General features: G+C 42.5%; 4 protein-coding genes and 1 long non-coding RNA gene across 15 annotated transcripts in view; 2 read left to right on the plus strand and 3 right to left on the minus strand.

The window, feature by feature from the left end:
- LOC141769318 (uncharacterized) overlaps nucleotides 1–13,353 on the plus strand; it is a 322,621-nt gene extending 309,268 nt beyond the window's left edge. For 6 of the 7 annotated variants that reach the window (XM_074638262.1, XM_074638260.1, XM_074638256.1 and 3 more), the window contains 5 exons: nucleotides 3,279–3,391; nucleotides 3,824–3,872; nucleotides 8,651–8,763; nucleotides 11,237–11,596; nucleotides 12,824–13,353. In XM_074638262.1, coding sequence (XP_074494363.1) covers nucleotides 3,279–3,391; nucleotides 3,824–3,872; nucleotides 8,651–8,763; nucleotides 11,237–11,596; nucleotides 12,824–13,183 — 995 coding nt within the window. In that variant the 3' untranslated portion in view covers nucleotides 13,184–13,353. The remainder of the gene's footprint in view (nucleotides 1–3,278; nucleotides 3,392–3,823; nucleotides 3,873–8,650; nucleotides 8,764–11,236; nucleotides 11,597–12,823) is intronic. The other variant, XM_074638259.1, reaches the window with a different exon arrangement.
- Nucleotides 13,354–27,879: 14,526 nt separating this feature from the next.
- Nucleotides 27,880–32,811, minus strand: LOC141769319 (uncharacterized). The gene is made up of 2 exons (XR_012594281.1): nucleotides 29,992–32,811; nucleotides 27,880–29,730 (listed from the first exon to the last, which is right to left on the minus strand). It is a non-coding gene; the product is annotated as an uncharacterized LOC141769319 (long non-coding RNA).
- Nucleotides 32,812–37,438: 4,627 nt separating this feature from the next.
- On the plus strand, nucleotides 37,439–45,817 carry nr2f1a (nuclear receptor subfamily 2, group F, member 1a). Its single transcript, XM_074638263.1, has 3 exons — nucleotides 37,439–38,815; nucleotides 40,186–40,713; nucleotides 44,568–45,817. The coding sequence occupies exons 1-3, from the start codon at nucleotides 38,389–38,391 to the stop codon at nucleotides 44,840–44,842; spliced, it is 1,230 nt and encodes a 409-aa protein (XP_074494364.1). The 5' UTR covers nucleotides 37,439–38,388; the 3' UTR covers nucleotides 44,843–45,817.
- Nucleotides 45,818–68,620: 22,803 nt separating this feature from the next.
- Nucleotides 68,621–241,231, minus strand: arb2a (ARB2 cotranscriptional regulator A). Of its 3 annotated transcripts, XM_074638264.1 has the most exons (11): nucleotides 241,145–241,231; nucleotides 240,453–240,593; nucleotides 238,578–238,679; nucleotides 234,423–234,523; nucleotides 218,212–218,277; nucleotides 216,448–216,639; nucleotides 170,882–171,100; nucleotides 158,209–158,328; nucleotides 128,437–128,553; nucleotides 118,681–118,765; nucleotides 68,621–71,089 (listed from the first exon to the last, which is right to left on the minus strand). In XM_074638264.1, the coding sequence occupies exons 2-11, from the start codon at nucleotides 240,556–240,558 to the stop codon at nucleotides 70,929–70,931; spliced, it is 1,269 nt and encodes a 422-aa protein (XP_074494365.1). In that variant the 5' UTR covers nucleotides 240,559–240,593; nucleotides 241,145–241,231; the 3' UTR covers nucleotides 68,621–70,928. The 3 variants fall into 3 exon arrangements, with proteins under 3 accessions (XP_074494365.1, XP_074494367.1, XP_074494366.1); XM_074638266.1 differs by lacking the exon at nucleotides 241,145–241,231 and having other exon boundaries at nucleotides 240,453–240,527; XM_074638265.1 differs by lacking the exons at nucleotides 68,621–71,089; nucleotides 118,681–118,765; nucleotides 128,437–128,553; nucleotides 158,209–158,328 and adding an exon at nucleotides 170,096–170,398.
- Nucleotides 241,232–245,685: 4,454 nt separating this feature from the next.
- Nucleotides 245,686–275,051, minus strand: part of kiaa0825 (KIAA0825 ortholog) — a 127,974-nt gene continuing 98,608 nt past the window's right edge. For all 3 annotated transcript variants that reach the window (XM_074638270.1, XM_074638268.1, XM_074638269.1), the window contains one exon: nucleotides 245,686–246,570. In XM_074638270.1, coding sequence (XP_074494371.1) covers nucleotides 246,387–246,570 — 184 coding nt within the window. In that variant the 3' untranslated portion in view covers nucleotides 245,686–246,386. The remainder of the gene's footprint in view (nucleotides 246,571–275,051) is intronic.

The following is a 275,051-nucleotide window of genomic DNA, read 5'->3' on the forward strand; positions in this document are numbered from 1 at the left end:
TGTGTTACTGTTTTCCAAAAATGAATGCTGCATTTCCTTCCATTTACTACTCACTGCGAAACTAACTAAAATGTAAACATAGGCTTTGCCGTTCCGCATGCCGTAAATCATTGCGTCTGATTTTGATGGGAATCGGACCAGATGACATGCATTAAAAATAACTATATAGAAATATCCAATCTTCTCGATGATGATCTGGTTTGCTTATGTAGGTCATATAGAGGCATCAGTATTAAATTGAGACTGTTTCATAACAAGTTAAAAACGTCTTAAATAGCACAGCTTAACTCAAACCTCCAAATGTCTAATTGTCACTGCAGACATCCCTCATTGTGATCTTTTTTAAAAGATCCTTAAAAGTTGTATTCACTCTACATAATATAATAACAACTTATTCACTTGAAAACCTTATTTTCCCAGCAGTATCCCTCACTGTGGCTTTCAGCCATGCTAATTTTTCATCTACATCGTTTCATTGAGTTTTAATTAACACTACAAGGATTCAGTGTCCTCAAATGACATCACTCGGAGCACAAATTCAACCTCATTAGCTCTCAATATCTCTTATACCGAGCAGGTTTTAGTGTTATATGATAGATGATGTACATAATGAATTGATTTGTTGTTGAACCAGCTATCCCCTAAACTACCCTGCTAAGATCTCAGACTATCCCTGTAGCTACTTTGTTTTTAATAAGACTGAGAGATAAAGAGGCACACACCATCCCTTTACATCGGCTTTTCCGCGAGCTTGGCTGTCTTTCCTGTAATTCCTAAAAAGCCAAACTCAGAACCCTCTTTGCTGACTAAATTTAAAAAAAACAGGTAGTCTCAGATTGCCTCCAACCCCCCTTTTTTTATACCTTTCTCTCTCTTTATCCTCTAACTTGTATGATATTCAGCAATCTGATTCATCTCCCCTCTGCTCCATAGAGAGTCACTGAACTGCCACGGAACTCGTTCTAATACATTTACACCATTACAAAGTGTCAGGCAACTACTTCTCCTTCAATTGCTGCTTGCCTTCTGCCAGACAGCTGGAATTAAAGTGGTTACACTACAAATGTAACATCAGCCACTTAAAGAGAAAAGGCATTGTACTTGTTTCAAGACCAGGGCACATTTACAGCCTACTGCAGCTGCACTGCAATATCCCGTTAAAAGAATTGCCTATTGTTGAACTGAGGCGTCTGCTGGCTCTGTGTGCGCGGTTTCGCTGGAAATGCCACCGGTTCATTAAATGAACTGCAGTCAACATATTAAGTTTGGTCCCATTTGAATTCATGGGCGCATTGAAGATCATTCGAGTGACGCCCTACCTGCCGGTGTTACAGTTATGTCTTTAGGTGATCTATAAAATGTTATTATTTAAAACAAGCTCTTTATGGATTGCTTACGAGGCATGCTTAGCAAATGATTGATCTGACCTTTCACAGACCGTCGTTCTTTAGGAAAACATCAGCCTTAACCTTTTTTAGCTGGATTACCCTGCCAGCGTCTCTGTACGCGTGTATGTGTGTGCGTCTGTGTCAGTCTGTGTGTGTATGTACATGCATGTGTTTGTAGTGTAAGCATGCATGTTTGTGGTTAAACGCCATCCAGCAACGCCTGCCTCATATGCTTTTATAAGGTTTGCGTCGCTGAGATGAAAATAATACATTACTGATTGATTGATCAATCATGTCTGAAAGGTTATCAGCGTGTGTGTGTGTGTGTGTGTGTGTGTGTGTATGTGTGTGTGTGTGTGTGTGTGTGTGTGTGTGTGTGTGCGTGTGCGTGTGTGTGTGTGTGTGTGCATGCCATGGCCTGATGCAGAATAGAGATTGATGGAGGCTTGCCGTGAGGAGGATACTCAGTTATCTCCTTGTAATTAAAATCCACCTCATAAAGATTATTGACTCCCCCACCACACAAACCAGCATGCTCCCTCGCTTGGCAGGGTTTGCAAAGCGCTTCTTAAAAAATGAAAAATAGCATATTAAGCAGCACATATTTCCCATTTATGCGGAACATTTAGATGTGGTTAAGTTATCGTAATGTGCAATAAAACCTGGATGTGAAATTTGTAATCCACTTTGGAAAATTGCTTACTATATTGCTTTAACATCCCCTGAAAGAGCTTTTGAGATGTGTGTGCCAGGTTTATTGTACGCTATAATTTAAAAGTCCTCAATGCAGGCAGTAAATATAAATTTATTAGTGGCAGGTTTAAATAGGCAGACTGAGGTAGCATGAGTGAGTGGATGCTTGAGTGTTTGCTGTATGTGATTACATACAGTGTGTGTGTGTGTGTGTGTGTCTTTGATAAGTGCCAACTGAGAACGTGGTCCCTCTGCTCGGCACGCCACGACAGACAGGACAGGTGAGTGGGTGTGGATGTGTGGTGTGGGTGGGATTGCTGTCTCAAGACAGTCAACTCCCAGCTCTAAACTAAACCAAACTAACAGGATGTAAATCTTAATTCCATTTAACTGTTTCTAATTGGAGGTCATTGTTTGAATTTGGAGGAATCAGAGTTGTAAGGTCCCAGGTTTTCCCTCCCAGGGCGTCAAATACCAAGGCTTTGTCACAGCCGTAGGTGTGTGATGTCACCGCACAAGACACCCTTTAGCGCCTGTATGAGACACACTGGGCTTTACAATAACTTCAATGTAAACACATCCGCGGCAACATTAAAAGTTCAGGGAAAGTGCGCCGGGAGTGTGGTGACGCAGTTTAAAGAGCACAATAACACAAGTTTGTTTGAAAGTTTCACTTTCACATTACAATCAGCTGTTCGTTCGTGTCCCGTGTTCATAACGTTCAGTTTCATTTTCTCTTTTCAAGTGTAATAGTAACCCAACCATGTCATTTTCTTTCCTAAACCTAACTAAGTGGTTTTGCTGCCTAAACCTAAAGTGACATCGAGGGGCGGCGAAAAGCGGCAGTATGTGACGAGTTGGGGTGAGAATGTGTTGCAGCCAGGTTGAGGATCAAGCTAATATGTGATAGACTGGGGCCTGGTGTCCTCCTGGTCCCGGGGCCACTGAATGGGGAGCACCACTTCTGGTACTTAGCTGTGTTATTCCAGCGTGACAACAAAATGTGTATTGTGTCAACAGTCCCAGATAAATGTGATCAGGACCTACAATCAGAATCTGGCAATATCATTCTCATATGGCTCGTTTTACTTCCCATAGTTGAGATAAAAGTTTTGACATAAAATATGTTGCAAGGTGACTTTGTATGTATTTCTGATGTATCCGTCTGAACATTTTGCCCTTTTTGTTCATCTCCAGCAGGCGGAGAGCTGCTTCTCTGGGGTCAGATCCCCTGTGTGTCCCGGGTCATTGATCATCCAGGCCTCAAAAAGCTCTGGACCCCTCAGCCTGTTCCACTGGCAGGCAGAAAGGTGTGTGTGAGGAAGACTGGACAAATTATGTTTTCAGACTCCTCAAGTCTCAAGCAGATGAAAGCCCCAGGATTTTCTGAGTATATGAGTTTTAGCTGGATATGCATAAATTCTTAAAGGGTCCACACTGAATCACATAAGGCTGAAAGCTGAGTCTGCGGGTTTAACGTTTAAAGTAGCGCTCCTGAACACACCCTAATCAATGATGTCCCAGCAGAATTTCACAGCTGATGAAAACGTCACAGATCGGGTTGTAGCCAGAAGTGCAATATGCCAGAATTAAAATAAAAATCTCATGAAATTGCGACTCAAACTTCTTGCCACCAACAAAACAAACAAAAGCCTTATAATTACCGTTCCATTTGATTCAGCATAATCCAAAAATCCTGTTGCACTGCTAGGAAGTCTAAAAACTGTTTTCATTTCATTCAGGTGTGTGATGTGGCCTGTGGTACCTGGCACATGATGGCCCTCACCACAAGTGAGTAATCTGTCATCTATCCCTAAATGTTCATATCTCTTTGGTTAATTGGTTTTGGGGCAGTGAGATTGCGTCACCGAAGGTAAACCAGACAAATTCAGATTTTGCATGTTATTACTCGCCCCTTTTTCCCTCCACACTCGCTTCTCTTCCCCTTCTCTAAATGATGTCTTGCTCCTCCTCAAAGCCCCTCCTCACTCACTTTCTCACTCATCAAACCATAATTCACTTCAGAGGGAAGCATCATTAATGCACAGTAGGACACAGCAGCTTGATGTGTGCTAATTATATTGTGTGTTTTACACGCTGGATGACTTTTGCTTAGTCAGTGATGAGCTCAGTCTCTGGTAATTGTTTTTTGGATGTGATGAGTTTATAAAAGCCTGTCTGTGGGTGTGTGTGTGTGTGTGTGTGTGTGTGTAGCTGGGCGTGCAATGTATGTGTGAGTGAATTTGTGGATGGTGGGAGCATGCAGATCCTCATGCTATAATGTGTAGTCTTACATTAAAGCTGTTTGCATACATGTATACAACATACACTGTTTATAAGTAGCCAGAAAGACCAGATTATTCTACAGCTCCACACATCACACGCTTCTGTGAACTTAATAGTGATTACCAAACAGTCAAAATCTCAACATCATTCTGACACATTAAAACTGCATGCAACCTTAAACTCCATCAATCCCACACAAAACTTTGACGTGCACCGTCAACCATGGCGCTGCACTCCACAGCCCATGTGATCCTTTTAGCACTGTACATCACTCAGTGCATGTTGCTAGAAATGCTGCTCAGCCTTTGGCAAATCACGCTGATTGGAGGTGTCCTTTGGCTCACCTGGGGGCTTCCAATCCTATTAGGCCAACCGTCCTGAGCCTAGCGCAACCAGCAGCCGCTCGTGTTTGATCACTGGTGCTTAGAGCCCACACTTGTCCTCTTATGTTGGCATTAAGGCATGGAGGAGAGGAGCGGCAGGGTGGGGTTTGGTGGTGGTGGGGTGTTGGGTTAAAATGTGATCTCCTTAACTCTCTAGGGGGGCAGAGGGGAGTTTGGTGCCTCACCTCCCTCACTGACACTCCACTGCTCCTCCAACTGGAGCTGGTCTTTAAACTTCTGATGTCAGCTGAAAGGCGGAACACTGAAGTTGTTTCCAAGCAAAAGGGAAAGAAATGGAGGGAATGAAAGATTGAGAGAGGGGGGACTAAGAAGAGGAGAGTGCATGTTGTGTTTTCACCTTTAAAGAATCTTTTTGAGAGTTGTTTAGTTGTCTCACACCCCTCTCTTTTTCATATTTACTCTCCTTTTGTCAATCTTTCTTTTTCTCTCACTGTGTTGTCAGTCTGTGGAAGGTCTGTCATCTCTTTGGAAGTCAATACACCTGATCCCAGCAGGCCTGTCACCTCTTTCTACCTTCTTCCTATCTCATACTCTGCCTCCCCCCTATCACTCCCTCTCCCAACCTTCCTCCTGGCTGCTATTCTCCCTCACTGCACACACCCATCACTTTGTCTCTCTTGTGGCTTTCCTTCGTCCACCCCTCCTCCTCCTTTGCCCCCTTCCTCCTCCTTCTTTTTCCGCGGGGCCAAGAGCGCCCAGGAAGAGCCATGTGTTTCCAAAGTGGACTGGATGGGAAATCGAAGCAGGGCTTCTGTGTTTATCAAGCCACAGCTCCGTCACCTTGCTCCTACTCCCGTCTGGAGGCCCCGGCAAATTGGTGACAGCAGCAACAACCCTGCAGCACACATGCCCCCTTTTTTTCCCCCGTGTGCACATCCACACACACTCACTCCCATACACACAGCATAGCACCTTGGCCTGTTTAGTTTTATTGCTGGTGTCAGGTGAGGAGGTGGAGGTAGGAGTGCTGTCTAATGTTCACCTCACACACACACACATAGACACACTCACACACAGTCATTTCCACCCCTGCCGACACCTTGGCTAACAAGACCTGTGAACCGCAGTGACAGAACTCCGAGACTTGTCAGAGTCCCAGTCATTTAATGCCAAGACCCGGCCCCAGCTCTAACCCAACAGGGTTTCTGTATGCACACCAAGCCACAATAGGATATACTGAACATGAGTCTACTGAATACTGCTGCTCCTCCAGGTTCATATTGTTTAAGGAATACCTTTACTGCAGGCATCTAAGTAATTCTTCGTATAAAATAATGCGTTACTAGGGATGTGACAGTGAGGAAATTTTCCCAACACCGGTGTTACAGATAACACCGTACATTTTACAAGAAAAGACGATGGTCAATATATGTAGCTCTCTTACTTTGATCTTAAACGTCGGGTGGCTGTATGCCTGGCCTCTCCGGTCTAGCTTTCGCTGCGGGGCTGCAGGTTTCCACCTGCTGTGACCGCTCCGTCCTCCGCACGGCGACGGCGTCATTAACGTTATATGTTTGAATCTGAAATACTGACAAATAGGCACTTTTGCTATTTTCGCTTTGCATGATCTTGTCTGTCAACTCTCTCTCGTCCCGTGTGTGTGTGGAATATAACACCTGCTACTCTGAGCTGCGACTCTGTATGGAGCTGACACATTCACTGTCAGTTTGTAGTGTCTGTCGTCCGACTTTGTATTGATAACACGGCGCTGATACTCCAAAATGAACGAAATGGGTTTTATTTCTGTAAAAAAAAGCAAAACGTCGGTGGGGGCGATGGGTACATAATGTAATCGATGTGTGCCCGACCACCGTGTAACATCGGTAACACCGACTACTGCAACAAGCCTACATGCATAGAGTAATATTAGTGTCATCTGAGGTGGAAGTGGAGATGGAGTGTGTGTCTGATGTGGCATTGTTCAGTTTAACTTTACCCTCATTATGTAGATCTGCACCATCACACATGACTTCTTTCTTCTATGAATGTTTGAATGTATGCTATTATTCTCGTCTGTCTACTTGCCTGTGTAACAGTACAGTTATGTGTCTGTAAACCTGCTGTATGCAACTTTATCTGAAGCATCTCATAGTCGTGAGTCATTACAAGTAGTTTTGCTCGGACCATTGCTCCCTTTGTTGCACGTGTACAGGATGCTCGCTGCTCAATGCCTTTTTTGGCACCCCCTCTTTTCTCTTTGAAAAGTGTGATCACATAAGTGGAGGAGAAAGGAGAGTTGACTCGGGTTAGAGCCCTGCGCGGCCTTGCTACCTTGGAAATGAACTGCACAAACAACGCCTGGCCATTGTGCCTAAGCGCTTACAATGATGCCATTTAAGAGAGTATTGATCCACCCAGTGCGGGGTCAATCATTGGATCAATGGTGTGTGGGTTGGTCGGCTGGAAGGCTGGTTGACTGCGTGAATGAATGGATGGTTGGATAACGGATGAATGGACGATTGGATAATGGATGGATGGATATATGTAATGATTCATGGAAGCATATGAAAAAAGACTGGTGCATGGGGAGACGGCAGTGTCAGGTCCGCCCAAACATGAACTTGTGTGGGTCTGAAGATTTTAGTTGTCTTTTGTGTGGGATCGTGTCCAGTCTGTCTCACACACACCTCTCAAACATTGCACCGTCCTACTCAAAGAAAGTTCTCAACAACAACCTTTTTATTGGTCATAACTTTTTAGACGTTTGCTGTAGTTGTTACTGAGGATGAACACTTCAGTACATCCAATTTGTATCGGAGCTAGCTACCTACTTTTCCTTAGATATACAGTACACAAGCTTAAGTTGACATCCCTCAAGGAGTTACACTGTATATATAAATCTTTATTGTGGCATGGAAGAGTTGGTAAAGTAGAGACGTAAATTAAAAAAGAGTCATTGTCATTAGCATGTTCTTGGTGGATTCCTGTGATGTGTTTACACCAGGGTTGATTGACCTAGTTACCCAGCCCCTGGCAGCACAACACGGAGAAATGTAACACAATGCAACACAAGGGAGAGGTGTAGATGCCTTTATTATTCTTACATGTGACACACACATACAGAGCAGTGATCATCAGGGGCTCACAGAGGTCGTGCCTCGTGACGAAAGAGAAAGGCATAGGGCTTATTTAATATTCTGTAAGAGATGTCAATTGTGCCCTCTGCATATTTCTATGGAAAATTTGTAAATAGATCCTTTGTAAATAGCTTCTCTCTTGCCAATCACCCTGTCTGCTCTCTGCACAGCAGCATTAAAAATTGATCCTTAGCCGCACCAGGGTGAAATGCTAACATCGCTGCCAAATGACTGATTAAAAAGAAAAACCTTTAATCTTTGCTTAAAAGTGTCTACTGCCTTGGCATGCCTTTCCCCTGTGCTCCTCTATCTTCCAAGGCTGCGAAGGGAAGGAGGGGGTCGCCGTGGGGGAAACGGGGTCACGCTTCATGTAGAGTCAGCGCTGTACAGTGATATAGCTCTAGAGGTGAGGGATTTCGCTAAGAGCAGATCTAGGAGTCGACGTGCATTGCTCTCTTCTGAATTTAACCTTAAGCCAAAGGTTAAAAGCGCATTTGAGCATTCTACAAGAGGGGGCGAATGTGTGCCAACTCCTTCTAATGGCTTGAAAAAAGAAAAGCAGCTTTTTATCCAACTTAACCATGCAAGTAAAGAACAATCAGCAGATAGTTTGACTTGCCTTACTCGGTTGCACAGCAATAGAAATTGACACCCTCTCTGTCTAAACGGTGTTTAAATAGTGACACGGCAACCAAAAAGTCATGAACTAAAGAACCACGAGCAGAAAAATGTGATTAAAGAGGACAAAAAAAGGTCATCAAAGTGTTGATTGGAGGTGCTGAGAGGTGTGTTTGTCTTTCAGGGAGCAGAGAGAAGAACAGAGAATGTGCTCACTCAGAAACTGAAGCTCGCTTCAGAGACCTTGTCAGCGATCCCCTGCCGACGGAGCGCACAGAGAAAGAAAACACAGCACAAGTAAGATAAACATACCTCTTCTTTCTTGCTCTATAGCCCTTTTATTGACTTAGTTGACATACTGTATAGCTCAATCTGTAACTCGCTTGCTAACTCAACAGCTCCCTAACTCTTGCGCTGGTTCGCTCCTGATTGATATCTTCCTCTTCCGCACTCCCTGCCTGCCTTGTTGACATCCTCATTCCCACTGTTTGCTTCTCAAATCCTCTTTCATTCATTGTTTCAGTTTCCTTATACGTGCTGTAAATCGACATATCAGTAATGAATGATTCATTATTACAAGTTGCACTTGGGTAAACAGCACAGCCCTCAAAGCTTTAAGTGGCGAATATATTCACTCACCTCTCTGAATATCAGTGAGGACCACCAAACTGTCACCTAGAGCCACACACACACACACACACACACACACACACACACACACACACAGCCAAGCTCCCGCCCCTCCCCGTCTCTCTGTCATTCAGGTGTTTACTGTCATTCATACTCAGGGTTTTTGTATAATCCTCTCACCACACCTGAGTGCTCCCCACTCAGTGTCACTGGATTTACTCTCTCTCTTTCTCTCACTTCCCCTCTTCTCCAGTGCACAGCATTTTTTTTTCATTTCGCATCAGAGCCATTCTTTTACACACGTTGTCATTTCTTATGTAAATAACCATAGATAAAAAGACAGTAACAGACATTTTAAGATTTACACACACCACTCGGCGCGTATGTTTTCAGTCATCCCCCCTCATCAGCCAGTTTGTTTGTAGAAGTGTCTTTGCCTGTAGCCATAAATTAGGGGGTTGTGATTTAACTCATTGAGACAACAGAGAAAGACAACGAAACATGAATAAAACACATGATGTGGAGAAGGTGAGGGAGAGGGAGAGACAGCGAGGAGAGGAGGGTGAAGTGAAGGCAGAAATGGGCCAGTATGTATTTCTGCTCTACTTTCACTTGGGGAAGGCTTCATTAAGAAGTCTGTTTCCAGAGCATGGTGGAATCTTTTTGTGTGTGCGCAGGAGCGTGCGTCGTATATATGTTCGTAGGTTAATGCGTGAGATTGTGTCGATGCGCATGCACACTCATGCATACATGTGTGCATGCCCGTAAAATTATTTGTGTGTTCAGTGAGAGAGGTCTCTTAAATTATTTACTCCCAGAACTCTCTAATTGGTATCAAGTTTTTAAATGGGGTCAAATGTTGCGGTGCAGTCTCATGCAGCTTTTCTCTTGCCTTAAGTCTGTATCATTACATCTGCTGCTACAGTCAGTGCTGCTGCTTCATTGGACTTGAGCCTCTAAATGCTGTATTAGCTTATTGACTGGGGCTCTGCTCTCACACTGGAGAAACGCTCGGCACCAGGCTGAAGCAGAGGAGGGAATGTGGTTTTATTACCGTGTTAGTCCATCTACTCATGTCTGTTACATAGAAAACATTCTATGAGAGATCTGGCGAGTCGTAAACATCAAACAGAGGTGCGCACACACACACACACACACACACACACACGCCCACAGAGCCTAAGGCAGCGCACAGAGCTGGTATTAGATTTAAGCCCCCTAATAAAGCCAATTAGAATTACACTGTGCACTGATGAAGGCAACCTTACCGGGGTATTTCTTTCACCTCCACACATACACATGCATTCTAACTACTGTACTACTGCAGACTGGCGTGGATTTAATGTAACATTGTCAAAGTCTTTTCCTTATCTCAGACAATACTACATTAAGTCCAGTGTTGGGCAAGTTACTTGAAAAGTTCAATCAATCACTCATTAAATATTACTTATAAGTAATTACATTACTTTGCTCATTACTCTAGAGCAAAAATAAATAGTTACATTACTTGTTATATTACTTTTCTCAGCACTGCTCTGTCATTGGTCCCTTTAAACACCTTCAAAGCCCTCACACCCATTCTGTATTTGTATGTGGAAGTATAATAAAACAAGACGACATGGTTTAACAAGCAGTCATCCCACAGTTTGGAGGGATTTACTGACCATCAACAGCTGAGCCCCAGTGACTGCACACTGTCCTCACAGTCCTTCCATCTCTAAACAGAACTAAGCTGATTCCTGAATGTAGGCGTACCAGTGGCTGACGTTAGCACAACATATAAATTAGAAGACTTTTGGAGTTACCACGAGGCACATTTCTTGTTCCCAAAAGAGATTTTTATTGCTACCGAGAAGCGTATTTCTACTCGTTCGGTAGAGGCTTACCGCCTCCCCACACCTCCAGCCCCTCCGCCAAGCGAACACATCCTGGACCAGTCTCTCCACTCAATGCACAGTGAGGAAACTGATATCATCCTCCACTCCTCAAACAGCAAACTGGATGACCTTATATCCTTTGATATAGCTGAATACCTTTTTTGAAATGGCTGTTTTCCTATAAATAGACTTTGACTGTACATTTAAGCTACCTGTGTCACAATAGGAACAACTTAAATAGATATTGTGTATCATCCTGACAGGAATCTGAGAATGCAGAGGAAGAAGAAAGACATGAAGAAAGACCAAACAAAGATGACGGAGATGGAGTCTTACACGATTCAGCATTTACCTGGTCTTCAACAAGGATGGACAGGAGAGGAAGTGTCCACTCATCAATCAAATCTGATCAAGGGGATGAGAGGGAGAGTTGCAGGACAGTCGGGCCGCGGGAGCTGAGGAAAAGAACATGCAGAAGCAGAGGAAACAGAGATGTAATATTCACCACTTTGCATCTTTTACCCAGGTCAGAGGGAGAGCAATGCAGGCCCACTGCCAGCACCTTGCCCCGGCTACAGACAGGACAACAAATTCACAGCAGGGATTTAGCTGAGGCTCGGAAGGTGAGTGTTATGCGGTTATTACGAAGAACAAATCTAAATGGTCCACATATTACATTTATTCTTTTTCTGCACCTCCTTTGTCTCACTAAGTACAATCCAAAGATCATTTTTGCTTTTATTAGTTAGTTGGATGACCCGGATGGCCCTCAACCCGTATTTGTTATACTTACTATGAATGTACATTCTATGACATGCCTGAGAGAGCCGTGGTTTTGTACTTTGAGAGGCAGTATTGAATCACTTTGGCTGAGATTAAAGAAACAAGTATACATTAACTGGTTGGCAGGCTTTTGGTGTGACTTTAGTAATGTACTGCTGAAAGAACAGTAATTTACAACAGAAAGCCGTTAACAATGAAGTTCAAAAGCTTTTCTATTCCTTAGAGACTGATCGAATGAAGAAAAAGGTATTGTCTTCCAAAAGAGCACTGATATATTGTGTAATCATGGAGATGTGGTCGTTTATTACCTCCACCACGGCCAAAGGCGGTTATGTTTTCACCGGCGTTGGTTTGTTTGTTAGTTTATCTGTCTGTCTGTCTGTCTGTGTGTTAGCAGGATTACTCCAAAAGTTTGTGATGGATTTGAATTACATTTTTGGAGGGGTGGAGTGTAGCACAATGAATAATCCATTCGATTTTGGTGGCGATCTGGATCATGATCCGGATTCAGGAATCTTTTTAAGAATTCCGATCAGCCTGAGCATTAAGACCACAGGGTATAACACATGCGCAGTGTGACTGATGACACGTTGATGACGCATGACCCTGCCTTCTTCCTTCTTCGAGCAGAGAGATACGTGTGTGGATGTGTGTGCAGGAGCTGCTGGCTGTCCGCGGTGAGAAAGAAAACAGCGGTAGATGACGGGATGAGAGACAACATAGTGTAACGTTATACAGACATAACAAGGCTGCTGAATGAGAGGCATCCGCCGATACGTTACACGGAAACACACCGTGTTAATAATAAGCCCACCTCACAGTACTGCCAGCTGTGATCTGTTTTTAAAGTCAGGCACTTTGGCGGAGGTCTGCGCTCTCCGAGTGCCATTCTAGTTTTTATATATTGCTACATTATATATATATTTCCCTCCTGATTCTTTAAGTGTCGAAATTTGGTATTACAGTATAGCATCAGGTAATTTCTGAAGCAACGTGAAAGCAAATTCTCAGAACAAAGTAGTTTTCTCATCTATTCTTTTTTTTTTTTTTGTCTTTTGCCTCCTCAGGAGAGATCTACACATCTGACTGGATTGGTCCAAAAACCTGGAAGTGACAGCAGCATTTTACAGAGTCCCAGACTCAAACCCAGACCTCCTGGGAGATGTACAGGTTCTGCGGATCAGAGTGTAGCCTCTTGTCATCGTTCAGAAATTAGACTACACACTGGCCTCGAGTCTCCGATTTATAATTCTTCTCCCCATCTGAGCCCTGGACAGCAAGCTTGGATGTCGTCCCCTTCCTTCCACCTGGGACCACGAGTCGGAACCTCTCTTTCTCAAACTCCTTCCTCTTCTGAACTATTCAGGTACTGTCCTACCCACAGAAGAGTGGTTTCTTCCTTTGGCACTTCTCAGAAGAATCTATAACAATCCACAGATCCAGTTCTTTCCACCAGTAAAATGTATCTGAAGTTTTAATGTTTTAATGTACATGTACCCTTTTATATCAGGTTATGTGAACTATTTGAAATCAAAATAAATGTATGTTCATTGTTTAGCCACCCAGATAATAAACCTCTCATTCATTAATTCATCAAGCACTTTTACGTTTTCACTCTGTTATCTACTTAATAATGTTTTTTCGTAGACCACGTACAAAGCAAAATACTTTTGGCCCCAAAGTGACTGACAAACAGCCTGTTTTCCTCTGTCAGAGCGCTCCAAAACAGACTAGTTCAGCATTAATGGGCTCCACTTTACCCCACACTGGGATTTGGCAAATATACTCCTCTTACAAACCATCTCAGTCAACAACACTCATGAACCTTGACCTCATCTGAAAGCATTAGACTTTGATCGCTCTTACATTCAAAGCTGCATATGGAGCTGCAGAGTCCTTAAATCAGTACTTTTCAACACACTTGAGGGCAAACTATACTGTCTTATTATGACAATTTTCTGAAATACTATGTTATGGCTTTTTTTACGACATTTTTCAACATACTATACTGTGACGTTTTTTGACATACTACACTATGACTTTTTAACTTTTTTATGACATTCTATACTATGACTTTTTTTCGAAATACTATACTATGACTTTTTATGACTTTTTTCACCATGCTGTACAATGGCTTTTTTTTTTTTTTTTTTTTTTTCTCGACATACTTAACTATGAATCTTTTTGACATGCTATAGTATGAATTTTATTTTTTGACATACTATACTATTACTTTTTTTTACATACTATACGATTACTTTTTTTTATAATATTTTTGACATGCTATGCTATGGTTTTTAATGACTTTTCTACATATTATACTATGACTTTTTGATGACCTTTTTGACATGCTATACTATGACTTTATTTCTTCGACATACTATACTAGGACTTTTTTCTCTTCGACATACTATACTAGGACTTTTTTCTCTTCGACATACTATACTAGGACTTTTTTCTCTTCGACATACTATACTAGGACTTTTTTTAAAATACTATACTATGACCTTTTTTCTTCGACGTACCATACTATAACTTTTTTTTCGACATACTATACTATGACTTTATTATTTTATCGACATACTATACTATGACTTTTTTTTCAACATAGTATTATGACTTTTTAAAAAAACATTTTGACGTACTATACTTTAACATTTTTTTTCCGAGATACTATACTATGACTTTTTTTGACATGCTATAGTATGACTCTTTTTTTGACATACTATTCTATGATTATTTTTTACATACTACACAATGACTTTTATACTTTTTTTGACATATTATACTATGACCTTTTAATTACTTTTTTTACATGCTATACTGTGACTTTTCTTTCTTCGACATACTATACTATGACTTTTTTTTTTTTTAATATTATACTATGACATTTTTTAGACACACTATACTATGACTTTTTTTTTCCGACACACTATACTATGACTTTTTTTTCAACATACAATATGATTTTTTTTATTTATTCAACATACTGTATCACTTTTTTTCGAAATACTATACTATGAAATTTTTTTATTTTTTTGACATGCTATAGTATGACTTTTTTTGACATACTATTCTATGACTATTTTTTACATACTATACAATGACTTTTATAAATTTTTTGACATGCTATGCTATGGCTTTTAATGACTTTTTTCAACATATTATACTATTACCTCTTAATGACTTTATTTACATGCTATACTGTGACTTTTCTTTCTTCGACATACTATACTATGACTTTTTTGACACTATAGTATGACTTTTTTTTAATATTATACTATGACATTTTTTTAGACATACTATACTACGACTATATAATGAAATTTTTTCAGACACACTATAATATTACTTTTTGTTTTTTCAACAGACTATACTATGACTATATTTTTTCAACATACTATACTATGAAATTTTTTCGACACACTATATTATGACTTTTTTTCGACATACTATACTATGACTTTTTAATTTTTCAGCATTCTATACTATGACTTTAATTTTTTCGACATACAATGCTAGGATTTTTTTTTTTTTACGACATACTACATGACTTTTTTTCAAAATACTATACTATGACATTTTTTCGTATACTATACTATGACTTTTGTTATTTTTTGACACTATATTATGACTTAATTTTTTCGACATACTATACTATGACTTTTTACATAAAATATTTCTACATGCTATACTATGACTTTTTTCATAAAATATTTCGACATACTATACTATGAAGTTTTTTGACATACTATACTATGACTTTTTTTTCGGCATATGACTTTTTATTTTTTCCACATACTATACTAGGACTCTTTATCACATACTATGACTTTTTTTTCGACACACTATACTATGACTTTTTGATTTTTACGACATACTATAGTATGAATTTTTCGTCGTACTATACTATGACTTTGATTTTTTTTGACATAGTATACTAGGACTTTTTAATTTTTTAGGCATACTATACTATGACTTTTTTCGACATACAATACTATGATTGTTTCATTTTTTAGACGGACTGACATTTTTTCGACATGCTATACTATGACTTTTGTTATTTTTTTCGACAAACTATACTGTGTCCTTTTTTAGACAGTCTATATTTTAACTTTTTGTTATTTTTTCGGCATAATACACTGACTTTTTTCAACATACTGTACTATAACTTTTTTTTCGACATACTATACTATGACTTTTTTTTATTTTTTTACAACATACTACAGTATACTATGACTTATTTCGCTATACTATAGTATGATTTTTAATGGCTTTTTTCGACACTATACAATGACTCCCATCCAATGAATCAACACCTTAGCGTGGTGGAGGGTTTTGTGTGCTCCAGTGATCCTGAGAACTCTGTTGTCGGGGGCATTAGCTCCTTTTAGGGTCTCCCAAGGCAAAGCTGTCCCAGGGGAGGAGCCAAACCAAGAGCGATTCAACAGACCATAATGAAACGGACCCAATGGACTAGTGAAACCTCGCCCGGACAAGGGAAACTGGGGCGCTAATGCAAGCCGGGCGGCAGGCAAAGGCGGGGATTAGGGATGTCCATAATTAACCGTTTAACCGTTAACCGACATTAAGCATTTTAACCGATTAATGCTATCATCCGCGACACTACATGCAGCATCGTAGCTGCTAAGTTAACACTCCCGGACGGGTGAACTGAAGACTCCCGTCAACGAATATCTGTTGTGCTCCTGCAACTTGTACGAGGCACAAATCTTGTCGGTTAACGGTTAATAATCGGTTAACAAGGGTCGGTTATCGGTTAAGAACGTTTTTCAAAATGAGCATCCCTAACGCAGACTGGCTCTTGGTATGTGGAACATCACAACGTCTCTCTGGCAGGGAAGGAACCGGAGCTGGTGTGGGAGGTGGAGCAGTACCAACTAGATATAGTTGGGCTCACCTCCACGCATAGCTCTGGTTCTGGAACCACACTCCTGGAGAGGGTCTGGACTCTCGCCTTTTCTGGAGTTGCCCAGGGCGAGAGGCGCCGGGCGGGTGTGGGGATACTCATGAGCCCCCGGCTGAGCACCGCTGTGATGGAGTTCTCCACAGAAAACGAGAGGGTCGCCTCTATGTGGCTGCGAGTGACTGGGAGGAAGTCTCTGACTATTGTTTGTGCTCATGCACCAAAAAGCAGCTCAGAGTACGTAACCTTCTTGGAGTGTCTGGCTGGCATTCTGGAAAGGGCGCCGACTGGGGACTCTATAGTTCTGCTGGGGGACTTCAATGCTCACGTGGGCAACGATGGAGAAACCTGGAGAGGGGTGATTGGGAGGAACAGCCTGCCTGATCTGAACCTGAGTGGTGCTTTGATGTTGGACTTATGTACTAGTCATGGATTGGCCATAACAAACACCATGTTCGAGCGTAGGGTGGTTCATAAGTGCACTTGGTACCAGAACACCCTAGGCCAACGATCGATGATCGACTCTGTGGTTATATCATCAGATCTGCGGCTGTATGTCCTGGACATTCGGGTGAAGAGAGGAGCGGAGCTGTCAACTGATCACCACCATACTCCACAGATCGATAAAAATGAACTGATCAACAATCTGATCTACCCACACTCTAAGGAAATATTTATATCCTGTACATTTAGTGACTATGCCTTAAAAATTAAAAGTGGTGCAAGACTGTCTTACGTCTCTAAATTGCTGCAACGTTACGCGACTACGGCGGGGAAAAGCTCACTCCGGTATGCTGTAACGTTACATTTTGAAGGGAAGACGCCTGTTAGTCTACCGGGGCAGCTGCCCCTCCTCCCTGCAATCACAACAACAAGCGGCCGTGAAAGCTAACTTTAGCGGACATTCGTTTGAATTTGAATCAGACATATCAGCAATATTGTATTGACTTTTGGTGATACGTTTCCACTAACGTTAGCAACCAGCAACATGCTATTAAATAGAGAGCCGTCAGGCGTCTAATGTTAATGTTCACCTGCCTGACATACAAAGAGCTGATCTGTGACTAGTTGTACTAATAAAACCAAAATCCAAGTCTCCAGTTTTATATTAACATTATACCTGTTGAGGGATCGCTAAGGAAAAAGTGTCTGGCGGTGGCCATCAAGAAGGGCTCACGTAACTTACACTCCGACCGGAGTGTCAAACAAACAGACCCTGGTCCCCCAAGTTAAATCACACATATGTCTGATCTGACGTTACCCGTTTCATACTGTAACCCTAATAAAAAAGGTTATAAAATATATTAAAGGTAGTAGAGAATATACCTGGTGTGATATTTACTGTGGCTAGAAAATAAGAAGATACTAGGATCGACTACGGAGCCAAAACAATACACCTGAATCAACACTCAGACACAGTATCTCCTTCTGAGGGAGCAACTTCTCCCTTTAATGTAAAATTATGAAGGAATATAGAAAAATAAACATTTATACAAACAAATTATTATTACCCAGGTAATTGAAAAAAAATTTTAAAAAAAAAATTATTTACCAATAAGTCTCTAGATTCAATTAGACATCTAAATTCTTTCAGTCACTGAGGTGATCTCAGTCCTTGTCCAACACCTGTGGAAGCGGCCAGTGTTTGTCCTACCACACTGTAGAATGCATTGGATGTGTGTGTGTGTGCTGGAACGAAGTCCTTGAAGTCCAGGGTTTCAATCTTCTGCATGCAATTGAGTCTCTAATTCCACTCCTATGGGTTGTAGCTCACCATCAAAAGTCCAGTATCCAGGCTCACACTCCAGGTAAATCCAAACATCCTGACCTAAAGTGGGCAAGGTCAGAACTCACAGTCAAGCTTCTTATCTGGAATAGTGAATCACAAAAGCTGTAATACTTCTTGTTAAATTCTATCATTGTACTCTATATTACCTGAAGAATACCAAATAGACCTAATGAAACATTAGTAATTGTAAACTCCTGTTACCAACAAGAATGTAGTAGTTTCAAGTAGTGATGTTTATTATACACGTATGTTATACACTTATAATATACTTACTAGAAAATAGTCATTATATATTATTATATATTATATAGATACAAATGGATTACATGGTAATATATTTTTTTTCATTGTTTATAATCATTCCCAACAGCCTTTACTGGAGCAAAATACAGTATATCACAGATCACATGGTTAAGATCATATCTGCCTGTTTTACACTCTTTGGCCACCAGGTGGTTTCGTGTGCACATTAAATTAGCTCAGTTTATACACAAAATTACATTTCCACTTCAAAATAGCATGGCTAATACTTTTAGCATAAGTGAATGGCATTCGCCTGTTTGTTTGTTAGCACTAGCGGCTAGCGCTCATAAATATAACGCACCAATGCGGATATTTCTCTACAACCAGCGACGACAGGATCCTCTGGCTGCATTAACAAGTGGTAGTTAGTGTTTACGGAGCTATCCAAGCTGCTTTAGCGGACTTTTATCAACTTTTATAGCGTTTTATTCAAGGTTAATGATTTGCGCTAGTCACGGTGGCTTCTCTCTCTCCATGCAGCAGCCTCATCAACTCTCTACACCAGAAGTGATACCTTACAGGTTGGCTGAGTTAACCCTTCAACTTTGCATGTAAAAATGTCTAAACCAGGGGTCAGCAACCTGCGGCTCCAGAACCACATGCGGCTCTTTAGCTCCAACCCAGTGGCTCCCTGTGGATTTATAAAAATGGAAATGAATAACTGTTTTTTGTTTGTTTTTTTATCATTGTTGTAGGTCTATGGTAGGACAGTATGAAGGGGTATTAGGGCCACATTGAGGAAAATAATAAAGTCATAATATAACAAGAAAGAGGTCAAAAGTTCATGAGAAAAAAGTTGTAATATTACGCGAATAAAGTCCCAAGTTTATGAGAATTTTTTTTTAATATTATGAGAATAAAGTCACAAGTTTATGAGAAAAAATTTGCAATATTACGAGAATAAAGACACAAGTTTAAGAGAAAATATTTTTAATATTACGAGAACAAAGACACAAGTTACGAGAAAAAAGTTGTAATATTATGAGAATAAAGTCACAAGTTTATCAGAAAAAAAGTTGTAATATGAGAATAAAGTCAATATTATAAAGTAGTAATTTTACGAGTTATTTTCCTTTTTTCTTGTAAAGTTATGACTTTATTCTCGTAATATAAAAAAAAAATTCTCGTAAAGTTATGACTTTATTCTCGTAAAGTTTTGACTTTTTTCTCAAAGTTATGACTTTATTCTCGTAATATTACGACTTTTTTTCTCGTAAAATTATGACTTTATTCTGGAAATCTAAGATTCTTTTTCCATCGATGTGGCCCTTATACTCCGTCGCACATCTGCACTTTGGCCCTGTGAGCATTAGACTTATGTACTATATATTTCGATTATAAGCTGTGTGCTTCATCACAATGCTTAAATGTTTTGCGGCTCCAGACAGATTTATTTTTTTTATTTTGACTAAAATTGCTCTTTTGATAGTAAAGTTTGTCGACCTCTGGTCTGAACCAGATAGAATGGAATTCTTATAAAGGAAAAAAACATTTTATGATCTTCTCAGATTAAAATGTCTGTATTATTTCCCTCAATGTGCATCTATCACAACTCTTCCTTTTAAAAACACTGACAGGTTATTCTCTGCATTCTCTTCATATAACTGAACAGGTTTCTATGTGGCGCTTTTTCCTATTCAAGTTAAATTTTATGTGCATCCCAAGTTAACCTGGGTTACAATACCAGGTGATGATAATAAACAAATATCATACTACATGACAATGGTACCTGGTGGTCGGACTTGGTAGGGGTCTAGTATAGTCAACAAGTTGAGTGTTTAAAGGTAAAAAAAAAAAAGAGGATACTAATGTTGATTTTATGAACCCAAGCAAAGTTATTTAAAAGGCGATTGAATTGCTGCTCCAAGAGAGTGATGACTTAAAAAACAAAAGTACTCTTGAATTGAGTCTTGGATTTGCTTTTGTGATTACCAAACCCAACACTGACTACATACAGGCATGCAATACTGATGACATTGACACATCAGCCATCATCCCACCCCATCGTCTCCTACACTCCCTGTTTGTTTTGGTGTGTGAGTAAGTGTTGGTTGTGTGTATCACGTCTTTGCCCTGCGAGACTCCTGCCAATCGATTCAAGGTGAGACCTGTCGATTAAACACCCTGAGCCGTGCTCTCTACCTAACCCAGGGTGATTCAATCCCACCTCTTACACACACACCCGTACACAAACACACGCACGCATACACACCCACCTCACCTGTCATCCATCAATATCTCCATCCAGGCCTCTATTGATCCCCTCCATCCATCCTCTTCACCCCATGCAGTACAACATCAGGGCCAAGACGACGTCCGCGCAGGTTTAATTTCTGACAGATTTACAATAAAGCTCAAGTTATTATTTAACTCTTCCGGCCGCAGTGTGCTCTTTGATTTAGCACCCTGGAGAGAGGATGAGTTACAGCTGACACAGAGAATCTGCCGGGGCTGGAATGGTAGGCACCCGGTTCATAACTCAGCCGCCGAATGTGTAGTTAGTCAATCACTTGATCTGTAATCACAAATGCTGCCAGAAATTACATGAGTGATGAGCTGTAATAAAAGCACTTACTTTTCCTGCTCTGTCTCTTAAGTGTTATTGGCAGACCCCTCTCTCCCAGGAGGCCGTGGCTGTGAAACAAAATCCCGATATAAACTGCCTCATTGGTCCCTGCCTCACGCTCTCTTTCTGGTGTACTGTATGTGTGTGTATGTGACTGTGTGTGTGTGTTAATGCAGAGTGCTCCCTCTACAGTGTAATACAAAGCTCTTTTTTGACACTCTTTCTTCCACTCTTGGATTGCCGTGCTTCACTCCAGTAAAGACAGTCATCCGCGTCTCTATCATTTATAATCTCTAATGTCTGCAGAGGTGCAAGGAAACACAACTCACCAACAATGACAGTTTTTAAACAGACCTGGTAGTATTAATTGGTTCGTAAAATGCACCATATACATATAGGTTTAAATGTGTTGCTATGCTGTTAAAACTTTCCTTGCCTGACTCTCATCTCAGCAAAGATGTCCTGGTGAGTTATGGTACATCGCAGATATGACCTTATGTACAGGTAATCAAACATCTCACGGCCACGACGCAAACCTTTCTTCGACTGTCTGTGACACCCAGCTCCATAGCCTTTGGCAGGAGGTCATGCGTGACAGTTTTATTGATACGGACCTCTGTAATAATTACACAGCGTCTTGCATGCACTATTGATCAGGCCTATTGATAAAATCATATTTTACTGTAAAGGTCTGTTGATTTGATGCATTACAGCATAAATCTCTCCTCACAAGCAGCTGATTTGGAACTCCTACTGCCGAGTGATGGATGCTCCCGCAGATAAACACACACACACACATATACGCACACAACTATTTATATCTATTGTTTGAATGGGGTAGTAACAGACACAGGTTAAAGACAGACAGAGATGTAATGATATCTTTAGTCCATCCATATAAATATACGATCACATAGAGAAGACAAGTGGGATCTGCTATCCAGCCCAGCTCATATGATGTGATATATAAGCGAGGGTGTTTATGGAGTCACTGCTCCATCTTATCATGATTTGTATTGTCAGCAGGGGCTGAATCTGCATGGTGGTAATAGATTCTGATGTGGTTCAAATGCCCCGTGGTGAATGGGAAATAGAGATGAATGTGACAGATCATACAGAACTTGTCCTGTATATAAACGGCCTTTAGAACTGTTGTTCTCACAGAGAGGGAGGGAAGGATAGATGGTGGAACGGCCAGCATGTAGGGAAATGTCATCGCTGGTATTAAAATGGTAAAAATCTGATCCTCAAAGCTGACCTCTACAGTTGCCGCAATGAAATTGATATGATTTCCAGAGGAGAAACATTCTATACTTTGGCTACCGCAGTTTTTCTGGTGCTAAAGAGGTTTTTGTCATATTGAAGTTCCATGCAAGCTGAAATACAGACTAATGGAGCACCAAACAGAAAGTGTCAGGTAATATACACTGCACCTATGGTGTCACGCATTATCACCCTTTGATCTTACCATGGAAAAACATAGTATGTGTAATAAAGGAAAAGAGCAAATTTATTACTATTGGAGGAAAGGAAAATTGGTCTTCATGGTTCAGGGTTAAAAAGCAGCTTACTAGACCATGTTTCCGCTTTGGCCGGCAGTACAAAAGCATGTTTTCTTTTTGGACTTTTCTCTGGCTGGATTCTGAACCACTTGGGGGTAGTTTGCAAAGGCTGTGGTGCACCAGTGACAGGCTGGTTTTCACATTTAAGGAGCCAAAGGGACATGGGGAACATGTCCATGTTCAAGAGGCCTACAAAAATCTAAAAGCCGGGAAATAGAGTCAATCGCTGGCCCAGTCAAGACCCCCCCAGAGCGGCTGCTCCTGCAAAATGCTGAACAGCCCGTCTGGTTGCAGCACAGGAATGTTGTCCTGCAGAGGACAGAGGAGGGGAAATTGATTTTAATCAGCAGTGATGTATTTTATAAGCATAAAACCTGCTCCAACCTGAACTCTTTTAAATGCCCTGGAATCCTGATGAAAGTAACAGTGTAGAGGTTTCTATTTTTGTTGCGCAAACCAAATGCATGGAAAGGAAAATAAAATAGCACAGCAGTCTCTATGAGGCCTATACATCAAGTGGGGGAATATATAATATTTAAAAAAGCATTTTGTCACATTACAGAATTTTACAAAATCATACCATTTTCTCCTCAGTATTTCTGCAATCAACTTCTATAGCATATGATTGATACACTATGGAATCTATCCATAGCATACTGCTGACTTTGAACATACTCACTACTTTTGTACCACAGCTGTTTGAAATGCTAATATAGAGCTTGTGAAATAGCAACAATACCACCAGTGTGTTCCCCAGAGCTGGAAGGAGAAGGCAGAGCAAGACAAAGGCAGTTTTTAATCTGAGCAGGAAGCATACAGTGGCGATTCACTGTGACATGGTGATTGATATGAGTGAGTAGTATATTTACCGAGTCTGACGGGATAGGAGAAAGAGAGTGTTTTCTTCCCATCCGTACGCTTATCTCCCTCCATAAATCACTGCCAATGGGATGCATAAATGTGGATGAGCAAACGTCGTATTGTTCCGACTCAGGCAATTCCACTTTGACCTTTACATTTGGCATTGGTCACTGGTGCTAAATGCATGCCATGACCTTCCCTGACCTTGGGCTATTCATATTTAATAGCCATGAAGCCTGATGGTTCGTCAGATGGCATACAATATATGAACACACACACACCCCACCTAAACAGTTACTGTAGTCAAGCCTAACAGCATTTAATGCCATATTTTGTGTAATTTTCTCTATTAAAATATCACATAAATGAAAAGAAGATATGATTGTTTTTTTTTTCCTTCTCATCAGTCTGTGACTTTATAGCTCTGATTCCATTACCCCTTTCCAAGCGGCACGCTATGATGGGCTATGTCCATCCTAACCTTTGACTCCAGCCAGTGCTTTAAAGGTTCTGCTCTTTGCCCTCTCCCATTTGACCTGTCTGAAGTATACCTTTATAATTGCCTCTGTCGCTATCAAATGCACATATGAGAGGGTGCAGGGGCAGGGGGCCAAAGTCTGTCCGGTAACCTTTTGGCCTTTTGTTCATCCATTCTACTTGGAGCAAGCACAGCAGGCTTCCTCCCCCTACCCACAATCCCATACTGTATTAGTCTGCATGTCGGAGTTATTGATGGTGCTCGGGAAATATTTTATTGGTCAGTCATGACCTTTGACTGGGGCAATGCAAACACTAACCCCCCTAAAGCTTCCTATCGACATGGATATATATATGATCAGATGGCTAATAGAAGTATAGATCTAGAGTGGCTGAAGACCTCGTCATTTGGATTTTAACACCATGAGGTCAGCATAGCTTTTTCCACTATACTTGTGTAAGATCACTAGACAAAACACATATTGAGTTTGTTATAGATTAAAGAGTACAGTCCAGACCTGCTCTATATGAAAAGTACCATGAGATAACCTCTATTAATATTTGGCGCTATATAAATAAACTTGACTTGACTATAATGTAACTTATCTAGTGATGCACAGAAAAGACATTTTGGAATTATGGACAATGAAGACAAAAATATGTTTAAAGGAATAATATTATCACATCCAAATAAGGGTTTAAATTTACAAATCACAAAAAAAATGGTCAATGATTTTCCTTTCACCATCCTCCTATCTTCTCCCTTTATTTCACATACTGTACGTCTCTTCATCAAAGGAAGTGTAGCTTGCACTAAAGCACCCACAATTAAGATAAGCCCAACCACAGCTGGACAATTACCTGCCAACTAACCTTTTCTGGAGGCACTTAAGAATGTAAGGACCCCTGAGGATAGATGTGCCCTGAGTAGAACAAGCACTTCAACAGGCCAGAGAGGGAGAGAGAGAGAGGGAGCATGTAAGGTATGAGAATACAGGGGTAGATAGAGGGTGACAACGAGGGAGGAAAAAAATTATAGAAATAGAGAAAAAGACAGTATCATGGTGAGATTACCTAATCCTCTGTCTGAGAGCAGTATTTGAAGGACCTGGTGGTGTCGGACATGAGGGGGCTTTGTGGAGGTTTACCCAGGAGAGGCCGGCTCAACAGGGGGATCTAGTGGAACACCAGGTGACCAGTGCTCTGTCCTCAAGCGCAAACCTCAGCCCATGGCTTTGTAAACACTGTTAAATTGATTGCGGGGAGCTGATGAGATTTCCCTGCAGCCTGGGTCATTATCACATTGTGTACCAGCTCTAACTCACTCGTACTGAGCCCTCTATGGATTGTCACTCTGGTTTATGTCGTCATTTTTAATGTAAGTGACAGTGTTTTCTGTCAAAAGTTCATATATCTGTCAGGTTGCGCGTGTGATACGACCGGTGGCAGGAATTTCAAATGTGCCATGAATTTAACGGTATAAATTGAAAAACACTGACTTGTATTTAATTTCCTAATGCTCGGTGCAGCATTTTTTAGCACCAGTCTGGGTGTAACAGTCTACCCTGCTGCGCAACGGGGTGAGTTTCAGCACTGTATGATATCTGATCCCGAAAACCCTGCAGGGCAGCCACAGCAAATCAACAATGGATTAATGGATCTGGTTCTGCTCGTAAATCTCTGTGGGATTGGAAAGCGTTCGAGGACAGTCAGCCTGTAGTGGTGTGCTTAATGTTACAGGCAGTTTGGGTTTCCCATCGTTCAAAGCAGTGACAGGGTAGTAAAGATGTGGCAGCATCTTGTGTCAGCGCTAAATCAGTGAATGTCAGGAATGCTGGATTGTCAGTCCGCGGTGCTGAGAGCTGTACCAAACACTGATTCATTGTTACAGATTTGTTTATAAATAACTCTTTTCCATAGCTCTTATAACGTACAGTAGAATAACTTCATGCACCACAGCGAAGACAGAAAAAAAAGATGTGTTGTGCAGACATGCCCTAATTCAGCGATGTCAGTACAACCCTTCAACCTTAGAGTAGTGTGGTAAGGCCTTTCTATAGATCACAATGGTTAACAGTTAGCTGTTCCTGCAGGTGTATAGGGAATGGCAGTAACTGCTTCCATTACTGGAGAGAATGGCCCAACTCCCACAGCCCCCTCCAGACAGCGCTGTCATTACCCATCCATTGTGAGGCCTGAGAGGGAGCTGTAAGTACGGCAGACTTATGGCTTTGTTAGAGTGACTGGATGGTCTTCTCTGTCTCAGCACAGGATAAGGAGGGACGGTGGTATGGAAGGATAGCCAGATAGAGTGATAGAGATGGAGGATGAGGAGGATTCGAACACTCCCTGGTACACCACCACCACTCTCCGATGTGCTCGTATTTAGAGTGCAGGCTGGAGGGTGGGGAGGGTTATTTGGTGCTATTTTTACAAGAAACGGGTTGATTTGTCTTAGGCCATTACCGTCTATTACAGCTGCGAGTCTTGGGGAAAAGGTGGGAAGCGGCAGACGCTGGCATTCTGCCTAAAGAGAAATCAATGAAACAAATTAATCCTTCGCAGGCTGCGGTGACACAGTAATCCATCATTCAGGGGGCGCTTTTACACACTGAATCAGGGAGCGAGGCAGGGAGGTGGAGGGATTGGGGGGTCGGGGGGCTGCGTTGGTGGGTGCGTGTTGGTTGAGGAGGGGTGGGGGAGAGCGAGACTGAGGCTCTGGGGGACAGGGGCAGACATCCACGCTCCGGTAACACTGGGGCAACGGTGGGTGGTGGCAGGGAATCAAGTGGCTCTGAGCCCTTCCTTTACATCCTTGAGCTGCCTGTGGACATACAGAGCAGGAGGAGGAGGAGGAAAGGGACGTAAACACAATCAGCTGAACTGCACCATGGACATGGCCACGATTACACACATACGCCTACACATATTTTTCCCTGTTGCCTGTCGCTTGCTGCCTGCTTTAACCCCACCAAGCTGATGGCTGATGGTGATGAGAGCGATAGGAGAGCTTTATTATTTATTTACACTGGACATACAGGCAGCCAACTGGTCATTAATGCGTGGACATAACTTGGGTGTGAACAAATGGAGGGAGAAAGGGGAGCCATGAGGTGAAGGGAGAAAGACAGAGGAGCACTACAGTAATGTACATATACATTGAAACCACAAATTCCACTCTTTACTTACCTTTCTAGCTGCACAACTTCACTATGTGGCGTTGCATTGTCTCAGTTCAATTGCAGATCTGTGCGCATTGTCCTAGTGATGACATAATCTTTACATCATAGATCATTATATTAATAGCCCTTGGTCTGGGAGTCCCCACCCACAGACATTCACTGCCCTCTTGCCTCGGAAGGAAAAACACAACCCACCATTTTACTATTCAAAGCAGAGAGCGTCACACATGCACCCAGATTCACCACGGTGATGCGCCAGTGCACGGCCAATTAGAGCTCAGATCTATCCGTGTGATTGAGTCATGTGATCAGCTGCCCTGTGAGGAAACAGTCCTGTACAGGCCAAGATCCATGTGGAGCAGCTGTACCCTCCGATGAATCACATAAGAGCCGACATCAAATGGTATCACAATTCAGCCGGGAGGGAAGAGAAAAGAAAACACATACGCACACATATCGAGATTGATGTGTTTTTTATTAAGATCTTTGCTGTGTTGCATTGCCTTTTAGGAATATTACATCATTATGAAAGCAAGTTCAAGAGCATGATCCACTCAGTGTTACTGTATGAGCCGGCTTTGTTGGTCTCCAGGCTCCTTTGTGGCACTGTGGTTGCTCTGCTGACGTTCATCAATGGTGACTGTGTGTGTTTTTTACAGCAGTGACTTGTAGCTAGAGCTCTGATGGAGGGTGGTGATGCTTAGGAAGCCGGGGTCATTCCATGAAAAAAAAAAAGTTAATGCAAAAACACAACAGGCAGAACCATTATTTGCCGTGTCATTGTAATAGAGGGTGCCACTTACCTTAACCAGCTTCCCGAAGAGGAATACCAATAGCCCCCCCGTGTCCCCCTAAAGACACAGGTGGTAGCATTCTGTGGAACGGCATGTTAGAAAATCAGAGAAAATAGTGGGTGGAGGAAAAAGGGAGGGGGTGAGTGAATATGCTGGAAGGAGAGCGAAGGGAGGAGGGAGAGGCTGAGAGTGGGATGGGTGGTGCAGCAGAGAGGAAGGGTAAAGGGAGCAAGAGTGGTCAGAGAGGGAGGGAGGGAGGGAGGGAGGGTAGGGGAAGAAGTGAAAGGATGGAAAAAATGTGGGGATATTGCAGCAGAGCGGATGGTGTGAGGGAGGCAGAGTGAGAAATGTTGCCGGAAATGCTGGAGCCAGCAGTGTGTGTAAAAAACCACACTGCAACATTTCTCATCCTTGACATCACTGACAAGCTTTCCAAACACACACACACACAGTGTGCTTTCAAAGTGCAGGGTTGTTATATCCAAATCTTTAACACACTATGATCATACCCTTTGTGTTTTCTCTCCTTCTGTAAACAAGGCAGATGTTGGGGGATTTTAAATTTAACCCGTGCCGCAATTCTTAATTTGAAGGGTGTGTGTGCTTTAAGGTTCCCACAGCAAATTCAATAAAACATGTGTGTGTGTGTGTAATGAGAACTTTCTCTGCCTCTCTCTAAGTCGTGGAGGAGACACACTGAGAGGAGTGAAGGGGTGAGGAATGACGGATATGAGGAGAGGGGAGGAGGAGGACAGAAGATTGTTGTGGAATGTTTGCAGTTCTGGCCAGAACTCGACCATCTCATTTGTCAGGGCTTGACCCCGACTGCAGGGTCAAAGGTCAAAGGGAACATCTGAGGGGGAAACTGACTCGGCTATCACACACAGACACACACACAGACAAGAAAACACAAACATCTGTGAGAGTGTCTCTCCTTCAGCGTGCTCACACATAATTCAAGCTCATGTGCAGTACATCTGTATATATCATCGTTAATATCCATCCGAGTCTTATTTGTTTTATTAATACTGAGTGTTATGTTGACCTCTAGTTATGAAAAGATCAGCTGCCAGTTTCCCAAAAAGCATACTTTTTCCAAAACAAATCATTGAGAAAGAATTTCCAGGATGCTTGGATTCATTTCTGAGTAGAAAAGCTTGGGATAGTACTTGATAAACACACTCCAGTAACGTACTTAGTGAAAAAAAACAAAGCTGAACTGAGCTATATAATTCAGAAAGGACGCCTCTTAAAATGTATTCTGAGAGTGACTATTAATTCACAGTTTATGTTATATTTACGCACATATATGATTACATCCAATAAGTCTGTCAGTGCAGGGCTGTCATGTCAAGTGATACCAACGCTCATACTAAGCAGTGGCATCACCATCACCGTCCTATAATCAAACATCACTCGCCATAAATTACATCTCATCCCAGTGTCAGTCCTTGCACCACACCGACACGTCCCGCTGTGTCTCTGAACGCCTGGCAGCCACGCCGCTCTCTGCCTGCGAGGAGACACAACACAAACTCAGTTACAAAAGGGCAAGGTTAGCTCCACCGAATCACTCAGACTCTCTGCTTCAAGTTTCACATTAAAGTGAGGATAAAGCAGGCAGTGACAGTGTGGGTGGCCTGATATAATCACTGGACACCTGTGAGTCACATGACATTAAGACAGAAGCCACACCTTGTACACTGAATATGGTTGAATGAGTTGGTTGAATTAATATTTCTGAAAAATGAAAAAAAGATTTGCATACACTTACTACTATGCTGCATCTGTGGTTGTTCTGTGGTCGCTCTCTTCTGCACCCCCCTGTTAGGAGACAAATTGTTCATTTTTGTGCTTTAAAATGCCTCTTTTTCTGCTCTAAAAAAGACACAGGTAGGCAGCACAGCGGCTTATATTCATGGCTTCTGAGACGGATCTTAAATCTTACACCTTTGTCATTCTTTGGCCGGAGACATCAAACAGGTGCTATGAATAATTTATCTTAAGAGTTTCACATTGATAAGGTCACAATCTGCCAGGTCTGGACACTAAACACAGGCCACCTTCACTTCACTGTCTTTTTTACACACATGTGCCCACACATGCAAACACCAGACACCCACCTTTCAAATGAAAATACACAAAATGTCAAGAGGGTTTAGTCCAAGTGTGCAGGTGTGGGCGTGAGAGACAGGTGGGGGGTATCTTTTGGTTTAAATATTATTTTTGAATAGTGTTTTCAATTAGAAATGTGTCATATATTAAAACACACAATTGCTGTATAATTTAGCATTATAATAAATAATATTTCACAGTTGTTTAGGAGAGTTGAAATTAAAGTAAAACTTTGATTGCAGCTTCCTATATAGGAATACATATAGGAATATAGTTTCTATATACATTATATTAATTTATGGCACAAAATAAAAGGTTTTCAAATGTAAATAAATAAATATGTGTTTGACTCAAACTGCCTCTGAGAGTTTATGGGGGAATTATTTTCTGTTTTCTCTGTACTGATGTAAACGAGACTGCACACCAGTGTGCTCAGTCATTCTCAGCTCCAGCATGCTGATGGTTCAGCTACACTACATTTCTAATTAAGACCCTGCTGTGTGTTGGTTTTTTGGGGTGGGGGGGAAATTGAGAGGAGAAAAAAAATAATGCAGTGCTGATGTGTGATGCCACTCATTTACTGTAGTTACAAACCAAAAGTTAAACAAACAAACAAATTAAACCAAAAACTGACCCAGTGTCAGTAATCATTGCAAGGCAAAGCAGTGTAAACACCAATCTGTCACCAAAAGGGAACTCATTTGTTATATCCTCGCTCATCTTTGCTCAGTTTCATATTGTGTTTGATGGGAATTTATTCACCTTAAATATTTATAGGTTAACTCTTTTTAGATGGATCCACTACACCACAGAGACAGGACACTTTTTTTTAATATATATATCCCCCCCTTTTGAAAGCACACAGGGAATCACTCCTCTACTGTGGTGACCCCCTCCTCCTCCTCCTCTTCCTCTCTCCTCCTCCTCCTCTCTCTCCCCTAATAATCGCAATACTTCTTTAAAAAATTGTTTTGCACTCTTCTGTGTCGGAGGCTAATCTCGCTCTTTTGTCGCTGAGCTATATTTCTACTGTGTGTTGTCGGATAATGTGAGGATGGGATGAAAGGTAATCTGCGTGCAGAATTCCTAAAGCTCCCTTATCCTTGTTGAATTTCTCAAGAATTCCACCTTTGCCCTCCGGTTTCCCTGAAATAAATTACTTTAAGGGTGAGATGCCTTCACGCAACCCCCGTTTTTTTTTTTTTTTGTTACCTCCTTTAAAACGCAGTCAAACAGGTATTGTGTCGTCTTACTTTAATTCACTTTATTCCTTTAGGCTGCGTCGCTCCCTGGATATTACGCATGCACTTTGGGGAATATACGAATAAATGATTTTCCCAAACTTGCATTAAAAATAGAAACCATGATCATTTATGACTACAATGCTGCATGAAGTTGTAATATATAAACAGGTCGTGTTTAAACCTATAACCACCGGCCACTGATAATAAGGCATTTTCTCTCCTGTCAGTTCATTTTCTGTTCTGCTTAGTTTACTGTGTGTGTTTCGGTTTAGCTGCTGATTGATATATACGCTTCTCTTCACAAGGAGCACACACACGCTGCTGGAAATCTGTTTCCCTTCATCTAGCTTCTGGTACTTAAAGTTTGGTTTTTTGGTGTACTACAAAATTACAGTGTTTGCACTGTGGAACCACGAGGGTTTGGGTGCTAATGGATTTATAATCTCCGTCTCTGGGACCATCCAAAGTAATTAGCACATGGGCTCTAAAGAAATGATGGTTAGTGTGCAATAAAGCCATTGCCCATAGCTTAAACTGACAGTCCCTCTAACTTAACTCCAACCTCAAGCCTAATTGAGGAAAGTCATTGCAGTTATTGTCCTCAATTATAGTCTGGGATGCAAAAAAAAAACCTGGAAAGAGATTTTCATTCATCACGTCTAAAAAACTGAGGGATCTCAAATCGCTGGAGATGCAAGGCCATATTCAAAATAATGAGGAAATAGACAATAATATCTACATAGGAGGATTCACACTGTGGGGTAATGCAATTTTATCTTTTTAGGGCAAAAAAGATAACTTTAAAAAACATATCATTATGATGAAATACCATTGAAATTAGCAGGGTAATTGTAATACAAATGTCTGTTTGCATCTGTCGGTTTTAAACTGATGTGTAAACTTTTTTGTTTTGGGGGAAACACTTTTTCAAATTGCCAGTAAGAATTAATAGCCAAAGCTATTTTTGTTAACTCTTGTTGCCTGTTAAATGCGTCGGTTTTAAATGTCTCTAGCCTATAGGCTCGGCGATATTTCTCACTATTTCTCACGAATGGCCTTTCCATTAAGAGCGATTAGATTATGTCTATTGAAAGTTGCTGATCCGTAGAAAAAAAGCCAGCGGATAAAAGGCGATTTCAAGTGACCTTCTCGTCCCTTTCACACCAATCTGAGCCCCCAGAATAATTTGGGGATCAGATTTGGACAAAAAGACCCCCCCCCCCCCCCCCCCCCCCCCCCCCCTTCCACACACACACACACACACACACACCACCCCCCCTTTTCAACACACAACCACTCAAAGCAACAAGACCTCCAATTCAAACATAAGAATGACTTTGAATTTTTTTTTAATTAGGATTTGCAAAAATATGACAGTGTTAGTGTTTGTTTTGTGTTCAGCGCAGTGCGCACGTTGAAAATCTGCCTTTTTTCACCTCCTTTTCACCCCACAAGTGCCATTTTATAAGTATAGGCTTTTAAATGTGTTGAGAAAAGTTACACTATAACTTCACTGTAGCATCTGGGTTGTCACATGTAAAAAAAACATCAAAATAACTGTTGTTCCAAACAGGTCAAAGGCATGAATGTCATTTTATATTTGACCATTTTAGGTAATAAAATACAAAAAAAAAAAGAAATTCGTCCATGCATAAACCAGTATGCCACTGCAGGGTCGGTGCTTTTATGTAGAAAGAAAATAATCCAGAAGTCAATTTGCAAAATAAATTATACTCAAACATATAAGGAACTAAACTTATGTATTGTCTTAATTTATTGTCCATGTGACATCTATGCTGTGAGATACTGTGTACATCTACATTAATGTCATATGTAAAACACAGCTCATAGGCCGGATAATGTATAAAACAATATAAAATATTCTACAAATTACTATCTACACTGAATAACAGGTGTGCATTGTGTGTTTGCTCACTAAATCTTAAGTCACTTCACTATGAATGGAAATAGCTTTAGTGACAAGCATTACACATGAAGCACAGTCCAACAAGTGTAAAAAGTTATTATGGAGGTTTAGAGCTGCATGCATCTTATTCCCACACATGCTCGATATGACTATTAATCATTATTCAAGCAGCCAGGATCCTCAACATGGAGATGTGTAACGATGCTCGAGGTGTCCATCGCTTTATTCGTTTTGGTTGTTTTTAATCATCTTAATTTTGCAGGCAGACTTTGAATTCGTATAGGGATCAGCATCAGCTATAGATGTGGCCCTCTAAACCCATACATTGTCTTTGTGGCTGTATGATGTGGTTGTATCCCTCATGTGCTTATACACAATCAATAATAAACAGACCCTCGACCATTTCTAAATCCCTACATCCGTGTGCATCGTTTTAAACGCTCTGAAACGCGTCCTTATAGTCATGTGTGGTTTTATTGGGGGGCCTTGCACTTATGACCTCAGTGTTTTCCCAACTGATTGTGCTGTTTGTTGGTTTCAGCTGTACTGAAGCTGCATTTTGTGCGCTTTTTTACAACGTCCATACTGTATCTGTGCAAAAAAGAGCATCAGTTATTGATCATCACAGATTTGGAAAAAAAACGATTATGTGCTTTCTATCCTTATAATAAATGTTTAACCATTACGGTCCTTTGACAAAACTATCATACAAGGATAAATTTAAAATCTGTGGATTATTCAATTTGGATTAAAATAGAAAAAAAGTCAGATAGAATTTAAATATTCCAACATCACTAATTATCTGTTGCAAAGCATTAGATTACAGTAAGACGGGCTGCTAATGCGCAAATGCATCCATTACCTGAAAAGACATGTTTAATAATGATGTGATTATGTAATTCTTTTACATGTTTTTCAATAATTTAACAGATTATGCATATTTTGCTGCCAAAATAAGAAAATACTTTGATAAATGGGAAATGAAAAATAAATGTTATTTGGCTTCACGTGAAATGATTAATTAGCATGAACTTTATGCACCCATGAGAGGATTAAGTTCAATGTTATTATGTAAGGTTATTTCACAAAAGCTGACTGACTGTTTAGTTTGTCCTGGAATAAAGTGGCATACATTTGCTATACATCATTTATTTTATATCAGTTTCCATTACAATCCCCTTTACATCAATAATGCTGCTTTGATAAATCACATTGTATGTCATCTTAACATTTCCTCTCTGCAGTCTTTTCTCACACACACATCATTCTTACCGGTGCATGAGATTTTTTTTACGCATAACTATAATATTTTTATCTGGCAAGTATTGTGGCTAAAACTGCGTAAAAGATGGGCACCGACGTGTCTCCTTGATCAGCCTTTTAATCCGGTGACACTATCGCTGAGACAAAACAGCCTGCTATCGATCTTTTCATTATGTGTTCAAACAACAAATAGCCTTGCAGGTGAGGTGAACAGAAAAAAAAAACGCTCCCATGTCCAAGCGGTTTCACAAACCAGCCTGTTAAACTACTATCTGGTGTACAAATCAGTGAGGACAGCTAGGAAAACGTGGGGGACGAGTCTCATAATCGGTTGATAACGTGGAGAAAAGATGCGATTGTGCACTAGTTAAAAAAGTTCTGACACTATATGGTCTGAAGTTAACGCTCATGTGGCGTGACACAGAGATTTTAGCCTCTTGCATTCATGCGTAAAGGAGGAGAAGAAGTGAGAAATAAATGTTGTACTTGCCTTATCGGTGGCTGCTTTTATCCAGGTGGAAAGCTGCTGCTCCTACACTGGTAACCGCCGTCGCTGGTGCTTCTTCTTTTAATGTCCTGCTGTCCACTTTCTCCTTTTTCTCTCGCCGTTTTCCCAGCTTTTCTATTAGAGCCCCTCTATAACCTGCTCCCATTCGCTGCTCCTCTCACTCTCACTCTCCTCTCCTCTTCTCTTCTCTTCTCCTGCAGCGGAGCTCCAATCTGTGAAGTTAAATCTTAATGATACACTTACAGAAAAAAAATCTTTGTCCGATTTAATCTTATTGGTTTCACCTTTTACAAAGAGCTCGAGATATGTGTTCCAGTGGAGTGTCCGAGACATGGACGTGGAGAGAGAGCTCTCTCTTGTTGAATACTTAAAAAACAACCCATCCCTCCTATGCGTTTCCAAAAGGGGGCACTTGCATATTTACGCTCCGATATATCTGCTAATATCTTTTATGTGGTTAAACATCTGTATGCAACAAGTTTAGTTTATTTGTATTATATAAGAATTTGATGTATTATGAATGGTTATTATTTTCCAAACATGGTGTATTACCATGTTTTGGAGATGTTTTACGCACACCGTTTTTGACTTAATATTCCATCTAAATCACATGCAATCAAATTGCTTGGGCACTTTTGGGACTATTGTTATTTAGTTATAATATAATATACATTTATTTAGTGTTCTTTAAAAGTTTTTATTTCCTATACAACTTTAACATCAAAAGATTTATACTTTTGAGAAAGTCAAAAAAAGACGAGCTGAAACGGCGCGTAATATTAGGGCTGATTTTTTTGGTTAAATAAACTTTTAAGTTTTAAAAATTCATGTTTGATGACTTGTGCATGCATTAATATGAGGCTGTAATTGTACAACGTACGCTAGATGGCAGCGCGATCCAGACATTTTTGAGTTGGAGAGGCAGTAAGCCTGCAGAAAACCCTGATACAAAAAAAGCCGGAATCCCCCATGCAAATTCCCAGCAACTTCAACATGATTTTGAATTACTGTCATTATTAAGACATAATGTGACACCAGCTCAGTGATTGTGGAGACTATAGGACCTCGGTAATTATTGAATATTGCTTATTGCTCCGTCTAATTTTAGAGAATAACGGCGGCTGGCTCTGCATCCCCGTATATGTATAACACACCGTGTTTTATGCATCATAAAATCCTCCCTTTATAAGGTCGTTTTAACTAAATTGTAAGTTTTAATCAGCGAGACTGTGCAGATTACACACGAGGATGTACCGCAATGCGCATGCCAAAGACAAAAACAACGTGCGAACATGTAAATCCGCTTCAAAACAATAATGACATCCGTTCATTTTATAATAAAGATACGAGTCCGGAGACAAACCATTTTGAAACTTTGGGGAAATTTCTCAACCAGAGTCCCTCTGTTTCGCCTCTGCGCACAGTTTTTTGGGGTTTTATTTGTCGTGCGTAAAAGCTTTGTCCATGCACCCTTTTGCCTTTACCCCGCTTTTTCTGCTTATTCTATTCAGGGGTTTCTTCCTCTTTTTTGGTGACAATAGACGGCCCATACTAATCAGGTTTCAAAGTAAATAGCAGCAATGTAAATTGTGCCTGTCAGAGCCCCCCAGCACCCTCCATCCAGCAGCCCTAGATTGCAACACTGCAAAAAATATCCATCCCCTAGACATCAGCCAGCTCAGTGTTGAGTCTGGAAACCTTGGATTTACCAAAAACAGGAATCTTCCATCGCAGCGTGATGATTCCACTTGTTTCCAAAAGCTAAATCGACCCATCACTTATAAATGTTATCACATCGATTGTTAATTTCTAAAGGGAATATCTCCCTATAGCACATTCCCTCTTTATTTCACCATATTGACTCCTAAATATTCTACAAAGGACTGCAATTGGAAACAATTCTATAAACTGCACTTGTGATTTTTTTTATTCTACTGTGTGTTTCAGAAAAAAAATATCAAGATTTTGAACACGAGACCCAGTCAGACTTCTCGAGATGGACATTTTTTGCAGTGAATGAACGGAGGGGGACTCTAACCAATGGAGAGAAAGAGAGGGCTTGGCTATAACCTTAGCCTCCCATTTTCCTCTCTCTCCCTATCTCCCCCCTCTCCTCCTCTCCTCCTCTCCTCCTCCTCTATGCAGGGCTCTGGCCAGTCAGTCGCCTTTGATTATCAGTCTCCAGCAGCCCCTCTCTTGGCTCCTTGACATGAGCACCATATAAGGCGCAGCGATCTCCATAGAAACGTGTCAGTTTCAATAGTAGTGTCAAAGTTCACTATATACAGACATTCGCGCAGATCCCCCGTTTCGGAAACATTGCTCTGCTGGTCCTCCCGTTTAAAGCGCATTCATTTTTTGGGTCTCTCCTTCTTCTTGCATATTCTATTAGTTGTTGCTGTTGGTTCTTCTTTTTTTTATCTTTTTCCTCTCTCTTCGGTATCTCTCCATTCCCTCCCTGCTGGAGAGAGGTGGTGAAACTATACATGGGCACTTCTTCTTCTTCATTCGGCGGCGACGCGGTTTCCTTTCGCTGCTGCTCAATGGGCGAAGAGATGATGAGGCTTATTTAAAAGAATATAGATGTAAAAAAATCCGGCTCTTCAGTGTTTTTTTTTCCTCTCCCGACGAAGACGGGAGTGTTTGAGGAGGCAAAGGGGAAGAAAAAGAGAAAGGAATTTATTCTCCTGCAGCACACTTTGGATCGCGTGTCTTTCCAGGCAAAAAGGTTTTTTTTACTCGCTCCTGCGTCCATGTGAATCGCTCCTTCCTTTCCTTTCCTTTGTGGCTATTTTATATCAAAACTGCAATTTGGTAACGACTGGACTCTGGTTCTCCTTCAAGATTAGGGATTCCTGAATGGCTGTCTGCAATTTACCTTGGAACTGGCCTCCCGATACTTGCATATCCTGATCGGGTGTCTATTCAATTGAATGTATTGATCGCGTTTTACTCTCCTTCTTATTTCTACCCCATATGAGATTGCGTGCTCCGATTTGACTTTGCACTCTTTTTTTTTGGTGAGATCTCGTGTTTTTTTTCCTCTTGCTTCCATATACTCCTACAAAAACACCGGCGATCATTTCGCTTTATAGCACTTTCAGGGGCCGAGATATGGCAATGGTAGTTAGCGTCTGGAGAGATCCGCAGGAAGACGTGGCCGGAGGACCTCCGAGCGGCCCCAACCCAGCAGCGCAGCCGGCGAGGGAGCAGCAGCAGACGGCGTCGGCGGCTCCGCACACCCCGCAGACACCCACCCAGCCGGGACCCCCGTCCACACCGGGGACCGCTGGGGAGAAGGGGAGTCAAAATAGTGGACAGCAGCATATTGAATGTGTGGTTTGCGGAGACAAATCGAGCGGCAAACACTATGGCCAGTTCACCTGCGAGGGATGCAAAAGTTTCTTCAAGAGGAGTGTACGCAGGAACTTAACATACTCGTGTCGTGCCAATAGGAACTGTCCCATTGACCAGCACCACCGAAATCAGTGCCAATACTGCCGGCTGAAGAAATGTTTAAAAGTGGGAATGCGGCGGGAAGGTGAATATATTTTATAAGCCATGCATACTCATGATTATACGCATCCTAGTATAGTAGCAGACGAAACAGGGGCTGCCATGTTGCATTAAGGTCATATGGCTGGGCATATACTGCAGTATCCATCCATGTTTTTAGGGATGTTTGCATGAATGGTTAGTCTTGACTATGTAAGAGAAAGAGAGGTAAAAAGGCCAGTGCAGCAGCAGCAGCAGCAGCAAATGCTTGTGAATGCAGGTCGCCTTGAACAAAGCAGCTCGTATAGCTGACCCTTTTATTTTGTTTTTCTTGCAGAAATTATACTATTATACAAGCAAATGCATTCAGTCCAACAGGCCTTTTTTATGCATAGGATTTAGAGCAGAAGAGGGTTGTGTTTATGTATGTGTGTGTGTGTGTATGTCTGTCTGTCTGTCTGTGTATGTATGTGTGTGTGTGTGTGTGTGTGTGTGTGTGTGTGTACAAAGCTAATAGTCCCTTCTATAAGTCTGTGCAGAATTTTTAATTGTACAGAAGGGTTTGTAATGTGTGTGAATGTAAAATGAGCATAAAACAAACCCACGTCTCCCTCTAGCTCCTTATGCTGACTAGACAGCCTCAGACACACTGAATAACGCCGCTGAAGTTGTTCATGGCTCATTGTTTTTGCCTGCTGCATTACATGGCCGTGTAACTTTCCTCTCCGTGTCAAGTGTTTTATTCCAATTCATGCAAACACCCCTTATTTAAAATCGACTATTTGCAGTATAAACTATAAGCCCCATGCATAATGCAACCATGACTTACATTAATATTTTATTTTTTTAATAATATTAATCAATAGCTGAATTCCTTTTATTCCCAGCTGACCTTATGATGTGGGCAAAATGTGTAAATGTGATTGCATTAAACTGTAATTATCAATCATATTTGTAATATGTTTGGCCACAATGAGTAATTTATTAATATAAACAAAAGCCCACGTAAAAATGTAGTGGTAAAGTAATATGAGTAGGAGGCTGGCTGTGTGCAAAATGCAATTACGCACTGGAAATACTCCCAATAATAGTAAAATTTGCTAAATGTTCCTTTTGTATATAGCAGAAAATGTGTTTGTGTGCTGTATAAAAGTGTCATTTTGCATACAGCACCATGTAGTGTAAATACAAACAAGGTTACAGCACATCTGTTTAGATGTTTATCGATATAATAATTTGCTCATACACTATAGTCAATATGTTTTTTGGAAAAAGAAAGCGTGCTGGATTTTAGATTTCAGTGCCTTTTATTTTTACTGCAGGAGAACACACACTTAGTCTTGGTTTTACTACTCATGAACAATGTTTATCAGTCATGGATGCACATTTCCTCTTTTTTCTCTTTCTTTTTGTTAGCGGTTCAGCGAGGACGAATGCCTCCAACTCAGCCCAACCCAGGCCAGTACGCGCTGACGAACGGAGACCCTCTGAACGGCCACTGCTATCTGTCCGGATACATCTCGTTACTGCTGCGGGCAGAGCCTTATCCGACGTCCCGGTACGGCAGCCAGTGCATGCAGCCCAACAATATCATGGGCATCGAGAACATCTGCGAGCTGGCGGCTCGTTTGCTCTTCAGCGCCGTGGAGTGGGCGAGAAACATCCCTTTCTTTCCCGACCTGCAGATCACCGACCAGGTGTCCCTTCTCAGGCTGACGTGGAGCGAGTTGTTTGTGCTTAACGCGGCCCAGTGCTCCATGCCTCTGCATGTGGCTCCTCTGCTGGCCGCGGCGGGCCTCCACGCCTCTCCGATGTCCGCGGACCGCGTCGTGGCTTTCATGGATCACATCCGGATCTTCCAGGAGCAAGTGGAGAAGCTTAAGACCCTGCACGTAGACTCGGCAGAGTACAGCTGCCTCAAGGCCATCGTGCTTTTCACATCAGGTGGGTGTCCGACATGTCACACACACATCAGGAACATAATCAGATGAGGCCTGTAGGTGCAGTTAAGGGCGCACAATGTGGCATTAGGAATATGGCTGTCAAAGCATATAGGGCTGGTCACAAATCTGACTTTTTACGAGATGTTTGTGTTGCCGAAGGAATAGCTATTTTGTCAACAGCTTGCTACATATCCACTTACATGCATTCCCATGTCAGTTGTAGCCGCAGCATAAGACGTGTAAACAAATCCAGATTGAGAGAGAGCGCATCAAGTGTAACACTCACTTCAATGCGCCTTTAAATGCGGGTATAATTGACAATCTCACATATATGTAAATATTTTATAATTGTTGAGTTTGAACTTTTTTTGTTGAGCACGTCAGAAGCCGAGAGCGACTTTGTAGCTTTCGCGTCCATAAATTTTTGGAACAGGTGTCAAATAATCGTGCGTAAAAGATGGAATAGTCTATCACTGGATGATATATGACAGCTGATGCATTTATGAGTTGTTGGGTGCATGCTTTTATCCTTGTTTTGCGTGCACAAACACATGTCTTGTGTGGGGGGCAGGAAATAATCCTTAGCAGACTGAGATCAAAAAAAGCTGATGGAAGTTGACTCATATGTCAGTGCATCGCTCCTGTATAGGACTCAGAGCAGGCAGCAGCACTGCTTGTATAGATTGTTTGTAGATTAATCTTAGCTGACCTATTAATTTCCCAAGTTATGGAGGAGAGTTTCTCTTGTCGCACACAAGCTTTGAAAAGTCATCAGCTGCAAACGTATAACCTACATTGTTGATAGCCTAATTGATGGCTGACTGGGGCAAGGTCCTAAAAGGTCCCCCATTTACTCTCGGTGCGTAATTTAGATGCTATTTTGGAGTTGCTTGTGTACGCTTGTGGTGCCATTAGGTTTGTTACGTCAAGGGAGTCTGGCGGTGATTGGGAGGAAAAAGGAAAGTCTAACAGGCCCCCAAACTACTTCAGAACTTACCTCAAAAGTTTTGACCTCATTGTCTAATTTTTGGCCCATTGCAAAATTATGTAACATAGTTGTACATATCCTATAATTGGACATGTTCGTGATAAAATATTCAGTTTTACTCTAGCTTTCAGATTTGGAGTTATATGGAAATAATTCCCACTTTCAATATCCATAGAAAGCGTCATTACTCCATTTTATATTGAGTGGTTACACTTGTCCTCGAGCATATTTCAATAATTTTTTATTATTTACTTAAAGTCACAGGGATGTACAGCTGTATATATACATTATCTTTACTGTTATTATATTATAGCATATTTATTATATTTTATTATAGCATATTTTATTCATGATAATTTATCCAACAACATATTAAAATGTCAATAGTGTTTAAAGTAATAATAAACTCTATATAATCAGGATTTAAATTATCTGAAACTCTTGAGTGCTCACCAAACTTGTAAATATGAACTATAGGAATAGATTTTATTCTACTAAACCACCATCAACATAAAAAAAAATCCTTTTTGGCGAATATGACATTATCATGTAGGTTTTCCTTCAGTTAGAGAACTTTCTATTTTTCTACATTTTTAGTTTCACGAGCCATAACAACTACTTTTGCTTTTTGGGGGTTTGGCAACTATAGTTTAATTTGACACACCAATTTTTTGAACGTATACTGAGAGTTAAATATATGTTTTAACTCAAATAAATACGTGCTTTGCCTTTAGTTACCGTCCTTAAGTAATGTGACATCCTGTTAGATTCGCTTTACCGTGTGCACTGACACATTTGGCCATATTTTCCTATTGCACGGCGTTCCAGTAATTCACCCCAGATTACCCAGAGAGAGAAAACTTCATACACGCATTAACATCCTCCATGTTTTCTAGCAAGATCATTTAGTTGGGTTGATGGGCTACATACAACTAGTGTTGGCTATAATAACGAGTCGTTGTGGCACTTTGCCAAGACCAGCGTGGATTGTTTGCCTTTAATAACACCAGGACTTGTCAGTATTTGATGCATAAATAATGGTGGCCATGGCTACACTAGTTTCACCAGGTCAGGCTCATCAATGTCTCACATTAAGTCCTCATATCCAAGCTGCAGTATGTTGCCTTTTTGCTAAAGAAATTTCACGAATCTGGAAGCTATCTTGCTCGCAAGTCTCAGTGTATTGAGGTGGTTGGAGGGGTGCAGGGTTGCAAGCAGGCCTTAATGGAGAACTATGGGGGTGTCTTTGACCAGCTTTCTCTTGACGCATACATCCAAATACAGCCTATTCCCTATATTTCACAGCATTGCAACATGCAAGTATGATAGGCTATTTTTGCAGAAATGTCCAAATGTAATTCATTTCATTGATTGCTGTAGATTTTAAAAAGGGACACTCAGCGTTAATCCAGAGGGGATTTGCATACATACATGGGGCTTTGACCAGGCCGGACTAAGGTCACAGTAAATCACCCCGAGATCTCAGCGTTTTGCCCCCACGGGTTCATAAGGTTATTGTGTCTGGACCATAGTGAGTTATAGCACCGAGGAATCACGGATAGGCTTTAAAAGAAGCCCTGTGTCCGGTGTTTTAATGTATTAGTGCTTGAAAGCTGTCTTTCCTTGTGTAGTTTTCTACAAAAGCGCACAATCTTTTTGAGGACTCCATGTGGGACCATATATGCCAGCGGTTATGCTGCTTGCGTTTACAGCACTTTAAAGAACACGCATGCTTGAGTTGTGTGAAAAAAAAATCTCTTTATTATAACATCGTACGACACTAACAAGCCTTATATGCTTTTTGTCTGACACTGAAGCGTGGCTGCACTGGGCTGCACCAGTGTGCACCAAAACACACGTTGCGCATGCAGGCTCAGTTTTCTGACATTTTAAGTCGCTTCTATGCGTGACTATTGACTTCACCTCGTCTAATAACTGTGATTGCTTCCAGCGGCCCTGTCCTATAGGCTCCCATCGAAAAAACAGGCCAAGAGTGGTCTATGGAGAGACGCGCGGCGAAATGACTTAACAGCTTACTGCAGAGTAATTAGGTCACATTACATCCAGTGTAATTTCAGATTCATCAGTGCCGTTTATGTTTCCTTATACTTGATTCCCCAGAGTCCAGACATCAAGAGCATCGGCATTCAGGCCTATATACCCTCTATACCTTTCGCCTTTTGCCCCTGCATCAGTTCCTCCCTTATACACACTATAACAACGCTGTTTCCATGATATTTAAACTCTATATTCTTGCTGATTGTTGTTGTGAGAGTATAGGCAGAGAGAGACATCTTCCACTGAATTGTGCATCCTCTATACTCCTCCAGCAGCAAAGCAAAGCCTCCTTGTTTATTCTGTATGACAGTCCCACTCGCTCAGTGTGATGTAGCATGTTTGGAGCACTGTGTTTGTTCATTCCACTTTGTCAATAATACGTAAAAGGCTGATGTTGAATGATAACCAGAGTGCTTCTGCAAGGACGTAAATTGGGGCATGGCATGCAAGGTGTGTGCACTTGCCACAGCTAAGCCACACATGAGGCTAAAAGTGACCTTTTGTGTTCCTATTTTGTGCAGAAGCGAAATAGACAGTATGTGTAATTTGAGTTCTATATATTTAATAATGGAAAAAAGTATTCTGTGTATTTACCACTGTTTTCTTTGAAAACTTGGTGTACTGGTGTGCTTTAATAATATAATATTTGAATACTATATTTTTAGACAACAGTTATTGTTTCACATAACAGTACAATAATATATCACAATCAGGGACTTTTTTCCACACACAGTGTTTTACCTTTTTTTTTTTTTTTGGAGACGTGATTGAAGCTGACCACAGTGTTTTTTGGTGTGTGTTTCTCTCAGACGCTTGCGGCCTGTCGGATGCTGCTCACATCGAGAGCCTACAGGAGAAGTCCCAGTGCGCCCTGGAGGAGTACGTGAGGAGCCAGTACCCGAACCAGCCCAGCCGCTTTGGGAAGCTCCTGCTGCGGCTGCCCTCTCTGCGCACCGTCTCGTCGTCGGTAATCGAGCAGCTGTTCTTCGTCCGCTTGGTAGGTAAAACTCCTATTGAAACCCTCATCAGGGATATGCTATTATCCGGGAGCAGCTTCAACTGGCCTTACATGTCCATCCAATGATCCTAATATGAAAGTGGGAGAAAAAGAGAGGAAAAAAAGGACCAAAATTCAGCAACCCCCTCACCCATCCTCCTCCTCCTCCTCCTCCTCCTCCTCCAAGAAGACTATATATAGGACCTTTTCTGAGAAAAACTTGGAAGACATTACTTTTTTTCTGTCTTCTGGGACTGAGATGGAATACATTATGTACAGAAAAATATTGGAACTTGGACTTTACACCTGTGTAAATCCACCCCTCATCGTCAAGAACAATACTCTTCATTTTGTAAAATACTAGTCTTTATTTTCCTTTTTTTGTAAAAAAAATACAAATGAAATGAAAAACATCATATGCGCAGTAAGAAAAAAAGAATCAAGACTTAGCGGGAAAAATAATGTTTCCAAGCAATTATAAGAAATGTCCTGTGTCTATGTACCTCTCTGTTTTGTATTTTTTCTGGTTCTAAACCAGGGTTTCTGTGATTCTATACTAATAATTTTTTGATATAACCTTTTGCTTCTTATAATGAGTGCGATATATGTTGTCGAAGCTATGTTCTCCAAGAATTAAAAATTGAAGTGAGAATTTAAAAACAAGAAAAATAAAGAAATTTAGACAAATAAGAAACAGTCTAATCGCTATGACAATATCACCACTGATGGTTGAACTTTTTTTTCCCACAATTGATAACGATGGACCTGCAACAGCAGCATACTGACCTCCAGGACATTTTTACTTGAGAGGACGTCTGGGGTGCGCGTGGAGTCGATCATCAGTCAAAGAGGAGAGACATGAAAAATCAAAAGCACTTTTAATATATCATTTCAAAATACATTTTGTTTGTTTCTCGTCTTGAAAAAATTTTCATTGTTTCTTGAATTTTATTGGTTGTTGCCTTCAATTTGCTTACTCCATGATGCAGCTTTTTGCAGAAGGGTCGGTTGATGAAGTTGTGTGATGGTGACTGTACTATTAAAAAAAGAAATAGGCAACAATGTCTCATTCTCAAGCATTTTCCTGGACGCAAAATATCAAGATTCTCGGTCTTATTTTATATCATCTATAGGGGGAATCTGTTTTAATCTGTGCGCTCATGGTTCCTATATGAAAAGCGCAAGTGCAGCTCACTGCATTTGCCTCTATTACACCTGAAAACGAGGTGATACACGGGATTAAGTATTGTAATTACACAATACCTTACATTATAACAGCCCCACTGACATAACTGGCTAACACAAAGGAGGAGAGGCTATATACGTGAGGAACCACAGCAGCAGTGAGCTCTCATGCCAGCCTGCGAGCGCATTAATGTTTAATATTTTTCCCAGACAGCAAAGGAAAAGCCTGCGCACCACGCAGACAGACAGAGCCACCTCTATCCTACCTCATGTGGCTTAATCAAGGTGATTCTTCACAAACCAAACAATATTCCCCCTCTCTCTCTATCTCTATCTCTCCCTCTCTTCTTAAAAAACTCCATGCCTTGATAGTGCATGCCTCGATATTGATGTGGGCGTCATTTGGCAAAAGGGTTAGGCCCCCTCTGCAAAGCTGCTGTGATATGCGTGATCAATCTGGAAAATGTATTTTACAGCATGTAAGCCAGTCGATAGGAACACCGAGTGTGATGCATTGTGTGGGAATAGAGAGGAGGAAGGAGAGGGAGGGAGAGAAAGAGAGAGAGAGAGAGAGATGGTGGAGCCAGTACAGAGACAAATGAGAGGGGAAACGTGAGAGAAGGAAGGCAAGTGTATGTGTGTGTGAGGGAGACACAGAAAGAGATGTGGCCTTGGTTTGCCTGATACATTCACAATGTAATGAGTACATCGATAAGTCCTCAATGTGTTAGATGGGTTACATAGAGTTTCTGTCCTTGCATTGGGTCTGTCTCTGTGTGTGCGCGTTTTGTCTCCATATACTACCACAAATGACACATGGAAGCCCAGTTATGGACCTGGATCTGCACTCACACCTAGAGTGGTAAAATGTGATAAATTGGAAGGCGTTATGAAGAAGAAGAAGAAAATGGGGTTTTTGGTGTGACAATTATTACATTTGCCTGTTAGTCCCCCCCTCTTCTTCATCATCAGACGTGTTGCTTGTGTGCCATATTGCTCACATCATCTACATCTGCTGACTGGCAGCGATGAGGAGGACAGGAGGACAGGAGCTGAACTGCATGTATGTAGCACGTTGCAGCGTCTGAATTTGATATCAGCCATATTTGTTATCTGCCTTATAGGACTATAAGGGGGGAGGGGTATTCGTGCCAGTGGCTTTATTTGTTTGTTCTCGTTCAAAAGGAGACAATATTAAGGTATTCATTAATTAATTAGCTCTCGTCTCGTGCTGGAATGACGTTATATAGGTTGTGCTTTATAGGTTGTCCTCAAGTGCTCTCTCACATGGGATACAGTTTTCATTCTAGTGATTAATGTCTGTTGAGGCATATTGTACTTATTAGCTCCCCAATCGACCTGTCTGGGTCAGTTGTCAGTGCGCCTTGTTGTTGTTGCCTAAGCTACTGTACAAACATACATGTGACATTTCTTCAGGTTCCTTATTGTAGATGGGATTCTCCTGGAGCTTTAGGTCAGGTGAAAGTTGCAGAATAATGAGTTTATGAGGCTTTTCCTGTCTGCTTCTTACTGGAGGCAGAATAAGATGAACCAAAATTAACAATATACACACACAAAACGCAGCCTTAAAAACTGATATTTGCTGAGCGTGTTTGTCTTTAACTGGTGTGTGTGTGTGTGTTGTTTTTTTAAATAATAATCCAGAGGATCTTTTCTTGGACGGCGAGGAGAGAGAGCTGCATTGTGAGAATAAATGTTTGTTCTTCAAAAAAGAGAATGAATATGGCTTCATCGTGGCCATCACAGCAGTCCAGGTCGTTTTTTGTTTTATGTAGCTCTGGACTAAATTGTTTGTTGGGTTATTAAACGCAAGCTTTCAGCTGCTTGTCTCCACATAATGTATTCCAAATCCCTCTAGAGTAACTATCTTTTATCCTCTCGCTGAGAGCATTCGGTTATACAATTGTTACACTACGGGCTATATAAAGCAATAGTTTGAAAATAGATGAAATGGTGGCATGTGTTGCTCATTAACGTTTCTGTAAAAGGCAAATACGAGCAAAACATATGAGGACTCGAGGAAAAAAGTAATATTTTCTATTCAGGCATGTGGACCATGTTTGACTCTTTGACAGAGGCTCAAATTAGTATATTATGCAATACCTCAAATATTGAAATAATAAGCTATATTTATCATCATCTAATTCCTTATCCTCTGCTGTGATGACACCATTATTATTACTTATATTTAATTAAATAAAAGCAAAATAGAAAAGTGCACTAAGAGAGAGAGGAGGAGTAAATGCACTGTCAGATTGGACTGTAGCTGCGGTGGGTAAGGGAGATGGATATGTGGCACACTATGGGCCCCATTTGTGTCTCTGTAATTTCGGAAACTCCGGTTACCAAAGTGTTACTACGAAATGAGTTAAATAACCATTTACCTTTGTCTGGTTTCATTCATCAAACCACAAGTGGAGGGACTCCTTACACGGGGGGGCTATTTGTTTGCTTTACACAAGCAGCTGGGTGCGATTTCACGTTTGAGATATCTGTCTGAAAGCGAAACATTTATTATCCTAAGTTGTCAGCGAACCTATTTCTCCAAAAAAAAAAAAAACTTCAATGCAAGCGCAATGGTTTTTACGCAGCAGTGGAGACGTCCTATTGGCGTCACACGTCACTTCATTTCACTTATAGTAGAGCCTAGTTTTCTCCCGGTCACATTTGACAAATACTGGCTGTTTGAGACAATAACAATTTCCAAATAGCGGCTTTGAATGGGGGGGCCCTCTGAAGTATGACACGGCTTATTTCTCATATTGTCTTGTGTGCGTAAAAAAAAAAAAAGATGACAACGCGGCACAACAAGTGCTTCACGGTGCCTCACTCACAAGACGAGCTTTGCAAAATGGCTGGGAAACGGCACGGCGAGGACAAATGTCCAAAATTAAATGGATTCCCTGGAGATGTTTTGCGCTATATATCTCAGCAAACCTGTCTTGGTATATTGTATGACTGTACACACACACAGAGAGAGAGAGAGAGAGAGAGAGGCGTATATCTTATGATTGCAATGTGCTGCTCTGAGATCTGTCCGCGCACCTCATAGGCAACCTTTAAGCCATGGATCAAATCCAACTCTACGGGGTATAAAATATCCCTATAGTTGTGAATGTAACATAAGGGGGTGCGTGTGTGTCTATGTGCGCAAGTTTGTCCAAAGTGTGTGCAGGCAATTGTAGGATTTATATTTTTATATATATATATATGTGTGTGTGTGTTTGTGTGAGGTCTTTCTGCATGGATGTGTGCGGGCGCGTTCTTTTGCATGCCCGTGCGTAAAAGCGTGCGTACGCGTGTGTGCGCGCGCGCCACTGGCCGAGCGAAAGAGAGCGAGAGAGAGAGAGGTGGTGGTTGTGAGAAGAAAAAAAAAGCCCGGATCGCTGTGTAAGCGGATCCCTTTGTGTTGATTTAGGAAGACGTTTGCTGTATATAACGTTCAAGGCTGATAATATCATTGCCTGGCCAGATAAATAAAGCATTGGCCAAAACCATCGGGTCAGCTATCGATCCGCGTTTTTCTCTCCCTGAGAGAGAGAGAGAGGAGAGAGGAGAGAGAGCAAAGGGGGGGAGATGGAGGGAGGGATGGGGGGTGGACAGGAGGAGGGGGGATTGAGAAAGAGAGGGAGAGAAAAGGAGAGAGAAAGGCGAGAGAGAGAGAGACCTCACTCATTAGCATTCCACAGCCATGGACTAAACGCTGACAACTAACAGAGATATCCAGCTCTACACACCACTGCATGCATTTTCTCCCCCTCTTTGTCTTCTTCCCCACTGGCCCTTCATTTCCAAGCGGACAGATCTCTCGTCACAGCCAACATATTTTTATTTATGCCTTCTCCACCTCCACCCTTTTCTTGCACGAATGGACCCCGCGCGCGTGCACAAGAGAGAGAGAGAAACCCCCTTTCCAGTAAAAAGCAGAGAGAAAAAAGGGGGAGAGAGTGATGTTGTAAAAGCTGTGCAGAAGTGACAGCGCTAAGCACACTCTCTTTTACTTGGGGGAGAGATATATACAATTGTGTGTGACTTGACAAAATAGACGTGGGAGATGGTTTAAATTGCCTTAAAATAAACCTTAGTGGCTATTATTTAGATATTTCAGGATTAAAAAAAAAATGCTTCATTATGAGGAGGTAAATGATAATAATTTTACCTCCAGTTTAATAGTTTAGTCAATATTTTTCCACATAGTTTTGGACGTTTGGTTCCATTTAGAGTCCACAATTGGAGAGCATTTGAAATGTTTGTCCAATTCTGTTATTTATGACTTCAATATAACCTGTAGAATAAAATAAACACAGAGCAAAAAAAAAAACAACACTAAATTTCTGAACCTTAAAAAGTTAAAGTTGTCTTTTCCCCATTTATATTATACTATTTTTAGAAAGTACACATGTTTGAATGAATAAAACCAAACATAAAAAAAGATCTGAATGAGTAATACAAGGACTACAACTGACATTATTTGGACAAGCTCCTTTTTTCTCAGATGACTATATCTTAATATGCATTCAAGTCTTTTGGCCAACAATGACAGCTGTTCATCTGATAGTAACTTTCTTTTCCAAGTTTTTTTCTCCCCTCCCACCCCGGGGCCCCCGGTCTCTGTCTTGCTTTGTTGTTTTTAAAATATGCATGTCTCTCCGGAATGCCAGTCACGGGTCCAAACTTTGTGTGTCCCAACCTCCCACATGATGAAATGATCCTTTTAAAAGCGGGCTCAATATGTCTCAATCTGCACTCCTCTTCTCCTCTCTAAAGCTTCTGGGTTTCGGGAACACACAGCCCAAGAAAATGTATTAATTAAAGCTGCACCACCAGCACTACTACTACTACAGAGTTTTTTAGCACTGCGTGGAGAAGAAGAAGAAGAAGAAGAAGAAGTGGCTGGATCAAGTCAAGCTCTGTCAACGACGGATGGATGAAGATTCACGACAGGAAAAGAAAAAAAAGTAAGGCTCATTTTGACGCTCTCTCTCTCTTTCTCCCTCTGTCTCCTCCACTCTCTCTCTCTCTCTCTCTTTCCTCCATGTGTGTGTGTGTGTGTGTGTGTGTGTGTGTGTGTGTGTGTGTGTGTGTGTGATTTGCACAGTGTTCTTGTGTGTTCCTCGGACTGAAACGGATAAAGCCAGGGGGAGTGAGAGAGAGAGAGAGAGAGAGAGAGAAGTGTGAGAGAAAGGGGAGGAGGGATATAGGGCCTATCAGTAAAAAAAAAAGTGAAAGAGGATGGACATGTGTCTATGTTTGCGCGTGTGTGTGTGTGTCCGTATACATGCTATGTGTGCGTGCTTGTCACCATTAAGGAATTAATCAGCACGTGGCATCAAACTCCAAAAGTGCAAGTTTTCTCAGTTGTAGCACTATGTATGTATGTGCAGTATATGGGACTATATGTTTACACGAATTGGAGGTGTTTACTTATTTTGCGCGCATGTGTTTGCACATATAATATAATATATAAATTACTGTGCGGAATAAATCACACTATACTTAAAAAGGGAAAAAAAGAGAGTTGGATGGTCGGAAAGGAAATGCTTGGTTGTAAAAAGTGGGGAAAGTGTGAATCGGATGTAACAGAGCGTTTGCAGCTTCAAGAGGAACTCCTAATTCATTCTGTCAAGTTTGAGAGGATGTGTGTGTGTGTTTTTCTCAGCGGCAAAAGTGATGCCATTATGAAAGACAAGACACTTAATAATAATAATAATCCAGGCGCGTCCAATAATTAGCTGAAATTTAAGGGAAAAGTTGGGAGTTGAAGTGTGTTAACCTGTTGCTCGTGGTCCAAACATAACAGCAACCTCAATCCTGTGATAACATGCCATGCAGCATTTCATCCCCATAATAAACCCACTCCTCTCCAAAAAAATGTAAACACTGGGAAGTCACTGGGAGATCTGCACAAACAAACTGAATTTAATGACTGTGTTCATTTATTAAACTCAGATAGGTTTTAATAGACATCCCCAACAGTCTGATTATGTCAACATATGGGAGGCCACGCAGCAAGGCTTACATACCTGATAACGCCTGGGCTTTTCAGTAATATTTACGGCTTCTCTTTCTAATACACTCCAGATGGTGTGTGTGTGACTGTGCCACCGCAGTCAGCGAGCTCACTCAGTGTTTTTACTCAGCAGCATTTTGTTGCAATTACATCAATGCTGAGAAAGAATGTATTGGTGACCCATTTTTTTTTTGCTGCATTATATGCAAAAATAAAAGAATACAAAATAAAGGGAATAAAAAAGTTTGGCCACTAACAAGCTCTGTTTTATTAAATTTTCTTAAACTGCTCTGAAGTTTACTTTTAAGTTTAAAGTAAAAAAAAAAAAAAAAAAAAAGCACACTTCATGGTTTGATGGATTAATATGTTATGAAGACAAAACACACAGGGCCGCATTCATGCCTGACCAATCTTTGTTGTAGCCTGTGCGGTTTTTTTTTCAGCCAGTCACTCAGGCAGAATAATGCCTGTAAAGATATAATCCACTGAGCCCATATACCCTCTGTGGTCCCTCTGCTATATTATCCACTGACAATGAATTGGCAAGCTTTTTTTTAGCAGGTATCCAACCTCTCCACTAAACACATGTGAATGTCATTTAGCCAAGGATTTGGTTAATAGACTCATTCCGTTTATATTTTATTACTATGTTAGTTTTACTGTGTGACATGATAAAAGCCACGCGTGTCTGCTGCGTGTAGAATATATATATATATTTTTTTTATTTTTTTTGCAGTGCATTTGTGCAGATAGTCGTAAAATTGTTATCTGGAAATTGCAGGAAAAAAAAAATCGAATCGTAAACAAATGGGATTAGTTTACATCTGCATGGACTAAAAAGCGTGACAAATATTTATCTGTGCAGAACGATCAATAATGGACTGAGAGACATTGACATCTATCTATCTATCTATCTATCTATCTATCTATCTATCTATCTATCTAGTTGTATTATGGGTTGTTTTACAGTGTCAGTTTGCAGCCCATATTGTTGCTATCTGTGTTTACCTGGATTGCTCAGAGAAGCTGCTGTAGGTCTATTATGATTGACTGAAACGATGCATTGAAGGGTATTTTTCATCTTTGCCACAGGGAACCTTACAGTGGTAAGGTTTCCCATTGACTCCCTTTAGTCTCTCTCTCTCTCTGTCTCTCTCTCTCTAGGACATGCAGCATGTTGATAAATACATGTCTTTTTTCCATCTTACTCAGCACCATCCATCAAATGTTGGATGTCCATGTTACACTGCTGTGCTTAAGGGAGGTAGGGGAGGGGTTGATGGCGTGCAGAAACGCACTCTAAATCGTCAACAAGGGGATGCATAGCTCTCTCTATATACTAAATAATGACTTGATCATTGGCTCTGGTCATGTTAACGTGCTGAATTGTCTCAAGTCAGGCAATGCACCAGGGTTTATGCTGTTGTTGGAAGGTTTAGAAGTGGTCTTTTTTTTTTTTTGCTGTGCCTCTGTGGGTTAATAACCTCTTCACGCGCTATATAACCACTGCGTTTTGATCCCCAGTAATGCGTTTTTGCGTCTCTCTCTCTCTCTCTGGCTGGCTATAGGCCCACGGCTTGGTTGGACCACTCTACAGAAGACCAGTCAGTCGCCCTGTGGTTGCAAAACTCTTTGTGGCCCCACATACCGCCGCTGTGATTATAGAAGTGCCTCCTCTCCCCTTGTTAAAGGAGCAAAAAGCTCTAATCTAGCCTCGGTGTCGCCCCCAAAGCCAGCGTGCTATAGTGGGAAATGAGCGTGCGTGTGCGCGTGGGAGAAAGTGAGTGGGGGTCGGTCGGAGAGAGAGAGAGAGAGAGAGAGAGAGAGAGAGAGAGAGAGAGAGAGAAGAGAAAGGGAGGGGTTATAACGGAGTGGCCCTTTTCCTTCTTTTGAGTGACACGACCCCTCTCCTCTCTTCAAAGGCCATGCAGAAATAAACGCATCTCATTTGAATGGGCGATTTTTTTTTCTTGGTGGTATTTCACAGCCAATATTTCTGGAATAGGAATGCGTATTTTTTTTTCCTCCTACAATATTGAATTCTGGGATGGTTCTGGTGGTGGAGGTGTAGGTGTAGGTGGTGGTGGTGGGGTATTCAATATTCCCATCTCTCCACATGCAGCATTCTACAGCCAGTGTGGTATTTTGTCCATGACTACACCACCCAAACACCACCACCACCACCCTCCTCCACCCCCCTGTCCAAATTCATTTGCATCCACTGATGATATCAGTAAAGAATTGCTGGCACCGTATGAGGCTAGGGTGGGGGGAGAAAGGCTTATTTGGATAAAAAAAACTGGACCGCAGAGTGGACACGGCCCTAAAGGTCAGTCGCCCATTCATGTCAAGGTGGCAGGGGGTGTGTGTGTGTGTTGAGGGGGGGGGGGTCGGCATGGGATTGCCAAAGAGAGGCTTATTTGAAAGCGGGCGTATATTTGAGGCGATGGGGAATGAAAAGGAGTGGACCACAAAGCTCGTCATACTTCAAATAACGCCCCGTCACATCTTCACTCTTTCCTCTCCATGCATGCAGGCGGTGGGTATATATAAGGAAGGTGGGGTGTCAGTATACTGTGGCATGGCCTGCAGAACATGCATGCAGCAGAAAATAAAAAACACGTGGACGACAAGGTGGATCATAGAGGGTTTTGGTGCACAAAAGAAAAGGGGTTTTCCAGTGTTCTCCTTTTAGTGGTTGTGCAAATAAAATGCTGGATTAATTCAAATAAGGGGGCCATAGTGTGGTTGTCAGAAGTAACCATTAATGCTGAAGAGATTGGAAATATTTATGAAAAGACTCTATAGCCCCAAAAATAGGGCTTTGCTATGGAGCAAGCCTATCATTTTCTGATTACTAGGCTATATACTACAATTTTGTTGAAAAGAGAAGGATGTCAAGGATTCACTTCTAAGGAGAAAAAAAAAGTATGAATATAATGTATGCTGTACAAACTAAATGACACATTGAATGAACGCCAGGGGAGTTCTTAGAAAAGTAGAAAACACAGACAGTGTGTCACACTAATATTTGTTATATATTTATATTAGGATTATATTATTTTACATAAATCTAAGATTTTTTTTATGTAATAAATGAGAAGATTACGTCACCACGGATTAGTAGATCATGTAAACAATATCACATAATGGCAGAACACGTCATAAAACTGCAAATGTATTTTCCCATTAATTAATTAATAAATCAATTAATGCACACTCGTGCCGTGCATATATCCCAATTTACTTTGTGGGCACACGCACACACACACGCACACACATTTATCACTTCATCATTATGTATATATAAGAAAATTAGGTGAGGTCCATTGCAGTAGAAGGAGTCACAAATCCATTCTAATTATTTCTAAATCTGTATTAGTGGTCTGGTTATAAGTGTGCCCATGCAGTCTAAACTTTATTTTCAGTGTTGGGGAGGGCTGTGGGAGAGATTATTGGATGCCTTAACCGAGCGAAAATTGTCACAAATTGCTGGTTGTCGAAGGGGCGAATGACAAGATAACGAATATGAGAATTTTTGCCCCTGACACCTCGGTTCATATATCATTGCAAACGCCGACCAATCACTCACATGTTGTCTTTAGCATTATTACACTTCAATATCACGTTTAAGTGATGTGTCAAAAATTGTAAATTTAGATTTATTGTACATCCCCAAAGCTAAAATATATATATATATATATTTTATGTATTTATTATTTAATTAAATAATGAAGAATTATACAAGCTTTTTAAGTTTAGAGCACATATTGATTAATACAATATGTTTTTTTTTAACCTATAATGTGGACTATAAGATGAACAATAACCGCGGGTTGAATGAAGCCCAGTGAAGCTCGATCACTTCAGATATATAGCTCTGCATTGATTGCCGCACTAATAGTGCTTGTTGTGCCTCCTATACTCTGCGACCAGGCTTTTATCACTGCTATCATTATTACTCATCATTATTACTGCTTATACTGTATATGGCTATAACGACGATTGCTGTTATTGCACCATCATTACCAGCAATGGGAAGACGACTTATAGTTCTGTCTTTGTATTATGAAATAATGGCTGCGGGTGGAGGATGAGTAGGGGGGGATTACTGCGTGGATGAGGATGGACGTGTTGGAGGCATATTACTGACCATTTTACGCACGATTCTTTTTTTTTTTTTTTTTTTGATCAAACCAACCTCTTAACACCTCTCAGCAGCAAGTAGAGCACCATATATATAATATATAAAATATGAGTGCAATCAACTATACACTCGACAAGAAGATGTATTGTTTGCTTGTGGTATACACATCCCCAGTAAAAACGTTGTGATGGAGCTTGAAAGTGATAGTATCTATTGATTTTTGTCAAGTGGGGGGAGTCACCTGCCTCCTTCACCCACTGTGACATTAAAAAGTTCCCTCATTTTCAGCTTGACCACTGATCAGCTTGGTTTGCCATCTTGACCCTTATGGATGCTCGTTAAAATTGTGGTAAAAAAATAAAATGAGAAGCAGCAGACGTTAACAGTAACTAATTAATCGTTTTTTTTGGGCTGGATCGTATATTAATCTACTCTAATCTAAGCTTGTATATAGCAAGGCACTGCAGGGCTATGGCATGATGCAAGATGTATACAGTTTGTAGTGTTTGAGAGCGCTAAAACGCGGCGCTTTGTTGTGGCGTCCCTCTGCGCCTCTGTGTGCCTTGTGCGTAAAGACAGCCTCTCCGTCCTCAGACCCTCCGTGCTGTTATTGTTTCTACCTTTGTTTGCTAGATGGCGCTCTGCGTTGTGGGACCCTCTGACACAAGAACCGCCTCATACCCTCTCTCTCCCTCTCCCTCTCTCCTCAGCTCTGCTCTCCAGTCCAGCACACAGCAGCTCTTCCAGGGTCCATTTTTTTAAGAACCAGGAATTTCAGCAGCTGCAAACGACTCTAATGCAAAACCGCTGCCAATATATAGCGGGGGAGAGTTTTATAATTGCATTATCCTATGTCGACTGACATTTTTTGTTTGTTTTGTTAAGCTGCGGAATCACATCGATTAAAACCAAGCGACCAGCAATGCATTTAATTTTAATGTAAACTGATAATAACACAGACTCACGCACTGCACTATTTGAGCTTTAGATAATTAATTGTTTGTTTAAGGGATGTAACGTCGCAGAATATCCCCCAATTCAAATTTAAATTATGTAGAAAGGAATAAAAGGGACTTTAATTATCCATTTTCAAATAAAATAATGTCTTATTAATTTAAGTAAAGACGGGCATGCTTAATCTGACTACAAAATAAAATAAATAAATTTATAGCAACAAGAAAAAATGTTTTGAATGACACACAATGTATCTAAGAAAAGGCTCCCTTTAATGGCAACAGCGTTATTATACACGTTAAAAGCTATACAAATTAACGAAAATTAACCTACATATAATTTAGCGATTTTTATGATTTTTTTTTTAGCAATCATGTGTCCGAGTTTATAATCTGTTCTAGATTGGTTGCAACCAAGGAGTAAAAAAAAGGGGCTCCATTGTATTGTTTGCTGAGTGGCCCACTCTGCTCTGAGATATACTGCTGCAGTTACACTTTCACTAAATAGCGGCTTGTCGGTGTCTGACGTTGATGAATGTGTTGGAGACTTGGAGAGCCTTTTACAGCTGTCTTAAAAAGCGCCGTGGCCCCACACCAGCCACAAGCAGATCAGGTGCAGGGGCCTTTTAATACGGCAGTCAACGACAAAGAAACACGCATTTTACACACATTTTTGGAAAGAGACACTTAGAGAGTAAAAGTCTGCAAACGTTTTATTTTTAAATCACTTTTTTTTGGGTTGACTTTTGGGGGATTTAAATTGAAACAATATCCATCTGATATAAATGATTTAAAGATGTGGTCGTTTGAGGAGGACAATTAATCTTTGTATCACTATGAAATGTTTTTTTTAGTTTTTGTTGGTATAGTTGTGCTGCTTTATAATGATGCAGACCATGTATTTTAACCATCTTTAATTTGCAATAGATCACTTTGACAGAATGGATTTCCTCTTATGTGGCTCAAGATAAACACAGTGGGCATACATGTGGGCTGTGCATGTTGGTTTTGGCTTTTTTTTTGTTTCCTCACTGTGGCTCCCATCTATTTCTCATGAAGAAATCTGAAATATACGAATGAAAACTCACAATATTATAATGTAGAGCAAATTGATGAATATTATATGGGAATTAAAAGTTGATTCTTTTTCGAGTATGGCAGATAAATATTGTATTTAAAGTTGAGAAGGATACATTATTTTATATATATCATTACTAGCTGAAGTGCTCAGCTTGACACAGCTTCAAGAAAAGCACATGAACAACAAACTTCTGGACATAAAAAGTTTCTGGATTTGAATCTTACTGGGACTTTTCTAGTCTACAGAACAATCTCTTATCTAACCACATGCATAGTTTCATTGTTGATTGAGCTGTATTATCCATTTTGTCCTAGACACCCCCCTCCAACACTCCTGGCTGGTATGGCACAGCAGGTTCGCTTGTACTGTATCCGAGACTCCTCCACCTGCAGCCCCCCAGAAGACACAAAACCCAGTCAGGCTTCACCTTCTCTTCGTCTCCTCTTACTGCTATTTACACGAGCTACACATTATTAGGGGGAGAGAGAGAGAGAGGGAAGCAGCATTTCAATTATTATTATTTTTAAGAATAAGGCAAGGGCCCAGTCATACATTTTGAGTGTTTGAGTAAGGCTCTCTTGGTATTTGTTTTTCCTCGACTTAACAAGCCATCATCTCACATATATAGAATTGAAATTGCGCACAGAGATCCCGCAGGCAAAAGGGCGGGTTGCGAGTTCAATTAAGGTGGAATAATGCATGGGGACAAAGCCTGTGATGACCTCGATTGAAATTGATCAGAAAACGCATTCACCAACAAAAAAAACAAAACACACACACACAGTAGTCTCTTTGTTTCGACTTAATGTTGCCTCTTTGTATGTGGGCCTATATCTACCTCCCCTGAAATCGCAAGCTACTTTGATTTTTTTGGGGTGGGAAATCATTCCTGAATATAAAGAATTTAATACCACCATGTCTAGACTAATTCACTCATTTTTTTTTTTTTTGACATTTCTTTCTTTTCCTTTTCCTTAATCGAATTTGCCACATTTAAGCCGGTGTGTGGATTTGGAGGCATTTAAGCAGCCATTTGGGCTCGATCCATGGACTGACAGAGAATACGAAGGTTTGTCATAATTTCTTAAGTAGAAAACAAGATATTTCACCGCCACAGTGGGATTTTAACGAATTAAAATATCTCACTGCTCGCCTGTGATAAAAAAAAAAAAAAAAAAAAACCTGGTATAGGATTGAGGCGCTCGCTTGTTAAGTAACTTGCTGTCAGTATAGTTAGCAGTGCTCTGATATGGACGGTGGCTGCAGAGCCTCATCTCTTGGGGTTTTAATTAACAAGCTGTCTCAAAGCTGTAGAGCTCCATCAAACAGCCTCTCTCTCTCTCTTTCTCTCTCTTTCTCCACCAGTAAATCCTCCTCCCGTCACTGCCTTGGGCTCTCTCTCAAACTTTAGACATTCTGGTTCCTCCAAATCAACTTGTTACCACAGTATGTGCACCAGCTGATAGGGTGTAACTACTCCCGAGAACATTTGCAAAATATAAATTGCTTGTTTGCTCGTTTTGCTCAGCATCTATTTACACGCACTGCTTTCTTCAGCAGACGTCCACATACTGTACCATATTCTGTTGGGTTTGACTTCAAGCACTGACTGGTGCATGAAGAAGAGGAAACTGTTGCTTTTCCTCTGAAGATGCTGTGATAGTGAGATGACTTTTTTTTTATAGTCTGTTAATGGTGGATGAAATATTTCAATCTGCTTTCGCAAATGTTACATTATGCACTTTTAACCTGCAAAACATGTTCCTTAAGCAGACTTTATTAACTCTAATTTTAAATACAGTCATTAGAAGAAGAAAAAAAGGCAGTAGTGGAATGTTACTGAGGAACTTTTTACTCCATTTATTTGACACATTCAAGTTCAGGTTTTCTAGATTCAGGTTTTCTAGATAAATTTGATTATTTATTTATTTTTTACTATGCATTGTTGCAGATAAAATTACCCAAAGGTATAGGCTATATTAAATGGGCAGAATGAGCTCCACTATACAGCTATAATGATGCAGTAACATAATATATAATAGCAACCCTTGATACTTTCAGTAGATATTTCAATAACAATACTTGTGTACTTTTTACTTCCTGAGCTACTTAAAAAAATATTTATTTTAGAATAGGTGACTCAGTTTTTTATATCAACAGGCTAAATTCAAGTTACTAGTTCAGGTTTTATTATGCATTGTTGCAGATAAAATTACCCAAAGGTACAGGCTATATTAAATGGGCAGAATGAGCTCCACTACAGCTATAATGATGCAGTAATATAATATATAATAGCAACACTCACTCACTTGATACTTTCAGTATATTTTACACTTAATACTTAATACCACTTTACTAACAATACTTGTGTACTTTTACTTCTTCAGCTACTTGAAAATGTTTATTCTAGGATAGGTGACTCAGTTTTTTATATCACCAGGGCTAAATATGGCTAGTAGACTATATGTAGTATTAAACCAAAGGAAGTCATACAAGGACGGACAGGTCCTTTAAGGATATAGAAAAGAAAAGAATAAAGTCTTTGTGTAAGTGTGACTAAAGTATTGTTTACATAGGCGGTTGGCGCAACAGCCAATGTAAACCGCCAACCTCCTCTTGTATTACAGAGTGTAAGCAGTGGCTTCAGAGGAGATTTGTCTTTGGTGAAAGAAGCAGAAATCTCTCTCTCAGTCTCTCAGTCTCTCTCTCTCTTTCTCCTCTCTGAGCCTATAGTAGTAAAGTTGGTGCCTGGCTCCCACCGTGGCCCAGACGGGGGTAATTTGATAGCAAGGCAAGGTCAAGACAGTGCGCTGTCCATGGTGCTGCGGAGGAGCAGGCTGGATGTTATCATCAAATTAGACAGGACAAGTTTCAAATCGATGCCACCCCCGGATGTCTGGAGACCGCCAGCAGTCGGAGTTAAAGTCCTAACAAGTCCCCCCTGACAGGTCAACACCTCAACACAAACACACACCTCTTGATGCTGCAGCCTACAGGTCAGCAGCGCTGTGTTGGCGAGATAAGCACCAATCCCATTGAAGGCTCTCTAAGTGAAATATAGCTTTAGGTCCACTGCTATTCTGCAGGGCTCTGCATGAGGCTGCATGGGGCTGAAGCTCAGGATGGATGTTTTATAAATATCTTTTTTTTTCTCTACACTTGAAGTTCTTGTGCTTATTTATTATCTTCGTGTATCTGTTTTTGAGGAATATCATGATGTCCCTATACAGACAACATCTTGGTTTATAATTAAACTCCATGCACATATATTAGTTATAGAAGGTTGAAAGTTTATAGGTAACTTTTTGGATAATTTATTGAATTGTTATTGTAGATGCTATAAATATTTATATTAAATATAGTTGTGGACAAAAAGGTTGTTATGCGGTCATTAAGCATAAGCAATGTGCTTTTCATCTTCATCACAAGATCAAAGAATATGATGTTTTATGGATCTTTTTGATCCATAACATGCAACAAAAAAAATAAATACTTTTATGAGTAATTTTCACATCAAACACGATGTCATTATGAACTTCATTTATTTTTGCTACTCAAGTAGCCTGAAATGAGCTGCATTTTTAATTTGCTAAAGATTCTGCAGAATATAGGAAATATTTTAGCCTTAATTGGATGCGTTTTATTTTTTATTGTAATCAGCTGTTTATAAAGAAAAAATATTGCCCCTTTTATACCTGCTATTTAAAGCTTTTGCTTCTCTACAATGAAAACAGTTTTAAAATGTATGTCAATCCAACTCTTGTTTCTCTATTTTTCTTTTTAATAATAATATGTCTAGATTTTCAAATACACAAATGAGTTGGATACTAAATAATTACCTATTGTTCGAATAGTAAAAATGAAAAGTTGCACTTTATAAGATATATGCATTAGTAACAATCCATTTGTGGGAGATGAGAAGTGAATGAGTTGAGAGGGGATCTTCTCAGAGAGAGAGAGAGAGATGGAGAGAGAGAAGGGAAGAGGGCACTGATTAGAGCTGCTGCCAATCTGTCACCGCCTGACAGCTTTTGCTGCAGGGATAAACAGCAATAAAGCAGAGCTTGGCCGGTGTCTCGTTAACTTCACACACACACACACACACTATCACACGACGCACAGCTCGCCACCGGAGAGGAGCAGGTAAATTCACTCAACTCCTCAACAGCTCGCCTCCTATCATCGCCTCTGTCTCCCTCCCTTGCATGTCAAACTCTCTCTCCTCTTTTCATCCTCCCTGCTGACTCAGGTATATAGCAAAAACACAATGAGGACCTTAGCGACAAGAAAGGGGGAGATTGTGGAGAGAGAGAGAGAGAGAGAGAGAAAGAGAGAGAGAGAGAGAGAGAGAGAGAGAGAGAGAAAAATGTTATATTTGAATGGCTGATAAAGAAATGAAATAGATGGGAACAAAGTGTAAGCCGTTTGGGATGGAGGCATCAGAGAGCTGGCTGCAAGGTGACTGCAGGGGCTTTAATAACACAACTATATTAACTCGCTTAACCATGGAGATTCAAAATGAACCCAACTTCACTTAAGGGGCCTCTGCAAACCATGAAATGCACATCAAAACATACACCTGCCAATCCCACCACCACCACCTATATCCCTCCAAGCCCACACTCCTCCTCTCTCTCCTCCTCTCTCCATCTCCATCCATCCGAGCTGTCTGTCATGGTGTGGCCTGGCTAATTTGAGTTCATTGGATGGCAATAATTTCATTTAGACCTTCATCTCTTTTTGGGTCTGGATGTAATGAGGATGCAGGGTGCTGCCAGTGAAAGGCCTCATCCCACAGTAATAATAACTTGGATCTTATTCTTTACCCCACGCACCGCCGTGTTTATCCTCGGAGGGCTGCGTCCACATGATGAAACTCATCTATAATGTGTGATTTAATATCGCGTTGCACTCCTTTTTTTTTTTTTTTTTTATCAGAGATTTTTAAACCCAAAAGAGAGAAGATTGTGGTTTATTCTAGGAGTATAGACTGCAAAAATAGTTGCTTTAACACTTTTCAGTCTATTGAACTGAGTTATTTCTCTTCTTTTTAAACGATTTAAAAAATATTTAAATAAACGAAATTAAACTGGAAAGAATTGACTCATTTGACACTGTCAGATGTAATAACTTTTCACGTTTTTAATAAAACATATTTAAGAAAAAAAATATAATGTGTAAAAGCAGTGTAAGTCAAGGCGTTTTTTTCTTCTAACAGCCAACTAATCGATATCTCACCAACTCCAATACGATATTGATTTTGTACTTTAAGGATTTCTGGAAATACCTCATTATTTCGTTGCATTGAGTCCAAGAAAATATATTTCATATACAATCGACCGCCTTCGATTTATTATGGTCGCTTAAAATAAGACTGTGCACTTAATGTTTTTGGTTATGGTTGATGAGGCACTACTTTAGTTGTTGTTATACTAATAAACTGGTTTAAAAGGAGAATTGATCTCTTTTTTTTTCCTCTAAAGAATTGACTATGAGCCACTTTCCGATAGAAATTCCACTTTTTTTCCAGACAAACTCTCAGTAAACTTTGAGAAAACTATTAATACAATTCAATAAAAACTATTTTCGTTTAAGATTATTTTATGTATAGTCTTAACTATAACCACTTCCTTTTTCGATTGACATTTATATTGTATAATTGTTGTTTTTAAATTATATCGATTTAGATATTCTCCAAAAGCGTCCTTTAGGATATCGGCTTATCCAGGAGGTTATAAATTAATTAAATATATATTTTTTCGTTTTAATAAAATTAATTTAGTTGGTTACCTGTTAAGATGTAGAATAAAAATTCGTTTTATATTGTACATTTAGTTTTTAAAATATGGCATGTGTATTTTATAATATTAAATAATGTATTATAATATTTTAGTGCAGTGTATTAGGTCGGTATCGAATTTAAGTAATATCAACTTAAGTAAGCACTCATAGAAAAAAAAAAAAAAGTTGCTGTGCATTTTATTATTTATGATCAATTATTAGTCCTCTGTTACTACTAACACTATTTCTATTTTAATTGATGGGATAAAATAAAAAAAGATCTAAAAGACAATGCAGTCAATTCGTTGAAAAAGAAATATAAATATAATAAATAAACTTGGGGTAGTTTACAGGTGAGTCTGAGATCTGTTGGGAGTAAATTCAACTTTTTTTGTGTATATTATGAAGAAATACCGGGAGACATTGTATTATTATTATTGCATCATAGTAAAAGTTTAATTTTGTTGGCAAAGTGTGCACATCTTAGAAGACACGAAAACACACAGATATGTGTGTAATTAAAATTGGGAATTTGTCAATATGCTTTTATTACAGTGTGCCAAATAAAACACACATTATTGGGCTTAAGTTTTCCGATATCCAATCGCGTTTTACAGTCTGAGAAAGGCCCCGATCACAGGCCTATAAGAGCCCCTTCATCCTGGCTGCCATTCATCAACACAAAATGACCAGTTTTCCACCAGCAAGCCGTCGGTGGCCTGTTAAACTAGGCCAATGAGCTGTGTTATATACTTCCTTCTCTGCCTCCTTCATCACTGCTTCCCTAACACTGAAATCATCAGCCCCCAAATCTTAAAAGTCAGAGCCCATTCTTCAAATGTATTGCATTTCAGAGGGTGTTTTTTTTTTTTTTTTTTACTGCAGGAGTCTTTAGGCCAGCAGAGTATCAGAGGAGGTGTAATTGAGGGGGCGGTGAGGGGATAGAGTAGCGGTCCGCCTGAAAGCTGCCATTAAAGCCAAATGGACTGAACACCGTAAAAAACAGCTCTGCCAACAGCTGTCCCACAACCGGAGTCTTATATGCCAGCACCGACCGAGCAGTGCACCACACACACACACACACACACACACACATTATAGCCCATGATGTAGTGGCTACTTGGAGGTATTAGACAGCTAAAACCGAGAAAAGAAAATACCAACGAATAACCACACGAATATCCAGATATAAACTAATATTCGTATTATGTTCCCTGTAGGGACTAGTTGTGCGTCTTGGTGATTTGGAGGTCTCTAAAGGCATTTTTCACCTCTCCACAAGAACTTGCTCTTCTTATAATAACCTGGGGAATTGCATTTTTTTTTGCTGGGATAGCCGATTTGCTCTGCATATTTCCACACATTATGGTTCTTTTTCATAGGAGACAGGTGAGAGCAAAAGGGAAGAGGAATAACAGGTCACCCTATATGTTTTAAATGTGTGCGTAAAGAGAGAACGCTCCGGATATCATTACACAAGTTCGGCACTTTTACGCGCGGATTTGCTTCCAAACTTTTTAATGACAGGGACTCCATATTGGTGTTTTCCCACAGTTATGCATAATATAAATATAAATATATATATAAAATGTGTGATATATTGCATCATTAAACAGATATAAATTACAAGTATGTATTTTGCATGTTTCTATGAGGACTTTTTGCGCTCCCCACTTGGTGCAAACACCTGTGCCCAAGACGCACCTTTTATCACCCCTTAGAATAAAAGAAGCCCAGTTTCCTAAACGTGATGTCTCAGTCTGCGAGTCCTTTCCTTATTAGAATAGAGAAGGAGAGAGAGAGAGAGAGAGAGAGAGAGAGAGAGAGAGAGAGAGAGAGAGAGAGAGAGAGAGAGAGAGAGAGAGGCGATTGAAGAGGAGTTGTTTCCACTGGATTAAATGGTTTTCTCTGCAAGTCAATGAATATGTAATGATGTCTAACGAAAACCGGCCAGTGCAGTTCTGTGTCTCTGGTACACACACACACAGGCCACGATATTAAAGAGCTCTTCTGCTGGGGAAAAACACAGTATATAGAGAGATGGGACAGAGAAAGAAAGAGAGGGGCTAGAAGAAGGGATACAATCTTGAATGCACCTCCGAGCTTAAGCCCAGACATTCTCCTCTCAGTCAATAGATGAAAAAGTATTTGCTCACGTACTGAGAGAGAGAAAGAGGAGAGAGAGAGAGAGTCTTTCTTGAAGCAAGGGTGGGGGGTGAATTTACATTTTTTAAACTGCTTTGGAAATATTGTTTCTGATAAGCAGTCATGCCAATAAAGTAATTGAATTGAGTTGATAGAGAAGGAGAGAGAGAAAAGAAGAGAGTTCCTCCACAGTGATTGTTCAAGATATTTCTCTCCCTTTAGTATACCCATATAAAACATTGATTGTTGCAGTTAGTTGACCCGTAAAATTTGGGGGTTAGTTTTCCCCTTCTGAGCCGAGCATATAATTATGCAAATAGTGATCTGACAGTGATCCGCTGGAGGAGTGCTGAAGGAGAGAGAGAGGGGGCTGTCAGAGGGGTGACATTCCAACTTTGCCTGGTTTTCCTTTTTGGAGAGAGAGTTCATCATCTTCATGCGCATATCAGAGCAAGCAAGCGTGACAACAACTCTCTTAAAAAGTATAAAATTGAAATATCAAGCTCTGTGTCAACTTTTTTTTCATGTCAAGGGCCCTGCCTCAACCAACACTCCTCCTCCTCCCCCAAAATCTGCCATTACAGCACACAAGACCCCCCATTTGGCAGCATTTCATCCTAAAGCTCCGCAGCTGATGCTATTTTCTGTTGCAGATATGATTCCGCGTGGAGCCGTCTGTAACTGTCTGTATATGACAATGGCTGTGCAGAGTGAGACCTATAATCAAATCAGTCATACCTATTATACATTCACACGCTGAGCTAACTTCTAGCGAGTAAAAAAAGACAGGATGCGCTTCTGGTTTGGTTTGGTTTAGGGGATCCCTCCTTTGGGGGGACTTTTTTTTTTTTTTTTTTAGGAACCACTACTGGGAAGAGACATGAAGAGATCATCTCTGTCTTTAGAAGTGCGGAGACAGCTACATGTGACAAAGTGATGCATGACTGGTCAATCTGAATACACAAAGAATCTATTTAGACAAATGGTAAGATCACACATGCGCAAATTTAGAAAGTCTTGAAGCAGTTAAATTACCTAAACGTACTTTAAATGTTGCCATATAATCTGTAAAATAGACTTAATAGTAGATCGTGAACAAGTCTTAAGGCATGAAATAATAAATTAGTCGTGTGCTTTTGATGATCACTGACTGGAGGTCATAATTTATGGCACCACTACATCATGGCTTTGGACAGAAGGCAGGTTATTTCATTAAACTCCCAAAATGCTCTCTAATGGGCTACAAGAGATTTTTTCTGTCTCAATATCACAGGATTGTTAAATTCTCCTTAGGAAGTTCTAAACACATTTTTTGAAGACAGAAAGTTATATGTGTGTTTTGGTGTGTCTGTGTGATTGAATGAATGATTGAACACACATGCACAAATTTATAAAGTCATTACCTAAACTTACTTTACGCAACTCTAAATGTTGCCATATAATCTGTCAAATAGACTAATAGTAGATAGTGAACAAGTCTTTAAGGCATACAATAATTCCTAATTCATGTCGCTGTGTATTGGTCGTCTGCTTTTGATGATCACTGACTGGAGGTCATAATTTATGGCACCACTACATCATGGCTTTGGACAGAAGGCAGGTTATTCAATTAAACTCCCCAAATGCTCTCTTAATGGGCTACAAGAGATTTTTTTTCTGTCTCAATATCACAGGATTGTTAAATTCTCTTTAGGAAGTTCTAAACACATTTTTTGAAGACAGAAAGTTATGTGTGTGTTTTGGTGTGTGTGTGTGTGTGATTGAATGCCTCTCTTTAATCAGTGGCCTGACACGGTGTGAGGGGGGACTCGCCTGGTTCCACTTGTTGTTCAGGGGTTAATGGAAAAGATTTCTAAAGATTTATTGAGGGGGCGTTTAATGACCTGATCGGTTTCACCGTGTGAAAACAAATGATGCTGTAAAACCTCGCTGAGCTGGAGGAGGGTGGGGGGGGCTCACTTTGCCAAAATTAATGACCAAAAAGAGGGGAATTACTGTTTATAGTTTGTTTTTCCTTTTTGACACACTTATATACTCATTAAGGATACACTAAGTTTAAAGATATTGCTCTCTCTTTCTCTCAGAGAGGAGCCTGACCTATTGGACAAAAATATTTTTTTTAATCTTAAATTAAAAAAAGTGAAACTGGTGGTTTGAACTGTTTAGAAAACATGACAAAAAGACACTTAACACTGGCCGATTGTGTGGCAGTAGTTGGTCTTACCTCCAGGTTAGATTTCATAGAAGTCATGTGAGATGATGACTCAGGTCATTTTTCACATCCCGGTGTTCCACTTTCTCGTCCCCGCTGCTCGCTTTACATTCTCGGGCTCATCTCTTGTCTCTCCTCGGTGCCATCGCACCTGACTTTCTAGTGCTGCCGATTTATTTCTCACACACATTCCTAATGTGCGCTCTACTCTGCACCACTCGGCACCACTATACTTCTGCAAAGAAAAAACACGAGGGAACAAATAGCAAAACGAATAAACAATAAAAATAGGAATTATGCACAGTTTAAAAAGCAAGATGCAAAAGTTAATTTTATTTGACAGGTTTAATAGGTTAATTAAAAACAACTTTTTAAATCATTTTTTTTTAAAAAACAAAATGGATCAAAAAAAGGAATGAGACAACCATTTGAGAATATAAGAAAAATATGTGATGCGGTTTCATAAAACCCAAAGCCTTATGCGATAAAACAAAAAAAATAGGCGTGTTCCTTAAACCAATACAACATATAAACCATCTGCAAAAAATAAAGTCTTCAAGAGCAATTGTGGCAAAATTAGTCCCCTTTTATTTGCAGACTGTGCTTTGGATTTAGGCTGCTCTTACATCTTTAGTTCCATTCACATATGGCTTGCTGGATATTATTAAAAACAGTGAACAGAGTCTTGTTTATTCCTAAGGCAACAATATACAAATTACGGAGTGAAAAATGAACTGATTGTGGCTGAAGAGCAGAAAGATGAGCAATGGTATCTTGAAACGAAACTCATCCAATCAAATAATAAGCCAACTTTCTTTGCTGAAACCTGGAGAGATGTGAATCAAATTAAAAGGAAATTAGGCCTGCAACCATCAGCCACAGTTGTCTCATTACAGCGGGAAGATAATCCACAAAAGCCTTAAACCATGCACACAGTGGGCAGGATTTCACAGTGTTAAAGTTAAACAATGGGAACTATTTGAAGTAAAAAAAAAAAAAAAAAAAAAGGTATATATTTGAGAATGTGTCTAAGGTATCATAAGATTTAGTATCCAGTTTGAGTTTTTACTAATGTCATGACACATTAGAAATGTATTCCATTAAGCCTTGAGTGGTTTATAAAAGCACACCAGCCTGGTGGAAATTTTTTTATCATGTTTGTGTCACATAGTCAGATTATGTGCAGCTGAGCAGGGAGCTGACTTTGTCACTTCTAAGTACACAAGAAGAGTACTTTGGTGGGAGGAAAAAAAGGGTTGGGGGGGGGGAAATAGATATGTTACATTTCTTCAACATCTAAGGAAATATCATTCAGGCTTAGAATAATATTGAAATCTTGGATTTCCTGACACGTGTAAGGCGATATATTGAGGCTTTATGAGTGTTGTGAGCTGACTTCTGGCTCCTGTTAAAATGAGATATCCCTCAAACCCATTCTGATGCTTGACTTTAAGTAATTTTAAATATGCTTGCTGCCCTGAATTTTCCATATTCAGCACAGGTTGTGTTTTGTTTTATTTGTTTCATCACATTCAATCATCTGGGGACATCAATTTCAAGGGATATCAAATTGAAAAAAAAAAAAGATATATATTTATAATAAACACAGAGAGATGGACTCTCCACAGTTTTTGCAAATAAATCCTAGATATATTCTAAAGTAAACACTTGGAAGCTCAAGTATTGGCTTTAATATATATTTTAAAAAAAATTGTGTGAAAGTGTGTATGAGACATTGCATTCAAATTTAGCTCAAAGGTGAGAAATTAAAAAAAAAAAAAATCTCTTATTATAAGCACTGCGATTCCCAGAAATATATGGCACGGGTTTGAACCACACTTTACACACACAGCTGAATGAGAAAAGTCCGGTTCAAAAAGCTGACTGAATGTGCGGAGGAGTTAAGAGAGGGAAGAAGTCATGAAAACAACACCCTTTGTTAAAACAAATGGTCACCAGTTAAGAAAGTGTGTGTTCACTCTTGGTAAAAAACATTTATGGTGGGTAAGGGATTAAAAAAAAATAAGAAGATGGGCACTGATCAGGTTGAAATGATATCGAATCATCATAGCAGAGAGGAGCATGAGGGGGTAAGAAAGCATCCCAGGCTTTAGGACCAGGGGAGGAAGAGGAGGGAGAGACTGAGCAGTGCAGACTGGAGGGCAGGCGGGGCATTAGCTCAGTTCAGGCTGATGTCAGGACAATTAGAGGTGCACCACAGTGCATTGTGCACAGCGCCTGTCAGCCTTAATCTCTGCTGCCGTGGCCCGTACCCGCAGCCGGGCCACAGCCCACGGGAAGCGCTAACACTCAAGCCCATATTGCTTTGACAGTTGCGCTCATCTAGAAGTAATGCAAAACGTTATTGTGATGTATACACGGTGACCCTGTACTCTTGTCTCTTACAACAACAAGGCTGTGTGTGTGTGCACGGCCCAGGGAGGGCTGGAAGGGAGAAATGACACTCGGGGAGAAGAGTGAGGACAGAAAGATGAGGGAGGTTACAGAGGGAGAAAAAAAAATAGGTAGGATCTGGAACCTTAGCCTCCCTTTCTGCATCCCCCAACCCCCCCTTTGATCCCTCGCCAACCCCCCTTTTCCCCTCTCCTCTTGTTTCCGAGTCATTTTTATCGGTCCTCTACAAATCTTGGTGTTTGTTTTTGAGGGAGCTGCTGCGTGTGGTGACAGCGTTGGAGGTCTCCTCCGCCTCCTCATCCTCTTTGGCCTCCAGGACCTCACTGAAGAACCTGAAGATGGAGTCGAAACTCATCCAGGAGGTCAGCTCGTGGCGCTCTGTGCCTACATGTAAAAAGACACACACACAAAATGAACACCGTTAGATGAGATTTTTAGTCTCTTAAGGCTCAACACTCCCACAATGCATTGCTCCGTGTAAGTCTAAGGCCTCATGCATGAGAGCCATGGCAGCCTATGACCTATTAGTCCAATGGGACAGCCTTAATACGTTATCCAAGTGGATACCTGATAATCAACACCACCGCACGTCCCTCTTTCCATCTCAGGCCTTCCAACAAAACCAGAGTTATGCACAATGGGGCCACTAAGCGAAACCAGTGGAGCGGTAGTCATTCATTCTAAAGGGCTGATTGAGGATAGGCAAGACACAAGCTGGACAGAGGTAACTGGTGAGCATATCAAGTGGTCTGGCGGTGGTGGTGGGGGGAGGCAGCAGTGCTGGGTTTCCCTCTGACCTCCTCCAGGTTAGCCGGTTCCCAAGTTGGGGTCACGCTGGAGCTTGAAATCTGGTACATGCGCCTCGGGTTCCTGCTCACCTCGGGGGTTAGGGTATCTCTGTGGCCGGCTTTTTTAGCCGGATAGCTTGCAAACTCAATGGCTGTTTCTGTGTTTTTCCTCCAAGTCCTGCTACAGAACACCTCAGCTCTGCATCGGAGCGTCCGTGATGAGGCTGCAGCTGTTGCCCGACTCGTCTCCCTCTCCTGCTCGCAAACCATTCAGCGAGAGCGCTAACAGATAATGGCTTGTTTCTGCCGCCGCTGGCTAGCAGCTCAGCTGCTTAGCAACACAACTGTAACTGGACTTGAGAAAGCCATATTGAGGTGCCCTCTCGTTTCCCAGAGGGAGAATAGGTTTGCCGCGAGATGATATTAAGAGTTTCATCCCTTGATAGATGGATCTAAGAACAAATTTACATGTGTTTACAGACAGAGGGATGAGTGAATACAAGCCTTGAAGTAATGAGTTTTTGTTTTTGAATCCTTATTTGCACACTTAAGACTGTTTTTGTTGTTGTTGTCGTTGGGACCTGTTTCGAGATAAGAAAATTAAAATGTGTCTCTACAATTTTCTCGGGAGGATTAAAAAAAAAAAAAGGATAAGCGTAGTATCTGAAATCAGTTAGGGCTCTGTGGAAACAACTGGTCCCAGCAGAAAAGGGTTGAAAACCACGACCCCTGTGGATGAGTCAAATCAGTAGTACATTAAAAATACCACTTTACTTCTGCTCCTCTCTTCAGTGCCTTTCTCCTCCCTTCTCCTCTGTGTACATGCGATCGGCTATAAAAAGCTAGACTGGAAGGCCGCAGGGATACAATTAGGAAGCCCCTTAAAGGCTCTCTCACCATAGACAGGCCTCCGATGACCACTGCACTGACCCCATGTTTATTAGATTGACCCCTGCCTGGACGCATTAATGGAGATGGTTGTGTGTGCACGTGTGTGTATGATTGTTAGACCGGGGGTAAGTACGGGGTCTGAGTGTGGATTTGGGTTCAGTTGCTGCTGGTGGTGTGTTTAGTTTGTGTGTGTGTAATTTGTGTGTACAAGTATGTGCTCGTTCAGTCTGAGATAAGGGACTGTGCTGCGCGCTATATAGCAAGCAGACTGCAGCCAGTGCCTTGGGTCAAATTTACTGGCCTGGCAATCATGGGAGTCAATAACCCCGCACTCTCGGTGACTCCGCTACCTGTGTAGGGCTCAACATAACACCCATCCCTGGAAAACAAAGACACAGCCCTCTCACACCTCTAATCTATCATTTATATCCAATTTGAGGCACTGTGATCTTTTTTCCGCCTCCTCCTCCTCCTCCATTTTCCCCGTCTCATCGGTCTCTCCCTCACTAGTGTTTTTTACTTCTGTTTTGTCCTTTTTTTCCCCTTTCTCCCGCAGAAGCGATCAATGCCGCAGTGCTCTCTCATTCACCCTGAACTGGTGGTGAACTCCTCCAGAACGCCGCCAGCCTCTCCGCCCTATCCCATCGCAGTCCGGGGTCACCAGGGGGGCGTCTCTGTGCCAATATGCAGATGAGCCTGTGCCCCTCCAATGACTCTGGTGTTAAGCTCCGCCCCCTCTATATGGATGCCCCCCCACCCAACCCAACAACACTCACACACACATAGAGACATAAACCCGCTCTCACACTTGCTTAAATAGGCCTTTAACAGCTTACGTCCACTCTTCCTTTAATAGCCAAAGTGTGTCGAACCTAATGGATGTTGTCAAAGCGGAGATGTGACGACTGATTTAGAGAAGGAACCCCAATGACCAGACTTCACTAGCCACTAAAGACTGAGAGAGAGAGAGGCGGGGGGGAGAAAGAATTACCTCAGCTACGCCACAAATCAAAGTAATATCTTTTAAAGATGTGGGGATCGATGAGGTGTCATCTGGCTGTGTCTTGTGTGTAAAGTGAACCCATAAACAGCCAATGAGCGCTACTTTATCCTCAATTTTAGTCCCCTTGCTGAAAAAAAGTTTCTCAACTGATAAGCAGATTCTTTTTTTTTACGAGCAATTGATTTCATGTATTGTTAAAACAAGATATAACAGACAACGAGCGCTTCCATTTTAATCATTTTAATTACAACTTCTTGTATCTTGTATTTAACTGATCGAACTTTAAAGTACCCTGTGTATTTATGTGCGCTTTTTCTTGCATTAACTGTGAATCAATTAAAGTTGCTAATTTTAACAAGATTGTTGTAATTGTATTAATTTAATAAAGTTTATTGGAAATGCAATTATGTCCTCATTTATTGTAAACGCAATAATGATGTTAGTGTGCTCCATAACATTGGGTATTGTCATGGGAAGTACGGAAAGGAAAAAAAAAGAAATCGCTTTACTTTCACAATGTGTTTGTAATTAGCATTAGGCAATGGCAAGCTTAACGGAGATTATTTCTGCAAGTGGAATGATGACGGCTGTAACCTTGAGGTGAGGCGCACACACACACACACAGAGAAAAACACACACACGAGGAGCTCTGTGATGATGTTTCACTGTAGTGCAGGATAAAGCAGGTATGTGGTCTGCGGTGTAAGCTCCCCTTCCGTGCTCTCCGCTTAGGTCATGGCGGAGTTTCCTAACCCGTGCCCTGTGTTTGAACATCCTATGTGTGTTGTCTGAGCCTGGCGAGGCTGCCTCATTATGTGACAGGCAGAGGAGAGTATTTGATCCGGGATATTTAGCCTCCTCCACTCTGTCACAGCCACTGGAGCCCTCTCAAGGTAATTGACTGACTGTTTGATCTCCCTGTGACTCTACACTGGTACAAGACGGCAACACACACACACACACACACACGCACGCACGCAAACACATTCGTCACTTGCAAGCGTCTACTAATGGGCGGCACACACTCACACGTACGTTCACTCACACATGTAGCACACACCCGGTGTACCCTCCCCCAAAACACCCAACAATCCAACACGCTCCCCCCCAACACACACACACACACACACACACACACACACACACACACACACACACTGTTGTTATCATTTGTGTGCAGTGAGGTAAGGGAACAGAGGAGGAGAGTTTTGAGCTGTTAAAAAGGAAACAAGGAAACTCCTCCATAGCTATGGGCCATGCTTTCTTCCCTCCGCACCAAACGCCGCATGCTGTTACAAATGGTAATCGGCTCTGATTGTCACAAATTTCAAAACAAACGCTAGGTGACTGAAAAGCCAAAGTGACGCCCCGAGTGATACTCCGACAGAAAGCCAGAATCAAAGCGTGCCGACTATAATTAGGTTCCATCTGGGCTACATTATTTAAAGCCGCACCAGTTAATTGCTTGTGTACAAATGGCCTATTTTATTTGAATCAAACTTTTTTTTGTGATTCGTAATTACATTGATGTGAAGGGGGCCATATCTCTTTACTTCATTTATAATATAAATACATATTCAAATTATTAAGAGGACTTTGAGGCGAGGGAAATGTAAAGTGATGATACTTCTCTTCGGGTGAATTGAATTTCTTTAAACAATTATGAGTGCTTAATCAAATATGCTGACATTTGGGTTAAACATTTAATGAGCTTCAATTAAAAAAGGAGATGAACAATGATATAATCGTGAAGCGAAAATTACAAAAACAGAATACCTAACAGGACTGATGCGCGCGATATTATTGCATGCAGAAGCAAACATTTTCTCATTTCCTCTTGTCAAAGTTTTCATCAAAAAATCTAACACAAACCGTGGATTCTCTTATTGATTTCCTATCGATGGTAACCTGAGCTTTTGTTTTATCTCGATGTGAGGCCGAGCGGTGCGTGGTGGTGCGGGCCCTGGCCGGCTGTAACCTTAGCCGGGCTGCTGTTTGTGGAAACTATCTGTTGCATGGATCAGCGGTGGGGAATCGCTATCTGTATCCTGGTTGTCAGACGATCGGATTTCCGCCCCTGACGCTCTCTGATATTAGATGATCTTCCGCGGTGTGTGTGTGTGTGTGTGAGAGTACGTGCACAGTGTGTGTGTGCAGATACTGTGTGCATATGTGTGTGTGGTTGTCCGTGAGAGATGCACACGCGCGTACAGTCAGTTATGCGTGTTGTCATCTTGCTTGCCGACATGCGTAAAGGTCAAGGATGTCATTTTGTCCCGCGCGGCTGTCTGTCGAAGGGGGTTAGGACATGTTGCCACTGGAGACGAGGTCAAAGAGAGCCCAGGCAGGTGACAGCCGGTCAGCCACACTGCCAGAGCAACTCTGTCCTCTGTAGCAAAAACATGGAGATGTTGTCCTCAGTCGAAAAGCTAATTAAATCTAAATTTACCCGCCCTCCCTCCCCACCAACACCACCACCCCTCAATTTCCACCCAGGGTGAAGACATCCACGTCAAACCCACAGACAGTGTACAACATCGGTACAATCAGACTTTGTTTATGCTATGCTACGCTATGTGTTCTTCATTTTAATAAAATCAACATGGCACTAAGCCTTCACACGTCTACAGGGGCAGGAGAGACGCATCACAAAGGGAAAAAATTAAACAGAAAAATGACTAAAACAGAGCTCATTTCATCAAACCAGTAATACCACTGCTGCTTCTTCAATGCAATTCATTTTTAATGCTCGTCGGTAAGTGGGGTCTGCTCCCCCCCCCTCAGCACCCCCCTCGTAGTGCTTTTAATTACTTTGCTTATTATTGTGTGTTGTTGTTAGACAAAAACAAGGCAGAACTCATTACACATCCAGAGATGAGGAACCTGAATCACTAGCTACAGGGGCCGCTGAGGGGACTCGGTATTTACTTAGAATAAAATGCAAACAGAAGAGAGACATGGAGAAACAAAATCGCGTGAAAGCCCAGAGAGAGGAGAATATCACATTAACTTGTTGAAATCGTCGCCCGACGTAAGCTACTTTACATTCCATATAATAACTCCGGGAAGAGTAAAACTTGTGACAACAAGGACTCCACACAAAAGACACTGTGCTCCTTCTTTCTCCTTCAGTTCCCTCCCTTCATCTATCCTTCCCCACTTGCCGCCTCATACCCAGACTGCACTGAGTGCTTTTTTATTTTAACGTGAATGAGTGGCCTTGGCCGTCATAAAGGACCCTCGCTTTTATAGACTTGGAGCACAGTATTTACAAGATAACCCTGGTCCAAGGACAGCGTCGAGCTATTTGATACCAGTGTCAGCCTCTCCCTGCTCCCCTTCAGTAAAAATCGAAAGCCCAAACATGCCCTCGCCTCTGACGACACCTCTCAATGTCAGTTGTTTTACTCCGCTCTAGTAAAAATGGGATGAGCCACTCTGGAACAAGAGCAAGACGGCTCAGTTGCACCTTTTTCTCATTTACATCTTTCATTGGAATTATAATAACATTAACGTGCATTCAAATATTAAAACTGAATATTCAAGTTAGCACTGTATACATCATACAGCATGTGAATACAAATACAACTGGAACAATTTGAAATTATAGTCTGAGCACACTGTTTGCTCATAAACAAATCAGTTTGACTGCACCAAGAAACTCACAATTGTGAAAATGTCTTTTTAATAGGAAAGTAACTAAGTACATTTACTCAAGTGCTGTACTTAAGTACAATTTTGAGGTACTTGTACTTAACTTGAGTATTTCCATTTTATGCTACTGTATACTTCCACTCCACTACATCTCAGAGGGAAATATTGTACTTTCTACTCCACTACATTTATTTGACAACTTTAGTTACTAATTACTTTTAAGATGAAGATTTTTCACACTGGATAATATAACAAGCTTTTAAAATACAGCACATTGTTAAAGGCTAAACCAGTGGTTTCCAACCTTTTTGGCTTCTGACGTCTTACAAAGGGCAGTGTGTAGTCAAGGTTATATTTCTGATGTTTATGAGTTGTTAACAGCTCCACCAAATGTTATTTTGTTCCGTCTAATCTTCTCACATGTCAATACATGTTCATGTGATCCAATATCTCACCAAAAATCAATGATAAAAGAAAAAGTCAAAAAACCTAAAACAGATTTGTGTATCAGAACTTTGTTTTCTCCTTCTTTTTTCTCTGCCATTAATCCTCTCTCGACCCCTCAGATATATCTGGTGTCCCTGTATGTAAAACTGTATATAAAGTAGTTTGAACTAGCTCCGCCTTCATCAGCTAAAACAGTAACATGCTGCTTACACAGTCACGCTTCAGTATTAATCATCTAATGATGTTATATATAATAATATATCAGTCAGTCACTTAAGTAAAGGATCTGAATACTTCTTCCACAACTGGAAATAGAAGGAATTCAGCGGCACATAGCGTATTCTCCTATTCATTTCCATTTAAACCATTCTTCTCTTGCTCCTAGTGACATATCCATTATGGTGGGCAAATATTCACTCCGGCATGTTCAAGATTCTTGTTTTAAACATGCACATATAGATTCAGTGTACACATGTGACAGAGAGAGACATAGAAAGAGCGAGATTGAGTGACTGAGTGTGCGTACACATGTATGTGTATGGAGGGGCCTTGTTGGGAGTGCCACCCAGACATTAGCACTGTAAACAGTGTAGGCCTCCTTCCCTGTCCGGGCCCTTTGTTCCATCTGCGCCACCATTGGTCGGGACTTAAATGGCAAACACTCAGGGGCTGCTAGCTCGCCTGACACGGTTTTGTTTTTGGCCTATTGAGGGGCAATGGAGAGCTTCTGTTTCTATGCCCAGGCACAATGTGTCTCAAAAGCAGCATGGCTGAAAAGAGAGGCCCCCACAAAGACTGTCCATTAGTGGAGGCACTGCATGCATGCGTATACGTGCAAAGCGCATACACACACACACACTGACACACACACACACACACACACACACACACACACACACACACACACACACACACACACACACACACACACATCATCATGACGCCTGGGCAAGGGTCAGGACAGACAACCTTGCCAAAGACACCGGTGGAGACGGAGCATGCGCACATGTGGGTAACACACACACACACACACACGCACACACACACACACACACACACACACACACACACACACACACACACACACACACACACACACACACACACACACACACACACACAAGCATAGAGTCTATATAACCAAATCCAAGCCAAACTGCACACTCGCTACCCCACTTCACTATACTACACTCACTCCTCACTCACATAAACACACAACCTCTGCTCCACTTCAACACAATGAGGTCTGACACGCACGCACACACACACACACACACACACACACACACATGTAGACTACACACTCACGCACCTCCCTAGCACCTTCAGGACAATACCAGGCATAGAAAAACACACACTCGCACGCACACACCCACACTTCTACAATATCAGACATACACACATCACTCAGTCACAAAAGAGGTGGAGGAGGAGGAGGCGAGGGGTAAGAGAGGCCCCCTTGCACCTGTAAGAAAGACGGGCCACATTCAGAATCAATGGTCACAGAATAGACAGCTTTGAGTGTGAGAACCCCCATCCACACAAGACCACGGCGATCGCACACACCTTGCACGCAGCCCTCCTTCACTAACCAGGTTGTATAAGCTCTATAGAAGAATAGAGCACCGTCATTAACACCACTGGCACATGCTTTGTGCAATGCATGGTACAACTGCGAAGGCATTATAAACTGGCAGCATGGTGAGGGAATGTACAACACGTCAATCTATTTTAAATGATCCCCCTCTTTTAGCTTAATATTCCACCAAATAAATCTACCCTCTGCTGTTTATACAGCACCACACTTAATGTTTTCATTGCGTCCAATGAGAAACAACATGCCTTGTTGCATGTTCTTCACAACGCTAGGGCTCATGTCTGGCGACAAAGAGCGTGACGCAGATTTGATAACCTTGTAGCGACAGTAGTCATGACTAGCACTTCACCCAGGGATCTCTTTCACGCACGACAAGCTAAAAAAAGCTGCGCAGTGGACGCAAATGAGGATATTCTATGCAACGATTTGTCACCCGTGTCAATCTCAGACAAAGCTGAGAAAACACATCTGCATCAGCACAAAGCGGTTGCCTTGCGACCTTATAGGACATTAAAAGGAACAGCAATGCAAAGATAAAACTGGTGGAGCTGGCCTTTGGCCTCAGACTGTACTGAAGTGACGGCGTACACAAGAATAAGCACATGTGCATATATATACTTGTGGGATTCTTGGGTGAGATGACATGCATGCAAGCCCCTTGGTTTTAACTCAACAGATTTCCACTGGGGCCAACCAGCAACAATTTAAACGCTGCTTGATTGAACACTTCTCACTGCTTAGCATCTCCCTGGTGCAGAGGACGCACATACATACAAACAGGCTATAGTGTTGTTGTTGAACATGTGGTATTCTAGACTATAGGATTACCACACAGCTCTGGAGCCTTAACATCTTAATGCACCAACTAGGTGCTCTGTAAAGACCCTGACACACCAAGTGGTCGGTCGTCAGACAGTTTTGGGCCGTCGGTGAGCTGAGGTTTTTCGGCCGATTCAGCATGTTGAATCAGTGGTGGCGCCCGCCGGTGAGAGAAATCACTCTGATTGGCGTTTCAGCTTAAACGAATCAGTGAGAGAAACGGAAATGAGGAAAGCAAGCCAACGCAACAGGCCGGCCTTCGTCGCCGTTAGTTCTCTGATGTCGGGTTGGTGTGTCCCCAGCTTAAGAGCCTCATTTAACTTTTTTTGCGCCTCAAATAGAGGCACATACATACATATATACATACACCTGCTATGCATGTGTAGAGCTACTTGTCACATGACCTTGTGATCCCATGCATTGTAACGCATACAGAGACGGAGACATACTGTGTGTGAGTTGGAGGGATGAAAGGAGGAGGAGAGGAGAGGAGAGGAGAGGAGAGGAGAGGAGAGGAGAGGAGAGGAGAGGAGAGGAGAGAGGTCAGGTGGGGGAGGAGCAGGCCAGGGGTGGAGATAGCAGAGAGTGGGTGTTGAGGGCGGGGCAGGTCTGAAATAGATCACTTAAGGGAACAAAGTGTAATTAATGGGTCGCCACAGATAAGAGGGCTCTGGCCCTATCTGGGAATGTGCTAATGGAGTTGACACACACTCAGCAAGATCAGTGGACAACCCCTCTTTATGTGTGCGTGTGTGTGCACGTACAGGCCTGGGTGTGTGTGTTTTAAGGACACACAATGGATAAATAGTGGGAGGAGAAGACTGCTAAGGTGACAGGTTAACATGGTTTCCTTCATGACGAAGCTCTGCCATCCCTGCAATCAGAGAAAACCCAGAAGGAAACACACACACACACACACACACACACACACACACACACACACACACACACACACACACACACACACACACATAACATTTCTTCTGCTACACACACACATATCTATGTGAGTCAGCCTCCCTAACTCACGTAGACGTACCGCCTCACATCAAAACATGAGTGATGTTATTACACTTGGCGAGCCGGCACGCCTTCAGTCGTGGGGATGTGGTTGTTTACGGAGAGATGGAGGAGGAGGAAACCGCCTGGTCAAGAGAGGGTCAGACCTGAAGTGTTCTAAGAGAAGCAAACTGACACAAACCTCTCCTCAAACTTCCTGCCTGCGTGTGTCCCTGCGTCAGGGGAACCTGGCTGGAGCCAAGGGGCCTGTGCATGTGGACATGTGAGTGTGTGTGTGTGTGTGTGTGTTGGGTTAAATCTCTTGGGTTTGGAGCCTGGTCGGCGGAGGGTTTGCAGGGCCCCACGTGCGCTGGGGACAGTGAGATGGCTTGTGATGGACAAGGCAAGACAAGGAGGATTTCCCCTGTTTGTCTGAGAGGGCGCAGCAGGCGCGTCACCCACACACAGAGGGAGAAGTCTGTCTCCGGGATGGATTTCATGTGTGTGTGGCATGGGGTAGGTCAGGCATCTGGTTGGTTTTGTGTGTGTGTGTGTGCCTCTCTCAGGGTCACGGACCCGGGGCCATCTACTTCAGTCTGGTTAAGTCAGACGAGCCAAGGCCACACTGACACACCGCATGACTTAATAATATAGAGAGAGACCCCTGGCTCGGTGCCGCTCAGACGTGTGAATAATCAAAAAAAAAAAAATCGTACTTCTTTATGGAAATGAACTATTTAATATCATTACAGTCACCTTGACAAGTCAATAAATATCAAATGAAGTAAGCGTAACAGTCCTTAAACACAAGGGCGTGACCTCGACAACACCAAGCTGTGCGTCGTGTTGTTATGTGTGTCCTCAGCAGCCTGAAAAGTGTGTTTTGTTTGCGCGCGAGTGTGTGATATAGCATCAGGGGGTTAAACGGAGAGGGACGAGACTCCGATCTGTCAGGACAAGGGGAGAACGGCTTCAAAGACTCAACATCAACCCCTCTCTCTCACACACACACACACACATTCACGCACGTACACAAACACACTGACGGACAGTCCATTGCTCCCAGCATATCTCTACTTTGTCCTTGGACTGTCTGAATACCACTGGAGGCGAGCATGATTTGAGAGAGCAAGTGGGAACAAGAGAGAGGGAGACAGAGAGCGGAAGAAAAGAGGAAAATGATAGAGGGAAAGGAGAGGGAGAGAAAAGAGGCGCCCCTCAATGACATCTAAAGAGATAACTCACTCTCCAGAGCTTCTTTTCTCTTGCTATCACTTTCCCAGGCAGCGCTCCTTCCACATAAGGCCTCAAGTGGGAGTGTGTGTGTTAACTCTGCGTGTGCAATGAATGAGTGACAGTAGCGTATGTGGGAATACAGCGTACGTGAAGGTGAAAAAGGCAAAAGATTTTTGAATCTCAATGAGATGATCTAAAGAGCTATCAAGCACAATGGCGTGCATACTGAATACGGCACATTGTATACGTTGGAAACAAATGTTCGGCTTGACCAGACTTCACGATTGTTGCCAGAGATTATTACTAAACTGGTTTGCATGTTTGCTTGCATGTAACGTCAGTATTTAATTGTGTGGATAAAGCTGAAAGTTGATAATACGAAATAACTGTGTGCTGTATATATTCATGTTAGGATCATTTTCGCTGTGAAAGCTCCACTCAGACGACTGCTTAAGAAATGATGTATAGAGCGCAACACAAACAACAGCTGGCTTGTCTCTTGATTGAAAGTTAACTTCGGGAAAACAAAGCGTCGGGCCAGTGGCGGGTCACGACGATGTTGAAAACACCCAAACAAAACAGCAGGGAAACACAAAGTGGCCCGATGCTGCCACTGTTGTCGGGAAATGCTCCCCTTTGTAGGCACAGACAACTGTGGGGAAGAGTTAACCTTTTGATAAGCTGCTTCCAGTCCCAGCTGTATGCATTTTTCATCGAAATGTGTGAGTCAGAAAGAGAATAATTATCTCCTCTCGCTCCGTGGAGAGGCAAAGGGTTGCAGCCCCCAGTCTGGTCTTCATAAATGAACTAAGTCCTGAAATGAAGCAGCGCTGATGAGCAGAGAGAGAAACCGAGTTATGCTAATTCATAACACAAAAAATAAAGGAAGTCTACAACTATCCAGCACTGAGACGCATGCATATGCGGCTTTCCTCTTCATTTCAATGAGATCACTGAATTTGTGCAGTGAAGTTGTCGTCTCAGGAGACTCCAGCGGGGTCGTCCCTAATATGTGCAATCACATATTCCAGGTAGCTTCTGCTGTAAAGCGCTGTGCTAATTCAACAAGTTCTCATCCCAACTCATCACATACTGCCGCTTTGTCACACCCCTTGGTGTCACTTTAGGATTAGGCAACAAAATTACTTAGTTAGGTTTAGGAAAAAAACTACATGGTTGGGCTTAAAACTACTACGCTTGTAAAGTGAAAATGAAACTGAACGTTGTGAACACGGGACACAAACAAACAACTGAATGGAACCCGAAAGTGAAACGTAACACACGGGACATGAACAGCGGTCTCCTGGATGAAAGGCCTATGTTTGTTGGACCCATCCACCTCCCCTCCCGCCCGCATGATGTGTGTCTTTTCGCGCTTAAAACTACTTCACCACAGCACTTTCCTTGGGCGTTTAATATTACCGCAGATGGGTTTACATTGTAGTTAATGGGAAGCCTGGTGTGTCTCATACAGGCGCTAAAGGGTGCCTTGTGTGGCGGTATCACACGCCGACGGCCATGACAAAGCATCAGGATTTGACGCCCTCAGAATGAGAACGGGCCAGCTAATTCTACTATATTACAAGACTGTCAAGCACATTATTGCTGCCATGACAAATTTGAGTTGAAATATTCTGCCTCAAAGGACCATAAACCGCTTTGCATGTCTTTGTGTCTGAAACACCTTTGGACTTCCTGATTTTATTTCATCTGTGCACTTGTACCAGTAGCAATCACCCGGACCAACGGAGCTCGCATGTTTCATTGACGCAGTGTTATTGTTGGTCTAAACACGGCCCAACAGTCCTTGCTGCTGTCTCTGTAAGACTTTCCTAATCAGTACAAGCATAAACATGTATGCACAAATGCACTCACAGACACACAAGTTGAGCAGTGTCTGCCAAACAGGGCAAGGTCACTGATCCCGGTTTCAGAGTGGCCACGATCACCTCTGGAGGAGACACAATCTACACCCACCCTGGCACAGACACACACAGAAAAAAACAAAAGCAGAGCACCCACCCCAACAGAGCTTAAGACCTTTATCTGACAGCATCAGCTAACACCAGATACACACACAGTCCTGCCCTGACCTTGCAGCACTTCAAGACTAATCAAAATTGTAGCCGGGATCAGAGGTGTGGGTACAACGGGCAGAGAGCCATTCATTTTGTGCATGTGTGTGTTCTTCTATATGTGTGTGTGTGTGTGTGTGTGTGTGTGTGTGTGTGTGTGGTGGACGAGACAAATCAGAGATTGAGGGAGGGGAGGTCAGGGGAGGCGCTCACCCTCTCAATCCTCCACTATTGACTTGTGAGTACAGAGACGGTGGCGAGCGCTCAACGGCAAATAGAATAAACTGATCAATAACCTCGCACTTGTCAGGAGGGACGAAGGCACCTTTAAAAAAAACAACACAGCAGCTCAACTTGAACTATGCAGGAGGGGAACATTGATCAAATCATGTGGAGCCCTGCCAGCCCCGCTCTCACCCAGTTTTGTCCTCCATCCATGACGTGTGTGGAACGCTACTTCTCAATAACACTGTGGGAGAAGGCTTAGAGAGGAGGATGAGGTGGTGTCATGAGAAGCCATAACCAAGTAGCAAATGAAGAGAAATAACAGTAGCGGCAGGAAAAAAAATCCATTCACCTATATACCACGATTTTAAAATTGATTTTTTAATGCCAGAATCAATATATTTGTTTCATTTGAGTCTCTGCGGAGGTAGAAGGAAATTACAGCTTTTATTGTTGTAGTCTGAGTAACGTGACGTCATATTCGTTCCGTATCCGTCAACCAAAACAAACCTTAGCTGGCTGCCACGAGGAAGTATGAAACAGCGGCGGGTCCGCTTGGATACGACTTCAACCCTCACATATTAAATCCAAAGTGGTAAACAGTACACATACAGTAAAGTATGGAAACACTTTGGGTTTCACACATTGTCAGGAAACGCAGAGCTAGACATCACGGCTAAAGCTGCATGCTAACTGTCATGGACAGGAAACATTATTGTATTGCGGTAACGTGTGGTTTAGCCAGCCGCCACTCGCATCTCCGTGGTCAAATTGGCCGACGCTACAACTGTCGAGGACCCATATACTGACATTTATGTTAAATACAGTCAAACAGAGCTAACCATGGATGTATAAAGAGAATGGAGCTGACGGGAGAGCTAGCGATGGACTTGGCGAAGTTAGCGGAAGTATACCCGTGTGACTAAATCTGGTTTTCTAAAACTGACAAAGGGAACTGTATATACAAAATACATATACTGCATGGAAATAAGATTGATTGACCAGAAGTATAAAACATTACATGTCCCTTATATATAAAAAGAAAATACCACTAATTTGTGGGGGAAATGTCTTTCTTCTTTGATTTTTGGGTTGCTGGAAAAAATGTAATAAATAATGCCTGACAATGACTGATATATTTGACTTTAAGACATCTCTGACTACATAAATGCTGAAAATAAAACATTTTAATGCATTAATTTAGATATTTTTCAAATTAAAAGTCCCTAGATGTGTATGATTCAACTTTTTCCCATGGTCTAGTGTCTAATGTCAGCAGTAAGCAATAAGCAATAAATCGTAAAATCGAATCGCAATACATAACGAATCGGTACCCAAGTATCATGATAGTATCGTATCGTCCCAGCTCTAGATAACCGACACATTTGGGTGAAAGTGTCTTATCCTCAGCCTTCAAACAACAAACAATTAAAGAATGTGATTGAGTTTGTGTGTATGTGGCTGCTTTTTGAGGCGGATGATGGAGAAAAGGGAAATAGAGAGGTAAAAAAGTCGTCAGGATCGGGAAACTGAGTCAGGGGAAGGAAACTGCAAGCGAGAGCGGCAGAAACACAAGTGCGGGAAGGAAGAAAGGAGAGGAGAAAAACTACCCTCTGTCATAATTTAAACGAGCCGTAGTCTCCCAACGCTCTGTTTACAATGTATAATTTATGCCTCCCAGTTCAAACACAGCTTTATCTGCACTCAGCTGCTAAGTGATATGATTTCACTTTTTATAGCAGCAGCCCCCCCCCAGCCGTCCAATCCACCACCACCACCCCCAGTCCCTCTGTAATGCAGGCTGGTGTGATTCTGCACGCCTCATGCACTGACTTTCAACTGTACAGCCCCCCGAGGGCTAAAGTAGCATATTAAACCCCTCCCTAACCCCATCCTCTTCCCTCCCTCAAGCAAAACCGCAGACACACACTTAAGCACATGCGTTCTTGTGTGCGTACGCACACACCCCAAGTCATGCACACGCGAAAAGAGAGGGGCTGCCTCATATTTTACAGCAGTTAAAGTTTCTTTCTGTATTTATTGCTGTATTGGTGAGCGGTAATGTCCCATTTCACAGCAGCACACTGTGACCTATGATCAGAGCCTCTCTGATGACCCCTGAGTTGCACTAACACACCACTTAGGTTACTCCGCTTTAATGGCACTTTTCATCTGCCCTCCTCCACACTTACCCAGCGGTGCACACATACATTAAAGATATATATATATATATATATATATATATATAGCTATATATAGGTATCGCATTGAACATCATCTGGTTAATGTTTGGCATCCTAATACACAAAGTGGTTGTCGAAGGTTACGCCCTATAATAAAGGCTTAATAGGTTTCCACAGTGTTCGCCATGGTGATCAGTGTAAGGCCAAATATTCAAACAGTAAAGGCATAAACTGTGGTGTATTGTGGAAATGATCAAGTGTAAGGTGAGCATGGACATTCATTAATATTAATTTTTAGTAGCATAGTATTAGCGCTATTAGTAATTTTGGTGAGTTACCATAGACCATGTCAAGGTATTTTGATTTGAGAAAATTGTATCTGTTGTACTAATGTAGCTCTGTGATGATCACAATTTCAAACCAAACAAAAAAAAAAACCTTCTTTAGTCACATGTGAGGATTTTGTGCCTCATATACTATAATATATGTTACACTACTTTAACTGATGCACACTAAGAACTCTAAGGTCTATTCTCATTATGTTACAAATCAATTTATCTGACTTCTGCAGTGAGTATTACCCCTCTGCTTTCTCTTCCTCTCTGAACCCTTCTCCTCTACTTTCCCACCATTCCCACTATGCATCCCACCGCTCCCTTCCTCCAGCATCCCTCTTTTTACTTATTCCCTGCCATCTCTCCTCCCTCTCTTCTCTCTCTCAGCTATCTGCCTACATAGTGTTTGTGCTAGCAGAAAAAATTCCCACTTCGTCTCTGGGGGGAACTGCGTTTTTCTCTGCTCCGCTCGTCTCTCGTTCTTCTCTTGTGTGTTTTCCATGCTGGCAAAGCTTCCTCTTCCTGCATGCAGCAGGGAGTGTGCTCCGTCTGCGGCTGTCCCATAAGGGACCCTACAGTGTGATGTTACAATCTCCACATCCAGAGGGATCCTCTCTCTATCTTCCTCTCTCTCTGGCTGCTCTTTTCTCTCTCTTTCTCTACAAGATGTTCATGCCCTTATTTTTTTCCCCTGTCTCTGACTGCTTTATCCTCTTCTCCCTCTCTTACTTTCTTAATCTGTTTATCTGACTCTAACCCTCTGACACTTTCCACCTCAGATGCACTCACTCTCTCTCTCTCTCTCTCTCTCTCTCTCTCTCTCTCTCTCTCTCTCTCTCTCTCTCTCTCTCTCTCTCTCTCTCTCACTCTCTCTCTCTCTCTCTCTACCCCCACCGACACTCACACTCTTAAAATTACTCCTTTATCCTGTTTACTTTTTTATTTTCCTGTGTTCTTTTCTGGCATTGACTGATCTAGTCTAGTCTAGATGTGCAAATCCTGGACATTGTGCCAAAAAATACTAACAAGACAGAATTCAAATTCCCAATTAACTGAGGTCTGCAATTTGAATGTCGTGTTTCAAGCTTTATCGCCCACCGTGTAGCTTTTTTAAAATGATTATTTTAGGCATCTTTAAATATGACACTCTTTACTTCTATTCATTGTGTGAGGCCTGGAGCAAAGTAAAGTTCAGAGCTCCAAGACTCCACAACCCCTCTTCTGCTAGCATACTGAACAAAGCCTCAGTCTTCAGTCTCCAGGGAGGTGGCTGTTGTGTGTGTGCGTGTGCGCTGCGGTCCAAGCGACTGACCAGCCAACCTACCAGGGCCCGCCGCCATATGGCTAGGGGCCGTCCTGCTCCAGTGTCCCTTTAGGGGCACACTATGATGGGCCACCCCACACATCCTGAACTGGGCACCATGCCCTGTGACACACACGCTGTGGTAAAGAAGGATAACCCGACCACACACTCAAGCAACAAGACAGATGTGCATAAGTGCATCAACAAGAAGGCTGTCATTCACAGAATGTCTGTCACAAACTCTTGGGGCTTTCTTTTATTAATATCACATGAAGTAATAAAGTTAGTGTCAACTTGTTTGCAACTGAGCTAAACAGAATGGACAGTTTCAATTAAACTTACTTCCCTCTCCTTAACCAAATCAACCATTGTGCCAGAACAGAACCACACTAGTCTGCAGTCCATTGCAGTTCATAGGAAATATCAGAGATGCATATAGAGCATAAAAAGCTAACATTAGGCTATAAATGAACTACAGAAGAAACAAATCACCGCCACTCACAGATAAAGTGTCTTTTTTAGTTTATTCTGGGCAAACAAACAAATGCGTTTCAGCTATAAGCCATCACCAGTGTGATGAACGCTGATGATGGCTTATAGCTGAAACTTCTGTTCTTACTACTACCTGGCATCCGATACTGTTCAAGATTTGGAGACCTGCTCACTGCTATTTTGTATTTTATAAATTAACTACTCCACGGTTGCATGAGTGCAAGTATACACAACAATGCTGTAAAGGCGGACAAGGCAATGTGATGACGTTTAGTAATGTAATTTAGTCACTTACTACCAACCGCCTTTCTCAAGACATATAAAGGCTTCAAACTTCATGAGTGGGATATTTACTGATGTATTTTATGTCATAGAACAAAATGTTAAAATTTCTTAAGCTTGTGTTAACCACAGACTTTATTTCAGGCATCCAACTAAAAACCCATTCAAAAAAATCATTGACCTCCAGACGAGGGAACCGGAAGTGCTAAAATGCTAACTCATTCCTGGGTTTTAGGACTCATTCCTGTAGCACTCTATAAGCATGACTTCTTTAACTCCAGCTGAACATATTCCCTTTGGGATTCCCCTGTTAATGCTATGCACATGTTTATTGTAAGACATTGAATGTTTAATATAATTTTTCTTTCTTCTTGATAAAAATGACAAGACACAAAGACAAGACTAGAATTACTGCCTCATCGTTGTATGCCTCCGCCAACCAGTCAAGTTAGAGTTTACATCCATGTCTGTCCAAAATGTCACTTCATCGTTTTATCCTATCAGACATTTGTGTGAAATTGTCATAATTAGCATATGAATTCTTGAGTTATGGCCAAAAGCATGTTTTGTGAGGTCACACTGACCTTTGACCTCCAAATTCTAATCAGTTCATCCTTGTGTCCAAGTGGATGTTTGTGCCAAATTTGAAGAAGTTCCATTCAGGCGTTCCTGAGATAACGCGTTCACGATAATGACCCGTACGGACGGACGGACAGACAGACAACCCGAAAACATAATCCCTCCGGCCACATCTGTCACCGGCGCAGAGGTATAAAAAATAAGTAAAAGAAACATTTACAAGGAATACAGTTTAACAATAAAAATAAATCCACTACGCATGTCATCACTTAGAAATTTGGAATTGGCAACTAGAAAAGTGAAAGCTGCAGATGGGAACACAGCTTGGATAAGCCACTCACATAGTGATGCCAATCCATACATATACAGGGAAATACTGTATGTACTCGTGGACTTATAAAGACGTAAACACAGTTTTAAAGGTTGAGGGAGATTTTCAGTTTGTAGAAATGCAGAGCAATGCCTGGACTCGGCTGTGCGGTGCTGCGTGGGTGAGATTCCCTTGACCTGCCATCTATGGACAAGGTCTCCGGTTAATTAAGTTTCTTGTACATCCAACTGCATGGCTATTATGTTTGCAGTTCTCTTTGGAGATTAACATGGAGGCCTCTAAATCCACCTCACAATTTCATTTCATTCAACAGGATTTCTTTTCTCTTTTCTAAAGGTTCATATCAGCAATGTGATATGGGGGTGGGAGGACGGCTGTGTGTGTTTGCGTGCGTGCACGTGCACGTGTGTGTGCGTGTGTATCTCTGTTCTTTTCAGCGTGTATTTTGTGACTTGTCTGTGTGCTGGAGCGACAGATAAAGAGAGAGGAGGAGAGAGAGAGAGAGGTCTTTTCAGCGTGCATTCTGGCATGTCTATATGAAAGAGAGAGGTGTTAAACTGGAGCACAAAGAATGGGATTCGGGTTAAAGCTAATTCACCTCTCTAAAATATTGCTCTTGGCTGAGGATGACACGTTTGTCCGCGGCGTTCTCACGTGGCCAGAGATGAGCTGGGACACAAAATGTCAGAACCTGATGCCAGTGTGATCAAGAGCAATCACAAGGTGAAGAGCGAGCTGACTGCCTGTCGGCACAAAAGCAGACTTTGACACGTCTAGGTAACACAATCCCTCAGTGTAAATGATGAGTACAGAGGGCATACAGTATTATCATGTTGGCTACACACATGCAGACAAACATACATTCACACGCACGCACGCACACACACACACACACACACACACACACACACACACACACACACACACACACACACACACACACACACACACACACACACACACACACACACACACACACACACACACACACACACGTCTAATGAGCGATTGGTACAGGATGTTTGTTTGGGTGGAACTTGAACCTGTCTGTGCCCCAGGGCCACAGCCAAGCAGGTGTTGGTGCGCACACACACTCACATGATCGCATTCAGAAAGTAAGAACACCTGGACACCTGGGCTGGGAGCTGCACAGCACTGTCAGACTCACAGGAGCTGTCACACACTCCAGGATGAAAGTGACCCTAGAGCTGAGAGGGGCACACCTGTGCCACGGGAGGCCCCCCTGTCTGTCGAGGACCCTCTCATAAAAACACTCTGTCACGGTGACAAAGTTGTAGGCGTTTAATTGGCACTTAAACTCGCTCGCTGCTAATAAGGGGTACTAATAACATCTCTCAGAGCCACCTAAACAAAGGAACAAAAGAGGCTGAAGAGGCAAAGAGGGTTATAGTAATACAGAGAAAGTAAATTTAGCGTCACGCTCTGAATGAAGATTTCTGCAAATTTTCTATATTTGTGTGTGCAAACTAGGTGTCTGGCCACCTAACTAGTTCCAGGCTGGTGGCCACAGCTTTGGTAATACTGTCTTAAGTCTGTGTGTCTTCGCAGAGCGGTACAGTGAGCAGCTTTGCACTTTCCGCTGCTATGAGCAATCATCAAAGCCAGTCACACGTACACGCATGGGAGCCGAAGGTTCCCGGGTTTCTTGCTCGGACGCCTGGCTCGGGGCAGTGTGTGTGTGTGTGTTTCAAGGGATCAGGGCATTGTTTGATCATTGCCCAGTATTGTTCAGGCCCAGACATTAAAGGGCGCTTTTACCTGTGTGCCTAATGAATGAGAGAGCAGAGAGAGAGACGCAGACAGAAACAGAATGAGTGAGATATGCTAAGTCACAGAGACAGAGTGGGACAGACAGAGATATATTAAGGGAGTTTGAGCCACAACAAGAGAGACAAAAACAATGCAACAGCAGAATGGTGCGGCTACAAACCCAGGCTGGACAGTCCAGATAGATGGGGTGGGGGGAAAGGGACAAGGGAGGGCAGTGGGCTTGTGGGTCCTGTCCTGCCCTCGACCTGCGAATGCTGGCATACCCTGTCCTGCTGCTGGCTAAATAAAGAGCCCCGGGGTGGGCCGGGCTGGGCGGCAGGAGAAACAGACACAGAGTCGGCATTACCCAGCTAATCTCATTAGGGAGGCAACCCTGCCAAGCTGCCAGGGGTCAGCCAGAGTGCCACGTCACTCATCGCACCTTTGGCGCTCCCTGTGACCTGCAGGCAGGTTTGGGCTGTGACTTATGGCCAGCCAGGGTGACAAGCGACGAGGTTGGGTTGGTGGTAAAGGTGGTCGGCAGGCAGTAATGCTGAGAAGAGGGGGGGGGGGTGAACCATATCGGCAGAGTTTAAAGTCAGCGAAGCTTAGAGACTGGGGAGTGTCTGCATGCAGTGCTTTCCGATAGAGGTAGCGAAAGGGGAGGGGAACCAGAAAGTGGATAAAAAGAACAACGAGAATGAGACAAATGCAGTGAAACAGACATAAAGCAAATGAGAGCGAGACCAAGAGGGAGAGAGGGAGAAAGAGATAAAGATAGAGTAAGAGCAAGAGAGGGGGAAAAAGATGGAGAAAGAGGGAGAGGGGACGGATAAGCAGCTTCCTCCTCTGCAGCTTGGTTTAATGTATTTACAGCGGATTGCATCAGGGTGCTGTAGTTAAAAGGACCATCGCCATCCAACAGGGTCATCTGTAGTGTGATGCGCCTCTCATAAAGGGGATGTGTGTCACAGAGATCACACACACACACAGACACACAGAGGAGAAAGTCATATACCCACAGATGCACAAGCATACACAAGTGTGGGCTCACACGCACACACGGTCAAATCTCTTCAGAGCAAAATATGAGCAGCCAACAGAGTGTCATAAACCTTTGGCAGTTCTTTCCCACGGAGCAGACCTCTCCTACCTTCCTATCTCCTTCCCTCTCTCTGTGAACACAGTTGAGAGTTCATACGATGACACTTTTAGCTCTAGCTCCCTGTGCTGGGTCGACACACAGCGACACGGGCAAAGGTAGGGGTTTACAGCCACGGAGCACCTCAGTCCTGTCAGCGACTCGGCCGCACGCTGCTCCCAGACAGGGCCGGGCACGTTATCTAATATTACCTGCGCAGCATGCCTAACATCACCAGCAGCACTGCCCATTGTGGACACAGAGCCAAGGCCATCATCTATGTACCGGCATAAATTCCACCACAGAGGAAAGCTTTTAAGCATCTATCTTGGAAATTTAGAGCTCTCTATCATCTGAAGTCGGGGAGCCGGTCTGACTTTACTTCAAATAAGAAACAAAATTGTTCATTCATAGATGAAGCCCCATCATACACGTCTATCAAGAAAGTAAATACACTGTACATGCCCAGTATACCGAACATGCTTCCAGTCTTGTAAATGGTTATTTACTTAAAGGTCTTACTGGCAACATTTTTATGTAGACGAATATAAAAAAAAAAAAAAATACATCATACATACAGAGCCTGAAAATTAATTATGATTGTGAATTAATTATACAAATTTTGACGGGTCCAAAATGAACGTTTTGTTTATCTCTGTGGAAGATATCTGATGTTTGGTTCCCAAATCTAACAAGCCTTGAGATCTAGTGGCTGGATGTTATCAATGTTATCAATAGCACCTTTAAGCAATTTACATCCTCCTCAAAAGCAAAGCTCATAAGACTTCTCACATTAAGTCCCAAGTTCTGGCTTTGACTTAAACTATTAGATAAACAAATTGTTCAGCGCTTTTCGCTGCACATACTTGGACCAGCGCCTTTATCCTGACTCTCTCATGACCCCTCAATGTCAGCAAAGAATAAGCAGGATGAGGGCCATGGAGGCCAGAATAGCATAACCAGTGGCACACACCACTATGGACCGAGCTCAGGTGTTTAAAGCCTCAATCTCATTATTGTAACTCCTGATACTGGGGGAAATACACTGGCTGGAAGGGGTTGTGAGGGATCGAGAGAAAGGGAGAGAGGAAGTAAGCCGAGGGCGACATGGAAAGCAGAGGTCTTGTCGAAGTCTAAAGCTGCTGGTTTGTGTCTGTGATGACTAAAACAGAGACTTACAGTTTTTTGGCTAGGACCTCCATCATTAGCCACCAGCCAGTGCCAATTGACATACTTAGTGGTTTTTAAAACGAAGTGAGAAAAGGGAAATTAACCCAATCGCCTTTTCTGCTCGTGAGACACATTTTCAGAGCTGTCTTGGTTAGCCCGGTTTTGTAACATTCATGATGGCTGGCTGGCTGATGGGTGAGGTAACTACATGACAGTTGTTTGACTGACAGCGTGCAGCAGTGTGACTCCCTGGCTAGCTAGCTGACTGGCTGGTTGGTGTCCTGCCTGCTGTCTGGATAATAGCACAGAGTTTATGTTATTGTTGAGCTCTACTCGACACCCTGAGTGTGTTTAGACATGCCCTGTAAACTATGCATAAGAGCATCCACTGTATATCGAGGCGCTCATCCAAAACCTTCCCAAAATAGGCACACACGGAGTCCGAGTAAAGGGGGGGAGCCAGCGAAATAGCAAGGGAACGGGCGTTGAGGGAAAGGTTGAGAGTTCACAGCTGAGTTCATGCGGGCCGTGCACTGCTTTTGGGCCCCCGGCCAAGGCTGAGATCGGGATAAGCTCCTGATGGTTCCACTGTGAAATGGGATCAGAGGAGGGACAGAGGGAGGGATGGAAGGATGGAGGGAGGGCTTGGGGGGGGGGGGGGGTAACTGTATGAATAGGCTAGAGTTGGCGTTGAGATTTGAAATTGTTTAACAAGCTGGCGTTGGAATATGCTGCCGGGAGCGGAGCTGACTGAATTGCAGCTGTACAGGGAGTCAACACGCTCGGAGGAATTTCTCTCCATCCTTAAGTATAAAGATTGCTGGAATATTTGATTATATTCCTAAAGAAACACATGACCTATGCCAGAAGAAATTATCTTCAGAGCATCAAAGTGAGGAATAAAAATGAATCAATTTGGACCAACTGCGTGATGCGACTCTCTTTCCTGTTGTATAATTGATGAAAAAAAAGAGAAAGGTTTCACATGTAGAATGACCGGGTAGTTGAGGTAAATACAGAAAGAAAGTAAAAGTTTGGGTGTAGTAAGCCAAAGTGCCTGAGGGCCTATTCCACTGCAGCTGCCAGAGTTTCCAAACTAAAAGCTGATCAAGCTAACCTTACAGTTACCTCAGTGTAAATGCTCTACAGTTGACTCCGAGTGGGAGTGCCCTTATCCTCTCAGCAGGGCAGAGAAAGAAGCAGGGGAAGAGAGAGAGAGAGAGAGAGAGAGAGAGAGAGAGAGAGAGAGAGAGAGAGAGAGAGGGGTGTGGAGATAAAAAAAAGAGTCTTTAGGAAAGCGAGGCTCTCCTGACTAATTTCCGAGGGGGTGAACAGTACAGAGTTCGGATTTGTGCCAGAGCACGATTTGCAATAAAAGCGCATGCACCAACTTCAGCAAAATATTAACAAGAATTGGAGGCACATGCCATAGCTGGGTTAGCCATGGGGTTATTCATTAGCTACTTAGAAACTGACACTTTTAGAGATATGATATGGTTCAGCTAAGAAAAAAAAGAAATTAACTGACAATTCTCAAGTTATGACTGTTTGCAATGAATTCTGACGACATGCTGAAAAAATGATGAACATAAACCCCTAAGAGATTATATTTTTATAATCTCCAGATGCATTTTAGACGCATGTTCACATTACCTATCTTTTTATATGTTTCCATGAAGTGAGGAGTGCCTGTGACATAATGTGCGTGTACCATAATGTGTACGTTTCAACGCCTCCGTACGTGTCTACATTTCTGGGAACTCATTACCAGGAAAATCAATGCATGACATTGGTTTATAGCGGATGGCTCCTCATCAACCTAAGACCTCATTCCATCCTCTCTAATTTCAGGCAACCGCAACACATGAGCACAGACGCAAACACACAAATCAATACAGGAGGCACAATCATGCTTATGAGCGTGATCAAACGCAGCTGGAAAATGTGTAACAGCTTTGTGTGTCTGAGTGTGCACAGAGCAGCGTGTGCATTAGCTTGTATGTAAGTGTGATTGTGTGTTTGTCTAAAGCATGCATATATGCATTTCATGCTTGTGGGTGAATCTTTGTGTGAGCATGTGTGTTTGCAGGCAGGCGTGTCTGATGAAGATATCAGAGTTAGCAGAGCCAGGGTAGGATAGGAATGTTGAGGAGGACTGGGGGGCTCAACAGGCAGAAAAGAGGATGCTGTCTGCCTGAAATGTGCACACACAAACATCCTCACACACACCCTCCCTCCCTCTCTCTGTCATGGCCTCTGCTCCTACTGTATGTGTGGCACGCAGCATGCTTTAAAGCCAGAACTACAAGGCACAACACTGCCTGCCTGGGGAATTCTCTTACCTCTACATCACTCTCTCCTCCTTTGCACATCTCTCTCTGCCTCGCTTCTCCGCTCCCTCGCTCTCTCCCCTCCTAACTCTGACTCTACGGAAACCCTGAAAGAACTTTTGCTTGCACAGCCTTCCCCACAAAAGCGACTCCCTCCTCCCCCCCTCTCTCTCTCTCCCTCTCATAGCCAAAGAGCAGAAGAGAGACGGCAACCCCATGCTCAAAAGTGATCAATTTTTAATTTCTCACCACTTTTTCATGTTGTGTCAGAGAGAGATGTCAGCAAACAGGAGCCCTGGGGAGGCTGGAGGAAGGAGGAAGAGGAGGGGGTGGTAGCAGATGAGGGAAGTGCAGGTGAGGAGAATGAAGAGGAGCAGTGGATGGGAGGAAGGCAAACAATTGAGAGGGTTTAAAAAGTGAAAAAAGTGTGTGAAGAAATAGCTTTTCTACATGATCACTGCTCACTTACAGAATCATAAATCATCTATCAAGCTCATCTCCTGTTATATATTCTTTAAATGTCTTCATCAATTCCTTATTCATTCTGAGATTTCTGTAAGGCGGTGGCTGTCGTTTTTGTGCCACATGCTGGCTGAGCCAACTGGCTTGCCGTTGGGCTCTTCCTGGTGACATGGGCGGGGAAAACGAGCAGAAAATCGAACTGTTCCATATCAAGGAATATTTTTACTGCTGCTAATGTGACTTAAATACCTTGTTCCACAGCTGAGTGGGCTAGCACCTGCTGCAAGCGGGAAGCTAGCCTATTACAGCTCAGCACAGTGCTGTCGCCAATTTTCTGATTCAATTAGCATGCCTCAGAGCTTTCCAGTCTAATTGCAAACTACTTCACAGTTACCTCTCTGATTAATCGCTGCCCATCTGCGAGCCATTGCGCGCAGAACTTGGTGGAACAAATTTGTGTATTCTCAAATATGAGCTGCATGCTGCCCCTGGGCTGTTGAATAGGCTTCGATCTCAAAGGGTCGCTGAGTGGCCCTTACATCTGACTTATGCCGTGATCCCATAGAGCTGTGCAAGACTCAAAGACCACATCCCAATGTTCTGCAGATGTGGCTAGAAGGTTTTCACAATGTCAATAAACATAGTGATGCTTGCTCCTGCTGCTCACAACCTAGAGTAGATAGGTGGTTGATGGTTGTGTGAAGCGTCACAGTGTTGAAGTGGGGCAAAAGGCAGGGAACGGCAATCTGGCACGACCCAAACACAATAAAATCGTACTTGCACACTGACCCACCGGGACCAACCTTAACTCTGGACTAGCACGCCACTAACCACATACAGCAGATCAATAATGCATGTCATTAGCCTACTGTTGTTTTAACCTTAAAGATTCTGACATCAAACAAATACGATCACTATGGCCTGTAGTGAGGACAGTATTTAGTAAATGGTACAAAAACATCATGAAGAAAAGAAAAGGAAAAGTCATTTCCTTGCAGCTGTGCAAATTTAAAAATCGTTATACATGGAGAATGTATGTGATGTATAATATATATGTATTGGACGCTGAGAAGCAATTGGCCAGACAAATAAATTGTGTTACTAAAATCAAAAATAAACGTCAGACTTATTTAACCACAACTATTTCATCTGTGAATTACATTACATCCTATTCTAATCCACAGACACAAAAGCACAAAAAAAAACAGCAAAGATTTGTATAAGAACAGTACATGCAGCTGTTTCACAGCATCCACGCAATGTGGAAGTGTTTTCGAGGATGCTTAGAATGCTAATTGTCCAATTAAAGTTGCTGTAAATCTGTATTTGTATAATTTCTGGCACTGTCTTGTTGGTGGATGAGTTTAGAATATTGTAAAGGATAATAGGACAATGTTAAAGCTTTAACAAAGCAGAGGAACGGGAACCACCACTACTGTGATATTGCAGCTCTTGATTTGTTTATTGGGAAAAATCCTATCATAATCATAATAAAATCATGAGATGTCAGCAGTGTTTCTACCAGAAAATACAAACTTGGGGCTCAAATTGAAAATGTAATATTAAAAATGCTGTTGGCCATTGCTGTCTGTAAACCCACTCACCTCTCATGTGTCAAACTGTTGTCTTTGTATCATATCGTTTACCCTGTCCTGGACCAAATGTTGAAGCCGTACACCTGCAGCCCTGAGGCGTCCTCAGTGGATCAACATTGACTGACTGTCGTTGGCCCGAGACTCAATTTTCCCTAACCTCCCCAACTGAAGCACCCAGGACGGTGCAATCTAGACCTGGAGGTCATAACCCTCTTCGAGGCCCTCCAAGAGAACCCTCACCTCTCCCACCAAACCAGATCAATAGCTTTGTGTTGTCTGGGCCGTCGGCCAGTGTTTACTTGCATTGACCTCTGGAGCTCATGAAGAGCCGCGTAGGGCAGATGACAGCAGAAACAGAGTGAAGCACCATGGCAGAGAAGATGAGGGCAGACAGTGGACAAGCTGCGGGGAGAAGGGCAGAGACACTGCTATCAAAGGAGAAAAGAGAAGGGTGGAGAGAACATGAGGAGAGGGCAATAACGGGTGTTCAAGAGAAAGCAAGAACACCGATATCAAAGAGAAAGGAGTGGAGCAGAGGTGAGCGGAGAGCTTTGACAATGAGAGGGAGCAGGAAGATGGTTAAAGGAGTGTAGCTTGGGGTCAGAGGTAAAGCTGAGGTATCTCAGGTTATCACATCAGTCAGACCTCCAGCTATCATAGCCAGGGCACACCGCTCTCAATCCTACACAATCCTCTCCTCTGTTCTCCAACCAAGCCCTATTGACAAATCTAAAACCAAGGTCACAGCAGTGTTTACACAGCCTTTAGCCCAAATTACATCATCCAAACTCTGGCCCAGCTGAATGCATCACACTGTCACTGAGAGTAAATGACCTGGCAGGCTGCCGTCGCGCTGAGAGAAGAGAAACAGAGACAACGAGAGAGACAACGACCGGGGGTGGAGTAAGATAAAGAGGGAAAAACGTCTGATAAAAACGTGAAAAAGAAAAAAGTCACAAGAGCTGGGCATGTAGAAAAATCCAGTGCCCCCAAAACACACATACACAATGTTATTGTCCTTCTGTCTGTGGCAGTTTTTCCCGTTATGAGTCCACACGCTAAACAACAAAGGAGCATAATGCATATTGTTGCCGGCTCCCAATAATGATGCATAACCCGGTGGCTGCACAGGAATATAATACCAATATGTCAGGTCTCTGATTTGGCCACAATTTGCATGGTTATAATAGCTTATCGACTGGCTCAAGGTTGAGCAGGGCCAGGCGGCTTCACTGTAATGACTGGCCGTGTGCCTCCGACAGTTTATTTCAAGCTTCTGTGGCTCAGTCACCCGGCCCCCTATCTCGTCAATACCCAATCTTGATCCCACTATCTGCATCATGACAAAGTCTGCACAAACACGTCTGCCCCTCACCCACCCTACTGCCGACAACCTCACCTCCATCCCCTTCAACCCGGTGTTTTTTTTCCCTTCTTTAAATTATTCTTGTATCATACAAGCATTTCCCATGGAGATCAATACAGGTGCAATTCATTAGGGCTCCCAAAATCTGCTTGTCTGCAAGCGTTTGCCCGTATAACAGCTATCGACTCTTCCAGGAGTTGGCCCGGCGCCCACATTGTTCAATGTCTCTGCAAGACGGGCGAGCTCCAGAAGCAGAAACAAACTTTTTGAAATTAAAATGATCGATTTAGTTTGAAACTAGAAAAAAAATGGAAATGTTATGACCTTAAAAACAAGCATTTTTGTATTTAGAATTCTATTATTTCAAGTGATCCAATAACTATTTTAGCTCGAGTGACATTTTAAAATTAGAAAGGGAAATCTCCTACTGTATATTGAAAGTTCCCTTGGTTCGCCATTTACTTATCACTGCTTTAGTACGATATAAACTTGTCACAAGGCTTCCAGAACTACATGCAGTAGATCAATTAGTTGTCCAACAAACAATTACTTAAACCTATTATTTAGAACTATACATAAAATGATTATGTGAGACAGGACCTCTGCCAAACAAGTAGGGTCGGGTGAAAATCTTCTATCACAATATAAATCATTTCATATCTTGATAACAATATATATCACAATATAGTATGTTTTCTGGTAATTCAATATATAAATAGTCTATATGAAACAACCACATGGTAAAGCCTATTTTTTTGTATACTCCTGTATGTATCAAATACTTGACAAATGAAAACTACAGATAATGAAAATAAAAGTTTCAAGTGAAATTATAGGGGGGGAAAATGAATAACTATTCCCAGCTATACACTGACTATGTTTACATGCATGCACACAAATACAGAGTAATCAGATTAAAGTTTGACTTAACTGAGTTTGATCAGATCTTCTGAGAAATTTGAGTTCAAATGGCCTTGTTATCAATTTGGACAACGTAATCTCGACATATGATAACATCATGAGAAATTATCATATTGAATTATCGCCCAGCCCTACAAATGAGGTATTCAATTTACAAATGTATTAAATGTAAAGGACAATCTTGCTTTGTCTCTTAACTTTCTCGAAATTTTCAGGGTATTTTTTGTGTTTTAAAAGGACACAATATCAGGTAAATAAAACAAACAGATACACACTCCTACATGTAGCTTGGAGATGGAAGCGGTGGTGAATGAGACGCTTTTCTAAGTCATTAAATGAAACTCTACTTTGAAATCTGAAATTAAGAAATTACAGAATCTAAACATCTCAAATAATTTTTTTAGTGAGAAAAAGAGAAGAGGGGACATAAGCAAAGGTTAGGGTTAGACAAACAAGAAACGTGGATATGTGCTGCAGACAGATGGAAAGGAAAGAGATGGATAGCAGTAAATAAGTGAGGAAAAGGACAGAGGTCCGTCTTCATAGAGCACTCCATAAGTTTGTCCCTGGAAGTCCTTTCCTTTCCAACAGACTACAACACTTGACAGTGTTATTGCTCCAACACTAACATTCTCTGAGTCAGTGTCGAGGGCACCACCTTGAGAGAAAGTCCTCAAGTGTAGGGGAAGGAGGTCAAACAACAAGAGAAATCCTGCGATCCCTACTCCTCCACTTCAAGGCCTGCGATTGTAGTTGTTCATAAAATAAAACGGACCGCCTCTTCCCTTGTGAAACAAACACAACCTGCTCAAAGCTTTCTTGCACAAAATGTGTGCTGCAGTGTACAATCAAACTTGTTTTTCTGCAATAATCCAATTCTGTTGAAAATATACATGTAAATGTAATGAACCAAACATTTACACCAAGGTCAATAAAAGCTCATAAACATATACATATATGTTTAACGTATATAAAGTCCTGGATTTTCACCTAGATTTTCAAAATAAAAGTATGACAACAGACATAATGAGTTGTGTCGGTGTGCTGCTTTTCCACATACTTATCAGTATTCTCTGACACTCAACAGTATCTAACGAGGAAAATCCCAATTACCGCTCACACGAGAGCACAAAACAAATGTTTTCCTTTTGTTGAACGCAACTCTCGGATATTTGACAGAAACAAATTAATGAGAAAATCCCACCTGTAGTTTTTTTTGAACATCAGAAAAATAAATAAAAAGGTTTAAAGATTTTTGTTTTGATCAAGAGGTTGAATGATAGGTTGCACTTTATTTAAAAAAAACAACAACAAAACAAAGCCCCAAAAGCATCCCACTGGTTGTCTGATCACAAACCTATCCCATTGCTTTGACAGATCAATTTGGAAACATCTCTGTTTTGGCTTTTATGAAGCCATTTCCAAAATACAAAGGAGGAGGAGGAGGAGGGGGGGTTCAGAGGGAGAAGAAAGGGACAAATCAAAAGGGGTGGTGGAAACAGGCGAGCAGTGGTCCTCGGTCGAGAGGTCAGAGCGAAGGCAGTGCGGCCATGCCCACTGTGGGCACTCAGCTGGAACTAAACGTGGACGCCGAGACGCCAACTATTGGAGCGCTGCCAAGGACCTCTCCCCCTGCTGCGCTTTCCCTCTCTCTTTTTGCCCGAGACTCAACAATGAGTGGGAACTCAATGCCTCCCGCCTCATAACCCCGCTCCACCTGCCCCCCGACTCTCCCAAACTACACCCCCCCTTACCCCAATTCGTGCTCATTCAGTCATTCAGCTTAACATGTTCATTACAGCAGGGACGGCGCTACGGAGGAAGACCGCTGAAAGAGGGGGAAAGTGAAAACGACGGAGGGGTGAACCTTAGAACTCTGACAGCGATGTTACCCAAAATATCACACTCATTTATATTTCAACACCCCTCTGGGAGATTGGGTGGTTATGGCGTGTGTGTGTGTGTTTGTGCAGGACCACCCTCTCTGGGATGTGTGGGAGAGACAATGGGGCCAGTGAGCTGGTCCAAACAGCTGTGAGTGCGCTGGGTGTCATACCGCCTCCACGCGCGCATGCACACACATACACACACATACACACACTCGCCATCTGTGAACACCAACACATGACGGAGCAAATAGGATTACAGTATGGGGGAAGACAAGGAGGATGATCCAAACATCATAATATCATTTCCAAGAAGGGATGGGGTTGGGGCAGGGCACGGGGCGGGCTGGGGTTGGGCGAGAGGTTTACCAGGGGGATGGGGCAGGGGCTTAGCCGGTCAGAGGTCAGACCTACAGTGCAGCGATCTAATGGCTGTCTGGTTTGTGCACCACAGCTTAGCTCGTGTTTTCCAAAAACAAGATACAGAAACTAGGCCAGGATTCAAGAGATGAAAAGCGCCACAAATAGCAACACGGGATAAATGAAATGCACCAAAGTTCACATAGTTCAAACCTCTTTTTTTTTGTTGTTGCAGTAGAACCTTGTTTATCTTAACTCCTCAGAGACTAAAGTTATTCAGAGGAAAGTATTAAGAACACATAGAAATCCCTGATTACAATTCATGAAAAACATACAAGCATGTGAATTGTGCATTCTGATTTATAGCTCGTATGTATCAACATTGCTTATAAGAGGTATATTATATTTATGATAAACTTAAGTCTGTGTTTATGTCTCCAATTTCAGATGGTTTGGTGAGCTTTTAGCCCCCTGCTGTGTGAAGGTTACAGGCCAACGTCGGACATAAACCTTATGACACGGTCAACATAACAAGCACAGAGTGTCAGCTATGATTAGACTCTCGGGTTAAATCCTCGGTGTACCCTGTCATTCGAAAGAAACATTTTCATATCACTTTATTATCATGTGATTTGTCGACTAATATTCGATGTATTAAAAGAGATTACGGCTGCATTAGAGGATTAGAGGTCTCTTAAGGAACCGGGAATGAATGCACAGTGACCCTCACACCCATCCATACACACGCATATGTCCACGCAGAGAATACGCACCATATATGAAAGAGATTACAATGTGATTTCCGGAATAGTAGTGCAAAACAAGCCATTTCTCTCTCTCTCTCATCCATCCGTTCAGCCATACATGCATTCATTTCCCCCGTTGATTGTCTGTGTGACAGAAAAAGGTTGATCCTGGGGCCAGAGTGGGGCAGGAATGCCAAGCATGGGTTTAAGCTGTAAGGTAACATCTATGTCAAAAGCCTCATCGTGTGTAAGATTAAATCTCAGAGTTGGGTCAGGATGGGCAGGTCTTGAGCAGGAACTACTGATCCAATCTAATATGAACGCATCCAGCGTGGCCCACAGGAGCCAGTCTGACATGTGACTGGCTGCGACACCTTAAGGTCAAAGGTCAATACAGATTTCAGCAAATCTGAGCAGGCACGGCATGAGTTTATATTCGGGGAGGGGAGGAGGCACGGCTTGGCCTCCAACCCTTACCCGCTAAGACCCTTGAAGTTTTTTACCCTGACCTAGACTTGACTCCTTCATCTGGGATGTTAGCTATACTAATTACTGCCTGATAGCCGCCTGGTGCCAAACGCAATTCACTTCCCCCCCGATTCTCCTCGACTTCGCTCCAGCAGCTGGTGCCAACCTCGCTTAGCGCTCGTGAAGTGTTGCGGACACAAAGTGCGAGCCCCCACCGTTCTTCTGCTCTGGCAATCTACCTCTTTTGTTTAGGGTTTTGTTATCTGGCCACATGTTGTTCAGAGGGCAGGGTAGAGGGCAAAGGGGAGCTGCACTATGTAACATCAGAAGGTCGGCTGGCATGCACTCGGAAAGAAAAAAAAAAAGCATTTCATAAGCCAAACAAAAGGGGATTAAAATGGCGCCAAAGATGGATTTGGAATTTGCGCCTCTGAACACTGACCCCGCCCCCTTTTGCATCTCACACTGTCTCCTCTGTGGCTGGAGATTCTGTTAGGGACAAGGTAGGGTGGAGGTGTTTGGCCAGAGCCACACAGCGGTCAGGTGACTTAGGCTCAAGGATGTGGAAGGGGACTCTCCCTCGGAGTCAAGAGGCCCAATTTATTTCCTCTATGCCCTACGGCCCCCCCTGTCCAACCTTGTGGCGCCCTCCGCTACCTGATCTGCATGTCTAGCACTTGGCCTTAGACCCCCTTCTGTGCCCTCTGGGCCACTCTCACATCTCACTGCAACAGCTAGTCATATCTGGGAGGCCAGAGCGGGCCCAAATCAATGGGAGTTTGTCTGTGATTATCAGTAAGTGGGTGTGTACGTGTGGTGTGTGCATGTGTCTTTAGGGGTGTATCGCTAAGTGCGTGTACATGTGTAGGGCTATCTCTGAGCATGTCCGTGTGCATTTGACTCTGTGAGTTTGTGTGTGTGTATGTATGCAGACAAGTGGCCTGTCTATGTTGATTAGATAGGAGGTGAGCCCTGCGGTAGGCGGACATACTGGCTGACCAGCACACAGATGGGGGGGGGGAAGGCAAGAGTAGTGTTTTTCCGCTGGCTTTGTAGTTTAGCCCTGAGAGGCTCGCAGAGGTGATAACCAGTGTGTCTCTAGGTCACCCAGATAAGACGCACGTCCACACAGCATTCTTCTTCTTGGGAGGATATACACACAAGTGTAGGTGAGTATCTGTAAGTCCAGGAATGCATGGACACTTTTACCCGAGTATTAAGATTCACACTACAAAACCACATCTTGCAACATGACCTGCCACAAGATGACACAGTTAGCGGGCCTCAGGGGAATTAACGCATTTTCCAACGCATTCTCATGCGCCACTTTTCGGTCGCGGTAAACATGTGCTTAGCGTTGTGAATTAAACAAAGATACTTGCTTATGTTTAGGCAACAAAATCACTTAGTTAGGTTTAGGAAAAAAGATTATGTTTGGGCTTAAAATGACTACGTTTGTGAAGTGACAATGTGACTTAACGTTGAGAACCTGGGACACGAACGAACATCTGGTTGTAACGTGAAAGTGAAACTTAATGCATGGGACATGAACAGCGGTCTCCTGGATGAAAGCCCTGTGTTGTTGGGCCATCCACCTCAACTCCCACCTGCCCTGTGTGCGTCTTTTCACTCTTTAAACTTCGTCACCACAGCACTTTCTCTGAGCGTTTAATACTGCCATGGATGGGTTGACATTGTAGTTAATGGAAAGCCTGGTGCGTCTCATACTGGTGCTGAAGGATGTGACAAAGTGTCGGTAATTTACGCTCCGGGAATGTGAACGGTTTGAATATGTTCACCATATAATAAGATCCCAAAATGGGATTCCTTGGCTTGAAATATGTCATCTCATCTCAATTTGAGAGAGCACTTAAGACAAATCCGCATGGGGAAAATGGAGTAAAACAAGTGAGACAAACTAAATTTGAAATTAGACCATTTAAAAATCAAGGCGATTGTTTACAGAGCGATTGGCTTGGTGGTAAAACAAACCCACTTAGTTGCACACCGAGGAAAACATACTACGCTGCACTTTATGACACATTTATCGCCCTGTTGCTTCGACTCAGATGATTTTCAGAGCTGGAAAGTCAGCTGACAAACAGGTCAAAGGTCACCTGGCGCTGCCCGGAGCAGTGACAGGCCAGCGATGGTCAGAGGATGTTGGTGGATAAACAAGAGAAGCAGGAAAAGCGTATTGAGGATTAGGAGCCATAGCATCAGTGAGGGATCAGCGCAGGCTATCTCATTACTCCCAGGCACAATAAGCACAACAACTCTCCAAGCACTTTATAATTGCTACTTCCTAGGCTACAAACAAGCTGTGTTTATTACCCCCTTTCTACTCCTCGGTGCTTTCACTGGAAAAAAAAAAATCATCCTCTAATTGCCACATTTCTCTAATACTAGCGCACATCGGTTTCACGGGCGGTTTGTCTCCTGTCCTGGAGATGGCTGCTTAATAAAGTTTTTATCTGTCAACATGGAGCATGAGGGAGGATCCAAGGTCACTGCTACATACTCAAAGCCTGGCTGATCGTGGAATCTACCATCACTTTTGTTTACATAATTATATAAATAAGATGTAATTTTCTTTTCTCAGCAAAAAAAAAAAGACAAATAAACATTATAATTTGAGGCTGATTATGACTCAAGGACTTTCAAGGGTGATTTTTTTCTTTTTTTTCTAATCATGTCTTTGGCAATTATGTGCATTCCAAATACATTCTTGCAGAGCCCATGTTTGGTCTTTTTTTTATTTTACAACAATCATATTAAACGTGCATTTAATTATAACCTAATTGTGTGGAATAGAAGAGACGGGGTAAAACTACTGCCACAATATAGCAAAAAGGGTTCAGCTAAACGGGAGCGGTGGGTTTGTGACATTAAATTGACAGGCTTTTGCAGATGTTGGATCTCAGCATGGGTTCTTCAGTCTAGTAGTTGGGTATACAGTATGTGTGTTTGTGTGTATTAATTAACAGCTAAACCTTATGAACTGACCTTACGAACCCATAACAATAAAAGTCTCCATTCAAAAGAAATGTATAACAAACCCAACAGAGCCCAGTAAAAGATCAGTAGAATAACAAAAGAATCTAACTTGCACCTAATTACAGTTAATACAACCTTCTGGGAGCCATTAAATCAAATTAAAAGTGAGGAGCACCGGTGCAAAATGCAATAAGGAGATTTGAAAAAGAACGCGAAAAAAAGTGAACAGCAACTAAATTCTGTTTGTACCACAATATAATTCTGTAATAATGTCTGTATTTAGAGTCATTTACGAAGTGTTGACCACTGTAGGTAAATAAAGATAATATGGGCACCCAAAACTCCAATAGACCTGTTTGAAGGGCATACAACACCAAATTAAAAAATCAACAGGTGTTAACAGCTTTAACTGCATAACTGGAATGTTTGCAATAAATTAATTTATATTGATAAAAAATGACTGCAAAAAAAAAAAAATGTGTGCGTTTGTCTTCCTTCCTTGTCATTTATGGTTAATTATACAGTCACGTTCATGTTTTTAATCTTGAATAAAAATGCTGTCAAGCATTGAATTAGCTGTTACCTCTTTTTTTTTTGGTAGCGTGAACTATAAGGATTTATGGTGACACTCATGTGATTACTCAATAGATTAACCTCTCCCTGCTCTAATCTACTTTATTCCATCAACTAAGTTCACCTGGTGGCAGCATACTCAATTTACAATATCTAGACTAAAATAGGATTATGTATTTCAGAAGTATTGCGTGCATCAGTTAATGGAAGTTAAATGTTAAAAAAAACTCGAGCAGTGAGGAGCAAACATTGTGCTATTAAGGTGTGAGGTTATCCTATCCTTTAATGATAAGTATCATTAGAGGGCTGTTGCTTCATGGATAGCATCACTAACACTTGCTGGGTGTCAATTTATGCCGTCGTTAATGAGGGCATGGTAATACTCGGAGACTATGGGATGAAGGTGATTTCTTAGAGTTGTAATGCTAGCAGTGGTTAGGATTTGCCGTGCCCCACTGGGGCTTATTGGATTAATTCCACAACAGGGAATGCACCTAAGACCGGTCTACAGCCACAAGAACTCAGCATGTTATTAAGTTATTCTCTGCTTTTTGACTAAACCACAATCTGAACTGTAGAATCCCAAACAGCCGCTGACGATCAAGAAAACACTGGCTACCATTTTTCCACTCTCGTTGTTACACTCGATCCTGTAGCAAAATGCGGTATACGCATGTGTGTTCTTTTTTCTAATTGGTTCGCCACATGTCGAGGTCAGGGGTAAAGGCTGGGCGGATTAAAGCCTATATCGAGTCAATGAGGAGAGGCCATATGGGCAAATGAGATCCATGTCCGCGAAGCACTAATCTGTAGATGCCCTCTGAGTGACCAGGGATGGACACTATACCCAGAGCAGCTCAGAGGTTTGGGGATTTGAAAGCAGCCTGTGACCTGCTCTACTGTACCCTGTACGTTAGCTCCCCCATCTGACCCTGCACACTCAGAGAAGAAAGAGGCTGGACTTAAACACGGAAACGATTACAAACACCAGCAGAGTAAACAAAAACAGAACAAACTGTGCAAATGTATTGGTGCCATTCACCCGAAACTTATACAGATTGAGATTTCCAGTTCGTAACATGTATGTATGTGTATACTGTATGTGTATGTGTGTGTATAAGTGTATGTATGTTTCTGGTATGTGTCTATGTATGTGTCTGGTATGTGTGTATGTATATGTATATAAATGTGTGTATATATGGGATAAAGTTTATGAATTAATGGATTAGTAGCGGCGAAGTGGTAGAAATAAATAAATGTATACTTCTTCCTACTCCTTTTTGAACATGTAAGATGTAAATTGTGTTGTTTAGGATAATCATTTACTGAGTGTGTGTGTGTATAGGTTTATCGTTCATTTCAGTTTACTGTTATTTAGTTTAGTTTTTATCTTTTTTTTTGTTTTTACATGTTCGAAATATAATAACAATAATATGAAAGAATTGTATAAAATTAGTTTCTCAAACGTTTCAACAATTTGTCTGAACCATACTACTTGTATGTCTTTAAGTCACACATAGGAATCAAGTCAAAGCATATAATGGCTTAGATACTCTATAATGTGAATATAGATGTGTTTAAAGGGAAATATAGCGTATACAGTTATTAGCAGACTGCTGAATAAAATGCTTTGTGTTTGCCCCACAGCAAGTAAAAGTAAAAAAAAAAGAGAGGCATAAATAAAGCAGTAGGAGGTATGGCAAGAGAAAAAATAAAAGTGGAGATAAAACAAGAAGGAGGGGGGTATTTATTAGCGATACTGTCCCAGTGATTGGCTGCGAGGCGGGTAGCAGAAGGACAAATGGACAAATCTGAGGAGCTAATAAGAGTGAATACGGAACGGCCCTCATGGGCAAATCTGGCACTAAGATGATAATGAGATTATAAAACCCCACTATATTGCAGCAAATTGTATAAGTGTTTCATTGAACCTTGTTGAACTTTCATTTATGCATGCCAGGCTCTTTCCTTTTTTGTCTCTCCCCTTTCTTCTCTTCCCCCGGATGATGGGTAGAGCAGGAGAAAGGAGGAGAGGATAAAATGCCTCCTGGATAGAGTTTACCTAGTGCAGGGGTGAACCGAAGACCACAGACTGGGCTTTCCAGACACGCTTCTAGTTAGCATAATCACAATAGCCCTCAACTGTAAAGCAATAGTGCTCTGCATGTGAGATGGGATTATAAATCACACTTCACATCTTGTCAGCATCCTTCATGCATACGTCACATAAACATATTTATTAATAGAATATCTATGCCCGGCAGTAAATACACTTGAAAGCCAACAGCATTAATATTTACAAACCTGTATTTTTTTTTTGCCCAAGCTTTAATTTTTTCCAGTGTATTATCCAATTTTAAGAATGACATGTGATGTGTGGCTCAAAAGAACTTCTGTATGACAATATTGAATTGTAATCTTCCTACACTAAACAGCAGTTAAAGTTAAAAGTCTGGCAAGAGTAAAACAAAAACATTTAAAGCTGGAAAAAGCATCAATGTTCATCCGTTGTTGCTTAGCCACCAGTTTACTTAAAATTTCTTTTTTTAAAAGTAAGGGAAAAAAAAGAAAAAAAAAAAAGATTGTTGGAAATGATGTTAAGAAAAAAAGAAGGGTTTAGAGACAAAATGGAATAAATGTAAACAAAAAAAGATGACATGACTTTTCCTGTAAAAGCCTATAGGGTATAATTAGACTCATCTTTTTACTCTCTGTCCTTCACTTGAATGTAACTCATCATAGATCATGGATCATGAAAGTATAAATTGGTATAAATAATAAAATTGTTGTCATATACGTGTTGTTGAAAATGACATGCATTGGTCTCAAATACTGTTCAATCTGTGTATACTACCACAAATACTGAAATAATAATAATAATAATACATAACAAAAACACTATTATTTTTACAGCTGCTATATGTCTTTTTAAAATCAATTATTACTGAAACAATATCTTCACATAACTCAAATGAGTTGTAAAGATAAGCTAATGCAAGAGTCAACATTTCATGCACCTCACATCACTGCTGAAGAATTATATAGTGTTTGCCTTCGACAAACTTGTACAATTATTAGCTTGACGTATTGATCTACTTCATTTACTCCCGTTTGTCAGTTAAGACAAACAAACGGCAACACCCTCGTCTTGGACCTGTAGCAAGGGCTTGTCTATTGACTCTGTCGGCATATCTTTGATTCTGATCTGGGTGAAGATTCATGTCCGACAGAAAGCAAAGCGCTGGAATAGATCAATAAACACGGACAGTCCTCGAGAATCGAATCAAAGAATTGAATCAAAGTGGTCGAGGCTTTGATTCAAAGGAAATGTCCCTGAGTGACGGCAAACCTATGTGACGGAGCAGATTGCCCTGTCGCCATTCCAACAATACTGTGACCTGTCAATGCCCCGGGGGCAGTGTTGCGTCCAAGACACAAAGTGGAGATTTGGCAAACCATGAAGGTTGGTTCAGATGTTTAATGATGGTTGCTGCAAAAGTTCTTCATGTAAGGCTACATTTCCATTGGTTTATTTTTCTGTGGTTGTTATCAAATCTAAAAATGTTCCATCCAGTATTTCTCATATAACCACCTAATCCAAAATCTATGTACACTTGAGGCCAAAGTGAGATATAAATGGTATTGCTATCCATATTCTCTTCAACACGATGTTTGCTTCAGCTTCAGTGTCATTCTTCATTTATGCTGAAGTGTTGTGTCAAAGTGTGTTTCCACATGAATAAACATTCACATTCACACAACTTTAATCAGAGCTGAGATAAATTTAGCTAAGGAACCCTTAAGTTGACAAACATATCTTTCCTCTCTTCCAGCTGTCATGACCTAAAACTTCTTTATCTCCACCAGCAACCTTTCAATGACTCCGTATCAGATGACAGAAAATCCATACAAATAAAAACTAAGAGGGAAGATATTCAGTATAGTCAACACTTTCCGTTGCTCTTATCCTCTGTTTATCTCTTATACACCAGACTCTTGATAATAAGCCAAGGTACCACTTGAGCCAAGGCAGCTGTGAGTTAAATACATTGCAATCCGTTCCATTTCACAGGTGCTTCACCATATAACAGATCCTATATGTTTGCCCGTTCGTGTTCCCAGCATTCGATACTCTGGCACGCATGTTGAGAAGTGGACCACCAAAAGATGGCAACAACATTCAGACATAATGAACCAGATTTTTGGCTTGGTTTGGTTTCACAAAAGTTGACGTTTTTCCCTCACCTCTTTTATTCATTCCCCCAAAATTCTGCCAGATATATATGGTAACTTTGGATAATTGGGATATCCAATAGAATTACATTTTTTTTGTGGATTTGGCTGCACAGCACAATGCTTTGGATTGTATACGCATGTCGGGATGTTGTATGGGCCTGCTTGTGGATGCCAAGTTATGGTTTGACAGCCATTTATACAGAAAGTATTGTGAGGATTTAGCGGATTCATGCTCATTGGCTAAACTAGTAGTCAAATTTCAGAAGTACCCTGCCTGTGCTCATAGAACTATAGTTACAATCCATAACCTTCTTTTTAAAAGTTATCCAGAACCAAACAAGCTCCCTATTCACCAGCTGTAAATGTGTAAATGTTCCAAATCTAACTCTCAATATCTGTACAATATTAAGAACATCAACACAAACGACAAATTCTCTTCCAACTACTGTAAACACTACTTGTGCATGACTCAACACTCTTTCTGTTTTTTCTTATTTATCAAAAGTATAATCAGTGTACTAGGAACATGATAGTAATCCAGGCATTTCTTTTTTCTGCAAAGACATCAGGCGATAGAGCTTTTTAATTATAAACGTATTTGTTAGCCTGTCAAAACAGAATTACTTCCCTTGAGCAAATTTACAGATTATAATCCACAGCCAAAGAGGTCTCATTGTCTGCCATAACCTTCAGTTTGACATTTCCACTTTTTGTTATTTTGAAAAGTGTGCAGTTGTTTTCCAGCACTAACACTGCGTACATCTTCTGCTGTAATTCTAAAACTGTCACTTTTCTGGGATCAAATCAGGGTATCCATAGAATAGAATAAAAATAAAAAAACGCAAGGCTGAGATAGGGCTGTGTATTGGCAAGAATCTGGCAATATGATAAGTATCATAGTACAAGGGGTAAGATTCAATATATTGTGATTTATTGAGACTGTAAGCAAGGCGATATATTGCAATTTCTTTTAAAGTAATTTTAGGAAAACTGTCATAGTATAAAGAACGCACCACCATATGAATAAAATCTGAGTAAAATAAAGTTAACTTTTTCTGCATTTGCATTTATCACAGTCCCAGTAACATCCAACATCAAAACAAAATGAACCACTGTCTGCCATGAATCTTTGAATCGAAACTGTTAATTAAAATCGACAAAGTATCATAAAACATAATATCACAATACTCAAGTGTATTGATATTTTCTTACACCCCTAGGCTGAGATCTCTAAAGTCCAGCTGGTTATTGTAAAATCAAGTCGATTTTTTTTTTTTATACCAAGGTTAAGAAAGTTTGTTTTGTTCTTGCTGAAAAGACTTCAAGCTGCTGAAGATTTAGTTTCCAAAGTAATGTCATGGCATAAAGCTTCTGCAACTAAACCTGGCCCTTCAGAGTCTCCAAAACAAAATCAGACAAGGAGGAAAAAAGAGAATAGATAAAAAGATCTCTCCACAGCTGATACAGTCTCCAAACCAACCACTCATATCTGACACAACTTTTCTTCTCTTTTTTCAACTCAGTGCCTTCAGTATGACCCCATCACTGTTGCCTCTAGTTTGAGGATGGTAAACTGGTGAAATCGGCCAATCGCCACCAGGGATGTGTTGTCTGAGATTTACTCAGGCACTGAAGAAAAACAACTTTTCAGAGATTGTCATTGTTTGACGGCTGGGTATCAAAAGGAAATATTACATAGATGGAAACAATACAAAGAGTACTCTAAAAATCACTGCTCAACTAAAGGAAATCCATTAGAAATAGGTTTTCTGATCATATGGTTGTAGTTTATGATATCAAAGTGTAATCACAAATCAAACCAAATTGTTATTCCATCTCATAAAATCAGCACTTTATATCTAGTTTCTGTCAGACATCAGGAGTCCTTGGTCTCAGCATTTTCCACATCGTCATTATGATGTGGTCTGTCACAAATGTGACCCAGACAATAGCCTGATCCAACCTCAGTGAATCCAGGTCAGAGGTTAGGCTCCGGTTCACCACAGTTTACTTGTCTATTTCCTGCAACACTAGTCCAACGTGTGCCGGTCAGGCTAAGAAAACACTGAAGCTCATATGTGAAAACACGGGCGCAAACACATACACATTTTCATGTGATCTTCCATTGAGGCAGCGGACTTCCACCTCACCAAGCTGAAAAAACAGTGGTTGGAGGGGGTGAGGGTAATTTGACTGGGCCTGAGTTTCCTCTTAAAGCGTAAAAGTCACACAAACATCAATCAGACGGTGTGTGTGTGTGTGTGTGTGGTGAAGAGGTGCAGACAGCTAGAGGTGTTTCACGGTCAGCAGTGCGTGGATCAGGGAGGTGAGGGTTACAGTCAAGTCAAACCTACAGCAGAGGAGAGAGCACATTCGCAATAAGAGCATGACAATATGTGTGTGTGTGTGTGTGCTCTGTATCAGCTTTTATTCCCAGGCACTCTTTTGTGTCTCTGTGGTATCTTGGTGCATTAATAACACTGAGCCACAGAAGTATGAGCCTTAGGTAAAGAAGAAAGGCAGAGTGACCTCTCATGTCATTGCACAGGAATTATTTCTCATTTCTTTAACAATATTGCATCACTTCTCCAGCCAACTCCCTGCTATTTTCATTCATGATACAAAAAAATCAAGAAATCCTTTCAACAAAATCCTCACTTTTAATTATGTAAAACCTAGCAGGAAAGGAAGAAAGGTAGGCACATCAAAAAAAAAAAATATGACATACAGTAGCGTATTTATGTTGAGAAAGAAAATGAAAGTGAGTCTCTTTCTGCAGTCCATTAAGGTTAATTACAGCCTTGTGTTGGGATGCTTGTAACAGAGCAGGGTTGGTAATTAAAGTACAGGTAAGACATTAACTTACTTTTGTTAGCCATTAATCAGTGTTTACCTTCAGAGAGCTCTCCCTTTGTAATTAATAATCAGCTTGGACAATGAGTAATCGCCCGAGAGGAAGTTGTGTGTACACGAGAGTGTGTGTGCTTATGTATGCGTGTGTTATTAGCAAAGGGGGTTTTCCCACCTTTGAAATAGCAGTTTCACTGATCAAACAACCGATCATCCATCTCACCGGAAAAAAAAAGTCAATAAACTAAGCAATAAAAACAAAGGAGCCATTACAAGAAAAATGACTGTATGACTGTGTTGTTCCTGTGTTTTCATCTATCTTTTTCTCGTCACCTTCATCTTGCGTTTATCCTTCTCTTGGCATCTAAACAGCAGCGTAGGTTTGGAATGATTACATCTTGGGAAGGCCTCAGCAACCCTACTTAACCAGCACCCCACTCCAGGACTTATTTCCATGTTGTAGTTACTCCACCACACACACACACACACACACACACACACACACACACACACACACACACACACACACACACACACACACACACACACACACACACACACACACACACACACACACACACACACACACACAAAGGGAGCTTTTCCAGCAGGAGATTGGTTCCACTTTATCTGCATATTTAGCCTGTGTTCGGCGTGCTCCTAACTGATAAAATTCTTCTAGTGTGCCAGGCCACTGCCAAACGCCAGAGCAATGACCTTCTTGGGGGAACAAATTCTTTTTGCAAGATGGAAAAAAAAAAAGAATAGAGTGAAAGGAAGAAAGATTAAGACCAAAAAAAAGAAAGAAAGAAAGAAAGAAAGGGAGGGAGGGAAGCTAGCCAGTCCAATGCGAAGGGACTTGGTCCAGGTTTTATCGCATTTAAAACAAGAAATGGAGACGTTGGACACCCCTGCAATGTGTTATTCTCTCTCCATCTCTGGGTCTTTCCAGCCCAATCAGAGTGCCATGCTGGTATACCGGCGTTGCTTCACAGATGATTAGCAATAACAGACAAGCTCTGCCTCCACTTCTCCCTACCTCCTTCTGCCACGAGTCTACCAGCATGGAAAACACAATCATCGTATCATCACTGCTCCACACAGGGAGGCAGAACGCAAGTGGAGGAGGGGGATGTATAGAGAAAGTAAGGAGAGAGAGAGAGAGAAGAACAGACGCAGAGACAGAAAACGGCAAGACTCGTCCTTGAACCAGTTCTCCCATCATGTTGCATGACCAGTCCCAGCGCCTGTATTTAAGCACACATCCAATACTTTGTAAGCCTTCAGACATCTTAGTGTGTGCGTGTCTGATCACATGCCATTCTCCACAGCAGCCCAGTCGCCCCGGGCCTGGCTCAGCCTGGCTCCACACCAGAGCGCTGGTGTACACTGTGATGCGTGTGTCTGCATATGACAACACCGGTCTGTTCTCTGTTGCTGAGACACTTTATGGTCAACCCTGGTTACCCCCACCTACACACACACACACACACACACACACATATTCGTACCATAGCAACCCAGCAGTCATAGTAGCAGAAGAGGTGACTGTTGGGAGCTGTGTCGATTGAAGTGCTGAACCACGATGCCCTGACAGCCTTCCCTCAACCTTCTCTCAACCTCGTCACCTCTGCTGCTCCGCTGTGACTCTCGCCACAATGGCCGCTGCCTGTGAACCTGCCAGGCTGCCAAGGACACAAAGACGACTGATACAACCTTTGACATCAGAAGCTGCCACCAAAAGACCCAGAGACAAGAAGAGTTGGCAGCTCCGTTAACAGGCCAGAGACTCAGATCTATTCAGCTCGGTTAAAGTAGCAAAAGTCAATAGAGCACAAGTCAATAGTGCATACATACAGATGGACGCTGTGTCAAACAGCTCTGTGATAGGACGACGCCAGGCACGCCAACAGTGTCAAAAAGCAGACCGCGATATCTCGGCTCAAAGGTCGCCGTCTTTTGACCGACAGCGGTCACTGAGAAGAGACGTAAAACATCAAGGTAAAAACTGACATTTTGAACATGAAATACAGTATGGGGTGTTGTATTGAAGGCTAGATGACATTTCAAGGAGCTGATTCACTGGTAGATGTTAAGGCCACCCACCCACACAGCTCCATGTGGAACATGGTGTTTTAGTGGCCTAGATGAGATAGCAGTGTTGGAGATGTATTCGCTAACACATGGAGCATGTGTAAGATGACCTATACATTCACCATGGTGTCACAGAGGGACTCTGAAGAGAATGAAATCATAAGGCTGTACCGCCAGAGGGATGATGGAGTGTTTGTGTACCAGGTTACAATCAATACTTAAACAGGCACATAGAGTAAAAAAACAGGTGCATTAAACAGATATATTAAGACTTTCCTTTTGTTTCTGTGTGTGCGCGCCTGTGTGTGCATTGCCCGCGTCGTGTGTCACTCTTCAAACAACACTGCAATCATCATCTCTTATCAACGGTCATGTCGAGGATTACAGCTTTCATCCCTAATCCTACATTAAGGACACATTCTCATGATGGCCATGACATCATCAAGGCCAGTCAACTGCAGAGAGGGCACGGGGACAGGAAGCCAAACACCACAGGAGAGGATTAATGAATATAGGAGACAGAGTGGATGATGAAAAAAAAGAAAGAGGGCGCGACAAAGCGGACGAAAATAGAAACGGAATCAAACGGCACGTTTCTGTATCGCGTGTGAGAGACAGACTCTGTTTCTGTGTGTGTGTTTGTGTTTCAAGATAATCTGCCACTGCTTCAGTTTCTCAGTTTGTCTGACAATGATCCTCCTCAATCAGCCCTACTAAGACCTCCGACACACAAGAACAAATACAGTCAACATACACACTACACTGTACTGACTGAGCCCTGATTATCTGCACTGCTATATTCCACTGATGAACACATACAGTATACAGAGGTAAAACAAACACTGAGGAATCCATTTGTATTTTCCACATCTGTCATTTATGCAGATGATTGCTATAAATTAATTTCACTTACCTTAGAGAGATTACTCCCATTTTTAGGCGACATTTAAAAAGGGACCTGTAGTGATGCTTCATGTACATTTTATGACTGTAAAACTCACCAGCCAAAACTCAACCCACTGTTTTAATTATTACTACATCACTAATCTCTATTAGTAGATTCTGCATTCACATGTGGAATCTGTAGGCAACGGGACAAGATTTGGGCATTGGAAGCGTTCTGGTGAATGAAGGTAAACAGTTTGAGTGGAGAGCAAAAGAGGCGGAACGCATTGGCCGAAATGCAGTCTGGGTACCCACCGGCTATCGTTGGACGATGATTTAGCTTTTTATTGGTTTAAAATTAGCTTGTAAGCTGGCTACTTGTGAAACAATCCGGTCGTACACGTCGTCTCTCAACACCAACTACAGTCTTGCGTCTCAAGTTGCTAATCGGACTGTAAACAACAAGCAGCACACGGAAGACGAAGTCTTCGCCCAGATATCTGCTTGCGACATCGGAACCCCAGAAATATGGCCCATTGCCCCCAGAGACTTATCCGTCTTCAGACCGATAGCCCATGGTTTCCGAGATTGCCAACTTCACTACTCACGATGCAACAATGATTACATTTTTCGCCTTTGACTGCAGTGTAGAATAAAAACTTGATAGCTAACACTGACATAGCAGCTATTGTCTGCATGTGAAGCTCTGTTACATTTTGACCTATACGATTAGTGTGCCAGTACTGTACTTTTCAACTGTTTTGAAATTAATCAAGTCAAATTCCTGTATTTGGAAAGCAAAAGCAATCCAGATAATGCTGTAAGAAGATATTGGGTGATAATGTTATTACTGCTGGAGTGTGTTTATACAGAGTTTGTTCCATACCTGCAGAGACTCTGGGGCAGTCTGGCAGCATGGGATCCAGTGGCGTGTCCAGGGGCTCTGGACTTGATACCCAGTTGCAACAGTGCTGTAGGGAGAGGAAAGAAAAAAAAGTTGAGATTGACAATTGAAAACTCTGAGGACAGATTTCTCGTCATATGTTGCTTCTACAAAAGATGTAAGAGACTACTTATGGCATATGGAGGGTTTGGGAACCAGCATACTTCAATATTACTCCCACACACACACACACAGAGAGAAATATATGCTCAAAGACAGAAATATAATAAGGGAAGGGATTTGATGTAAAAATGTATGTCTTTTATCTTTTTTTTTTTCATTATGGAAATATAGCAAGTTTAATTGAAATTGAAAGAAATATTAGAAAGAAAAAAGAAACAAAAGGGAGTGAAAATAGGGAGGCAAGGGAGACAAAGAAAAGGGGGGACAGGTGAGGAGGAAAAGGGGAGAGCGATAATCGAGAAAGAGGTGTGTGCGTGGCTGAGTAAGGTGGGGAGGGGGGAAAGAGAGAAAGAGAGAGAGAGACAGGAACAAGCAATTAAAAGCTCTGTGACATGTTGCTCAGACAGCTTGGCGTTTGTTTGTGGTGGAGAGCTGAGGCCTTCTACCATGGTGGATCAGTGGGTGCCCTGGGGGAGGGTGTCTGCCCAGCTTGCTGACCCATAACCCCCTGCAAACACCCCTAGTCCTCTCAAACCCCCCTGTGGTTGACAACTCTACTGTCAGAAAGAGGAGAAGACCTCTTTATCCGCTTTTTTTTTTTTTGCTGTCTTCATCTTCCTGTCTGTGTGGCGTGCCCTCTTTCTACCTACTAGGTTGTCTCCAACACATTGGGGTTAAACCTAATGTACAATTAATGAACTGCATCAAAGCCACACTTCAAAACAACTTACTATTCCCGTGCTTTGAGTTTTCATTCTCTGGGTCGGCAGATGACAACATATCAAAGTGTGTTTTCCCTTTAGGGCCGTGCAATGTGGATTGGTATGCTGTGGCTTGTAAGGTTAGTACAAAAGCAAGGGGAAAAGGGAGAGAGGGACGGAGGGAGGCTGAGAAGGAATGCTTGGAGAAGACGCTCTCTCTAGATAAGATAAAAGTTCAATAGAAGAAAGAGAAAATGTAAAGAGATTAGAATGTGCAGCTGGCGTCCTTCTGAATCACTGCTTATCTGCCCTTGTTTACTTTCACCCTGGCCCCCTGACAGCCATTACAGTGTTGCACATGCTTGTGTGTGTGGGTCAGCGATTGCATTACGGGGGGTCTCCCACGAAGAAGTGTAGCGTTGTGAACCCTTCAGTCTCAAATACACACACACACACACACACACACACACACACACACACACACACACACACACACACACACACACACACACACACACACACAGATATGCACACGTGCTTTTGCATTTTTGCCCTCGGCAACCCTGACTCCCAAGGCCCTGAAAGAGGAGGGACTGGAGAGACAAATCTATGAAACGTCTCTCACGTCAACCCCTCCAAAAAACACACACACACACACCACATATGTGCAAAAAATTCCAGGGTCACATCACACTTCTACTCAGCTGTCATCCCTCAAGTTAACCCCTCCACACAAACACAGGCTAACCCTACTCCCAGATATGTTGATGTTTTTCTGTATAAATATCTAAAGGTACACTGAATATTATAATCGATTCACCTATGTATCTCGGATTTTTTATGATTTTGAAATAGATTTTTTAAATGCCAGAATCAATATATTTGCTTCAGTTGAGTCTATGCGGAGGTAGAAGGGAGTTACAGCTTATATTGTGGTAATCTGTGTAATGTGACGTCTGTATTCGCCACTCAAAATAAACCGCAGTGAGTCGGACACTTTGGGTTTCACACATTGCCAGGAAAAAGCAGAGCTAGACATCATGGCTTTAAAGCTGTATGCTAACTCTGTCATGAACAGGAAACGTTATCGTATTGCGGTAACATGCGGTCAAGCCAGCCTTCACTCTAATCTCCGTGGCTTCCAAAGTAAAAGTCCCTAGAAGTGTGTGATTCAACTTTTTCTCATGGTCTAGTATTAAAAAACAAAAATCGCAATAAATCATATTAATGAATCGCAATACATAATGAATCGTCACACAAATATCATGATAGTATGGAACTGGGAGATAGGTGTATCGTCCTAGCCCTACTGAATATACTTGATGCCTAGCTGAGCCCCTCTTGGGGCTGTTGCTTTTTGTCTACATATGTTTTTGCAGCCATGTCAAAGTAAATCTTTATAGTATATCTTCTTTTGTCCCCCAGTGATTTATTTACTGTAAGCTTATGGAAAAATATAGAAACTCATTGCGAGAGATGATCATGATGAAACATCTGGCCCATATGCGCAAATCCTTTGCAAATACCAAAATTCAGTTGGGAAATGTATACAAAAACGGTTTGTTATTAAAATAAAGTTGGGGCTCATGTGATTCCAATCCAATCAAAATAAACAAAAATCAACTGAAGCACAAACTGAATTAAATAGTAGAAATGCCCGTTCACTCTCTGTCAATCAAAAGTGCTAGTCATATAAGGGGTATAGCTTAAGAGGAGCCCAAGAGTGTTGAAGAAAGATGGGCAGAGAGATGAGGGGGAATGGAGTGGAGGAGGATGGAGGGGGTTTAGTGTTGGGAGAAGATGACAAGTCATCTTGGTAAACAGTGGCATATTGTGTATTTTTAGATCCTCTGCTTTGCCCTAGATGTGCTCTCCTCTGAGCCTGGGCTTGAGGGCAGAGCGGCGTGGAGCGGCACAGAAGCAGTGGGGCTCCTTGACTGCTACATCAAGTGTCTCATTGTATCTCCTTTAATTCATTCAGTCTGTCTGGAGGAAGATGTCAGCTGGGCTGTGGAGCAGTGGGCTGAAGGCGGCTGGAGAGAGGGGAAGGAGGGGAGGCTTTCAAAGGGGCCTCCCTCCCTCCCCCCCTTCACCTCCACCGTCGCCACCAATGGAGGCAGGGAGGCCGGGGTTTGAATAGATTTGTCAAGGCAACAACACACATGTGCACGCAAACTCTTGCATAAATGCACACACACACACACACACATAGCCCCAGTGCTGTGGGAGACCGCAGGCATAACAGCAGTCACATAAAGGCAAGGCCTGCTGGCTGGGATTAGAGGAGGGCGAATTGACAAAAGGATGGCACATCGCATCGGCTGCCTCTGACGCATAGCATCATCACTTCAAGCGGCTCGTCCGCCGATCAATGGCGCCATTGAACTAAAGGCAGACAGAGAAACAAACATGTAAACAGATTTGACTCTCCCCCCCACCTCTGCTGCTCTGCACATGTGTTTGGATTTGTGCTGGATATGCGCACATACTGACACACAATGACTACGTTTACATGCACACTCATATTCCACTATTATTCCGAAAATGGCAATATTCCGGATCATGTATGTAGGATCATGTATGTAGGATCATGTATGTAGGATCATGTATACGGCATATTCCGTTTGGATATTCTGAATTGGGCCTGATTTCGAATGGAGCCTTTTCTATTTAAGGCATGTAGGATATGGACATTTATACAGCGAATTGTGAATACGCTTCTCAATTGGGCCTCAATTGTTGCCTCTTGCCTTTTAACAGCCAGCTCTGTACATTGTACACAAACCAACTAGTTGGCAGTTTGCAGAGATGCATGCCCAAAAGAAAAGCCCACATTTCTGGTTAGAAGGAGAAACACATCTACTTTTAATCATTATGAAAGACTTCATAATCAACAGGTTTTTAGATATGTGCAAATATACTAAGGCCAACCTTTTCAAGAAGGTGGTTGAAGGGGTGAAAGAGGAAGGCTGTGTTCGCACGGTCAACCGCCACCGGTGGAAAACTTTGAATATACATACTTTGGCGTGATAAATGACATGTTAGGGCATCGACCCCTGTCAGACACAGCCGAGAATGGCGTCGACGTGGGATTCACCGGCCCCGGTGATGAGGATGCCCTGAGCTCCTCAAATGGACCAGATGATGATGGTAAGAATAGGGAAATGGTTGTTTAGGGCAGCATGACGTACGTCGTAGGGACGTTTTACGTTAATCGGAATATGCACGGCTACATGTAAACTGGAATATTAGGTGAATATTCATGTTCATTAGACATGTAAACAGCTTAGTAGGAATATTGTGTTTTTCGGAATACGGGCAAAAACCGGAATATTTTGTGCATGTAAATGTAGTCATTGTTGCCGAGTGCATTTTGTTTCACTTAAATCCCATCACCGACATAATGCAGAAACAAAGTCCTTCAAGTCGTGAGTTAGAGGTTAAAGCTAAGTGCTAAAGCTAACCATTGAGCTAAAAGTACACTCCGAGGGTGTAAATGACAAGCAGGTGTTGGCTCTACCCCTCTACCTATGAGAGATGCTTTTGAGCCTTCTTTGTTATGTGTATATGTACATGTATGTGTGTGTTTGTCTGCGAGATCCACCACCTGCCGCCTTCTGCCAAGTCAGAGTGGAAGCCAGCCTGCTTCTTTCACATACACAACAAACACATGCACACACACACACACACTCAAGAGAGTAATGGACACAAAACACTGCACTCAGCTGATGGCAGGGGGATCTAATGGAGCCTTCACAAGGACCAAATAGGTCTCTCATAGGTGTCCATATCCACTACACAGTTAAGTGTCACAGGAATACACACACAGCGCCTTTAAAAAAAAGGGATGTGTGCTGGAACACCTGCATTAGAATAACGGAACACACTATGAACACAGGTTTGGACCAGAATTCATTAACAGACTTTTATTATTACAACATAAATAGTGAGTAACTTTCACAAGATATAGTCTGAGTGAAATTGATACTTTTGGCTCGTTTTCTATTTAGTGTGGTTTGCTTTAACAGTGCACAAATTAAAACGGACCAAATTAGAAAAGCAAATGTATCTTTTTCCGCACGAGAACTGCCACTTCTATGCAGGGAATCGCGGACTTTGATATATTGCTGTCGAAGATTTTTCACTTTGACTCGGCACTGATCTACTGTGCGCACGAATCCCTTCAGTTTTATCTCGAATGACTTTATAAACGTCACCATTTTTGTGGACTTTATTTATCGTATTCTGTGTGTTGTCTTCGGCCCAGATGTAAAGCAAACATCGGACCTCTGCAGAAGTCCAGGTCCGTCCTCTCCCACTCACGTTAACCTGTCATTTACCTGTGTCCTTCTCAACAAATGCCCGCACAGGCAGCCTGCGTTTGGGTTCGCTTGGAAACGGTCCGAGACCACCTCTTGCAAGCAGTCTCTGACCGGACCAGAGTTGGATTACAACCCCCCAAACGAACCGCACCAGAGTTCGATTAAAACTGATGCTGGCTTATGAAAGCACCCTAAAACAACTTCATAAAGAGGGTGATTCAATGATCAAATAAGCTACAAAATGATCTTGTTGATAGTTTTTGGAAACCATTATACAGATCTGAATGCAGATATTAAACAAAATATGTGTATGTATATATGCAATCGTATACAATTGGCTCCATTAAATGGTACAACAGTACACCTCTTCTTTCTGAAAGCACACAGGACTGAGTCCCATGATGGAAACTCTGTGCTGTACAAAAGTCTCCTAAACCATAACACACATGACAGCCTGCAACCTAACTTCTCAGAAAGTAGTCCTGAGTACCAATTCTTGCTCACTCTCTCAGTGTCGGTCTCCCTCCCACCTCCTCCAGTCGCTGTATAATCTCTATGGATTAGGATGGTTTATTCATGACCATAGTGTACTTTGTATGTGTGTGTACGTCTGTATGTGTGTATGTGTGTGTGTGTGTGTGTGTGTGCGCTCTGGGCAGGCCACTAGAGTGTGACAGCAGGCCAGCACAGTGACAGGAGACACCTTGGAGACTGTGACAGGCTGCCAGCTGTACACCATCATTCGCATTTCTCTCTCTCTCTCTCTCTCTCTCTCTCACTCACTTCTCCTCGCTGTGCTACTCATCTATCTCCACATACATCTCTTCATCTCCTCTCCTCCATCTGTATTCACTCCATTCATATCCTACCTGTCTTTTTGTTTTTCCTTCCCACAGCTCTAACCTGTGCTTTCTCGCCCGCAGTCAACGGGATCTAAATAATTGAACGTTTCTCATACTTTATTTCTTTCTGTCTCAGTCAATGGATGGAGTCTTTCTGCCTCTGCTTATTTCCTTCTTTTTTACTCACCTTCACTCTGTATTTTGTCTCCTGGCGGTGACGTCAGGTGCCCCTCGTCTGACCCATTTGGTCTATATAACCTGGCGCAGCAGGCGCTGATCTCTAAATCCCATCTCCTCTCTTTTTACTCTCCTCTTCTCATCGCTCCATCCCACCATCCAGTGACCTCTTGAACCCCGGAGGGAGGGAATTATCTTTGTCCGAGGAGAACAGAGCAGTGCACTGCTGGGGTGCCCCGACCTCGCATGCACCCACTCGTACGGTCACCCACATTTATGCACCACCCAGGGCATTATACAGGTTCACTTCTAGCTGCTCTCTGTGAAGTGCAGCATCTTCTGGGCTTTTCTGTTGTGTATGCCTTGTGTTGTTTATGTTCAAGATCCAGCTGTGTATGGGTCATTGATACAGATGTATATAGAGATGTTAAAAAAGGAACTTTAAATACATCTACAGTCGGGGTCTGTGTGTGCTTGTGTGTCTATGTTTTGCACTGCACTCACAGCTGCAGGCACTTGTATATTCTTGTGTGATCATCCAAAGCCAAACATCAGGAAACTGAGCCAAAGATAGAAAGCCATAGATCATTAGCATATTGGGTGGAACACAAAGGGACTCTGACCTTTTGGTGGAACCGCTGCACATACACAGCGTTGGTTTCTAATGTAAATGACTGGAGACAGATTAGATTTTGGATTCACCTCAATCCTCATGCTGACCCGGGGCTTGTTAACTAGCACTGCCATCCATGCCCAGAAGCCAGGGATGTGATGAAGTACTGAATTTGAGTAACACAATTGAAGTTTTGAAAATAAGACATTATTTTTGTATATTATGTCCAAAAATAATGTATATATCCCAGCAGGGATCTACAGTATATATTAGGGATGAGGGTAAAGTCGATACAGCATAGTATCGCGATATTTTGTTTGGCAATATTGTATCGACGCACAGACGACAAGTATTGATCTTTTATTATATATACTATTAACCTCTTAACAAACCGGGCCCAGCCGCTACTCTGTCTATCAGGGGTTGTAGCGGGCTAAGACTTAAAGCTAGAGTGAAGATACTGGTATCATATGAAACTAGAAAACCTAAGGTTTGGTACCAACTATGTCATGTTAACTTGTCGGGAAAAATGCTAAATAACACTCCAAAGTTACACTCAATTTTGGCGAGGAAAAACTGGCATGGCCATTTTCAAATGGGTCCCTTGACCTCTGACCTCAATATGTGTGAATGAAAACTCTGAGATGAACAGAGTGAAAACTGCATGTTATTAGATAAAACAGATGTTGATAAACTGCATAGTTTGCAGTTGAAAAAAGGTAATAAACCGCAATATATCTTATCGCAATACTCAGCATATCGTAAAATGTTTAAAATCGCAATAAGATCGTATTGTAACTTAAGTATCGATTGATAATATAGTATCGTGTGGCCTATTTATCATTAATACTTGTCTTCATCTGACACCAAATTATCAGAGACAAAAATACTGAGCACCCATTTTTTTTCAGATGGCAAGAATAAAAGGCATCCGCACTGTTTACTTTCCTGATAATTCAGTTAAAGTTAATTCGAGTTACAGAAGATAAAACATTTTTGTTGTTGTTTTTAAATAAAATGGATGTAATGATTTACATAAGGATTTTTAACGGCCCCTGAGAGAAATACATAGAGTATAAACATTTCTTTGAAATTAGCAACAAGTAATGAGTATTTGTTTAGAATAGTGAGCCCAAAACTGAAGAATGTAAGGACAAGTTGTATGTAATATCTATTAGCTTTTTGTTGTGTCATTAGCTATGTTTACATGCACACTATTATTCGGAATATGGCAATATTCTGAATTTGATACGGGTCATGTAAACAGCATATTCCGTTTGGATACTCTGAATTATGCCGTATTCCAATGGAGCATTTTCTGATTAACACATGTGGGTTATGCTGATATTATTCAGGTTTTAGAAGCATTCATTGGACAGGTATACAGCACATATGGAATATGAGTCTCAATTAGGGTTTTTACAGCAGTTTGCGACACAAACGTTGTACGCAAACCAACTAGCCGACAGTTTACAGAGATGCATGCCCAAAAGAAAAGCCCACATTTCTGGTCTGGAGGAGAAACACACCCTCTTTTAAGCATTATTAAAGACATGGATATCAACAGGTCTTTGGATATGCGCAAATATCGCAACACCGACCTTTTCAAGAAGGTGGTTGAAGGAATGAAAGAAGGAAGCTGTGTTTGCACGGTCGAACAAGTCTGCCACCGGTTACGTTAATCGGAGTATGCACGGCTGCATGTAAACTGGAATATGAATGGTATATTCATTTTCATTAGCCATGTGAACAGTTTAGTAGGGATATTGTCTTTTTCAGAATAAGGGCAAAAAACAGAATATATTGTCCATGTAAACGTAGTCATGGAGAAGGGTATACGTAGGTGCGTTACTGTTTCTCTCTTGAAAAATTCACTTTAATTAGGCGGGCTCCTCCTCTCAGCCAAAAAAAGGAGCGTGGGTTAATGAGTACGAGAGAGAGTGAATACTCGCCCGTCCCCTTACTCCGACTGGACAAAGAAGGTTATTTCAGATTTATTGTTCCGGGTAATCATCACAAATAGAAAATCACTTAACATTCCAATTATGCTGTGTCCCGAACATCCCTTAGATGAATCAAAAAATAGGAAGTGCCAGACAAGGAGAAGGGGGCCGGTGCAACCTTGAATCCCCACCACTCAAACTAACGTACTTACACATTCACCAACAAGTAACACACGCAAAATGGGAGATGACAGAAATAGCCAAAAACAAAAGGCAAGGGATATAAAAGAGGATGTAATTCAAAAAAAAGTAGGGTGTGTGTGTGTGTGTGTGTGTGTGTGTGTGTGTGTGTGTGTGTGTGTGTGTGTGTGTGTGTGTGTGTGTGTGTGTGTGTATGTGTGTGTGTGCATGACATTTGCATCTCCGGCTCTCAAGCAGGTCTGGTCTTGGATGGTCCTCATCTGTATGTGCATACTGAGTGAGCCCAGGTGCTGCGTATGGCGCAGAGGTCACACCAGAAAGGGCAAGTGCTAAAATGAAGCTAACACAAATGCACATGTGCACGTGCATTCTATCTCACACGCTTGCCCATAAACACACGCATGCATGCACATATGCATGCCCGGTCGCATACACACGCACCAGCGAGGGTTGACTGTCTTAGTTATTCATTGACATGCACCCAGGAAGAAAAAGTGGGAGCTGGTTTAAAAAAAAAAAAAAAAAAAAAGACAGCGAGGGAAAACATGCAAACAATGGTTCTCTATGACTTCTAAATCTAGCTGTTGGTCAGGGGTACCTGTGAAGGTCAGCGGGGTTGCGCGGGGAGAAATCAGAGAGGAGCAGAATCTGAGAGACCTCAGCTCTCCGCTGGGTGAATTTACATGATGAGATGGGAGCTCAGGAATGGACCCCTGCACAGTTTGCAGCGTCTTTGTTTGCCTGTGTGTGTATTTGTGCAATGTGTGGTAAATTCACCTGCTGCATCCAGTCCTGTGTGCCTTTGCTGGTCTCCTGCAGCCAGATGTTGTGAGCCGAGTCAGTCAGAGCCACGGCGCACGCTCTGTTCTTCACCTGCATTTCCCTCTGATTCATCTGCCACAAAAAAAAGCAAATCAAATTTGTGTTAGTCACCCTCGCGACATGTTAATGACACAGTCACTGTTGAGGAGGACGCTGTTTGTTTTTTGACAACAAAGAGACCTTATGCTGTAAGACACATGATAGCCTCTTTAGAAAAGAAAATAATAATATGACATACCCATTGTGTCAGTAGCTACTTGCCTAATACAAATTTTATTCCCCGTCTAAAATACACTGTCAGCCTACTCCCTGGACCAGGATAGTCTGGCCCACTGGACAGCGAATACTGATTCAACCTGGTGTATAGCATAATGTCATAAAGTGAAATATGAAAGAGCCGCTCCGGCATAGCGTGTCCTTGTCACGTTCTGTGCAAATGTCCTTCCCCGTGCACGTTCAAATACCTCTGTCCCCATTCTTAATACCCTTTCCCTTCACATGTCACAGAGAATGTGGCTTCCGCGGGCCCGTCTTCCTATTCCCCGCTGAATGTCAACGCCAAGGAAAATGTCACGCAAAGGACTTGTTACCGCACTACAATAGACTTCCCACACCGCCGGTCCCACCCCAAGGAGCACTGCAGCCAGGCCTTGGGAACGAGCCGTTTCACTCGGCTTTGCTTTAAGATAAAAACGGGAAGAAAGGAGAACAGGACTTGCAACAATAGGTTAACAATCACTTATTGTACACGTTTAGTGGTCCTGGGAAAGTAACTCGTGGGCTGGGGATGGGTATGGCCTGTGGAATAGCGCTAAGTTTGGTGATTCCCTAGTCCCCTACACATGGAGCTAAAGCCATATAGACCAAATTTAAACTACATTAAATCATCATCTTAAGTGTCAACTAGAGCAGAGGTTCCCAACCTATTTTCCTTGAAGCCCTCCTACTTGTATCTAAGAAAAGCTGCTTTGACCGCAGTGATAATGTTGTTTTTGAATGGCTAAACGCCAGAAAATATGAATTGAATACGAATATTTTGTTAGATAAAAACATGTTGTGAATTTTGGAAATGGTTACATCTATCTTTTTTCAATAAATGTTGACTTTTGGCCTTAACAACACTGGAGTTATTGGAAATGTTTGGATCACACGAGTCGGAAACAATCCTACGCAGCCACCACTGGAATCTAATTCTGCAGATAGTATAATACTAAGGATATTAGTGTATTGCAACTGTACATAAAAACTGTGTTTAAACAAAGAATGTGGCCTACTAAGTAGCTAAAAATATATGTTTTTAAATAGTTATATACAGACTTTTGTATAAATTTTCCATTTTGGCGCTTGGGAACCATTGATCTAGAGGAAGTCTGAGAAGTCTAGTCCTGAGTCTAATCCTGAGCTACTGGACTTCTGTAGGGCTTAAAATGGCGATGAGGTTTATGGCTTTGTGCTTGAGAATAAGACAAGCACTTCAGTGGAGAATCTAGGTAACATTAACGCTAAGGCAGGGATTGGAATATCAAGGCTTAGTTGGTGCTTGCATGTAAGAATAGGATAAATATTGTCCTATAAAAACCCAAGTGTGATAAAACAAAATAGGGCTGAAGATGGGGAGTACAAAGCTACGGTTTGGGAGGGCATACAAGGTTTAAGCTGCTGTTAATATGAATCTAAGTCTGACACTCAGACTGGGGCTACGGCTGGAGAAATTACCCGTCTTATACACATTCACAGCGGGTAACACTGGCCATCTACTGCCAGCTAGATTGGCTGTACGTCGGCTTTACATCAAAATGACGGTGGGCATTTGAATACATCCTCCTTTGCCCAGCCAAATTAAAGTGGGAGTGTATAGAGATAAATGGAATCTATTAAGGCACTAAGGACTCATACATCATACAGCTGATAAGGCTTCCACTGGAGCGCCTTCACTGGGGCGGAGGAGAGAGCAGACAGAGAGGGGAGGTACAACCATGAGCATAGAAAAAAAAAGTAGAGATAGACAACAAAAGAAGACAGACGCTGCACATGTATGCGCAGACACATTCGCTCGCTCACACAAAATCATACAATCACACACAGAGATACACACTCCTCTCTGTACTCCCTCCTCATCCACGCTTGGTTGAAAAGCTTTCCTCTGGCAGAACTGGGCCCGTGGGAGTAGCAAAGTCAACCTTTTAAAACTGGAGGTGTCAGTCAAGGTCCTGTTTTCTGGCACTAGCCAAACGGGCCAGTCCCTGAGTATGGGGGCCGCTAGCAGAGGCCAGGAAACAGGAGACAGTGGACTGACTGTCCATGGAAAACGCTAAGCACAAGACTTCAAACCAGTCAAAAACATCGCCCAAGTCTGGGCAGAAAACTCAACATTTTTTCAACTTTTCCAAGTAGAAATAGGTCTCTACTTGCTCCTATTGTATGCCCCTTAAACCATCTGAGTCCAACATTTTTTTTTATTTTTGATGGAAAATGTACTTAACATGGTTCACTGGATATCACGGGTATATTAAAAGTGTAACTGAGCTATAATAAATTTGCCAACTGATGCCAAAGTAAGCTGTATTGTGTGTGTGTGTGTGTGTGTGTGTGTGTGTGTGTGTGTGTGTGTGTGTGTGTGTGTGTGTGTGTGTGTGTGCGGTTACACGCTTGGATGTATGCATATGCAAGTTGGAATGAACAGATATGAGAGCACTGCTCAACAGAGGGGCAGTTTGGTGGTGAAGCAAGAGAATGACAAACAGCGGTTAGACAAACATAAAGGTATGTACAAAGAAAGAGTGGGAGTGAAGCCGGGTTGGAGATGGAGCCGGATGGATACGTCTGGAACTTAAATACTGGACTTAAGTATTTAGACAGTGCATGATTAATCTTGCGTAGACAGACCGCCTCATCAAGCAGACAAGTAACTGGAGAAAATGTTTTAACGAGACCTTTTTGTTGGGTAAAAACAAGTTATGTCTCGCTGAATTTCATTGGTTTGAAACACAACGAAAGACGACTTTGTCTCTTGCCCTTCTCTAACAAACTTTTTCATTATCTCTGTGATTTGCTATTCAAAAATCCTTGTTGTATACTGGCTGAAATGAGGAAGGGAAATAAATCAGCAACTCTAACCAAACAAAGTCTGTTTTCCTGATGATGCCTCAACCGAAGATTAAAGACCAAAGAACTCCATCTCTTCCAGCAGTGGTGATATCAATCACTGGTTCTGACAGCTCTCATTGCCTACACACACATGTTTGGCTGTGGTAACAGTTGGGGTAATAGGTTGACAAATAATGACTCCAGGAGAGAGTGCTCTCCGTGCAGTGTGGCCTTCAACCACAATGATTTTGACACCACTGGGTCCCGTGTTTTACAAGCCACAATGACAACTGTGGTTAGCTGCATGGTAAAAGCGAAATCTAATGTCTTCTGCTAGGTGGCCGATACTCATGGTTAACTCACAAACCAGTTACCATAATACCCACATGCTCCCAAGTGGGTAAGTGATGCAAAGCTGTCTCATCATATGACTCATCATGTTATAATGTTTACACCATGTTATCCTGCGAGTTAGCCATCTCTATCCAGAATGCTAAATGTGCTAATCCACTATGTAACCGCAGACTGCAGCTTTAACAAGGAAACAGGCCAGCTGTTGTGATCAGTCTTGTATCGGACAGGGAAAACGGGAAGAGAAACATGTGGAAATACTTGTTGAGCTAAAACCAGCGCACAGATGTTGAGACATTTGCCGCCTCTCTGCTGGCCTTTTCCTTTAACGCGAAAGCAGCTGGATATGCAGAGTAAAGTTTCGGGTGGGGGTTGGACGCGGGAGGCTTGCGTGTGAAAAATGTTAAGAAAAGGGGAGTAGAGAGGCAGAAGGTTGTAAGATGAAGCTGAATGGGTATCAGAAGTAGTATATTAGGAGGACAAAAGAGAGGATGAGAAGGAAAAGCAAGACAGATGAGAGACAGAAAGAATATTTATGAATGCTTTATTGATCCCCATGAGGAAAATTCTCTTCTCCCTTGGCCCCCCTTCACAGGAAGATCAGACCACAGGGTCAGCTTCATCCCTAAAGCAAGTGCACTTTCACCGTCCTTAAAACATTAGCAGAAGCTTAAACTCAAGTAGAAACGGTGCATCCCATCGCAGGGGTCTGGACCGCAGTCCTCAGCTTGAAGGGCGGCGTGCTGACCCACTAGTGCATCTTCATGAAATGCTCATCACCAGTCTGATCTATAATCTTCTGCACCATTACAGGCTTAGAAATGTAATTCAGTGAAATTATCAAGGCCATTTTGACTTCATATTTTGCAAAAGGTATAAAAGACATTTCTTAACGCATTTGTGACGCGCTGTTTTGAAACGCACTCCCTCGCTGTGATTTGGATTTAATATGACCACGGCTACACATCACGTTCACATTCCTCTGAACCGTGATAACAAAGCTGAGTCACAACTGGTGACGCAGACTTGAGTTCACCCCCCCCCCCACCCAACACGCATTCAAACTCTGGATGAACTATGAAATCCTTCTCCCTCTTCCCCCCCCCCCCCGTCTCTGTTTCTTCCTCATAAACCATTTCTTTTCTGACTTCACTGCATACGGCCCGGTTGCTATAGAGACCCGCAAACATCACAGATTTCTGACCCCCTGGTTGGCACAATTCTACTAAATCCAGTTTTTCACGAGCTCTATGAAATAGCCATCCCGCACGCATTTGGAGCCACTCAAACACACACACACACACACACACACACACACACACACACACACACATTTCTCTTACCCCTGTATCTTGTACCTGACCCCTCACATGGCCCTCAGCAAAGTACAGTATCTAGCGCTTTTAGCTGCCTCCTGCTACAAAGCCAGCTAATTGCTAGACTTTCTGTTGTGCATAATCTTATTTCCACCACTGACGAAGAATGTGATATGCGACGTGTGTGTGTGTGTGTGTGTATGTGTAAGTGTGCGTATGAAGGAGGGATGAGGGGGGGGGGGCATATTAATCATGTTTATTTATCTGGACGAGGAGTTGAAATAAGCGACGAGACATCATTTAACAGCATGCTAAGCTAATCTCTGGTCGAGATAAATACTTCATTTCTCTCCTCTCCCCGTGACGCTCCCTTGCTCGCGACTGCTCCGCTGACGCTACATCTAAACACCGGCAATAATAAAGACAATTATTTAGGCCTTTGATAATTATGTGTCAAAGGCAGCGAAAGCCACTAGATAATTGGGAGAAAACTGAATGGTAATCCACAATGGAGATCCCCGTGGGGAGACAGGCAGACTTATCCCTGGAAAGAATGCGGAGCGAGAGAAAAGAGAGAAACAGCCAAAGACGTAAAGATGAGAGCTCTTTAAGGGGCCTTGCTCACTGTCAGATAGTCAATGTGAAAAGCCACAATTATACGCGGAGAGAGAGCGCGAATAGAGAGCGGCAAACAAGAGAGGGGAAAACAAGGGATAGAGAGAAAATGAGTGAAAAAGAAGGACAAAATGTTGAGTTAGTGGGAGTGAGCAGAGACTGAGCAGAGGCCAAGGGGAAGGAGGAGAGAGAGAGAGAGAGAGAGAGAGAGAGAGAAGCGCCCCGTGACGATGCCAGTCAGAGACGAGGCTTATAATGTGGCTGCGCCGTGCACTGCCAACAGCCACAGATAATCTAGGACTACCCACTGAGCACTGAAGCACTGCTTAAATATTTGATTGATTAACTGTCCTGTTGCTGCCAGAGAGTAAGAGGAGAGCATCAGAGGAGCCAGGGCAGAACAAAACAAACAAACATGTATGCGGGTGCACACCGGAAGGTTGGAAAACACATGGCGCAGATACGCTAACACATACTCCCCCATAAATCCCTACACGCCAACATTGGAACGGGAGTGCACAAACACAAACAGACATGTACACATTGTGAGCATGTGTAGAGTCAGCAAAGAAGACAGTGGCGAGGGGCTGGACAAACAAACATAAAGGCTGACTGATGCTCTGGTAGTGATTTTCTTCTATCATAAATCAATGAGGACAATAGACTTAAAGATAAACAGCGGTTAAGTGGATGATCCTCATCTGGATTTGGCTTTCAGTGACCGCGGGATTCACCACAGGGATGATGCTAGCGTGCTATCGCTCTTATTCCTACGGTATGACTGTATGTTGCTAGTAGGCCTGTCAAAGTTAACGCATTAATGCAAATTCATTTTAATGCCACTACTTTCTTTAATGCATTAACGCAACTTGAGAGTTTTAGGTTGTAGCCGGCTCAGTTTTAAAGCTAGAATGAAGTTGTGTTATCATATGAAACTATAAAATCTAAGGAATCCATTGGGACCAACCATGTCATACTAGGGGGGTTAAATAACTTTAATTTTGGCAAGGAAAACTGGCATGGCCATTTTCAAACGGGTCCCTTGACCTCTGACCTCAAGATATGTGAATGAAAATGGGTTCTATGGGTACCCACGAGTCTCCCCTTTACATACATGCCCACTTTATGATAATCCCATGCAGTTTGGGGCAAGTTATAATCAAGTCAGCACACTGACACACTGACAGCTGTTTGCCATGTTATGATTTGAGTATATTTTTATATGCTAAATGCAGTACCTGTGAGGGTTTCTGACAATATTTGTCATTGTTTTGTGTTGTTAATTGATTTCCAATAATAAATATATACATATACTTTGAACAGTTTTGCAATTAACTATGGACAATCGTGCGATTAATCACGATTCAATATTTTAATCGATTGACAGCCCTAGTTGCTAGCAATAGATCTTAGGTCATAGAAGGTGGACAGGAGTGCGACGTGTTCGGCTACTCTACCTACACTGCCTGTAACACACACACACACACACACACACACACACAAAACACACTCATCCCTGTTCGTCCCTGGCTGTGAAAACACAGGCAGCTGGCCCCCCACGCTCCGACACCCTCCACAGGAAGAGACAACACCAGCGCTTCCTGTGGCTTTGAAGCAGCGGTCTCAGGTCCCCCGTCGGTCCCCAGCTTCCTTTGTCTTAACCGCAGGAAGGAAGCCCTCTCTAGCACGAGGCCACAGGGCCCGAGGGAGCGACAGGGTTTGTGTGTGTGTGTGTGTGTGTGTGTGCATCTTTTGGTGTTGCGCAGAGGTTTTGCTCACTGAGGTCACATGCATTTACAGGGTTTTTCCCCTCTCTGACTCTCCAGCGCATGAACTCTGGTCATGGCAAGGGTGTAGAGAGAGGGAGAGGGAGGGAGAGAGCTGGGAGAAAACTGCAATAACTTCCTCCTCTCTTTTCCTCTTTCCTGTCACGGCTGTTCGCCACATGCATGATGGAGGGAAGATGAGGGAGAGATGGTGGGCGGAGAGACAGGGTGAGATTTGAAAGGGTGACGAGCTGAATTGTGTGAGTGACAGCGCCGGACGCAGGGTAGTGGGAGGTGGTGTGCGTCTGTGTACGTGTTGGGGAGGATTCTGTGTGTGTATAACTATGCAAACCACACACACACACACACACACGCGTATATATACAGCGGACACCAACAAGTGGGGGCGGTGAGGAAAAGGAAGGCCAATAAATATTTACTGACACAGCAGAAGTGGAGAACGGTCATCCACTGGTGGAAACAAAAGGCAGAGGATGAGGAGCGGCGTGCCAGGAAACCAGCCGGCTGCGGGCGCTGCGCCCCGCTTGTGCCCGCGTGGAAAACAAGAGGAAGACGGGGAAGGGAGGAAGGAAAGAGAGAGAGAGAGAGAGAGAGGGAAGGGATGGAGGGAGGGGATAAGGGAGGGACGGACGGGGTTGTGGATAAGGGAGTGCTCACAAACAATAGCAGCCTGGTGCAAAGCAACTGTTGTTCCCTGAAAAATGGATTTAGTTTCTTCAAGACGAGGTTGATGGAGAGTTTTACTTGGTGTTAAGACGATAACGCGTTAACATAAATTTGTTTTAACGCCACTAATTTCTTTAACGCATTAACGCAACTTGCGATTTTTAGGTTATGCAAAATTTTGGCAAGATATATGAATAAAAATGGGTTCTATGGGTACCTACGAGTCTCCCCTTTACAGGCATGCCCACTTTATGATAATCCCATGCAGTTTGGGGCAAGTCATAGTCAAGTCAGCACACTGACACACTGACGGCTGTTGTTGTCTGTTGGGCTGCAGTTTGACATGTTATGATTTGAGCATTTTTCTTTATGCTAAATGCAGTACCTGTGAGGGTTTCTGGACAATATTTGTCATTGTTTTGTGTTGTTAATTGATTTCCAATAATAAATATATACATACATTTGCATAAAGCAAGCATATTTGCCCACTCCCATGTTGATAAGAGTACTAAATACTTGACAAATCTCCCTTTGAGGTATATTTTCAAAAAATATGCGATTAATTTGCGATTAATTATGATTAACTATGGACAATCGCAATTAAATATTTTAATTGATTGACAGCCCTAATATAAACAATATTTCTTACATTATTTCTTCAAACTACTATACGTCTCTCTTCACAATTGTCCACATAAATCTTTTTCTTCCTGCTTGTGATATATAATTCTATAAAATAATAATGAGTCCCTGAAACATTCCTATTGGTTTTCACTTGACAGACAACTCTTTTATTGCACTGCATTCAAATCATTCAGACCCAATAAGCCAAGCAGATGCTCAAATGTATAGCAGCATCTTATATTTTAGAGTCACCACAACAGAATTTAATTAATTTCTAATTAACATCTGCACAGTGGTGAGTGTTAATGATATTAACTACCAACAGTTTGATCAATTTACATTTCTGTCCCGATGAAAAGACCGGTAGCCGTTGCTCGGGTTGCTCGAGCTACATCAACAATACCCCTATAATGTTCACATTGAAATGATATTGACATAATTAAGAAAGTGGAAGTTTTGTAACATTAGTAGTTAGGGATGTTCATATATTGTTTGGCGACGGCAATTACAGAAATTCTCCAAATGGTAATTTCTAATTAGGCGGCATTCCTTAACGAAGTGAAATTACGGCACGGCGACTAATTAAAGTCTTGTGTTAATTAGAATACATCTTAGTTAAGAAAACCAGCACAAGGTACGGTGGGCAACGTCTTCATCATTCCCAAATCAACTGGCCATATTAGCAGCTTTGGTCTACAGAGTGAGAATGAGATAGTTACTTTGGATACAAGCTAGGCCTCATCATCTCCACTCGCCTTTTCTCTCCCTCTCTCTCTCTCTCTCACACTCTGAAAGTGCTTCTTTCTTGTCTTTCTCGCTGTCTCCCAACCCTCCGGCAATGCTGTAAAATAGAAACCTAACCTCAATATTTTCCCTCACGGTGCTGGGACTTGCTGGCCCATTAAATTCCCCTTCCCATGTGTCAGCTTGCACATTTCCACCATGAAATTTTCGTATAATTAAACTTTCTTAATGATTTATAAGCTATAATAATAGCCGTAAGTATTTCAGAGCAGGTTAAAGGGACAGCCTTTAAGTGCACGCCGGGGGATGACCCTGTTTTAACATAGTTTCGGATGGGTGACTCTCGGCTGGAGGCGGAGGATGGATAGGGGCGAAGGGGAGAACGGGATTGACGGAGGGAGGAGGCGAGCGAGAGGGCCTAACAAGGGGTGGGCGGAGGAGGAGGCTGAGACCTTTGTGTCGTAACTCAGGGTGATGCTGACATCGAGGAGAACCGAGGGCTCCCTGAACCCTGGCAGGGAGGAGACAGCTTAGCACTGACGGACGGAGAGAGACACATGCATGGAGAGGCTGAGAAACTGACAGAAAGACGGAAACACTGTGCTGGGAGAGGAAAGAGGTAGAAACTTGTTTCTGCATCCATTCTATCCAGGTAGAAAGAGCCTGAACATCAGATATAACTGTCATTGGATACAATAAAACATGAAGAAATACAGACAGCAGTATAAAATAAGACAAAGAAAACCGATTATATTAAATAAAAGTGAAATAAATATTACGACGCACATTATTTTAAAAAACACTCACTTAATCCTGGTGAATCAAACACACACTAATAACCAGACAAAGTCTACTGTAAAGCAGTACTGGAGTCAATGTCTAAATGATGTGCACAAACAGTTTGCTCGCATGTTCTGGGTACACACACACACACACACACACACACACACACACACACACACACACACGCACACACAGATGTTTGCTCTCTGCTGCCTCTCTGACGGCGAGGCTGATATGATTGCCACTTAGGAAATCAGTGTGTTTTCACACCACTCTCCGCTCTGCCAAAGCTAATGTGTTAAATATCCATCGGGTACTGCTGTCCATTTCTGAGACACACACACAGAGACACACACAGCCTTAGGGGCTGATAAACACTGATTCCTTGTACTAACCGAGCCCACAGTCGGTATCCAAAGCCAAAATTTCTAAATTGGGGTGCAGTGAGAAAATTTCAACAAGCTTACGATGTGAAATGTTCACTCGGTTCTTCTAAATTTGTTGCGAGGAGGTTTTAAGTAGAGCTAAATTTGAACTATTGTGTGACTTTTTTCACTTTTCTTGTTATCGAGAAAAGCCCATTTGTTTTTTTTGTTTTTTTTAAAATACATCACTGTTGTAGAAGTCCAGCTACTTTAAGTGTTTTGGAAAGGTGGAGCCTGCGAATGGCAAAATCTACCAAATCTCTCAGTGGACTGTTTTTCACCTTAGCTGTGAATGGGGGAGGAGGAAGAGACGGAAAACGAAACAAAAACAACAAATCTGGAGGCGCCTGCTGCTCTGCACATTACTGGCAAATCAGGTGTGTGCGAGTGTGTTGGGTGTGTATGTGTGTGTGTGTGTGTCCCTTCAGGGCTGCAGGAGTTGGATTCTCAGGGGAGGTGTTTTGTTTAAACTTCCAGGGCCACTCGACCCATCTCTGAGTGAGAAGACGCTCATGGACTAAAAAAAAAAGTTAGAGGGGGGAAAGGAAAGGGGAGGAGAGGTAAAAGACAGTGCTAATGAAAGTGACAAAGAGACTGTCCCTCCTTTCAGCTATCATCCTCTGCTCCTTCATATTTCCTCGCCTCCTGTGCTGTGGGGCAAGGGGGGAAAGAGAGAGCCCCAGAAAAAAAGAAGAAAAAACAGGCTTTGTGATCCCACTGTACTCAAAGGAAGGAGAGAGTGAAGGAGGGGAAACTACAGAAGGCCAACTGAAATTAATGGAAATATATAACAATCTTGAAATTAACTTCTCATTGCCACTAGCCATGATTTAAAACAGCTTTTTAACGAGAGGAAAGATGAGTCAGAAGAGAAAGAGAGGGAGAAGGGGGTTGAGGCCATATTACAAATTGGACAGGCTGGCGGAAGCTACAAGTTAATTTGCCCCATCATGTAAAAACTTTCTCAAGGCACGCTCGCTTAAATTATTATTTTTATGTCCAAATTAATCAAGACGTAAGACTAAAAGATTAAAGAAAAAATAATACTAATGTAGGGTTTAAGAAAATACAAAGCAATTCAATTAGCTATTGAAACAGGCAGGGTAAAGAAAAAAAAAACATTTTGAGTATCTGAATTGTATCACGATGTTCCGACAGACCAGATTTAAGAGCAAAACATTTTCCCTCCTGGCTTTAAATACACATTTTAATTCCATAGATAGTCATAAGTTTAAAACTAAAATTAAACTTTGGGTTCTATTCCAGCAAAAAAAAAATATATATATATATAAAAAAGTTAAAAAAAAAATCTAAATTAATGAGACACTGCACACTGATATTAAAATAAATAAAATAACATTAGCAATGACTTGTTATCATCTTTATTATTATGCTGTTGTTTACTATATTTTGAATAAAACATAAGAACACTTCATTATAGCAATAATTTTCTTTTGTTATTCTTTGCAATGTTTTATACTGCAGTTTATTAAAATAATGTGCCCAACAACCACAGCAATATACTTTTGAGTACATAATGAAATCACCGCGGCGAGTCCCTTAATGAATTAAATGTAAAAATCTACAAAAAGTAGTTGAAGTGCTTTTCAAGTGATATTATTGATTAAAAACAAAGCCTGAGAGAAGGGTGAGGAGCACACACACACAAACACACAAGCACATACAGGGCACACACACAATTCAGTATAAAGTATATTATTAATCTTGTAAAAAAAAAAGCAATTAAATCAAAGTGGTATAGAGCCCGAAGCTATGAGGACTGTCAATTCTGCTGGAAATGCCACAGAAGATTACAGTTGGGTTTGTGGATTCCATGAACCCTCTTTTTGATTAGGGAGTCAATTATTTCTCATTACTGAAGATGCTATTTCGGAAAAAGACCTTGTCAGTCAATCATGCAAAAAAAGTCCTCGAAAAGCGTGAATAAACCATTAAAGAGAGAGGCGGATGGGGAGGAGGGTGGTGGTGGTGGGGGGGAACACACTGACCCTTTTCTCCACCCAAACTCCTACTTGTAGTCAAATTACCTTTTTAACTATTACACCTCTGTCAGGTCTTTGTCAGCGTATGGTAATTAGGGCCTTCAGTGGAGAACATTTGAAAAGAAAACAGTATATTTATTAGTTTATCTCAGAGAAAAGGCATTTACCCAGAGCTGAAGGTAAGTTTGAATGTGGTGATTATCTTGTCATTTTCAGGCTGTTTGTCTAAGAGTGTGCATGTGTGCATCAGTGGGTGTTTGTGTGTGTGTGTGGACATGTCAGCGTGAGTGAAAGCTGGAGTGTGTATGACTCCAGGTAATGTGTGTGTGGATGTGCGTGGATGGACGTACACATGTGCATTCATACACATATATAATATTATATATTTGTGTGTGTGTGTGTGCGTGTGTGTGTGTGTGTGTGTGTGTGTGTGTGTACTTTAGCTGCTTTCAGCGCACTGATAGGCGAGCGCAGCACATTTCTCCCGTCCTCTTTGTTCTGTGTTGGGTTTGACACCTCTAAACAATAGCAGCGCTTCACTTCGCCCAGCCCCAACCCACCACCAACCACACGCTGCATGGACGGGAGCTGCCAATTAGCACTATCAAACACCCCTCATCAGCTGTCTGCTTACCACAAAAAGAAGAAGACGAAAAAAAAAAATCCCAAAACAAATCAATAATTCAGAGTTTCCTTCAAAAACAATCATCAGCGGACTTAAGGATACATGAGAGAAGTGATCACTAATTGTATAGTATGGATTGTGTGTATAGAAAAGAAAACAACTGCTGATGTGACCACATGAAGTGGAGCGTCGCGAGTACAAACAAAAGGTCTGCGTCCTCTCTCCTCGTCGTCCCCTCCTTTCCACTCCGGTGTCTGGAGCTGATCTCTATTTTGGGGCCGACTCTTCCTTGACCCGACCCATATGCGACCGGTGTCTAAATCCCTATCCTTTTGTATAAAGAGTGCAGTCGCTCTCGTGCATTCTCTTTTTCCTCACACACACGGAAGCTCTCATCTACTCAGGAAATGCCCCACTCTCTCTTTTAGTTTATCTACCTTTTGTCTAATGCCGCGCTGGGCGAGCCGTGTTTGGCGGCCACCGGACAGCCAGACGACGTGGTGTGACCCAGGGGAAGGAGGGCCGACGTGGGGAGAGAGGGGCCTGTCATGGAGAAAGGGTCTCGGAGGGCCGGAGGTGAGCAGAGGTGTCTGGGAGATGACTGTCGCTCCTCTCGGTGGTCCAAGCCCTTTTCATTAACCTACACCCCTGGGTTCACCAAACAGAAACAGGGGGTGGGAGTGGGGACAGGGGAGGGGGTGCGGAGCAGTAGCCCCGGTGACCACTAGAGACCTGCCGCCTGCCTGCCTTCCTGTCTGTCTGAATGCAGATCTGTGTCATCCATTACAGACAAGGGACTGCTTTTTAACAAACAGGAGCACATGCACGGGCACACAGACGAAACACATGCACACAAAAATACACATGCATGGAAGGCTGCTAAGGGAAAGAGAGGGGTAACAAAGGACAGGCAGTGCCCCCTAGTGTTTTCATCAAAGAGAAATCAGACCAAATCAACTAACCATCGCCCTCGAGCAAAGACACAAAAACAGATACAGGAGGGGAGCGAGGAAGAAGAGAGAGGAAGGGGGGGGGGGGGGATGAAGCAAGAGGTGAAGATTCATGGGAGAAGTGACATCATATGTGGGGGTGGGTGAGTAAGGTGAAGGGAGCGAGATGGGCGAAGGAAGGAGAGGGATGGAGGGATGAAGAAGGGATGGAAGTTAAGGAGCAATGGGGGGGTGGGGGTGTATTGTACATGTTAGCTGGTCGGTGGTGGAGGGGAGTGGGGGGGGGGGTTAAAAGATGTCTTGACACGACCAAGATGTTTTTAATGTTCGAGGCCGAGAGAACGAGAAATTGAGAGGGCGAGAAGGAAAAAGGGAGAGAGGCAGGCAGGCCATGCATGAAAGCCGATGTCAGAGGAGTCCAGAGGAATCGGCGGGTGTGAAGCCATCTAATAGGAAAGCAGAATATATATGAGACAGCGACACACACACACACACACACACACACACACACACACACACACACACACACACACACACACACACGCTGGCTGTGAATTACCGAGCCACCCAATGTGGCCTGGTAACTGATCTGAACATGAACCACAAACTAATGAGTGACATGACGGGAAAGAAATGAAAACCATAGCTTACTGGGACAACAAACAAGAAGCCTTTGGAAGCAAAATGCACACTCATGCTTAAAAGATAAAAAAAATGTGTTCACAAACATGAATAAAATCTGTGCAAATGTGTGTGTTTTTTTTTTTTACTCGGACAGCACATCCAGCTTCATATTCCCACCATGAAACAAGGCCTACCCTTCAGTGAGTTCCGCATTCAGCTCCAAGCCAGCTAAGACATCAAAGGCTGCTCCACACCAGGAGTCTCTCGCTCGCTCTCCCGTCTCCCTTCCTCCCTCTCTCCCTTTCCTTTTGCTCTTTCATAACCCCCATCGTATTTCACAGCACATAAAGCCTTAAAATGGCACATAAAACAGTTCATCTCTTTTCACTGTCAGCTTTCCAGGCTTAAAAAATTAAATATGTTTTACTGCAGGTACATAACTAAAACACACCCATGGAAAAAAAAAAAAAGAATCGCCATAAAGGATTCAAACTCAGCTTTGCATAAGTATCGGAGGCTATATGGCTGGGTATAGATCAGCTGAATGGCCAATATGGGGTATTTCAAGCTTAAAGTGCAGAAAATATGAAGTTCCTTTGCCACCAATCCTGTCGTTATGTTTTCCGTTTTAAACACCGGAGATAAGTGCGGGGAAATAAACGTCACATTCTGCAGATGATGCACTGACACTGAAAAATTCTTTACAAACCGCACTAAAAGAATGCTGTGACCCTGGTGCTGAGGGTTTGGAGGAGGCGAGGCGAAAAACACCGCAGAATACCAACACCGCATTCAATGAACTTTAAAAGCAGTGAAAGACAGAGAGCAGAGAGTGAAGGAGGTTGGCGGGCGTGGATGGAGATGCAGAGTTTGAAGAGAAAAAAAAGCAAAGAAATGAGAGAAACAGAAGCAGAGGAGGGAGAGAGGGTTTAAACTTCAACCCTAGAGTTCACTGACATTTGCACCACGATCCGCCTAGCTGTTCCCTCGCAGCTTTTCAGAAACGACACTTTCCTTTCAATTCCGAAGACTTAGTCTTCCTACTTTCGCCGCAGAATGAGACCATTCACAGTCTTGAATGTGTTGAATTCAAGTGATGCCCGCGTGACAATCTGCAACCCCGTATGTCCTCAAGATTCCTCTTGTATATTGTATGCATTCTTATGGAAGAATTAACAAGGTGGGGGAGGAGGGGGGGAAAAATGACATGTGACAAGCGATTCATTTGAGCTGTCAACATGTCATCTTCACCACATTCAAACCTCACGTCAAGCGCTCGTATTCCCTTCTCTGGTGAAGGTGACCTAGGTCGTAACCGGCTGACACACCCCAGACACAGCAGGTGAATGCATGGAAATACCACACAATGCAAGAGATTGGCGAGAATGAAAGAGCATAAGAAGAAATGTGACTAAATGTGACAAAATGAAAACGAATGAGGAGCATCTTGCATTTTTAAGGTAAGAAAAAAAATAAGCTTTCTACAGATAATTCCACATTTTAGATTATAATGAATGAAAAATTCAGATAACGATTAATGTTCAACGGTTTTACACAAAATAAATAAAAAAAGCACCTCATAGAATTTTCAATACTGTATAGGTCGGGACTGTGAGAAGGAGGGAACATTGGTGGTCTCCCGCTGTATAAGTGAAACGTTTGTTTAAAAAGACAAAATATGTTTTTTAAAAAAGCAGTGTGAAGGAGACAGACAGAAGTGAGGTCAGTCTCAAGTGAAGGATCGGAGTGAGACGGCAACGAATGAAGGCCGATGTGAAGTTGAGGTTAAGAGAGGGAAGAGGAAAAAAGAAAGTGAAGCAAAGAGGAAGAGCAAAGAACAGGCGTAAAGAGCATATACACTGGGGCACGAGATAAAAGGAGAAAAGCGAGAAGAGGTAAGTTTACAGATAAGTGGTAAGAGAGAGTAGAGGGAGTGCGAGAGTCACAAAAGAACGGTAACAGGGAGTGGTTTGATATTTTTAAAAAACAAGGGCAAGTGGCAAACGAGTGAGCGAAAGGAGCGTTTCGATGCGAATTAAGAAGAAAGGTAAAAGACAACGAACGACAGAGGAGAGGGGCGAAAGAGGTGGACAGCAGTGCCCAATGGGTATTAAAGAGTGAATGAAAGAGCGAGAGGGGTCTGGAGGAGAGGAGAGGGAAGAGAGCGAGACCTTGTTGCCTCTGAGGCAACGAGCCGAGAGGAACGAGGGAGGCAGACAAAGCCGCACGCTGCTCTCACACAGCAGAACAAAGAGAGGAGGTGCATCATGGGAGTCTGAGCCTTGCGCCCGCCACTGACGCCATGCTGGATCAGCACGCAATGGCACAAATCAAAACGCAAAACACATAAGCCTTCATTTAATAATCACTGATTAGTATATGGACCACTGGCTTTAAATTCTTTAAGAACAGCTTTCCTACTTTTAGTTCTGCACCGCCTCAAGCTTCATAAAACTGCACAAATATGCAAAAACTATTGTGCATATCATATACAAGCACACAAGCATACTATACCAGATGCATATAGAATATGATTAGGGTCTCTCTGTCATAAACTTGACTCCAGAACAAAAGAGAAAACTTGTAATAATATTGACTTTAGCATAGCATAAATCCTGCTGCTGAAATGAGGTAGAGAACGAGGAAACCCTGAGTAAATCAAGACAGCATCCTCGCTGACCGAGTGAGTAGGTGGAGAGAGGGAAGACTGTCCGAGCAGCTACAAGGCAGACAGTGTTGGTAAAAGAGTGGAAACAGGCAAGAGGAGGAGGAAAAAAAAAGTGAAAGACAGCGTGGGGGAGAGGAGAGCTTTCTCTACAGCGCGCTGATACAAGCAGACCAGGGTTGAAGCAGAGGGTGGGGATAAACAGGAAGGGAGAAGAGCTGTTCAATGTTAACGGCAATTCAGGTATGAGTGGAAAATGCTAATATCCGTCTGTGTGTGCTGAGTGTTCGGTGTGTTTCATTGTAAATCTGATTAGGTGCATATATGCATGTGTTTACTCCCGTAAAAGCCGCTAGCTCAGGGAAACACAGGCTGAAGGAGCAAAGACACAGGGGTGGCAGGGTGAGACTGTGTTTTACTTTCTCAGCTTAAGTGTCAAAATTCAAAGGAAAAGTATGCAAAATTATTAAGATATTGGCTGTAAAGTTTTCCATCTACCCCCCTCTGACTCCTACGTCTTCCCTCTCTTGTGCTCGCTCTTTCTTTTTCCCTCTCTCCCTGTCGGTCTCTCTTCCCCCGGCAGGTCTGATACGCCGGAGCTGCAGCTGAACTCTGAGTAGCACTGTCTCCGGGAAAAAACAAAGTGATCAATGTGAGAAGGCACGGGGCGCTCATGGACAGGCCAATCAATGGTGTAAAGAACCTTGCCCAGGGCCTTATGCAAATGGAAGCACGTCCCGTAACCTCGGGAGTGAACATGCGCACTAGATCAATGGGGCGAGGGTAGAACCTTACAGCAAGATCAGCCTCAGCCAGTAAATATGTAATGATGAATCCCTCAAGATTTAACTGAACCCAAATGAACTTCAACTAGCTCGGCTTCTTATATCACAAAGTGGCAAGAAAGGCCCCGTGTTGAAGAGGTGCGGTGTGGGGGGTGGGTGGGGCAGGACAAGAGAGATTAAAAAGAGCCTTTTGCACAATGATGCGCTGAGGACAGATGGATTTTTCACTTCCTTTTCACTGGGGAGGAAAAAAAAACAAAAAGGTGAGAGGAGACTTATGAATAGTCATCTCAACAATACTTATTTGAGGTGTAATGATTTTCAATTACATCACCATGGCAACATCCGTGTGTTTTGAGGAAGGAAAGAGAAGAGTGGGTAACCGTGACGACCTGGTGAAAGTGTGCTAAAACCACGATGGTCAGACCAAGGACTGGATAAGACTAAGTATTCAAAACCGACAGCTGACATTTACTAATGCCCTCGTATAACGGAGTCTGAAATTGGTATCAATCAGAAGCTATCACAGACCAATTAGAAGTAGTGCATGACATAATTATGGACAAGGTAACCATGGCGATCCATGATAGCTTGATAACTTTTCTCTCTGTAGGCAGCAAATAATGGACAGCAACTTGCTGAACTGGTCATGAAAAAGTCAGCTGTGTACTCAAACTATTGACAACCAGTAGGAGAAAGATATAGATACTGTAAAAGCAGTCAAAGACACATACGGAGACAGACAAAGAGGGATTCTTCAACTGACGATGGAAACCGAGATGTATGGAAGTGATCCTGAAGCGTATTAACCGCTCCTGCGTCAGAGCCTAAGGTAAGAGCAACAGCTCCATGTCTGCCTCTGGGCTGCTGAGCGCACTATAGGAGAGTTTGCTCAAAACAAGACACATACAGTATATGCCCAAGATTTTTAAATAGTGTGGACATGAAAGAGATGCCTCGAATTGCCCTTGGTTGCTGGCTGTGTCTCGGATGACCTTTCTAACCCTGCACAACAAAAAGTTAGGGAGACAAGAAAGAAAATGTTTTGTAACATATAGGTGCTTTATCTAGCTATACCTGCAGTACTCCTGAAACAAAGTTGAGGGAAAACAGCGGTTAAAACACTGAACGTGAGGTGAATCACTTCCCTCACAACCTCTCTTGACAGTCTACCTTTTCTGTGCTGTAGCAGCCCTGCAGGAGCATCTGTCTTAATCTACTGACTGAATGTAACAAGTCAAGTGATCACAGTAATGTTAGTGTCCATGGAGTTAGCTGGTTGTGGGTATAGCGGTATGTACGCAACCGAAACTGTAGGAAAATATAGGGACATACATTTTTTTGTAGAAAGAGACTAAATGGGCCAGGTCCCTGATATTATAGATATTAGGGATGTCACAAGAACCGATACTATGGTACTAAGTCGATGACAAAATTCTGAAAATGTGACGGTACTCTTTTTCTACAGTACCGCAGGTACCGTAGGTACTGTCAGGGCTCGAGACTAACGGCGCCCCGTCATCCCGGGTACGATAGAAAATGTGTTTGGGACTAGGGCTGCACAATTCATAAAAGTTTATTGAAATCGCAATATAGTATTTCTTAAAATCGCAAAATTTGTTTAAGACAAAATGAGTGTCAACCATTTGAAATTAAACATTGTGGTGCTGCAGAGGTGTTCTTGCCTACACATCATATTCTACAGACTTAAGAAAACATCTTTGTTTGGTACAGATCGCTGCAAAAATGACACCCAATAATTGCAATATGTTTTTCAATGAAAATGAGAATAATGATGTAAAATTATCATTCCCTCTAATGTTGCAAATCATATCACAATAGCAATATCAGAATCAAAATGATCAATATTAGATATTTTTTCAAAAATGTGCAGCCCTATTTGGGATGCGGTAAACTCACTATTGACATGTCCAAGGGACACACCCTATTTTCTCCCCGTTAGCTGTTACCTTCGTGCAGGACTGTGCTGCTTACCGGCTGCTGACAGCTAATGTTAACTAGCTCGTATGATGAGTTCTGGCTCTATTCAGTAAAGGTAAATTAAAACATCATGCTTTCAAATGTAATCCTGTAAAATGTAGTTTTTGGTAAGAAACTTAAATAAATACAGTTGTTTGAAGGAGATGTTTTCACAGAAATATAAAATAGATAATAGAGAGGGAATTATGATCTGTTCAACTTCTTAACAAAAAAAACAGTATGCAAACGGCAGTAAAGGAATGTACTAAGTATATTGGATTTATTGTTTTACTTTTGTTTTTTTATCGTGGAATTGAGAATCTTGTAATTTCACTGGTATTGGTATTGACAACTAAATTTCTGGTATCCTGCACTTTAAATCCTCTTGAAATCCATTTTGTTTGTTGACAAGAAGAAAATCAGAGGACAGGAAGATGCTAGCAGCAAATAGGACACATGACGAAGGAGAATAACTCAGAGGACAAGCGAGATCCACCCTGTACTTAGAACGGCACGACAGATTCCTGCCAACTGTAACAATGTTGTGCTGCCTTTTGCTGTCTGCATCCCTTCGGTTAACAGAGACATTACGAAACAACGCACTAAAAAGAGGCATGTAGTTTATGTATAATGGGAAGAGGAATTTATGACAAACAAACCAAAAACATCAATAGACAAGTGTTCATGTTCGAAGAGCTGGATTGTGTTGCACCTGTGCAACAATAAAACAAGACAGAATTAATAATGAAAGAAAATCAAAAAATGCAGCAAACAACAACAAAATTGGAATCTCACACGCAATCAATTCCCCTTCATATTGAAGGCACAGCACAAGAGAGACAAGAGGTGAGTAAAGTATTACCAACCCCCCGCTCCCTACCAACACCACAAATGTAATCTAGAAACCAAAGATGGTCCTGAAACATAGAGAGAAACACCAACAAAGGTGAGAATAATGGCGACGTATTGAAGGGAATACTTCACAAAGCCTATTGTGCGAGTATCCTTTTCAAACCGCAAACCCGCTGTAATTTGGTCTGCGTCATCTGCCTCTAGTCACAATGCAGCACTACAGCTTTGAAATGGATGGCAAATGAAGGCCATTTGTACATAATCACAGCAGATAGAAGAATTCAGAAGCCCTACAATGTGTTGTTGAGGTGGAAAGAAAGACCTTGGTCTATCTGTGGCAGCCAGCGCAGCTAAGGTTTGGCAAGGGAGGTCTTTTTTCCCCAGAAACAAGCAAATCAATTCAAATCAAATCAGCTTGCTAGCCGTGACATTTAAACAGTTCAATTTACATCCTTATGTTAAGAGGAGAGCCGCTCTCTAAGATGCCTATTCATTCACAAAGAAATTAGACGTCTATATTTCAGCTGCTTAATAGAGCAAATATGCTGTAGCTGTGCTGAGGAAGAAACCGTGTCTTTTGATGGTGTACAAAGGGCTAGGCATTGTCTGTCATTACGAGCAGAGCACAAAAACACTGAGAGGGATAATATACATAATATAGACAGGACTGGAAAACAGCACCACGCATGATATGCATGCATTACCACATGCACGCAAGTGCGTACCAACACACGAGCAAACGCGCACACAGTGGCGATGGTGTATGTCCTGAGGGCTGCTGTCCTGCTGTGCAGGCTGGCAGGCACTTTTGTCATGGTGGTCCTTTTGTTTCACATCAAACAAAACGCCACAGCTTTGCATACGGCTCCACTAATTTCTGCTAGTGTGCCCCAGCCATTTATCATCGCCTCTCACCCTCTCCTCCTCTCCTCCCCTAACGTGGCTCTGATAGCCGCTCTCCACCAAGCTGTTCTGCTCAGGACGATACAGGCTTCTCCAGGCTAGGGCTGACACACACAGACGTGCACACACACATACACCAGACCCATACAATATGTGTGCACCCACTTGCAGACATAGACAGACATACACACAGGAAACTGCACCACTACTGCACCGCTTGCAAGCCCGCCAGCTATGGAGAACCTTGAGATAAAAACAAACCTTCTCTTCATCCCCTCCAGAAGCAATAGACAGGCTAGCACTCAGAGTTTTCGGAGGCGGCCGAGACGTGCATACAACATTAGACGAGGGGATTTTCAGAGCCCTGTGTATGGACGTCTTCACAGCTAGGATGATTTTGTCAACAAATTAAAAGCGATTTTTGCCTGTGTCGTGATGAACTCAGGTGAAGGTTGCACTGGTCCGAGAAGAGTATTTCAGATAGACACAAACGTGGAACTTAGTTTGACACGGTTTAAAGGAATGCTCCGACATTTTATGGAAATCAACTTGTTTGCTGTCTGACTGGGATTTAGATTCTGTAAAAAGATCAATATCAATTTCTATGTCTGAACATTCAGTAGAGAGATTGGTCCAGGACGTGTTTAGTCTAGGAAAGCACAAACACTGGAGGCAGGTGTTTGGGGGGAGGCAGACAAAAGAGAAAACTCGTAACAACTTCAAATGTGTCTTTTTTTTTTACATTTTGTGTTGTGTTTGTTGGCAAACTAGCCACCAATCCATCCAAGAATCAGCTGGGCTTTGTTAAGAGTTAGGCAATTTTGGAATGCCAGCAACTTTACAATGAGGAAAGGACTTCTAAGAGGCTGCATGCAGTCACTTCACCCTGCAGCTGGTCATATAAATAGCTCCGATGTATAAACTAACTTAAACCACCTTAAAGGGGACATATCATGCTATTCATACTTGTATTTTGGGTTTCTACTAGAACATGTTTACATACTTTAATGTTCAAAAAACACATTATTTTTCTCATACTGTTTGTCTGAATATACCTGTTTTCACCTTCTGTCTGAAACGCTCCGGTTTAGCGCCTGTCTCTTTAAGATCCCCTCCCGAAAAAGCCCAGTCTGCTCTGATTGGCTTGAGAGAAAAATCTGGTACAGCTTTGCAAAGGTAGTTCTCAAGCTGTGGCCGATATATATTACATATTAATGAGCAGCCCACAAAAAACTGACTGGGTTGCCTTATTTCAGTTTGTGGGTTGGCAGGCACTCCAGATACCCAAATGTATGTGCACAAGCACTGAAAAAGTGAGTTTCTCATGATATGTCCCCCTTAAGCACCTTAAAAAACAACTTTCTATTTCTACACAAGAAGAAACATGAAAACTAAATTACAACGAGAACGCAAATAAGCACATTTCCCAAAATATTAGAGTATTCCTTTTAAAGGGAACAGTGTGTAGGATCTGGCGGTAACCAGCGGTGAGGTTGCAGATAACAACTTCTCCCGTGTGCCAAGCATGTAGGATTGCTACAGTGGCCGACGGGAAAATGCAAATGGCTCTATCCAGAGCTAGTTGTTGTAAGAGTAGAGTGCTTAGAGTGTGTGTTTATGTGGGAAGTGAGTGGTGAAGCGAGAGAGAGAGAGAGCGGCGGTGACGGGACCGAGTAGCGTTATCGACTCCGACCCAAGCAGGAAGTTAACAGTGTTTGGACTCCGTGGAGAGAGGACCCGCTCCCTATGTAGACATTCTCATTCTAAGGTAACGAAAACACAGCAATTATCAGGTGATTATACACGAAAGAAAACTGACTTATTAATATCATATTCCATTTCTGCCAATAGATCCCCCTAATTGTTACACTCTGGCCCTTTAAAACCACAGAAGTTGACAATAAACATTATATGACATTATAAAAGGTGAATTTCAAGCAAAAAAAAGATGCTGTTACAGAGCATGAGTGCAGCTATGAATGTGTATGCCTGAGCTATACATGTGTATAAGTATCAAAAACACCAGATATAAATACTTAAAGTAGTATAAGATTGGGGTTCAGGTACAATGACAACACTTAACATAATGTATTCTAACATTTACACATTTGTGTGATTTTCCAGAGGCATGCTGTAAAACGGGTGAGGGCTGGAAACAGAAGTGTTTGCCCAACGCCATGTGTTCAGTGGGCTGTTACCATGCCAGTCATGAAGCTGTACAGACCACTGCCAGACCCAGAGTCCTGCACAGAGGGCATAGTTGGCACCGCCGCTGCCCTGAGGGTCACCACGACTGGGAGAGGGGGAATTAAGAGGACGAAGGAAATGAGGACACGAAACGGGATATAAAGCAGAGTGGATTTTGGGATGGCAAATATTGTTTGCTGAGATTAAAGAGTAAGTAACGTGAAGAACTGGCTATGCAAACAAAGTAAAAAAAAAAATAGTTTCATTGCACGAGAAAAAGCACTGAGCTTGTTAAGAAAACTGTCTGTGGTTAATAAATAGCAAATCTTAAACAGACAGAGTATAAGTGCAACTACTTTTTCTTACTTGTAATTCAACTTGTGAATTTGATTAAGCAAAAGAAAAGCTTATTGTTCTTCTCGCATCTTTCCATACCACTCAACATAAAAACCTCTCATTTAGTGCGAAATTCAATCACTTTTTTTAAACTCCGAGCTATGTAAAACTAACTTCTCCGACTCAGACTGATTCACCCGGCAGTGTTTCATCTTTCTCATCCTCCACACACACCGGTATGGCGATGAAGTCCACAAGGAGCGAAGAAATCCTTCATGTCTATCTGTCTCACCTCAAGCATCTCTTCCCACATCTGACTCCTGGCCACAACACACACATACACTCACACGGATCCAAGGACGACGGAGAGAAAACCTAAGCTATATTCATTATAGATTGAAACAGATGGCACCATACGGAAAGTGTACAGTCTGCAAGCATGTACTGTATATATATGTGGCGTGTTCATGGAGGACACTTAAAAATCTGTAATCGTGTTCTTGAGGGGCTGTTGTGGCGGCTGGCTGGTTGGCACCCACACATTTGTGTACTGGGAGACAGATGCATTCTTACATAAGACCTTATATAATGCTGCCCTGTCCTATCCAATAGGAGTGCTCTTTTTTTTTGCTCTGTGAGCAGGAAGGTTAGTGCAGGTTAGACAACCCTTCCTCAACCCAACCACCCCTACCAACACCTCCCAAACCCCCGCACTCCTGGCAACGAAGAGAGATGAAAAGACAGGCTGAGCTGAGGGAGACATGGAGGCAGGGCCTGTATGGTTCTATGCCCTTGGTCCCTTATGCTCTCTCTCGTTTGTTCTGGGGTGAGGTTTTGTCATCAGGTGAAGAAAGGATGCTGCAGACCTGGAACCTAGAGGAGTATGGCTAGTTTGTGTGAGAGATGGAGAGACGCAGAGTGAGACACAGTCCCCAGCCAGGCTAAAACCCCCTGAGACTTTGAAGGGAATATAGGAATACTGGGTTCAAAAACAAAGTAGCACGACAGGGGGAACATGACCCATCTTCCTTTAAAACTACACAGCTGAGAGAGACAGAGAAGGAGGAGCAGGGAGGAGCAGGCTGGCCAAGCATGAAAGCAGATGTCAGAGGAGACTAGAGACTCTAAGGGAGCGATGGAAGAGAAGGAGAGCACTGCAAAACAGTGAACTGAGATGGATGGATGGATTCTGTGATAGCTGAAGAGTGATAGAGAGGGGAAAAAGGGCGAGAGAGGTGGGGGGGGTGAAGCGGAGGAAAAGGAGCGGAGCAGCCTTCCCCCTGCAGCACTCATTCAAAGGCAGTTAGCTACTCTTTGATGTATCTATAATTAGTCAGTACACACTGTGAAGTGTTTTAAAAGAAATCAAATTGCAATGAAACACTGGAGCGCTCCAAACAGGGGCTAACATGCTCCGGAGCATGGGGGAGCGAGCAGGAGAAATTAATGGCGGGCCTTTTTTTTTTTTTATGTGCTTGATCAGAAATGTATTTATTAACTGCAAAGGGGAGTAGTAATTAACCCGCAGACAGCTTGTTTTCTCTGGGTCTTCTCATGTGTCAAACGGTTCATCCCGCAAGGCTCCGCTCTCCACTCGCCTGCTCATGCGCGCACACGCCTCCCGCCCCGTCCCGCTGGACCACTTTCTCCTCAATTAAGTAGACGTGCGCATGTGTGTGCACGAGTGTGTGCGAGGGAGCGCAAAAACACAGCAATAACAAGGAAGACATGTATAGTGGCTGCTTTTAATCCCATGTATATATGGTGCTCCTGTAAAGTAAACAGTTGTTTGAGTGTATTTGGATAAAAAGCCGAACAGCCCGGAGTTAAATACTTTATATTTATAAATAATGCACCTAAACAAAATCACAATAATTAGGGCTGTCAATCGATTAAAATATTGACATCTTTATTCATCGCAAATTAATCGCACATGTTTTATCAGTTCAAAATGCACCTTAAAGAGAGATTTGTCAAGTATTTTATACTCTTATCTACATGGGAGTGGGCAAATATGCTGCTTTATGCAAATGTATGTATATATTCACAAATCAATGACAAATATTGTCCAGAAACCCTCACAGGTACTGCATTGAGCTTAAAAAATATGCTCAAATCATAACATGGCAAACTGCAGTCCAACAGGCTACAACAGCTGTCAGTGTGTCAGTGTGCTGACTTGACTATGACTTGCCCCAAACTGCATGTGGTTATCATAAAGTGGGCATGTCTGTAAAGGGGAGAGTCGTGGGTACCCGTTAGAATCCATTTTCACTCACATATCTTGAGGTCAGAGGTCAAAGGACCCCTTTGAAAATGAGTTTGGAGCGTTATTGACCCTCCTTCGCGACAAGTTAGTATGACATGGTTGGTATCAATGCATTCCTTAGGTTTTTTAGTTTCATATGATGTCAGTATCTTTACTCTAGCTGTAAATCTGAGCCTGCTACAACTAAAAAAAATCAAGTTGCGTTAATGCGTTAAACAAATTAGTGGCATTAAAACAAATCTGCGTTAACGCATTCTTATCGCGTTAACTTTGACAGCCCTAATAATAATAATACAAGAGACTCTCTTCAAAACTGGCATGATTTTTTTGGACAAGTCTGCATACTGCATGTAGACAAAGTTGCTGATAGGTACAGGTGGGCAATTGAGGGTAGCTAATAAAAACTATGTGTGCGTGAGTCAGTTTGGAAGAGGTGAAGGAGTTTCGACACTGATAGACAACAGAAGCTGGGATGGCCTCGAGGGAAACCTGACAATGGCATATTCCAACACTCTGTCACTTAAAGTGAACACAAGGATCTTTCAAGTCTCTGTTTTGATGTTACCTTCTCCATACTGCATCTGCTATATGCTATGTATTTATATATGCACATACTGTATATGAGTGTTTTAAGATGGTTTTCACATGACAAGGACATCACATAAAAGAACGCAGTTAAAAACCTCGTCGAGGCCTTTACACACACACAGAGAGAGATGGAGTCTGAAACACAGAGAGACAGAAAGAGACAAATAGAGAGAATAGCTAGTCTTCGTCACACGGCGAGAAAGCCCAGGAGATTGTGAGGCTGTCACGGACAAAACACTGCATGAATATTTAGCAGCCAAATTAAAATTACAAAATACTAAACAAAAAAAAGAGTAGGTGAAAGAGAAAGAAAGAAAATAAAATATTCCTGAAAACACCAGTGGGACAAGTGCCCACCTTTAATCCCCCCCACTAGCCATGTCCTCCCTGTGCCGCCCCCCCTCCTCTTCCCCTTACTAAGAAAAGAGAAGAGATATGTCCTGAATAATATGGGATGTGGTGAGTCTAGCAGTAAATCCGTCAGATCAAGAAACCAGCAAACTGGCGATGTATCCCAGCTCTCAGATCATAGAGGCTTGCGAACACAACTAGCACCGTATGTTGGCTATAGCAGAGCTTAATACAGTGCAGTCCTTAGTATTTTAAATGCTAACGCAGCTAGCACAGCGTGTTCGCAATAAGCCTGGCACTGAGCTGAGACTGCTACATACTGCACATGTGGTTGTTGAAATTTCAGAAGCCGCAAATACAACAGAACAAGACTTTTGGTTGTTCTTTTCTTTTTCTTATCATGCTGTAGAGAGCTACTGTATGCTGGGATTCACAAGATGTTTTATGCACTGTAATTTATCAGCTTAAAGTTGTTGTTTTTTTAGTTTTTTTAAATGATAGCATCTTTTATAGCATTACGTGCCTAAAATATCCCATGCTGCTGTTGTCTTGTCAGTGGTAAAGCAACTCTCTGCATCCTAAACATCACATCCCTGTAACTTGAATCTTTACTACTTAAAACATTGTATTAAATAAAATGGTATGAAAGAGCTCAAAGCCAGAGTGAGGTTTGATCCCTTTTGAATCACATTAACTACACAGTAAATTTGGGATGTTACCAATACTTCAGTACCAAGTCAATGCCAAAATTCTGAAAAAGTCACAGATCTCTTTTTTTCTACAGTACCGCAGTTACTAACGGCGTCCCGTCATTGATAGAACATTTGTTTTGGAGGCAGTAAACTCACTATCGACGTGTCCAGGGGACCCACCCAATCTTTTCCCTGATGATGCTACATTGTGAACTAGAGTTGTTCCGATACCAATACCAGTATCGGAAATGCGTCCGATACTGCCCAAAATTCGGGATCGGGTATCGGCGAGTACGCCAGTCTATGCACCGATCCAATACCAGGTTTTCCGCCGGGTCTTCGATGAGTCCCCGCCAGGCCAAAGCATGGGGGAATTCTGTATTTTTAAGATGTTTTTTTAAATTAAAATGTGTAATACAAGTAGCAAACATCTTTAAGGAATAACTAAGTGCGTAGGTTGTGTGTTTAATTTAGCGAGTGTCGGTGTTTGCGGTCAAGAGATAGAGAAAGAGAACACATTAGACTTAGGTCTGATGATAAATCAGACATTATCAAGACACCGAGTAGCAAGTAGCAAGTTAGCAGGGTCCAAACATACTCTCCCACCATAAATCACGACTCCTAAATGCTACTCCGACCTGGTAAGGATAACTCACCACGATGGTATTGGCTATCTGCACACAGAAGCTTTATTATTAGCTAACTCTAGTCATTAAAACACTAACAGAAGAGAAAGTGATGATCAATATGTGATGCAGAATCCCACTAGGACATCGCAGTAAACCAAAGACTAGAAAATAAAGCATTAACCTCAGAAGCCTTCATATAACCCGCAAAAGACACACTGTAGGCCCATTTAGCTGAAGGGTGCGGTTATGAAGCCAAGAGGCTGGCCAAACTTTTACTTTCACCCTCCCCTGTGCACCATTAATTCCTTCAAATCCACTTCCCTCCCACCATCTTTCAACCTATCCTCTGTCTCTCTTAAGGCTGGGAGAGATCTGCATGCTCTGCAGCGGATCTGCTTTAACAGTACCACTGTTGTTGCATTGCCATCCCTACATTTCTTTATCCAGCCCTCTCCTTCCCCCGGTTTTCCTCCTGTTCTTGATGTGTTAGAGGAGGTGGATAGTGCCCAAGGACAAGGATGAACCAGATTGTTTACAGAAGCAGTACTTTTTCAAAGAAACTAAATGCTATTTATTTTTAATCGTTCCACCATGTTTCACACACTATCACTCAGCTGCCTGTCTCCCTGAGGTGACCGATGCCAATACGGCTCTGCACGTTTGCATATATGTGTGTGTGTGTGTTTGAGAATATGTAGTTTTTTGCATAGTAACATCTTTGTTTGCATGTTAGTATGGGTGGTAGCATTGCAACTTGAATTCTAGTTTATATAACAGTTGGAATACGCAGCTTTTCCAACATGTATGTGAGTGATTGTGCTGACAGGAGTGCATTGTGTCTCTTTGTCGGTGGGAGGTAGGAAGGATAAGCGGAAAACTAAAACACTCACCAGCTCAACGAAAGACAGCCCTCCGTAGCTGTGGGCCATGATGAAGACATTCTTGGCTGCGGCTTTGGACACAAAGTGGTCCCACACGTATAGCACGTGTTCCTCGGAGGAACCATTTTCCTGCAACACAAAAAAACCTCTAATGTTATATCCAAAACAAAGAAGACTGATGTAAATCATACGAGCTTGAAGGCTGTCAACAAACGCAGTTTTTGCATGTGTCCATCCAGTGAGACCGGAGCATCAATTGAATTCTCAAACTCTTTTAATTGAATGCTACAGCATCAAAACCTGCACCTCCGGGACAGCCAAAAAGAAAAAGAGAAACAAAAAAAGTGGTGGTGGCCAGAGGGGATTCTATAAAGAGCCACACTTCGACAGATCAATAAGTCTTGCATATTGCAAATGCCCTAAATGTAAAACTCAATAGGCTGGGTGACGTAACGCTTAAATCTTAATTTGTACCCCGTTGCTGAATCGATGGTCCATCTATACACCAGTAGAGGCGTAATGGGAAGACACTAGGGGAAGGTCAAAAGGAAAAAACAACAGAGAGGAGATCTACACGTGCATATACAAAACAGCACAGTTCTGCACCCACGCACACAATCACAAATGAATACCCCCACGTATGTTCTCACTCACATCTGCATGCACACGGTCATACACACACACACACACGTGCGGGATTACGCACACGCGACCAGAAGACATGTTTAATTAAGCAGAGACGTAGGCGCTTAGCCAGGGCTGGAAAGAACAATAGTACAAGTACAGGCGAGAAAAGGGCATCCATTAATGAACTTGTGACATTGATTCTAGACTTTGATTTCCTATCAAACTGTCTGGTTCACAATAGAAATCAACAATACATTCCCACAAGAGGCTGCGCTGCAACACGGAGCTTTGTCGACTGGAAACACCTGTATCCTTACATCGCAACACCACGCTGCACTTGCAAGATAGCACACTATTCACACATACATACACATATTCATTTTAATTAGCATACAGATGTATATATAAAAAAAGCATATCTGGAAATAAACAAACACACGGCCTACGGAGAATGGAAGCTCATCTGTTAATTGAGTGTCAAACTGTTCCATATGACTCCAAAACAAATAATTAGAGCTACGAGGTAAAGGACAGAAGAGGTGTCTTAAGATACTCTCCTGTTAGTTTCTGTAAATGCATTTTTCAAAGTAAGACAGAACATTATCAAAGAAAGATAATTACTTTACAATGTTTGCTCTCCTAAAGGTGATAATTGAGGAGATAGTGTAAAACACACACACACGCTACATAAGATATGGTTTAAACTTTTTCCTTTAGAAAGTGAGGTAGCTTGTGATGTGATGAGATGTTCTCGCGTATTTGTGTGTACAAGATTGTGTGCAAATGTATGTGTGTGTGTGTGTGCTTCCGCTATTTGATGATGTGCCGCTGTGTGTTTTTGTTGCCGTTGTTTGTCTAGAGGTAAATTAACCTGTCAGAGTGTTTGTGTTTACTGCTAGATTAGCATGAGGGGGTTGTAGTGTCAGCACCCACCTCGATTCACAGAGTGTGATGCAAGAGCAGGCAACTCGGCTCTGCCCTGCCCTTCTGCCATCAGTGCTCTCTGCATGTGTGTTATCCTACGTGCACGGAGCTCGGGCTGGCTGAAGCAGAGTTGTCTGTCTGAAAGGCTGTGACATCAAAGTCCTTTGAAGTCTCCCTCCTCTCTCTCTCTCCTCCGCCATGTCACCCTTCATCTGTGGAGCCCATTTCATTAGCTTGCCTCCCCTCCCTCCCTCCCTCACTCCTTCCCTCTCTTCTACCTTCTTTTTCTCCTCCATGGATGCCACCTGTTCTTCTTCGCACTCCTCCGTCTCCCTGTTTTGTCCACCCCTCCGCCCACCCTTTAGTGACAATGCCCGACATGGAGACATTAGGCGTGTGTGTGTGTGTGTGTGTGTGTGTGTGTGTGTGTGTGTACCTCGTCACTAATTCCAAAACTGCTGATATCAACTGATTGCAAAGAAAAATGTGTTAATGAGTGATAACCATAGACTGTATATAAAGATGGACAACACGTCTCCACTTTTTCCCACTGTACAAAAGTGAAGCCAAAATATCCCAGATACGGGAACTACCATCTTGAGATTTTGACACCGTTTGGAGCCAGAGTCTGCGCAGTAGTGATCAGGGGGCCTGGAGCCCAAGCCGATCACGAGCCAAGCACTGCCGCAGCTTGTTAGCATGAGCCACCTAGCTCCTACGTTAGCACCACGGTAGCTGTTTGGCTAGAAAGACAACTAACCATAATATCGCTCTAATTGCATTACATTACACAGACTTGTGACGGTTATGGCAAGTTAAAGTTACATCTCCTCTAGTACAAGTCCCGAGATTCCTGCTGCGCGACTACTTCACTCAGAGCAGCTGTCAATCATGACATCTCACCCCCTTTTTATAGCATCAAATAACGAATCAAAACCAAACTGATCAGAAAAATCAGCCTAATAAGAACTACCTAAAATGACAGAAACCATCTTTGGGAAAAATGTATCTGACGTTTACTTTGACTTTTTAGTTTTTACCCATGTCCCATCCACTAACATGGAGATTTATGACCTATACTGCAGCCAGCCACCAGGGGGCGATTGAGACGTCTTGGCTTCACTTTTGGGGAGCTGTCATGTCGTCCATCTTTATATACAGTCTGTGGTGATCACTGACAAAATGAAGACTAGAGAAGTATTTTTATTTATTCCTATATTGTGAATAATAACATTAATAATTTAAAGACACATAGTGAAGAGTTGATGTCTTCATGGTGGCAAATGAGTCTCCATCGCCCAACCTAACGCACAACACACACTCTTTGCCTACACCCTCGGCGGCAGGCGACAGAGTGACTGACTACCTGGCATGGCAGTGTAGTGAATTATCTAAACAGCATTTGCATATTGTTGCAATTATTTCCTGGGGTTAATTAGCTGCAGTGGAGCACGCCGCCCTGTGAGACCGGCTCCCTGTCACCAGCTCTTACACACTATCTTAGCTTATTTATTTATTTTCCACACTTTCCCCGCACTGTGTGTGTATTTGTCTGTTTATGTGTGTGTGTGCATCTGCCAGCACTGTCAGAATAGCGTCCCAACTGCACACCTGTTGCCAACATCCTTCAGCCATGACTGTCAGGGGACATTTGAGGGTGTGTGCAGTTTGTGTGTGTGTTTACCGAATATATAGTGATCCATACTGTCCCTTCAGAGAATATAAACTACGAATCTGCGCACTAGACAGTCTCAGGACCGGAAAGTCTCCAGATGCTGACAGCTAACTATTATCAAAAAGAAATAAAATGGCAGAGAGAGCTAGAGAAGGGGAGATAGTAGCCAGAGAGAGTGAGCCATACATATTATGGAGGGTATACAGTATATCTGTGTGAGCTTGACAGGCTCTCTCAGCTCTGGACTTGGAATTCATGAACATGTTGCCGCCTACACACACACACACACACACACACACACACACACACACACACACACACAGAGATACACAGCAACGTATATGCTATCAGATCATTTATTGTCAGCCATCATGAACTCCACTGCAGACAGCTCCCTATAGTACAATCTTCTGTGCGTGTATAGCCGCAGCCAGAAATACTGGCACCCTTGCATTTTTTTTTATTTCAAATGACGCACCATTTCTTCCAGAAAATTGTAGAATTAAAACATAATTTGGTATCGACATTATGTATTTCTTTGGTTTGCAGAGGAACAAAAAAGTAGGGCTGTCAATCGATCAAAAGCAATTTAATCGCACATTTTTATGTGTTCAAAATGTACCTTAAAGGGCGATTTGTCAAGTATTTAATACTCTTATCAACATGGGAGTGGGCGAATATGCTTGCTTTGTGCAAATGTATGTATATATTTATTATTGGAAACCAATTAACAACACTAAACAATGACAAATATTGTCCAGAAACCCTCACGGGTACCCCATTTAGCATAGAAAATATGCTCAAATCATAACATGGCAAACTCAACAGCTGTCAGTGTGTCAGTGTGCTGACTTGACTATGACTTACCCAAAACTGCATGTGATTATCATAAAGCGGGCATGTCTGTAAAGGGGAGACTCGTGGGTACCCATAGAAACCATTTTCATTCACATATCTTGAGGTCAGAGGTCAAGGGAATTAAATGGCCATGCCAGTTTTTCCTTGCCAAAATTGAGCACAAGTTTGGAGCTTTATTTAGCCTCCTTCGCAACAAGCTAGTATGACAATGGATTCCTTAGGTTCTCTAGTTTCATATGATGCCAGTGTCTTCACTCTAGCGTTAAAACTGAGCTACAACCTAAAAATCGCAAGTTGCATTAATGTGCTAAAGAAATTAGTGGCATTAAAAAGAATTTGCGTTAACACGTTGTTATCGGGTTAACTTTAACAGCCCTAAAAACAAAAAAGCTGAAAAAAAAATTACTGAATCCTATAGCTTATTCCACAAAGAAATATAAAATTTGCCTGGACAATATTATTGTCAAATAATCAAATAATCAAAAACAAAGTAAGTGTAAGCTTGACAGTGAAATATAGAATTGTGGAGACCAAATACTTCTGTCAATTTCAGCTTTTTTTTAGAGACAATTGTATGGTTCTTTTTTTAAATGTGTGAAGGGTGCCAATATTTCCAGCCACTAACTGTGTATTTGTAATATATATATATACATGCACACACAACCCTTAGACACGGTAGTGAGTCAAACAAACCAAAATGTGGTTTTAGCAAGTTCCAGCTACCCAATCAACAGCATTCTGATTATGTGTTTGAACTTACGTCACCATTAAAACTGCTAGCTAGACAAACTGCTACGCGACATTGAGCATGACTTTCTACCCCACTTTTAGTCCGTAAGTGGTTCCAACTGTTACTCCTTTTGTTGGATGTGTTTGCCTTCCAATTGTCTAGTTTCAAGAATTTGTTCAATTTAGCTCTTTCCATTATTTACACAATAACAACTCACACTCCTTTCCAAAAACACACATAATTGCATGCACACAGATTCAGACTCGTACACACACTCTCTTGTTTCTTCTAAAGTTGTCCGGTCCAATACTTGCCCAGTGTTTATTCACTGTAATGAGAAGCAGGGAGATGTAGAGCGGAGGAGAGGAGCGCGCTGCAGCCAGAATAACAGCCCCAACGCCAACACAAACCTGGTGTCTGACCAACACAGGAAACAATGAATCTAACAACATCAACACACTCTGACAAACAACCACTTCAGACCTCCCTGCACCTCCCTCCTGCTCCTCCTCATCCTAAACACTTAGGACTCCAGAAAACTACTGAGGAAGCTCGAGTTTCACGTCGGGAGATGGTGAGCGGCGTGGACCGGAAGGAATCTAGTGGATAAGAGCCATTCTACTTTTTACACTCAGAAACTTTTCAGTGGGAGCCAGAAGTGTCAGGACAGTGTCACGGGATCTCTAAACAACTTTATTGGGTTTGGACTCTGTTTTGCTTGGGCAGTGTTGGTTTCAATCTCGCAAAAAGAGTTTGAGTGAGAGCTGAAGTAAAATTACAAACACATCGCACAACAATAATATTAGAGAGTTCCTTCCTGCAAAGGAAGAAGGAAAGACAAATTACACCAGAGCTTTCTCACACACAAACTCTGACCAATCTCTCTCAATCTCTCAGGCCACACACCGGGTAAACCCACCAGCAGCCCCCGTCATTAAACTCTTTAATATGTCCTGATCAGCCCAGAGCAGGATTGTTTTCATTTGGCCTAATGATTAAATATTAAATAAGCAATGTACATAATTACATGTTTGGTGTTAGCAAAAGAGCTTATTAGAGTAAGTTAGTTTGTGCGTGCATGTCTCTGTGCACACAATTAAAAAGTGGACCTCAACGACACCTGTTTGCAATTGCATTCTAATCAATGTCTGGGACGTGTACTCCTTCGCCATCTCTTTTCCTTTTTTTCTCTCTTCCCCTCTCGTCTTTTGTTTCTTTCTTTACTCTCTCTTTTTTTAAGGCCGACAGAGAGCTGAAGTTAGCTAGAAGCTGTCTGGGAGCTGATGGGTCTGTGAGAGTAGGGGGGGAACGAAAGGTATGGAGCAAATTAGTGGCAGAGATGGGAAAATAATGACTGTGGCATTGTGGGTAATTAGCAGGTATAGTACCTATGGAGAGTTGGGAATATAATGATGTGAGAAAGAGACGGAGGAAAACGAGAACGAGGTGAAAAACGTGTGCAAGACTAACAAGAGGGGGGGGGGGAAACGGTGTGTGTGTGCGCGTGTGAGAGCGAGAGAGAGAAATGTGTAGGTGCGTTATTCGACTCTGCAATGAAGGGATGTACAGTGTAAGGAGAGAGGAAGTGAGGGAGAGAGGGAGAGAGAGAGAGAGAGGGGAGAAAAACTATAGCGTCTATGTCATCCCACGTGCAGATTAGCGTGCTCAGACTGTATACAATGAAATAGCATGACCTTGGCGGGGTCAGTCTGCTCTGACAATATTTGCCAGGGCATTGTTTCAAATCAATAACTCATTAACAAAGTACAAAGGAAGTTGCTGTGGGTTTGTGAGATTCTTTATTAGAAAAGAGCGGCTGCGGGCCAGAAAGGTCATCGCTGTGACATCTCGGCTAGCCTCGCGCCGCCGCCCGGATTGTCAGGTGAAATTACTGCGAGCCATTAATTGACATAAGGCAAAGGAGAGCGGGCAGGCAGACAAGGCTGTGTTTGTTCCAGGATGACCCTGAGGTGCTGAGTTTGTGTGTATGTGTGTGTATGTGTGTGTGTGTGTCTGTGTGTCTGTGTATGTCTTTATTCGGGTCAGCCTGTATCCACAACAGGGTTGTGTGCCGAGAGAGAAAGAGAAGGAGAGAGGGAGAGAGAGAGAGAGAGAGAGAGAGGGACCTCGGTGGGTGGGGAGGTGCGAGGGAGGGCAGGATGGATGTGTTTGATGGTTGACCTGACTAGAAGATTGGGAGCAGGGATCTGAGACCAGCTACACTGGCGGTGCCTTGAGCAAACACACAAACACACACACAGTTATGTACGTGTACACATAACACTAACAAGCACAAAATCTAACAGACTCGCTCCTCTTTAAAACTTTGAGAAGTCAAACGCATTCGCCGAAATTCAAACACGAGAAGATAAACCTGCATTTAAAACGTGCCTCACACCACAGTGTGCTTGCACTGTGGCCTTAAACATGAGAACTTAAGTCATAAAGACACATGCGTGCAGGTCAAAGCTTTTTTTCCTCGACCACATTCACACAGAAATACAAAGATGGCATCCAGCCAATTTGTTCTCTGCAGCAAGCAGGTGAGCTGCCCTCTAGCCCCGGTTATTGACCTCTCCTCTGACCAAGTTCAGAGGTTAATCAAGTCCCTACCTGTCCTTGGATATGCTGAGCCTTACTTCTTGGCACAACCACAGGTCAAAGGTCAAATAAACCCTGTCTGTATAATTGCTTGTGGGCCGCAGACTGGGGCAAAGGGGTGAAGGTGACAAAGAGCAAAAAAAACCTAGTCCCATAGAGAAACACTGTAGCGCCATGTCAAATACAATTACCAGTGTGTGCGCTTGTGTGTCCATGTCTTAATGTTTATAATCGAGTTTTGGTGTGCGTGTGTGTGTGTAAGTGTGCGTGCATGTACGTTAGTGAATCCTCAGGATATTTTGTAGTACAGTGTGAACACGAGGAAACAGGACATCATCTGCTAAACACAGACAAGGACAAGGATCTCAGCCAGCCCCTGTGGACAGCTGCAGCTGGGAATAATGGGTCTTGGAGAGGCAGGGCCTAAATAATGGATGCTCCTTCCTTTAGGAAACATACTCTGTACAATCCACAACAGTCGAATAAGTACGAGACAGTACAAGACATCCGTCACCAAGAAATTGGAGGCCACAATACTCCAAAGAGTCACAAACTAAAGGTATGATATGCAAAACAACCTTACATCGACTCTAACCAGAGTGACAGGTAACAAAAAAAGAGAGAGAAAGATTTAACACAAGGGAATTAAATAATGCCTCGAGTGGAAACACTCGCACGCTGAAGAGCCCCAATATTATTCCTCCGTTGTGGTAGGATTGTGACAAATGAATAATTGTGGAGAAAAGCCGAGAGATGTCGTAGTGAAAAGCATTCGGCGTCCACCGATCTCAAATTATACAGATCTCTCATTCTTAAATTTGCACTGCAGCTGAATATAGGCGGAGAAAAAGAACAGACGGAATAGCCTCAATCTGCTACTTCAAAATGCCATTGGAGTGAGGGTCTCTCTGAACAACGTACAATGTGAGATGCTAAAAGGAAAAGCATATAAAAAAGAGAGAAAGAGAGAAAAGTATTCCAGTCATTTATAAAAATAAGTGGTGCTTAAAGGAAGGCGAAGCTCTGTTTTTTGTCCCCTTTGCTCTTTTTTTTCCCCCCTTCTTCTTTCCAGGGCCTGCTGGCCTAATCCCAGCCAGCCAGCCTTGGGTGAACTCTTTGGAAGCTTCTTAAGCCCATGAATGTGCCTTTTGTTCCTGCCATTCCTCCGCTTGGCTGACAGAAAATAGCTAACTGGATTACTGCTAAAATTCAGAGTAAAGTGAACTCCCAAACTTCTATATGGCAAAGTGCTAAGAGAGCGCCCCCCCTTCCCGCCTCCCCACCCCTACACCATCCTCATCAGCATCCCTCCGATCAGACTTTCTATCCTTCCATCCCTCCCTCTGTCCTCTCTTTCTCTCTCTCTCTCTCCCTCCTCCTCCACCAACATCCCCCCTAAACATGGCCCAGTGGTGTGTGTGATCTGGAGGAGACGAGAGGAGAGGAGAGGGATTAGATAAGGTTGAGAGGTTGCACACTATGAACCCAAGGCTAAAAAGTAAGAATCCTAAAAGCAGTTAAGAGCTTATTAATGTGTGTAAGGAAGCGTATTAATCAACTCAACTCTATCAGGGGGGCTGGTGTGTGTGTGTGTATGTGTGTTCGTAGTAAAAAAAAGAAAATGTACAATGTAAGTCTCATAAATACAGAGCAAGACAGCTGGTAATTCAAGTTTATGGTATTTTTTGTGTAATGTTAGATTTTATTATATTGCCAGGAGTAGAGGTATATATTTGAGTGAGTGAGTGTGTGTGTGTGTATGTGTGTGTGTGTGTGTGTGTGTGTGTGTGTGTTTTTGAATGGCAGTGTGCAGGTGGTCCGGCAGCTCAGCGGGAGTTAGAGTGCGAGGTGTAGTGAATAAAAAAGGTTTGTGTGTATGAGTGTGTGTGTGGGACCGTGTCTTGGGTGGGTGCTGTTGAAAAAAAGATGAAAACAGCCCTGCTAAAGAGGTTTGATTTGATCCACCACCCACCCTGACTAACGGAGGTGAAGGAGAAGGATATACACACACACACACACACACACACAAATGTCAAAACCTTAGTTCTTTTTCCACCTCCTTTACTCTTTTGTCTGTCGGTATGTGTGTGTGCCTTTGCATAACCGCATGCGTGTTTATGTGCTTGCGTGAGTGTGCGTGAGTGTGTGACAGCTTACTCTGGGGCAGAGCGGTGGAGAGCAAAGCGGTGTGCGGGACGAGAAGGCGTGGACGATAGAGGCGAGGTCATACGCGCTAACATCCTGCTGACTTCTGGGTCAAAGGTCAAAATTCAAGGGGCACCGACGCAGAGCCAACCTGCTCACTCATTAATCTTTATCCCGAGTCTTGCAATCCCTGCATCTAAGGACAAGTGTATTTGGCTGGAAAATCTAAACCTTCTACATGACCCCTACTTTCCTGGTTAATGAGGATAATTTTGTATTAGGCTGCTGGTCTGAAAAAACACACATAGAAAGCATTTTTTCAAATCCATCTCTCCGTTCAAAAATGCCACCACACTGGGTACTACACTGGTATGGACTGCTGAATCAATTATCAATGTGCGAGCTTATATTAAACAGAAAAGTGACTTGACATGACACTGGGCTGGTGTGGTATTTTCTTCAGCCAAGGCTGTTAAACTGCACAGTATTTTCGAGACGCCACAAAAAGACACACCGCTGCTGCATACCGCCCTTGTCTCAATGCATCTGACCCTGTCCGGCATGCATTATGCAGGCATGGGGAAAGCAAGCCGAGCCCAATATCAAGATGTGAATACAGTAATATTGCATTCCTATCCTCGTCGGATAGGGGAACCTTGGTTGAGACAGTGTTAACGATCGCACACTGCTAATGTTACCGAGTGTTAACGATTTAAGGCAAGAGGAGGGGAGCAAGAGTAGAAGAGATACTGTATGTATATGGAGAAAAAAGAGAACAAATTAATACACACTCCTATCGTAAGTCGAACAAAATGTAGAAGCAACTAAGGGTGGGAATCACCAGAGGCCCCACAATATGATATTATCACAATGCTTAAAGCTGCAGTGGGTAGAATTGGAGCAAATATGATTAAAAAAAGTTATTTTCATAAAACGGTCACGATATCCTGACAGTAGAGCATGAGACAGGTAATATGAAAAAAAAAAATCATGTGCCTCTGTGTCCTCCGATGGTCCTAATGGAATCTACAAGATTTCACAGACCGGAGGAAAACAAACTAGGCAGCGCTGATCAAATGTGAATTAATATTCTGTTACTGTAATGCCTATTTCTTGCCTCAAATGTCTTCAGAAACATCTCGTAGTGTACTCTTTAGCTGTAAAATGAGAATGTTTATGACCCGGCCGCCATGTAGAGATCAGTTGAGGAAATACCAAGCACCGCCCACCAGCCGGAGCAAAACCCTCAAATCCCAAAAACATTCAGCCTTCTACTGCCACTTTAAGTCCCAATACGATTTATTGCAATTTTAGGCATTTTGCGATATGCTGAGTATTGCGATAAGATATATTGCGATATATTGCAATTTATTACCTACCTGCAAATTATGCAGTTTGACAACATCTGTTTTATCTAATAGGATACAGTTTTCACTCTTTTCATCTCAGAGTTTTCATTCACAAATCTTGAGGTCAGAGGTCAAGGAACCTCTTTGAAAATGGCCATGCCAGTTTTGTCATTTTGCGTTAACTTTGGAGCGTTATTTAGCCTTCTTCCCGACAAGTTAACATGACATGGTTGGTTCTTTAGGTTATCGAATTTCATATGATAACAGTATATTCACTCTAGCTTTAAGACGGCTACAACCTCTGAAAGACAGAGTAGCTATATGATATAACAAACACATGCAATAAGCAATGGATTTTCAATATTCATTTATGGCATAAAATTAAAAAAAAGATATATAAGTGACAGTAGATGCACGTCAATTTGACTGCATTACTGTGAACAACATGATACCAGAAGAGTTTTATGTCAGATAGTGTAAAGCAAGTTCACCACCAGTCAGGGAAACCAGTTTACACGCACAGACGTGTGATACAGTAAGATGGAACTGCGGCTAATTATCCCTTATTAGAGTGTGTGTAAAGGTACTGCCAGGGGGGTGAGAAAAAGAAAAAGCCGGCGTTGACAGCTCACACACCGCCCGCTAGTCCCACAGCAGCACTAACTCTTGTGAGACACCAGAGACTGACGTATTTCACACACACACACACACACACACACACACACACACACACACACACACAAACATACATACATGCATTGCTGTGACGCTGCTGCCATCAACCACAGTAAGACACAGATAATCGATGAGGACACTCTTCTAATGTGAAAGCCTGTGATGGGAAAAAGCCTCACTCACTATGCCCTTGATCTTCAAAATCGTACTGAATGAGAGCTTTTGAGAAAGTAAAAAAAAAAGGTCTGGACCCCATTGAGGAGGCAAATTATGAATTTTGTTGGCAGGGGTGAAACAAAAGACATCTATGAAGAAGACAACATTGTTTTAATTTCCCATCACTTTGCCCATATTTATTTTCACAATGGAACTAGATTTATTCAAAGGGGTCGCTTCCTTTGTTTGACCACAAGGTAAACTGGCCGAGCTATGTGTATGTGCATGCGTATATGTGCGTGTGTGTGTGCGTGTGTGTGTGTGTATGATTAGGGGGTGTACGGACAGTGTAGAATGATAAGAATGTTGCAGTGTGTTTGCAGAGTGTGTGTTAGGGAGATAATAATCCCAGCGGTCAACAAGAGTGAAGGGCCAGAGCTGCACTGACCGGCCCACCATCTGAGAGAGAAAGAGAGAGGGAGGGAGAGAGGGAAAGAGGGAGAGGAAGAGGGAGAGAGGGAGGTGGCCATGTGGTTAACACTTGCTCACTGAGAGGCGACTGGAACCCGGCCAACCTCTTCACACACAGGCTGACCACACAAGAGCCTCTCTTTCTCCCTCTGCCTCCCGTCCTCCCTTCATCCCTTGTTACCTAACATTTCCTTCCCTAGCTTCCTCGGCTGGCCACCTCCCACCTTCCTCCTCCCCGCACCTTCTTGCCACTTTTGTCTCTTCCAAACTTGCCCGAATTCCTCCCTCCCGTTTTCTCACCTATGTCTTCTCTCCTACCTCCTCCCACGACCCTAAACTGTCACTCCGTCCACCTCCCCCATCATGTCTGCTTTTTGACGAACATCTATCCTTCTGTCTCTCTGCCACGGCGCTCCAAACACTCTCCTCCCTCCCTCCCTCCCTCCCTCCCTCCTTCCCTCTCCGACTTACCCGTATAGGGATCCGTTCCGTCTCCGTCTCCTTCTGCGGGTTACGGTACTTCTCATAAAATTCTCTTTTCTTTTTGCCCTCTTTATCATCTTTGCGTTCCCTCTTCTCAGCGGGTTCGTCCGAGGGTTCGGTAGGAGAGGGCAGGGGAGAGAACATGGCCGGCTTCTCCACCTCCAGGTAGTTCTCATTGGGGTTGAGCACCATCACACCGTAGCCATCCTAAAACAGATAAGACACATACGTGTTAGAGCCATGGCATCAGCATCACCTACATCAGATACTGTTCATATTACGTGTTAAGCATTTATGATATTATATATCAGAATCACAATCAGGTTTATTTCACCAAGTATATACATACAAGGAATTTGACTCAGCTCTCAAGATGCTTACACAGAATAGAAATAACAGAATAAAGAATACAACAATAAAAATCAAATAAAAATCAGATGTCTATATACTGTATGTACACTGAGTAGGATTTATATTGATGAAGTATAATATAACAAACTATTTTTACAGACCTTTTTTTATAACAAAGTGCTTTATAATGCAAAACAAAACTTAAAAATTAACCAGGTTGAGAGGACAAAAGGCATTCAAATATAGCTCCAAAATGTATATAAATATAATGACTATCTTCAGGTAGAGAGCATGACATATGTGTGTGTGTGTGTGTGTGTGTGTGTGTGAGAAAGATCTGTAGAAAATGTATATTAAACAAGCACCGAGGGAGATTGTGTAATTGTTTCTTTTTAATTACCGAAATGCTTCAAGATTTTTTTTAGTTACTTTTAAAAATGCCTAAAAAACCTTTATTAAATCTAAAATGTAATGTTGACGGGACAGTTTTTGTTGTTTTTTTACTTTCAGAAAAAGACAATATTAACTTTGTAAAATCTACAAAGGAAAGCTGATATAACACCGACTGATGATCTGAGAAACTTTCCAGCCCATTCTAGGTCTGATAGGGGCTCGTGGTGTTTAAGAAAGAGCTCAGTGGTGGATATCTACGGGCAAATAATACCGGAACAACACGCAGATTGTGAGACGAATGGGGGAATGATGCAAATCCAGACTGAAAGAAATGACAGAGACAGAGACAGAGGAGAGAGTGTCACTGCAGGGACAAGCCTGAGAAGTAACTGGGGGATTGAAATTCAGCGCCGGTGGTTTCAGTCGGTGAGTAGCATTTAGTGACTCCAAAGGCCATGTGTCACTTAATATCAAACCCAATCGATCCCACCATCACTCAACCAAAGACTTAGCTGCAATACGCATCTGTGTATGTGCATGTTACGGGAATTCAAACTTCTCAGCACTAAAGATAAAGGTCTAGAAAATTTTTAAAAAGCTGAGAAAGGTTTCCCATAATTATATTTGAATTAATAAATAATCAGTGCGGTACTTCAAAATTAAAAATAAATATGAAATGAAGAGTTAAAAAGAGGAAAAATGTAAAAAAAAGAGAAACCCAAGTGGTTATAATAAGAACGAATGACAGTAGGGAAACGTATTGTGGAGAAAGGGAAGTTTTCTCGTAGCCTTTGGTGACTTCTTCAACTTTGAAGCCATTTTAATTAACTGTTTATTGTCCCAAGCACTCCGAAACTAAAGCAGGAAATGGACGGATTCCTGTTTCACTTTGGTTGTGCTTTTCACACACAACCCCCATTGTGATACACACACACATACACACTTACTCAAACTTATGGGTGTACGCCTGTGCTGACACACACACACACACACACACACACACACACACACACACACACACACACACACACACACACTAAGGAGTACGCAAGACATCAGTGCTGACAAAAAGACCTTTAGGAGACGTGAGAGGGAGTTAAGAGAAGCAGCGTCACTCAGCTTCCTCCGCAAATCGCCATCACACACACACACACACAGTCTCCTCGAGGCGGCACGTCTCCTCTACCTTAATAAGTGTTAACACAATGTGCTTGTCTTCCGTTGACGCAGCATGAGTGTGTGTCCCTCCTGTGCCCGTCGACATCAAACCTGCCACACACCCCTTCCCTTAGCACCTGCCGTGTGTTGACAACGGCAAAATGACACTTTCTCACTTAGTCAGATTATAAAATTTGTTGGATTCTCATTCCCCTTTCAAATCCAGACACAAGGCCCTCCTTCCCTTGCTGGACACGTAACGTAAAACTTGTTATTAACATAAAGATAATAAACTTAAGACAGCATTTTTCAAGCGAGAAGAAAACTGGACATGATCAAATTGCTAATTATAACATTTAAAGCGTGTTTTAAAAATTATTTCACTATTACATTAGCTTTTACTGAAAGTTCAACAAATGCATTTTGAAATTCTAATTTCAGCTTTAAAGAATTTTCCTGCTATATAATGGCATCTGCGTGATGATGGAATGAAGTTTTGTAATTTACTCCAAGGCACAGCAAGTCTAACGGTAATTTAGCAAGTGATTTATGACTTTAAAAAAACGTCCACGTTATAGTTTGTATGCAAATTCTAAGTATATGATGCTTCTCCAAACCTAGATTTTTATGAGTCTGCGTGTGTGTGTGTATGTATGTACAGAAGAAAAAGTGAAGTTGGAGGGATAATGGATGAGGATCTATTAGGGAGACTGCAGACATCACAGACACATTTGCACACAAATACAGAAGTTCAGACACAAAAGCTCACATTCAGACGGACGGATCGCCGGATGAAAAAGAAATAGAAGCAGGTGAGGAAAAAAAGAGAGTGGAAGAGACAGAGGGGCAAGAAAGAGTGAGAAGCAGAGAGGAAAGATATACTGTAGATAAAAGATGGATAGAGAAGGAAGGAATGAGAGACAGAGAGATGTAGTCGAACCAGATCCACACCAGCTTTGTGCCACTGCCCACTGGTGGCAGCCTGATAAAATAACTGACAAGACCAGTTCAGCCTCCAGGCTGCAACATCATAAAAACAAGATCAAATTTTAAATCAATAAATGATTAAATTCAATGCTGATAAATAAAATGTATACTGTATATGAAAAAAACAATGACAAATTGAAAAGCGCACTGCACTATCAACAAATTCCCCCAAAGAAAGGAGGACAGAATGACAGAAAAGCAACATTTAACCACCATCACATCACTTTGTGTGCACTTCTCCTTTCCACTAATCCCGGTTCACGAGGCCAAAAGTTAATGGTTTAGCAACACTGGCCCACGTGTTCTGATGCTAACCCCGAGTGCCCTACAACCGTGTTTAGTGTTCACTGCTCTTACTGGTCAATAACCCTCCCTGGCCTTAAGCATACTATTGGTAACCTCAAGTGGCCCGGTTCCTAGCCTTTAGCGTCCTTATGCTAACCCGGAGTGGCCTATAGCCTTTCCCTTTGGAGAGACTAACACACCTAACCGAGCTAACAGTGCTAACCCTTTCAGCTGTCCAGTCACCCAGAAGGACATTGCTGTAAAGGCGGCCAGTGTCGTTGGTGCGCTCAGTCTGGAGGAGCCGGGGCCGCCGGGTTCACCTCCATGTCGGAAACCATCATTTATTTGAACACTGAAAGGTCTGTGTTGGTGTCAGGGCAACACTGCTCTCCCTGTCCAGACACTTCCTCTCTCTTATTCTTCTCTCCATCAGCTACATATACAACACTGAGTGTGGTGCTGATGGACTGAGCACAACAAAGCAATTGGGAGAAAAAAAAAATAAAAATCGTATATATTTTTCTAATTAATTGTAACATAAATCAAAATAACGCTCTTTTGTAAATGTGAGTCTTATATCTTTTTCTTATTTAAAAAAACCCATTAAATATTATATTTTACTACTGTGATTGTCTATCTGTATATACCAAACCTATCTACAAAATAACAAATGTTTTAGAAGAAAAAAAAAGACATGATATTCAAATTAAACTGCCCAATGTCAACTTACCCCAAATCCCACAGAACTAATTTCTCCCACAGAGCTAATGTTCATCATCCTAGTCTTTGTGTGACAGCTAAATCTCTCCATGCATCTCGCCATACACCCTTGTAGAGTTAGGTCATTCTGCCTTTGTGTTTCTAGCTAACTGTTAAGTCTCTCCCACACACACACACTGGATACACCTGCTAAATCTGATCTTTGTGCTGTGATGTGCTGTCAAAGTGTGAATCTTTACACAAACGCACACTGCAAACCTTGGGTCACCCTGCTTTTTATACCACTAAATCTCTCTCTCACACACTGCTAACATCGGGTCACTTTGCCTTTGTCCTATACACACACACACACACACACACACACACACACACCGTCTGAAATGAAACACACACACACACGATCCTCTAGCGTTGGGTCAGTCCTGTCTTTCTGCTGCAGTATGCAGGCTAAGTCTCTTCCCATGCCCTGTGGGTGCCCCATGTGCCACCACCACACTGAGTCCCTGCCCTGGGGCCAGCGGTCAAGAGGGTCGCCCCGACCCCTCTAAGGGGGGGCAACCCGACCCCCATCACCCTGCTCCGGACGCTCCTTAGCGCTCCTTTGTCGGGCCTGTCCCGCACCAGATAGCACAACAAAGGCTGCCGCTGCTAAGGAAACCGGGGCCTGTCTCGTCATCGTGATGAAACCCTTCCTCCGTCATCGCCCCATCTCCCTACATGCAGCATTGAGAAGCTCATTGAAAATACTCCTTACTATCCGCAAAGTATTGAGAAAAAAAAAGTTAATAAAAAAAAGAAAATATATATGAAGCTGCGATATAAATATCTCAATATTAAGCATTATTTGTGATTACGATGACAGAACTGGAGCCATACTGCGCCATCTTAACAACACTGTCAATACTCTTTGATGACAATGATGCGCCCTCTTTATGGTCAAATTAGATGCCGCTTGTCCACTAGAACTTTGATGGTAACACATCATTATTTTCCCTTCCAGTCGCATTATTTGAAAGGAAAGCGGATAGCGCGTGTGTGTGTGTGTGTGTGTGTGTGTGTGTGTCTGTGTGTGCCTCCACGTTAGCCAGCACACAAGTGCGAGAGAGAGAGTAAATAAGATGTCCCTTTAAGACAGCAGCACCTCTATTTTTTTTCCATTGGCGTTGTAATGAAATGAAATGTGTCTAATGTGCGGGAGCGAGGGAGAGAGGCGGCCGGAGTGAGAGGGTGTTTCATCTGTGCGTGTGGAGCTCAGCGAAGCTTTGATGTGAGAGCTCTCATGTAGCGAGCAGGGCTTTGGGCACAGGGAAAAGGACAGCACTTGACAGGTACAAAGCATGGCTGATAGCGGTCACGGGTGCATGCGGCGAGGAAAGTGGACGGTGTGGTCGCGTGAATTTTGGGGTCGTGTGTGTGTGTGGCTGTTTGCTGAATGGGAGCATATAAATGCTCTTCTTCGCATTTTAGTGCATTTATATATCCCTACGCATGCATTTTATATCTTGACAATCAGCGTGCAGTCTATAGGTTTCCATTGAAATTGGATCTCGGGCAGCTTACTTTATTAGTTTTCTGTCGTGGGGGTGGAGGGGGGGTGCTGTTAGGATCGGGGCAAACGGCGCTCCCTTTTCTGAGCAGCCTTTTCGCTCCACTTCCTTGTTTCAGTGACACGCAGCTTCCGATTCGCTGCTCGGGCTTGAGTGACAACGGGGGAAAGGGTCACCCTGCGTGGCATACCCAATAAGACGAGGAGGAGGGGAGGGATGTCTGCAGGCTACAGTCTGGATTGAGATCCTGAACGAGGCACAATGGCTGACCGAGAAGAAAAGATAAGTTGGTAAATGAGCGGGAGCAAAGCAATCGGCGTCGCAATTTGTTTGCATTTCAGTTACTCGCGGCTGAAATGACATCAAATACGAGTACAAAACTCTTCACAGGGAGGAGGAAGATAGAAAAAACACAGACTGTTCCTCAATAAAGAGGTATGAAGGAGCTGAGAGGGGAAGGTAAATACTGTAATAACAAGTCCACTCTCACTCTCCCTCTCTGTCAGGGCCACCCTGCTCTGTGTGACCTTGTCTGTCTCAGTCTCTACGTGAGCTTTTTTTTGCATGCAGGGCCCCTTTATCCATCTGATCCCCCTCTTTTCTCTCACTCTTTTTTCCCACTCCTCCTCTCCCTGAGGCTGCGATACCACACAGATCGCACAGTTAATGTCAGATTAAGTCACGGTGCCCCCTTTCTCATTCTAACACGGCACCAGTCTGAGACCCCCACCACCGCCGCCGCCGCCATCCATACCCAACCAAACACACAGCTATGTTTCTCTGGGAGCAGAAGGGTGGGAGAGCACTTACTGTACCACTGGGGCTATGAAAAGACATGTGTGGATCTTAGGGGGTGATGTGAGAGGGGATGAGACGGGATTGTCATCAGCCTGTCAGCACAAAATCAATCATCCTTTTGATAACTGGCGATACCCAGGGGGCCATGCAAGTACTTGCAGAGAAGACCTAAATGTTACGAAACATTATTATCCTACAGTGTCTTTTAAAAAAAAAAAAGACAGCAAAAGGGTTGATAACAAGATAATGGGCTAAAATAACACCTAAATTAGGTGGCATAAATTGCAATACATACAGGTACATGAGCTCAAATTTCATTGTAATTCAAGTGTTCTCAAAGATAACTAGACTTCTGCACATCCTCATGGCTCCGTTTTCAGGTTTTAAAAAATCTAGCCCATGACGGGAGACTTTGGCCAATCACAGGTCATTTCAGAGAGAGCGTTCCTATTGGCTGTTCATTCAACAGAGGCAGCTGTCAATCACTCGCAAACTCCGATCAAACGGTCAGACTGGGCAGTGCTGATCAAATATGAATTAATATTCTTTTGCTGTATCGTCTATTTCTCGTCTCAAATGTTTTCAGAAACGTCTTGTAGTGTACTGTTTAGCTGTAAAATAAGAAAGTTTGCTCGGGCTGGTGGGCGGGGCTTGGTATTTCCTGAACTGATCTCAACATGGCTGCCGGGTCACAAACTTTCTCATTTTACAGCTAAACAGTACACTAGAAGATGTTTCTGAAAACATTTTATGTGAGAAATATGATCAGCGTTGCAGAGTTTGACCGTTTGATCAGTTTTTTTTCGAGTGATTGACAGCTGCTCATAGACGGCCGACTCCAGCTCGGCTCTGATTGGTTGTTTTCCTCCGGTCTGTGAAATCTTGCAGATGCCATTAGGAACAACGGAGGACACCGCAGGACACAGAGGCACATACATTACCTGTCTTATGCACTACTGTCAGGATAGAGTGACCATTTTATAAAAACTTTTTTTTTTAATCATATTTGCTCCATTTCTAACCACTGCAGCTTTAACCCCATGTTATGTTTGTATGTTTAAGCAATCAATTGAAACAGCTAACACAAATGTTTACATAGGAAAAGAGAGACAAACTGGAGCTCCATCTCCCCATCTGCCCCCCTGAGTTAATTTCAAACAAATCGCCCACCGCACGGGTTTATCCTCTAATAAAGAGTACACATTTAATTAAGTTTCTCTAAATTCAACTTTTCACTTCAAGTTCAAAGAACTGCGCTCGCTTCCACTAATGTAGTCGTACACTAATTTGGTCAAAGTAAATAAGACTCTGCGGTAATGATTATCTTTTTCTTCATCTTAATGAGCACAAATAGTTTAGGTCAGAATAAGAGGCTAACCTTTTGAGCTAGTCAAGTAGTTTTGTCTGAAACAAGCAGCAGAGTTTTTAACCTTGGCATGGATGTCTGGGCTCATTTGGATATTGTTTATGTGTGGAGCTGAATATTTATAAATGAGTTCAAAGTGGAGCAGTGGGGTGGAGGAAGTGGAGAGAATAGCACAGCTTCAGATCCCTGATGCCTGAGCTTCTTTTCATGCTCGCATTTACATTTCTTTCTCTCTGTTTCACTTTCTATCGCTCTCTTCCTGTCTCGCTCCTCCCGACCTGTCTATTTTCAGCACCTTGGTGAAAGGATAGACGTAAAGACACTCACACAGAGACACTGTTGAGTAACTCACTCAGTGCGATGCCAAAGCCAGTTTACGCATCAATTATTTACCGTCGTCGACGTCTGTGAATCTGTGAATTTGTTCAGCCGCTATCCGATGGTTGATCAAGCATCCGAGTGTCTGGACAGAGAGTGCCACGTAAACGCACACACACACACACACACACACGCTAAGAGTTGGGAGGCCTGCTTCATCTGCTCTCAGCACGACACACACAGAGGGAGGTGCGGCGTTGGGGCTGGGGGTTGTTGGATTGGGGGTGGATGTGGCATTAATCACCGTCCAGGTGGAAATTGTCAGAGCTATCGATTGTGCAAGTAAATGTTACACAAGTCATTTGTCAATTTTTTTTTTTCTTACAGAGGACCAGCGTGTCATTCGCAAAGACGCAACTCTGAATGTAAACTCAGCAACACGGATATTTTTAGAGCCGTCTTACCGGATGTGTAATCAGCTCCGTAGCCACTTAGCACGACATCCAAAAATATGAATGATGAAAGTTTGATTACATCTTTTTACATTTAAATCTTTTAACAATTAGACAAACTTAAAAAAAACTAGAATATAATAATAAGTTACCTCTCAGACAGCAGTGTTGCTTGGGCTGATTATCAAATCCCTTGCATATTAAATTAACAATATTTCCAGTGTACTTTAATATTAGAGTCTCAAACCACATACAACCGCAAAGGAAATACAGTAAAGAGGAAGCGTCCTCAGCTCACAGAGGGAAAGCTATGGGGAAATAAATACAGGAGGCTTATTCTGATGCCGTTAGCATTTTGATTTATATATTCTATATTGTCTCCCCTAAGCATACACATGTATTTTTAATGAGGGCACATAGAGATATAGATCATGGAATGATAGGTGCCTCCATACCCTCCTGCCTAACTATTTAATGTATAAATCAGGGAGAGAGGTGAGCAGAGAGATGGGGGGAGGCAGAGAAGCTACAAAAGGAGGGGAAGGAGGTGGGGAGGAGTGGAGGCATCCCAGGAGCAACCCTGTCCTGAAGGCCACTAATAACTAACGGTGCACGGAAGGAAGGAGGAGAGGCAGAGTCTGGGTTCAATGAGCCTAGGAAGGAAGGAATACGATGCTAAATGAATATGATGATTATAATGATGGTGATGATGGGTATAAAGAAGTATGTAGCTGCAAAAATAAGTCATCTGACCTCTGCGATGAAATATCCATCTCCGTTGATCGTGATGATAACAATGACACCGAAAAAAAAGTGAGTTTGACTGAAGTGAAGAAATTCCACCAGCGGCATGTGAAATTCTTAAAGAGCGCTGTCGATGAATGTTTCTACTTCACCATCTGGACAGGTAGTTAGTGCGTTAACACACATGAACACACACGCGGCGGGTGCGAGACGCATGGCCATATGTACAGCCTGAGCCGGTCGGGGTCAATGGCAGGACACATCTAAACACTGTAGACACATGAACATATGTATGCATGCATGCATGCGTATGCACAGACCTAGGAACAATCTCCGTGTAAAATAATACACAAGTGTAAATGTGTATATGTCATGGTAAATTCTAAAAGAATTACAGTGCATTTGTTGTATTATGTATTATGTTTGCAAATAATGTCATAATAGATCATGAAAGAAGGTAGGGATGCACCGATACTGATACAGGGTCAGATATCGGACCGATACTGACTCGAATAGCTGGATTGGGTATCGGTGACAATGGGGCCGATCTATTCAATTTAATGTTTATATACAGTACATTATAGACTGGAATTTTAATTCCTGTTGACCAATTTGTTGCTGCATTTAAAAGGTTTATACTTGAATTGTAATTCCTGTTAAATTTGAAGATTGTTTTTACCAAGTTGCTGGAGTACGATTTATTATTTTAATAATAAATAACAATTCAATACATTTATAGCCATGTATATATTTGTTACATTTTGTTTTTTAAAAAGTAAGAAAAAGCAATGTTTAAGTCAAGCCTGATGTTGCCTCAAACATAAAAGAATGTTCCCAGTCACTTCAACACAGTGAGGCATTTAGCTTATTAATTAAACACTGGTATCGGATCGGTACTCATAATCGTCGGATAACCAAAGCCCAGGTATCGGTATCGGGAATGAAAAAGTTGGATCGGTGCAAAAGCACAGTAAAACTAACAAATAGTTCCAAATTCAGATTTTGACTGCTTGGCTGTGATGAAAAATGAGTAGGTGTGCTTAGCTGGGTGTCATCTACCAGCAAACGCCACTGTGTGGGTGAATAATGACACCATGCTGTTGTGCCCAGGATATTAATCTTACTGAACATCACAAGGACCACTATGACCTCCACGGGTCAAAGGTCAAAGAGGAATCCCTTCACCCCTGCCCTGTTATTGTGACCTAGGAGGGAGAGCCACGGAGAGAACTGGTGGTCCTGCCGATGCTGCTGACTGTTGCTGTGTGAGGTGTGTGTCTGTGTGATATTTCATGTTAAGTGTGACCTTTCATGAGATGAAATTTGCGATCTTATATGTGTAAAATATTCATTTCTACTTGTACACTGTGAGAGTGGAACAGGCTACGATCATGCAACTGGCAATAAATCAGAAGGCCACAGTATTAGCACACAACCGCAATGACACACACACACTCCAACAGTCCAAGAGTCTGACCTCTCTCTAAGTGGAGCTGCACCGCAGGTCCATGAGTCAGGGGAGGTCGCCACAGCCAATCACAAGCTGTGTTTGAAGTGTGAAGGGTAAACACTATGGCTGCTCTGTCCTGCCATTTACTCTGCTTATTTTCACAGGATGTAACCTAGAAGAGAGGTGGCGGATGAATATCTGTGTGTGCATGTATGTCTGTGTGTTCCAGAACATTTTCCATAGTGTCATTACCACATGGCTGGCTTTATGCTTCGCAGCACACACATGGATTTACGCATGTATGTTGGAATCCCCTTCATCCTCTCGCCATACGGCCAAAATACACGTGCAGAAATCCACGCTGTGGCAACTAAGGAAACCATGCATGGCGCAATAGACATTTTCCTATTAACCCGATGTAGCCTTCAAAAACGGCCGAGAAGCAATTTACCATGGAGAGCGGCTGTAAAACACATCCTCTCTCTCTCTCTCTCTCTCTCTCTCTCTCTCTCTCACAACCCCCTCAACTCCGTCGCCGCCACAATCCTCACTCTTTCAAATCTACTACTTTTTTTTTTTAAGACCACCTGTTGTCTATTATTTTTACATACTGCTTTTCTCATAAATCATAACACTCTGTAATTAATCAAGCTGTCAAAACAGGGACCGGAGGTCACCTGGAGGGGTCGGAGGTGGTCGCAGGGCCGATGGAGGTCAGGGTCACACCGCATTCCTCATTATCAAGTTGGGATGGGAGAGGGGCCGGGCAAACAAAAGCGAAAGCAGATGGAGGAGGAGGAGGAGGGGGGGCACAGATGAAAAAGAGAGCTAGAGAGACAGAGAGAGAGAGAGAGAGAAGGAGAAATTGACAAAGAAAAGTGAAAGAAGCTGTCAGCTGCCTTCAGATGAAGACAGGGGAGGCGATTCTGAGAAGGGAGACATCACATAAAGAGGTGGAAGAGGAAAAAAGAGAGGCATGGAAAAAAAAGAACAAAAGAAATCTACGAGATGTTTCTACTGTATAGACCTGAAATTGGCTGCAGAGAGGAGAAAGAGGAGAGAAGGAGGTAGGGTGGTGGTGTGGCTTCTTCGATGGGAAAATAGGGAATCAGCTGTGGATGTATGATTGTTATCTCTCTCCTCGTTTGTGTGTGTGTGTGTGTGTGTGTGTGTGTGTGTGTGTGTGTGTGTGTGTGTGTGTGTGTGGGTGATGAGGCAGACTGATATCTCTCTCAGAGGAGTGTGTATCGGTGTTTCAGTGGGTTGAGAGCCAGTTCAGAGACATGACCACGGGCCTGGAGTGGCATGTCACCGACTCCACAATACACACTGCTGATTAGATCACACTGATTAGACTGGCACACACACACACATACACACGAATAAATGCCCAGAGAGAGACAGAGAAGCTGAATGCATGTGCTGTCTATTCTCACGTTATTTCTTTGGCCATCACTTGAGAAGTTGGCGTATTAGGGAAACTAAATAAATAACACTTTAATATTAGGTTAATAATAGGTTCATGTTTTCTTATGTCTTCCTGGATCACTTAGTAATATGCATGTGTGGCAAAATGCGTTGACAGTCAAGTAAAGTGAATTATCTCATTATGTTGAGTGCGAATATGTTATGTGAAGTTATGAGAGCACAATCAAACAAGATGGGAGAAAAAAAAAAAAGACGCTAAATGCTCGGTAGGGGGGATGAAAGACCGGGACAGTCTCCGGAGTGACGGAGAGAGGGAAAGATTAACAATTTAAAAAAGTGCAAATGCCGCGGAACTCCTCGCGCTGTGTTCGCGCGTCCTCCCCCCCTCCCCTGCGTGCGAGCATGAATTCTCAGGCGTGGCTTGCTCTATCAAAAACATCACTCTTGAATGAGGCGCCGACCATTGCGCAAAATTAGCTGTCACCCTTTCCTCAAAATCTTTGTTAATCTTGTTTCCAGTGTTTGCGGATTTATCAGCACATGCATCAATGTCAGCTCCTTGGTTACTGAGCCGCACTACTTGGGAGAAGATATAATTAAAAATGTTTGGGGCTTGGGGGTGGGGGGGGGGTGGGGTGTGAGTGGGGGGGGGGCTGCTGAGGAGCGGTAGTGCTTGGGAAGACGGGGCGGGGGGTGTCTGGGAGGAGGAAGGTGAAGTCTTCCTCTCGTCTCGTAGTTTCCCCCTGGGAGCCTGCAGAACACAGAGCCAGTGATAACAGACAAACGGGCTGGGCCGCGCCTCTCTCTTCCTCTCCCTCTTTTGCTCACTTCCCGGTATCACTCGGGTCAGCGTGTGCTGCTATCTCTTTAATGACGCCAGCTCCACTGTTCTGGCCGTGGTCGGGAAACCGGTCTCATTGTTAACAGCCACTTGACACAGAGGAAAAACAACAGCCGAATGCATCCATCTAGTGATATAACTGCCTTATCAACAATTTGATGCACAGCGAACCTATCCAGAGGGTTTCACACATGGGTGTCATGGCTGGGGGGGGGGGAGGACAAGCAGGAAGACATCATTCAGTACACGACATGCATGGATATCATTTTGGAGAGAGTAAATAAAGAACCAGAAGAACCATTAATGTGCAACTGGAATACTGTGATTCTTTAAGTACAGTTTGTGTTTGCATGTTCACTGACTTAAACTAAAACACTTTGACATCTGGAGGGGCGGTGATGAATTACACTGTGCCACCACAGCTTGATCCTTGATACGTTTCCAGCACATCTCTTATTATCATGTGGCTTTTCAAAAAACCATCACTTGCCCATCCAGCTCGCGTCAAGGGACAAGGGACATCACGCATTAGATATTCCACGTCCAAGTCTTCCCCAGAGATAACAAACACACATATACGCATTTATACAAAACCACACACACACACACCCCTCTGGGAGTGCGGTTGTGATGCCGAGACATCCCGGAGAGCCGTGCCACGGTACCAGCAGGTTTCAGAGCTGTGTGCGGACAGAACTCTGGCCGCGGACATGACAGCTCAGGAGACAGCTCGGGAGGATGACAGACGCATGTTTAAAACATAGCGCATAAATGCGAATCCCCTTATGAGATGACACCTACCATGGTGGCCCCTCTGTCTTTCTCCCAAAAGATTGGGGTGTCAAAGAATGCGACAACTGTGCGCCCTTACGCGTCAATATCTATTACAGACATTGGAAAAAAGGACACAGGACACACTGTGTCTGTGTGTGAATCTACTGTTGCCATGTTCACATCTGATAGGGCTTTTCTATTGGCACTTTTGGCTGCGTCGAGTCAAACCATGTCACGCTGATTTGCGTTTCCATTACCAGTTTTAGCGTGCCGTGTTGTGCCGTGCCGCGCCCGAGATGGACCGTCTTCGGAGTCGGGCCAAAGTGCACCCGACCCCGCCTCCTGTGACGCCTCACAGACCGCGGCCAACCCGAAACAAACCCCCTTCTCACCCTCAAACAAGCGTGTGTTGCAAGCGAGACTCAACTCTTCGCAGGAGACGAGAGAGATGTTTTTGACCAAATCTCTGTGGTTGGAGGTTAAGTTTCTCTCCTGCGTCCCTGTTAGTACTTTCAGATATCTTCTTTATTTAAATGTTTTGCTTTCAGCTGTAGGAGTTGTGTAGAGTTGCTGCTGATGAAAACCCAACATTTTCCTGATTTTGCGGCTTCGTAGTAAAAGCTTTTAAATAACAAAACTAACAGGGGACTTTTATTTTTGCAGAATTTATTGGAAATTAAATGTTTATCTCCAAATTAGCGGAGCTTTGTTAGCGGGCTATCGTTAATAAAAAACAAGTCTACTAATACTAGAACAAGCAGCAAAAATAACAGGGGGCTTTTGTAGTGAAGAATATAGGAAATGAATAGTATTTATCCACCGTTTTACAGCTGCTCCTTTGACCACTACACACACACCTTCAAGCAGGTAGCCCTGTTGTAATGGAGATGCAAATCCCTGACGTCCTGGGCTGGCATGCCGAGTCAAACCAAGCCGAGCCAAGCCACCCTATTAGCTTGTGGTCATGCTAGCAGGAAGGGGTTTAGATGATAGTAATGTACAGGATTCTCCGAGAGGTGAGCAGTATCTAATTTTTCCCACATCACGGTTAGGGCTGCCATTATAGTCCAGACCGAAGTCCACAGGTCTTGGAGACAAAAATACGGATGGAGGGTGAACATTAAGGTGGCCAAGCCTTAACCTCTCACCATACCTGATACGACATTTAAGCACCGAGAGCAGAGCTTTTTAGTAATGCTCACATATTCCGTTCTTTCTCTCCTCCGCCGGCTCTTCTTCCTCCCTCTTTTCCTCCTCCATCCAGACCTTTAAGTGCGGTCTGGCAGGTTTGGCTGGGAGGTCGCGTATTCCCCCTCTTCATTAGCGAGAAAATGGACTCTGGTAAACGCTTGTTAAAGCCCTTACCTACACTCCCCCAGTTAATGGGAGTGATCCATTTGTGTCCGTTTCTGCCTGACAAGGCTTTACTGGAAGATTAATAGTGCGGTGTCAGGCCACGGCCACCCTCTGTCCCGTTCTCATTTCCTTTCTTCTGGGACGCACACATGCAATAATGGAGCCCCGTCTTTTGTTGTAACACCATGATTAGCCAGGGAGAAGAAGAAAAAAAGCACAGGAATGACAGAATGAGAGAAAGAATGGAGGAGAGAAGGGGAAAACAAAAGGAATACAAGAAAAAAAACTCTCTCCTTCATGATGTAGGTTTTTAAGGTTGTGAATTGCAGGCACTTGACAATGGCAGAGTGATATTATTAATTAATCTCCATGCGAGGTGAAGAGAGATATAATGAATCACTTATGGATATTTCCTGTTTTAAAAGGCCAGCTTTATCTTGGCATGATCCAGAGAGAGGTCTTAGAAAGAGTTGACGATGGAATGTATGACAGAAAAAGAGACAGAGAGAAAGGGAATACATTGGGCAAAATAATAGAGACAGAAAAAAGACAGAGAGAGAGAGAAAGGACTGGGGAGAAGTCCTTAAAGGGCCACCCAGGGTTTCGTCTATCACCCAGGCCCCCCAGCAATCCCTCTTCCTTTCGGGGATGACACTGTCAAGTGTTCTGTCCCTTCACTGGGTGAACAGGATAATCGCTCTTAATAATTACACGGACATTCCCGGGAAGTCTGTCCTGTCCGGGAAGAGCAATTCTTCAGATGAGAGTCCCATGGTGCAACAGGCCTGGAAATGTGCCATTAATGTAGAATTGAAATCTAGACAGAATACTTTATTTTTTTCTCTTTCTGTTTCATCTCTCTGGCTCTTTTCTCTCTGGCGATTTCTCTGATGGGCAGACCAACAATCTGGTAAACACACAAACAGACACAGACAGGCGACCTGCGTGGCAACCCCCTCCTCGCTACATCACAGTCGGTGCCAACGGAGAGCAGGGTGTTTCTCAAAGGAGAGTATGGGGGGATAGGGGCTGCTGGTGTCTCATTAAATTCTTGGGATTGTCTAATTGTCTTTCGCGGACCTCCGAGAGACTAGTACATTATACTCATTGCAATTAACTAAACAAAAGAGCCGAACCGCCCAAGCACTGGGGACGAGGCTGGCTAGGGGGAGCAAGCCGTCCAGCCGGGACCAGCGCAACAAAACACAAACACACCAGAAGAGAGTGCAGCACAGAGAGAGAACACTAAAGAACAAGAGAAAAGATATGAAGGAGAGCAAAAAAAAAAAGAAAGAAGGGGGAATAAAAGGGGAGGGGAATCGAGCGAGGACTCAAGACAGATCTTGGGATTGGCCAGATGTCAGAGTCGGGTGGGAGGTCGGGGTGAGACGGGGTGAGGCGAAAGAGGAGGAGGGTGTCTGTGCTCATTTGAGACGCACCTTTGTGCTGGACCTGTCTTGTTTACTGCACTACAGCTTAGCAGTGCGAGGGTCCTATTCAGGGTCCGGGCCTTTCAGAAGCTACTGAAGGAGCCCTTAAGCCCACTTAACTACCATTTTCACACACTCTGCCTGCTCTCCTCTTTGTCCTTGCCTCCATTACATCAAACGCAGGAACAAAGGCGGGGAACAGAAACTGGGGCTGGCAGAATGGCGCCCATCACAAATATTAATTTGAAAAGGTGTTGGAGAGTAGAATCTACTTTTATGCACAAGGACAACTTGGGATTTTTTTTCCCCCCTACCTTGTCGGGGGGCTCTTCGGGGGCCGCAATAAGCTTGGTTTTCAGGCTAAAGGGGAGGCTGAGGACTTGCAGCACAATTATCCAAGAATAAGGGGCTTGAGACGTGGCACACTGCTAAAGACTGAGCACACACACATGCACGCGCACTGCCTATTAAATAAGCTCCAAACATCAGGCCTCATTCACTTGCCAGAGCTATTAGGCAGAGCAACAAACTAAAGAAGACACACACACACACACATGCGAAGAGTCCACGTGACTGCAGCGGTTGGCATACAAACACTGAGAAGCAACCTACTACTCGTCTCCAGAAAAAAATATACATACAAAAATAGAAAAAGCAAAATAACAGAGTAAGAAAAACAATAACAAAACGTCATATATAGAGATGTTTGAAACAGCGCTTTCATTCAGAGACGCTAGATTGACGCATATTTGCTGGCAAGTAAATGGGTTTGTAAAACTGACCTTGAATTGACTGGTGGAAAGATAATTGTCTGAACTAGAGGTAATCCACAGTCCACCGCTCTTATTGCTATTAGCTCAGAAACACACACACACACACACACACACACACACACACACACACACACACACCCACAGGTGCAAGGCGCATGCGTTTCCCGTTGAATGCTGTTTTAGTCCGATCACATGAGAAAGTGGGGTGAAAAGTTTACGCTGCCGTTACATATCATAAAAAAAAGTGCCTCTTTCTGACGTCGTTCTGCACACACACACGCTTGCGCACTTGGAACACACACTTCCCCGGTTCAGGCAGTCATGGCCAGGGTAGTGCGGTATGTTGAAAAGCCCATCCTGTGTGTGTATAGATGGTGTATCGCTCTAATCTGCAGGATACAAGAGCTGCAGTCCGACCGCCCCCACCTCTCCATCTCAGTCTGCCCACACTCCAGGTCTCGTTGCTGGTCAAAACCAAACCCTGGCCTGCCCTGGCTCCGGCTCTCAGCGGGCTGGCTCTCACCCAGATACTCTGGCTGACCCTGCAAACATGTGGTCAAGTTGGGCACGGCAGACCCTCAACTCTCTCAGGTGTTGGGGTGGGAATGGGGTGGATGGAAAAACAGAAGGAGCGGGGTGAGGAGAAACAGGACACGGGGCTGGCTCAACACCTAACTGTTATTAAAAAAAAAAAAATTTGCGCTGTAAAAACATGCGCACAAATAATGAATAAACAAGCTGCAACACCTCCTTCAGCCAGTTAAAAAATATATATGACTCTCTGCTTGGTACCACAGTGGAAGGTGGGAGGCTGCTGTGTGTGTTTATGCATATGTGCTTACAATTACCAGCATGTGTGCGAGCACAAGACCTGTCCACTCACACAGCATAGGTGCTCCTGAGAGGGAGAGAACGCGATAGGGGGAGTGCCTGTTTTGATTTCTGACAGAGCTGCCACCGCCAGAATCAAACCCCGGCTCAGTGGGGCGGCAACGCAAAGCCACTTGACGGGGGGAGGGACACTCCATTCACCTTCGTACCACCCCCCCTTCAAAAAACATACACACTTACAATTACTCATTATCTGCTTATGATGCCGGCCTACGGTGGGGTTGCTAACATTACCAGAGTGAGAGAGAGACAAGTGCAAGAGAGAGCTTGAAAGACAGAAAGGACAGTCTCCAGTAATAGTAGTGACTTTGCATTTTACTTTGTGCTATTTTTGCCCACCAAACACTGAGGCTTAAACATTTCACAAAACTGCTTTGCTCCCGAGCTTCAAGGAAAATAAGGAAGAAATTAAGATACGGTGGGTAAGGAGTGAACATAACTGTCGACTCAAATCCACTGCATTTAGAGAATGAGACAGCAGGATTGAAGCAAATAGTGTGCAAAGAAGAGTAAATAAAAAAAAAAGATTTAGTTTTCTTGCTCTTTCAGCTGCAGGATGGATGAATATATTTGGAAAGGAACCCTGACCTGTTGATAGATATATACAAATTTGAACAGATTTTTTTTTACTGTATGTGCAATGTCCGATATCAGAAAATCTTAGAGAAGAAAAACATTGATTTCTAAACGGCCTAACGTGCAATAACCTGATAACCAGATATATATCTTTGAAGTGTTTTGGTGGCATATTGGAAAAAGCATACAAAAAGTAGCACATAACCAATAATGCTGAAAAAATTGAATACAATGGCAAGCTAGTCAGTACGTTTACTCTAAGTAGTAATGAATCCTGGACAGTTTTCAGAGTGACACAGCAAACAGTTGGCTAGTAATCCTCCCTTTTGCTGCAGACTCACAATACATGGATTCTCTGAGTGCTCGCCGCACTACGTTGCTTAGCAAAAGAAAAGAGGAGGGAGATATGGATGGTTGCAAAAGGAAGTAATAGATACTGTAGGTCCAGAAAGAAAGTCAAATCATAAGCCATATAGTCGACAATGTTAAAATGTACATCCCCAGACTTTGGTGTTATTTTTGAGAATTAAATCCACGATTTTAACATCCACTAACTGGCTAAGAACAGAAAATATAAGCTCATTCCTGCCCAGTCGTCATTTACAAGTTTTTGTAAAATGTCACAAAGTCAAAAAAACAAACAGAACGAAAGAAAAAAATAATTTGTACGTTGCAAAGTTCATTCTAACTAAAAGTTAGTTATGACAAACTAGCACAGACGCTCTTTCAGAGTAAATGCTGCGTAGCTTAAGGACAATAAAAATGTAGATGGAGAAAGGAGGGAGCGGTGTGTGTCAGATGCAGGTTATAGAACAAGAGAAGGGAAAAAGAGAAGAGGAAGAAAGTCTGCGAGTTGAGAATACCACCACAGTAGTGCATCTCCGGGGAAGAGTGGTGGGTGTTTCGATGACAAAGCCGTCTATTTCCATAGGCTCTCTGCGCCTGATCTCCCTCTAGTCCCTCAGAGCCACGGCCTTGATCTGGGCAAACAGTGTGTGTGTATGTGTGTGTGTGTGTGTGTCTGCATTTATCTGCTCCACATCATTTTCTAAGTTGATGGTACTGAGTCACAGCTGGTACGCAGCGCTACAATTTCTCATCCATCCGCTCTTTTATAAACCCTATACCGGACAGAGAGCAATGAATAGCCACGGCTACGCTAACAAATGCTAACATCAATGCATTTTAGCATTTAAGCAGGGAGCACCTGCAGGGGGTGATGAGGGAAGAGTCCGTAGAAATGGGAGAGATAGCCTGGAGGGAGATTGGGAGAGCAGAAAAGATGAATGATGAAAACAGTGTGATAGTGGGAGCTGAATACGACCATGGAGGTAGAAATACAGTTAAATCCATGATTTGATCTGATATTATGAAAACGTAGATTTCCTTTTTCAGAGATGGATATACATGCATTTATATGTATATATTATGATATAAGTCAGGGTATAGATAGATATGTACGTAGATAGATAGATAGATAGATAGATAGATAGATAGATAGATAACAAATGGGGCCCAATTAAGTCAGAGGGAGAGGGGGGAGCAAAGGGGAGAGAGGGAGAGAGAGAGAGAGAGAGAGTCGATCTAGCCTGACAGTATACTGCCACCCATCTGTATGATCTGGTACAACAGTCCCCGCTCTTCACACATCTGTCCCAGGATCTGTCGCTCAAGTTTCATATTATTCAGGAAAAACACAACCATAAGAAAGGCGAGATCTGAGGCAGGGAAATGATGAAAGCCCTAAAGAGATTACATGCAGACAGTGACAGTTTTAGAGAAAGAAGGATGGAGAGATAGAGAGAGGGGAAAAAAAGAGGGAAAATCGTGTCTGTTCCACAAAGCCTGTTGTATCAAAAGGTAGCATAGAAGCCTGGAGCAAACGTCTGCTCACCTGCCTTTTCGCTCAGCCGGCCCAGTCTGACCGAATCTCCCTCTATCTCTCTCTCTCTCACATAAAAACAACCAAATGCACACAAAAGCAAATGATCATTTTTCCATTTAATTGACATCAAACCAACAATTTCAAAAACATGTGCACCCATCTAAGAAGATACAAAAGTGCTCTAAATCCCCCCCCTCAACTCCACCTCTCGTCAATATCAGCATGAATCCGGTTTAGGAATTCCCCGGCTGGGGAACAGGGATGGCTGCTGGGCTGGGCTACCACCAGCCTTGGTTCATGTGCAGGTTCCAGTTCATCCACAGTTCACGCATACGCTCATCTTTTTGAAGCAGCATCCCATCAGCTCAGGATCATGATTATTCAGGACAGAGAAGAGAAGCGTGGCGTGCCATCAATATAACATCTGCCCTTCTCCCTCCCTCCCTCCCTGTCTCTCGTTTTTCCTTTACACACACACACAAAACTCCCTCAGAGAGTTAGCGCCGCAGCATTTAAACCCATGTTCTGACCCTATGTGATGATCCATGCCAAGTAATCATTCGCCTTTTCGCTCTCGTTTTGCGGCGCCTCCCCGGCTACAAAAAGGCACGCTGCCCCGAGCTTTGAACCTTTAACCATCCAATTTGACTAACTTTGAGGATCTTGGCGCGAAGTTAAGCATGCATATTTAAATTTGCCACATCTGTAGAAGCACTTTGTGTATTACTAATTCCTGGACATAAAACAGACAAATATGAGCAGGGGAATAGGCATCCCAAGGTTGCCCCAAGTAATACTGAAGTGTTTTTACTGCGGATTAATCAGGGTTAATCAAGCTAGTGCATGTGTGCACACTCTCTCTCTCACTCACACATGCAAGCACGCACGCACGCACGCACGCACGCACGCACGCACGCACGCACGCACGCACGCACGCACACACATCTCATCACGATCTCCCTCAAGCCAGCCGTCACCTTATTTAGATTTTTGTGGTGAAATGAGGAGATATCATATAGATAACTCCTCATTTCAACTTCACAAATCAGCCGTTCCTCGTCCATTGCGACGCTTTCAACATGAGCGACAGGAATAAATAGAAACAGCGTCTAATAAAAGTTCAGCTCCAAACGTGGCGCTGCACCGTGCTGCGTCACTCATGGCCAGTTAGGACATCCTGATAGAAAACAATGCAATCGAACTAATTTTGTCGCTGACACTTGCTTGCGATGCATTCAGTTAGGAGTAGTATGTACGCACAGCATCCCAATACACTAGACCTCTCTGTGTTTTAACATATATGCTATTAGACTCCACCGGGTAGCCTACTGTAGGCCTACCAACAAGCCTGCAAGGTTCATCTCAAGTTTACTGTCGGGTTTTGCGGTTTGTGTGAGTTCGGTTTCTATGGTAATTCTCGCAATATTCCATCACTCATTGGGCATATTAGTCAGGATATAAAAATGCACCTGCTGGTGCCTGATTATTAATATTTGTGTAAACAAAGCTTCTATTGTACACATTACATTTCCTCTAGATTTTTTCTTGTGAACCCCCAACCTTAAAGTTCAAACTGTGCCTATGCCCTCCGCTCTCTCTGTGCCCCCTATAATAATAGAAAATAATTATCACATAACTTCCAAGTTGTAAGAATTGCCTTTAAAGTTGCATTAATTGGTATATAATCAACTAATTAGCAAGAGATAAACAAAAGGAGAATGCCCCTGCTGTCATTAAAGGGCAACTAAAATGATTTAAAGAAGGGAATGATGAACATCAGCGTCTTCCACACACAGAATAAGGAGGATATGATTTTTCTTTTACTTTAACGTTGTGACTCAGGATCCCCACCAGCGAGCCAGTTTGCTTTTCCTGCACTGCCACCCACTGCCAACATACGCCACTTCCACACACAAGTAAAAAAGCACAAGAAACTTTACACAAACTACACACATAGACACCAGCACATATGAGTATTAATACACGTGCTAACACTTCCATCCCTCTAATAAACACACAGGCGCCCCCACACTGTTTATGCACACATCCACACACACACAAAAACTTTCTTCTTCTCATCTGGCCTCCTCCTCTCCTTGTCTTTATTCTAATCTGCAGGAGAGGAGTTCACCGAGAAGTCAGCGGGGCATACAGGAGTTGCGCCTCCAGCGTCACACACTTGCATACGCGCACTCACAAACACACACACGAGTACACGCAAAGCTACAGGGACACGCAGCAGGATGGTGCAGAATGAGGAACTAAGGCGAGGTGGAGGCAGGACGCATCAGCATTTTAAATTAACCAATGGTAAACAGAGAGCAATTTGACATCAAGAACCCCCCGCATGTCTTCCCGTAGCGGTGTGAGGAAAATAAAAAAGAACAAAGCATGAAAAAGTGCAAAATTCTGCCAGACTGACAAAGATGTTTGTAAAGAAAGATGAAGCGCAAAAAAAAAGAAAAGATAAAAATATTCATTAGTGTTCTTAAATATGCACATACATTACACCTTTAATAATATTTATTTCAAAAATACACTGGAGCGTGGCGGGGGGGGGGGGGGGGGGGGGTGAAAAGAAAAGGACTGATGAGAGAGAGAGAGAGAAAGAAAATGAGAAAGACAGAGAGACAGATCTGTATGTAGGTTATTGCAGTCTCACTGCACCACTCTTGAATTTCAAACAAGAACCCTGGGCAGAGCAGAGAGCAAGAGGAGAGAGCAGAGGAGAGGGAAGGGAGGAAAGACAGAGAGGCGGCGGTGGCAGCGAGCAACAAGCTAACACTGGAGGCTAACAGGAGGCAGGCAAGAGAAGTGGTTATTAATGAGATATCTTAACTAAAGGAGGGCAACAGAGAGAAGGAGAGGAGATGGAGGAAGAGAGGCATGGACCTGGAGGAGGGAAGCAGAACTTTTAGTAGAGAGCGCGAAAAGGGGCTGAAGAGGTGAATGATTGGCTAAAGACATCAACATGAAACTGACACGTTTTGTCTTTTCTCTTTTTACGTCATCCTTCGTTATATTCCCTCAGTCAATCTCTGCATGCTGCTGTATTTGTGAGTTATCAAATATATATAAATGTGTTCATTAGTACACACTTGAATGTGTTTATGTTTGCGTGCGACTACGAGTGTGTGTTCACACTAATATCTGCTTATGTGTGAGCGTCGGGCTGCAGCATCTCTCTAATTGTTGGTGTATTAGAGGGCCAGCTCTTTTGATCTGGGGGCTGTGCCGGGCCTCAGCACTCGCTGCGCAGGGTGGTCTCCCATCATGCTCGGCTGATCACAGACGCAGCCTCACTATTGGCTGCCTGGCAGGCCCTCCCATCAGCCTCCGATGCTACACGCCTCTGACAACTTCATTAGCCCGGCTCGACCCTCCAAGTCTACTCTGCTGCTATACTCGGCTCTGCCAGCAACAGGAAGCTAGCGCTGGTACGGCTGGCACACGACCAGGAGGAGTGCAGGGAAGACTCGTATACATACATAAAGAAGTATGATGAGAAGAAAGAAGAAAGAAGAAAGAAAACACAAAGAAAAAACAGACAAACACAGAAGATGACACATTTTTTTTGACTAATATTTCTTTTCCTGATTCTTAAAAGAAAAAAAAATGTAATTAAAAAATTCATAAATGTAAAACTTCAGGCTCACAGTTATTTATGTATATTTTGTTCTATGGATTTTTTAACAAGGAAGGGAAGAAGGACATTCACTGAGGTGTACTATCCCTTTATAACCAGACTAATAACTGATGATTTTTTTTATCTGATGAATAAAGCGGAATGAACATGAGGAAGAAAGACGAATGGAATTTTAATATGCTGTCCTCTATTATATGGCTATTCTAATACATTAAAGGCATCTCTGTCTCTGTCAATCAGTCTGTCTCTCTCGGTCTCTTCTTCTCCGTCTCTCGGTCTCTCACACACACACACACACACACACAAGCCCTTACTCACACAAAATATATCTACACATCAGCATACATTGTGCATCGTTTGAGACCAAAATGAAAATGTGAGAATAAATGTGTACAGCATGGGGTGTGCTCGCATTTTTGCTCTTAGACGTTTGTCTGTACAAAAGCCTATATTCCCGTTCTTACAGCACTCTGCTGTTACCGCTACATGTTCATTTAACATTGAAGATGGGTTTTAGGGCCACTTCAGGTGTTTGTCTATTAGAGATGGGAATCACCAGAGGCCCCGCGGTATGATACGATACTTAAGTCACGATACAATCTTATTGCGATGTTAAACATTTTACGATATGCTGAATACTGCGATAAGATATATTGCGATTCATGTAACAAAAGCCTTCTTTTTCCACAACGTTGTATGGATGCAGGTCTTTGCACATGACGTAATGATGGAAAAAGTGTCAATTGTTGCCTTTTTTTCTCAACCCTGTTTTTTTAGAGCAAGCTAAGAACTCCATGTTTGCTTAATGCTTCCTATGTGAACATAAAGTAAATATATGAATAAGATCTATAACCAATCTAAATCAATGGGCTGACGGACTGAAGCCTCACTTAGTCTTGCAATATCAAATATCGAGATGAGAGCTCATCTCCGATGCTTCAGCTTGTCACAACAAAAACAGATTGACGGTCCATATCATCAATAGCCTTTAATCATTTACAGGCGTCGCTGACACATCTAGGACAAAGCATTTATAACATCCCATTTTAAATGACAGTCGTCATAAATCTGATCCCATTAACAAATATTTGGTTGTCTTTCATTCCCAAAGTGTCCCTACTGCTGAATATGCAAGCTCTTCAGTTTCCAGGCCACTCAAACTTTTTTTTTCCCCCCATGATTCACAGAGATTATGGAGTAAGCATCTCCATCTCTTCTCAGGACAACAGATTTAGTGTGAGTCCACCTGGCCAGCTCTTTGGACTCGTTTGATTTCCAGGCTGCTGAACAAGACAGGTACTTGTAATACTGGGGTTTGGTAGCCGGTAGAGCAGGTAATCCAGGTTTACCATCGTTGTAGCTCAGTGGTAGATGGGTGAACTATTGAACCCTGTCCCTGCAGCTGAGGCTTGGTAGTGTAGCAGGCTAATTAGCTGGTCGCAGGGATGAGAAGGAAAAAAAAAAAAGAGATATCTCTCTCTCTTCCTCTCCTGCTCCACTTCTACTTCTTTTCATCTCTCATTCATGAGCCCTTGGTGGTGCCCTTGGCATTGGGTATGTAAACTATCAATTCATACCATCACACACAGACTCAGGGCTGGCATTATAAAACCATAGCACAGGTTGCATAATGAGCACACAGCTTAATGAAGTTGTTTCAGAGGTGATGCTGTGTGGAAAAGAAAAAATCTATGATTATTTCACAATCCTGAGACTGATTTTATTCACATCAATGTGAATTTAAATGCAGTTTGTTGGACGTTATTTCAAAGATAACCTTTAGAGACTATGATGTATCACATCATATAAATATTCCTTATTAAATAATGTATTCATTCATTACCTCTGCCATCATATGGCCACATCCAAACACTCAGCAGTTCCAGTTACTCTGAATCCGAGCCCACATAGTGACCGCTTCCTTTGGTCACAGTTTTAGAGAAAAACTACAAGAGTGAATTCCAACGCAGAACATACTGGTTTAACCAACAACACCACTGGTCGCAGGCTTCAATCCAGCTCAAATAAACAGCACCATGTCATGTCTTCTCCCTATTTTCTTTACTTCTGATTTACAGGAAACCACAAATTTCAGGACTGTGTAACTCAAAGAGTACCAAGAGAGATCTTTACTTTTGGAATACACACAGTACAGTACTCAACATGAAAGATAGTGTATATGTACGTATATTACAGTTTATAAAACGGGTAGCTCAAATCAAGCAATCTGATTGGTTCATAGCCATGATATAATTCCCACATGCCACTGCTATGACACGTCTAAGCTTTGCTCTTTCAGTATCACTCCGCGTCTGAGGAAAAACGTTAGACTCATGGTTGCTTAGCGACAGGGTTACGGGGGGGATCACTTCCGGCAAAACGGAAAAGGTTACAGATACAAAGTAACAACAAAGTCAGCTGCCACACCCCGTTACAAGATGAACTTCTATGGGAGAGTGGATTGAGCCGTGCCCATCTCCAGAAAAAAATGCACCTGCTCAACGTCATGCAGCGCTACATAAAGAGGAGGCTCCACAATGTTGCCACTGCCTCTGTAGCACCACAGTTCAGAAACTATCTGATGCAGGTCTTGACACCAGAGAGATCACAGCCATAAATGGATTGGCAACCGAAACTCGGGGGACCAGAGAAAGTGGAGAAATATCCTCACCATGTCAAAGCAACACACCTCTACCTCACAAAATAGGCAAGCCTAGTACAAGCAGTTATCAAAGCCATCCTACTGACACTGGACAGTTTGTCAATGGTTGCACAATAAATGGCAAAATACAATAATGTAAATAAAGATCCAAATAATGAAATCAATATAACGCTAGCCTGTGTTGTACGTTCCATGGCAACCACCGTTCTAGTAACCGCCTCAGAGCGGCAGAGGAGGGCCTATTTTATTGTGAATATTATTATTTATTGATAAAAAAATATTTAAATTGGAAAGTGTCTATAATTTTCATATTGCCATACTTGACGACTGTTTAATAAAAAATCTGCTTCGTGTTGGGCTTAAAAAAACGCCCTTCAGCTGTGGTATAACTCACAACATGCCACGGCCTGTCGTGAGTTATTGCTTAAATATACACCAATCAGCCATAACATTATGACAGCATGGGCACCCTGACTGGTCTGTGGCTATGCAGCCCCATACGCAACAAACTGCGACGCACTGTGTGTTCTGACACCTTTCTATCGGAACCAGCATTAACTTTTTCAGCAATTTGAGCTACAGTAGCTCTTCTATTGGATCGGACAACATGGGCCAGCCTTCGCTCACCACAGGCATCAATGAGCCTTGGGTCTGACCCTGTCGCCGGTTCACCGGTTTTCCTTCCTTGGACCATTTTTGGTAGGTCCTGACCACTGCAGAACTGGAACATCCCACAAGAGCTGCAGTATTTGGAGATGCTCTGACCCAGTCATCTAGCCATCACAATTTGGCCCTTGTCAAAGTCACTCACATCCTTACGCTTGCCCATTTTTTCTGCTTCCAACACATCAACTTCAAGGACAAAATGTTCACTTGCTGTCTAATATATCCCCCCCACTGCCAGGTGCCATCGTAATGAGACAATCAATGATATTCACGTCACCTGTCAGGGGTCTTAATGTTGTGGCTGATCAGTATATATTAGATCATGTTTGTAGATAATCTGTCATTCGTCAAGAGTTACCAAACATTCACTGGTTCCTGCTTGTCAAACATGAGAATGTGTTGTTTTTCTCATTTCCATAGGCTATCACTGGAAACTGAATATCTTTGGATTCTGGACTGCATTTTTCACAATTTTTCTGATATTTTATAGACAAAACAATTAGGAAAATTAATTAAAAATGAGCTCTACAATCAAGAATTGGTCGGACAAAATAAGGACTGAAGATATGAACTTGAACTCTGACACATTGTGATGTTTTGTTTTCACAATTTCCTGATTTCATAGACTAAACAACTAATTGAAAAATAATCACTGGCGTTTGACAACCTTGTATTTTACCCAAATTCTCTCATTCAACTATTTTATTAATCAAGAACAAAGAAGTGAAAAATATCCATTCAGGAAAAGAATGTGTTCGGGCTCTTCAAGCGAAAAGATGGCTGGCTGGATGGCTGCGAGAGAAACTCAATCCCACCTCCTGCTGAGGGAGAGACGAGCGCTGGCTGTCGACAGGCACACCACCTGACTACCACACAGCTACTGATTTGAAACGACAAGTCAAGAGAAGTCAGGAGTAAATAAGAGAGAGATATAGAGAGTGGAAAAAAGAGGGGAAGAGAGAGAGGGAGAGGGGTAATAGATTTGAGAGTGTTTTTGGGGAGTAAACAGATGGAGTAAACACAGCACGAGGGAAACCAGGGGACTCCCACCGAACCCGCTCAATGTGTCACTGACACTGCAGAGCAGAATCAACAAAGTGCTCTGAGGGCAACATGCACACATACATGCGCACACACCCACACAATCACACACGGTTCACCAATTGGCAGGATGCTGGGACCCAGAGCTCCTATCCAGAGCGGTGACAGGCACATGGAGAACAAGCTGGCTGACAGCACATGACAACTCCTCAGCTAGTGGAAACGGAGAAAGGCATCTCCTACTCTACTTTCTAACTGTGGCTTTAACAAGTGGCCTGAATATGCGGTGGTGAAAATACAGCAACATTGATATTTTAAAGATATTTAGTAGGGCTGGGACGATACAACTATCCCCCGATTTGATACTATCACGACACTTGGGTGCCGATTCGATATGTATTGCGATTTTTAAGTATTGCCATTCTACAAGTATTGCGATTCGATATTACAATTTATTGCAATTTTTGTTAATTTTTTTTACACTACACCATGGGACAAAGTTGAATCATACACTTCTAGGGACTTTTACTTTGGAAAATATCGAAATTGATACAGTAAAAATGTTTGATTTTCAGCAAGTATGTAGTCAGAGATGTCCTGAAGTCAAATATATCATATGTCATTGTCAGGATTTATTTATTACATTTTTTCCAGCAATTCAAAAATCAAAGAATAAAGACATTTCCCTCACAAATTAGTGGTAATTTCTTTTTAATTTATAAGGGGCATGTAATGTTTTACACTTCTGGTGAATATAATCCAATCAATCGTATTTCCAGAAATGTATTTTGTACATACAGTTCCCTGTGTTAACACCTTATTTTGAAAACTAGACGTAGTCACACATGTATACTTCCTCTAACTTTGCCAAGTCCGTCGCTCAGCTACATACTCTTTATACATCCATGGTCAGCTCCATCGGGGCCATTTGGATGCATTTAACATAAATGTCAGTATATGGGTGCCCTACAGTTGCAGCGTTGGCTGATTTGACCACAGAGATGCAAGTGTTGGCTGGCTTGACCGCACGTTACCGCAATACGATAGTGTTTCCTGTCCATGACAGAGTTAGCATGAAGCTTTAGCCATGATGTCTAACTCGGCTTTTCCTCGAAATGTGTGGTACCCAAAGTGTTTCCATACTTTACTGTATGTGTAGTGTTTACCACTTTGGATTTAAAGCGTGAGGGTGCAGGTCATATCCCCTCTGCCATTTTCTACTTTCTGTGGTTTGTTTCGGTTGACGGATATGGAATGGATATGACATCACGTTACTCAGACTACAACAAATAAAAGCAGTAACTTCCGTCTACCTCCGCAGAGACTGAAAAGAAGCAAATACTGTATGTCGATTCTGGCATTAAAAAAACAATTTCAAAATCGTTAAAAATCGTTGCGATACATAGGTGGATGGATTTTTTTCCCCACCCCCAATATTCAGTGTGAAATATCACTCTGTATTGAGGCATAATTTGCCCTCTCTCCTCTCCTCTCCTGATCGTGATCTAACCCTCATCCTAGCACCCATCTGTATTGGTTCTCTCTCCAATTTCATCCGTGCCCCCAGACCTGCTCGCACAGCCCAAACTGTGCTGCTGTGTGCCAGCGTACCAACAGGCCTGTAGGCCGGTCCAAGAGAGAGATAGAGAGGAAGAGAGAAAGAGGGAAGGTAGCCAATTAAGATTGGGTAATGGGAGAGTGTGTGTGTTCGTGCACACTAGTATGGGTGAATGCCTGACTTCAAGTGCACTTGTGTGTGCATGCGTGCGGTGCCACAGGCTGTGCACGCAGCCAAACTTAATTTAGCAGACCCAGGTTTTTAACACAGGCCTGAAGCTAGCCAGCAAGCTATAGCTGGACCAGAGAGCCAGAAGTTAACAGGCACATTGCTCTCCTAAACCCCCTGAGATCTCGTTCCCCCCCTGAGGGCCGAGAGAACTCATTTAGTCATTGATGACCATCGCTGATCACATCCTTGTGGTCATATCTTTCCGTCAGGCACTTCATTACAATAAAGCTTTATGAGCAAAAACTTTTCCCTCCCCCCCGACTTTCAAGACCTTGACAGTTGACGATGCTAAAAGAGGTACGGGGACCATTCAGCCGTCATTGACGAAACTTCTGACAAGGTTTGTGATTGTTTGCGACATTTTTGGAAGACTGCTACCACTTGCATTGCCGCATACAGTCTGACAGACTCTGCTTTTAAGCCACGAACAACAACAGAGGACAACAAAAGGTGGAAACATCCGACACATTTTCTGTTTTCTCTACGTCCCCCTGGAAGGGGGGAGCTGAAAAGACATGCTACTTTGTGTATGCGAGTATGTGCAGTACCCATGTGTAATGTATATGTGTGGCATCAGGGCTGAGATGGGATGTGGCAACATGGAATTTTTGTAGTGCAGTGGGGCATGCCCTTGACGTTGTTGTCACCGATATAAAAAAAAAAAAAAACACAGGCGCAGCAACAGTCTGAACACAAGCACACACACCTTGATCACTGGTGTGTATGGGAATTCACGCCTGGGGACTTAACACAACAAAAACAGTGTTGGATTGCGTCTGAGCATCCAAACAAACAAACACGTGCCAAGCTAGCTAAGCAAATAGCAACCAAAATTTCTGGCTTATCTGCTGTTTGGCTATGGAGTTAATAAATATTGTATCAATGAAAAGAAGATCAATTACAAATGACGGCGTGTGGATGTAGCCTTAAGCTAAAGATTGCAGAGTGACAATCAAACTAAACATAGAATGAGGCGTGTGTGATTGTGCATGCATGTGTGTGTGTGTGTGTGTGTGTGTGTGTGTGTCTGCGCATGGATGCACGCTTCCCACTGTCTCTCTGCATGTCTCCGTGTGTGTCGTCTTATTCTACGAGGTAATAGGCAGTCAGCTTCACAGCCAGAGCATGACCTAGAAAGTGAAACCACACGGCAAGGGACTAAATGTGTCACATGGGCTCAATCATTTTCTCTCTCTCTGAAGACAGAGAGAGAGACGAAGAGAGGGAAGAATAGGGGAGAGAGAGAGAGAAGGCTTCTACCAACCCGCTGCACTCAGAAGCTAATTAAGTCATTTGAAATAGCCACAGAGGGTACCTGTATGCAATCTAGCCAAGGCAAAGGGTTGATGAGGCTCTGCGAGGCCCCGGGCTAACTTCAAAAAGAAGGCAAAGGAAAGGGAATGAAAGACAGGAGGAAAAGGAGAAAAAAAAAAAAAAGTGAAGTGGATTTTTTAATTGAAGCCCAACTTGAAGAAGAGCACGTGTGTGTCTGTGTGTCTCCTTGTGTTGTGCGGCGGGGGAAAAAAGGTTAAGCATGCCCCCAGCAGCGTATGTCTGCACACAGAGGATCTCAATGGGGAGCAGGTGGGAAGATGCAGGGATGGAGGGATGGAGGGGTGCAGGAGAAAAGGCTCCACATAATAATTGAGGGTTCACTGAGCGGCCATGTCGTACTGTACGGCGTATCCATGAACACACACCTGCGCGTACTTGCTCTGTCCCTTCTTGAACACACGCTGAACTTAAAATGGACAATTTCTAATCATCAGTGTACACAAAGTTAATTAAAATGTACAGACGACAGCGGCAGCCAGTTACATATAGACAGAAAAAGGGTGGGGGTTAAACTGAGAAGCTGCTAATTTAGTCCGAGAATGTGGAAATAAAGATAGAGAATTTCTGAACCACAGACGATATAAGAAACTCTACAGCTGTGCTTGAACAGAACACACACACACACACACATCTGAGGGTTTTGTGCCCTAACATGCATGCCCTCACCAGGGGCAAGCCTGGCGACACCAGCGACTGAACTGGGTCACACACACGCACGCACACATATACACGCGGTATAGACTGCGGCATTGGCAGCGCGGTGATCACAGGAGAGGGCAGACGGGGGGCTGGATGTAGAGTGATTGGACTATTCTAGGTCAGCTCTCCTGACAATGCACCACTGTCTCCTAATGTGGTGGGCTAAAGGATAAAGGCTGTGTTTGGCCTGACATTACAGCTGCAATGTTCCAAAAGGAATACCTGAAAGACACATACACAGAGAGAAAGAGCTTGCAATTGCACAGTCAGAGCCAAAACGTATCCTTAACACACTTGAAAGCATGTACAAACTGACACATATACATGCACACATCTATCTGTGGCGGGTTCAAGACCCCATGAATTTGATTCACCTCTCTCTCTTTTTCTATCCCGCTCTAATAAAGCTGTATGCAGCAGATCTCCTCTGCAGCCTATAGAGAGAGAGATCAGCCTGTGGACTTCAAAGGGGTTGCAACTAGGTCACCACAAGACACTGCAGTCAGCTAGAGCACAGTCTCTGGTCTGAGACATTTCACTTCTCCCCCTTTCCCTCTTGCTCCGCCAACCACTGCCTCTCTCTCTCTCTCTCTCTCTCTCTCTCAATACAATGATATCAGTGAAATTAAAATGGATTATAGCGCCTTTCTCTCTTGTCATTCCCTGGGGTTGTACAGCACCATGTCATGTTACTGTTACTATAATGTTACTTCTTTATCACTGTCCATCGAAGCTGGTGCTCAGCAGTTTAACGAATGTTTAATTTAGATACAGAGGGAGAGAGAGAGAGAGGGGCAGAGACAGATACACCAAGAGGAAGAAGAAGAAGAAGAAGGCAGAAACAGCCCAATCCTCCATGGTCACACACTGCCATCCTGATCTGTCAAAGGCCAAAGAGACAGTGACTCCAAAGGCTACTGCGCTACACTTTGGATAAAACAACCACAGAGGCAGCCTGAGAGATGGAACAGGAACCTTAGAAAGAGAAGAGAGAAAGGAGAGAGGAAGAAAAAAAAACTCAGGAGGGAGAGGGAAGGGCGAGTTTGAACAAGAGAGCTGCAGGGCCGCGTCGCCTCTCTGAACAGCGAGCAAAACACCAGAAAACAGCCACCAACATCTTAAGATGGAGACAGAAGAGAGGGGAAGAGGGGGAGGCAGGAAGACAGGGGAGGTACACTTTCATCAGGTAAGTGAAGGACATAATATACAGTAGCTTCACACACACACACGTATATCCTGTTCTGTGGTGATGGGAAACCACATATGAAAACATATTGGAGAATGATAAAAGAGCTTTCATTTATGGGCAGATGTGAACGTGTGAATGTCACTGTGTGTGTGTGCTTTTGCATGCAAGTGTGTGCAGATGTATTGCAATGTATGCATTTTGGACAAAAATGTTTGCATCTGCACAAGCTTGTGTTAGTAGCAAAGTCCATCCATCTGTTTCTGAGTTTATGTGTGTTCTCTAATGTTAATGCCAAAACTACATATCCCTTTGTATTAATCTTAACTGAAGGGCAGAATTTGCCACAATGGAGTGAACTGAAGCAGGATGTTGGAACCGGCAACCAGCTATCATGGAGTTGCTGGCAGCTATCTTACACACTCCTGGTCCTATACAGCATTACAGTTATAGTAAATCTTGATTTTGATGAAGTCTTCCATTGACTGATTTATTTCTTCACAGCATTTACACAGTGCCAGCACAAGAAAAGACTTCAATGTTTAAGAAAACTTTTGTTCTCTTAGCCTTGCAAAGTGTATTTGTGCACAGAGGATGTCATTTATCAGTCTCTGAAAGGCTAGAACACGATACTTCCTGTCCACAAACACATCTACTACTGCTGATTTAGCTTTGAATAGAACTCTGTTTTAAAGGGCTGAGACGATACACCTATCTCCGGATTCAATACTATCACGATACTTTGGTGCCGAATCGATAAGTATTGCGATTCTACAAGTCTTGCGATTCAATATTATGATTTATTGTGATTTTTGTTCCTTTATTTAACAGTGACGGCTGGCTTGACCGAACGTTACCGCAATACGATAACGTTTCCTGTCCATGACAGAGTTAGCATGCAGCTTTAGACATGTTGTCTAGCTCTGCTTTTCCTGGCAATTTGTGAAACTCAAAGTGTTTCCATACATACATACTGTATGTGTAGTTATTACCACTTTGGGTCCAAAATGTGAGGGTGCAGGTCGTATCCAGGTGGACTTTTTCTACGGTTTTCTACTTTCTCGTTTCGGCTCACTGCGGCCGGTTGCAGTTTGTTTTGGTTTTTAATAAAAAGTGGTAACTTCCTTCTACCTCCGCATAGACTCAAATGTAGCAAATATATCGATTCTGACATTAAAAATCAATTTCAAAATCGTAAAAAAAATAATAAAAAAATCCCGCTACATAGGTGAATACATTTTTTTCCCACTATGAAAATGCACCTTATGCCTTAACACCTTAACCACCAGTCACCACAGGTGCTGTACATAATCAACACTTTAAGAATAGAAATCTATTTAATATTAGGACCACTGAGTTCACATGGGGGAAAGGATTAAATATGTTTAGGGTTTAGTTGATGAACTTAGTCAGTAGAGAGTCCTGATGATGATATGATTATTACAGGTGTGTTGATCTATCAGGCACTAATTATAATAGGTCAATACTCTCCACTGGGGACAGAGACTGGGGTTATATATGCCTATAAGCATCTACTAAAAATCGATTGCAAAAATTAGTGATACATAGGTGAATCAATGTTTTTCCCACCCCTATGTACTGCTTCCTTATGAGTATGTTTAGGTGTATGTTTTACAGGCACTTCTCTCACTTTAGGGGCCACTGCAGATGCTACCTCATCCTTCAGTCAGCTGATGAAGAGCAGCATGTCTGGAGACACTCTCCCCTCATGGCATCCCAAACAGGATGTGATTCTTTTGTTCTTACTCCTGTATTTGCTTCATGGCAACTTTATTTGTGAGTACAGTATGCATGTATGAGTGACTGTGTGTGTTTTGTCACCCTCGCCTGTGTTTCTGGGTGTGCGCCGTGGCGTTCTGTGTTTCTGAGCTCAGGTTGACATTCCTTTTGACTGACATCGGGGGCGACAGCAGCACAGTGGCATATGGTAACCGCCTGCTAACCGCTAAAACTTGACATCAGCGCAAACAAGTCAGCCAAGCGTGGCATAGTGTGCTCTTAAGAGGGTTAAGGGATAGGCTGTCAGCATACAGCGCGATAATAACACCTATCATGAGAGCCATAAATACCAGATAAAGGGGAGGAGAAACAGACCAAACACACACGTTGGTGTTGACTGAGATGAAACCGATGACAAGTTACACAAAAAAACTAATGGAACTGTAACGGATCGAAACACGTGGGAGAAATCATATTTGTTGACAAATACTGTACACCTTCAACATGTCTTTACTTATTATACGCAGGAATTTCATGCATTTTTGTGCCAAGGTTCAACCCGAGATGCACGTTGATGCCTATCATACGGGGCACACAGAAATACAGAAACAAACAGTTATCCATTGACCCACTGAGCCGCAGAAGACAAAAGAGCCGCAGAACAAATCTGATCACGGATGCCATCTCTCCTCATTGTCTGTCTCTCTTTCTCTCGCGCCGACACAAAAGCACACATATCTTGAAACACAGAGACACCGCCGTCACTGCCATGATCTGATGTACTGAAATGTACATTTCACATCCACAGAGAATGCAGGACAATATCAGTCTCAAATGACAGATAAGCCTTCAAATACAGATTCCATCTTCGATGTCTGGTGGTCACATACAGAGACCGAAAAAAAAACACAAAAGCAGACAGCTACAAGGCGCTACCACATACGGGTAAACACAGATAAAACCGCAGCCTCAAATAAATGTATGGCATATTACTAATCATCTGTATATGACAAATAATCCAGTGAGCCAAATGATTGAAAAGCTGGTTTAGATGTCTGAATAGTATCATGTTGTTACCCCTAAAACAAAAAAAAACAGTCTCCTAAACTTCAAACGTCTATAAGAAAACCAAGAGCAGCCCTCCAGCATCTATTTTCATTTCTAACCACAGAGTCGGCACTAAAACTATTAGCTGAAAGATTTGTTGTTGTTTGCCTCTAACCCTAGTGTACCCCCTAGAACCCTGGTAACCCCTATTTAAGCACAGAGTTTCCTCTCATCGATCAAAGTGTGGCACGCACAGCCCAGGAGCGTGACACTGGCACTGGAGAGCTTACAGCAGGTTTCAACTTTAACCCTAAGAGATGCTCAGTGGCTGATTGTGTGTGTGTGTGTGTGTGTGTGTGTGTGTGTGTGTGTGTGTGTGTGTGTGTGTGTGTGTGTGTGTGTGTGTGTGTGGTGTTTAGTGTAAATTCACAGTGGGTCACCTATCTGCTCACCACTAGCTCCTCGCAAAACTCAATTTCCTCCTGGAACGTCCACAGCTCAGCACTTTTAACCTCTGCAAACCTGCTGCGATGGGGGATACATGCAAAATTTACAAGAGGATGCATGTGTGTGTGTGTGTGTGTGTGTGTGTGTGTGTGCGTGTGTGTGTGCGTGTGTGTCTGCATGTAATATCAACTGACTCAAAACACATATGGTGCATCCACCCACCTGTAACCAAAAAACGTTTCCGCTGTGAGAGAGCGAACTTGCTGCCGTGCGGGTTGACGAATTGTGCAAAAGATTGTGGAGGATTTTTCCGTGCGTGTGCTCATGTCTTTTTTGTGTGTGTGTGGGGGTGTGTGTGTGGGTGTGTGTGTTGGCCATAGAGAAGTGTTCCCAGTGAGAGAGTGAAGAGGTATCAACCACACACCGCCTGGGGCCCTCTGGAAGAGAGACTAAACAAGACCTTCCCATTGGGACGCACACACACAGCCTGCAGCTTCAAATGACCTACTACCCACCTCAGACACACACACACACACACACGGAGACAAAGCCTTTTTGATGGTATAATTTGTTAATTTCAAGAGGAAAAAAATAAAGTCAATTATCACACATGGGCTAAAAAAAATGTACACTCCCAAATAATGTTTCACAATTAGATCAAAGTCTTCCTCTCTCATTTTCTTTTGTTTTTCATCCTCTCATCCCCCGAGCAGCATGGTGGCATGAACAGCCTGGAAACTGACACGCCAAACAACTCTCAACATCTTTTTCAACTATGTACTGTATATTTGTGTACATACTGTACATTCAGAAAGTTTCTTTTTCTCTCTGAGTGTATATAGACTTCTGTAACAAACTAAACTGCTACCTGAACTTGTCATCTTCAGTTTTTGGGGATCTACAGCAGTAGTTCCCAAACTTTTTTAAACCACGCTGCCCCGGTGACACAAGCACACTCTCATGCACCCCTTTAAAGCCAAGAATGTCATATTAAATATCTATTATCTGCATTTATTTTAGGTCTATTTACTGTGACAAATGTTGGAAACCAATCTTGCCACATCCCTGGCCAGTTTTTACGGCACCCCGGGGTTCCGCAGCCGCCACTTTGGGAAGAACTGATCTGAAGCGCTATGTTTAAAGTCACACTATTCAAATTGGATTACTTTTTAAAGGAGGAATCCTCTAATGCAATTTGCATGTGCTATGGTTGTAAATCCAGAGGTACTTAGAATAAAATAAATGATTTCTGCACAGTGAATTGCCAGAGTTCATTTACTGTAACTCTGAAAGTGTTAAAATCAACACTTCCCGTGTTTATGGAGGCTAATCAACGCTAATTAACATCGCAGAATTTGCTGTGTGTTTTCCCTTGAATCTCTGCTCCTGGCCCAAATGTGAAATGTCATAATGCATGCTCCCCCGTTAAACACTTATGTGAATTATGTATCTGGCAGATTTGCAGTGGATGCGAATTGCAGATGCCACTGGTAATTACGATAATGACGGGACGTCCCAAAAGGAAATCCATTTTAAATGGGGCTTAATATGGACTGCGAAGAACATTTCCTACACCGATGACATACAGAAACAACGATAATAACCGCGTGCTATGACCTTTTACCTGCAGTGTGTGTTTAGAAAAGACCTCAAACCCCATTGTAAACTGTCGTTCTCATTTATCATTGTCTTGTGAAACAATAGCATGTGTGTGTTTTCCTCGAGGAAGCCCGAGGATGAACATATCTTCTTCATATCGTTCTCTGACTGACAAATAAAGGCTCGCTGCCAAGAGAAACTCAATGAGACCACAATCAATATAGTGCTACAAGGTGTGTGCGCAAACACACGCACACTACACAGACAGGGGATGATGTACGATTACCTGGAGCACATAACAATCAGCTGCATGCTCATACAGTATGCACACGCTCACGTACTGCATGTACACACACACACTGAAAGACACTTAACATGCAAATTTTATTTTTTTTTACAACAGGGACAGCACTTCATTGTTCATGTGGACGAAGGGGGGCAGATAGATAGATAAATAGCTCTCTAGATACCTAGCTCGGACCTCAATTGATGAGATTTTCACATACGGCAGCAGCAGTGCTGTTAGGACAGGGAATACCACCACAAAATAATGTTTTCTCTGCCTCTGATCAATTTTTAATTTGGCCTGTGCAGCCGAGCCCTTGGCGGGCCTGGCCCCGGTAATTATGGTGGGTTATTGACAGCTGCCTTCCCGCGGGATGCTATTTAAAAGAGGTTTAACCCCAGAGCAAGTCCAGGCCTCACACCCGCCTTTGAAGGTGTCAAGTGCATTGATCTGAGCTGCGGGATGTGCTGGGACCTTCCCACCTGGAGGTGTGTGTATGCCTGTGTGTGTGTGTGTGTGTTGCTTGCAGGGCTGCTATTACAAGGCCATGGCAAGAAGGCACATCTTTTGACCCCTAACACACACACATACTGTACACACACACACATACACAAACTGTCCTCTGGCTAAAGCTGGCTGGCTGGAGAGAATGATACCTCGTCTGGCCTCTGTGGCCACCTGATGCCCTGAGATAGGCTGTACACACACTGTACGTACAATGTTATCACTGGGCTACACACACACATACAAACAGGTTAACTCACAGCTCGGGGGGAATTAGAGGAACTAATGAGAAAGGAGGAGGAGGAAGAATGGTGATTGGAGAGACAGAGAGAGAGAGAGATATCCTCGCAGCACACAGGGCCGTGACACAACAAAAGCAGATGCCAGAGTGTGCAGCCGATGTTGAAGAGGACATCATCCCGCTAAAAAAAAAGAAAAAAAGAAGAAGAGGGTGGGCAGCATGACAGAAATTAAAAGAGGATTTCTGTGTTTGAGTTTGTCTGCTTCGGTGCCCCCTTTCAGCCTCCCATTGAAATTCTGGGCAGATACAAACCCCTAGGCTTTTGACACACTTTTGAAAACACCACACCCCCTCTTTCTTTGCAGTGGGTCTCCAGTGTCGAGCCTGACTCACTATCGGGAGAGAGAGACGGAGCGAGATGGAGAGAAGGAGGGGAGGCATTACAGGGGGTATGGATCTGTTTTTGTATTAGCAGCAACTTCCAAATTAAATTAACGAGTTCTTGAGGACAGTGTATAATTGTGGTTTTGTGTGCGGTTGTGTATATGCAGTTAACAAGTTGGAGAGAGGAAAAAAAAAACTGCAGCACCAACTTAACTTCTACAGAAATCATATGTATAGCTGACAAAGATTACTAGTTCATCTAGAAATATTGAAAAATTATTTTATAGTTTTTCTATCCACATCCATCCATCGATAACTAACGCTGTCTGCAAAACTGAAAGTTGGCGACTGCAGGAGAAGTCAAGGCACTAGAACATTTTGGCTTCTTGCTTCTCAACTATGTCGTGTCATGACCAGACGAGTGATATAGGAGAGCTGAGGCCTCACAACAGCATCCGTGCGTTTCTTCTTTCAATATGGACACAAACTTCCACAAGTTGAAAGTCCTACTCTTAACTCCAACAGCTACTATAACTAATGATCCCACCTTTCAATAGTCCCTCCTCAATTATTCTGACTGTAACCTCACGATCTACTCTCTCTCTCTCTCTCTCTCTCTCTCTCTCTCTCTCTCTCCCATCCCCCCCATCCCCTCCAAACCCCACGGCGCCCACCCTCCACCTCCACCATCTCAGTCTCAGGATGCAGAGCAGTGACAGGGCCAGAAGGTAATGATACAGCTGCCATGATGCAACAAGCAGACCTGTCGACTGTCAGGAATTGAAATCATGAAGGAATAAGCTGTCATTAAGAGGCCCTCTCCCAGTAGTGGAGCTGTCAGACGCCTGCCTTCTGCCTACTCTCTCTCCCTCTCTCTACACTCCCGTCTCTCCTCTGCCAGTCCCACCCCATTTGCAGTCACTCCCTCGTCCTCTTCTCATTTCTCTCTTCCTGCTTCAATCCTCTCTGTACCCCTTTCCTTCTTTCCTCTTCTGTCCTCTTCCAACCAATCATAACCCTTCTCCCTCTCTGCACCCCACCGCCGCCGCCGCCACCCCCACCCTCTCCGTCTCAGACTCCTCTTTTCCACCTCTTTTCCCCCACTCACTGGTTGTTGCTGGAGCATCCTCCTCCTCTCACCTGTCATTTTACCGCCATGCTATGGGAATAGCACCACTTCCACATGCACACACACGTTCATAACATGCATGAGACCTGCACACACAGCACAAAGGTTCCCCTTAACCCGGCACACTGTGCCAAATGCCACAAGCATACTCTCTGCCCCATGTGGTGCATCTGTGTGTGTGTATGTTTTATCGGTGTGCACATGTCTGTGCGTACATATTTTAGACTTATCTTTAACATATGTATTGCCAGCTTATTAATGTGTCTTCATCATATAGTAGCATGACAAATATTGTGATATCTGTAGACAGGAGCGTGGTGGATATGGGAGGCAGAGACAGGCGATGGGGTGTAAATGGTGTGTAAGTCGCAGGCTGCCCCGAGATTCACCCTGTTATTGTATGTGTGTGTGTGTGTGTGTGTGTGTGTGTGTGTGTGTGTGTGTGTGTGTGTGTGTGTGTGTGTGTGTGTGTGTGTGTGTGTGTGTGTGCATGTATGTTGTGTGAAGGACCTGATTAACTTGCGCAATCAGCTATTTTTACCATCGGAAGAGCGGAAAGGCTGACTCGAAGTTCCGAGGAACATGGCTAAGCACTTCAGAGTGGTGCTTTGACGCAGGTATGTGAAAGCCCATACACACCGTAGAGTTGCACTGCATGCACACACGCTACATAAGTAGTGAGTCTAATGAACTGTTTTATCTGTGTATGTGTGCGTGCTCGTGTGTTTTGCAAAGCCACAAGCTCCCCCCCATATTTGCCGAATGCACTCTAGTTGACCCTTTGCTGCAGGCTTTGAATTTCCAATCAACTTCCCACGAGTATCTTCACATGAGATGCACTCGAGGCAACTGATTCTTGCCACGAAACATTTGTGGAAAATGGAGCCTAATCTAAACATAATGAAAAAGTATACTCAAAATGTCAACATTAGACCCAACACTGCACTTAACTTAAGTTGTAAATCAAATATATTATGTAATTGTCGTGGTGCCAGAGTTGCTCTTACACAGTCGTACAGCGTCAGACTTTTCTAATGAATGATTCACAAATATGTTTTCATACCAACCGCAACGACAGTTTGGTTACAGGAACATTCCACTGCTGCCGATTCTCACACTACTGGATATCAGAAATGTATTGCGGGTAAAATTAAGTTTGTCAACCTCCTCCTCAGTTAGGCATTTCCTGAATTTCCCAGAATGACTTTTGTCAGACGGTGTGAACTTTGCATTGTATTCAGCTGTGGATTAAATGTGTAGGTGGAGAGAATGGAACTGAGTGCTGGTGCAGAGGTAGCAATAGCAAAAGTAGATTACTTGCCCGATTTAGAAGTGAGTAGACAATATATATATATATACACTTATACTAGAGCAGTGCCCACACGGGGCGTGGCCGTTCGGAGCGGGCCAATTGCTTGGCCTCTGGAAGTGCTGCTTGCAGCGTTGTCAAGAACCGTTCATTCACTCCAGGGAAGTGAAGAGTTTGGTTTGTTACTATACGGAAACGTTAGTACTGTATATCGAGTAGCAAAAGTGAACCGCGGAAAATGAGCCGCAGCCTGTAAAGTCCGCAGAGCCCTGAACCCCCGCCCCACTGCTGCACAGAGCGCTATCTCTCGGATCGGATGAACTTTTCTCGAGATATACAAAGGGCGCGCAGACACATACAGACAGGCAGCGATTCCTTGATTTATAGTTAGATGATGCTGCTACAGCGCCACCTAAAAGCCCAATGGCACCAAATTTGTCATGGTCACTCAGACATCATATCTATACATGTCAACCAAATGTGGTCGCAAGCACAAAGCATTCAAGAGATATGACATATTTTTTAATATAAGCCCTGCCCATGGCATTTCAGCTAACTTTGAGGTCTAGCTATAGGAAATCTGTATTGAACATCAAAAATCCAAAAAAGTAACTCTTTCTGGCTTGGTCCAGAGATGTTCTGTACCAAATTTGATGAAAACTGCTCAAAATTTGTAGGAGAAGCAGCAATTTGGGCATAATTCTAAATCGATCTAGACACAACTGGGCGTGTCTTATATGGATAGATTCGTCTGAACCCACAGAATCCAGTAAAATAACTTTTTGTTTCTGAGACTTATGGTTTAAAAGTTAAAGGCCAAAACATATAGTTGGTTGTTATAGCACCACCACCTGGCCAAATTACACCAACTTTGACACTGCACGTTGTTGGGTCCCCAGAAATACACCTGCCAAGTGTGAAGTAGATCAGATGAATGGTTATTGAGATATGTGAAGGACATACCCACATACACACATACAGACAGAAAGAGAGATTCCTTTATAGTTAGATTTAACATGCTTTATATACTGTATGCTTACAGTGCTTTTAATGCTAACTTCATATCAATCAATGTCTCATGGTAAAACTTTTTGAATAAAAAAGTGGTTAGAGGTGTTTAACATTAACACCTTTTAACAACAATGGTGTACATGGTTGCTACTTGCCAGGTTTCAGACTTCACCTGTCACCATTTCTGCTGCACCTCTCATCCCACAAGGAGATTAAATAGAACATGCTGGGTGTCAGCTACTCACTCGGCTTACCAGCCATGCACTCGTTATAAACATTAACTTAGGAGATAAGTTTAAATGAATGCATAAACTGTGCAGTGCTTCCATGCATGTTTGACTTATTGTAGGTAAATGACAGTATCTTTAAAAAGTTAGATGGGATTGATCTGCAGAGTGATGAATTAGTCGCCTGTACAAGTATATGAGTTAACCAGATGAGATGTTTGAGGGTAAATGAATAAAGTAAAATGTGTAACTGCATCATCATGTTCATAGAGGAAAAATATCAGAAACTTATAGTAATTATATGTCAAATATCTTATATAATATGGCCAAAATAACCATGCTACTATGTCACAGAGCTGTCATTCATTTGTGAGTTGTTGATCGAACATGTTTAATCACTTGGGTGCTGCGTGTCTGTAAATTAAGGTATAAAATGTATATCTGTTTATATCTGCTTTGAATCAATAAATCACCTTCTTTCTTTAGATTGTATAGTAGCTGTAACTCCCGTACATTACACTTAAAAAATTACATCCACACAAATTTCATGGTATGACATGATAAACCACGAATGTGCGCGTAATAGATGCAGACAGCATGAATTGACTGTAAACGTGTGTGCCCGTCTTTCCAGTGCGCACACGGAGTACAAGGCCTATGTGTGGTAAAACGCCTGGATGATGATTTGTCAGGGTGTAAGAACACGATTTCTTGTTTACTATGATGAATGAGCAACACTCGCACTACACACACACACCGTGTTCTCTATATCTAAGCTGTCACTTTGGCTTCCTGCAGCACAACCCTGCCTTCTCCAACTGCAGTACCAGCCGGAGTAACTGGAATTCAAAGACAGTGTCGGGGAAGTCGAATCATCCGTTAGCACACACACGCGCACGCACGCATGCACGCAACACAACCCTCTCCCGTTGTTGTACACAGCAGGAACTGGCTTTACACAGCAGTGAAAGTCTTTATGGCATTCAGATGGACGAAACGAGGGAACAAGGGGAGAGGGATTGCGGGATCTCCCCTAAGTCAATTTGAACAGCGAGCCGATGAAATTACACAGGTAGTCGTGGCCGGGCTGACAAATGAGCACAGAGATGGGGATGAAAATGATAAGACGAGCAGAGCCACCTTTTGCTTGCTGACACACAGACGTATAAGCACATGTGAGTCATCATATGGCAGGAAAAGAAAACTAATCTATATTTTACATTACATTATATCCTCCTCTCTCTCAGCTCAGTCACCCATGAACACAACAGACTACATAGGAACCGTGCATCATAGCAATGCATAAATGTTGAAGAATATGCTTCATTTCACTAACAAGAACAATATAAGCCTCAGTTCTGGGTTGAGGACTGTGCAGTAATAGTCTATGTTTGCACCTGTGAATGAATGTCTGTTTGTTATTATTTGCCTCTGTGATTATATGATGCTGCGGAGGAGTGCAGCAATTGTTTCGGCATCATGTAATTTCTCATATGACCCCGGGACAAAGTTTCCTTTCCACTCCGCACTCGTGTAAATTGTACACAAAATGAAGTTCAACTGAATTGAGTCGATGCAGTACATCCTGAGCTAGGAAAGCACCCAGCAACAGCAAATAACCCACGATCACATTCAAACCTCCAGTCAAACACGAGCAACCGAAATACCACGACATTCTGCTTCTGCCACAACTCCTCCACAGCCCCAAAATACTCAAGCCTGCTTTTCAAATGAACAGTTTGTGTTACTGTTGTCACACCAATATCCCACCAGGCTAACCACCGTGGTAGTTGTGGCACAAACGACCACACGATGAACACACTGCAGAACTTTTTTTCTCTCAGGAGGCCCATAAAACTCTACATACCAAACATGTCACAGTGTATACTCTTTGCAAAGAAAATAAATATAAGAAAACGAAAAGTGGAGACTATAAATGTAAAAGTATTTACATGTCCTCAGTGCACCCCGCCCACATTTCCCTCTTAGTGAAACATGAAAACAGGACATCTTGGATCAAAGATCAGAAAATCAGTTCAACATCCAACAGAATAGATTGAACTTCTTTTGTAGTGCCCCCTACCTCCATGGCTCTGGTGATGAAGGGAATTTGTGTCCCTGAGTCCAGGTCCTGGTTGATGATGAGTCTACGGGCCCACTGACCGGCCCGCACCACGCCGCTGCCCTGGATCAGCACCAGCAGCTTGGATGGGTTGGACAAGGCATCTGGGCTCAGGTACATAAAACTGGTGGGTTCATCTTCTGTAGCGTCCACCTGAACGTTCAGGAAAACACAGGTTAACAAGCCGCTATTGGAGTCAAATCCCCAAAATGTCTTATATAAGGAAAAATGTTCACTATCCCAATGATGTTCATTTATTTATTTTTTTTAAATGCTCAACATGTTTTGAATTTGATTTCATGGACTTTTGGGACATTTAAGTCAATCTAAATAAATCTTGCAACGGCAGCAAATGCAAAAGATGATCAAATTGTGATTTCTGCTGCTTCAAAGAATCACCTGATAATGATTATGAAAAGAAACGTGGGTCTTATGTAACATGCATGAGTATAAGCAGAAACAGCCTTCTCCTTTGTGGCCTTTGTAATTAAAAAAAGCTCATATGCATCAGCACACTAATCATCAATAATCATGATTAGAAAAAACTGCATTTGTGTGATTAAAACTGAGGCGCTGAAAGTAGTACAGGCAGAAAGAGAGGCGAAGTGAGAAATGTTTGTGTGCGTGCATGCGCTCCGTCCACATCCCATGCGTCTCTGCATCCCTCCCAAGTATGCCTGGAAGAATCTCTAAGGAGACAAACACTGTCCATAAAAGCCATGGGTGGCAGCTGCAAGAACTTAATCCAAGCAGACAAAGAGAGCCGAGTGGGGGAGAAAATCTTACCCTTTATTCTCTTTTGCTCCCTCATTCCCTCTCCCTATACTTGGCTGTGGTTAATCTTCTTAAAATCTGCGGTCACAAGTTCAATGCCACGCAGGTGGACGGACCCACCACTAATACACAAACACGCTCACACACACACACACACACGCCATATATACACGCAGGCGGGTGGGCAGCAGAAAAGCAGAACAGAGCAATTTTCCAGAGGAATAATGAGATAAATAGGCCAGGCAGATAAACCAGTAAAAGTGTATGGGGGCTAATGAAAGGCGCCGAGTCCCCGGCTAGGTGATTTATGGACACTGTTAGCGCTGGAGCTAACTCTGCTACGCTCCTAAACACCAGCACTGCCTAACATCCCTATAAACGCAGCCTGAAAAATGATCACAACTTTTATAAACAGGAAAAAAGAAGCAGGGATGAAGGGGGCAAAAAAAGAGACAAACATGCTTCCGACAACAAATAAAAAGGGATCAAGTGTGTGCTCTGAGCCCGGATGAGCTGGGCAAAGAATAACTCCGTGATGGCAAGAGTAGAAAGTCCCCTTCAGCGCGAATGAATGCAAAACAGATTAAGCATCAGCACGCTGCGCCTCTGCGCCTTTGAAATGACACGTCACAATACAGTTAATTTGTTGAGGAGACACTTTTGCACAAAGGATGTGGGCAGAGGAGGGGGTAAAAGAAAAAGAGGGAGTAAAGAGAGAAACTGAGTGAGATAGAAAGAGAAAGACAAAGACTGATAGAGAATGAGGAGAGCTGACGCCTCACAATCCCCCTTTTTCTTTCTTTTCTTTTTTTTTTTAAACAGGACACTCAATATCATAATCGCACTCTGAAGCCTAAGCATTTACGTCAATTTTCATATTTAATACTCCCTTTAATCTTCAAGGGCATAAATCAAAGAGGGAAAATGCCTCTTTTCACTCTGGGTACTTACTGGCAGGATTGCTTTAGTCATGTTGCACTTTTTCTCCAACAGCTCGTAAACATACTGAGTGATGATCTGGAGAGAGAGAGAGAGAGAGAAAAGACACAAAACACACACATGTTACACTGATAATACAGTCTAATGCAATTAATATTTTCATATTGCTGTTGATACAAATCCATCCAACAAAAGCCGACTAAACTCTCTGTATGTGTGAACAAGTAATAGCAACCGCTGTCATGCGTGCAAACAGAATAAAAAATACTATTCAAAACCCTCGTTTGCCCTCTGGTGTGTGTGTGTGTGTACATGAGCTACTTGAAAGGGTCTGTGTGCGGTGTGTGTGTGTGTGTGTGTGTGTGTGTGTGTGTGTATCACAGTGCAGTTCGAGTGTTGAGGTTGTAAGTGCCAGGAGAGGAAATCTCCTGTACAAGCGAAGGGCTGATGTAAGTTATGTTTATCCCCGCAGCCACAGCACTAAAGAACCTTGTATACCGAATCATTCCAACCCCAGGCCAAGCCTTTCATGGTTCAGTGACATTAACAACTTTCTTTTTTCCATTTTCCTTATTTCTTCTCTCCTTCTTTTCTTCTCCCCACGTCCTGCTCAGCTGAGAACAGGAAGAGAAGAAGAAGCTCTGTGGAACAGATTTTGATTTTTTGATCAGCTGTGAGAGAAAGACACAGGAGTGGTGGCAACAGCTGACAGGGCATGCGGTCGCTGTAGCAGTGAGCTGCGTTGGAGCTATTGCCGCTCTGATGATGTTTCCCAAACACGTGCAATGACACACTCCCTGTCCTGTACGTGTCATGACAATACAATGATGGGCAGATGGAGTCTCACTTTGGTTGGCTTTTGAAGTATCAGACTTACTAATTCAGGAAACCAAAGGCCAGCGGTGGCGCCACAGCTACAAGGCGAGACCGACCAACTGACTGACCCCAAACACAAACAAGGATCAACCAGATCTCATTAATGTGGAGAGGGAGGAAACTGTACTGCGACTGAATAACTAGGGTTGTGTACTGGCAAGAATCTGGCGAGTTGAAAACTTGAGTTAAAAACCAGAGAAACATTCACAAGCCACTAGTGGGTTTTTGGAGCCAATCAAATGTAAACTTGTCCTGTGTAAGCTACAGTATGTACAACAGAGGTGTAGCACGAGTGAAGCTAGACTCCATCAAACTAACATGACAACATTTCTCCAAGTTCTTTAGAGTGAGAAAATCTGACATGTAAAACATGTTATAGATTAGTACCAAAAAGTGAAAAACTTATGGGATTCTTTTGGGCCATGATCTGCTTATCTTTTGTCATTTTGTGGCACACACAAAACAAAATATTTTCTCTCAACCACGCTTTGAAATGTCAACCACGGGACAATGAAATTATGCATATCCCTAAATTACATGTTCCAAACTTTTTAAATGGCATGAATTGGCATTTTGACACAAACGAAAGGACAACAAAATGCCAAATGCAACTTAAGAGTGCTCTGGGAAGAAATGAAGGGGCTTTTGCTTTTAAGTCAAACGTGAATTTCTCATGATAATCACAATATTGCCGTGCTCTTTTATGCTCGAAAGAAACTCAATGCTAACTTGATTTACTGTTTAAAAGAACAGCATGCAGGAATAACATTACGCACCAGACACATATTAGCCTTATGACAGCCAATCAAAGGCCAGCAGACGGACCAAATGAGATGATCGATTCTACCATTTGACCCTGTGAAGGGGGGAAAAATGCTGGGGGAGCTAAAACAACCCCACCTCACCCCAACCCACCAAACCTCCAACAGCTAATTCACTAAAATGTCAGCCGGTCTGATGAAGACTAAAATGATTCCGGGCCTTAGTATGCTAGTGTTTAATGACATCAATAAGCCTCACAGGAAATTTCATTTGCACTACGTTATTTGTTCAGTGCCTCAGGTGGCTCGAAAACCATCTGATATAGAATAAGGGGAGAGACTAATAGGGAACAAGAGAAGAGAGGAAAAAGTGGAAAGAATGCAAGTTTCGCTGTGTAAATGCATTTCCACTGATAAAAGGACACTGCAGATCATAAATAAGAATCTAATATCCAAGCTTGTATATAGGCTGTGTGGTCATCTGTATGCTTGAGCTCATCATGAAACCTGCCGCCAGATTACCTTTGCGGTAAACAAGATCAAAAGTAAGAGTTGAAAAAAGGAACAATACCAGCACTCCACTGGATTTTTCATTTTTGTAGAAAAAAAAAATGGGATAGACTCAAAGCAGAGGCATACATTTCAGAAACAACGCAGACACACACACACACACACACACACACACACACACACAAAAACAGCCAACCTCCTTCTGTGTGGGCCTCTGAGGACTACGTCTCAGCAGCTGATCAGTACAATAAGAAAAGCCTCTTTGTCACCTAATTACCAATGTGTTATTAGTGCTTTAATGAAATGCCTGCAGGAAGCGATGCTGAGTGCCTGCATTGTCGGCGTCGGACGATAGGAGAATCATGAGGGGTGGATTTGGCAAATAAGATGAAGAAGACACACAAAGAGAAGGGAAGGGAGGGTGGTGAAGGAGAGAGAGAGAGAGATAAAAGCAACCTAAATCAATTCAAATCAATAGGTTTCATGGCCATGAACACATCTGCAATGTCCTTCTTATCTGCAACAAATATGTAATATCATTCAGGCTGACAAGATATGGGTGTAACATTATCTGAAATGTCAATGTACGCCTAGATTCTCTCTGTCTATCATAAAGAGTGGGGGCCAAAGTCCCAGACTGCACAATTTCACCTCCAAAGATGCAGAGCTATGGCCGTGAGTGACGGTTTACGAAACATTTAAAACTAGCTAACCCTGTCTCTCTGGACTAGAGAGACAAAGTCAGCCTTCAATAAGGTTAAAAGAGCAAAAACGGCTAAAAGTGGAGTTTCAATTGCCCGCTAAGACAGCCAGGCGATGATGCATCCTCGAACAACAGCGAGCTTTCTAACATGACCGTGAGAGCGGTCGTGGGAGAGTCTGAAATAGCCCTTCTGCGGCTGAGGTCACCTCTGTGTCTGTGGTTTGTTTGTGTAGAGGAAGCATTGTGGCGATGAAGCAAGGAGAGCGGGATCAGGGAGGAAGGAAGGGACTTAGAGGAGGGCTCAGCGGGAGGAAAGAAGGAAGACAAGAAGGGAGACGTGGAGAAGTAATCCCCAGGAGCACAGAAGTTGGTGCCAGCTCCCACTGCAAATGAACAGCTGAGAGGAGAAGGAGGAGAACGGTACGGTACGTGGCCTCCTCGATCTGAGGCCTTTAAGTGGGTGGGCTGTGACGTCAACTCCTTGCAAACCTCTGGTCATCATCCCAATAACAATCGCTTCATCACTCTCACTCACATACCAAGCCAAGGTCTTAATGAAGACCATTGCGGCTGCAAGTCGATATGTTTTTAAACTCCTCACTACAGAGAGAGACCTCCCACATTATGTGTGCACATGTAACAGTGTGTGCTCGTGTGTGTGTGCTCACACTGATTACAACAGTCATGCCTGGTTTGGCTGACCGCACCTAAGGCGATAAGGAGATGATCTTTCTTTCCGGGCACACACAGAAAACAAACGTGAGGAGGAAGAGAACCAGGACAGGAAGAGAGAGGTGGGAAAGAGGAGGACATGGAGGGAGTGTAAGGCAAATATGAAAAGAAAAGAAGGATAGGGATCAGAGGGTGATAAGGAGGAGGCAGGGAGGGTAAAGGTTGAGGCGGGGAATGGAGAATCTGAGGTAATTACAGGGGAGGAAGAGAAAGCAATGATCTGAAACCAGCCCTCGGAGACGATCGTGAAACCTGACCTGATGTTTATCAGGGAAGCTGTAAGTTTCATCGAGGTGGATTTAAGACTCTTTAAGACCAAATTAATGCCAGTCATAGAGAAATATACAATCATTAAAGCAGCAGTGGGTAGAAATGGAGCAAATATGATTAAAAAAAAGTAAATTTTATAAAACGATCACTATATCCTGCTGTGCATGAGACAGGTAATCTGAAAAAAATCATGTTCCTCTGTGTCCTCCGGTGCTCCTAATGGCATCTGCAAGATTTCACAGACCGGAGGAAAACAACCAATCAGAGCCGAGCTGGAGCAGCTGTCAATCACTCACAAACTCCGGCCAAACTAGGCAGCGCTGATCAAATATCAATCAATATTCTGTTTCTGTAATGCCTTTTTCACAAATAAAATGTTTTCAGAAACATCTTGTAGTGTACTGTTTAGCTGTAAAATCAGAAAGTTTGTGACCCGGCAGCCATGTTGAGATCAGTAGAGGAAATACCAAGCACCGCCCACCAGCCGGAGCAAACTTTCTTATTTTTCAGCTAAACAGTTCACTAAAAGATGTTTCTGAAAAAATTCGAGGAGTGAAATAGGCATTACAGTAACAGAATATTGATTCATATTTGATCAGCGCTGCCTAGTTTGACCTTTTGATCCGAGTTTGCGAGTGATTGACAGCTGCCTCCGTTGAATGAACAGCCAATAAGAATGCTCGCTCTCTCTCTCTCTCTCTGAAATGACCTGTGATTGGCCAAAGTCTCCCACAACGGGCTAGATATTTTAAAGCCTGAACAGAGCCATGAGGAGGTGCAGAAGTCTAGTTATCTCTCAGAACACTTGAATTACAATATGCTGAAAGGTTATTATGGATTTTTTGCCCAATGCTGCCAACTGCCACTACAAATTCACTACAAATATTGCCACACAAAACACATTTTAAGTAATCCGAAGCCAAAGAATCTGTTCTAAGGCCTTGTTAGGCCAGTTTGAATAATGCAATTGGAGAGATTTCTAATACTCATTGATAAAACTACCTCAGTGTCAGCCATATGCAGAAATATACTCAAGGCAGCAGCATATAGACAATAAACTCATGTACAGACACACACACACACACACCTCTTGTCTCTGTAGTCCAGAGCCCTCTCCAAAAGCCACTTAGCCATAGAAACCAGAGAGCAAGAAGAGGCATCAAAGCTGTTTATATAATGAAACTGAAAGAGCTGCTCCACGCTGTATCACTGACTGCACCCAGGAAAGCATCCCTTCTTCTCCAGAGAATAGAGGAGAGGAAGAAAAAGACAAAAAAGAAGAAAATCCCCGACCGAACAATGGAGCACAACAACAGCGGCAACACAACAGCAAAGCAGAAAGAGAGGCTGCGAAAATGAGAGGGAGCATGAGGCAATAGAAAGGTTGTTTATTTTAAGTCAGCCTTGTGTACCAACAAAAAGTGGTATTAAAATAGAGCCTATTGTTGTGAATTTGTGATCTGTCAGTCCGCGTGGGAAACAAAGAGAGAGAGGGAGACTGGTGTAATTCCCGTGAGGCCTCTGTCATTCTTCTGTCAGAGGAGAGAGGACTCTCCAGGGGAAGAGAAAGTTCTCAGACGCAGACTGACAGACAGACTGTTTACACTTTAGTGTAGATATCCCTCTCTCTCTCTCTCTCGCTCCCTCTCCGCCCTCCCAGCACTACTCATCCTAATGGCATCGTAATGACCTCCTCAGGTGTTAACTGAGAAGCCGGCAGAGGTCTAATTCAAAGTAAAGAACTATATGCCACCCTGGGTGCCGGCGGTAGCGACAGATGCCAGCGCTGTAACTACCAGCCCTCCCCGTCTTTTCTCGAACACCCCACTCAAACCCCCGGCCCCAGTCCAATTCCCTTCTCTTTCATCAACCCTAATCCACCTCACCCACTCCCTGCAACCATTTTTGTCTGACTGTGTCTGCTTCCTCCTTGGTGCTCTCAGCAGAAGCTGCAGCGGCGGTGTTTAAGTGTTTTGGGAATGGAGACGTGATGGCAGTCGGTGAATCCGGGCAGACAGCTGTCATTTATAGTCCCTCTTTAGAAAGAGCCCATTAGCTTGCTAACAAAATGGTCCACGACCGGTACGGGGCCTCCTGATGCTTTAACTACAGCATGGAGGCCTGTCTCCGGGGTTCCCACTGTGGGCCTGACGCAACACTTCATGACTGCAGTCTTTAAAGTTGATTCATAAGATCGTCACAACTTAAAAATGTAATTCATCTCTATTTGGTTAATGTTTATTATCTAAAGGGCTAAACAGTCTACTGCACTTCTGCTTCTTGTGGAAAATACAAACACAACGTCTAATGGAATGATCTGAAGGCTGATGATGAAATTTGCGTTGCAGCAATGTGAACGAATGAATGATTTCAGCTTAAAGTGATAGTTTGGGTGTATGAGGTACTTGTCCATCAGTCAGTGTATTACCTACAGTAGATGACAGTCAGCACTACTCCAGCTTGGAGAAACAGACAGGAGTTGCCGCACGAAAGCAAAGCAATGTACTGCTGTGGACGGGACTGGCAGCAAAACTCATTTTAGCCACCTAAAAGAAAGGCCACCTAAAAAAAATCATGTGTACGCTATATTTAGAATATTTTTGCCACTTTTCCTTGCTGTCAGACAGCCCTTTCTGACAGCCCTTACTGATGCCGTTGTATCCATATATGCTATTGCCAAAGCCACCAGACTCCCTAGAAAAAAAACTGCAATTTTACCTAACTGATCAAGACAGTGGTAGACCAGCAAACACTCCCGTGTTCTGCTACGTGAAATTACAGTTTTTTTCCTGGTTGCTTCGGTGAGAGCATAGATCAGGCTTCAGTTCCCCGTTGAAAACATAGACTGTATAGCTGTCTCACAGCGAGGTAAATCAGTGAAAATATTCTAAATATAGCGTACACTTAAACTGATATTACATTTTCCTTTTTTTTTTTTTAGATGAGCCTTTCTTTTAGGTGACTAAAATATGTTTTGCTGCGTCATCTACTGTAGGTAATACACTGACTATGGATAAGTACCTCATACAACCCCACTTCAAAACACCAAAACTATCCCTTTAATGGATAGTACTGTAAGCTAACGCATCACAAGTACACAATCATCAATGAGCTGGCCAAAGACCCTCCACAGGTCTTCCACAAGGATCTCCATTAAATCCCACACATTTTACTGCACATATTGTTTGTCCAGAGACTAGCATCCAAATGTATGCACTGCAGATATTGTAAGTTATGCACATGGTAGATGTACAATATAAGTTACAATAGAATATCATAAACTCAATTAATAATATAATATAATATAATAAAAAGATAGAAAGTAAAATACATTTCTCTTGCCATTTGCCTCAATGCCTCAGTGTTTTGCTCAAGGGCACTTCAGCAGGGCCTTAAACCTTGGCCAGCTGGTCATCGCTATGACAACGCCCAGCATCCATAATGTGGAAACAGAGGGAGACAGGAAGAGAAAAAAAGATAACAGAGAGCGTAAGAAACAGACAGAGAGAGAGAGAGAGAGAGAGAGAGAGAGAGAGAGAGAGAGAGAGAGAGAAGGAGAGAGAGACGGCTTTCTAATTCAGCCATCTGGCTAGCTTTACTTCATTATAATATTCTGACTGTGTGTGTGTGTGTGTGTGTGTGTGTGTGTGTGTGTGTGTGTGTGTGTTTACAAGTTTGTGAGTGCCTTCCATTCCACAGATGCAGGCAGAGCAGAGAAGAATCCTCATTTATTAACAGCTTAATAGAGCTCCATCTGGGCCAGACCCTATGCTTGTCTTCTATCAGAGAGATTCATCACCGAATCACAGGAATTAGACTACAACTGACACCTACACCGGCTGAGGTGACCCCGCGGCACTGAGCAACGCTGCACAGATAGCGTGCACTGTATTACAGCTGTAATGCGACCATTACGATAACAGTCAGAGCCGAGGATGGGAAATGTCACTACACCAGCAGTCTGGGTTATTCAGTCTTGGTTTGTGTAGTATTTTAGTTTGAATATGATAAAAACAGAAGACAAAAGAAAGAATACAACAAAGAATATATTAGACCAATACTACAATTTACAAACTGGGATAAATGGAGGTATAAATGGAGGTAACGGAGAATAAGATCCTCTAAGTCGGTGCTTAAACTCTTTATAGAGTGCATTCAGAACATAAAGGGATATTTCAGTTTTTATTTGTCCTACTTATCCAGAGACAGACATCCATAGATGCCCTTTCTTATGCTATTGCCATACCTTCAGACTACACAGAGAGACATAAAAAGGCATCAGCGAGTGGGCAGACTCTGGGTTAAAAGGAAAAATAGCTATATCGCCTGAATAACCTAGCTTTGCCTTGAAAGAATAGTTAATAATCAGGTGCTCCCTGAGGACATTCAAAGGTTCTCATGCTAGAACTTGTGGTTCTGAAGAACATCATTCTCCTGCAGTATGTTTGCACCAAGTCAGTACACTGTAATGATAAAGTACATTCAAACAGTTGAATTTGTGTAATCTTTTCTATCCCCTTTTCTTCAACCTGCCTTGTTCAGTTCAAGTGACTTTCCTACATTTCCCAAAATGATTTTGTACAACTCTAAGAGAACAGCTGTAAGTCTGCTCCATTAAGCCTCTGATTTTATATATTTTTTGTTTGATTTATGCAATCAAACGCGTGTGAGAGTCAATCTGCCAGTTCAATTTTAAACAGATAACCTGCTCTTCTCCTCTCTCTTTCTCTCCAATGGTTTGCACAATTTTCACAACTCTATACTTTTCTTTTGGCACCTTACGTCATTCCATTTCAACTTATATTCATTTAAGTTTGTTTAATGATCCTTATGGCATTACTAATAGAAATTGGCCAACAAATTAAGCCTGCAGCCCAGGTGACTATGTACACATTTGCCCTCCACTTACATCTACGCACACAGGGAACACATAGGGCTGTTGCAATAACTGCAATATTGCAATACCGCAATATTGACAAACCAACCGTAGGGGATGGCAAGCAACCGTCACAACCGCGATATTCACATTTTTCCTTTTTTAAATTCTGTGCAATGGGAGTGCTGCGTTTTTACACTTTTCTACAAACGGTAGCAGCATTATGAGGTGCTGAGTGTCTATCCCAGCTGAGAAAACACTGCGCCTCATTGCCCTTCTTTGTTTTGCATTTAACAATAAACAAGTATTTAATTAATTAGTCATCTTTGTCATTTAAAAAGCATCAATATACCTAATAATAGCCTAGCAATAAAGCTTATTTACTAAAAAAAATAATAAATAATACAGCATATCGTGCTGTTGAGCCAATCATAACCGCACAGGAAGTTCCTTCACCACGACAGCCCTATACACACACCTGGCCTGCAGTATCCAAACAAAGTTGACTGGTGCAGCTTCTCTGAAATATCTCCACATCATAAATATATGGTTACATTTTAGAATTGTTTTTTAATCGATGAAAAATAAAGAGTGGAAAAAGTAGTCACTGCTCTTGTGCTCAACCCAGATTGGGTTCCCATCTCTTTCTTTTGCTTGGAGGCCATCACACCAACATCCTCGTTCTCCCTCTCTCTCTCCGTCCCTCCATTCAGACGAGGCTGAAGTGCAAATTGGACATCTGGTGCTGTGATGTGTCTGACAATACAGCCGCCACCCCCCAACCCCCTCACACATGTACACACACACACACACACACACACACACACACACACAGTCCTCCAATACAGGACCATGAGGATATAAAGACACTGAGAGGAGGAAAGGAGGGAGAGATGGACAGAGGCAAAGCAATGCAAATGTGTTTGTATGGCAACTTTCAACAACATGGCAATTCAAAGTGCTTTACATAAGACATAAAGGCACTAAGACAAGATATGAAAGAAACACAAATCAATGTAAAAAAAAAAAAAGACAATATAAAAGGATGCAATAAATAGGATTTAAAAGGATTAATGCAAAGTAAAATAGAAGATTAAAATAAGCTGAAATAGCACGAGACAGTAAACAGTATATTACAGTGCAGCTACAGTGCAGTTATATAAATAAATTGTCTCAAATTGAACTTAATAAAATGCAGTGGCAAACCCAGATTTGAAAGAAACTGAGAGTTGGAGCAGACAGCAAAGTTTTCTAGTTTGTTTTCAGATATGTGGTGCATAAAAACTTAATGATGCTTCTTCTCCATGTTTAGTTTTGACTCTGGTCTCCAGTTTTTCTAAATCCTGCCCAGACACAAGTCCTTTAAATCTTAACATATTCATAAGTTTTTCATAAAGATTTTGTAATTGTCTTACTGTGGATGTTAAATGGTCTGTGGCCTAACTTTTAAACTTTCTTCTTTAGGTCCAAAGACAATCTTTTTCGGTTTTTTCTTGGTTTAGGTCAGTGATGTCGTATACGACATCGAAAATACTCTGATTACTTTTAGAGTATCTCTGTAACGCTACGTGCGCCAGCTAGACACTCACTTTAAATGGCCTCCGGTGCGATGGTTTTCCTTTCAGGAGCTTTGTCATCTGACAAAGTTGTAGAGACTTTATAAAATTAATAAATCCAACAATGAATGTCTTTTGTGATTATTTATCCATTTATCCGCGTTGAAAGAGTTGCTGTTTTGTCTTAGCATGGTGGTTAGCCGTTACCACGTGGATGTTACCATCTCCTTTTTCTTTTTCTTCTTTTTCCTCTTTTCTTGTTTTCCTCTTCTTCTTTAGTGTTTATTGGCGGTTGGCTAAACCAGTTTACAGGTGTATTACCACCACCAACTGGACTGAAGTGTTTAACAAGAGATAATGCAGGAAAATAAATAAATGAAAGAAAAAAATTAAGTATATTAAGATGCATCACATGATGCATTCGGTCAGGTGTCGACAAATCAGAGGCTGTGTTGCTGTGTGCATATCTTGTGTAATAAATAAATTATATCTATATCTATTTATATATATTTATATATATATATATTTATATTTATATATTTATATATATATATTTATATACATATATATATTTTTTCTATTTAGTTATAAGAATGTACAAACAATCAATCATACCATTTCAATTGATAAAGAAAGAAAAATATAGCTACATCAGAAGGTAATAATAATAATAATAATAATAATAATAATAATAATAATAGTAATAGTAATAATAATAATAATAATAATAATAACATAATACCCCACAAAAAATGCATTTATTGACACAGAAATGGGTAGGAAGGGACATCAGAAGAAAAGGAGCCTCATGGTGCTCATGGCCTCCTATGGACTCAGGTCCTGTGTACACTGCAGGCAGTCCTAGCAGGTGAATCGGTCTACCACCAAGGCCTATGGAAAAGAGGCTGGGTCACGGGTGGACATGGGTCTTGGGGTATGGGATATGACACATGTGTAACTGAAGCTGCGGTCGTGTGTTGCGATTGGCTCAATTTCGGAGAGTGCAGACCAGATTTTACAGCGCATGTGTTGTATCCCCAAAGATATGACGCGTGACCCAGTCTCCTTTCCATAGGCCTTGTCTACCACCTGGAAGTGCAGGGAGTGAGATGTGGCCCCAAAGTGTCATTGCAGACAGGTACTGCTTTCAGTAATAGCTCAACCACCTTTTTAGACAAATAAAACAAATAGGGACTTGACTGAAGGAAATGCAATTATTAGTTGTTTTTTTTAGTCTTGCACACTATTATGCTACTTGTGATTTGAATAAATATCTGTGAGATTCAATTTCCATTTTTGTTTTTCTTTTGAATGCATGGTCGTATAACTATGTGTACATTCATGTGACATCACTGCAGTATATATATTCTGAGAGCCCAGTTTGTCCTAACAAAATAGATGCAAATAACATTTTTATTGAGTTTCTACATGCATTATTACAGAAGAAATGGCTTAGACCTGAGAGGCTTTAACCGAAGAAGGTCCTAGACATCTTCTCTACTGTCTGCACTGATGCGAGGCAGATTTCCTTTGATTTCAATGGCGGTGATTCGAGATGCGGCAGTGCAGCTTAGTGGCATCCATCAACATCACATCCAGTTCCTAAATCTCTGATCTTAGTTTGTTAGAGATATCCCTAAGAAGGGAGGTGGATGGAGACAGATGAGGCAAACCTTTGGTGACATTGCTGGCCTTATCAGTCTTGTCAGCCCGGGCAGGAGAGAGCCGTTCTCTCTTTTTGTCGTCTTCGCTATCAGCAAAGTTGGTGTGACAGAATGTGCTTGGTTGGGGTGGAGGCAGTGGCCAGGGGTTGAATTTAATGCCAGTGTTAACCAGCGTTTCCTTTGTTATCAATGAATCCCAAAGGGCAGGGTAGAGTGTCTTTGTGGTGGCGAGTCTGCTGTGTGTCAGGGTGCATCGTCTTAGGCCTGGCCGATGGGTGTCACAGGCTGATCCAAAAACAGTCCATCGATATTTTAACTCCAGATCTGCTTGGGTGGAGGCCATCTGCCCTGAAAAGATGCCTACATCCCTAGATCAGATTGATGTCCATTACAGTTACAGTCTTGCACATATCAGTAGGTTTTGCACCTCCCCAGGAGGTAGAAATCCCATTCACAGCAAATTAATTCACTGCTTTTGTTTCGGTGAGTCTTCTTGGAAAAGTTATAGTGTCATTGAGAGATAGCTGTCCATTTAAATCTTGTCTAGTTGAGTTCTGATGAGCCAATTCCCAGAAGACATTGGCAGAGTGCCGTGGAGTTCAAAAGATGTCTCCAGAGCAAATATCCTTGTCTCCAGTACGGCAATCTTCTGTAGCAATTTATGACAGATCTGTGCACTTCAGTTCTGTTTGGGTTGCGTTAATGTTGTAGAAGAGTTGATATAAGTCATCCTCCCAATGATTTAGTTGTAATAAATGTTTTGTAGTTTGAGATGAGTAGGAAAAAGTACAAAAACAACAGTAGCAAAAATTACAGCTAATCAGCAGGTGAGAAGAGTGTCTGCACTGTAGCGGAGCAGGAAGCAACCATCAGTCGTCCAGAAGTATGGAAGAAGGGAGGGAGAGAAAGGAATGTGAGTGAACATTGGGGGGCAATGATGGCGCCCTTCCATTCATACTGCCAGGGACAAACACATGAGGCCACGTCCTTGTGCCATCTCACACAGCTCTCAGGCTGAATGGCGGCTAGTTCTCAGATCGTCTCAGGTGGCAGGTTGATAGAGGGCACCGGGGTCTGTTGTGGAGTGGTGTTGGCCCACAACAGGCCTGTCGGCATAGGAGCTTATTCTAAATTCAACTTTATATTATATGTCATTTATTTTATTCAAATTTATAAAAAATTATATTTCATTCCTATTTTAACTTCTGCATTAATTTGTCTTTAATGTCTATATCTTGGATTCTCATTTTTAACTGCATGTTTTTTTCTTTTATACGATTTGTAATAGCATTGTTAGAGGGAGCTTGAGAACAAGAATCGCATTGCCAACAACTGCTCCACTGTAATTGTTGTGCACATGACAAATACATTAAGACTTACATTTACCCTCATGATATCTGACAAACTATCTCATCCTGGTTGATGCAGAGATGAAGGAGAGGGATGATAGAAGAGACAAACAATAGCATAGAGGGAGGAAATGTGTCGGCCAGACGGACGCAGACATAAGTATGCAGGTACGCCACACTCTTAAACTCACACATACAGCGGCTGACTAAGCAGCATAACCCACTTTTACAACCAAAGGCATACAATTCAGAGGCTGTGTCTATTTATAAAGGAGCATATTTCTTACCAGCAAAAACAATGCATTTGTACTTGCAAAGCTGCACGAGAGAGGTACAATATTCATTTTCTTGAATCATCTGTGGCCTAAAAACAACAGACAGATAATACTGCTTATTCAGGTATGTGCTCCTTTCTTCTCAGCCAGTTAATCTCCCGCAGCACAACTCATACCGTATCTGTTCTCATTACACAAGCTTGTATCAACACTGATTGACACCGTTTCCTTTTTTCTCCTCTAAAGAAGATGCTTCTGTCATTTTTTTAATCACAAGATGAATAAAATTTGCATACATCCTGCTTGATGATTATTTATTTTCTCCAAATGTTCGCCCCCCCCTTTGATGTGATGAGTTCAGTTAGTTTAAATGTCTGTGTGTTCTTTCAGGGCCTCTGCTTGCAAGCTACCAAATGTTTGTTTCCACAGCCTTTTTAGATGCTGGTGGATAGTGCCTGAGCAGGCAAAAGAGAAAGAAAAGAGGGGGAAAAAAGCCTTCACAGAAGGCTGGCTCTCAAAGGAGCTCCTGTATACCTGCATTAGAAATAATAAAAACAGCCAGGTAATCCCACAAACGGGTCTATCACTTTGCTTTGAACTTCAAAGAACACACACAATTAAAAGCAACATAGCAGGGGATGCAAACAAAAAAAAAAAGATTACAAAAGAACATTTGTCTCATTATCTTAATGCATATTGCATGTGGTGGTACTGAGGGAGTGAATTAGAGGTGAACTTTAGGATGAGGTATGTTTGTATACATGGGGATGCCGTTGGACGACCACAAAACTTCATAAAAGCATCGAGGAACTTCGCAAAAATGCATCGGCAGGGTTTTAAAGCTGTGGGTATTTTATGGCATAAAAGTCCAAAAGTAGCTTTCAGTGTCTTCCCATGCTGTCATGTCCCATTCCCACCAAACAATGTAGACAGGCCTCCAGTACTGTGTGCATCAAAGGCAGGTTGTTTATCTGCATCGTGACATCTCGTGCCTTCTTAATGTCTCAAAAGGATTGGTTGAGGACATTTTATGGTTAGAAGAACCATGCTCAGGTTCTGGTGTGGATTTCACATCTGATTTCAGCTCAGAATCAGTAGACGTGTCACTGTCCAGTTTCATATTTCGAAATTTGACCTCAACTCATACATCAACAACGCTAACAACTAGGTGATTAGGGTGAAATCCATTGTGCTCATCTGCCTCGGTGGACCGTGACCTTTAAAACATATGTAAACCCTCCTCATTCTAATCTGATAGAGGCCTAGACCACAAGACACACCTCTGCTGAAGCAATACTGTGGCACTGGCATTTAAGTAAAGCAAGTCACAATGCAAGTCATCCAGTTTGTAATGGAAGAATGTGTAAGAGCTCAACACACAAATTTGACTGAGTACAGGTTGTGGCAATTTAATATGACCACATCATGTTTGAAAAGGGGCTAGACTCTGTAAGGCATACTCAGGATGATACTTTTGTAACTCTTCTAGGGCTGTCCTCGACCAAAGAAGTTCTTACGACTAACACTCATAATGTCACGGCTCTGGCCGTGATTCCAGTGGTTTTCCTGTGTTCTGTTTCCCCTGTGTCTCCCCCTCCCCTGTCTGTCTGTGTGTGTGGGGGTGTGGCAGGGGCGTGGCTTCATCATCAGGCACCTGGTCTCACTCTCCACTCTGCACTCTCCACCTGTCAACAATCAACCCTAATCAACCCACAGTACAAGAACACCAGCTTTCCTGCCAGTCCTTGCCAGATTGTTCTACCTACCATGTGGTATATTCTCGGCCGCTCTGTACCATTTGTTACCCGAGTAATTATTGTGCTTTTGCCTCGTGCTTCCTGCGTTAACCTGCGTTAACCTTGTGTTCTCCTGTGCTCTTGGATTCTAGTGCCAGTCTCCCATCGAGCCATCCTCACGCCGCCTCAGCTTATTCCTCCAGCCACTACACCCTGCTCAGCAGCCTGCCTGTCCCCTGCCTTCTCCAGCGCCCTCACCACCTTTATTATAATAAATCCACTTGACTTTCAACCACCATCCAGCTGTGTCTGCTTCTGGGTCCTAAACAACAGCCCTCACACATACAATTTTGTCGACTAATCGATTATTACAGGTCTGTAAAACTGAGTTTTCCACAAAGAATCACACAAAAGCACCACTTTAAATCATATGTTTACCAGAGATGTGATCAACTAAAGAAATCTTAGTCGACAAAGACCAAAACGACCGATTAGTTGACTAATTGACTAACAGGCAGCCCTAAACTCTTCCACAGCTCAAGTGCAACAATAGATATATAAATGTATAAATAAAAAAAGGATTTACATGAGGTGTTAACTTTGACAACTTGATTGTCTTTATAACTACAGTGGCTTGCTTACTGGCCTGCTTGCTCGGACTGTCTAAAATAGGTAGCAAAAATGATTTTCATATCAAAAAACTCATATAATTATAGCATGTCGCGGGTTCCAGGTGTGATAAGGGCTTGTGTGCCAACATTGCTGTCGATTTGCTCCCCAAAGAATCAACAACCATAGTAATCATGTTACAAAAACTGTTCAGGACAGAAAATCCTAATAGACCCAGCAGCTGAGGCCACAGTTGCTGAACATGGATGGCCTGAATGAAGCTTATAAACAACATGTATGTGTTACCTCTCCAAGAGCTTCATAGCGTTTCTGGTTCCAGCGGTGGAGATCCTCTCTGGCATTGAATACAAAAGGCTCTCCTGTATTTATATGCCTGAGCTGGCCATCTGTGGGAGAAAGATAGAATGAAGGAAGGTTAATACTCATCTGTAACGATAATGGATACCTGTATGAGTAGTTGATGGTTTACTACTTCTGACTGGACATGAAAAAGTACCTCCATCTGCCCCTTACTTTTCATATCACTTGTTTTTATTTTTTCTCTTTTTTTGTCTAGTGGCGCTCCCTCCCTCAACCACCCCCATCTGGCAGGTACAAGGCCGGTGGATGCAGCAACGTTCTTCCAGTCACGACTCCAACGGCCTTCTGTGTAGTCTGGCAGGCCAGCGCTGGACAGCTGGTATGGCAAAAAATTGTCTTTCCCCTCTCTCCCTCTTTTCATCCGCCTAAAAGCCTCTCCCCTTCCTCTTTAACCGTGTCAATCTCTCTCTTCCTCACTCTCTCTGGCCACAGGTCTGTCCCCGTCTATTCCATCTGAAATCTCCGAGAGCAAAGACTAAAGGAGGTGTGAAAAAGGTTCTCAAGGAGTTTTTGTGAGAGAGAGAAAGGTGGCCTGGCACGCATTAGCTACAACGACAACTGCTCCTTGCAATTCCTCTGAGGACGCTGTCTGAGCATCAGCCAATCACCCTAACCAGCACAGCTTACACACACCCAAACACACACACACACCAGCAGCAGCTCCAGCCAGGAGGACCAGGTGTGGTCATACAGTAAGTGTCACTAGGCTTATGTGTGTGTGTAAATTGTTGCAACACAGCCATTATGACACACAAGAACTGTATTTTGGGGACAATCTTTAAGTGATTTATTATAATTCAGGGAAACAGAGGAGTTTTCAACCAGGTTTTATTTGATATAAAACAGTCATAAGACAGGAAAATGCTGTTCAGAAATGGTGCTACTCTTTTTTTCTTAATAAACTATTACCCTTGTGTGGCTGTGGAGCCACTACGTTTATACCTTAACAATGAGCCCATCGATCCTGCGCTTGACACTGCAACACAATAAAACACTAAACGGTGTTAAATTTAATTTTGACCTTTATGACTGCAGAATTCGTACGAGCTAAACCACTGAAAAGTACACATACTTAACCCAAATAGCCAGGGGGCTCTCATACTTTCTCAATTATCGCACAATGTGAAGAAACCCATCTAAGATATAAATAAATATAATATCTTTGCAAGATAAAAGAATGCATAAGCATTTTTTTCCCCGTTTCCTTCTAAATTGCCAGTTTTCACCCCTCTATCAATATGATAAATCTTACCTTGCTAACACACTGTGTGTATTACAGTGCTCGCTATCATGGTTTGTCTTTAGACAACATGTAATCCTGAATTTGTCATCGTGTTGCATTAAAAAGCAGACGTGTGCCTGAGAGGTAGAGTACTGAGAAGTTAGGATAATGCTCAAAAAGTACCTTGAAGAAAATCAATTATGCATTCATGGAGGGGTGAGGATCTAAACACTTCTGCCTAAGAGAAGGAAGAGAGGAGCTATAATGAAATCCTACTGTAAGAAAGGGGTGTGCGTGTGTCTGCGTGCGCGAGGGAGGGATGAAGTGTGTGTGTGAGTGTGAGCTAGGGGGGTGATCGGCTCCATCGCCTCCCCCAACACATCCTCTCAGAGGAATAACGTTTTCTCAACTTTTCTCCTCTTTTCTGTCATAATTAGCATTCTGTTCTCAATTTGGCCGCTTAATTAGGTGTACATAACCTTGGATTTCCAGTAATGGAAAACTGGAGGGCTAGCAAGATGAAGCCATCATCTCCAGTGATTAAGATACCTGCAAACTATTGTACACAGCCTCGTCTGTATTCACATCATTACATGGTCAAATTAACATTTTTGTTCCACCTGTCTCGGGCAAAAGGTAGCCTGGGTGTAGCTATAGAAATGCCTGCGAGCCAGAGCTACTGTGAAATCCTTCAAAAACAGGCCTGAGTGGAAATTGACAAGACGTACAGATGGTGTATGGGTGTGTAGATGTGTGTGTGTGTGTGTGTGGGGGGGTAAGCTGGGGCAGAAATAGAGAGATACAGAGTGAATAGGGGAGACAGGAGGGTGAGGGAGAAGCGATGGAGAGTCTCTGAATGTGTTCATTCCTCCATGGGAGACTGAGCTGGGACTTGAGGGTGGGGTATAGGAGGGGTGGCGGGTGTTGGCATGGTGGCGGGTGGGGGGGTAAGTCTCCGTGTCTCTGTTCTTAGGCACAGCGAGGTTATGCAAATGCTCCGTCAGGCGGAGGGCAAGGCTGAGTAGGTTACTGACGGGCCGTAGAGTACACAACATGTCCCCCACTCAGCCAGCCAGACAGCCAGCAGAGACACTGACAGAGAACAGAGGGGGAGAGAGAGGGAGAGAGAGAGAGGGAGGCTACAGGGGAATACTGAGAGTCAAAACCACCAACCCCTTTCCAACTCTTCCTCCTTCTCTCCACCTGGGTTGATTAAAGCAAGCCAAGAGAATTCTAAAGAGACTTAATAAATATCATCTGGACCCGCACCAATCTGGGTCCAGCACTGCTCTTTCCTGTCACTAATAATTGACATACACACACACACACCTTACTCTAAAGCCAAAATGTCCCAGGTGACAGCAGAGACAGTTTTAGGTCATTATGTAAAAAACACTGAGCAGAACCGTAATTGCACACAGACTGTTTATGTTAAAACTGTCTTAGTTTTATAAGGGATTATGGTAATTTTGTCTTTATGTCAACTTCACGGCAGCTTTAACATGAATCAAGTGGAAGCAACCAACTCTGTAGGCCAGTGGTTGTCAACCTGGGGGTCGGGACCCACCCAGTGGTCACAAGATTAATCTGAGGGGTCATAAGATGAAAGGAAAGAAAAAAAAAACATTGTTCTGCTAATCATTCAATCGTTGCTTTTTTTTTTTTAATTTAGGATATTTTTAACTTGTCAGGTCACTAACAATTATTCAAATGAAACTATCTAAGTCGTTTTAGTCGTTAAATCTAAGACGCTCAAGAGGGAAAGTCACTCTTTGGTGGACATATTCAAGCTATGATGAGGGGTTCCATCATTTTAAAGGGATAGTTTGGGTGTTTTGAAGTGGGGTTGTATTAGGTACTTATCCATAGTCAGTGTATTAGTACAGTAGATGGCAGTCGGCGTGCCTCCAGTTTAGAGAAGCAGACAGGAGTTACTGCACGGAAGCAAAGCAATGTACTGCTGTGGACGGGGCCGGCAGCAAAACATATTTTAGTCACCTAAAAGAAATGCTCACCTAAAAAAATTTATATAATTTTAAGTGAACACTATACTTCGAATATCTTTGCTAGTTTATTTTGCTGTCAGACAGCTATACAGTCGGTTTGTTAACAACGGGGAACTGAAGCCGTTATCTATGCTCTCGCCAAACCAACTAAAGTCCATTGAAAAAAACAGTAATTTTATCTCGCAGAAATCAGGAGTTGCAGGTCTACTGCTGCCTCAATCGGGTAGTTTGTATGTGCTATTGTGTGACTTTGGTTAGTTCGAATTCACCAAAGTCACACAATAGCACAAACAGACTAACCGATCGAGGCAGCGGTAGGCAACCCCGCAAAGTTTTTTCAATGGAGTCTGGTGGCTTTGGCGAGAGCATAGATGGATACGACTTCAGTTTCCCGTCAGAAAAGGCTGTCTGACAGCAAAGTAAAGTGATGAAAATATTCTAAATATAGCATTTATTTAAAACTTTATTGATATTTTTAGATACGCCTTTCTTTTAGGAGGTTAAAATAGGTTTTGCTGCCGGCCCCATCCATAGCAGTATATTGCTTTGGTTCCGTGTGGTAACTCCTGTCTGCTTCTCCAAATTAAGGAATGCCAACCATCATTTACTGTAGGTAATACACTGACTATGGATAAGTACCTCATACAACCTCACTTCAAAACATCCAAACTATCCCTTTAAGGGGTCACAAGCCGAAAAGACTGGGAATCACTGCTATGGACAATATGTTAAGTACTGAGAACAAGCCCATTTCTTTAGGTTATGTTTCCTGCAGAGTTTCATGAGATTTGGGGTTGTTTTCTTTGTTGAAGCAGAAGGCTTTGTGTCTTGAAGACTAAAACATGTACTTACATTCATTGAATGCATATTCAAACTCCTCCAGTGTTTGGGGGAAAGTGAAAGGAGGTTCATCTTTCTTCATCAGTTCATCCAAGTCTATTCTGGACAGCAAATCTGAGGAGAAAGAGAAAAGATGAGATCAAAGGTGAGCACAAATTTGTGACAAATCATTGCTGCTTTCCTTTTAAAGAATGTCAAAGTCAAAATGTCCCATCATCATAACCTGAGAATATCTAGCAACATCACCTATATTAGAGTGAGATAATGTCTCTTCATTGCATTAAGTTACGAAACAACTGCTACGCCAATGTCCTCCATACTTGCTTGCTTAAACTAAAATCTTTTCACCATCTTCAAGTGGCAAAGCAGGTGGAAAAAAGGTGGATATTCCCGTCAAATAATAACCACAACAAAACACGTTTTTCTGCAAATTCTACCACTAAAGTAAGAAAAAACAGGGGAACACATCACAAAAATTGATCTGCTAAAAGGGTGGTAAATATGTTTGAGTCAAGGTTAAGTGGAACATTTCCTGTCCCGTGTCATCTACTTTTGAGGCCAGCTAAATATGAACTGGCATGTAAAGCTTCATGGGACAAAAGTCAGATAGGGCACATGCATTTTAAAGGCATACAATCACAAATCTGTGTGAGAGGGATTGCACATTCCTTTATAACAATATGAGAAAAAATGTGTGCTTCTGACACATTTATTGAAGTGACTTGTGCACAATATTGTTGGATTTCACATTTTCATAATGCCATCTATCATTTTAACTTTAGTATTGTGTAACCTCACAGGAAGTACACCTTCTGTTCTGTAGTTTTCGAGTCTGTAGAAATGCTTTTGCTTCAGGGACAAGTAGTTTGGACATCATCAGTGATTAAGATTACAGTCGATATGAATTTGGGTGTGGCCTTAAAGGGACTGTTTGTAACTTTTTACACGTATAAATCACCCGGCATATGCACGCTCGCGTGTGGCTTTGCTGTTCAGACAAGACTCCAACACAAACTACACGGAAGCACCAAAACCGCAAAGTTATATCCAGTGAAGCCCGTCTTGCAAAACAGTGTTGGTCGCGGTCGTAGTACGCGGGGGAGACCGTAGCTTTGGTCTCCAGGGTCGGAGTCTCTGCTCCTCTGCCTGCTTGCCTTCCGTCAGCTCGCACCACCTCACGTGCATGCGCGCACACTACACACTGCAGAAGAGTTAGTTTAGCTCTGAGAATATCTAGTGGACGTTTGTGCAGAAATAACTGCTGCAGCTCCTCCAGACCAACAGAGGTTTCCCGTGTCTTGTGAAGTGACAGGGCTCCGCAGCGAGAAACGTTATCGTCTCCGACTGGTTGCCGGTGTCTCCCTCTGACCGCGGTCGGGAGGCTGAGGCAGGAAAAGCCAACACTAGGATCAGCAGTGATTCATGGAGAGACCTTCGTCCGGTCAGCTAACATTACTGCCAAGCAGCTGAAATAGAGTGATATTGTGGTTTTAGCTGACGTGTGTCGCCTCACTGTTTTGAGCGATGCTCGTTCATGTCTATGTAGAGCGAGCACAAGCAGGAGCCTGACGCTGACTTTCATTGACTTAACGGCCACAAGTGTTGCTGTTAACAAGCATTTCTGATTCTTACAAACAGTCCCTTTAAATGGAGAAATACATTTGTGTTTTTGTTCGAGATGATGCAAGTGACAGCTTCAAAATAATGAAGCAGCAAGTTAAACTGAAAATGAAATTAAAACTAGCCACATGTTGAAATTACAAGTTAGGTCCATCTAAAGTCTATGTGGCCACGTAGGTTGCAGTCACTTTTTATCGCCGGTGCTTTGAACACCTTTTCTCCTCTTTCAGTATAAATGCTTTTCAGAGTCAAACATTTCATATTTACCTTTGAGTGCAGTAGTTTTCTCTCTGTCCTCCTGGCCAGCTATCTGGGCCATAGTGATCCACAGTATGTACAGCGCAGGTGTGGCAGCACAAAGGTGAGAGAGCATGGGTCCTCCCAGACCAAAGATCACTCAGATAAATCCTGTCTCATATAGGGAGAGGAAAAGGAGAAACATAAGAACTACAAATCGTCATTTGCTAGGTTACATGTACATGTTTTATATCATACTCTAATGCACCTGTCAGCAAAACACTATAACTTACTGTTGCATCCTACACTCCTGCACAGGCTGCAAGCTTATAGCTAACTGAATGAAACGGAGCAGTGAGACTTTGCACTGCAATAACACATTGCATAAACAACTATTTGCACACATCATTGCTATGAAACATAGAAGTGTTTGCAGCCGTGCATTCACACAACTTTGCACACACATGTGCAACAACTGAATTATGCAAGTTATTACTGCTTTAAAAACCACGCTGCAGACAGTAAAAACATTCATTTTCACACGCTGAGCAACAGCAGTCAACATCTGTGTAATGTGCAGTCGCTCTACACTGCGAGCAGGTATACAGTAAGGACACTCGTGTTTTTATTCCACAGTCGTGTGAACCAAAACGGAAACACATTTCGGAGAGGAACAGCTGTCTACAGGAGACACATGCATGCTTTTTGTTCGACTCACGCACCATCAGTATATACGCGACTGTCCAGTTGTTGCTGCTGCTGCTTCCTTGAAATTTCAAACAGGAAGGACTCTGAGCAGTGAAGCTTCCGGGTTACCGGGGCAACGGACTGGAAGGGATATTTAAAGAGACAGTAGCACAGCAGCTGCTCCACTAGAAATGGGGTTTTCTACCACTCTGCTTTGTCTACTTACTATATCATCTTTAAAGGTCTCATCTTGTAAAAAGTGAGATTTTCAGGTCTTTTATATTATAAAGCAGGTTTAAGTGCTTTATAAATACTGTTAAACTATCAAAACACTCCATATACGGAGAAATACACACAGCCCGTATTCAGAAATTGTGCGTTTGAAACAAGCCATTAGGATTTCTGTCCATTTGTGATGTCACAAATCTACAATATTTAGACCATTAGATAGATAGATAGATAGATAGATAGATAGATAGATAGATAGTAACTTTATTGATCCCGAGGGAAATTCAAGTTTCCAGCATCACAGTTCCATAGTGCAAAACATGTTAGCAAAAAGGCAGTAAAAAAGTTAGTAGTGCAAAGTGCAAAGTACAAAGTACAAAAAAATATATACCAGATATAAAAATACAAGTAGATGAAGAAAACTGTTAAAACCAAATATAGTGCAGGGTAACAGCTGTGATACACGACTATTAAAAAGTGCAGAAGAGACTGTTAAAAATGAGTTTAGTGCAGGGTAACTCTAGTAGCTTAGTCTATGAAAGTGCACTGTATGCATTATTATCTGTCCTGTGGACTGTCCTTCTGTCCCTTTAAATATTTTGCAAATAAAGATTTGATTTTTGAAGATTGCATTTAAAACACATATTTACATTTTCAAAGTTCCATAATAGGTACTATTTCTACCATTGATACTTTCACTACAGTTTTTTTTATCTATTCTATATGTTTGACATTAAAATACAATTATTAAAAAATGTATATGGTAAGTACATAAAGACTCACGTGTATACAAACACAAGTTTACCTACATATACTCAGATATATGTGAATCAATAGTAAACAAGAACATGCGCAGGAGAGGTACTTTGGAAGCTAAAAGCACTGTACAATTATTTCTCAGATGTCCAACAATCAACACTGTAATTTGGAAGTTACCAATGTTTGTTTAAGTGTTTTTAAAAGTAACCAAAGATGATGAATGGTGAACAATATGTAAGTTTGAATTCCACAACAGTGCCTCTGTATCTGAAAATTTAGCCATATGCATCATTTGAACATAAAGGAAGATGTTCCAGTAATGTGAGTTATTGCTGATAATACTTCTTTACTTTTACTTAAATTACATTTTGAATCCAGGACTTAAATTTGAAAAATGTTTTTATTTTAAGTAAAGCATCTGAATACTTCCTCCACCACAGATAATGTTTGTATATATGTACGTGATTACTGAAGGTGATTAGGGCCTAGAAGATGAAGGGAGAAAAAAAGTGTTCTGGGATATTTTGAAAACCTGAATAAAGTCATTATCTTAAGATGAAGAGTAAAGTGAAGGTTACTGGACTCATGCAGATGGAGAGTCCCATGCCATCTGAATTTGCATTAGTGTGGTTGACTCCATGCAGGGCTGTGCTTATAACTTAAGATTACATCAAGTCCAGCTTTACTTTGTCATACTCTGTGTTGCATAAGAGGAACTACATGACACACCGATTTTCCCTCGCATGCTTGATAACAATATCCAGTTTAAGATGGGGACTGTCTGTATTTAATAGAATCCCTAAATTGCTATGATGTATTAACCATCCTATTCCAGCATCATTCTAATACTGTATAAAGTAAGGATACTGTAAATATATCAATATACAATAAAGCCTAATAACTCTGAAAGAAGTGAGCCAGGGGGTGGTGCATGTGTGAGTGTATGAGCGGTGGTGAATGGTGCTCATTTATCATGATATTGTATGGTGAATGTCAGGACTTAAGGCACACACAGGTTCCTCTCTCACCTGATGTAAATCCCTCAAATAGGGAAAAGATACAGCATCCTTTGTTTTAACGTAACAATAAAAGAGAATAGTGATTTGATCAGGCTGGCAGGAGGACTGATTCTCCACCTCTGGCACAAGGACATCAGTTTCCACTCGGGAGAAGCTGTTGTGGTGGAAGTGTTCAGGACTGTTCTCACAAAACTGTCAAGGTGAAATGGATCGGAGGACGTTACTATAAAAGGGAAAGAAAAAACATGATTTGATTGGTTTCATGGTTGACCATCAAACCAACACCTGCTACACCCTGTTCACCAGTATCATGTACCTGCAACTGTACTTTATGATGTGTTTTTTATATCCATATAAATAGCATCCTGGTTAAACTAAAGCTGCGTGCCCTACTTCCGGACGGCCTCTAGAAGTTGGAGCTGTCTCTCAGGGGAGCTGAGCTGTTTCCTCAAGCAGAGCGTTGGAGATGCTACAAGGGGAGACCCATATAAGAAACACGGATGACATATTGTGGCATTGATATCCACCGAGTTTGACAAGATAAAGGAGATGCTTCTCGTTCACTCAATAGTCGATGCAGCACCTGAGAGCAGAGGTGTGGACTTGAGTCATATGACTTGGACTTAAATCTAGTTAAAAGTTTGATAACTTCAGACTTGACTTGAAATAAAAAAAAGTCTTCTCAATTCACTTGAACTTGAAATACTTAATACCCTTTTTCAACCTGGACCCTATTCCCCCATGTTTTTGTCTAAGTGACTAATGGGGACAACACTTCCAGTCCAGTATTGAGGGAGAATGCTGCAGCCGCTAAACAGGCTATAATGACATAATTTGGGGCAACCTGGCAGCCTCAGTTTACGTCCAATTAAAGTGCTTGTTTTTGCCACTGACAGGCTCAAATTGTTATTGGAAGTGTCTGACAACATTATGGAAAGGACCGTACAGAGAAATAAAACCTTTTTCTTACCTTTTGTTTTCTGTTTGTTATTGTGTCATGTGACTTGTTGCCGGAAGACAACGGCGGAAATATGAGTGAGAGTGCTACGGGGCACCCTGGTGTTACCAGAATTTGTTGTGTAGGAGTACAGAAAGCGTAGCTTAGTGTTATCTAAATTATTTTCAATGTCAAGGATGAATATTTAGATGATTTCCACCATGTGGATACCACGCGACATTTCACAACAAGGCTTCTCCGAGTGAGACACACAATAACAAACAGAAAACAAAAGGTAAGAAAAATGTTTTATTTCTCTTTAGGGTCCTTTCCATAATGTTGTCAGACACTTATAATAACAATCTGAGCCTGTCAGTGGCAAAAACAAGCATTTTTAGTGGCCGTAAACTGACGGTGCCAGGTTGCCCCAAATTATTACATTACAGCCCATTTAGATTTAGCTGTCGGCTGCAGCATTCTCCCTCAATACTGGACCAATTTCAAAAAGTGTTGTCTCTTTAGTCACTTAGACACAAAAATATGGGAAAATAGGGTCCAAGTTGAAAAATACAGAAGTTATTCTTTAAATTTGCTGACAAATGCATTTGCCATAACCTGAAAGTATGATAAAATAATAAAGAATTGGGACATGATGACATGGAGAGAAAGTGAAACCAGGGCGCTGTCTTCCTGTAATGCCACCATGTTGTCTCACTACGCGCTGACACAAAGCTTGTTGTACTCAATGGATGAACTCACAAATAAAACCAACATGTTTCTGCTGTGAGAGTTTGCCGTGGATAACACACTAATATAGTGAGGGTAATCAATTGAAATGGAAATCAGAGGAGTCAAAATGCTGCGACTGTTTATCCTGCATGAATATGTCATGATGAGCCCCGGGATCCTAAAATGTTTATGTAGGTTTGATAATCCCCGAATGAATGCTGCATAATAGAATATTCAATGTATTCTTTGTGATGAATCATTCTTTGTAATGATTTCTTATGAATTATACTGCCAGCTTTTTCTGACAGTTGCCTTCTGAACCTGAATTACCCGGTGGAAACACAAATGGATAACCCACAGGTGCTTACTCTAGGAGAAGGAAAGACATCAAAGCATTTCTTTCACAGAACAAGAACAGTTTGGCCAGTTTTCTGCAACACCAAAATAAAACGGTTTTATTGTTATGTCAAATATGGTACATTTACAGAGACTAATGGTGCTTTGTTACCTTTTAGCCTTTGTTCAGAGTCACAAGCAGAAATTAGTTGCTGAACATTTTGTTGTCTTTTGTATTCTCTAAGTGGTTTGGCGATCGCAATCTTGCTACATTTGCATTAAAAATCTAGTTAATGAAAGGAACATCTTTCTCTTAAGCTGGAAACGTTTTCCTACACACCCTTGAACAGGGTGTGCAGTAGCCTTTGTGAACTGAAATGATATTATTGTTGGTGAAAAGAGCATCATTTGCATTGTTTAATCCTTATTTTAACATCAGATGTAATACTAAAGAACATCTGATGTATGTATTCAAAAATGCAATGCTAACTCCATTGAAATAAATAATGTATTGACTGCACAGAGATCACACAGATTGATCATACAACAGAAGAAGCATGTTCAATGGTTTAGTAAGAATATGATTTTATTTTCATGTTTAATTCTAAAATGCTCCACCTCATAAATAACAAAATATGGACAAAACTTGGAAAAATATACTGAGCAATCGTATTACACATAAAATAAATGTTTTCCTCAGTTTGCACAAAATACTGACTGATATTACATAGTGGGGCAGCTTTTTGGGACACACTGTAATCAAAACATACATCGTCTTGCTTCCAAAACCGTAATATTTGATGTTTGCTTTCAGCAACCAGGAGAAAGTATGCTGACACCAACGTCTTTACACTCACTGTCTCAAAAAAAACAAAAAAAAAAACTTCAACTACCGACAATGATCACACAGTCCCATCTTGTCCCAGGCAAACAAATCCAGGCTCTCCATTTCCCAGAACTGATTTCTGGAGATGTGCTCCAAAAAGATGAAATGCATCTGATGCCAGCATAGAAAAGCACAGAGAGTTTGTCTGAGACGTTGTGCATAAAGAGGGAGGCGACGTCTCCCTCACTCTTTTTTGTTGTTCCACAGTTTCTTGTCCGCTCTCTCACTCGTGTTTTCATGCAAACTCGCTGCACACAGTGCATGCACAAACCCAATTGCACCCACAAATGTGCACATACACACACTCTACTACCTTGAGAGCTGCAAGTGAGTGTTACAAGCAAACATTTACAACGAGATAAAAATTCCAACTGCGTGGACACTTATTGGGCAGCGCTTTTATCGGATTGTCGTGTTCCCCCCTGGGTCGGCTCTGCCAGTGTCTCATCAGTTTCGGGAGGGTCCTGCGGTCCCGGGCTGCAGCAGCACACAAAATAGGCTTTCTGAAGTTCCTCCACTATAAATTTCTCTCCGCCTTCCAGCTCTGCATCCTCCTGCATCTCCCACCTGGAAACAGACAGAAGGCAAGCTGTTTTAATTCCAACAAAACACTTGTCACTCAGGGTTAAATGTGTCCTCTACAAGTTATGTTGGTGTATGTCTATTCTCTATTTGGGTCCCAGTAAAAAAAGAAGGACCCACATGCCTACAACTTTGCTACGGTTCAACACTGGCTGTGCGTTCCAATATCCATACTACCATACTATTTAGCATGTCAGAAAAAAAGATTTAACTATGTCCCCATACATAGTATGTCAACTGCAGTATGCCAAAAATACCATGATGTCCTACGGCATCCAGTTGCATTTTGCAGTATGCAAGCCAGAATGCTTTTCTGGCTATTCTGACCCACAATGTGCAACAGATATATGAGCAAGATGGTCAAAGTTCAAGGTGCAATGTTATGAGAAAGTGGTATGTCCCAATTGTTTGCATACCATGTGAAACAGTATGTACTTTGTAAGGGTAGCTGCAGTATGAACTAAAAGTAAAAAGAAAAAATGTGATTTGGAATGTAGCCAGAGTATGAAGTAACCTGTTGTCCAAAATCAATTCTCTCACTCACAAACCGCAGACTGAAACTCTATGAGGCTCGACAAGCCACACTTTCACTCTTTAACTTCTCACATGGGAGTCTTCTTCTCTTTCTTCCTTCATGCTGTGTGGTGACAGTATCACAGCAGTGTCTGCTGCTATGGTACGTTATCAGACTTTTACACTCATACAAACACACACTTACACATGCAAACATCCAAACATACAGAGGGCAAATAATATAATTGGGCAAAAATTCCATAAAAACCTTTCAGCATATTGTAATTCAAGTGTTCTGAGAGATAACTAGACTTCCCCACCTCCTCATGGCTCTGTTCAGGCTTTAAAATATCTCGCCCGTTACGGGAGACTTTGGCAATCACAGCTCATTTCAGAGAGAGCGATCCTATTCAGCGGTCCTATTGACTGTGATCCGGCTGGTGGGCGATGCTTGGTATTTCCTCAACTGATCTCAACATGGCTGCCGGGTCACAAACTTCCTTATTTTACAGCTAAACAGTACACCACAAGATGTTTCCGAAAACATTTGTGGCGAGAAATAGGCATTACAGTAACAGAATACTGATTTATATCTGATCAGAGCTGCCTAGTTTGACCGCTCTGATTGGTTGTTTTCTTCCGGTCTGTGAAATCTTGCAGACCGGTCTGAGTCTTACCTGTCTCATGCACTACTGTCAGGATATAGTGACCGTGACCGTGATATAGTGACCCATTTCTACCCACTGCAGCTTTAAGCATGTGTTTAATGCGATGGAAAAAAGTGATGCCGAGGGTCCTGAAAAAAGCGTCAGTATGTGATGAGTTGGGATGAGAGTGACTTGCTCTCTATGTGTTTTCCCCTTTCTGTCAATCTGCTGCTTACTGTGGCTAAATCGTGGCATAACAACTGTTGAACTTCATCCTGTTCGGGTGACTAATTCTTAGCATGGAGGAAAATCCTCCTCATATCTTGTTGCTTCCCCGTCTTGGTTAACCGCTTCTATACAGTATGTCTCTCCATCACATTTTCTAATTCTTGGAGCTCCAGAGTGAATGGAGGGCTTCAATATGAAGACATCAAGGGGTAGTCACGTCGTAATTCACTCTGAGTATTTCAATGGAGTCTCTTGACGAGCGACTGTGGTCAATCAAATCCATATGGAGAGCTGGCTGAAGGCTGTCTTTGAGCTGCCGCATCACACTCCCTCCAAAGGAGAATTATATCTGTCCGACTGCAAATGATTGCATTTTCACTGCAATCTCGCCGTCTCCTTTTATCCCGCCCTCCCTCCCCTCCGATTGCTCGCTGTATCTTCAAACATGTATCATATAGTTTGTGTGTGTGTGAGGCGTAAGTGTACGGAGGAAGAGGGGGGTAAAACACCAAGTATATCACGCATGTGTTTCATGCATACTAAGAAGCGGGCCTCTCCATGCTGAGCACTTTGATGAAGTTTCAGCCTCTGTCATAGTGTGTATCTGGACAAATCAGACATCCTCTTCTACTGCATCCCAACCACTGTCAGTGTGGTAATTACTATCTGTAAGGGGAGGATCTGTTTATGTAAATATGCAGATTTGACAATGAGGTTTCCTCTTGTGTGACTACGTTCTTCCTCCACGTCCAACTTTGGTCACTAGTTTCTCTGTTTTTCTGGGTAATTTTTGTGTCTCTCTCTTTACATCAGAGTGAGTGAACAAAGGGAAAAGTAGTAAAGTCTGCTTTTGATGACTCTGTTGCAAGAATGCAGATGACTCAAATTGCCCCTATATTATTTTTTCACTAACATAAATTAAAAATCAGTTCCACCAAATAACCATTATGGGACACAAACACTCACACAAACAAAACAAATACAAATGTCACCCAGTGTGCCAAACAAGAGCAGGAAGGGAGCGAGGGAGAGCAGACGGCTGTATGGGAGCGGCGGCCAATAAAGGAGGGAGCGAGAGAGGAAGGAAGACAGGAAGGTACGCTAAAGGTTTTTCAATGTTTAATTTTCAAATAGGATTAAGCAGAATGACATTTAGCTGAAGGTTACAGGCTCAGCATTGTCTTAGCTGATATTGATATGCAGGAGGCGCCCTGCTTGTCACCGGGACAAACACCGTTGATGAATGAGAAGCCTTTCCCCAGGAAGGTGTTAAGTGCAAATTTGAAATGAGAAAGAGGTGGAGAGGGAGGAAAAAGAAGAAGGAGCACACACAGACACTGAGATTGAATTACCACAATAGTTGCCATGTATACTGTCACTAGATAATGTTGCCAAAAGTGTAAATTGTTCCGTAAAGTATGGGTTGCATATTGGTCGATCTCGTGCTGAAAATGAGCTGAAAAACACACAAGGTGCTTTGCTGTGTGTATCTAATTTCAACTATAACACAACAATGCCTCTTAGAAATGCATAAGTAGGCTAAAGTTGACAATAACTTCACTGTATCCTCATTTCGGCAAGTTTTCCCCCGGAATTTACATCTTAATAAGGGGAGTCTTACCCTTTAATTCTTATGGGCTCTGCTCATTTCTCATGCATTAATACTGGAGCTGCTGACTTGGCTCTTCCTCTGAATACAGAATAGGACACACATATTAAGACTCATATATTTACAGGATTGATGCCACGGGAGATTGTCTCCGAGTGAGATGAAAAGGCTGGCTCAGATGTATTTCAACGGGGAACATCAATGTAAGCTGTCCTAATCACGAGACGATGCTAGGCACGAGACAAGAGAGCATCTATTCTGATTTTCGGCTGATAATGAGTAGTGATGTTTGACAAATTAAGAGCATAAGCCCCGCTCAGAGATCAGCCGGCGAATCAACTTACTTACTAAATCTTACTCAAAACACACCGCGGATGAAACGTTGTTCGACTTCAGCAGACAGAGAATAACAAAAAGGGGATGTAGAAACTCTGATGGAGGAAAAATATCGACACGGGGTGAAAAAAAGGACGAAATAAAACAGGCAGAGGTACGAGTATGTGAAAGAAAGTGAGTGAGCAGAAAGACAAAGTGCCTGGAAGATCATGAGAGACAGTGGCCAGTGGTTTCCTCTGCAGCTGTCAGCGGGCTGAGTGGTTTCTCTCAGAGTGTTGGGTGTTTGTGCTGCGCTCGGTGCCCCTGCCTGCTCTGCCACTGGGACCGCTGTTTGTTTAAAAGGCTCGCCTGTCAAACAGAGAGCGCCACCGACAGCCAGACACTCGGCTAAATGACTCTGACAGCGGCCCTAATCAGAGGCTTCGCACATTGCCGCAGGGCCTGGAGGATCCATCATAACCCAAGCCTAAATATTTAAAGTGCTAAACTTTCCAAAGGTCAGGCCTTTCCATGCATGCCAGGGCGACATGTGTCAGAGTAGTAGCAAGAGAGGGACCGAGAGAGAGAGACACTATGGTTAAATGTCCTCTATAATTTTCACCCTTGTGAGAACCACTTTCAGTTTTAGACCTCTAGAGTCAGGTTTCTTTTAGTGAGCGGACATCATTTTGAATGGTCACGTCTTCAACTGTCTCATTTGGGGTTAGAACCTGGGATTATAGTGAAAGATGAATTAGACATTTGTGTAAAAAATAAACCCTTCTCAGCAATTCACATCACAAAACGGGTTTGCAACTGACAACAAGAGAGTCCCTCACTAACCAAGACACTCAGATTCACCCTACGTCTCTGAAAAAAAATAAAAAGATGAGCATTGATGTATCAGAACTTCTAGACAGCACCGAATGAGCAGTCTTCCCAGAGGAAAGCAGGCGATGGATGAACCTTTTCAACCTGACCACAACAAGTTTTTTAAAGTTCAAGCAGCTACTTCTTGCTGATGTCAGAGTTTTCAGGTTAGGCGTTTAAAGGTGATGAGTAAAGGTGAGACCAGTGGATGAATGTAGTTGGTGGAAGGATATATTATATACTGTAGAGGGATGTGTACAGTATGTCTGTGTGTGTCTCATTTCACGCTATTACACCTGGCCTTTGGTGTTACAGAGAAGCAGAGTGCATGGGAATAAATCATTACAGGAGAGAGCACAGAGCACTTCTAAGAGGTGACAGAAAGCAGCAGTGGGCAACCTCCGGGGTCTGAAAACTGAAGCCAATGCTGCAGTGCCTTAAACTTGCATTCTTTCTAATTGCCAGCAGGGGGCGACTCCTCTGGTTGCAAAAGAAGTCTGATTGTATAGAAGTCTATGAGAAAATGAGCCTACTTCTCACTTGATTTATTACCTCAGTAAACATTGTAAACATAAGTTTATGGTCTCAATCGCTAGTTTCAAGTCTTCTTCAATACAGCATAAATTATGGTCCCATTGAGAGTAAAATAGGCGATAACACTATAATGCTTCGTCTTACAACTTTAACCCTTTCACAGTGTGTTTTCAGTTCATGAAAGTTAATTATAACCTTTTTGGTCGCCTGAAAATTTCTTATTCAGTGTTCGGTTGTACTTAGCTCTACCCTCTCGTGTCACTTCTGGTTGCAAAAAACAAAATGACAACGGCCAAATACCAAGATTGCAACGACCAAAAATGCCGAAATCAAGGCTTCAAAACTGCAGTCCACAAACCAATGGGTGATGTCACGGTGACTTCGTCCATTTCTTATATACAGTCTATGGAGTTTAGCTGTTCAGAAAGCAAAGTCACAATTTGTCATATAAATCTATCCCAAATTTGATCTCAATCAATATGTTTCCTTAAAATAAAGTGGGACATATTTTTTAAAACTCATAGTGAGTAGTGGGAGACATACATCAGTTACATGACAAACTAAAAGAAAACAGGAGCCATATAAAAAAGGAATAAGTTATTAGTTGGGAATGGATATTCTACATTAGAATATAGTTCAGTTGGGGTAACTGACAAGTTCACAATACAGGGCAAGGAGGTCATCTCTTTGACTCAATTTCCATTGAGAAGCAAACATCCAATTCAATTTAGATATGTGCCTGTGCAAGGCCATGAGCCAGAGGGAGATTGTAACTGACAGCCATTGGACAGCCGGGTGGATTTGAATATTGACGAGACAGAGACTTGACAGAGGGGATTATGCTCTACCTTCTGACTTACTAGCCGCTACACTGATCCATTCTATTGTCAGATCAATTCAGTGTCAGGTCTACAGTATGTCTGTGCGGTGCGGTGATGCCACTCAGTATTAGACCCTACCTGAGATCCATCTCAATTCAAACTGATGTCCGCTCAAAAGCTACAAGACACAACACTAAATCAGCGGAGGGCAAAAATATGCGATATCAAAGCAAATCTATTTCAAAGTAAACATGAACCAGTAGCTTTATTCTACAGCTTCTGTATTCAATATAGACAAAGGTAAATACACACACACAATGTTGTGTTACAATACTTGAGAGGATGACAAAATTAAATTTGCAACTGCAAACTTTCACCTTAAATCTTTCTAACTTAAAGGGATAGTTTAAGTGTACACTATATTTAGAATATTTCACCAGTTTACCTTGCCGTGAGACAACCGTTTCCGATGGGGAACTGAAGCCGTTGTATCCATCTATGCTCTCGCCTAACTCACCAGACTCCATTGAAAAAAACAGTAATTTTACTACTTTATTGAGTGACTTTGGTGAATCTGAACTGATATGACATTTTGACTTCATACATCAAAAACTACATTAACACACACGTGCACAAACATCTGCACTGTCCGACATTATGTATGCGTCTTTCCAGAGTCTTTTTGGATCACATTTGAATGAAGCTCCACTGCTTCAGCAAGAATATCTCCAAATTTAGAAATGTGTGTATGGGATGCTTAAATGTTTGTGCGTGTGTGTGAATGTGCGGGTCAAATCCGCAGTCTCATCCATATCCAACCAGCCTCGCCTCCCACCCAGCACGCATCCTCCCATCTCGCGGGCCGTCGAGAGCAGGCGAGTCATAGAGCGTCTGATCAAAGGGCCCCGGACAGATCTGTGAAGGCCCTTTGAAAAGACATCCACAGTTACACAAGTTGACACGCTTGTACGTGCTTTGGCGCAGACACTCACACACACAGCCAGGCTCAGGGGCATGTACACACACACGCGCACACACACACAAGTGCATGCACAGAGGGACACACAACTTCAAATACACTGTGGTTTTAAAATCTAAATCCAAGCAATGATAAGTCCGGCACATCAGTTGGCACAAAGGGCCTTTTCCTCAAATACACCACACACGTCTCTACTAAAAAGTTATACACTCTAAAAGGTAACAACTGCGCTTTCTTGAATTATAGGAGTGTACTTTACTTATATCTCAGTATCCCGTTGATTTAACTAATGTAATTTGAGTAATGTACTTATTGTACAGTTTGCTGAACACTTATGGAAGCATGAGTTTTTTTTTCCTGAATCTCTAGGTAAGTTACTGAAATTTAATATATATTTTATTTTGTCAGCTACAATTTCATTATTTACAACTGCATTTTGGCATCTGCAGTGCTACGTTGACACCAGTGGGTAACTCTGGGGTCTGAAAAGTGAAGCCAATGCTGAAGTGCCTTTAACTTGCATTCTTTCTAACAGCCAGCAGGGGGCGACTCCTCTTGTTGCAAAAAGAAGTCTGATTGTATAGAAGTCTATGAGAAAATGACCCTACTTCTCACTTGATTTATTACCTCAGTAAACATTTTAAACATGAGTTTATGGTCTCAGTTGCTAGTTTCAAGTCTTCTTCAATACAGCATGATGTTCATTTAGTAAATTATGGTCCCATTTAGAGTCAAATAGACCATAAAGCAGGGTATGCGTTAGGGCGTGGCTATCTTGTGGTTGACAGGTCGCTACCACGGTGTTGTCCGGTCTGGGAGTTGTCCGTGTTTTCGTCTTACAACTTTAACCCTTTCACAGTGTGTTTTCAGTTCATGAAGGTTAATTATAACCTTTTTGGACACCTAAAAATGTCTCCACCCTCTCGTGTCACTTCTGGTTGCAAAAAACAACATGCCAATGGCCAACTACCAAGATGGAGACGACCAAAATGCCGAACTTGAGGCTTCAAAACAACAGTCCATAAACCAGGGGGTGACGTCACAGTGACTACGTCCACATCTTACATACAGTCTATGGTTGACACTCCATGTAGGCTAATGCTAACGTTAGCTGATATTAGTTAACGTTGGTAAAGCTAAGGTAGCCAAATAAAATGTCTATGGCAATTCAATTTCATATGAGAGTCTGTTCACCCAAATTGAACATCGTGCATAAATTCACTGGCTGATATGACTGCATTCACACACCATGTGACCACATATTTCAAATCGCTCTGCGTGGCTGCTTCCAGCTCCTCACTATTCTCTCCAGTCATCCAGGGGGAAAGTTTGTGTAAATTTGCTGTGGCTTAATTATTGAATAATTTAGACCATGCTCCAAATTAATGTAGACATTTCCATATTAATGTGTTTGCCCACCGATTCCACATTTATTTGTACTGCGGACAGGAGGGTAGCAATTATCACAGCATATCATAGCAGTTGTGCCGGTATTTCAGACATCATTAGGCTGCTTGTCCGCCGCGGTGTGACTGTGAGTACTAGTCTATTGGACACAGTTTGGTACATTCCTCAAATAGGCTCGCTGCGCTTCTGTGAGTAAGATCTATCAAATACTGCTCCGGGGGAGAAAAAGGTGAGGGGGCCTTGTTTGTGTTTGACAAGGTGAGGTCCAATTTAGAATCCTTGCTGTTTGTGAATGTATTATTACATGCAGACAACAGCAAATAGCCAAACACCTGCCAAGTCTACACAGCCAAACATGTGCTGGTCAGTGCGGCGCATGCAGGAGCTGACTGCTCCACATAGACACCGAGTTCTGCACACGTCCCAGGAGGTTGACAGCTCTCTGCTCCTCTTATCTCGCCTCCCCACCCCCCCCCACCTCACCTCACCTTTATTTTCTTCCCCCTCAGTCTCCCGACTGTTTGGCTCTTGTTAGGAGCTTGGCTGAGCAGGCTGGCACCTTTCACTGAAACAGCACCCAAGAGGAGGTTGTGACATGGAGGAACGCGAGCATGTCTGTGTGCTTATGTGTGTGTGTGTGTGTGACCTCTCTCACTTGAGCTACTGTAAATCATTACAGCAAGGCCCTTCGTTAAGGAAGCCAACCACCTTGGCACCTCTCAGCCGTGTCCTGTGTATCCCTGACGACTGTCTGACACCGCCTCTCAAAACTCCCAACACATGGGGCACAACAATTATTTCCAAAAAAGCGACTCCAAAATAAATCTCAACCTTTTTTATCCCATCTGATCAGCATCTATGTGTTTACATGTTGCATTTCTGGCGTTACACTCTGATCTTTGGACAGGACTAAAATGATACTGTTGAAAACAGATGCATGTATATCTGAGCATGACAGCCTACTCTTATCTACCACATATGCCTCATGGCCACCTTCCTCTTTTACGTTACTGCGGTAACGAGGGGAGGCGAAGTTAGTTGGGCAGTCAGTGAGTCAGTCATTCAGCCTGGCAGGCAGGTAGGCAGGTACCTGTTAACGGCACCAGTGTGCCTGCAGGTCTCTGGGATCAAAAATCTCAGGAGAGGCAATCTGTCTTCCCCCGTGAGCCAAAGACAGAGACGGAGGGAGAGAAATAGATAAGTAGCAGGAAGAAGATAGAAAAAAGAGGAGAAGTGAGGAAGGGCTCTTACTTTGGACAAAGATAAATCCACACACACAAATAAATGTGCTATCTGTCGCTATATGCACCATAGATGTGGGTCATTAGGGGCCTTCTACACCCAATATACGGTTTAATCATCTATTCGCATGGTAGATCACTAAAAGAAGGTATAAAAGAACACGACAGCGACCTCTAGCGACCGTAGAAGCAGAAGTCAGGCGCTGTAGTATAGACAGCACAAAACTCCATATGAGGTGGAGGTGTGGGGCGGTGGCTGGAATACAAAACACATGGTTTATACCCAGGAGGCTGGGGTTGACATCCTGTGTGAAACAAACAATGTCTTTGTGTTCACTAGCATTAAGTTTGACTTTTGAAACATAGTTATTTGAAGCCAAAACACATTTTTCCTTAAACCTAAAGTGTTTTTGTTGCCTAAACCTAAAGAAGTTTCATGCAGTTTTACGTGTTAGAACATTTTCCTTTAACTTTCGCTTTCACTTTTACAATGTAGTAGGCGTAGCAGGCCCCCAATGACCCACATCTATGGTGCTTATAGCGACTGGTAATGGCTATTTAATGGCCTGATAACAGTCGAATCGTGTGCATGTGAAACATAATTGAATACACAAGCTAAAAATATGGAAGACAAAGCCTCAACACAAACCCGAATAGGTCCTGTAGAGAATGTGCCAAATAATTCGGACTGTGTTTTCCGCACCACATGCCAGCTCCTGAATCTTTATGGATCACTCCTCAGCGTTTTATAATGGTTCCAGTGTATTTAAGGCTCAACAGTTCATCCAGTTTCCCAAAATAATTTCACTGTGATTTGTTTATGAATAGTCTGAGAGTTTTGTTGTAACCTGCAGTTGGCCACAAAGAACCACCTTCTCTTCCATCTTCTGCCTTCCCCTGCAGATCACCATTACTTGTTGCCTTCATCAGCCTCTCTGCAATCCTTCAACTCACAGTCCAACTTCCTCTGCTACCAGATGATCTGCAGGCCCCCCAACTTCTTCCTAGAATAATCATTAAAGCCTCCCATAAAGTAATATACCTCCCTCAGTGTTTTGTGTCTGCATTTGGGTCTATACTCTTTTAAACTTTGTCACCAAATGCATAAAATATCAGCCATGAATTAATGAACAAAGCCGATTCAGATAAACAGTCAGTAGCTTCAGATTTGCCCTCCTCACACACACATGCACAAACACCGAGAACAAGCATTCACTCCCCACTGAACAGCATACAGAGGGAAAAAAAAAGATGTTCGTTGTGATTTCACCTCAATGTGCTACCAGGAAATAGCCTATTACTTATTCAGTACTTTCTCTTTGTCATTTGTGCATAATATAAACTGTGAAATCTACTAAGGAGCGCTGAGGGTTGAGAAACTGCGACTTGCTCTCAGACAAAGGCCTCGCTCTTAGACACTGATCTGGCAAAACTTCTATTAAAACTCAGCTATGTATCATTTCCATAGCCACTATGAATAAATTGCACATTTCAGAATATTCTACTTTTTTGGACTATGTAGTGGCTTAGTTGGGTAAGTTGCCAGTACGGTTGATTTCATGGCGAGAGATCGAGCTGAAGAACAATGTTGGAATAAAACTGAAGTTACTGGAAGCCTGTCACAAAGTCAAACACCACATTGAGGCTAAGGACAAAATATGCAACAACAGTTGCGTTTTGGAGAAATCAAATAATTGTGAGTAAGATCTTGGAATTACACACATGATGAAGTTTCAACAAGTGCAGTATCAACACTGCAGCGCATCAAACTCTACACAGAAGGGCCCAAAGCCTACATCCTGAAATCATAAAATACAACACTTTTATATTAACAACAAGTCTAGTCAATAGCTGCACAGTGTGATGAAATTAGTGCCACCAACTGACACCAGTTGGTGTGGAAACTCTCACTGAGGGCCATACTGTAAATACAGCCGTGTTCAGGCTCCATTCATAATGACATTATTAGCAATGGGCTCCCGTGGTTTTGCTGGGCCTGCAATGAACTGATTAGTCCATGCAGACATTGATCTCACCTTTCTATGTGTGTGTGTGTGTGTGTGTGTGTGTGTGTGTGTGTGTGTGTGTGTGTGTGTGTGTGCGTGTATCAGTTTTTGGTTGGGGTTCTCTGTTATTGTGTATCAAATCAAGGCCTTGTTCTCTCACCAGTTCAAACAGTTCATTTTCTACCATGCTAATGGCAGTTTTAGGGGGTTAAGGAGATAAATAAATCCTTGCTGTCACCTCATTTAAAATCAAATGGCACTTAATTATAGCTGTATGTGTTTTCAAACACTTTGCATAATTTATTGTTCTGCTCCATCCTAATCTCCAGATTCTTATCGCTTGTGCTCTATTTTACCCCCTCTGTCCTTATAATAAAATTATAATGCTCCCTCTCTCAGTTTTTCTTTCTCTTTCTTGCTGCCAACAGCAGTGTGAAAGAGATAAGGAAGGCGATGAAAAGACGTTTTTTAAGTTGTGCCTCACCTTGTAGGGATTTGATGCTGTAAAGGTCTATTGTCAACTCAGGAGAGTATACATGCACACACTCACACACATACACACAGCCCTCTGGCAGTGTTGCATTTCTTACAGCCAAAATACAAACATTGTCAAATGCTGTGAAAATAGCGGGGTAACATCATCATTCATGATTTGGTTGCAGGCACACATAGTATCACAAAAAAACACCTTTATCACCTTTATCCATGTGATGTTGAGTTTTCCCTGCTTTGCATTTGTGCTGTAACGGCCAATACATCACAAACTAAGCATTAAACATTATTGACATTAACGTACTAGTGTGGTGTAGGACTGGCTGAGGCTGTCATCATCAACACTGAATGTCAGATCACATTAGTCATTTTGTCTCTTTTGAGAGAAAATGGTTAAAGAGTTGGAGTTCTGTCCCAGGTGACCTTGACCACAACTCAGTGAGAATTTGCTATGAGATTAAATCACTGGGCAGTTAAAGGAACAGTGAGTAGGATTTGGTGGCATCTATCAGTGAGGTTGCAGATTGCAACCAACTGAGTACCCCACAACTCACTCCTCCTTTTCCAAGACTGCGGTAACGAGAGCCACCGACTGCAAAACTGTGGTAACGCCGTTCGCCTTGCTCAGGGGCCATACTTATGCATGTAACAAACGGAAATTGACACGTGCGTCACGTGTTGCTAGACATTCATAGGAAAACGCAAGAAAAATGAGGAATAACATTTCGTAAGATATCACACGAACCGTTGTATGAGAATACATTGACTGAAGTCAGAAGGCCGTTGGCGGTACCACGGTTTTGCACTCTGCAGCTCCCGCTACTGCAGTTTCACAAGCGTGTCAGAGAACTATGGTGGCCTTCAGGTAATGTAAAAACATGAAAGGCTCTCACTAGAGTCAGTGTTTGGTTTGTCCATTCTGGGCTACTATAGAAACAAGGCAGAGCAACATGGCAGACTTTGTGAAGAGGACTATCTCTCTATGTAGATATGAAGGGCTCATTCTAAGCTAACGAAAACACATTATTATACACCAATGAAAATATAGTTTCTGCCAATTGATTCCCCAAAACACTGTTCCTCTAAGCAGTAGGACAGAGGCAGAACCATAGAGTGTATATAAGAAGTGGACGTAATCACCATGACGTCACACATTGGTTTGTGGACTGCAGTTTTGAAGTCTCGAGTTCGGCATTTTGGCCGTCACCATCTTGTTTTTTTGCAACCAGAAGTGACACAAGAGGGTGGAGCTAAGTACAACCGAATGCTGAATAAGACATTTTTAGGCAAACAAAATGTTATAATTAACCTTCATGAACTAAAACCACATTGTGAAAGGGTTAAAGTTGCAAGACGAAAACAGGGACAACTCCCAGACCGGACAACGCCGTGGTAGCAACCTGTCAATCACAAGGTATGCCCTAAAGCATACCCTGCTTTATGGTCTATTTCACTCTAAACGGGACCATAATTTACTAAATGAACATCATGCTTAATTGAAGAAGACCCGAAACTAGCGATTGAGACCATAAACTCATGTTTACAATGTTTACTGAGGTAATAAATCAAGTGAGAAGTAGGGTCATTTTCTCAAATTTCTATACAATCAGACTTCTTTTTGCAACCAGAGGAGTCGCCCCCTGCTGGCTTTTCGAAAGAATGCAAGATTAAGGCACTTCAGCGTCGGCATTGTCAGACCCTGAGGTTGCTCACTGGGCAGAAAAATCACAAAGGCCTTAATTAAAATCCATGCAAAATAACATTCCACTGACAAAGATGGATTTAATTTAGAAAATAAATCAGATTCACATTATTTACCAAATACATTAAATGTAGAGGAATTAGAGTTAATAGAGGCATCAATATACTGACAATCTGTGTAGTGACAATACATGGCACAGGCAGACTTTACATCTGTTACAAAGTGAGGATGCACACTATATAGTTAGTCATAGTGGAGTATACATCTGACTATACATTCATCAGCTCAATCACTTTACATTCTGGGAGCATGGCGTGCTGTATAGCTGCAGCTGTTGAAGGGGGGTGGTACAGTAATTGTCCGGCCGTACGCTGGATCAGAAGACAGATTTAATCCTTATAATCAGTGGATTTTGATTCACGAGTGTTTATATCATTCACATGTAAAGAGATAGTCTAAATGAGCAAACATCTGAAACAGCATCATTTACACAAACCACTGATTAAGAAAAGCGAGTAAAAGCTCCAACTGTACACAAGATACACAAAGCAGAACAAATAAGCCTAATTTATTGGGAAAGTATCTTACTTTAGTCACCTTGGGCGAACAAATGCCTTTCATTTAAGTTGGTGAAGAAAATCCTTTGGTGATGCATCCACACACACATACGCATAGACACGCAACACCTTTGTCAATGAGCCTCAGTCAGCCTGAACTGGGAGCAGATGTGTGCATGTGGCTTTCTGTTCAACAGACTCAGAAGCAGTAGATGTTGCAGCGTTACCATAACTAGGTAATGGATGGAAGGAGCATGCAGTTGTGCATCCTCTATATGGGCCTTCCATCCTGGGCCAGTCGATGGAGCAGACAGGCTGGGCTTAGTATATCACATAGATCCCATGGATGGACAGCAGAGCAGACAGATACAAGTCAATAAGAAGGTGCTGCTTTTGAATATTCACTCTAGTGTTTAGTGGTTAGGCTGCATATTAATTGCTAGAATGGGAGAGGAGCGAAGAGGAACGTACGTTTGTGTGTGTGTTGAGGTTGTATCTTCTTGATTGAGTGACTTAACAGCTGGGTCACTTGAACAAACACAATCGATGTCAGTCCAGTCAATCTGGGTTCCCAACACAGAATTCATCGCGAATAAACTAATATTGTATAAACTTCAGACAGACACCAAACTATATAATTACAATAAAGTAGATTGCTTAGCCTCAGAAAACCATCAATCATATACAGTACAGCCACTCCAAACTTATTCCCTATAGAGAAGCATAAAGATATTGCTATCGAGCTTTCAAAATGTCAGGGCGATGGAAACCCAGGCATGGCGCAATTACATAATGATTATTGCAAAAAAGTTTCTCCCCCTCACTCAGTGTGGCTGTAATATGCAGTTGGATGGCCATGGGGGTTCATTAGTGAGAACAGGCTGCTGTTGAAAAGCTCCAGTTTCACCTCTGATCCCGGCTAATGTGATTTGGACCTGAGATCGGTAGTGGAGAGATTAGATGCTAGCTCACCTCAGGGTGGGAACCGGAGAAGGAGACATACATCAATGTTGTTTGCTTTCAAACTCAAACGTCTTCTCACCTCTAATTTGCTCTGAAGCATCTGCAAAAAAAAAAGTGTCGAGAAAGTATTTGTGGTCTAATTTATTTTACCAGCGACGGAGAAATTGGAGGGGCTGAGCGAGGCGCTTGCTAATCCACTCTGTTACATTTTTGGAGTGCGTGATTTGGGCTTTCATAACAAATCAATTGGTTTGCTGTGAGTAGGACTGGAGATCGCCGACGGATGACAACTGTGTTAGCGTTCTCCTCTCATTACCTCATGGCTTACCCCCATGGCACGCACTGCCAGCCGCGATGTCGGGCTACTCCTTCTTTCATTTCCTTTTCATTAAGCCTCTGCTCTCTCTGTCACTTCTTAGCCTCCATGCTTACAACCTCCGTCCATATGCCCCCTCCACCTCCTCCATTATGTCTCCACCTCTTTCCTTCCCCTCATTCCTCTCTCCCCCTCTCATTAGGTCATAGTTGCGGTGATTTGTCAGAGTGGCTGTGTTGATTAATAGGCCGACGGAGCCCCTATATTTGGGGGGCTGTCAGCGGGGCTCCAGAGTGCCAGGGCCGCCCTGCTGAGCTCCCTCACCACCCAGGTGGCCCCATTTGGGCTAAATGAGCTGTGAAGGGTCCCGGCTATGCCCGCCTGCCCCACACTAAGACGTTACGCTCAAACACACACACAGGCATAGACACAAAAAGGCACAAACACATGCGGGCATACACACACATACACATCTGAGATGCGAGCAGGCACGCTCACGTACTCAACACCCTGGCTCTCACCGCCATGCACCCCTGCGTTCCCACATGATTTGTCACACTCCATCAATAGACAATAAGTTACTGCCACTCTAGCCTGTCAATGGGCCCTGTCTTCAGCAGACCCCTCTGTGGTGTCTCCTAGCCTGGGAGGGAGGGGGAGGACGAAGGGTGGAACAGGGAGAAAGTGGCAAGCGTGTAGTAGCTGAGTATGAGGAAGGAGGGGAATAAAAAGAGTGAAAGAGAATAAGGGGAAGAAATGGTGCATGTGCATGCAAGAGAATAAAATAAAGACAGGTGGATAGGCAGAGAGAGAGGGAGAGGATGCTGGAGATATTAGACAAATTGCTTCGCTATGCACCCCACATCCCAGTGGAGGGCTTGCAGAGCTCGTCCTGATGCAAAGGCAAGTAGCCAGGTTCAAGGAAATGGGGAGTGTGTGTGTGTGTGTGTGTGTGTGTGTGTGTGTGTGTGTGTGTTCGTGAGTGTGTGAGTAGCGTAACACGGTTCAGCTGCTCCAAGCCAATTGCCCGGCCTTGGAGTCAGAGGCGGGTTGTGTGCACGAATGCGTGTGAATGTGAACGTCCCTCTTTGCAAGATTATTTTTGTCCCCCCCCCAAACTAGGAGGGGTGGTGGAGGGGAGACCTTGGTGAATGAGATCATCCTGGCACATTTGCACGCACACACACACTCCCGCAAACGCGAGCACACACGCCTCCTCAATGATTCAATCTGATGATGGGTATTGGAGGGGAAACTGGAATCTGTGAAGGTCAGAAAAGTCTGAACAGTAACATCCACCACTGCAGGCTACTGCCACTGCCGCCGCTCCTACACTGTCATTACCGCTGGCCGGCTAGCTCTCATTATCAACTTACTTCATCAAATACACTTCATTATCAGCTTGTCCTTAACAGACAGATGGGATGGACCCTCCAGCAAATGACAGAGTAACTGGTATAAAGTGATTCCTTTTAAAGTCTATTCAATGAACGGGTCATAACACATATAGTCCTCCGCTATTAGTTTATCAGTGATTTACACATGATTGGACATCTGGAGGAAGAAAAAAAAGTGGTATGTTTCTTCAGAAAATACAGTTTAATTGTAGCAATGGCTATGCATTATAATTACATCTGAGGTGATTATAGTCATTATGAAGTCGTTATTTCTGAGACTGTTGAACATGTGAAAGGCGGATGGATACACTGGCTGAATAGACAGCTGTTACTGAAGATGTAAGTAACAGACAGCCTTATCACGCTGGCAATATGGACGACCATGAAATTAAGACTCAACGTATAGTAATTATAATGACAATGAGCTTTGTTCGACGTGTCAAGTATCAATCCAACACTTGCCAAGGCAGCTTTCATATCATAGCTAATAGGCAGTTGGCGGGCCGGGCCGTTGCCAACCGCTGAACCAAACTATTCATGAGCCGGCCCTTGTCATTGTGCTCGGCAGTTGACGTAACAGTAATACACACATCAGCTACATGTGCCCTCATGCAAATGAGTGCATTAGAGCAGACCTCGGAGAGCGGAGCGTGGCCAATAAATCCAGCCGGGGTGAGAAATGTAGCCTTTACCATGCGTGTCCAACCCCATCTATTTAACCTAATTACACACACCATACCAGGTAATAAAAGTCTGCATGCCATCAATTCTGACATCTCATCCAGGGCACTGCAAGGAATGTCTATTAGGATCTATAAATCCTCCGGATAGTGATCTTCTCTAGGAGAAGATATCTCCTGTGTGAGAGAAAGAAGTCAGTATGACTCCCACACACTTGGTGACATGGTGTGTATGCATGCGCATGCTTCTGTGTGTCTTTTTAACTATATCTGCTGTTGATGCATTGGAGTGCACGAGGGAGTGAACACACCCGCCTGTGTGCAGCTTCAGGATGCCACAGAAAGAGATGAACCCTCCGGAGTTCAACCATCCGTATTCTCTTTATTGGCCGTAATCCAAAGAGAAAAGACAAAACAACTAATTCAGACAGCAGTAAAACATGTGAGCAATCCTAGTTTTGGCCGGCTGTGTTTCCTATCCAGGTGTTTCACGTCGCTTGCTGACAGGCCTGTCCGTCACGCCGGAGGCCGGGCGGAACGTGGCTGCAGGTACTTTCACTTTGCAACGTCACGCCTTGCGATTGGTTAAAGAAAACCGCACCGAGTCGCTGAATGGCCACCGCCAGTGTTTTAGCCACAGGCGGCTGGAGATAAATAGCCGCGGTCACAGTAGCTTCACTCGCACTCTCTTTGCCTTTGTCTGCAGCGCACCTGAGCTAAACCTGACCTCCACACAGATCCATGAAAGAGAGGATGAAGTGGTGAGGTGAAGCAAGGCAGAAAGGGAAGGATGAAAGACAAATAGCTGAGAGGTGATGATTCCCATTGTTGGAAGATGTCGCTGTGAACCGTTTCAACTTTTCACCTCTGTGGTTAATTGGTAGAATGAGGATCAGTCATGTTAGAGGGGCAGCATTATTGCATTTTTCATGATTGAGTATACTGGCTATTGGACGAGTGAAATGAGCATGTTAAGTAAAAGAAGCATGAATAAAAGTGATATAAATATACAGCCGAACTGATGGGTAATTCAATTCAACACTGTCGTCACACTACATTGTTGTTAATGTGGTATCTGATATTTAGTCGCTGAAACTTTACTGTAATATTCAATAAACAAGACATTTATTTACTTAAATATTACAAATATCAGTAAAAGAATATGTCTTAAGTAGTGTACATTTGAACAACTACAATGAAAAACACAAGTCTCGCTCCATATATCTCTTTCTCTCTCATCATTTGAGATGTAGGCATAACACCCACCCAGTCTGCAATTTCCAGCTCCCCGAGGGAAAAAAAGGAAGAAGAAAAAAATAAATAAAAGGATCACCACACCTGGATTTCCACTCCAGGATGTCATCCATGGAATTCAGCAGAAAAGCTAATCCATCAAACTCTGTAAAAAGAACAGTGTGGGTGTGTGTATTTTCTATTAAAAAGGATTACTCCATTACCAAAACAGACCCGGTTTGAAAAGCCAGCTCAGAATATACGGTTTGGTAAATTGATTTATGACTGATTTATCTCACATAAGCCTAAGACAGTGTTGGTGTTTGGATATGCGCGGGCATTGTGTTACAAACAAATTACTGTTTCATATAGCTGGCGAAGAGATGGTGAATTCGCAGCAGCAGCTGATGTCAGAACGTCAGGCAGTCGTGGCCCCCTGTCGCTGTGGAAAAGAAAACGCTAAATGGTTGGGATTGATAGAGGAGTTTGCTGGGAGGAGGGACGTCTGTCTCACTGCACTTTGTGCTTATTTTGAAAAAGGCAAAACCTGAGATAGTCACAAACACACACACAAATACAAAGATTTAAAAACAGACACTCGCAACATGTAGAGTATTATTCATGATTATACGCACTACACACAATGCCGGTTAAATGGCGATTCGCTGTTGGTTTATGAAGATTATGCTCTTCTTCATTGTCACATGTTTGGTGCATTGTGCCTCGACTCTGCGGAGCACCCAGCTTCAAAGCTACTCCGGAGCAATTGTTGCCTCAGTCACCTATTATAAACAACGCGTTTTTAGAGAAAAGGCCGTAATTGTGCAAAAGTGTGGCACAAATGGCTTTGTAACATTACTGTACGCCTTTCTTCAATGCAACCCATACACAGGACCCTGAAAGCTCTCGCCAATTGAAGTTCTGCTTTCATCCGGCATAAAAGCTATGTTTGCGATTGAGCTTTGGCGCTATACCTTTTTCTCGCCTTTACCCCCACCCTGTCCGCCTTGTTTCATATGAGTGCACAACCACAATGGCTTGAGTAATGGGTCCAAAATGTCTTTTCCCTGAGCAAAATCACTGTTTTTGTGGGTCATATAGAGGTAACTTTGAGACCCGAACAACTTGAACAGACTACTGCTATTACTAATTCCTTTCTCTCTCTCTCTCTCTCCATTCTAATAGTAAAACCATTCTGCTGTACCTCACAGGCCCCATCATTTAGCCTGGCTCAATGTGACAAACACACATGAGAGAAAAATAAGAGAAAGAGAGAGAAAAACACAGGGAGAGAGAGAACACAGGTCAACCACGGAGCTTTTTCCTTGTTTGAAAATGTCAGCATCAAAGAGAAGCTTCGCTCCATCGGTGGGGGCGTGCTGGTGGGCCGTGGATGTTTCCCCGCTGCAGAATGACTCAGGGTCCAAAGCCAAACCAAGAGCGGTCTCAAATAGCCTGGTGACTGGGTGGTTATGGCCTCACATCTTATACGAATCGAAGCCGCATGCTTTTAGTGCCCAGCGGCTGGCCTTGTTTTGCTGCATTACACTATAACTAGGATGTATGGTGGGAGAAAAGTGCATGAGTGCTACATGGAATCATGGAAAGTTTTGAGTAGAAAGTTACTGTCTTAGCTTAAAATGCTTTGCTTTGTTATGTAAATGACAAAATATCCACTCATAAAACTGAAATTATTGACAATTCTGCTTTTCTCTCACTGTCTTTAAAGGCCCAAACTGACATCAAAGAACCAGCGGTGAAGAAAGCCACCAGTTGTGTCGCCTCACGTTGCCTTGCCCAACTACCACGTAAGTTCTGCGCCTGTGTGAAATAACTCCACACCAGCAGGCGGCGATAGTCTGTATTCGTCATTCAAAAAGGGAAACCGGAAGACCGAGGACTGCAGATATACAAGCCGTTGTTATGATACATACATGAAACAAAGCAGAGTTTGCCAACCATTTTCTCAGCACTCTCACTCACCACTTAGCTTCATTCCAGATGACCATGTTGTTGTGAAAATATCTGTGTATTGGAATGATCAGATGAGATGAAGATGAAAAATGAGAAGAGCCTTCTGTGTGTTCCCTCTTGACTTTACTCGTTGGCTTACTCTCCTCGTGTACTGATTCATTTAAGCTGAACAATCAATCAGAGTGATTTCTTTCACCAACGGGCGCCACCGCTAATTCGACATGCTGAATCGGCCAAAAAAACGCTGCCACAGGCAGACTAGAGCCGACGGTGCTGGACACACCAAAAAAACAAGGCTGTCGGACGCTCACCGACGGCCCCAAACTGTCCTTAGGCCGACCGCTTGGTGTGTCGGGGCCTTAATTGCTTAAAGAGGATCTATTATGCTCATTTTCAGGTGCATACTTGTATTTTGGTTTTCTACTATAACATGTTTTAATGTTAAAAAAAACACTTTACTTTTCTCATTCCGGCTGTGCTGCTTTTCTCAACACTCTGTCTGAAACGCTCTGTTTGAGCCCCCCCTTCTGAAAGCCCAAACTGAACGCTAGACAGTTATTATGCAAATGTGTTACTTTGTGACATCACCACGTTAGAAAAGGCGGGACTACCAGCAAGGCATTTCAGGCAGTTCAGGAGCAGTGTTCCTTTGGGGGAGAGTAACTCCCTTTGGCGTGGACTTTGGGCTTTGTAACTTTGCAGACCTTTTATATGCACTTTATAACATATTAAAGGAAAGGGGAAAAGCACTAAAGCATAATAGGTCCTCTTTAAATGGACCCAAGACACTGCCCACTAAGCAAAACTCTCATCCACTCACCTACTGCTGATGTAATATCCTTTGACATGCATCCTTTATCACATATGTAAGCATGTTGCGGGTGCGAGCACATGTGTGTGTGAGTACGTTTATGCGTGTTTCGAAGCGCTTGCAGGCCGCAGACTGTGGCCATTGGGAAATCAAGGAGCACTTTGTCATGCATCCTTAAATGTGTGACACTGCGTCTCATGAGACGGCGCCTGATTGGTCTACGAGGCATCGAAGAATGACGGGTGAGTGATGGCCTCGAGGGGATATAGAGTGTGTGTGTGCGTGTGTGTGTGTGTGTGTGTGCGCGTTGGCTGGGGTTAGAGATACAGGACAGCACGGTGACATGTCTGGGTGGCACCCTGTCAAAAGCAGCTGGCAACGTGTCGTCATGCTGCCATCAGGGAGTCACACGCCACTCTAGTCTCAGTTTTCAAGAATCATTTTTAATATACATATGTGAACGTCATTCAAATTTAATCCAATTTTAACCCACCAATAACTCTTTAAATAGTGATTTGTTAGACTTAAGATATCATAATGAACACATGTCACATGTCAACATATGTGCACGTACCAAAAATCGTTAATTCTAAATAGTACAGGTAATTTCAGACTGTAGCTGTGCAACCTCATATAATGGTTCGTATGATTTCTTACAAAAACATTTTTTGTGCGTTTTCCTAGGAATGTCTAGCAACACGTGACGCACGTGTCAATTCCCGCTGAGTACGGAAGTTACATAACGAATGAATCAATGTTGTCTTCTGGTTTCATAAGGGACACAAACACCCGTCTCCTGGGCGAAAGTCTGGTTCTTTATGAGCCACCCATCCAACCCGACCTCCTCCCTATGCGGCGTTTGTCGCTCTTTATACGTCACAATTACGTGGATTACATACAAATTGATTTTGTGGCTATATACACAAATTACAATGCATTACTTTTTCGTAGGTATAGGAACGGTGTATGAGAACAGCCTGAATTGTGAGGGAGCTCATACTGGATTTTCACAGTTTACATTTAGCCATGACTTAAATGATTACTTACAATGAGCACATAATGAGAATAAGCTCAAATTCCCTGACCAACGACATTGCAACCAAAACAAACTCAATGACTGTGAAGGTTTAATCAGCAGCCAAAAGGTGAAAAAGGAGGAATGTAACTATCAAACTAAAAGGAAAGTTCTGTTGTTAAATTAATCAGTGATGGTATGATGTGTTTAATTTTTTTTGTTGCAGTACACCTCTTTTACTATAAGTGGGATATACTTCATTTTCTGTATTTTGACAACTTGCAGAGAACAGGTGTGAGCTTGTTGGATTCAGCTTTGGGTTAAACATATACAGTAGCCAAGTGATAACTATGACAACACATTCGAGAGAAAGGCAGCAATAAAGTGGTACAAAAAAAGTGAAAGCAATTCTGTCGGTCCATTAGCTGTAAATAAAATTCCTCAAAATGATCAAGACATGTTTTTTACCATTGCCTTTTTCCTTAATGTGTTTGGGGGAAACAAACAGATTGCAGTCCTTTTTAAAGGCAGAGCACCGAACTGAAATTCAGTGCACCTGTTTCCTCTCATGAGCTCTCTAAAAAGAAGCCCTCGCGCTTTAATTCTGATGGACTGACGGCAAAACATGTTACTTGATGTGTTAGATAGTGAAATAAAAGTATGTCTTCTATGAAATTCTAATTTTGCCGCAGTGTACACGTCTCTTTGGACATTCATTTGAGGGAATAAAAGAGTATACTAACAGAATGGACACAGATGTGCAAGCTACATAGTCAATAGCTGTTTTAATGAAGCTAAACTGTTTCAGGATGAATTTCTCCTATAAATTGCAGATTGTGCATGCACAGTTAAGTAAAAACATTTTGTGTAAAGACATAGTTTGTGGTGTGGCAGTGTGTGTGTGTATAATATGCAGGAAAAAAAAAGAAGCAGCAGCTTCATCCTCTACTGTATGAATCACATAAAGAAGAGCTGAAATCCAAAACCAACAGGGGGCTGGCATAATTACCAGGCATGTCCCTCATATTTACTATCTCTTAATAAGCTACTGACACAGAGTAGACAATGGCCCGTCATCTTTGTTTTGCGTTTATTTGTTGTTGTATTTCCCTTAGCAGATAGGGACTGGCATGGAGAGAGAGAGAGAGAGAGAGAGAGAGAGAGAAAGAAACGTTTAACTTTGTCTACCTGGTCTCTGGTTCTGATCGATGTTACCAGCTCTTACCACCCGAGAGGTGCAGAGAGAGAGAGACAGAGAGACGGAGTGAGAGAGGAGGAGGATTTACGCTGGCACCGCATTTTTGTCCAATTAATAGATTGCCAGTGTGTTGCGTATTTTGCATGACAAAGGAGGGTAATATTAAACTGCCATTTGTAATGAAAATGCACTTTGCAAATTAAAAAGTGCAGAAACCCAATTTTTCCTACCTCTTTAGGAAATAAACAGTCCTTAACCAATTAAAGCGCATTGTAATAATTCCGTGATTTATTGCAGGTTGTTTAACTTTCAAAACTCGGCTAACCTATATTAAGGTCACAATCCATCATGTCGTGCATGGAGTGCTATGGAGTAATGGCTGTTGTATTAGCTGCTTTTGATGATAGTATGAAAGAAGTATTAGCACTTGTCAACAAAACTGCTTACAACATAACATTAGCATGCATGAGCTGCGTCGCCTATTCATTATCTTGGCAGCTCCACACACACGCGGTTACTGCCTTATAAAACATTTTGCCAGGCCGAGAGCACACACTCGCTGTTTGGTTTTTGTGATAGAGTGGCAACATGCAAACCGCGGTGGCGCGCTCTGGTTGCAATGCAAACAAGCGACCGGCAAGATGAAACAGTCTCTGTGACACATGAGGGAGGAAGGAAGGGAAAGGGAAATAAAGAGGGAATGAGGGATGGGAGGGATAAAGGAGATCACTCTCCATCTTTGCCTTGATCACTCTCCTTCGGTTTTACGTGTTATAAACACACCAGAAACGTCCACTGGCTGACCGAGGGAAGAAAGGGAGGGAGGACAGAGAAGACAGAACAGACGAATGCACCAAGGGCGAGAGAGTGCAATGAAAAAGCTACCCACTTTTAGAGTTCAGTTGAGGCTGAACGATGACTGGCAAGAAAAAGGTAGCGCCGGAAGAGAAACGGAGAGAGGTAGACACAAAACAAGCTGTGAGGGTAACATTTGGAGGGCTGTTTGAGGCAGTGGGGGAAGAAAAAGCGAAAGTAGTAACTGATTTGAAAGACAGGAAGATGGACATGATGAGGGGGCTTGAGAGTTGAAATAGAAAGAGAGGGAGAAAGAAGGAGAAACAGATGTAAAGAGTTGCAGCTGAAGGGCACGGCAGGGTACCAGCCAGAGAGAGAAAGATGCAGAGATGCAGGGCGGTGTGACACGGTGACATTTGCCTCCACAAATGGGCTCTCTGGCTTTCGCCGCGCAGTCTGGTGCGATGCCCCCCGACTGTGAGCCAAGAATGCACTTAGCTCAACAAGAGCAAATGAATGGCCCTGTTTTGACTTCTACCATTACACTCCTTCTCCCTGATAGCTGGTGCTGGGCAGAGCGAGTCTTTGTTGGAACACAGGGATCCCTGCGTGTTCAAACACCCCTGCACCACGGTCTAATTAGTGTGTTAAATCAGTAGTTGGATAATATGTGGATTCAGTACTCAGCTCATCTGACTTGCTATAGTTGGTAGGCAACTAAAATAGAAAAAAATTTTAAGTTTCAACATAGAGCACATTGTTACAAATAGCAATACATTGTAAAGATATATAAAGCAGATGCCAATATAACATCCATTCACACTTCTGGATTTATTGGATCCCCCATAGTACCATGTTGTTTACTTCCCACCATCTACCCACCACGAGCCATGCAAACACCTGACAAGCCCAACAAACATGTCAACAACAGGCTATTTAGCAGCCAGAGCCACCACGCCAGCTATTCAATAGAGCTAATTGCATCGCTGAGGATTCACATATCCTAGGGCAGCACTGCTAAACATCAGGCGTATATTATTTATTTAGTTTTTTTTTTTTTTTTTCTCTTCTCCTGGAAGTCCATTTTAGACACATGTGCTCATCCCTTGGAGGAAAAATACAGAAATCTTCTCCCCTTGTTAGAGACAAGAGTGCTCATTCATAATAGTGTTGGCATTTTTTTTTTTCCAACAACTGTTCAATGTCAATTATTTAATTGCATGTCATATTTTTTCTGTTTGGGGAACTGGAAGTAATGAATTAGAGACAGTATACTGGTGAAAGTATAAAAGTGACGAGGTAAAGTGAATTATTAGTGTGAAAAATATGAAAGACAGATATTTGTATACTCCAACATGAAGAAACGTGTAAATGCTCACTGAACATGTAGCACAGTTACCATTACATGTCTCTGTCTCTGATCACTCGGTCCCTCGACCCCCTCTGCATGTGTTGATATCTAAATCTCTCTCTCTCCCTCTCTCTTTCTCTGTACCTCCAGCTCCCCGATGATTATTCATGTGCATTTAACTCTCAAACAGCCCCTCATTAACTGTGGCTCGCTGGGCCATACGTTGGGCCAAATTACGCAGCTTTGACATACACAAACCAGCAGGGGAGGGCGGGAGGGAGCGGAGTCGTCGGGATAAAAGGCCTGGCTCTCTGCTTGGTCCTCTCTAACCATAGATAATGGCTGCCAACGTGTCTGTATGGTCTTTTAAAGCAATCAGCACTTTCACTTTTAGAGGGGCGGGGGGCGACAAAGGGGGGAGGGTGGAGAGCACGAGGCGAAGGAGGGGGTGAAGTGGTAAACACTGAGTCAAGATTGGACCTTCACCGTCAAACAAACAGGTGGGAAGGTGGGTAGAAAGCAGAGTCGAGCGTTTAGACTAGAGGCATGGGATTTTCCGAATTGACGTACAGGATTGAGGGCCAATTAAAGATTTTAATTTTAACTGCTTGATATCATCAGGTGCACCAGCTGTCAAAAACACTAAATTGCGTTGCATTAAAACACTGCAATGTATTCATTGTAATAAATAAACAGCAGCCAGGAGCTTCAATCAATGATATGCGCAATGACAGTTTGTGGTTTGTCGCTTTGTGTCTATTCCAGCGACATTATACAGGCGTTGCTGTTGGCTGAAAACTACATCTGAACTTTGTTCATGCTGGGGATGAAGTGAGGCTGTCCAAATCCTCCTCAAACTTTCCAGCCATAACAGATCAAGACAGAAACTGCCATTTCCACAGATATATAAAAAACACTATAGCACACTATAGCATACTATAGCACCCCATAGTGTATAAAACACCATAAGCAAGACAAGTTGCGATGGAGGCTGTACAGTAGTTTCTTAATACCAGCCGTCAAACATATATCTAAATGTATTAATTTAATCATTTTATTGTAGCCCTACTTATGTTTAAATCTACAATGTGAAGCTGTATTATGTAGGAATGTATAAATATCAGATTGGGACTTTGCAGAAACTATTAGGCTTTATAGTTTTTTGTGGATGTAAAAGGTTTCCAAAGTTAAAAAGTCCATGCCTATGAGACCCCAAGAATCACTTCCCCTGAACCGCCTGAAACGCCTTGCTTGAAGTCCTTTTCTTCCGTAACGTGTTGATGTCACCAAGTAACACATTTGCATAATACCTGCCTAGCGGCTGGTTTGGCACGCCCTCAAACAAAGCTAGTTAAAGCGGAGCTGAAGCAGAGTCCGAACAGTTTGTTTCGGTTGACCAATCATTGCAGTGGGCAAGCTGACCAATCAGAGTAGACTGGACTTTTCGGAAGGGGGGGGGGGGCAGGACCTCAAACAGAGCGTTTCAGACAGAGGGTGAAAAAGAGGTGCTGCAGCACTGCCGATATGAGAAAAGTAAAGCGTTTTTTGAACATTAAAGCATGTAAACATGTTCTAGTAGAAACCCAGAATACAAGTATGCACCTGAAAATAAGCATAATAGGTCCTCTTTAAATGACTTGGACCAAGATCAGAAGCAAACACTTGATTCAGACATCCCTAGAGACTTTATCTGGTTCTAAATAAATAGAAATAAAAAATAACTAATGAAAGATGGCCTGTGTATATGTAATACAGGGATAATATAACGAATTGTAACAGCTAATAAAGTCAGCCAGGAGTTTATAAAGAGGCATAAAATCAGGCAAAAACAGGCAAAATAGTTGTACAATAAAATTACAGCTTGTAAAAGTAGGCATTGAGGAGGCAACAATGCTTTCTCTCGCAGCTACATTTGTAGTCGCATTTAAGTCAAGAAGAGAACAATCAGAAGCTCTTTATTCATTAACAGCTGATAATAATAACAGCGATCACAGTTAAATAGTGGGAAAAGTCTAACAATGGATCTTGGTAATAGTCAAATCAGCCCTTAAAGCAACAGAGAAATTAGCCCTCGAATACGCAATCACCACTACGGCGAGGTGATTAGTCTCTGTCTGACAGTCTACTGTACACCGCGGGCCTCTACACACACACACACACACACAAAAACACACACAAAAACACACACACAAACACACACACACACACACACACACACACACACACACACACACACACACACAAATACCATTTTAGTCGACTCAAGTATATAATATTTACAAGTAGTACAGGCAGAAGGTTTTTGATACTTCATGGGGTAATGCAGGTGCTCCATGCCAACAAAAAACTGACATAGAGATGAAATAAACATCGTCAGACTGAAGTTGAAACCTTGATATATGTCGGCCCAAGTGTCTGGGTTGTATATATTTTTGGGGTCAAATTCTTGACATGACTTGCTCGCTAATGACAAGTTCACCATGTGCAGAGGACTAATGTGTGCACATCAAAATGAAACACTTTAATGCAAATGCCGTAATCAAAGCAGAGCTCCAAATATGTGAGAAATGACATATTATTTGATTCACATCATTCTCCTATACTTGCAGCCCTGATACTGGAGCTGTATTTAGTGTACATGTCAGTCACTGACTTTTAAATAAGATATAAATTGCCGTACACATGCTGCACACTCTGACATATACCATCTTAGCACCGAGCATGGGAGAACAAGTTTTGAAATGACCTCAACCATCGACTCAACTCAACATAGCCATTACAAATCAGCCTTTATTTAACTGCAGGCTGGAAA

The sequence above is a fragment of the Sebastes fasciatus genome, chromosome 6, assembly GCF_043250625.1.
Source record: "Sebastes fasciatus isolate fSebFas1 chromosome 6, fSebFas1.pri, whole genome shotgun sequence".
Taxonomy (NCBI): domain Eukaryota; kingdom Metazoa; phylum Chordata; class Actinopteri; order Perciformes; family Sebastidae; genus Sebastes; species Sebastes fasciatus.

Bases quoted from the DNA above. Each gene is read 5' to 3' on its own strand.
- nr2f1a (XM_074638263.1), top strand. From the start codon at position 38,389: ATGGCAATGGTAGTTAGCGTCTGGAGAGATCCGCAGGAAGACGTGGCC. The intron at 38,816-40,185 runs GTGAATATATTT...TCTTTTTGTTAG, and splicing joins AGTGGGAATGCGGCGGGAAG to CGGTTCAGCGAGGACGAATG. The intron at 40,714-44,567 runs GTGGGTGTCCGA...TGTTTCTCTCAG, and splicing joins CATCGTGCTTTTCACATCAG to ACGCTTGCGGCCTGTCGGAT.
- arb2a (XM_074638264.1), bottom strand. From the start codon at position 240,558: ATGCTCTCTCACCTTTGTGCTGCCACACCTGCGCTGTACATACTGTGG. The intron at 218,278-234,422 runs GTAACACATACA...CTCTCTCTCCAG, and splicing joins GCTATGAAGCTCTTGGAGAG to ATCATCACTCAGTATGTTTA. The intron at 158,329-170,881 runs GTAAGTCGGAGA...TTTGTGTTGCAG, and splicing joins CGGAACGGATCCCTATACGG to GAAAATGGTTCCTCCGAGGA.